Raw genomic sequence first — 288,358 nt, 5'->3', positions numbered from 1 at the left:
ACCTCTACAAGGATTAAATCATGTGCTGCTGCAGCTGCTGATTTTCAACACCCCCTGAAAGGAGTTCAGCATGGAGAGCAGAAATGAGTCACTCTGTGCTCTGGGGAAACTGACAGACCAGGTCTTCAGATAGTTATATATTTTCAGGAGATGACTTTATGAGCCCAGTTCTTGTATCTCCTCATATCTAGAAAAGCTCTAAATTCCTTCATGGTGACGACTGCTCTTCATGATTAGCAGAAACCTGCAAAAAAAAAAAAAAAAATATATATATATATATATATATATATATATATATATGTGCTAGATTGTATGTGCTCCCCCTTCACCAAAAGCACATATATACTGACCTTCCCCCATACCCTTTGGAACAGTTTCTTATAACTATCTGAAATGCTGTCTCCTGGGCTATAGTCCTCATTTTGCCCCAAATAAAACTTGACTCATAACTCTCATGTGCATTTTTTTTTTTTTTTTTTTTTTTTTTTAATGCGTTACGCGGGCCTCTCACTGTTGTGGCCTCTCCCGCTGCGGAGGACAGGCTCCGGACGCGCAGGCTCAGCGGCCATGGCTCACGGGCCCAGCCGCTCCGCGGCATGTGGGATCCTCCCAGACCGGGGCACGAACCCGTGTCCCCTGCATCGGCAGGCGGACTCTCAACCACTGCGCCACCAGGGAAGCCCTCATGTGCATTTTTTTAAGTCAAAAGTTTTATGGCAACCATGAAGAAGGGACTCAGAGTGGAGTTCTCTCCTTTGCCTGAACTCTATGAGGGACCAGAGCCTCAGTACCAGCAGAGACACATTGCACCCATCCAGCTCCTTGGAGAGTCCAGACGAATTTGGGTAAGTCTCTCTTGGTTCTCGGATCTCCCGTATTGGTTGATGATCCTGAGTTTTATTTGGTGGTGTATAGCAGGTATCTGCACCCTCCCAGTTGAAAGATACCAGGGAAATACCCACCCAGTTGGAAGATACTGGGAGGGGCCTGGTTGAAAGATACTGGAGTTTGCTCAGTTGTAGGAGACTGAGTGATCTGTGCTGAGTGGTTAGATAAGAGGCTGATCTGAGGCTTTTCCTCAATTCGGCTGCCTTAATAGAATTTGTCAGGATAAAAGTGAAGATATTTCATGAGAGCTTTGCTCTGAAGAAAAGGGACAAGACTCCTCCCAGCCAGTTACGGCTTTCTCAGGTGACTGAGAACCTTACGGGAGTGGTGGAGGCAGAGTCCTCATACTGTGCAGTGGTCTCATAGGGAAACCTACTCATTAATTAAAACACTTGCTCCTCCAGGGGTCATGGATAAGACTTGGTCATTCAGTGATCCCAGCAACCGTGGTGGTCTTAGAACACCAAAGGGAGAAACTGAGACACATAAGAGGGATGAAACGACTCTAGGCTGATGCCTAGAGGAGTTAAGCTCACAAACAGCACACTGGCCCACAGCACAATTTCACTAGTAAATTTTATCTCTGACAAATTCAACTTTAAAATGGGAAATAGAGCCTCTCAAACACAGAAACAAGGGGCATCAGAAAGCCAGCTTCTGACTAACACTCCAGCCAGCTTTATGTATGTACAAAACTCATACTTGCAAGTACCTACTTAATTGGGGAAATTATATTAAAGGTTATCTCAACCTAAAATGGCCAAATTGGGGTTCTTTTGATATTTCAAAATTGATATTTTTGCACGCAAAGTTAGAAAAAGCCAGCAGTAAGATCAAACAGACTGAATTGAATGCTTACTTTGATTGATATCTGGAAGCTTCTAAAAGAGTAAATGATAGAGTATCTTCTTGAAACTATATCAGAACTACAAAAGGCTACTAGCACTGTCTCTGATTCTGTCTCTCCCTCTGCTTCTCCCATGTATCCTCTTCTATTTTAATTGCCTGGCACAGATGCTCTTTTTCTCTTCCAACTCTGGGCTCCTGCTGCTCCCCTTTCTCCAGGAAAGGAGGATAAAAAGTCAGAAGTGATTATAGCTCCCTTTAAGGAGAAACCTATTACAGGGAGAGGTGAACCATCCTCGGTGTTTACGTACACACCCTGGAGCCAAACAGAACTTAGAGCCTTAGGTATGGAATTTCATGATCCAAGTCAGGATCAATTGGGATTTGCTCAGGAATTTGAATTAACCATCCAGACCTACAAGCCCAGGTTTTCAGACCTGTATCAATTAATACAGCTATTAGTTTCTGAAAGCAAAGCAAGGGAATGGAAAGAGAAGACAGGATGGAAACGCCCCTTAATGGATTTTGAATCACATAGTCCAGAGTCTCACACTGAATGCAAGGAATTAGCTCAGGAATTACTCGAACTTATCCTAGAGCATTTTCCAAAAATACGTAGAGTGGACAGAGATTCAACAGTGTAAGTAAAGATCAGATGAATAAATTCTGGACTATTATGAAAGGTTTGAATGAATCATTCTCTAACCACCAAAATGATCCTTTGCTTAACTCCACTTTTTTAGAAGGCTTAGATGAAGATTTATGTACTCTAGTCAAAAGACACAATCTAGGGCTTCCCTGGTGGCGCAGTGGTTGAGAGTCCGCCTGCCGATGCAGAGGACGCAGGTTCGTGCCCTGGTCTGGGAAGATCCCACATGCCGCGGAGTGGCTAAGCCTGTGAGCCACGGCCGCTGAGCCTGCGCGTCCAGAACCTGTGCTCCGCAGCAGGAGAGGCCACAACAGTGAGAGGCCTGATACCGCAAAAAAAAAAAAAAAAAAAAGACACAATCTAGGTTGGTCTACGTTAAATACAAACACCCTTGTTACACTGGTTGACCAAACTTTCAAGACCATTAAAAAAAAAAAAAAGGAAAGAAGAAAGAAAAGGGGTTATCTACGAGAATTATGAACCTTCAATTGGGCCAATTAAGTATACAATGCCTGTCGAAGGTTAACTGACCACTGTTTAATTTCCAACCGGTAGAGAAAGCTAACTTGAAGGAAAAAAGAAAATCACTTCACTGTTCTGACCCTGAGGGAATAAGACCTACTACAGAGCCTGATTTTCTCTCCCTGTGACTTGAGACCAGAGGTCTCAGGATCACTTATCGTATTTGGATCATCTCTAAATTCCTGAGACTGACAAAAAAAAAGGGGGGGTGGGGAATTCTTTTTAAAATTTAACTTACTCCAACTGCTATTTACAACTAGTGAGTTTTATATTATGATATCTGATTCATGACTAAGTTTAGAAAATGAAGCTATGAGATCTCTCATGTCTGTCTGTATGTTTATGTGTGCATTGTCTTTGTTTTTACCTTTGGGTGGTATTATCAAAGATTAATTTGTAAGTGAGCTCTACTTAATTGGATGATAGGAAATTAATATTTGTTTCCTTTATTTCGCTTATATAAATTCTCAAAAAAAAATACAGAAGGTAACTAGCCAGAATGAGTTATAGGTTCACGTGAACTGTGAAATAGTCAGTATTAAATTAATATCTGGTATTAATGTTTGTTTGTTGATCTAATTAATATAGACATGTCTTTAGAGTTATCAACATTAAGTATAAAACTTTTATTGTGCCTAGGTGTAATATAAGCTAAATAATATCTTGTTATATCTGTTAAAAATTTGTCAGCAAGGAAAGTAATTTGATGTGAAGAAACTTTTTAAATAAATTTATTTATTTTATTTATATTTATTTTTGGCTATGTTGGGTCTTTGCTGCACATGGGCTTTCTCTAGTTGCGATGAACAGGGGCTACTCTCCATTGTGGTGTGTGGGCTTCTCATTGTGGTAGCTTCTCTTGCTTCAGAGCACAGGCTCTAGCTGCACAGGCTTCAGTAGTTGTGGCATGCAGGCTCAGTAGTTGTGGCTTGCGGGCTCTAGAGCACAGGCTCAGTGGTTGTGGTGCATGGGCTTAGTTCCTCCGAAGCATGTGGGATCTTCCCAGACCAGGGCTTGAACCTGTGTCCCCTGCATTGGCAGGCGGATTCTTAACCACTGCACCAACAGGGAAGCCCGCAAAGGAAATTTTAAGGAAAGAAATTGTAAATGAGATAAGAGCTTTTAGATAAACTCTATTAAGAATAATTATGCTTTAGGAATGTCTATCTAAAAAAGTCTGTCCAGATTCTGGTAACTTGAAATTCTAAAGTTGTGCTAAATTATGTGATGGAAGCTTATAGAATAGCTAGGTCATTCCTGAATAAAATAAGATACTGAACATTAATTCGTGAACATTGGCTTCCTTTTACAGAGAAACAAATGGTATTTAGGACTATTAATGAATATGTTTGGTGCCACATTCTCTAAAGAAAGCAAATGTTTTTAGAAAATATCACTGGTGTTTATGTTCACCAATCTACAAAATGCTAATGTAAAGACAGTTCATAATTGCTTACTTCTTAGTTTTCACAAGAAATTAAGGTTTTAAGATCTGAGGATTCTAATTTAAACATGTAATTAAAGCTAATAGAAATAATAAAGGAAACATTTCAGTATACAGTAGGAAACTAGGATGTGTGTTTTCAATAAAGAAGGTATGAGAGGGCTTTCCTGGTGGCGCAGTGGTTGAGAGTCCGCCTGCCGATGCAGGGGACATGGGTTCATGCCCCAGTCTGGGAAGATCCCACATGCCGCGGAGCAGCTGGGCCCGTGAGCCATGGCCGCTGAGCCTGTGCATCCGGAGCCTGTGCTCTGCAACGGGAGAGGCTGCAACAGTGAGAGGCCCACGTACCGCAAAAAAAAAAAAGAAGATATGAGGAAGGGAATTACATTTTATTAAGGGAAAAGGAAGTAGGTCTGACTTACATGTGGCTGTTTCTGAATGGGAAGATAAAGTGATGGATACAGAAAGTGAGGAAAGGTTTGTGGAAAGTGGACCCTGAGAAAAGACTTTTGTGCATGGTCAGGATTGACTAAGGTTAAAATAAATTTACTTGAGTAAATGAATTTTAAAAGTAAGCAGGTACAAACTTGAATTTACTTTTTCTCTCTCTTAAGAGGACAAGATTTCTTAAGATATTTAATCACCTTTGATAATACATTTCAAGTTTCTTTACCTTTTAAGTGATCTGTTCTGTATTTGCCTTTGAAATCTTTTATTACTTTGGCTAAGTGAATACCTATTTTTTCACAGTGACCTGTGATCCTATCTGACTGAGTGTTCTAAACCCTTTTGATATGTTTTTTGACAAGACTTCCTAAATCAAATTCTAATGAAGTCCTTTTGACCTCTAGCTAACTTTTGGATGCTTCAGAGGGCCTCGAAACATCCCAAAGAGAGATATTAAACTAATTAGGTTCATATGGTATGTTAAATTGAATGGAAAGTATTGTCAAATGAGTAATAAATCTTCTTAGGTTATATTGTATGGTAAATGTTACTAATATAGAGATCCTAGAAATTATATGGAATTTCTAAAATTCTGATATGTCCTGGTAAAATGTTATCAGTCATAATTCTAGTTGTTATCTTAAAGTGTTGTATGTCACAGCAGTAACCAAGTTTCTTTCTCAATTTCCCTGAAAGATAAGGATTGGTACAGAACAGACTAAGTCAGATGACCTGAGGATATACTGGGTTGCACCTAATGGAAGTTCTCGGCTTAATTCTTATTTATGACTTTAATAATACTGCTAGCTACTTTATTTGAATTTTGTCTGTTTTACAAGATTGTTATTTCTTGCATTACCAAATGTGTGACTGAGCCTCCGACAAAAATATATAGTTTTATATGAGATCAATGATTGTAAAATTGTAACTCTACACTTGGGAAAATACAACAAAGGGGAATTTTCCTGGACCATAACAGATTGGTAAGACAGGTGGGCCAGAGTCCTTAGTTATTGTTAAAAGACCTAGTCCAGTAATAGCACATTAAGAAGCCTATCAGTGAAATCTTCAGCAGACCTAGGAATGAGTATTCCTAGCACCATTCATCCTTCCTTTCATCCCATTTCATGGGACGAAATGGTCATGAAATGCCTCCCAAAGCAAGGTTGAATTTATGACCATGAGGGGGCCTTGTCAACAACAAATTGGCACTGGCCAACTACCTCTACAAGGATTAAATCATGTGCTGCTGCAGCTGCTGATTTTCAACACTCCCTGAAAGCAGTTCAGGGTGGAGAGCAGAAATGAGGGCACTCTGTGCTCTGGGAAAACTGGCAGAACAGGTCTTCAGATAGTTAGATATTTTCAGGAGCCGATTTTATGAGCCCAGTTCTTGTATCTCCTCATATCTAGAAAAGCACTAAAATCCTTCATGGTGACAATTGCTCCTCGTGATTAACAGAAAACTTCTGCAGAAAAATATGTGCTTGATTGTATGTGCTCCCCTTCACCAAAATCACATATATACCGACCTTCCCCCCTGCATCTTTGGAGCAGTTTCTTAGAACTATCTGAAATGCTGTCTCCTGGGCTATAGTCTTCGTTTTGCCCCAAATAAAACTTGACTCACAACTTTCATGTTGTGCATTCTTTTTAAGTTCACACTGCCACAGGACCTGATTTGGTTCCTCCTTGCTAAGAGAACAAGTTTACTTAGAATGCTGCTTTTGATAACAAATTGAGTGAACTATCTTGGCTTTAACTGATATGTATTTATTCTTAAATATTCTGTCTGACCAAATGTTTTATATAAAAAAGAACTTTTTGATATTTTTGATGAGCTTCCTATCAGATTCTAATTCAAGTTGCATTGACTTCAGTTAGCTTTGGGATACTTCAGAGGGCCCCTGAGGTACCTCAGAAAAAAATCTTTATATATATATTAAACTGACTAGAATTGATTGGTATGCTAAATCACATGGAAAACATTTTCAAATGAGTGATAAGCATCCTCAGATTATACAGTATGAATAAATGTTACTTTTATCATTCATAGGCAGCTAAGCTGATGCTTTGCACAACTGCCAAATCTACAAGAAGAGTCAGAGAAAGGATGCTTTGACAAAAACAGGTTTCTGATAACTTTTAAATCATAATGCTGAATTTGGTAAGATTATTTAAAGTGTAACAGAAACTTTGATTTCATAAAACTGTTAGTAAAAAAGATTAATTATATAGGACTGAGTAAACTGATGAATATGATTTCAATTTTTTGGTTTTGCCTGAATTACTGGCTTTTAATCTGTGTTTTCACGAAGGGGTTTAATATTACCTGCCCAAAGCTGATCAGTTCCAGTTCACAGTCACCCTTCATCACCCCCGTACAGCAGGAAGTACCAAAGAGCTGTTGTCAGCCCTTTCCCCACAAGACTGTGAAATGGATATTGATAGTTGGTAATTGTAATAGGGAAGAACAAATCTGATGCCATATTAGACCTGTTTTTTTTTGTAACATATTTATTGGAGTATAATTGCTTGAAACTGTTGTGTTAGTTTCTGCTGTATAACAGAGTGAATGAGCTATATGTATACATGTATCACCATATCCCCTCCCTCTTGTGTCTCTCTCCCACCCTCCCTATCCCACCATTCTAGGTGGTCACAAAGCACCAAGCTGATTTTGCTGTGCTATGAAGCTGCTTCCCACTAGCTATTTTATATGTGGTAGTGTATATATGTCAATGCTATTCTCTCAATTTTCCCCAGCTTACACATCCCCCTCCCTGTGTCCTCAAGTTCATTCTCTATGTCTGCAACTTTATTCCTGTCCTGCCCCTAGGTTCATAATAACCTTTTCTTGTTTGTCTCTTTTAGATTTCATATATATGTGTTACTATATGGTATTTGTTTTTCTCTTTCTGACTTATTTCACTCTGTATGACAGATTCTAGGTCCATTCACCTCACTACAAATAACTCAGTATCATTTCTTTTTATGGCTGAGTAATATTCCATTGTATATATGTGTGACATCTTCTTTATCCATTCATCTGTCGATGGACACTTAGGTTGATTCCATGCCCTGGCTATTGTAAATAGAGCTGTGATGAACATTGTGGTACATGTGCCTTTTTGAATTATGGATTTCTCAGGGTATATGCCCAGTAGTGAGATTGCTGGGTCATATGGTAGTTCTATTTTCAGTTATTTAAGGAACTTCCATACCGTTCTCCACAGTGACTGTATCAACTTGCATTCCCATCAACAGTGCAAGAGTGTTCCCTTTTCTCCACACCCTCTCCAGCATTCATTGTTTCTAAATTTCTTTATGGTGGCCATTCTGGCCAATGTGAGGTGATACCTCACTGTGTTTTCTTTTGGTTTTTTTTTTTGTGGTACATGGGCCTCTCACTGTTGTGGCCTCTCCCATTGCGGAGCACAGGCTCCGGACACGCAGGCTCAGCGGCCATGGCTCATGGGCCCAGCCGCTCCGCGGCATGTGGGATCTTCCCGGACCGGGGCACGAACCCGGGTCCCCTGCATCAGCAGGCGGACTCTCAACCACTGTGCCACCAGGGAAGCCCCTCACTGTGGTTTTGACTTGCATTTCTCAATGATTAGTGAAGTTGAGCATTCTTTCATGTGTTTGCTGGCAATCTGTATGTCTTCCTTGGAGAAATGTCTATTTAGATCTTCCACCCATTTTTAAATTGAGTTGTTTGTTTGTTTTTTTGATATTGAGCTGCATGAGCTGCTTTCATATTTTGGAGATTAATCCTTTGTCAGTTGCTTCATTTGCAAATATTTTCTCCCATTCTGAGGTTGTCTTTTCATCTTCTTATGGTTTCCTTTGCTGTGCAAAAGCTTTTAAGTTGCCTTAAGTCCCATTAGTTTAGTTTTGCTTTTATTTTCATTACTCTAGGAGGTGGGTCAAAAAGGATCTTGCTGTGATTTATGTCATAGAGTGTTCTGCCTATGTTTTCCTCTAAGAGCTTTATAGTTTCTGGCCTTACATTAAGGTCTTTAATCCACTTTGAGTTTATTTTTGTGTATGGTGCTAGGAAGTGTTCTAATTTTATTCTCTTACATGTAGCTGTCCAGTTTTCCCAGCACCACTTATTGAAGAGGCTGTCTTCTCTCCATTGTCTATTCTTTCCTCCTTTATCAAAGATAAGGTGACCATATGTGCATGGGTTTATCTCTGGGGTTCCTATCCTGTTCCATTAATCTATGTATCTATTTTTGTGCCAGTACCATACTGTCTTGATCACTGTAGCTTTGCAGTATAGTCTGAAGTCCGGGTGCCTGATTCTTCCAGCTCTGGTTTTCTTTCTCAAGGTTGCTTTGGCTATTTGGGGTCGTTTTTGTATCTATACAAGTTGTAAAATTTTTTGTTCTACTTCTGTGAAAGATGCCAGTGGTAGTTTGATAGGGATTGCATCGAATCTGTAAATTGCCTTTGGTAGTAGAGTCATTTTCACAATGTTGATTCTTCCAATCCAAGAACATGGTATATCTCTCCATCTGTTTTTATCATCTTGAAGAAACCAATAGCAAAGATCAATAAAACTATAAGCTGGTTCTTTGAGAAGATAAACCAAATTGATAAACTATTAGGCAAACTCATCAAGAAAAAAAGGGAGAAGACTCAAATCAACAGAATAAGAAATGAAAAAGGAGAAGTAACTACTGACACTGCAGAAATACAAATGATCATGAGATATTACTACAAGCAAATATATGCCAATAAAATGGACAACCTGGAGGAAGTGGACAAATTCTTAGAAAGGTACAACCTTCCAAGACTGAACCAAGAAGAAATAGAAAATATGAACAGACCAATCACAAGCACTGAAATTGAAACTGTGATTAAAAATCTTCCAACAAACAAAAGCCCAGGACCAGAGGGCTTCACAGACAAATTCTGTCAAGCATTTAGAGAAGAGCTAACACCTATCCTTCTCAAACTCTTCCAAAATACAGCAGAGGTATGAACTCCCAAACTCATTCTATGAGACCACCATCACCCTGATACCAAAACCAGACAGAGGTGTCACACAAAAAGAAAACTACACGCCAATATCCCTGATGAACATAGATGCAAAAATCCTGAATAGAATACTAGCAAACAGAATCCAACAGCACATTAAAAGGATCATACACCATGATCAAGTGGGGTTTATCCCAGGAATGCAAGGATTCTTCAATATATGCAAATCAATCAATGTGATACACCATATTAATAAATTGAAGGATAAAAACCATATGATAATCTCAATAGATGCAGCAAAAGATTTCAACAAATTCAACACTGATTTATGATAAAACTCTCCAGAAAGCAGGCAAAGAGGAAACCTCCCTCAACATTATAAAGACCATATATGACAAACCCACATCCAACATCGTTCTCAATGGTGAAAAACTCAAACCGTTTCCTCTAAGATCAGGAGCAAGACAAGGCTGCCCACTCTCACCATTGTTATTCAACATAGTTTTGGAAGTTTTAGGCACGACAATCAGGGAAGAATAAGAAATAAAAAGAATCCCAATCGGAAAAGAAGAATTAAAACCATCACTGTTTGCAGATGGCATGCTACTATACATAGAGAATCCTAAAGATGCTACCAGAAAACTACTAGAGCTAATCAATGAGTTTGGTATAGTAGCAGGATACAAAATTAATGCACAGAAATCTCTTGCATTCCTATACACTAACAATGAAAAATCTGAAAGAGATAGTAAGGAAGCAGTCCCATTTACCATTGCAACACAAATTCCCATTTCTTTTACTTTAACCTTTGTATTCTATTGCTTTTGCTACAAGCTCATCACTAAAGTGATGTTGCCTATAGCTTAAAGTATACCTAATGGCCCATCTCAGGGAACCCTGCCCCCAGGCTTGAATGTTAAACTAGAATTCCTTTGTTCAGCTCACTGGGAACATCTTGACCCAGCCCACCTGTGAATGGCTGCAGGAAAGAAGAAATTAACATATCCCCTCATGAGTCTGGTTGAAACCAGGAGATATATGCAACAATGTATTACCTATATTAGCTTTTTTTGTTTCTTTCATTATCCAGTATGTGTGAGCCTCTGATAATATATATTTCCATATGAGATCAATGATTGTAATAGTGAAACACTAGATATGAGAAGAAGCCACGAGAGGGAATATTTTCCTGGACCCTAGGAAGCTAGTAAGACAGGAGGTCCAGAGACTTTGGGCTCTAAGGCCTAGTCCAGTGATAGCACATTGAGTGGCCTACCGATGAAGTCTTCGTCAGACCTGGGAATGAGCATTCATAGCACCATGGGATGAAATTGCCCCCAAAATCATGGACAAATTTATGACCTTGAAGGGGCCCTACCAGCTGAAAATTGACACTTGCCATCTACCTCTCCACTGCAGCTGCTGACCTTCAAAACCCCCTGAAAGGAGTTCAGGGTGGAGATCAAGTATGGGGCACTCTGTGCTCTGGGAATATGTGGCAGAACGGGCCTTCAGATAGTTAGATATTTTCAGTAGATTTTATGAGTCCAAATTCTTCAATCTTCTCATATCTAGAAAAGCATGAATATCACTAATGTGATGTTAGACCCATACGGTCTACGAGGGATTCCAACTCGCCCAAGAACCGCCAAGAGTCGAGAGCCGCTGCAACACGCAAGAGGTTTATTAGGAGCCGATGCACCGGGGTTCCCTGAACCTCACGCAGGAGGCCGATGGGGAACCCCTAAAAGCGGAATCATATACTTTTTATAGGTTTATTTACTCATAGGGCGGGTATATTCTCACAATGATTGGGTAAATGTGGTGACTTTTGAATTCATTGGCTTAGGAACTTTTGCCCCACCTTCTGGCCGTTACCTGTTACGGGCAACTGGAAAATTACCCGCTGGCTGGAAAGTCCCCGTCAACTGAAAAACTCCAAGAATTGGTTTCGATAGGGAGAAGAATTGGTTTCGATAGGGAGAAGGAGTGGCGCACGATAGGGAGAAGAATTGGTTTCGATAGGGAAAAGGAGTGGCGCAAGAGGTTGGTTTACGGGAACAAGTGAGGGGGTGGAAAGTCCCTAAAGGCCCCACAGTGACATCTTCTTTGGCCATTGAGGAGAGAAATGCATCTGGAAGTAAAAATGGAGTAGCTGTGTCAGACTCAGAAGCCACCAGCCATTCTCAAAACAGTGTCTGCTGGAATAATTGTAACCAAGCAGGACCCTGTGGGTACCTCTGTCAAGTTTATGATTAACCTCTCTATCTGACATTTATTCCTTTTCTTGATCAAAACTTGTTCTCTTCAATATTGAGGGTATCAAAGAAAAGGGGGTAATTGTAACTGAGCAGGACCCTATGGGACCTTCCTGGGACAGGCCTTTCCCCATATCCTCTGCTTTAGCTACTCTCTGAAGTACCTAGATAATAGCATTTGATGCAAATTTCCTGAGTTGTTTTGCAGATGTGAACCCCCTCACACACACACACCAAATGGAAGAACTACTTAAGGACCATGAGCACATAACCCCAGGCCTCCTGGAGCCTAAGGACTGATAATGTTGACCCCTGTGACAGCACCCTGCTGCCTCACCATCAGCTGATCAGAGAATTTTGCACAAGCTGATCACATACCCTGTGACTACCCCCTCTCCTGGCCTTTAAAAATGCTTTGCCAAAACCCTTTTAGGAGCTCGAGGCTTTGCAGGGGATGAGCCACCTTGTCTCCTTGCATGGCCTTGCAATAAGCCTTTCTTTCCTCCAAATTCCAATGTTTCGGTTTGTCTGTGCGTCAGGCACACAAACTTGCATTAACAGATATATTTAGCCTCCTTATCTTGGTTACCTAAAATACTCTCTATATGTAAAATTAGAGGAAAAATAAGATGAAAGAACAGAGCAGGATGTAATTTAGTAATATATTAGATATAGGAAAATGATTGCCCATTCATAGTGGCTTAAATAAGAGGATGTTTCCAATAAATAAGTCAGAGAGTAAGATTCTGGCACCAGTTTATTATGTTAATGAGATCAGTGCTTTGGATAGTTCTCTCTGTATTTCTCTTGGCTTTTCTCTCATGGCCTTAATATGGATACAATGGATGTATCTATTACATTCTCTAAACTGTGCTTAAAGGCAGGAAAGAGGGAGAGGCATGGAGCAAAATTTCTTCTTCCGTACCCAGGGAGGATATGATTGTCAAAAGTGCTCCTCCCCAAGCAAACATCTCTTTATATTTTTATTGGGCAGAACTGGATCATATACCCACCACTAATCTATGAATGGGACCACTTTCTCTGAGATCACGGGATTTCCAGCTAATACTTTTGAGGGAGGAAAATGGATAAGTGGCTCTTGTGTAGATAGCCAACAGTGTCTGCCCCAGAAGATATAGGAGGATGTGGACACACACACGTACACACACACAGTTTTATCCATTTACTTTAATGTTTCCTTTCTAAGAAACTTTTCAAAGCCTCTGGGTCAATATGTATAGTAAAAAATAGGCGGCTAAGGAAAGTTTTATTAAATAAGTCTAAGGGAAGGCTGTGAATTTGTAAATTTACTTCCCATTTCTTTTCACAGTTTGTCTTCTGTGTTCTTAGCATTCTTTAACAACTTGATTTTTTTAAGCATCAATATTTAGATGTTATGGTAGCAAGGAAAGTAACTACACATGTTTATGGTTTCTTTGTTAGTATCTGCACAAGTGCAATCTTTTTTTTTTTTTCTTAAAGTTTAGATTCAAATGTAGGTGTAGACTTTCTTCCAAAGGAACATGTTTCACTTTGGCTAGAAGGTGATAGCTTTAAAAAGGGATTGGAGATGAGACTACTGATTCAAGAATAATTATTATCTTGTGAATGAAAACTCCTAATGTTATACACAAAGTCCTTTGTATAGATGTTTTCATTTTGTTTTGATATACAGTTGACCTTTGAATAACAGGGCCTTGAACTGTGTGAGTCCACTTATACGCATGTTTCTTTCATTAAATCCGTACTACAGTACTACACAATCTGCAACTGGTTGAATCCTGGATCCAGAATCTCAGATAAGAGGGCCGACTGTAAAGTTATATGTGTGTTTTCAACTGCACAGGGGGTGGGGAGGGAAGTTTGGTGCCCCTAACCCCTGAGTTGTTCAAGGGTCAACTGTAAACATACTTGTTGCTACACATCACATTTGTCCACAAATGGAAAAATTTCTGACACAGGGATTTAGAAGAACTGACAGATTTACATAACCTTTGCACCAGTACTATTTGTTTATTTAACAACAGTTCATTAGACATATAAGAACATAGGAGAATAAAATATTTGGTTATATATACAAAGATGATTTACATCATGGATGGACCTTCGCAGTTGAATTTTTCATACAGAGGAAAATGTATTAAAATATTCTGCAGAAAGGCTGTTCAAAGTTTTGTGGGTTTTTTTGGTAGAGTGCTGAATTTCCTTATGATTATTATCTTCCTTTAGATGTATTTCACCAGTACATCACATTGTATTTCATCAATCATATTTGATTGCAATGCTTGATTCAAATAAAACTGTCACAAATTCTGCCTCTTGGGAAATTTACGAGTACTTTTTGTTATTGTTGATTTATTTTTATTTTTTGTTCATAGTTCATACTATTTTTCACTCTTTGTTTCCTGGAGGTTTTCCACAGCAGTGTTTTCCTAGGAAATCTGGAAGGACTGCCACTGACCTTAATCACAACCGATGTTCAGTGCTTAAATAACCACCATTAAATGATTCACTAAGTTGTGGTATAAATAGAGTAATAAATACTTTTAAAATGGTTTAATATTTGAGTATTTCATCACTTTCTATGATCCAGTTGTCCTACTTCATTAATATGAAGTCAAATGCACAAAATTTATGCTGAGAAATCATGGTTATTTTTCTTCTTTTTTGTGTGAACAATACTTTATACTTCCAAGTAGAATGAAGTGTCAGAAAATGTGGTCTCTGTGCTCAGATACTGACACAAGTTATGGAATTTGGGAAGAGTCCTTTGACCATTGTTTTCTTATCTATAAATAAAGACACTAGTGTTAACTTTTAGTTTGATTTTTTAGGGCTATATGAATCAAGTGAAACAATGTTTGTAAACATGTTTTAAACTGTATGTAAAATTCATTCTATGCATTGATAATTGCTATTTAAATGTATGATATGATACCAACTCAGTTGTAGATGTCATATGATTCATCTACTTTATGACTGTAGAAATTAAAAATTTAAAAACACATTAGTGTTCTTCTGGTCTGACATCTTTATATTTTCCTGAGATGGTGTTGAAGACCCCAAAGAATTATGGCTTATTAACTATATTTGTGGAGAAAACACTGGGTTAGCACTCCTGAATGTTTGCCAAATAACACTCTCTAACATCTCTGTTTAGAATGTGACCTCTCTTCCATTAAGACATAGTAATCCACAAGTCCCCCGTGATGATTAGCTGGAAATATCAGATACTGCATTACAGAGGAATCGTATATTTTGAAGCTTGTATACCAGAGAGGTATTATACTTTCAGTGCTACCCTTGAGATTTTAAACATTTTAAGCATTTACAGTTATTAAATAAATTTCTAAATTCTAATGGCTATAAGAAATATACCCTGTGTCTCTAAGCATTGTGAATTTTTGACAAGTTGTCAGGGGAAGCATAAGTGCTATCTTACAGAATTCCAGAGCGATGAACAATATGACAATTTTTAGATGTTTTAAAACATTTTATGAAGGCAAGATACTTGAAAAACACACAGCCATACATGAAGAATTGACTGCAAATGAGATCTAACAGACACAAGACAGCTAATTCTCAAATTTTATATTTTTTTCTGCTACTTGGATACTGAATTTAATGTAAAATTAAAATGAAATAAGATACTCAATTCAATTTGCAGAGGTTACAGAGACCTTGAAGACTTTTGAGTAACCACATATGTAATACATTATCATGTGGTCAAATATACTTGGTAAAACAACATACATACTTCATGTTATGAATTTCTTGCAAAATAATAGGAAACAGGGGAGAGCAAATAAATTCATTTAAGCTCATTGTTTGCATTTTATTTATTACAAATAGCCCTGCATTAAATCAATATTAATTAGCAATGTGGACCTGAGACAACTGTTTTTCATCAAAAATAAGAGGTATTTATTCTTATTAATGTCATTCTGTTACTAGTGATAGCTCTCTGCTCTGCTAGAGGAATTTTCTTTGCTTATACACCAAATGGTCTACTTCTAGACATTTCAAAGATCATATAAGGAGGTTACACATATACCAGACAGGAAAAAAAATGAATCTGTCATAGAATTTTAGAGTAGGAATGAGACTATTTTTAAACTACACTGAACCTTAATTGTTTCAAAAAAAGACATTATTAGCATTAGTTTCTTATTTGAAAATATGTTCTACAATCAACAAGTTTCCATGAAAGTTTGTAGTAGTAGTAGTAAAGTTATTGTTGTTGTTGTCGTTGTTGTTGTATTAAGTGGCAGAGCCAGGATTTGAATTCAGGTTAGTCTGCATGCACATACCTCTTAGTCATTATGCTAAACTGAAAGACTCAAACCTACCCTTGATAATTTTAGTATTTTTTTTAGGGTCTCATTCACTTATTCATTCATTTATTTCATTTATTCTCATGAATTCATTCATTTGTTCAACAAAGTGTTATTGAGTGATAACTATGTGCAGGTCACTGAATCTTATTCTCCATGACTCCAGAATGAGAATGACTGTTTGGTACAGTGATACCAGGATTACCCACCTGTTCCTGAGACATGGAAAACTTCCTCCCAATTTTGGCAATTGTAGCAGACTTGTAATTTTATATCAAAATCTGTTCTGTTCATTGGCATTTAGCTGGACTGCATTTGTCTGCCTTCTTTGAATTTGGATGTGGCTATGTAACTGAGCTTTCTCCAGTGGATGCATTTGTACCACAGCCAGGCATGGCCCATTAAATCCTTTTATGCCAGGTCTTCTTTGTTTTTCCACTTTCAGTTGACTGCAGTGGCAATTGTCCAGGCAAACTAGGAAGCTCTGTGTTGAATACAACAGAGTCTTCTTCACTTAAGTTCTTAAATTACCACTTGGAGAGAAGCTGCCTAGGACTGCTAAGTAAAAGAAAAATATTCTTGCTGAAACTTTAATTGTGATAAGATATTTTTCTATAGGTTACCACATAATTAGCCTATATTAAATAATACAGACATTAAAAAGGCCTCGGGCTTCCCTGGTGGTGCAGTGGTTGAGAGTCCACCTGCCGATACAGGGGACACGGGTTCATGCCCAGGTCCGGGAAGATCCCACATGCTGTGGAGCGGCTGGGCCCGTGAGCCATGGCCGCTGGGCCTGCGCGTCTGGAGCCTGTGCTCCGCAGCGGGAGAGGCCACAACAGTGAGAGGCCCACGTACCGCAAAAAAAAAAAAAAGGCTTCAAATCCTAGATTCATGGGTTATTTTTAGCTCAGCAGAGTGGCATTAGCCATGGTCAGTGTGCTTTGTTAAGTTTCTGGTGGCAATTTGGCCCTTTATCATTGCTGAGTTGTCCTATGAGATAGGAAAAAACACCTCACCTCAAATTATGGAGAGGGCTATTAGTGTTGCCACCTACTGACCGACATATATCTGTAAAATAGATGAACTATATATGTGTCACATATTCCATCTAATTATATTTCCTCTTTCTAGTCTTCAAAGTTCTCCAAAAAGGCATGGAATTACAATAAAATTAATATTTATTGAACACAATATGTTCAGAGATTGTACTTTGCCCATTATGTATATTATTCCATTTAACCTTCAAACAAACACCCCTATGATATAGGAACTACTATTACAGGTGATTACATTGAAACTTAATCCATTAAATATCTTGTCCAAAGTCTCACACACACAAAAAGTGGTGTACCTTGTATAAAAACTCTGCTTTTGCTTAAGTTTACTTTAGAGACCCAATTTCACCCCCAGATTGAAAAAATGGGGGCCTTAATGTAATTTTTAATTTATCCTTATATATGGTGGTAGAGATAATCTGGTGGTATCTTCCAAAAAGTTATTATTGAGATATAATTCATTTGACATAAAATTCACCATTAAAAAGCATAAAATTCATTGTTTTTTAGTGTATTCACAAGGTTATGAAAACATAACCACTGTTTAATTACAGAATATTTTCATAACCTCCAAAAGAAACCCCATACCTGTTAGCAGGTACTCCCAATTCCCTCATCTCCTTATACTCTGGCAAACACTAATCTGTTTACCATCTAAATGGAATTTCCTGTTCTGGGAATTTAATATAGATGGACTCATACAGTACATGGCTTTTTGTGTATGGCTTTTTTTTACTTAGAATAATATTTTCAAGATTATTATAGCATGTACCTGTAATTAATTTCTTTTTCTAATTAATATAATTTATTTTTTGAATAGCTATAGGTTTATAGAAAAATTGAGTAGAAAGTACAGTGTTTCCATATAACCCCTAAACCAATTCTCCCTTATTTTCCTCTATCCTTAACAACATCTTGCACTAGTGTGGTACATTTGATGTGCCAATATTGATACATTATTATTAACTAAAGTGCATAGTTTGCATTATGGTTCACTCTTTGTGTTCTGCATTCTGTAGGTTTTGGCAAATGTATAATGATGTGAATCCACCATTACAGTATCATACAGAATAGTATCGCTGTATCAAAAGAATCCCTTGTGCGTCACCTATTCATCCCACACTACCTTCTGCTGAATCCCTGGAAACCACTGATATTCTTACTATCACACTAATTTTGCCTTTTCCAAAATGTATATAGTTAGAATCATACAATATGTAGCCTTTTTCGTTTAGAAATGTTTCACTTAACAATATGCATTTAATATTCTTCCATGTATTTTCATGGCTTTACGGCTCATTTGTTTTTATTGCAGGATAATACTCCATTCTATGGATGCACTAGAGTTTGTTTATACATTCACATGTTGAAGGACATCTTGGTTGCTTCCAAGTGTTGGCAATTATATATAAAATGGCCATGAACATTCTTGTGCAAATTTTTTGTAGACATAAGTTTTCAAATCATTTGGGTAAATATCAAGGAGCATGATCGCTGGATCATATGGTATGCATATGTTTAGTTTTGTAAGAAACTGCCAAACTGACTTCCAAAGCAGATGTACCATTTCACAATCCCACCAGCAAAGAATGAGCATTACTATAGCTCCACATCCTCACCAGCATTTGGTATTGTCAGTGCTTTGGATTTTAGCCATTATAATAGGTGTGTAGTGGTATCTCATTGTTTTAATGTGCAATCCTTTAATGACATATGGTGTTGAATAACTTTTCATTTACTTATTTGTCTGCTTATTTATCTATATGCCTTCTTTTGTGAAGTGTCTGTTCTTATTTTTTTTTCCATTTTTAATTGCACTGTTTGTTTTCATGTTGCATTTTAAGAATTCTTTGTATATTTTGGATAACAGTTTTTTATCAAATGTATCTCTTCCAAATATTTTCTACCAGTTTGTGGCTTGTCTTATCACTTTCTTGACAGTATCTTTTGCAGAGCATGAGTTTTTAATTTTATGAAGATCTACTTATTAATGATTTATTTCACCAGTTGTGCCTTTGTTGTTGTATCTAAGAAGGCATCACCATACCCAAGGTTATCTAGGTTTTCTCCTGTGCTGTCTTCTAGGAGGTTTGTAGTTTTTCATTTTGTATTTAGGTCTATAATCTATTTTGAGTTGCTTTTTGTGAAAGGTGTAAAGTCTGTGTCTAGATTCATTTACTTGCATGGAAATGTGCAGTTGTTCTTACACCATCTCTTGAAAAGACTGTCCTTTCTCCATTGCATTGCCTTCACTCCTTTGGGAAAAATCAGTTGTGACTGTATTTATGTGGGTCTATTTCTGGTCTTTCTGTTCTGTTCCATTGATCTATTTGTTTATTCTTTTACCAACACCACATTGTGATGGCTTTATAGTAAGTTGAAGTTGGATAGGTTCAGTCCTCTAACTTTGTTCTTCTCCTTCAATATTGTGTTGCCTATTCTGTTCTTTTTGGCCTCTCCATAAAAACTTTAGAGTCAGTGTGATGATATCCACAAAATAACTTGCTGGGATTTTGATTTTCCTTGTACTCAATATACCTGAGAAAGAAGGATATGCTGGGATTTGAGACAACATAAATGGACTTTGAAAACATTATGCTAAGGGAGATAAGTCAGACAGAGAAAAACAAATACTGTATGATGTCACTTATATGTGGAATCTAAAATGAGCCAAACTTATAAAAACAGTAAAATTGTTGTTACCAGGGGATAGGGGGTGGGGGAATAGGACAGATGGTGTTTAAAGGGTACAAACCTGCAAAATCATAAATAAGCCGTAGAGATCTAATGCACAGTATAGTAAATATAGACAACAATAGTGTATTTTTATGATCACACTTGATAAAAGACTAGAAATTAATCATTCCAATCACTAAAAAGAAACAATGGTTTTGTAACATAATAGAGGTGCTAACAAGTTATCACTACAATGGCAATTATTACAATATATAATTGTATCACATTAACATGTTTACACCTTAAATTTATACCATCTTGTATGTTAAATATATCTCAATTTAAAAAAGAAAATTGATAAAGGACCAAATGGTTAGACACTAGAAAAAAAGTGAAATACAAAATAAAAATCCAGGGGACTCAGCTTAATTTCGTCAAAACTCTCAGTGTTAACTGACAATCATAGAAAGACAGCCATGTCACTGTAACTTGTACTGTAAGCTTATTTATGTTAGCATTTGAAGCTAATGGTGCCACATACTTAAATTTTTGAAGTATGAGCTTAGGTACTTATCTGTTAAAAGACATTAATGAAAAAATGAATGAGTACATTCATGCACACAGATAGCATTTATAAAACATTTAAAAGTTGACAAGTCTCTTCCATATTTATTTTGTCATTGAATATAGCAATTCTCTTAAGATAAGTAGTTTTTCCCCTATTTTACAGGTGAGTAAATTAAGCTCCAAACAAAAAATTACTTTTGCCCCAAGACACTGTACCCAAAACTGAGAACCAGGTTCCCTGATCCTAAACCTTCTTTTTCTTCTAGAACACATATTGTCAATTTTCTAGAGATAGTAACACACATACTTCTTTGAGTTCAAACTGGAAAGCACTCACATCTAGGGAAGAAGACACCCTCCCAGCCATCTTCTGGAAGAACTATAGTAATTCAGGTTTTCTGTTTTTGCTAGAGTGTCATGGGTGTTGGGAGACAGTTCTCCAAGGGTTTCTCATATATTTCTGCATGTCTTGTGAACAGAGGCACTGACAGCTTTTCAATGATATTTTTATAGCAAACAGCTTTGGAAGATAGATATAGTATGTTTCTCTGTAGCAGAAGGCAGATTTGTTTGCTGTCCAATATGGGAAAGATAACATCTCCCTTTAGGGCAAAGGATGGGCAAGTTTCCTATCAGTTCTTCTGTAACTTTTTGTGTTTCTTAAGCTCAGAGTTTCACAGCTGTGGCACAAACTCACTGTGTGCTCTGCATCCACTTGGACCCAACACTGTTTTCCCCCCGTGTGACTTGGGCAACAAGGGATATTTTTGTGAACGTGAAGTTCATGTTGCCTGTTATGTCATGAATAATAAAGTCCTTCTTCTCTGATGCAGGAGTCTTGGGTTTTTTGCCATTATCTATGAAATTGTTGCCAGCTAACTTGTTAACTTTTAAGTAGGGTGAAATCTCAGACCTTTCAGAGTTTCTGAGAGTGGACAAAGTGGCAATATTGAGCATTTGTTGATCACACACAGAGAAAAAACTGAAGAAAGTCAAAGATATTCATCTGATCCCTGAAACATGCCAATTTAAGAAGCAAGTAATATTTGTAGATGGAGAGATCCCTCAAACTGAATATTTATGTCATGGTAGAAATGGAAGGGCATTTGAGGTCATTTGTAACTGAGGGATTCAGCTTGCAGCAGAGATAAACACCTATCACAAATGACAGGATGAAAGCCCTTAATCAAATACATATGAAAGAAAACGTTGAGTACTGATGCAGAGCAAATAATAGAACAGCTATATTTCAACTTGAACACAATACCTGGCAAGGGAAATGGTCAGTAACTTGAGAGTGAAAACTAACCTTGAGCCCATGTTTGGGGTTGACTGCCAATATGATAAAAATGATTGGTTCCTTAGTAAACAAAGTAAGTGCATTAAATTTGTTGAGCAGATTTGTCAGGAAACAGATTTAGGTATAATACGTGATACTGAACAAAAAGAGTGGATAGAATTAAAAAGGCAGATGTTAAAAGGCAGGGGAAAAAGGATGGGTTGACAGAATTACCTTCAGAGAAGATTACCAAGTTAGCACTGAATGTAATAATTTTTTAAAGTTTGGTAATATAATATGATAAGCAAAAAGTGTTATGTTGTTATTTCACTTCAATTTTCATTTTTTTCTTTTAAATTTTCATTGTTTTTTTTATTTTATATATTTTTCTTACATATTGTTTTTTGCTGTTTATATTTTTATTGCCATTGTGTGTCTTTTTGCATCTTTATTGGGGTATAATTGCTTTACAATGCTGTGTTAGTTTCTGCATTATAACAAAGTGAATCAGTTATACATATACATAAGGTCCCATATCACTTCCCTCTTGTGACTCCCTCCCTCCCACCCTCCATATCCCACCCATCTAGGTGGTCACAAAGCACCGAGCTGATCTCCCTGTGCTATGCAGCTGCTTCCCACTAGCAATCTATTTCACGTTTGGTAGTGTATATATGTCCATGCCACTCTCTCGCTTTGTCACAGCTTACACTTCCCCCTCCCCATATCCTCAACTCCATTCTCTAGTAGGTATTTGTCTTTATTCCTGTCTTACCCGTAGCTTTTTCATGACATTTTTTTCCTTAAATTCCATACATATGTGTTAGCATACGGTATTTGTCTTTCTCTTTCTGACTTATTTCACGCTGTATGACAGACTCTAGGTACATCCACCTCATTACAAATAGCTCAATTTTCTTTCTTTTTATGGCTGAGTAATATTCCATTGTATATATGTGCCACATATTCTTCATCCATTCATCCAAAGATGGACACTTAAGTTGTTTCCATCTCCGGGCTATTGTAAATAGAGCTGTAATGAACATTTTGGTACATGACTCATTTTGAATTATGGTTTTCTCAGGTTATATGCCCAGTAGTGGGATTGCTGTGTCATATGGTAGTTCTATTTGTAGTTTTCTAAGGAACCTCCATACTGTTCTCCATAGTGGCTGTACCAATTCACATTCCCACCAGCAGTGCAAGAGTGTTCCCTTTTCTCCACACCCTCTCCAGCATTTATTGTTTCTAGATTTTTTGATGATGGCCACTCTGACTGGTGTGAGATGATATCTCATTGTAGTTTTAATTTGCATTTCTCTAATGATTAATGATGTTGAGAATTCTTTCATGTGTTTCTTGGCAGTCTGTATATCTTCTTTGGAGAAATGTCTATTTAGGTCTGCTGCCCATTTTTGGATTGGGTTTTTTGTTTATTTGTTATTGAGCTGCTTGTATATTTTGGAGATTAATCCTTTGTCAGTTGCTTCATTTGCAAATATTTTCTCCCATTCTGAGGGTTGTCGTTTGCTCTTGTTTATGGTTTCCTTTGCTGTGCAAAAGCTTTGAAGTTTCATTAGGTCACATTTGTTTACTTTTGTTTTTATTTCCATTTCTCTAAGAGGTGGGTCCTAAGGATCTTGCTGTGATTTATGTCATAGAGTGTTCTGCCTAGGTTTTCCTCTAAGAGTTTGATAGTTTCTGGTCTTACATTTAAGTCTTTAATCCATTTTGAGATTATTTTTGTGTATGGTGTTAGGGAGTGATCTAATCTCATACTTTTACATGTATCGGTCCAGTTTTCCCAGCACCACTTATTGAAGAGGCTGTCCTTTCTCCACTGTACATTCCTGTCACCTTTATCAAAGATAAGGTGACCATATGTGCATGGGTTTATCTCTGGGCTTTCTATCCTGTTCCATTTATCTATCTTTCTGTTTTTGTGTCAGTACCATACTGCCTTGATTACTGTAGCTTTGTAGTGTAGTCTGAATTCAGGAAGCCTGATTCCTCCAGCTCCGTTTTTCATTCTCAAGATTGCTTTGGCTATTTGGGGTCTTTTGTGTTTCCATACAAATTGTGAACTTTTTTTGTTCTAGCTCTGTGAAAAATGCCAGTGGTAGTTTGATAGCGATTGCATTGAATCTGTAGATTGCTTTGCATAGTAGAGTCATTTTCACAATGTTGATTCTTCCAATCCAAGAACATGGTATATCTCTCCATCTATTTGTATCATCTTTAATTTCTTTCATCAGTGTCTTATAATTTTCTGCATACAGGTCTTTTGTCTCCTTGGGTAGGTTTATTCTTAGATATTTTATTCTTTTTGTTGCAATGGTAAATAGGAGTGTTTCTTTAATTTCTCTTTCAGATTTCTTGTCGTTAGTGTATAGGAATGCCAGAGATTTCTGTGCATTAATTTTGTATCCTGCTACTTTACCAAATTCACTGATTAGCTCTAGTAGTTTTCTGGTAGCATCTTTAGGAAACTCTGTGTACAGTATCATGTCATCTGCAAACAGTGACATCTTTACATCTCCTTTTCCGATTTGGATTCCTTTTATTTCCTTTTCTTCTCTGATTGCTGTGGCTAAAACTTCCCAAACTATGTTGAATAAGAGTGGTTAGAGTGGACAAACTTGTCTTGTTCCTGATATTACTGGAAATGTTCTCAGTTTTTCACCATTGAGGACGATGTTGGCTGTGAGTTTGTCATATACGGCCTTTAATATGTTGAGGAAAGCTCCGTCTATGCCTACTTTCTGCAGGGTATTTATCATAAATGGGTGTTGAATTTGGTCGGAAGCTTTCTCTGCATCTCTTGTGATGACCATATGATTTTTCTCCTTCAGTTTGTTAATATGGTATATCACGTTGATTGATTGGCATATATTGAAGAATCCTTGCATTCCTGGAATAAACCTCAGTTGATCATGGTGTATTATCTTTTTTATGAGCTGTTGGATTCTGTTTGCTAGTATTTTGTTGAGGAATTTTGCATCTATGTTCATCAGTGATATTGGTCTGTAGTTTTCTTTCTTTGTGACATCCTTGTCTGGTTTTGGTATCAGGGTGATGGTGGCTTCATAGAATGTGTTTGGGAGTGTTCCACCCTCTGCTATATTTTGGAAGAGTTTGAGAAGGATAAGTGTTAGCTGTTCTCTAAATGTTCGATAGAATTTGCCTGTGAAACTGCCTGGTCCTGGGCTTTTGTTTGTTGGAAGATTTTTAATCATAATTTCAATTTCAGTGCCTGTGATTTGTCTGTTCATATTTTCTATTTCTTCCTGATTCAGTCTTGGCAGGTTGTGCATTTCTAGGAATTTGTCCACTTCTTCCAGGTTGTCAATTTTATTGGCATAGAGTTGTTTGTAGTATTCTCTCATGATCGTTGTTATTTCTGCAGTGTCAGTTTTTACTTCGCCTTTTTCGTTTCTAATTCTATTGATTTGAGTCTTCTCCCTTTTTTTCTTGATGAGTCTGGCTAATGGTTTATCAATTTTGTTTATCTTCTCAAAAAACCATCTCTTAGTTTTATTGATCTTTGCTATCATTTCCTTCATTTCTTTTTCATTTATTTCTGATCTGATTTTTATGATTTCTTTCCCTCTGCTAACATGTTTTTCTTTTTTCTTCTTCTTTCTCTAATTGCTTTAGGTGCAAGGTTAGGTTGTTTATTTGAGATGTTTAATGTTTCTTAAGGTAGGATTGTATTGCTATAAACTTCCCGCTTAGAACTGCTTTTGCTGCATCCCATAGGATTTGGGTCATTGTGTCTCCATTGTCATTTGTGTCTAGGTATTTTTTTATTTCCTTTTTGATTTCTTCAGTGATCACTTCGTTATTAAGCAGTGTATTGTTTAACATCCATGTGTTTGTATTTTTTACAGATCTTTTTCTGTATTTGATATCTAGTCTCACAGCGTTGTTGTCAGAAAGGATACTTGATACAATTTCAACTTTCGTAAATGTATCAAGGCTTGATTTGTGACCCAAGATATGATCTATCCTGGAGAATGTGCCATGTGCACTTGAGATGAAAGTGTATTCTATTGTTTTCGGATGGAATGCCCTGTAATTATCAATTAAGTCCATCTTGTTTAATGTATCATTTAAAGCTTGTGTTTCCTTATTTGTTTTCATTTTGGATGATCTGTCCATTGTTGAAAGTGGGGTGTTAATGTCCCCTACTATGAATGTGTTACTGTCAATTTCCCCTTTTATGGCTGTTAGCATTTGCCTTATGTATTGAGGTGCTCCTATGTTTGGTGCATATATATTTACAATTGTTATATCTTCTTCTTGGATCATCCCTTGATCATTATGTAGTGTCCTTCTTTGTCTCTTCTAATAGTCTTTATTTTAAAGTCTATTTTGTCTGATATGAGAATTGCTATTCCAGCTTTCTTTTGGTTTCCATTTGCATGGAATATCTTTTCCCATCCCCATAATTTCAGTCTGTATGTGTCTCTAGGTCTGAAGTGGGTCTCTTGTAGACAGCATATATATAGGTATTGTTTTTATATCTATTCAGCCAATCTGTGTCTTTTGGTGGGAGCATTTAGTCCATTTACCTTTAAGGTAATTATCAATTTGTACGTTCCTATTCCCGTTTTTTTAATTGTTTTGGGTTCGTTATTGTAGGTCTTTTCCTTCTCTTGTATTTCTTGCCTAGAGAAGTTCCTTTAGCATTTGTTGTAAAGCTGGTTTGGTGGTGCTGAACTCTCTCAGCTTTTGCTTGTCTGTAAAGCCTTTAATTTCTCCATCAAATCTGAATGAGATCCTTGCTGGGTAGAGTAATCTTGGTTAAATGTTTTTCTCCTTCATCACTTTAAATATGTCCTGCGAGTCCCTTCTGGCTTGCAGAGTTTCTGCTGAAAGATCAGCTGTTAACCTTATGGGGATTCCCTTGTGTGTTATTTTGTTGCTTTTCCCTTGCTGCTTTTAATATGTTTTCTTTGTATTTAATTTTTGACAGTTTGATTAATATGTGTCTTGGTGTATTTCTCCTTGTATTTATCCTGTATGGGACTCTCTGTGCTTTCTGGACTTGATTAACTATTTCCTTTCCCATATTAGGGAAGTTTTCCACTCTAATCTCTTCAAATATTTTCTCAGCCCCTTTCTTTTTCTCTTCTTCTTCTGGAACCCCTATAATTCAAATGTTGTTGTGTTTAATGTTGTCCCAGAGGTCTCCGAGACTGTCCTCAGTTCTTTTCATTCTGTTTTTCTTTATTCTGCTCTGCAGTAGTTATTTCCACTATTTCATCTTCCAGATCACTTATCCGTTCTTCTGCCTCAGTTATTCTGCTATTGATCCCATCTAGAGTATTTTTCATTTCATTTATTGTGTTGTTCATTGTTGCTTGTTTTATCTTATTTCTTCTAGGTCCTTGTTAAATATTTCTTGTATTTTTTCTATTCTATTTCCAAGATTTTGGATCATCTTTACTATCATTATTCTGAATTCTTTTCCAGGTAGACTGACTATTTCCTCTCCATTTGTTAGGTCTGGTGGGTTTTTATTTTGCACCTTCATCTGCTGTGTGTATTTATGTCTTCTCATTTTGCTTATCTTACTGTGTTTGTGGTCTCCTTTTTGCAGGCTGCAGGTTTGTAGTTCCCATTGTTTTTGGTGTCTGTCCCTAGTGGCTAAAGTTGTTTCAGTGGGGTGTGTAGGCTTCCTGGTGGAGAGGACTAGTGCCTGTGTTCTGGTGGATGAGGCTGGATCTTGTCTTTCTGGTGGGCAAGTCCATGTCAGGTGATGTGTTTTGGGGTGTCTGTGGCCTTATTTTGATTTTAGGCAGCCTCTCTGCTAAGTGGTGGTTTTGTGTTCCTGTCTTGCTAGTTGTTTTGCATAGGGAGTCCAGCACTGTAGCTTGCTGGTCGTTGAGTGAAGCTGGGTGCTGGTGTTGAGATCGAGATCTCTGGGAGATTTTCACCATTTGATAGTATGTGGAGCTCGGAGGTCTCTTGTGGACCAGTGTCCTGAAGTTGGCTCTCCCACCTCAGAGGCACAGCACTGACTCCTGGCTGCAGCACCAAGAGCCTTTCATCCACATGGCTCAGAATAAAAGGGAGAAAAATTAGAAAGAAAGATAGAAAGAAAGAAAGAAAGAAAGAAAGAAGGAAAGAAAGAAATGAGTGAGGGAGTGTGGGAGGGAGGCAGGGAGTGAGGAAGGAAGGAAGGAGGGAAGGAAGAAAAGAAAGAAAGAAATAAGATAAAATAAAATAATGTAAGATAAAAAATAAAATTATTAAAATAAAAAATTAATTATTAAGAAGAAAAAAACACGGACAGATAGAACCCTGGGACAAATGTTGGAAGTAAAGCTTTACAGACAAAATCTCATGCAGAAGCATACATATACACACTCACAAAAAGAGGAAAAGGGGAAAAAATAATAAATCTTGCTCTCGAAGTCCACCTCCTCAATTTGGGATGATTCATTGTCTATTCATGTATTCCACAGATGCAGGGTACACCAAAGTGATTGTGGAGCTTTAATCCACTGCTTCTGAGGCTGCTGGGAATGATTTCCCTTTCTCTTTCTTCTCACAACTCCCGGGGCTCAGCTTTGGATTTGGCATAGCCTCTGCGTGTAGGTCGCCAGAGGGTGTCTGTTCTTCGCTCAGACAGGACGGGGTTAAAGGAGCAGCTGCTTCGGGAACTCTGGCTCACTCAGGTTGTGGGGAGGGAGGGGTACAGAGTGCAGGGCGTGTCTGCGATGGCAGAGGCCGGCGTGGCATTGCACTAGCCTGAGGCGCACCGTGTGTTCTCCCGGGGAAGTTGTCCCTGGATCCCGGGACCCTGGCAGTGGCGAGCTGCACAGGCTCCCCGAAACGGGGGTGTGGATAGTGACCTGTGCTCTCACACAGGCTTTTTGGTGGTGGTAGCAGCAGCCTTAGTGTCTCATGCCTGTCTCTGGGGTCCGTGCTTTTATCCGTGGCTCACGCCCATCTCTGGAGCTCCTTTAAGCAGCACTCTTAATCCCCTCTCCTCACGCACCAGGAAACAAAGAGGGAAGAAAACGTCTCTTGCCTCTTCGGCGGGTCCAGACTTTCCCCAGGACTCCCTCCCAGCTAGCCATGGTGCACTAACCCCCTGCAGGCTGTGTTCACGCTGCCAACTCCAGTCCTCTCTCTTAGCTCTGTCCGAAGCCCGAGTCTCAGCTTCCAACCCCGCCTGCCCCGGTGGGTGTGCAGACAAGCCTTTCGTGCTGGTGAGTGCCAGTTGGCACCGATCCTCTGTGCGGTAATCTCTCTCTGCTTTGTTCTCCACACCCCTGTTGCTGTGCTCTTCTCTGCGGCTCCAAAGCTTCCCCCCTCCACCACCCACAATCTCCGCTCATGAAGGGGCTTCCTAGTGCGTGGAAACCTTTCCCCCTTCATGGCTCCCTCCCACTGATGCAGGTCCCATCCCTATCCTTTTGTTTTTGTTTATTCTTTTTTATTTTGCCCTACACAGGTACGTGGGGAGTTTCTTGCCTTTTGGGAGGTCTGGGGTCTGCTGCCAGAGTTCAGTAGGTGTTCTGTATGAGTTGTTCCACATGTAGATGTATTTCTGGTGTATCTGTTGGGAGGAAGGTGTTCTCCACGTCTTACTCTTCTGCCATCTTCCCCTCATACTCCCGATTTTTTCTTATTATTATTCCTTTTGAATTTTAAAATATATTTGGCCTTATTTTACATAACTTGCCTGTACAGTTTGCCTCTTTAGATATTAGTAAATTTGATTATTATATTTGTATGTGTGTATATATATTTTATATCTGTATAATTTGCTTTTTAATTACATTTGTGTTTTTTAATATGAAGACTTTTCTATTTTAATGTAATATAACCAGCTGCTCTTCTTTATGATTCTTGCCTTCTCACATATACATCTAAAATGCCTTCCTTACTTTTAGATCAGATAAATGTTCACCTCTTAGTTATTTTACAGTTCACTTTTCTACATTTATCTCTTAAATTCTTCTGTTAATGATCTTGGCATTGTTATGAATTATCTAACTTTTTATTTCCAAGTAGTATAAAATATGTGTACACAAAAAATATCCAGAATAAATAAGGGCTACCTACAAATTTTTAAAAAGCAACAAAATAGAAATATGTGCTAAATTTATGGATATTCAATTCACAGAAAAAATATAATAGCCAAAAATATGTGAAAATATGCTCAACCGTACCAGTGTTAGTAAACTAAAATCATGAGATATAAACTTTTATTTCAGAATGGAAAAATTAAGTGTAATTCTATTAATTTCTGGTGAAACTTTGAGAAAGTTGATTCTTTTTCTTTCTTTTTTTTTTGGAAACTGAGGTATAATTGACATATAACATTTAGTTTCACATGTACAACTAAATGATTTGATATTTGTATATATTATGAAATGATCACCACAATGTCTAGTTAACATCTGTCACCAGACATAGTCACCAAAAAATTATTTTTCTTTGTGATGATAACTTGTAAGATCTACTCTCTTAGCACCTTTTAAATATGCAATACATTTTTATTAGCTACAATCAGCATGCTGTATATTACATCTCTGTGACTTATTTTATAACTGTAAGTTTGTACCTTTTAACTCCCTTCACTCATTTTACTCACCTACTGCCTCTGGCGACCACCAATCTTTTCTCTTTATCTTTGAGCTAGGTTTTGTTTGTTTGTTTGTTTTAAATTCCATATATAAGTGAGATCACATGGTATTTGTCTTTCTCTGTCTTACTTCAAAATAAATACTTTTAGAGTTGCCAGATGTAGTATATAAAAATACAGGATACCCAGGTTAATTTTAATGATTTACATTTCCCTATGCATATGAACATTGAGATAAAATAAAAATATTGCATGAGACCTTTTTTTACTATATATTATTTGATATTTACCTGAAGTAAACTATAGGTATCTAAATTTAATACTTATTTTTAAAATTATATGTCCCTCATAATTTGGCTCTCCTTAAGAGTTCTGTAGTTTTCAGAATTTGGCTATAAAATTTCTCAAAATTATAGTATAGTATTTTTTATATTTACATTTTAATATAGCTTTAACAATAGTCACATCCAACTTATTTCTACTTTGGTCTATTGAATATTCATTAGTGAGTAAATATAGTCAACACTACTATTATGAACCAGTATACTGATGTTCTGGCATAAAGTTAATAATGCTGAGAATTGTTCTTCACATTTTATTTTGAATATATTAAGATGTGCATAATACCATCTTCTGTAGTATAACTTTCTTTTCCATTCTTCAGGATTACTTTGCATCTTTTGATCAGCTTTTGAAAATGTTGTCCACTGACAAAAACAGCATTGCTATCAATTTCTTCCCACTCTTCTTCAACACTATACATTATGATTCTGCTTGTTCCCATTTGGGAATAATATTAAACAACATCCACATAAAGAATCAAATTATTTAAAGGATATCTATTTCAAAAGATTGGCATAATAAGTTCCATAATACTATTTAGTTCAAGTTGAAATTTCTTTTTCTGTAAGTAAGTAATGTTCCTTTTAAGAATAGCCTTGATATCTAAAATAACACATTTTTTGTCAATTCATCCTTTAAGAAATTCAATAATTTCCTGAAACATCAATAGCACTGTTTAACCTTCCTTCAGTCTGCATAATTCTGTTTCTAAAAAATACTAAAAACTATGAACGATGACTAAGTAGGCTTCACTCAGTGGATTACTTAAAAAGTCAACAAGAATTTTTGATACCTTTCTTAAGAATTAAAGTATGATTTCAGTGCTTCACAAAAACAGGATTCTCTCAACTGCATGTGCTAAATAAAGCCAATGGATTTGCTGGGTCTTAGTTGCGGCACGCTAGGGCCCCCTGCATTCAGAACGTGGAGTCTTAGTCACTGGGCCACCATGGATTTTTAAATGTGAGAGAATTGAAGAATACTGAATGCCAATGCCAAAAGTGAAAAAAGAAAATCTTTTAGTCACTCGGTTTGAAGACTATAAATGCTGAAGTAAGAGAACAATTTTATAACAATTGCTTCAAAGTCAGTAGAAAGAACATCAGATACTATTTGAGAAACATTATGCAGGATATGGGTAGGTTAGCCAACACCTTCCATAGAAATATTCATACATTTTTTTCAACTTTGACCATTGCATTGTATCTTTACACAGACATCCACTAAAATCTGTATTTGTATTATCTCCACCAAAAGCAAAAATTTGCAGTTTCTGATGTTCTACTTTCCAATAGACTTTCAAGTAACCCTTTTTTTTGTGAGAAAGTATGGCACAAGCAAAAGGAAATTCCTTTTTGTACTGTAATTACTTGCATCTGTAGCTATTTTGTTTTTTTTAAAAAGTGAGTTATTTAGAGCTTTAGTAATCTCTTTAATTTACTTTTTTTGTTGTTATTCCAGTACATTTTGTCCTGGAAGTTGAAAATTTGTTTGCAATTTTGAAATCAGAAAATACTTCTGGCAGTAGCATGTTCAATTATTTTTGCTGATAGATTGATGATGTATGGTGCAGAAAGCCATTACAACTTCTGCTGTGATTATTTTATCTTTATCACCTGAATTTCTCTTTAATCAAAAAAAATGTTATTTTGTCACTTTCTTTGACACTAGTTGGAGAAACCATATATATCTTATACTTAGCAATTAGTATATGCTGGTTTATATCTGACTTTCCACCATTTTTATATTGAATGAACAATTGCATACTACACAAAGAGCTTCAAAAGGACTTTTTTATTGTTTAATAAACCTTTACTGTTCAGAAAACTCATCACAAAATTTATATTTGTGTTTTCACATTTGGGGATTAAATATACACAAATAAAAAGTGGATGATAGCAACCATTGCAAGAGTTGAAAGACTGAACTTCATAATCTCATCTCATGTCCACATCAGTGTATCTGTCACTTACATACCCAAACCCATAACTAATCATAAGATAAGGTTGAACACTGACAGTGTCATGAACTAATGAAAAAATAAACTAGATATCTGATGTAAAAATGGTGAACTTTCTGTTGGCCTGAGGGAGAGCTGTGCTTGTATAGTCTAGGTTTCTCGAACAAAGCCAAAGTTTATTATATATAGCCATACCTCTGAGATATTGCAGGTTTGGTTCCAGAACACTGCAATAAAGCATACATTGCAATACGGCAACTCACAAGAATATTTTGGTTTCCCCGTGCATACGAAAGTTATGTTTACACTATACTGTAGTCTATTAAGTGTGCAATAGCAATGTTTAAAAAATGTATATACCTTGATTAAACAATACTTTATTGTCAAAAAAAGCTAACCATCATCTGATCTTTCAGTGATTCATAGTAGTAACATCAAAGTCACTGATTACAGATCACCATAACAAATATAATAATAATGACAAAGTTTGAAATACTGTGAGAATTACCAAATGTAACACAGAGACATGAAGTAAGCAAATGCTGTTGGAAAAATGGCACTTACAGCCTTGCTCATTACTGGGTTGGCACAAACATGCAATTTGTGAAAACTGCATTACCTGTGAAGTGTGATAAAGCACAGCACAATAAAATGAGGTATGTCTGTATAAAGTTTTATTTAGCCTGGGGGTTCAGGGCTTGGTAGACTTCCAGAAGTAGAAGTGTTTAGGGATTGTAGAACTTTCAGCACTGTTTCTATGGTCACTGGAATAAGGTTGCTGTGGACCAGTTAACTTTCAGAAGCATGGTCACTGGAGTGAGGCATTTGTTAATTGGCTATTGTATAAAAGAGCCAGACTGTCACTGATTGGGTGACTTTAGGGATTATCATTGTTTGCTAACCTTCAAGGGTACAATTACTGTGGTAAGGCTGTTGTTGACTGTCTCCTTTTTAGAAACATGGCCGCTGGAGAGACACTGTCACTGATTGGCTGATCTTCTGAGCATGTTTCCTGATTCCAAGTTACTTTTAATTAGTGGTGGTTACTTATTCATCCCTTGGGACTGTGGCCAAAAATAGTCTTTTCTTGAATAAGAAAAATAAGTATTTTTAATTTTCAATCCTCCTTTTAGGTTTTCATTCAGCTAAACCCATAGGAGATCCATTAAAGATCAGATTTTTTTTTTACTATGTAAGCTTAAGGTGGACAATGTGATGATTTAATACACGTATATATTACAAAATACTTACCACAGGAGGGTTAGTTAACACATCCTCTAACTCACATAATTACCTTGCTGTTGTTGTTGTTATGGTGAGAACATTAAAGCTCTACTCTCATGACAACTTTTAATTATACAGTACAATATTGTTGACTATAGTCACCATGCCATACATTAGATTCCCAGAACTTATTCAGTTTATAACTGAAAGTTTGGACCCTTCTGATGATGAGAATTAGACATTCTGACTGCAGATCATGTGTTAATTACTAACCTATACTGAATGATGATGATGATGATGATGGTGATGTTATTAAGTAAGCTAGAGCTAACCTACCAAAAAATAGGCTTTGTCTGTCATGATAGCAGCAATTAGGGCAAGTATTTGCACCTGGACTGAATATCTAAAATGTCATAGCATCCCTATTCATAAACATTTTAATGAATTATAGAGCTCCAAGCAAGTCTTCACATGAAGGGCTCCTTTCGGGTTCCTCATATGAGTCTCCAGGCTTAGGGATAGGGAACTTTTAAATTTTATATAACTTGGGCTTCCCTGGTGTCACAGTGGTTAAGAATCCTTCTACCAATGCAAGAGACACGGGTTCAAGCCTTGGTCCGGGAAGATCCCACATGCCAAGGAACAACTAAGCCCATGCACCACAACTACTGAGCCTGCGCTCTAGAGCCCAGGAGCCACAACTACTGAAGCCCAAGCACCTAGAGCCCGTGCTCTGCAACAAGAGAAGCCACCACAATGAGAAACCTGTGCACGGCAACAAAAAGGAGCCCCCACTTGCCGCAACTAGAGAAAGCCCACATGCAGGAATGAAGACCCAATGCAGCCAAAAATAAATAAATAAAATAAATAAATTTATTAAAAAAATAAAATTTATCTAACTTATTTTGAGCAACTCTTGGTAATAACTCTGTAGTCAGTATTATAAAGTGTATTTACTTGAGCAAATTTGTCTGGGTTTTGTCAAAAGATTGTATTTACCTTTACTTATAAAACAGCTGCCATTTAAAAAAAAAGTTTTTCTACAGAAAAATTGATGGGGAAAACTGGAATTTGAGTCAGAAAACATGATTTTTCTATTTAATAACTGTGTGGCTTTGGATAAAGAGCTTAATTTTTTGAATCATTTTAAGGTAAAGATATACTTTCAGAGTGCTTAATGTATGCATCCTACTCAATGAAGGATTACATATTACTTATAAAATTGTAGTATTTGTTATAACATTGATCTTTATAACTTTTTATGTATTAGTAAACTGTGGTAGTTTCAAAAATATGTCCACAAATTATTTGATACACCTCCCTTTAAAAGGTGGGATTAATTCTGCTCCTCTTCAAGATGTGCTAAACTTCTAACCAATAAAATACGGCAGAAGTGATGGCATGACACTTCCAAAAAAAGTGCTAAAAAGACAACAACCTCTATCTTGGGCAATATTTACTCTCTCCCTCTCTCTTGGACCACTCTTCTAAGTAAACAAACTGCCAGGTTACAAGTAGTCCTACTGAGAGACCCATGTTGTGAGGAACTAAAGCCTTTTGTAAACAACTGCAAGAGTCAAGTTTCAAGTTGACAGAAGATCTGGCCAAGAGTTGGACTAAAAATTTGTGGCAGACCCTGAACCAAAATCACTCAGCTAAGTCACTCCTAGATTCTTTATCCTCAGAAACTGTGTGTTAAAATAAGTATTTATTGTTTTAACTGCTTAATTTTAGGGTAATTTGTTATGCAGTAATAAATAACTAATACAGAACTATTCATGATTATCTCTATTATGCCTTTATTATTCTTTATACGCTCCTTTTCTTCCCTTCTCTATTCATACTTATCCCTAGGTGATTATATTTATCCCCATAGCATTAAATGCTACCTGTATGCTGATGGATCCCAAATTAATATCCATATCCCATGCTTCTTCCTTGACCTCCACACTCATACATTGAACCCTGAATCAATCTCTATTTAGTTGTCTGACTGGCATCTCAAAACATAGCCAAAATGAAAATCTTCATTACTGATTTTTCCCCTAAACCCCTATATGCAACCTGTTTCTCCCCATTTCTCATCACCATTTACCCAGTTGCCCAGCATATAAAACTGAACTCCCTTTTCCATTTATATTCCATAATCTTGTCCATTGTAAAATCTTTTAATACAACTGCAAAATAGATCCCAAATCTAACTACTCCTCACCACTTGCATCAGTACCCAACTACCATCACCTCACCTGGATTACTACAGTAGCCTCCTGATTTCCCTATTTTATACCCCTTCAATCTCAATGTAGCAGCCAGAGTGATTCCTTTAAAACATGAATCAGATCATATCACTCTTTAGCTCAAAAACCTTTATTGAATTCCCATAATGACTAGAATAAAATCCAAGTGTCTGCAAGACCTAGCTTTTATTGGCCTCAGTCCAACCACAACTCCTATCCTCCCACAAGCTTACTGTGTTTCAGCCACTCTGATCTTAAACCCACCATGATAATTCCTGTGTGTTGTCTTTGCATCAGATGTTATCTCTTCTTGAATGCTCCTCCCCTAGATTTTGGAATTGAGTACCCACATCTCATAATACAGGTCTCAGCTTACATTATTTTCACCTCCTCTGAGAGTTCCTCTTTGATGATTCCATTTAATATAAACAGCCTTCTCTGCCCTGCTATCACTCTCTAACCTTTTCTCTTATTTAATTTTTCTTTACTAAACTTATTACTTCTTGACATTATATTACATGTCTCTTTCTTATTTTTTTAATATTCTATATCTCCCACTAGTAAATTCTGTTATTATCATGTATCCCTTGTACTAAAAGCAGTTTCCACTCTTGTATATCCTATAATTCTCAACACAGAAGCCAGAAAGGTCCTTTAACAACATTAATCAGATATTCTCTCTCAGGCTTACAGTCCTCCAGTGTCTTATTTTGTGAATATTTCCTATAGAGAAGTAATTCATTTTGAGTGTAGGAAGGTACTAACTAGCTGTCAGAAGATTATAAAGGTAATCATAATTATAAGTAAAATTATACAAAGCAAATCCATTAGATTGAGCTCAAGACTTTGAAGAAATATTCTAAAATGACCATTTTTATATGTATGAATAGCAATTTGGAGTTATGTGATGTAACCAATAGAATAGCTTTTTTCTGCTATCTCTTTTGAGATTTTGGACAGGACAAGGTGGTGGGGGTTGCTGTTGTATTACTACCATTGAAAGCAGCTCCAAATTCTGAAACAATACATTTGAAAATCCCATTTTTTTCCTTGGCAGCTCCCAAGTTAGAGAGTGTGGGTGGCAGTTGATTTTCCATTTTCACTTGGTGCCAATTTCCTCTGGGTTTGATTTGATCAAAATAGCAGGTAACTTCAGTTGATTGATAAGGTTAGCTGAGGAGGAAGAAGAAAAGGGAAGGTAGAGGTACCATCAACTTGTGTCTTTTTGTTTTTGTTTTTCCAGCAAATGCAGCTGTCAAAATATTTATTAGACTAAATGTTTTATTTTTGGTGTTCTTAGTATTTGTAGTGGCTCTATTAGATTTGCTTAGACCTCTGGGATCTTGTGAGAGCTTTTAGCTGTGATTTACTTCTTTACAAGTTCAAGAGTGATAGGTCAATATGTCATAAAGCAAAACACAATTTGGTCGAATTATTCACTTTTGTGTTATGACACAAGAAAAGTGTCATTTAGGGGCAGTTCATTATCCAGGAGATGTTATTATAGGAGATTGAAGGGAAAAAAAACTAAGTGTGGTGAACTGATTGCAATAAAATCTCCAATTTTTAACGCCCCCTTGTAACCTTGCCCTTTGGCAGTACCCTCTCATAATGACTCATGTGACTTGTTTTGACCAATGGGACAGTAGAAAGTATGACACAAAGACAGACTTGAAAAACAGAGTCTTGCTGCTCTTAAATCCTGCCACCATATGAGCATGCTCAGGCTAGCTTCCTGGAGATCAAGAGATCTTGTGGAGGAGATTCCAAGTGCCCTAGCCAACAATTAGCCAGCCTCCAGCCTAACCAGAAACTAACAGCTGACCTCAAACACATGAGTGACTTAGATCGGAAAAATTGCAGAGCTGAACCCATCCCAAATTGTTGATCTGTAGAACTGTGCATGATGATAAACAGATGGTTTAGCAGTTTCTATTTAACCTGGGGGTGGTTTGTTATGTAGCAAAAACTAGCTGTTACACTAAGGTAAGCATAACAGATTCATTCTAAGGAGGGGAAAAACCAAGATCCATAGAATGTTTTATCTATTATTGCAAACCATCGGATTAGTAGCCATTCTGTGAATTGGGAACCAGATTTGTCTTTAGGAGCACTTCAGTGTTTGGGTTTATTGTACTTGCTTCTGTAGGAGAGTTCACTAAACACCTCTTATTGACTGTGTCTGATGCAAAGGAGCAGGATAGTTTCAAGGCTGTTTTAATTAAAGTGTCTTTGTTCTTTTGAAGTTTAGTGGAAGGCTATTTACCACCAGGCTATTTCCTTAGCGGTTTAATTCTTGCAAGGCCTATTTTCCATAACAGTATTAGAAAGACTCCCTAGGAGACCTCATTACAGATTGCAGAGGTGACCTCTACTGAGAAGAGGAATTGTTGAATTATAGTTTAGAATTTGCTGCAATATTTACCAAGGGCCATCACATTTTTTTTAAAGTTAAAGAAGCCAGTTATGAGGTTATTAAGATAACTGGAGCCCAGAAAGAAAATTTTATTGCCTTTTTGAAATTGCAAGTACCTTGAAGCATGCCTTCTAACAATACAGCAGAGTAAGGCGTGCTGGGAGAAAACAGGGGGTGACAGGTCAGCCTGGCACCCAATAAAAAAGAATCCCACAAAAAGGAATATTTCCAAGGAAGCACTTTGAGCAAACCACAATACTTATTTTGTTTTCCAGTGGAATGAAATATAGTAAAAAGTTTTAAAAGAAAAAAAACATAAGAGCAGTGACTAAGACATAGGTGATACTTAATGTATGTTTGTTGAAGTAATTACTGTAAGCTATGATAAGACATATGTTTGTATTTATGTTTAGCAAGGAAACATCATAGATCTCATTCTTGACAACATTTTCTTCTCTAGTATCCCTATAGATTAAGACATAACTGTTTAGTTGATGAGTTATTATTGTATAACTGAAAAAAGATAATATGTGAGAGCCTTAGAATTAAAACTAGAATCTTCATAAATATGTATAATACGGTAGAGTTCATCATATTCCATCTTATCTTGTGTGTTGAGATCTTTGCTTTTAACATCAGAAAGTTTGGTCAAATTCATATTTTTGCTCTATGCAAAGTAGCAAGTGATCCAACAAAATAAAATGAACAGAATAACTTCTATCCATGAATTGAGTAAAATGGGATGGTATAATTGTGGTTAAAAATACCAGGCATGAAAGACTGGAGTTATCTGTCTGGCTCTAATACTTAGTAGTGGGACCCCAAACAAGTTACTAAAATTTTCTGAAACTTAATTTTCTCACTCCAAAATGCAGATCATTACACAACTCATAGAAGATTTTGAGATTAAATGAAATAATGTAGGTAAAGCATTTGGCACAATGCCAGGCACAAGCTAACTATTTAATAAATACTGGTGGATACCTGTAGTAATAGAAGTAGTACTAATAATGGGAGAAGTATCATTTTTAACATTGTTTTAGGACACTAAGTGCACTAACTTTGAAAATCATTTTCTATCGTCGGTCCTGTAGTGTATCTCTCATAATGTGTTATCCTATTAAATATTATAAAGGTTCCTTAAAATAAAATAACTAGAATGAAGGATTTAGTCTAGACAATGGAAGTTGATGTGAAAATTTACTCTACCCTACATCAGTATAGCACTGTTGTTTTAACCTTTGAAGAGTTTCAACTGATGATATTAAGGATGTGTGTGTTATTGATAGAGTCCAAATATAAGAACAACAGTTCTATGATCCCTGAAGTATATTAATTTCCCAGTAGAGATAATACAGAAAACTTATCAATTGATATCATAATCTGCTTTAATGCATCTACCTGGGCTTCACACACTCTCAATAAATGTTTATTCAATCAAAAATGGATGTAAATTTTCTCCAGCAGATATGGCATTTCTTGCAGGATGTCCACACTGCTTACAAACTTATAGCTTTAATAATGTTCTGCCTTGTATTTTTGTCAAAGTCATTACATTCTGATTTCTTCTGTGATTCTTTTTATCTATACTGCTTATCACTATATCTTGCTCATCTCAGATTAGCAGTAAATGTGTGAATACCTGGAAGCTGTGTATTAATAGCTGGTAGAAAAGGCTAAAATATCAAGCATAAGCAGACACATCTGTTTGTGCCAATTGATTCATTAAACATATTTTAAATTAGGATTTACTGTCTAGTCTGATACCATAAATATTTTGATCTCACTCCTTGTCTTTCTATTTTTAGATATATCACTTGCTAGGTTTTCATGTTGTCTCTGCTACATGCAAGGACAAAAGGAGTGTTGAACCAACAGTGAGCCAAAGGCTATTATAATCTCACCTTGTTTAAAAACATATTTGAAAACTAGCATATGGATTTTTAGAAAAAATCTTGCCAAAACTTTGAAGGGTACAGGAATTGAGGAAGAGAAAATTGGTAAGAATATCTTAGATATATAGTGTTTTTTTTAATCCAAAGAACTTAGTGGCTTGTCATATAAAACTTGATTTTTATAGAGCCTGAACTACTTTCTAAGTGTAAATGAGGAACCTGTACATAGTAATACCTATTTCAGGAAAACAAGATACTGTATAGTCCTCTGATGCATTTATTTGGAAAAGAGAAAAATACTAATTTCTTTAAAATTTAGTTTGTCTGGAATTTTCTTTAATGTTAAAATGACATTTTTTCATGCTCTTTTACTTGTTCATTAAAGAATTCTGTCTTCTGAAATAGTTATACTATGCTTAAATTTTAAACAAATATTAAATGATAACAATGTACCATGATATCTCCTTATAGATATATTAATATATTCTAGTTCATTACCTAGGAATTACACTTCTGTTACATTAGCTGCAAAATCTTATTTTTCCCTTCTCTTTTAAAAAGTACATCAAAAAGCCAACCTAAGCTTTAGAAAGAAATTATCATCACCATCTGAAAGCACCTACTATTGGTTTTTAACAACTCAAGTGTGTTCCAACGGTATTATGTGGCTCTACAAAGGCACAGAAGTAGTCTGAAATATTCTGAGGCATCTTTGGAGACCCAAAATGATGGTACTGACAAACAACTTAATTGTGTTCTCTCCCTCTAGATTAGCCCTTGGGGGGCAGAAGCTATATATCACTCATGTACCTGTCATACCTTCAGTGCCTAAAATCAGTATTCAGTACTTAATAGACACTCAGTATATATCTTATGAATGCATGAATATTGACAGCATCAAAAGTGGTGGTACAGGAACCAGGATGCTGGGTAAGAGACATAAATATATGCTATAAATATTAATGGGAGGCTCTAATTCTAGCTGCGAAGGAAGGAGATTTGGTGACACGTTTTGTACTCTGTGGTGACACATTTTGTACCCTGTGGTGTCAAGCTCAATAACTAAATGGCCACTCCCTTCTTTATTGTAAGACTGGGTATGGGAATGCAACCCCTACCATTTTTGATTTCTACAGATTCAGAGGAGAAAATTAAATTGATTGGGCCTTTGTAGACCCTGAAAAGTTTTAAAGAAATTGCAAAAGTATAAACCTATTGAGATAAAACTATAATTTTATAGATTTTTGTTAACAAATATTCTGAATACGTGCACCAGTATCCTGTTCAAGTGCTCCTTCTAGTATAGGTCATAAAAATCCATTTTAAATTTTGTTTCTCCCATTTTGAGCTTTTACGAGGACAAGATTTTTTCCTTTGTTATTAGATTTTACAATCCATTAGAAGATACTGAAAGTAAAGCAAAATTTCTTGTCCTTTGAAATGTGACAAACTATAGATTTCTTACTATTTGAACAAGTATGCAAGTGATGCACACATTCATGTTAGAGAAGCACTGCAATCAAAGTGCAAACTGCAAATTTATATTTCCATCTGAAAAATATATTTTACAAGTAATATTTTTCTTAATGCTGAGGCATATTTTGTATGACCTGTCATTATTCTTAAAATACACATTTTGTGTTTATTGTCTCAATATATACTTCCAAACAATTACTTTTACATTTTGGCACCAATTTGTTTTGGGATAGTCACTATGTACATTGTAGATTTAAGAAGAAAGAGCCATAGTGAAATAAGTGGTAATTTAAATAGTGCCCTGATACTTGTTGTCAATCCAAATGTGGGATTTTCAGTTTTCAATAAACAGATTTTTGCTTTTGAGCATCAAGATAATTAAATAGATATTTATAACTGTGAATGTATTGAATAAACATTCTTTGCCCAGAATCTTCAAAATAATCACTGTCAACAATTACCTCCTGATGCTCTGTAGCATTTGGAATTTTAAATACTTTTCAACTTATACAAAATATCAACTTTGTGTATTATAGCAACAAACCTGAGTACCCACCTTATATTCTTGACTGTAGGAATCATGTACTTACAAAGTGTATATAATGAATCACAAAGAACATATACTAGAACACATTTTAAAGGTTAAGAGCATTTATAAAATACCAATCAATTGTTGCAATTTAATTTAATGTAGAGTATAAAATACTGAGGGGTAAGGAGTAACAGAAAACCAGAATTTATGGACTTCATCAGGGAAGGCTCTAGGAAGAGAGACTTCTTGAGGTTTTCTTAAGTTGTGGTAATATATAACAAGAAATTTCACATTTTAAACATTTTTAAGTGTACAGTTCAGTAGCATTAAGTATATTCATGTTACTGTGCAATCATTACCACCATCTTGCTCAAGAACTTTTTCCTCTTCCCAAACTGAAACTTGATACCAATTAAACAATAACTCCGCATTTTCCCCTCTGGCCAGACCTTATCAAGCTCCTGTCAACTTTCTGTTTCTATGAATTTGACTAATCAATGTACCTCATATAAGTGGAATCATAAAATATTTGTTCTTTTTGTCACTGGCTTACCTAACTTAGCATAATGTCTCCAAGGTTTATTCATATATAAGTCAAAATTTCTATATTTTAAACATTCAACAATATTCCATTGTGTGTATAAATCACATTTTATCAATTCATCCATCAGTGGACACTTCCACATTTTGGCTATTGTGAATAATGCTGTTATCTGTTTAAGTCCTTGCTTTTAGTTCTCTTGGATATATACCTAGGAATATAATTGCAGGGTCATATGACAATTATATGTTTAATTTTTGGAGAAACTACCAGACTGTTTTCTGTAGAAGCTACACCATTTTGTACTCCTTCCAGCAATGCAAAAGGGTTCCAATTTGTCCACACCCACATCCTCACCAACACTCACTTTTCATATACATATATGAAATAGCCATATATATATACATATATATATATATATATATAACCACATATATATATGTATATATATGATAATAGCCATTATAGTAAATATGAAGTAGTATCTAACTATAGTTTTGATTTGCATTTCCCTAATGATTAGTAATATTAAATATCTTTCCATGTGCTTTTTGGCCATTTGCATGTCTTCTCTGTAGAAATATCTATTCAAATCTTTGTACATTTTTATATTGAGCTGTTTGTTTTTGTTATTGAGTTGTAGGATTCCTTTATATATTCTGAATATTAAACCCTTACTTGATATATGATTTGCAAATATTTTCACCCCTTATGTGGATTAACTTTACACTCTCAATAGTGTCCTCAGATGCATAAATATTTTAAATTTTGATAAAGTACAATTTATTTTCTTTTTCTTTTGTTTCATGTGCTTTTGGTGTCATATCCAGGAAATCATTACCAAATTCGGTGTCAAGAAGCTTTCCTCCTATGTAATTTTTTTTTTTTAAACATCTTTATTGGGGTATAATTGCTTTACAATGGTGTGTTAGTTTCTGCTTTATAACAAAGTGAATCAGCTATACATATACATATGTTCCCATATGTCTTCACTCTTGAGTCTCCCTCCCTCCCACTCTCCCCATCCCACCCTTCCAGGCTGTCACAAAGCACAGAGCTAATATCCCTGTGCCTTGCGGCTGCTTCCCCCCAGCTATCTACCTTACTACGTTTGTTAGTGTGTATATGTCCATGACTCTCTCTCGCCCTGTCAAAACTCACCCTTCCCCCTCCCCATATCCTCAAGTCCGTTCTCAAGTAGGTCTGTGTCTTTATTCCTGTCTTACCCCTAGGTTCTTCATGACATTTTTTTCCCTTAAATTCCATATATATGTGTTAGCATACGGTATTTGTCTTTTTCTTTCTGACTTACTTCACTCTGTATGACAGACTCTAGGTCTATCCATCTCATTACAAATAGCTCAATTTCATTTCTTTTTAAGGCTGAGTAATATTCCATTGTGTATATGTGCCACATCTTCTTTATCCATTCATCCGATGATGGGCGCTTAGGTTGTTTCCATGTCCTGGCTATTGTAAATAGAGCTGCAATGAACATTATGGTACATGACTCTTTTTGAATTTTGGTTTTCTCAGGGTATATGCCCAGTAGTGGGATTGCTGGGTCATATGGTAATTCTATTTGTAGTTTTTTAAGGAACCTCCATACTGTTCTCCATAGTGGCTGAACCATTTCACATTCCCACCAGCAGTGCAAGAGTGTCCACTTTTCTCCACACCCTTTCAGCATTTATTGTTTCTAGATTTTTTGATGATGGCCATTCTGACTGGTGTGAGATGATATCTCATTGTAGTTTTGATTTGCATTTCTCTAATGATTAATGATGTTGAGCATTCTTTCATGTGTTTGTTGGCATTCTGTATATCTTCTTTGGAGAAATGTCTATTTAGGTCTTCTGCCCATTTTTGGATGGGGTTGTTTGTTTTTTTGTTATTGAGCTGCATGAGCTGCTTGTAAATTTTGGAGATTAATCCTTTGTCAGTTACTTCATTTGCAAATGTTTTCTCCCATTCTGAGGGTTGTCTTCTGGTCTTGGTTATGGTTTCCTTTGCTGTGCAAAAGCTTTGAAGTTTCATTAGGTCCCATTTGTTTATTTTTGTTTTTATTTCCATTACTCTAGGAGGTGGGTCAGAAAGGATCTTGCTGTGATTTATGTCATAGAGTGTTCTTCCTATGTTTTCTTCTAAGAGTTTGATAGTTTCTGGCCTTACATTTAGGTCTTTAATCCATTTTGAGCTTATTTTTGTGTATGGTGTTAGGGAGTGATCTAATCTCATACTTTTACATGTACCTGTCCAGTTTTCCCAGCACCATTTATTGAAGAGGCTGTCCTTTCTCCACTGTACATTCCTGCCTCCTTTATCAAAGATAAGGTGTCCATATGTGCGTGGGTTTATCTCTGGGCTTTCTATCCTGTTCCACTGATCTATCTTTCTGTTTTTGTGCCAGTACCATACTGTCTTGATTACTGTTGCTTTGTAATATAGTCTGAAGTCAGGGAGCCTGATTCCTCCAGCTCCTTTTTTCGTTCTCAAGATTGCTTTGGCTATTCGGGGTCTTTTGCGTTTCCATACAAATTGCGAAATTTTTTGTTCTAGTTCTATGAAAAATGCCAGTGGTAGTTTGATAGGGATTGCATTGAATCTGTAGATTGCTTTGGGTAGTAGAGTCATTTTCACAATGTTGATTCTACCCATCCAAGAACATGGTATATCTCTCCATCTATTTGTATCATCTTTAATTTCTTTCATCAGTGTCTTATAATTTTCTGCATACAGGTCTTTCGTCTCCTTAGGTAGGTTTATTCCTAGATATTTTATTCTTTTTGTTGCAATGGTAAATGGGAGTGTTTTCTTGATTTCACTTTCAGATTTTTCATCATTAGTATATAGGAATGCCAGAGATTTCTGTGCATTAATTTTGTATCCTGCTACTTTACCAAATTCATTGATTAGCTCTAGTAGTTTTCTGGTAGCATCTTTAGGATTCTCTATGTATAGTATCATGTCATCTGCAAACAGTGACAGCTTTACTTCTTCTTTTCCGATTTGGATTCCTTTTATTTCCTTTTCTTCTCTGATTGCTGTGGCTAAAACTTCCAAAACTATGTTGAATAAGAGTGGTGAGAGTGGGCAGCTTTGTCTTGTTCCTGATCTTAGTGGAAATGCTTTCAGTTTTTCACCATTGAGGATGATGTTTGCTGTGGGCTCGTCATATATGGCCTTTATTATGTTGAGGAAAGTTCCCTCTATGCCTACTTTCTGGAGGGTTTTTATCATAAATGGGTGTTGAATTTTGTCGAAAGCTTTCTCTGCATCTATTGAGATGATCATATGGTTTTTCTCCTTCAGTTTGTTAATATGGTTTATCACATTGATAGATTTGCGTATATTGAAGAATCCTTGCATTCCTGGAATAAACCCCACTTGATCATGGTGTATGATCCTTTTAATGTGCTGTTGGATTCTGTTTGCTAGTATTTTGTTGAGGATTTTTGCATCTATGTTCATCAGTGATATTAGCCTGTAGTTTTCTTTCTTTGTGACATCCTTGTCTGGTTTTGGTATCAAGGTGATGGTGGCCTCGTAGAAGGAATTTGGGAGTGTTCCTCCCTCTGCTATATTTTGGAAGAGTTTGAGAAGGATAGGTGTTAGCTCTTCTCTAAACGTTTGATAGAATTCACCTGTGAAGCCATCTGGTCCTGGGCTTTTGTTTGTTGGAAGGTTTTTAATCACAGTTTCAATTTCAGTGCTTGTGATTGGTCTGTTCATATTTTCTATTTCTTCCTGATTCAGTCTTGGCAGGTTGTGCATTTCTAAGAATTTGTCCATTTCTTCCAGATTGTCCATTTTATTGGCATAGAGTTGCTTGTAGTAATTTCTCATGATTTTTTTTAGTTCTGCAGTGTCAGTTGTTACTTCTCCGTTTTCATTTCTAATTCTATTGATTTGAGTCTTCTCTCTTTTTTTCTTGATGAGTCTGGCTAGTGGTTTATCTATTTTCTTTATCTTCTCAAAGAACCATCTTTTATTTTTATTGATCTTTGCTATCGTTTCCTTCATTTCTTTTTCATTTATTTCTGATCTGACTTTTATGATTTCTTTCCTTCTGCTAGCTTTGGGGCTTTTTTGTTCTTCTTTCTCTAATTGCTTGAGGTGCAAGGTTAGGTTGTTTATTCGAGATGTTTCCTGCTTCTTAAGGTGGGCTTGTATTGCTATAAACTTCCCCCTTAGAACTGCTTTTGCTGCATCCCATAGGTTTTGGGTCGTTGTGTCTCCAATGTCATTTGTTTCTAGGTATTTTTTTTATTTCCTCTTTGATTTCTTCAGTGATCACTTCATTATTAAGTAGTGTATTGTTTAGCCTCCATTTGTTTGTATGTTTTACAGATGTTTTCCTGTAATTGATATCTAGTCTCATGGCGTTGTGGTCAGAAAAGATACTTGATACAATTTCAGTTTTCTTAAATTTACCAAGGCTTGATTTGTGACCCAAGATATGATCTATCCTGGAGAATGTTCCATGAGCACTTGAGAAAAATATGTATTCTGTTGTTTTTGGATGGAGTGTCCTATAAATATCAATTAAGTCCATCTTGTTTAATGTATCATTTAAAGCTTGTGTTTCCTTATTTATTTTCATTTTGGATGATCTGTCCATGGGTGAAAGTGGGGTGTTAAAGTCCCCTACTATGAATGTGTTACTGTTGATCTCCCCTTTTATGTTTGTTAGTATTTGCCTTATGTATTGAGGTGCTCCTATGTTGGGTGCATAAATACTTACAATTGTTATATCTTCTTCTTGGATCGATCCCTTGATCATTATGTAGTGTCCTTCTTTGACCCTTTTAATAGTCCTTATTTAAAAGTCTATTTTGTCTGATATGAGAATTGCTACTCCAGCTTTCTTTTGGTTTCCATTTGCATGGAATACCTTTTTCCATCCCCTTACTTTCAGTCTGTATGTGTCTCTAGGTCTGAAGTGGGTCTCTTGTAGACAGCATATATAAGGGTCTTGTTTCTGTATCCATTCAGCCAATCTGTGTCTTTTGGTGGGAGCATTTAGTCCATTTACATTTAAGGTAATTATCGATATGTATGTTCCTATTCCCATTTTCTATATTTTTTTGGGTTCGCTACTATAGGTCGTTTCCTTCTCTTGTGTTTCGTGTCTAGAGAAGTTCCTTTAGCATTTGTTGTAAAGCTGGTTTGGTGGTGCTGAACTCTCTCAGCTTTTGCTTGTCTGTAAAGGTTTTAATTTCTCCATCAAATGTGAATGAGATCCTTGCTGGGTAGAGTAGTCTTGGTTGCAGGCTTTTCTCCTTCATCACTTTCAGTATGTCCTGCCACTCCCTTCTGGCTTGTAGGGTTTCTGCTGAGAGATCAGCTGTTAACCTTATGGGGATTCCCTTGTGTGTTACTTGTTGTTTTTCCCTTGCTGCTTTTAATATGCTTTCTTTGTATTTAATTTTTGACAGTTTGATTAATATGTGTCTTGGCGTGTTTCTCCTTGTATTTATCCTGTATGGGACTCTCTGTGCTTCCTGGACTGGATTAACTATTTCCTTTCCCATATTAGGGAAGTTTTCAACTATAATCTCTTCAAATATTTTCTCAGTCCCTTTCTTTCTTTCTTCTTCTTCTGGAACCCCTATAATTCGAATGTTGGTGCGTTTCATGTTGTCCCAGAGGTCTCTGAGACTGTCCTCAGTTCTTTTCATTCTTTTTTCTTTATTCTGCTCTGCAGTAGTTATTTCCACTACTTTATCTTCCAGGTCACTTATCCGTTCTTCTGCCTCAGTTATTCTGCTCTTGATCCTATCTAGAGTGGTTTTAATTTCATTTATTGCATTGTTCATCTTTGCTTGTTTCATCTTTAGTTCTTGTAGGTCCTTGTTAACTGTTTCTTGCATTTTGTCCATTCTACTTCCAAGATTTCGGATCATCCTTACTATCATTATTCTGAATTCTTTTTCAGGTAGATTGCCTATTTCCTCTTCATTTGTTAGGTCTGGTGGGATTTTATCTTGCTCCTTCATCTGCTGTGTGTTTTTCTGTCTTCTCATTTTGCTTATCTTACTGTGTTTGGGGTCTCCTTTTTGCAGGCTGCACTTTCGTAGTTCCCGTTGTTTTTGATGTCTGTCTCCAGTGGCTAAGGTTGTTTCAGTGGGTTGTGTAGGCTTCCTGGTGGAGGGGACTAGTGCCTGTGTTGTGCTGGATGAGGCTGGATCTTGTCTCTCTAGTGGGCAGGTTCACGTCTGGTGGTGTGTTTTGGGGTGTCTGTGGCCTTATTATGATTTTAGGCAGCCTCTCTGTTAATGGGTGGGGTTGTGTTCCTGTTTTGCTAGTTGTTTGGCATAGGTTGGCCAGCACTGTGGCTTGCTGGTCGTTGAGTGAAGCTGGGTGCTGGTGTTAAGATGGAGGTCTCTGGGAGATTTCCACCGTTTAATATTATGTGGAGCTGGGAGGTCTCTTGTTGACCAGTGTCCTGAAGTTGGCTCTCCTACCTCAGAGGCAGAGCCCTGACTCCTGGCTGGAGCACCAAGAGCCTTTCATCCACACAGCTCAGAATAAAAGGGAGAAAAAGTAGAGAGAATTAGTAGAAGTATGAGTAAAGAAAGAAGGAAAGGAGGAAAGGAAGGAAGGAAGAAAGAAGCAAAGAAGGAAAGAAAGGAGGGAGGGAGGGAGGAAGGAAGGAAGGAGGGAAAGAAGGAAAAACGACAGAAAGAAAGATGATACAGTAAAAATAAAATAAAGTATAATATAGTTATTGAAGTAAAAAATATTTAGAAAAAAAAAAGGGACGGATAGAACCTTAGGACAAATGTTGGAAGCAAAGCTATACAGAGAAATTCTTACACAGAAGCATACACATACACCTTCACAAAAAGAGGTAAAGGGGGAAAAATCATAAATCTTGCTCTCTGAGACCACCTCCTCAATTTGGGGTGATTCGTTGTCTAAAGGAGGGAAGGAAGGAAGGAAAGAAAGAAAGAACGAAGGTAAAGTATAATAAAGTTATTACAATTAAACTTTAATTATTAAGAAAAAGAATTTAAAAAAAAAAAAAAATCATGGACAGATAGAGCCCTAGGACAAATGGTGGAAGCAAGAGTATACAGACAAGATCTCACACAGAAGCATACACGTACACATTCACAAAAAGAGGAAAAGGGAAAAAAAATCATAGATCTCGCTCCTAAATTCCACCTCTGCAATTTGGGATCATTCCTTGTCTATTCAGGTATTCCACAGATGCAGGGTATATCAAGTTGATTGTGGAGCTTTAATCCGCTGCTTCTGTGGCTGCTGGGAGAGATTTCCCTTTCTCTTATTTGTTCTCACAGCTCACAGGAGCTCAGCTTTGGATTTGGCCCTGCCTCTGCGTGTAGGTCGCTGGAGGGCGTCTGTTTTTTCGCTCAGACAGGACGGGGTTAAAGGAGCCGCTGATTCGGGGCCTCCGGCTCACTCAGGCCGGGGGTTGGGGGATGGGGGAAGGAGGGGCACTGCGTGCGGGGCGGGCCTGCGGCGGCAGAGGCAGTGTGACGTTCCGGCAGAGGCTGGCGTGACGTTGCACCAGCCTGAGGCCCGCCTTGCGTTGTCCCGGGGAAGTTGTCCCTGGATCCCGGGAACCTGGCAGTGGCGGGCTGCACAGGCTCCGCGGAAGAGGGGTGTGGAGAGTGACCTGTGCTCGCACACAGGCCCCTTGGTGGCGGCAGCAGCAGCCTTAGCGTCTCCCGCCCGTCTCTGGGGTCCGCGGTTTTAGCCGCGGCTCGCGCCCGTCTCTGGGGTTCGCGCTTTTAGCCGCGGCTCGCGCCCGTCTCTGGAGATCCTTCAAGCAGCGCTCTTAAACCCCTCTCCTCGCGCACCAGGAAACAAAGAGGGAAGAAAAAGTCTCTTGCCTCTTCGGCAGGTGCAGGCTTTTCCCCGAACTCCCTCCCGGCTAGTCTTGGTGCACTAACCCCTTCAGGCTATGTTCAAGCTGCCAACCCCAGTCCTCTCCCTGAGCTCCGTCCAAAACCAAAACCCGAGCCTCAGCTCTCAGCCCCGCCCGCCCCGGCGGGTGAGCAGACAAGCCTCTCGTGTTGGTGAGTGCTGGTCGGCACCGATCGTCTGTGCAGGAATCTCCCCACTTTGCCCTCCGCACCCGTCGCTGTGCACTACTCCGTGGTCCCGAAACTCCCCCCTCTGCCTCCCGCAGTCTCCGCCCGCGGAGGGGCTTCCTAGTGTGTGGAAACTTTTCCTCCTTCACAGCTCCCTCCCACTGGTGCAGGTGCCGTCCTTATTATTTTGTCTCTGTTTTTTCTTTTTTTCTTTTGCCCTACCCAGGTACGTGGGGTGTTTCTTGCCTTTTGGGAGGTCTGAGGTCTTCTGCCAGCCTTCACTAGGAGTTCTGTAGGAGTTGTTCCACGTGTGGATGTATTTCTGGTGTATCCGTGGGGAGGAAGGCCCCTCCTATGTAATTTTTCCAACAGAGTTTTTTAGTTTTAACTCTTATGTTTAGGTCTTTAATACATTTTGAGTTAATTTTTGTGTATGTGTAAGAAAAAAGGTCCAACTTTATTCTTTGCATGTGGATATACAGTTTTCCCAATACCATTTGTTGGAAAGCATGTCCTTTCTTCATTGAGTGGTCTTGACACCCTTGTCAAAAACTATGTGACCATATATGTAAGGGCTTATGTCTGAGATCCCTATTTTATTCCACTGATCTATACACAGTCATCCCTCAGTATTCATGGGGCATTGGTTCCAGGAGCCCCCACTTATACCAAAATCTTTAAATGTTCAAGTTCCTTGTGCAAAATGGTGCAGTACAACGAATACAGTAAGCCCTTCACATCTGCAGGTTTTGCATCCACGGATTAAACCAAATTTCCAAATGGAAATTTTGGTCCATGGCTGGTTGAATCTGTGGATGCCAAACCCATGAATACAAAACGTGCAAATACAGAGTGCCAACAGTATATTTATTGAAAAAAATCTGCATATAAGTGGACCCACACAGTTCAAACCAGTGTTGTTCAATGGTCAGCTGTATTTGTCTTTGTGCCGGTACCACAGTGTTTTGATTGCTGTAGCTTTGTAGGAAATTTTGAAATCAGGAAATCTGAGACCTCTAATTTTGTCCATCATTTTCAAGATTATTGTGGTTATTCAGAGTCCCTTGAGGTTCTGTATAAATTTTAGGATGAGTTTGGACGGATAGAGCCAAAAAATATTGGGATTATGATAGAAGGGCATTGCATCTGTAGATTGTTTGGGTTAGTTTTGTCATCTTAGCAATATTAAGTCTCCCAATTAATGAATGAATTTTTCCATTTATGCATCTTTAATTTCTTTCATCAATATTTTGTAGTTTTCAGTGTACAGGGCTTACATTTCCTTGGTTAAGTCTAATCCTAAGTATTTTATTCTTTTTGATGCTATTGTAAATGGAATTGTTTTCTTAATTTTCTTTCTGGATTGTTCATTGTAGACACAAATGAACAAAACATTATAGACACAAAACTGATTTTTTGTATTTGTTTTCTATGCTGCAATTTTGCTGAATTTGTTTACTAGTTCTAACAGTGTTTTGGGAGTGTGGACTCTTTAGGTTTTTTACATATAAGATCATGTCGTCCATGAACAGAGATAATTTTGCTCCTTCCTTTCCAAATAGGATGGTTTCATTTCTTTTTCTAGCATAATTGCTCTGACTAGGACTTCCAGTACTCTGTTAGAAGTCATCCTTGTCTTGTTTCTGATCTTAGAGGAAATAATTTCAATCTTTGATCATTGAGTATGTTATTAGCTATGTTTTTTTTTATATATTTATTTTCATATATAGAGGGAGTTTCATTCTGTTCCTAGTTTGTTGATTGTTTTTATCATGTTTGTATTATTTACAATTTACTTCTACTGTGGTTTTCTAGTTTATTTTATTGTGATTGGAAAAGATACTTTGTATGATTTCAGTCTTTTTAAATTTATTGAGACTTGTTTTGCAGTTTAATATATGGTCTCTCCTAGAGAATGTCTCATGTGCCCTTGAGAAAATGTAAATTTAGTCTTGTTAGGTAGAGTATTCTACATATGTCTGTTAGGTCCAACTGGTTTATAGTGTAGTTCAAGTCCTCCATTTCCTTTTTGATCTTCTATCTGGTTATTATATACATTATTGAAAGTGGAATACTGAAGTCTCCTGCTGTTATTATGTCTTTTTCTTCCTTGAATTCTGTCAGTGTTTGCTTCATATACTTAGAGTTCTTATGGTTGGTTTATATATGTTTATTATTATTATATCTACCTGGTGAATTGACACTTTTGTCATTATATAATGTCCTTTCATGTCTCTTAAGATATTATTTGACTTAAAGTCTATTCTGTGTGCTATTGTATATCCCTGCTATCTTTTGGTTACTGATTGCGTGGAATATTTTTTTCTCCATACATCCACTTTCAACCCATGCATATCCTTAGATATAAAGCAGATAACATGTAATTGGATCCTATTATTTAATCCATTCTGCCAGTCTGTAACTTTTGATTGGAGACTTTAATTCATTTGCATTGAACATTATTACTGATAGGCAATGACTTTCTACTGACTTTTTCTTTCTCTTCTCCTTCAGCAACTCCCATAATGTATATATTGGTTCACCTACAGTGTTTCATAATTCCTTTAGAATATGTTCACTTTTCCCCATTCTTTTATCTTTTTGCTCCTCAAACTGCATAATTTCACATGACCTGTCTTAAAGTTTGCTGATTCTTTCTTCTGTCCCTTTGAGTTTCTTTCTTAATCCCTCCAGTGAAGTTTTCAGTTTAATTATTACCTTTTTCAGCTCTTGAATTTGTTTGGTTCCTTTACAACTTCTATGTCTTTGTTGATATTTATACTTTGTTTATGTATAGTTTTCCTTTATTTCTGTGCACATTCAAGATAATTATTTTAAAACATTTTTCTAGTAAGTCTGATTTCTGTGTTTCTTCTGGGATGGTTTCAGGAGATTTATTTTGATCCTTTTAATGAGCAATATATACCTATTTCTTTGTATGCTTTGTGATTCTTTGTTGAAAATTTGTTATTTGTAAAAAGAGCCACCTCTCTTAGCTTTGCAGACTAATGGGGAAGACCTTCATTAATTAGTAAGACATGGTTATCATCTTGATTTCAGCCCACTATGAAGGCTTACAGTCTTCCCAGGTTGTTTCTTGACATGTTTTGTGCTTAGATCTGTGTGTGTGCTTTTTTCCCCAATTTACCTATATACACAACTACTTATAAAAGTCTTAATTCACATGGAATCTCATGTGGCTTCTACTTGGGACCTTAGATTTTTGTATTTTATTTCTATTCCCACTTTCTCTTGCCCCAAGTGTCCACATGTATGCAGGCCAACTTCAAATTCTATGCTCTTCAGTGCCTTCCACTGCCTCTCATGGGTTCCATCAACTGAAAATTCAAACTATGTTGAAGTTCCCCCATCTGAACTTCAAGTCAAGTGCTGCCACTGCCTTCCACAGTCTTTCTCCTTCTGAGCTTCAAGTTAAGCAAAACAGAAACCTGTTCCTTAGGCAGCCCATAGTCAAGTTAGGATATGGTTTGTGCCTGGTAATAGGAGCACTTCCTCCTGAAGGTGCTGTACCACACCAGGTAGGATGTGGGGAAAAGGCAAAGAAATATACCATAAAATTTCTGACAGCTTTGAATGTGGCTTTTTCTTGATGGGGCCTTGGCTTAGTTGCTGTATATCTTTGATTTCCAGAGCCTCTTCAAAGTAATTTCAGTTTGTCATTAGTCATTTTTTTCTTATTTGCATGGGGGAACAAGGCTCTGGAGCTTCCTAGTTGCCACATTGCTGATGTCACTCTTTGAGTTTTGAAGAAGAATCAGGTATATAAGCTGGTAGAATAGAAATAGGAAGCTAATTCATGTCAAGGTGAAAACACACATTCAGATGAAAGAAACAATGTGTGTACAGTATGACAAAGAGATTAATCTGTTAGAATCAGAGCATGTATGTTTTTATATCAGAATCAGCAGTAAAAAAAAAAAAAAAAAAAAAAAGAATCAGCAGTAGAAGCCTTACAACCCTAACTTGTCTCCCCTGTGAGCTCTTCCAGGGTCATGATAGTCCTACCTCCTTAATCCTTTAGGAGCACTGAAAATTTGGCTCAAAGTAAAGTATTTTTCAGGATTTTTGGTTTCCGTAATGGTTGAGTACTTTTGTTGGAATAACCTGTTATAATTAGCCATTATAAACTCTGGATAAAATATATTGTACCATTACTAATGGCCCTTAACAGTGAAAAAAAAAAGCAGATTAAAAACTAGCAAGGATTAAATGCTGGAAGAAAGGTACTGCAATGGATGAGATTCACATTTATAATTTTTTCCCCTGAGGGTGCTTCCTAGTCCACATGATGGAGCGAAGATAGAACTCACATAGAAAGCTGTAGTTTATTGGCATGAAGTGCCCAAGGATGAAGATTGGGAGCCCGAAGAATGGTGGCTTGAAATTGGGGGGTGATATATTCAAGAATAGAAGAAGCCCCAGAAGTAGGGGGCCCTAAATCTGCATATAAACTCACCTCAAATCCTTGGCTGACCCCTAAACTGTGTACCCAAACAGGAGCCTGAAAAGAGTTCAGCATAAATAAGCTGTTTCAAGGCTATAAAATTTGAGCATAGATTTCAGCTAATGCCAAACACAAGAGAGACAGAGTTTTGATTTTGAGTCTATGTAAAGAGTTTGATAACTCCCTTGGGCTCTCCATTGAAATCCCAGAAGGACCTAATTTTATAAGTAAAGTCTATGTCTTGTGACAAGGGGATTTCCCTAAGGCTTGGGACAAAAGTGAAATAGATGGCTCTAAGAAAGTGTGAAACAAGCCTTCACAAGTCCAAGTTGATTTGTCAGTAATTTAACTGCATACTAAAATAAAATAGCCAATACTCTTCAGAGGAGGAGAATAGAATCCAGATTCTCACTATATTGTATTCACAGGTCCAATATAAAACAGGAAATAGTGAAATTGTCACCCAGCATCAAATGAAAAACACTTAATAGAAACAAATCCCAAGATGACTCAATTTGGAATTAGCAAACAAGATTTTTAAAGCAACCATTGTAAGTGGGTTCAAGGATTTAAATTTTTTTCACAATGAATAAGCCAATGGGGGCTATCAAAGAGAAATAGGAATAATAAAAAGAATCAAAGGGTGATTATATAAATGAAAATTACTCTATGTAAAGTGAAAATTTCACTCAGTTGGCTTATAAATTGATAAGAGACAACAGAAGAAAGGGTCAGTGAACTTTAAGACAGACAAATGGAAATCATCCTACTGGAAGAACCAGGAGAAAAAAGATTGAAAAGAAAAAGTTTCAGTGACCTGTGAGACAATGTCAATCATTTTGACATACACACAATTAGAATTTCAGTAGGAGAGAATGAGACTGGGGGAGAAAACAAATATATAATATTTAAGTGAAGATGGCTGACATTTCCCCAAATTTAGTGAAAAACATAAACTTACATATTACAGATGCTCAGTCAGCCTTAAGAAGGATAAATACAAATAAATCCACACCTATTCACATCATAGTCAAAGAGCTAAAAACTAATAATAAAGAGAATATCTCAAAGGCAGCCAGAGGAAAAAGACATTATATAGATGGGGACACTGATTTTTTTAGATCTTTGTGTGTGTGTGTGTGTGTGTAGGCATTTGTAGCTATAAATTTCCCTCAATGTACTGCTTTTGCTGCCTCTCATAAGTTTTTTTTGGTTGTATTTGTGTTTACACTTTTCTCAAAGTATGTTTTAATTTCCCTTAGGATTTCTGCTTTGACCTATCGGTTATTGTGAAGAATGTTCTTTAACTTCCATGTACTTGTGACTTCCCCAAATTTCCTTCTGTTATTGTATTGGTGGTATAGTGGTGAGCATAACTGCCTTCCAAATTTCCTTCTGTTATTAACTTCTAATTTTATTCTATTGCCTATGGTGCACATACTTTATATGAAATATATATTTTTTAATTTATTGAGACTTGTTTTCAGCCTACTATATGGCCTACCCTATAGTGTATACTGCAGAAAAATATATATCTTGCTATTGTTGGGTGGAGTGTTCTATAGCTTTTTGTTATATCTACTTGGCTTACGCTTTTGCCAGTGTCTTCTATCTCCTTGATGATCTTCTGTCTAGTTGTCCCATCAATTATCAAAAGTGGGGTATCAAATTCTCCAACTATTATTGATGAGTTGTCTAAGTTTCCTCTCAATTATTTCAGTTTTTCTTCATGTAATTTTGTGTTCTGTTGTTGGGTGTATACATTTATAATTGTTATGTCTTCTTGATGGATTGACCCTTTTATTGTTATAATATGTCTTTCGCCTCACATAATATTATTTTTTCTTAAAGTTTATTCTGTCTGATATTACTGTGACCAGTCTAGCTCTCTTTTGATCACTGTTTGCTTGTAACATCTTTTCCTATACTTTTACTTTCGAACTGATTGTGTCTTTGCATCTAAAGCATATCTCTTCATTTTTGAGGATATTTTTTCCACTCTTAAGATATCATCCCATTTCCTTCTGCCCTTCATTATTTCTGATGAGAAATAAGCTGTTATATTTATTGAGTTTCCCTTGTATGTAGTGAGTAATTTTTTCTTTTGTTGCATTAATGATTTTCTTTATTTTTGGCTTTGTCATTTTTTTTTCAATGAAGCATCTGGATTGGATCTCTTTAATTTTATTGTAAATGAAGTCCATTAAGCTTCTTGGATGTATAGATTAATATTTTAAATCAATTTTGGGGGCTTCCCTGGTGGCGCAGTGGTTGAGATTCCGCTTGCCGATGCAGGGGATGCGGGTTCATGCCCCGGTCCGGGAGGATCCCGCATGCCGCGGAGCGGCTGGGCCCGTGAGCCATGGCCGCTGAGCCTGTGCTCCGCAACGGGAGAGGCCACAACAGTGAGAGAGGCCTGCATACCGCAAAAAAAAAAAATCAATTTTGGGAATATTTTGGCCATTGTTTCATCAAATATTCTTTATGTTCCTTCCTCTCTCTTCTCTCCTAGAACTTCCATGATGCATGTATTTATATGTTTGATATTGTTCCAAAGGTTTCTGAGGCTCTAGTCATTTGAGTTCACTATTTTTTTTCCTACTCCTCTGACTGCATAATCTCAATTGACTTATCTTCAATTTCAATGATTCTTCTGTCTGATAAAAATCTGCCCTTTGGTCTCTCTTCTGAATTTTTCATTTTAGTTATTGTACCGTTAAACTCCAGAATTTCTACTTGGTTCCTCTTCATGCTATCCTTTTATTTATTTTCTCTACTTCTTAGTACATAGTTCTTGATTCTTTTAGTTCTTTGTTTACTTTAGCTCTTTAAACATGTATAAAATAGTTGATTTAAAGACTTTTTCTAACAAGTGCTTTGTTTTTATTTTCCTCAAGGACAGTTAATTACATCAATTTCTTTTTCTTTTCTTTTTCTTCTCTCAATGGCCATACTTTTTTTCTTTACATGTTCTGTAATTTTGTGTTGAAAACTGGACATTTAAAAAATATATAATGAGACAACTCTGGAAATCAGATTTCTCCCTCTAAGGGCGATATCACTGTTCTTACTCTTTTTTTGTTCACAGGATTTTCAGAACTAATTCTTTGCACTCTTATGTTCTTTGTCCTTTATAGCCACTGAGGTCTACTCAATTAGCTTAGTGGTAACCTAGTGATTCCACAGAGACTTACTTAAACTTCTGGAACTAAGTTTCCCAGTCTTTGCTGAGGCATTCTATATGCATGTTATGGTACACCCTCAGTATTCAGTCTTGTAGTTTACCACTATGCCTTAGCCTTCACTTCCTACTTACAAAGAACCTCTAGGTTAACCAGAGGTGGAAGCTTAATGCTTTCTCAGACCTTTCCTGGGCATGTACACAGCCCTGGGCATGTGTGTTCTTCTAGGTTCTCAGGAATGTCTCAGAGTTTTTCAAAGCACTTATCAGCAAAACATCTCATTCATCAGCCTTTCTTCCCAAGCTTTTGGCTAGTCTATCATTTACCCCAACTTATATGTATTGCCCCAGATATCAGCAACTTAGAAACAATCTATGAGTCCATCAATGAACGAATGGATAAAGAAGATGGGGTATGTGTGTTTGTGTGTGTATATATATATATATATATATATACACACACACACACACACACACACACACACAATGGAATGATATTCAGTCATAAAGATGAATAAAATCTTTCCAGTTTTGGCATCCTGAATGGGCTTTGAGGCTATTACATTAAGTGAAATATGTCAGAAAGAGAATGACAAATGGTCATACTTATAAGTGGAATCTAAAAAATAAATACAAAAACAAATAACAAGCTCATAGATACAAAGAACAGAGTAGTGGTTGCCATTGGTGAGGGTAGGGGTTGGATGAAATGAGTGAAGGGGGTCAAAAGTTACAAAATTCCAATTATAAAATAAATAAATCATGGTGATGTAATATATAGCACTGTTACTATAGTTAATAATGCTGTATGGCATCATTGAAAGTTCCTAAAATAGTAGGTCTTAAATTTCTCACTTTTTATAACTATGTAAGGTGACAGATGTTAACTAGACTTATTGTAGTGATCATTTTGCAATGTGTACAAATATCAAATCATTATATTGTACACCTGAAACCAACATAATATTATATGTCAGTTATACCTAAATTTTTTAAAGTTTAAAAAAATGAATAGGGAAACCACAGATTGAAAAATAAATTGTAATATATATATCTGACAAATAATTTATTCCAAGATATATAAGGAATTCTTACAACTCAATAATAACCAAAAGAAAGACTCTAAAAAATGGCCGAAAGACTGAATAGACACTTTGAAAAGAAGATATAAAATAGTCATTAGACATGAAAATGTGCAAAATATTTTATTTAGCAGCTAAATGCAAATTAAAACCAATATAAGATATGATTTTATACCTACTAAAATGTTTAAAATTAAAAGGCCAACAAATACCAAATATTTAAGATGTGGATTAAATAGGACTACCACATATTGCTGGTGAGACTGGAAAATAGTACAGTCACTTTGGAAAAGGTTTTGACAATTACTTGTAAAGTTAAATGTATGCCTACCCTATGACCCAGCAGTTCTAGTTATTTACTCAGGACAATAGATGAACAGATTATTTATTTTCATACAATGGATTACTATTCTGCAAAAAAGAAGAAAAAATGTGAACTACTGATAGATGGCAAAGCATGGATGAATTAAAAAACATTATGCTGAGTGGAAAAAGCAAGGTACAGAATTATACACACTATATGATTCCACTTTTATGAAGTTCAGGAACAGGTAAAACCTATCCTTGCTATTAGAAATAAGAATAATGTTTGCCTATGGGTGTTGGGATTTACTAAAAGCAGGAATAAGGGTGCTGGGATTTACTAAAAGCAGGAATAAGGAAGTTTCCTGAGGTGATGGAAATTTTCTGCACTTTTACTAGGGTCATGTTTACATTTAAAAATCTAATCTATGTATATAACTCAAATATATTTCAATAAGAAATTAAATAAATAAAAATCTAATCAACTTCTACACTTAAATGCATTTTGGTGTGTTTAAATTGTATTTAAGAGAAAAATATAAAATGCTTTCAGGGCTTGAAAACACATTTAAGCTCTATCTCAATAGGCTCTTTTCTTAAATTTACTCCTATATCCTTTATTTTGCAAACTCTTTCCATGACCCTGTAGGAAAAGCTTTGGAATAGTGTCAGATAATATGTGTTTCATGCTAGTTTTATCACTTTTTACCTTGGTGATATTGGGAAAATTTCAAAGTACCATAGATCCATAGACTGTTAAGGCAGAGGAAAAGTGTAAGGTGCATAAGAAGGGTTGAACTGAATTAGAAAATTTCTATTGAATACCTTGTGCATCTCCTGTACAAAGGCTCCCTTTTGATGTAATTGAAATTTCTTTAATCCCTTACTAGTGTAAATTAAAACTTTCACTTTACTTTGAATGTCATCCAGAGTTAGAGCAAATTGTCCAAAGTCTTATGAAAGTTTTTTTTCTTTCTATTGGGTCACACACAGAGCTAATTGACTGGGACGTTTGGATTGTGGCATCCTTTAGAGATCCAACCTAACTCAATATCCCCTATGACTCTATGTGTGCACCCTTTCCTCTTGATAAAAAACACTCAATCTATAAGAAAAGAAAAGATTGGATGATGATATTAGAGGCAGAAAAATATCAGACATTTTGAGGTTTTATTCTTTCATGAGGTAAAATAACGTTGCTCTGAGAAATATCTGTGCATTCCTTAAAGTGGTACAGTTATCAATAGCCCTGAATAGGTGTCAACAGTAGACAAAATCTTCTTGGGAAATTGCAGTCAGGTAACAAACAAGTTCATTGTGACTATAGTCACTTATTTTTGAAGAAGAAGGAAACTTTTTACCCTTCAATGTTCCTTTCATATATTCTTTGGAGAATCTATTTTATTCAATCACATTAAAGAAAACCTCTGGCTGTTGATAAATTTCTGAGCATCTTCTGGCTATAAGAAGGCCCTTGTGACCTGATGCAGCATAATATTCAGACAGACTAGTAGCTTTCCACATGGAAAGAAACTTATTTCTTTATTGCCAGTTCCCTTGTTAAATCAAATACAATAACTGTGTTGAGCCATGCCATTCCATTGTAACTATTCCCACCTGTTCAGCACTTACAGTATCTACAGAAATCATAACACTTTGGTTATATATCGTTATAATTGTCCATCCTGTTTTTGTTGGATTTATAAAATTATATTCTAAAAGACTTGAAGATCCTTATATGAAAGAATACAAATGATATTAAATTTGCAAAAACACTTTTTCCTCAAGATACTCAGCTGAGAATTTCTTGCTTCCATGTCCTGGCTATTGTAAATAGTGTTGCAATGAACACTAGGGTGCATCTGTCTTTTCAATTATGGTTTTTCCTGGGTATATGCCCAGTAGTGAGATTACTGGGTCATATGGTAGGTATATTTTTAGTTTTTTAAGGAACCTCCATACTGTTCTCCATAGTGGCTGTATCAGTTTACATTCCCACCAACAGTGCAAGAGTGTTCCCTTTTCTCCACACCCTCTCCAGCATGCATTGTTTCTAGATTTTTTGATAGTGGCCATTCTGACTGGCGTGAGGTGATACCTCATTGTGGTTTTGATTTGCATTTCTCAAATAGTGATATGAGCATCCTTTCATGTGTTTATTGGCAAGCTGTATATCTTCTTTGGAGAAATGTCTATTTAGGTCTTCTGTCCAGTTTTGGATTGAGCTGTTTGTTTTTTTTGATATTGAGCTGCATGAGCTGCTTGTATATTTTGGAGATTAATCCTTTGTCAGTTTCTTCCTTTGCAAATATTTTCTCCCATTCTGAGGGTTGTGTTTTGTTCTTGTTTATGGTTTCCTTTGCTGTGAAAAAGCTTTTAAGTTTCATTAGGTCCCAATTGTTATTTTTTGTTTTTATTTCCATTTCTCTAGGAGATGGGTCAAAAAGGACCTTGCTGTGATTTATATCAAAGAGTGTTCTTCCTTTGTTTTCCTCTAAGAGTTTTATAGTGTCTGGCCTTACATTTAGGTCTTTAATCTATTTTGAGCTTATTTTTGTATATGGTGTCAGGGAGTGATCTAGTCTCATACTTTTACATGTACCTGTCCAGTTTTCCCAGCACCACTTATTGAAGAGGCTGTCCTTTCTCTACTGTATATTCTTGCCTCCTTTGTCATAGATTAGTTGACTGTAGGTGTGTAGGTTTATCTCTGGGCTTTCTATCCTGTTCCACTTATCTATATTTCTGTTTTTGTGCCAGTACCATACATCTGGATTACTGTAGCTTTTTAGTATAGTCTGAAATCAGGGAGCTTGATTCCTCCAGCTCCATTTTTCTTTCTCAAGATTGCTTTGGCTACTCGGTGTCTTTTGTATTTCCATACAAAGTGTTAACTTTCTGTTCTAGTCTGTGAAAAATGCCACTGGTAATTTGATAGTGATTGCATTGAATCTGTAGATTGCTTTGGGTAGTATAGTCATTTTCACATTATAGATTCTTCCAACCCAAGAACACTGGTATATCTCTCCATCTCTTTGTGTCATCTTTGATTTCTTTCATTGGTGTCTTTTAGTTTTCTGCATACAGTACTTTTGTCTCAGGTAGGTTTATTCCTAGGTAGTTTATTCTTTTTGTGGAAAAGGTGAATGGGATTGTTTCCTTAATTTCTCTTTCTGATCTTTTGTTCTTGGTGTATACGAATGCAAGAGATTTCTGGGTATTAATTTTGTATCCTGCAGCTTTACTAAATTCATTGATGAGCTCTAGTAATTTTCTGGTGGTATAGATGACCTTATTGGCAAAGCAGACATAGAGACACAGAAGTAGAGAACAGATGTATGGACAACAAAGGGGGAAAGGGAGGGTGGGATGAATTGGGAGATGGGGGTTGACATATATATACTACTGATACTATGTATAAAATAGATAACTAATGAGAAAATACTGTATACCACAGGGAATTCTACTCAATGTTCTGCAGTGACATAAAAGGGAAAGAAAACCAAAAAAGACTGGATATATGTATATGTATAGCAGATTCACTTTGCTGTACAGTAGAAACTGAAACAAAATTGTACAGCAACTATACACCACTAAAAATAAAAAAACAAGTTTTCTAATATCTTATCTAATTTAGTAAATAGAAATATATTTTTTGTATTGTACTGACAATATTTTTAGATCTGCTTTTACTAGGGCTATGCTGTTTACTCTTCCCAAAGCCCTAGAAGCCTTCCTGAAGCTGTGCTTTTCTGGGTCATATACCAAGCATTAAGATATAATGTTTTGAAATATTTGCCTTCTCTGTATATCAGACATAATGTCTTCTAGACAATCGGTATACAGTATTTGTGTGTGTGTGTGTGTGTGTGTTCTTACATCTTCTTTTTTACATATTTATTGGAGTATAATTGCTTTATAATGGTGTGTTACTTTCTGCTTTATAACAAAGTGAATCAGTTATACATATACATCTGTTCCCATATCTCTTCCCTCATGCATCTCCCTCCCTCCCACCCTCCCTATCCCACCCCTCTAGGTGGTCACAAAGCACCGAGCTGATCTCCCTGTGCTATGCAGCTGCTTCACACTAGCTATTTATTTTATGTTTGATAGTGTATATATGTCTATGCCACTCTCTCACTTTGTCACAGCTCACGATTTCCAATCCCCATATCCTCAAGTCCATTCTCTAGTAGGTCTGTGTCTTTATTCCCATCTTACCCCTAGGTTCTATAGGATATTTTTTTTCTTAGATTCCATATATATGTGTTAGCCTACAGTATTTGTCTTTCTCTTTCTGACTTACTTCACTCTGTATGACAGATTCCAGGTCCATCCACCTCACTACAAATAACTCAATTTCGTTTCTTTTTGTGGCTGAGTAATATTCCATTCTATATATGTGCCACATCTTCTTTATGCGTTCATCCAATGATGAACATTTAGGTTGCTTCCATCACCGGGCTATTGCAAATAGAGCTGCAATGAACATTTTGACTCTTTTTGAATTCTGGTTTTCTCAGGGTATATGCCCAGTAGTGGGATTGCTGCATCATATGGTAGTTCTATTTGTAGATTTTAAGGAACTTACATACTGTCCTCCATAGTGGCTGTACGAATTCACATTCCCACCAGCAGTGCAAAAATGTTCCCTTTTATCCACACCCTATCCAGCATTTATTGTTTCTAGATTATTTGATGATGGCCATTCTGACGGGTGTGAGATGATATCTCATTGTAGATTTGATTTGCATTTCTCTAATGATTAATGATGTTGAGCATTCTTTCATGTGTTTGCTGGCAAACTGTATACCTGCTTTGGAGAAATGTCTATTTAGGTCTTAGGCCCATTTTTGGATTGGGTTGTTTGTTTTTTGTTATTGAGCTGAATGAACTGCTTGTAAATTTTGTAGATTAATCCTTTGTCAGTTGCTTCATTTGCAAATATTTTCTCCCATTCTGATGGCTGTCTTTTGGTCTTGTTCATGGTTTCCTTTGCTGTGCAAAAGCACTTAAGTTTCGTTAGGTCCCATTAGTTTATTTTTGTTTTTATTTCCAGAAATAAATGATTTTATTTCCGGAAATAAAGGTCAGAAAGGATCTTGCTGTGATTTATGTCATAGAGTGTTCTGCCTATGTTTTTCTCTAAGAGTTTGATAGTTTCTGGCCTTACATTTAGGTCTTTAATCCATTTTGAGCTTATTTTTCTGTATTGTGGTAGGGAGTGTTCTAATCTCATACTTTTACATGTACCTGTCCAGTTCTCCAAGCACCACTTATTGAAGAGGCTGTCCTTTCCCCACTGTACATTCCTTCCTCCTTTATCAAAGATAAGGGGACCATATATGTGTGGGTTTATCTCTGGGCTTTCTATCCTGTTCCATTGATCTTTCTGTTTTTGTGCCCGTACAGTACTGTCTTGATTACTGTAGCTTTGTACTATAAACTGAAGTCAGGGAGCCTGATTCCTCCAGCTCTGTATTTCCTTCTCAAGATTACTATGGCTATTCAGGGTCTTTTGTGTTTCCATACAAATTGTGAACTTTTTTTGTTCTAGCTCTGTGACAAATGCCAGTGGTAGTTTGATAGGTACTGCCTTGAACCTGTAGATTGCTTTGGGTAGTAGAATAATTTTCACAATGTTGATTCTTCCAATCCAAGAACATGGTATATTGCTCCATCTATTTGTATCATCTTTAATTTCTTTCATCAGTAACATAATTTTCTGCATACAGGTATTTTGTCTGTGTAGGTAGGTTAATTCCTAGATATTTTATTCTTTTTGTTGCAGTGGTAAATGTGATTGTTTTCTTAATTTCACTTTCAGATTTTTCATCATTAGTGTTTAAGAATGCTGGAGATTTCTGTGCATTAATTCTGTATCCTGCTACTTTACCAAATTCATTGATTAGCTGCAGTAGTTTTCTGGTAGCATTTTTAAGATTTTCTATGTAGAGTATCATGTCATCTGCAAACAGTGACAGCTTTACTTCTTTTCCGATTTGGATTCCTTTTATTTCCTTTTCTTCTCTGATTGCTTTGGCTAGAACTTCAAAAACTATGTTGAATAAGAGTGGTGAGTGTGGGCAACCTTGTATTGTTCCCGATCTTGGTGGAAATCCTTTCAGTTTTTCACCATTGGGGACAATTTTGGCTGTGGGTTTGTCATATATGGCCTTTATAATGTTGAGGAAAATTCCCTCTATGCCTCCTTTCTGCAGGGCTTTTACCATAAATGGGTGTTGAATTTTGTCAAAAGCTTTCTCTGCAACTATTGATGTGATCATATGGTGTTTCTCCTTCAATTTGTTAATATGGTGTATCACGTTGATTGATTGGCGTATATTGAAATATCCTTGCATTCCTGGAATAAATCCAACCTGATCATGGTGTATGATTCTTTTAATGTGCTGTTGGATTCTGTTTGCTTGTATTTTGTTGAGGATTTTTGCATCTATGTTCTGATATTGGCCTGTAGTTTTCTTTCCTTGTGACATACTTGTCTGGTTTTGGTATCAGGGTGATGGTGGCCTCATAGAATGAATTTGGGAGTGTTCCTCCCTCTGCAATATTTTGGAAGAGTTTGAGAAGGATAATTATTAGCTCTTCTCTAAATGTTGCCTGTGAAGCCATCTGGTCCTGGGCTTTTGTTTGTTCAAAGATTTTTAACCACTGTTTCAATTTCAGTGCTTGTCATTTGTCTGTTCATATTTTCTATTTCTTCCTGATTCAGTGTTGGCAGGTTGTGCATTTCTAAGAATTTGTCCACTTCTTCCAGGTTGTCAATTTTATTTGCATAGAGTTGCTTGTAGTAATCTCTCATCACCATTTGTATTTCTGCAGTGTCAGTTTTTACTTCTCCTTTTTCATTTCTAATTCTATTGATTTGAGTCTTCTCCCTTTTTTTTCTTGATGAGTCTGGCTAATGGTTTATCAATTTTGTTTATCTTCTCAAAGAGCCAGCTTTTAGTTTTATTGATCTTTGCTATTGGTTCCTTCATTTCTTTTTCATTTATTTCTGATCTGATCTTCATGATTTCTTTCCTTCTGCTAACTTTAGGGGGTTTTTTGTTCTTCTTTCTCTAATTTCTTTAGGTGCAAGTTTTGGTTGTTTATCCAAGATGTTTCCTGTTCCTTAAGGTAGGATTGTATTGCTATAAACTTCCCTCTTAGAACTGCTTTTGCTGCATTCCATAGGGTTTGGGTTGTCGTGTCTCCATTGTCATTTGTTTCTAGGTATTTTTTGATTTCCTCCTTGATTTCTTCAGGGATCAGTTCGTTATTAAGTAGTGTATTGTTTAGCCTCCTTGTGTTTGTATTTTTTACAGATCTTTTCCTGTAATTGATATCTAGTGTCATGGCCTTGTTGTCGGAAAAGACACTTGATACAGTTTCAATTTTCATAAATTTACCAAGGCTTGATTTGTGACCCAAGATATGATCTCTCTTGGAGAATGTTCCATGAGCACTTGAGAAAAATATTTATTCTGTTGTTTTAGGATGGAAGGTCCTGTAAATATCAATTAAGTCCATCTTGTTTAATGTATCATTTAAAGCTTGTGTTTCCTTATTTATTTCCATTTTGGATGATTTGTCCTTTGTTGAAAGTGGGGTGTTAAAGTCCCCTATTATGAATGTGTTACTGTCAATTTCCCCTCTTATGGCTGTTAATATTTGCCTTATGTATTTAGGTGCTCATGTGTTGGGTGCATAAATGTTTACAATTGTTATATTTTCTTCTTGGTTCGACCCCTTGATCATTATGTAGTGTCCTTCTTTGTCTCTTCTAATAGTCTTTATTTTAAGGTCTATTTTGTCTGATATGAGAACTGCTACATCAGCTTTCTTTTGATTTCCATTTGCATGGAATATCTTTTTCCATTCCCTCACTTTCAGTCTGTATGTGTCCCTACATCTGAAGTGGGTCTCCTGTAGACAGCATATATAAGGGTGTTGTTTTTGTGTCCATTCAGCTAGTCTGTGTTTTTTGGTGGGAGCATTTAATCCATTTATATTTAAGGTAATTATCGATATCTATGTTCCCATTCCCATTTTCTTTTTTTAATATATTTATTAGAGTATAACTGCTTTACAATTGTGTGTTAGTTTCTGCTTTATAGCAATGTGAATCAGTTATACATATACATATGTTCCCATATCTCTTCCCTCTTGCATCTCCCTCCCTCCCACCCTCCCTATCTCACCCCTCCAGGCGGTCACTAAGCACCGAGCTGATTTCCATGTGCTATGTGGATGCTTCCCACTAGCTATCTGGGTTATATTTGGTAGTGTATATATGTCCATGCCTCTCTCTCGCTTTGTCACAGCTTACCCTTTCTCCTCCCCATATCTTCAAGTCCATTCTCTAGTAGGTCTGTGTCTTTATTCCTGTCGTACCCCTAGGTTCTTTGTGACAGTTTTTTCCTAAAATTCCATATATATGTGTTAGCATACAGTATATGTCTTTTTGTTTCTGACTTACTTCACTCCGTATGATAGACTCTAGGTCTATCCAACTCATTACAAATAGCTCAATTTCATTTCTTTTTATGGCTGAGTAATATTCCATTGTATATATGTGCCATATCTTGTTTATCCATTCATCCGATGATGGACACTTAGGTTGTTTACATCTGTGGGCTATTGTGAGTAGAACTGCAATGAACATTTTGGTACATGACTCTTTTTGAATTATGGCTTTCTCAAGGTATATGCCCAGTAGTGCTATTGCTGGGTCATATGGTAGTTCTATTTGTAGTATTTTAAGGAACCTCCATACTGCCCTCCATAGTGGCTATACCAGTTCACATTCCCACGATCAGTGCAAGAGTGTTCCATTTTCTCCACTCCCTCTCCAGCATTTATTGTTTCTAGAGTTTTTGATGATGGCTGTTCTGACTGGTGTGAGATGATATCTCATTGTAGTTTTGATTTGCATTTCTCTAATGATTAATGATGTTGAGTATTATTTCATGTGTTTGTTGGCAGTCTGTATATCTTCTTTGGAGAAATGTCTATTTAGGTCTTTGGCCAATTTCTGGATTGGGTTGTTTGTTTTTTGTTATTGAGCTGCTTGAGCTGCTCATAACTTTTGGAGATTAATCCTTTGTCAATTGCTTCATTTGCAAATATTTTCTCCCATTCTCAGGGTTGTCTTTTGGTCTTGTTTATGGTTTCCTTTGCTGTGCAAAAGGTTTGAAGTTTCATTAGGTCACATTTGTTTATTTTTGTTTTTATTTCCATTTCTCTAGGAGGTAGGTCAAAAAGGATCTTGCTGTGATTAATGCCATAGAGTGTTCTACCTATGTTTCCCTCTAAGAGTTTGATAGTTTAAGCTAATTTTCGATATCTATGTTCCTTTTCCCATTTTCATAATTGTTTTGGGTTTGTTATTGCAGTTTTTTTTCCTTCTCTTGTGTTTCTTGCCTAGAGAAGGTCCTTTAGAATTTGTTGTAAAGCTGCTTTGGTGGTGCTGAACTCTCTCAGCTTTTGCTTGTCTGTAAAGCTTTTAATTTCTCCATCAAATCTGAATGAGATCCTTGCTGGGTAGAGCAATCGTGTTTGTAGGTATTCTCCTTCATTAATTTAAATATGTCCTGCCACTCCCTTCTGGCTTACAGAGATTCTCCTGAAAGATCAGCTGTTAACGATATGGGGATTCCCTTGTGTGTTATTTATCCCTTGCTGCTTTTAATATATTTTGTTTGTATTTAATTTTTGACAGTTTGATTAATATGTGTCTTTGTGTGTTGCTCCTTGCATTTATCCTGTATGGGATGCTCCATGCTTCCTGGACTTGATTAACTATTTCCTTTCCCATATTAGGGAAGTTTTCAACTATAACCTCTTCAAATATTTTCTCAGTCTCTTTCTCTTTCTCTTCTTCTTCTGGGACACCTATAATTTGAATGTTGTTGCATTTAATATTGTCCCAGAAGTCTCTGAGACTGTCCTCATTTCTTTTCATTCTTTATTTCTTTATTCTGCTCTGCAGTAGTTATTTCCACTATTTTATCTTCCAGGCCACTTATCCATTCTTCTGCCTCAGTTATTCTGCTGTTGATCCCTTCTAGAGTATTGTTAATTTCATTTATTGTGTTGTTCATCATTGCTTGTTTCCTCTTTAGTTCTTCTAGGTCCTTGTTAAATGTTTCTTGCATTTTCTTTCTTCTATTTCCATGATTTTGGATCATCTTTACTATCATTATTCTGAATTTTTTTTCAGGTAGACTGCCTATTTCCTCTTCATTTGTTAGGTGTGGTTGGTTTTCATCTTGCTCCTTCATCTTCTGTGTGTTTTTCTGTCTTTTCATTTTGCTTATCTTACTGTGTTTGGTCTCTCCTTTTTGCAGGCTGCAGGTTCATAGTACCCATTGTTTTTGGTGTCTTTCCCCAGTGGCTAAATTTGGTTCAGTGGGCTGTGTAGGCTTCCTAGTGGAGGGGACTAGTGCCTGTGTTCTGGTGGGTGAGGCTGGATTTTTTCTTTCTGGTGGGCAGGTCCACACCTGGTGGTGTGTTTTGGGGTGTCTGTGGACTTATTATGATTTTAGGCAGCCTCTCTGCTACTGGGTGGGGTTGTGTTCCTATCTTGCTAGTTGTTTGTCATAGGGTGTTCAGCACAGTAGCTTGCTGTTCTTTGAGTGAAGCTGGGTGTTGGTGTTGAGATGGAGACCTCTGGGAGATTTTCTCCATTTGATATTACATGAAACTGGGAGGTCTCTTGTGGACCAGTGTCCTGAAGTTGGCTCTCCCACCTCAGAGGCACAGCACTGACTCCTGGCTGCAGCACCAAGAGCCTTTCATCCACAAGGCTCAGAATAAAAGGGAGAAAAAGTAGAAAGAAAGAAAGAGGATAAAAAATAAAATAACGATAAAATAAAGTTATTAAGATAAAAAATTATTAAGACTTTTTTTTTACAAAAGTAAAAAAAAATGGATGGACAGAACCCTAGGATAAATGGTGAAAGAAAAGCTATATAGACAAAATCTCACACAGAAGCATACACATACACACTCACAAAAAGAGGAAACAGGGAAGAAAATAATAAATCTTTCTCTCAAAGACCATTTCCTCAATTTGAGGTGATTCATTGTCTTTTCCGGCATTCCACCGATGCAAGGTACATCAAGTTGATTGTGGAGATTTAATCCACTGCTCCTGAGGCTGCTGGGAGAAATTTCCCTTTCTCTTTGTTCTCACATCTCCCTGGGCGCAGCTTTGGATTTGGCCCTGACTCTGCCTGTAGGTCGCCAGAGGGGTTCTGTTCTTCACTCAGACAGGGCGGGGTTAAAGGAGCAGCTGATTCTGGGGCTTTGGCTCCCTCAGGCCGAGGGGAGGGAGGGGCACGGAGTGTGGGGCAAGCCTGCAGCAGCGGAGGTCAGCGTGAAATTGCACCAGCCTGAGGCGCACTGTGCATTCTCCCTGGGAAGTTGTCCCTAGATCCCGGGACCCTGGCAGTGGTGGGCTGCACAGGCTCCCCGGAATGGAGATGTGGATAGTGACCTGTGCTCGCACACAGGCGTTTTGGTGGTGGCAGCAGCAGCCTTAGCATCTCATGCCCGTCTCTGGGGTCCACGGTTTTAGCCGCGGCTCGCGCCCGTCTCTGGAACTCCTTTAAGCCTTGCTCTTAATCCCCTCTTCTTGCGCACCAGGAAACAAAGAGGGAAGAAAAAGTCTCTTGCCTCTTTGGCAGGTCCAGAGTTTTCCCCGGACTCCCCTCCAGGCTAGCCGTGGTGCACTGTTCCCTTCAGGCTGTGTTCATGCTGCCAGTCCTCTCCCTGCTATCTGACCAATGCCCGAGCCTCACCTCCCAGACCCTGCTCACCCCGGCGGGTGAGCAGACAAACCTCTCAGGCTTGTGAGTGCTGGTTGGCATCGATCCTCTGTGTAGGAATCTCTCTGCTTTGCCCTCCGCACCCCTGTTGCTGCACTCTCCTCCACGGCTCCGAAGCTTCCCCCCGCGCCACCTGCAATCTCCGCCCGTGAAGGGGCTTCCTAGGGTGTGGAAACCTTTCCTCCTGTGCAGCTCCCTCCCACTGGTGCAGGTGCCATCCCTATTGTTTTGTCTCTGTTTTTTCTTTTTTTCTTTTGCCCTACCCAAGTATGTGGGGAGCTTCTTGCCTTTTGGGAAGTCTGAGGTCTTCTCCAGCATTCAGTGGTTGTTCTGTAGGAGTTTTTCCACGTGTAGATGTATTTCTGATTTATCTGTGGGGAGGAAGGTTATCTCCGTGTCTTACTCTTCTGCCATCTTCCCCCTCATGTTCCGGTATCCAGTTTTAAGCTGAGATTTGATCTAAGTTATTTCCAATTCTTTTAAAATATTTGATATTTGAATAAGAAATTTCTGTTCAGAGGACTGAATTTGACTACAAAATTTGTTGCAGGAAGATTATTCTTAGTAATTTTATTTGACTTAAATCCATAATGGAAAAATCAGTTTTAAAGACAAAGGGATTTTTAAAGCAAGAATCTACAGGAAAATTTTACAAATTTTTCTTCTCAATTGAGGTCAATATCATTATCATTTATGTTTCAACAGCTTTTTGCATTATACTCATGTTTCAATAATTAAAGTTAAAATTAAATGAAAATTGTACAAATCACAAAAGATAATGATGAAGGGATATCGGCGTACAATAGGTTACAATGACAATGCTCTAAGATAGAAAAAAGAGCTAATATGCCCCCACAGAACCCCAGAAAAGTTCAGGACCTAGAGAAAACATGTATAGTAGGGATCAAGTGTGCAAAATCTATCATATGAAAATCTATCATAAGAATATGTTCGCCAGCAATATAGGGATATAAACTAAGAAAAAACAAGATATTGATTTCCTTAAGATGATGTTAAAAATATTTAACAACCAACATTTCATGATACTTACTAGTGAGAATGGATTCTCAAACAATCAAGAGGGAGGCTGGCTACTCTTCCATACAGGTGTGTAACAGCTAAATATCATTCCTAGGTTTAGGGATAAATGAGTCTTACTCAAGAGGACTGTGAAGATTAGTCTTAGGATAGCAACTGTATGGCAGACCTGCAGAGATCAGTCTGTTCAGATTAGAGCAGAATGATGGCGGTCCCAGGAAGGAGGCATCCCAGAAAAATTAAACTCAGTAGAGCAGATGGCATGGTAGATAATGTGATTGTGCATCTAGAAAGAATTAAGAGCATCTGGAAAATTATGCAAGGCAACTAGGCAAATAATAGCCTGAAGATATGAAAAATGTAAATAAATATATATGATGAAAAGAATTAGTTATCCAGTAAATATGTACATAGTAATAATTATGAACATGCTGATTAATGATTTAAGCAATATAGTGATTTACATATATATTGAGAGGAGTGGAAGAGGGGCAGTTGGGAAGGGAGAGGAGGAGGTACAAGATAGCTAAGTCTTTATTATAATAGGAAGTCGATAAGTTTAAAATTAATGAACCAAGGAAAAGTTTTTTTCTATATGTATATTGTTTAGAAGTATGAACATCACCATCAGATGTATAGTACAGGGAACTCTACTCAATACTCTGTAATGACCTATACGGGAAAAGAATCTAAAAAAGGGTGGATATATGTATATGTATAATGGAGTCACTTTGCCATACACCTGGAACTAAAAACATTGCAAATCAACTATACTCCAATAAAAATTTAAAAAAATAAAATAAAACATTTGCCTCTGGAGGTGAGAACTAGAAATAGTTGGAGCAAAGGGCTACAGTATTTCATCAAAAACCTTTCAGCACCATTTGATATTTAAGTATGCTCATAATATACTTTGATACATTAAACACTAAATTAAAAATCAAAAAAAAAAAAAGAATACCAAACCTAACCAAACCAAACAAAAAGTTAAGAAAAGAAAAGAAAAAAAACCCAGGAGTTTGTACACAAGTGAAAATTGCCAACACACTGAAAAGCACTGTTCTGTGAGAACGCCATTGGCCAAGTGCAATTTTCCCCACTCCTCCACCCAACTAACCATAAATAAGGAGAGGGATTCATAGATCTAAGTGGTTTGTAAGAGAAGAGATATTGTTGGTACATGTGACTGTGCCCTCTGGGTATTACCCAAGGAAAATGTCCTTAATATACAAACTAGCAACGTTAAACTTTACCTGAGCCCTGTATTCTGGAAACAGTGACTCAAGGGCCTCCCCCCCACCCCGACGCCTCCCCCACCCACACTTTTGTGTTTCAGGAAATAGCTAACTGCAAAAAAACACATTCCCCCACATAACTTAGATAAGACTGGTAGATGACTCCCTTGTTTACCTAGGACAAGGCTCATAGGGCCCACAGCAGAGAAAGCGCAGAATCCTAACCACTGGACCGCCAGGGAACTCCCCAAATTCCCATTCTTTGACTCGTAAATGATTTGATAAACTGTTTGTCCCCACTAAATAACACTAGCTTGGCTTGACCAAACTTTCAGATTTCTCTCCTTCCCCCAGGTCCCTGAACTATGACCCACCCTCAGCCTGAGCCAGCATCAGAATATGGAACAGCCCCCGCCCCCCCCTTAATGGCTCCTCCGGAGAGTTTGCTGACTGCAAGGAAAGACATTTTCTTTGCTCAACTGTCATTTAAGCCACATATTCACCCCACTGCCCCATTCCCTGTTTTTTTTTCTAGCCTTGTTTATCCTTCCCAATAAAAGAAAATTTCTTTCTACCTTACTTTTGAGAGACTTGCAGATCTCATTCTCCTTGTTGCAATAGTCACTTCCACTTGCGATAATAATCCTTTTGGGGCTTCCCTGGTGGCACAGGGGTTGAGAGTCTGCCTGCCGATGCAGGGGACATGGGTTCGTGCCCCAGTCTGGGAAGATCCCACGTGCCGCGGAGCGGCTGGGCCCGTGAGCCATGGCTGCTGAGCCTGTGCTCCGCGACGGGAGAGGCCACAACAGTGAGAGGCCCATGTAACGCAAAAAAAAAAAAAATAATCCTTTTGAATAAAGTCTTTCCTTACCTAATTCTGGATTTATTTTAATTTGACAAACTAACATCAGAAATGATGTGTTTGAAAGGAAGTCAGAAATCTATTATGAAATATTCAAAAACTATCACAAATACTGTCAAAAAAATTAAATGACTGATTTTAATTTTTATTAGAGCAAGAGGGTTTAGGACCTCTGAGACTGGTAGTCTTTTGTTTAATAGTTACACACACACACACACACACACACGCACACACACATATATTTACACTCTCATATGATTTAAAGAAAATTCTGGCTTCAGACCTAATTGTATCATAGTACGCCTAAATAGAATTTTAAAAATAAAATACCAAAGACATGTAAATTGATGAAGGTGGGCTAATTTTCCAATTAACTGATTACATGAGGTTTTTTTTCAGTGTAAAAACAATCCAGTTCTGAAGACTTCCACCAACATGAGGCTAAGTAAATATTCCACTTCTTTTTAGCCTGTGATTGCTGCTTTAATGAATGCTAAATAAGAAAAAAAAGGTCCTTTTTTCTGTATGTTGGCTGTGAGTGTGTGTGTGTGTGTGTGTGTGTGTGTGTGTGTGCTTATGCTTGTGCAGTACATGATTAACAGAAAATTAACTGGTGTGGGTTGATAAGTAAGGGTGATGATGGCCTGCAAGTGGAGGTTGTGACATTAAGTGCCAAGATGAAATCTGGTCCTGGGAAGTTGTTCAGAAATTTCAGTTAAAGAAAGAAATAAAAATAAACAGAAAAATTACTTATGTGAAGAAATGTAATATTTGTAAAATCTCTACTGTTGGCACTAAGAGTTAATAGGCCTCCTGAGAAAGACATATATAAGTTAATCTTCAAAGAAGATTGAGTCTTATTCTCCACAGAGTTAAGATAGATGATATTTATGTAATCACATAGCTCAAAATAATAATAGCTAACATTTACTAAGTGCTCACAGTATGCCATGTGCTTTCTGTGTATTATAATATTTAATGTTTGGAACAACAACATGAAGTAGATACTATTATTCACTTCCTCTCACAGCTAAGCAAACTGAAACACAGAGGGCTTAAGTAACTTTATAAGGTCACGCATCAGGGAAGTGATAGAGCCAGAATTTGAACCCAGACAGTCAAACTCCACAGTGCAAGCCATTGACAATTATAATATTCAGCCAGCAAGATAACAGCCATTGCATCTATGAAACTGAGCAGGACCCAGTGGGGCTCCTGGGCACAAAAACTTTTTGTGTCCCCTTCCCTGAGTTCCAAAGGACAGTTTCAAACTGTTAATCAGGGAAGGGTGGGGATGCAGACACAAGGGAGGAGCAGTCAAGAAACAATAGTACAGCCATGGCACAGGGTCCTGGTTTCTCCTCAAGGGATATACATAACAATATCTTTGAGCGCTTCTGCAGAGCAAAAACCCCCAACAAATGGAAGATGTTCCAGAAAGGTCACAGTTCAGTAACCTCAAGAACCACAGATCATGAGACCACCTGATGCCATAAGATATCTATATTGAGGGAAATGCAGGCCACGCATGCACCCCGACCCTTATCAGTAACCCTGCCCCTTGACTATAAAACTCCTAATCCTCCCATGCCTATTGGACACACAGTTTTGAGGATATTGGCCTGCTGTGGCCCCCTTTACCTGGCAAAGAAATAAACCTATTCTTTTCTACTTCACCCAAAACTCTGTCTCTGAGATTCTGTTTAGTATCAGTGTACAGAGGCCGAATTTTTGCATCATCTACAAACACACACTTTCCTCTTTGTATGGCTACCCTAGACCTATTGCACTCAAACTAGAAGTAGGCAATCATCTTTGAAATTAAAATTCAATGAGTACTGTAATTTAGGGGAATTTCCAAGGTAAAAGTCTTGAAAATAAAATTGATCAAGGTTTCAACAATAGTGCTCCTCAGATGGAGGTAGTGTGGGTGTTTATTTTCTTCTTACTTTTTTGTATTTTCTAATTTTTCTATGATGAAAATGAATTGATTTTATAAGAAGAAAATGAAGTTATTTCTTGTTAGACATGTACTACCTATACTACAATGAATTATATTGCTTTCTTCTTTATACCAGCTGCCAAGTGGCTAGATCATTTCCCTGATGCTATCTCCACTGAGCTTCTGTTTTTTCTTCTTGGCTTATAGGTTTGTTGAACATAGAAGTGGGATCTCATTACTAAAGCACTTTTAAAAATTTAGTATGTTTAATAATCACCAGAGGTGTTAAAAAGGTCAAAGGATAGAGTGACCATCAGATTTATAACATACAATCCAAACTGTAGCACTTCAGAATGTGAAAGGGAGCAACAAAATAATTAAAATGATGACAATTTGGTTTTACTATGTGGGTGGACCTATAAAATTGTTTTATTCAAAAACTATTCTCAAAAGTGAAATTATTTCAAAAATAAAATAACATGTATCTGTGTACATTAAAGTAACATTTAAAAAATATATAATTTACCTGAACATTGGAAAATAACATATACAGAACATGTATTATTGATAATTCATACATTTTAATCACAGTCTTAGGTACATCTATCTATAATATGCCATTTTGGAGAAAAATATATTTTAAAATATTGTCTTTTCCCTGAAATGTTTTTAAAAGTTGCAATTTATCATTGATAAATTTGAAATTTTTAATACTTTCAGTTGATTCTTCTCTCCAGACCATGATAGTTTTAATCAATAAAATACTGTCTATAGGTCATGACAGGGAAACTCAGAGAAAATTATGCTAAAAGGTGTATATTCCCAATTTTCTTGTATGTATTGAAATGTGTATTTGTTTTAGATTAAATATATAATTTTTGCTTCTATTCAGAGGATCTGTCTTCAACAAATTTGTTTTACAAGAATAAATTCATCAAGAAGTTGTCTCTTTTAATAAACCTTTTGAATATTTCACCAAATTTAGATGCTGCAAAATCATATCCTTTATTTTACTCCATTCTAGTACAGAATATGAATTTATCCAATAAAAATAGATGCACCATCAAAAAATCACAAATCAAGGTGTTCCAAAGTTCAATAATAAAATTTCAAAATTAAAACTTTTACACAGTTTGAGCTCTCATCATTTAATTCAGTTGTTCCCTCTCTTTTGTTATAATAAAATTCCAGTGTCTTTGTGTTTTCAAGCTTTGTTTTCAGTCATTGTGATTAATTAAAAGCTTGAAAGCTACATTTGTTTCATGTTTCATTTGTCCTGCATCAGAGTTCCAACTGATTTTGATAAAAAATTCAACTCAAATGTTAAGAACTCATTTACAAAAGGTAATTAATTACATTTGAAAACAGGTTAATTTACAAAATAGTTATCCAAAGGCTTAAATATTTCCAAACTCTAATTGATGAGGGGCAGCAAGGAAAGAAAGTAGGTAAATACATGCAAAGGGGAAATTTTTCTTTTTAGATTCAACACCGCCAATACCCAAAACCGTATACTTCTATCAGTTACTCTTTCTCCATATAAATATTGACATCTATGTTTTCTACATAGATGGGTGGACTATAAAGGCATCTTAAGATATAGTTATGAAATATGTGTATTTCAAAATAATCCCAAATTTCTCCAGAGGTTTCTAACTTAATAAGAAAATATTTTACAATGATGCTTTTGCTCTACTAATATTTGCATTCATATGATGAATATAAAAATATTTTAATCTCCAGATTTAATTTTTAAACTGAATTTAAAATAGTTTTCTCAATAATCTCAAATATTTCACCTTGGTAGAATAAAATTCCAAAGTTTTTACACTGATTCTATGGATTGGATCAAAAAATCAAACCATTATTAAACATAACATTTTCTATTTGAAGTATTTGATTTCATTGTTCTAAAATTGCCTTTGTGTAACTGTGAAATACTTCTGTTAATAAAATCATCTTATTAAGTTATCATTTCATTTTTTGTTTATGCATGAGAAAGGTTAGAACCAAATATGAGCTAAATTAATTTAGAATGAGTCATTTGATCTAAATGAATAGCACATTTTATGCAAGTTACAAATTTATCATTAACTTTTTGAAAAATAGAATTGTATTATTTTTCATTTAACATGGCTTTTAACGTTTGTTGATTAGTGAATGTGCTTATTACAAAAAAAGTTATAATTGAGTTAATAAATAGTTGTACAGTACAAAATAAATGGCAAAATCACTATAGCAAGAGCACTATGCTACAAAAAATTCTAGAGACCAGCTCTATGGTACAGCTGTTCAGCCTTGTCTGGCACTTATTTCATGGCCACCTAACCCTTGATTTTTCACATTTCCGACTAACACCAGCAAATGGCACCCTGGCATCTTTGTACATCTAACAGGACTGAGTATCACCACTGAAGTAGAGAAGGAGTTAACAGTCGTTAGCTGCTCATGTTCCAATATCTATTTTTTTATCAGTAAGAATTCTTTATGATGTGTTTTTTTGAACATCTTTATTGGAGTATAATTGCTCTACAATGTTGTGTTAGTTTCTGCTCTATAACAAAGTTAAACAGCTATACGTATACATATATCCCCATATCCCCTCCCTCTTGCATCTCCCTCACCATCCCACCCCTCTATGTGGAAACAAAGCATGGAGATGATCTCCCTGTGCTATGTGGTTGCTCTCACTAGATATCTATTTTACATTTGGTAGTGTACATATGTACATGCAACTCTCTCACTTAGTCCCATCTTACCCTTCCCCCTCCCCGTGTACTCAAGCCCATTCTCTATTTCTGCATCTTTATTCCTGTCGTGCCCTGAGGTTCATCAGAACCTTTTTTTTTTTTTAGATTCCATATATATGTGTTAGCATACAGTATTTGTTTTTCTCCTTCTGATTTATTTCACTCTGTATGACAGACTAAAGGTCCAACCATGTCACTACAAATAACTCAGTTTCATTTCTTTTTATGGCTAAGTAATATTCTGTTGTATATATGTGCCACATCTTATTTATCCATTCATCTGTTGATGGACACTTAGGTGGCTTCTATGTACTGACTATGGTAAATAGTGCTACAATGAGCATTGTGGTACATGACTCTTTTTGAATTATGGTTTTCTCAGGGTATATGCCCAGTAGTGGGATTGCTCGTAGTTCTACTTTTAGTTTCTTAAGGAACCTCCATAGTGTTCTCCATAGTGGCTGTATCAATTTACATTCCCACCAACAAGACAGTGCAAGACAGTTCCCTTTTCTCCACACCCTCTCCAGCATTTATTGCTTGTAGATATTTTGATGATGGCCATTCTGACCGGTGTGAGGTGGTACCTCATTATAGTTTTGATTGGCATTTCTCTAATGATTAGTGATGTTAAGAATGCTTTCATGTGTTTCTTGGCAATCTGTATGTCTCCTTTGGAGAAATGTCTATTTAGGTCTTCTGCCCATTTTTGGATGGGGTTTTGTTGTTTTTTAGATATTGAGCTGCATGAGCTGGTTGTATATTTTGGAGATTAATCCTTTGTCAGTTGCTTCCTTTGTAAATAATTTCTCCCATTATGAGAATTGTCTTCTTGTTTTGTTTATGGTTTATTTTGCTGTGCAAAAGCTTTTAAATTTCATTAGGTCCCATTTGTTAATTTTTGTTTTTATTTCCATTTCTCTAGGAGGTGGGTCCAAAAGGACCTTGCTATAATTTATGTCATAGACTGTTCTGCTTATGCCTTGCTCTACCAGTTTTATACTGTCTGGCCTTACATTGAGGTCCTTAATGCATTTTGAGTTTATATTTGTGTATGGTGATAGGGAGTGTTCTAATTTCATTCTTTTATATGTAGCTGTTGAGTTTTCCCAGAACCACTTATTAAAGATGTTATCTTTTCTCCAGTGTATATTCTTGCCTCCTTTATCAAAGGTAAGGTGACCAAGTGTGTGTGGGTTTATTTCTAGGCTTTCCATCCTGTTCCATTGATCTATATTTCTGTTATTGTGCCAGTGTCATACTCTCTTGATTGCTGTAGCTTTATAGTATAGTCTGAAGTCAAGGAGCTTGATCCCACCAGCTCCATTTTTCTTCCTCAAGATTGCTTTGGTTATTCTGGTCTTTTGTTTTTCCATACATATTGTGACTTTTTTTTGTACTTCTGGCGAAAATTCCATCGGTAGTTTGATAGGGATTGCATTGAATCTGTAGATTGCTTTGGGTAATATAATAATTTTCACAAGGTACATTCTTCCATTTCAAGAACATGGTTAATCTCTCCATGTGGTTGTTTCATTTTTAATTTCTTTAATGAATGTCATAATTTTCTGCATACAGATCTTTTGTTATCTTAGGTAGGTTTATTCCTAGGTATTATATTCTTTTTCTTGAAGTGGTAAATGGGAGTGTTGCCTTATTTCCTATTTCAGATTTTTCATCATTAGTGTACAAGAATGCAAAAGATTTGTGTGCAAAAATTTTGTATCTTTCTACTTTACAAAATTCATTGATTAGATCTAGTAGTTTTCTGGTAGCATCTTTAGGATTCTCTATGTATATTATCATGTTACCTTCCAATGGTGACAGTTTTACTTTTTCTTTTCTGATTTGAATTCTTTTTATTTCATTTTCTTCTCTGATTACTGTAGCTAATACATCCAACACTATGTTGCATAACAGTGGTGAGAGTGGGCAATGTTGTCTTGTTCCAGATTTTAGAGGAAATTATTTCAGTTTTTCACCATTGAGAATGATGTTGGCTGTGAGTTTGTCATATATGGACTTTATAATATTGAGGTAAGTTCCCTCTATGCCTACATTCTGGAGAGATTTTCATAAGTGAGTGTTGAATTTTGTTGAAAACTTTTTCCACATCTATTAAGATTATCATATGCTTGTTATCCTTCAATTTGTTAACATGGTGTATCAGGTTGATCTGCATGTATTGAAGAATCCTTGCATTCCTGAGGTAAACCCAACTTGCTCATATTGTATGACACTTTTAGTGTTCAGTTGGATTCTGTTTGCTAGTATTTTGTTGAGGATTTTTGCATCTACGTTTATCAGCTATATTGGCCTGTAGTTTTCTATTTTTGTGACATCTTTTTCTGATTTTGGTATCAGGGTGGTGGTGGCCTCATAGAATGAGTTTGGGAGTGTTCCTCCCTCTGCTATATTTTGGAAAAGTTTCAGAAGGATAGATGTTAACTCTTCTCTAAATGTTTCATATAATTTGCCTGTGAAACCAACTGGTCCTGGGATTTTGTTTTTTGGAAATTTTAAATCATGGTTTCAATTTCAGTGCTTGTGATTGATATGTTTGTATTTTCTATTTCTTCCTGGTTCAGTCTGGGAAGGTTGTTCTTTTCTAAGAATTTGCCCATTTCTTCCAGGTTGTCCTATTTATTGGCATATAGTTGCTTGTAGTAATCTCTCATGATCCATTTATTTCTGAGTGTCTGTTTTTACTTCTCCTTTTTATTTTCTAAATATGTTGATTTAAGTTTTCTCCCTTTTTTTCTTGATGAATCTGGCTAGTGGTTTTTCAATTTTGTTTATCTTCTAAAATAACCAGCTTTTAGATTTATGGATCTTTGCTACTGTTTCTTTCATTTTTTTCCATTTATTTCTGATCTGATTTTATGATTTCTTTCCTTCTGCTATCTGTAGGGTTTTTTTGTTCTTGTTTCTATAATTGCTTTAGGTGTAAGGTTAGGTTGTTTATTTGAGGTTTTTCTTATTTCTTGAAGTAGGATTATTTTACGATAAACTTTCCTCTTAGAACTGCTTTTGCTGCATCCCATAGGTATTGGGTCATCGTGTTTTTATTGTCATTTTCTTCAAGGCATATTTTGATTTCTTCAGTGATCTCTTGGTTATTTAATAGCATATAGTTTAGCTTCCACGTGTTTTTACTTTTTACAGTTTTGTTTTTCCTTTATTTGAAATGTAATCTCATAGTGCTGTGGTCAGAAAAGATACTTGATACAATTTTCTTAAATTTACCAAGGACTGGTTTGTGACACACGATATGATCTATCCTGGAGAATGTTCCATGAGTACTTGAGAAGAAAGTGTATTCTTTGTAGATGGAATGTCCTACAAATATCAACTAAGTCCATCTTGTTTAATGTGTTATTTAAAGCTTGTGTTTCCTTATTTATTTTCATTTTGGATGATATGTCCATTGGTGAAAATGGGGTATTAAAGTCCCCTACTATTATTGTGTTACTTTCGCTTAAACTATTGTGTTTCCTTTTTTGGATGTCAGCATTTTCCTTAAGTATTGAAGTGCTCCTATGTTGGGGGCATAAATATTTACAATCATTATATGTTCTTCCATTGATTATTATGTAGTGTCTTGCATTGTCTCTTATTTTTTTAACAACTTTACTGGAGTATAATTGCTTTACAATGGTATGTTAGTTTCTGCTTTATAACAAAGTGAATCAGTTATACATATACATATGTTCCCATATCTTTTCTCCCTCGCATCTCCCTCCCTCCCACCCTCCCTATCCCACCCCTCTAGGTGGTCACAAAGCACCGAGCTGATCTCTCTGTGCTATGCGGCTACTTCCCACTAGCTATCTATTTTACGTCTGATAGTATATATATGTACATGCCACTCTCTCACTTTGTCACAGCTGACACTTCCCTCTCCCTATATCCTCAAGTCCACTCTCTAGTAGGTCTGTGTCTTTATTCCCATCTTACCCCTAGGTTCTTCATGACCTTTTTTTCCCTTTGATTCCATATATATGTGTTAACATATGGTATTTGTTTTTCACTTTCTGACTTAACTTCACTCTGTATGACAGACTCTAGTTCCATCCACCTCACTACAAATAACTCAATTTCATTTATTTTTATGGCTGAGTAATATTCCATTGTATATTTGTGCCACATCTTCGTTATCCATTCATCCGATGATGGACACCTAGGTTGCTTCCATCTCCTGGCTATTGTAAATAGAGCTGCAATGAACATTTTGGTACATGACTCATTTTGAATTATGGTTTTCTCAGGGTATATGTCCAGTAGTGGGATTGCTGGGTCGTATGGTAGTTCTATTTGTAGTTTTTTAAAGAACCTCCATACTGTTCTCCATAGTGGCTGAACCAATTTACATTCCCACCAGCAGTGCAAGAGTGTTCCCTTTTCTCCACACCCTCTCCAGATAGTAAAGATGATCCAAAATCTTGGAAATAGAATAGAGAAAATGCAAGAAACATTTAACAAGGATGTAGAAGAACTAAAGAGGAAACAAGCAATGATGAACAACAAAATTAATGAAATTAAAAATACTCTGGAAGGGATCAATAGAAGAATAACTGAGGCAGAAGAACGGGTAAGTGACCTGGAAGATAAAATAGTGGAAATAACTACTGCAGAGCAGAATAAAGAAAAAAGAATGAAAAGAACTGAGGACAGTCTCAGAGACCTCTGGGACAACATTAAAAGCACCAACATTCGAATTATAGGGGTCCCAGATGAAGAAGAGAAAAACAAAGGGACTGAGAAAATATTTGAAGAGATTGCATTGTCTCTTGTAATAGTCTTTATTTTAAAGTCCATTTTGTCTGATTTGAAAATTGCTACCCCAGGTTTGTTTTGCTTTCAATTTGCATGGAATAGCTCTTTCCATCTGCTCACTTTCAGGCCGTATGTGTTCCTAGGTCTGAAGTGGGTCTCTTGTAGAAAGCATATATATGGGTCTTCTTTTGTATCATTTCAGCCAGTCTGTGTCTTTTGGTTTGAGCATTAAATCCATTTACATTTAAGGTAATTATTGATATATATGTACCTATTCCTATTTTCTTAATTGTTGGGTTTGTTATTGTAGGTCTTTTCCTTCTTTTGTGTTTCCTGCCTAGAGAAGTTTCTTTAGCATTTGTTGTAGAGCTGGTTTGGTGGTGCTGAATTCCCTTAGCTTTTGTTTGTCTGTAAAGATTTTAATTTCTCTGTCGAATCTGAATGAGATCCTTGTTGGGTACAGTAATCTTGGTAGTAGGTTTTTCCCTTTCATCACTTTAAGTATATCCTGCCACTGCCTTCTGTCTTGCGGAGTTTCTGTTGAAAGTTCAGCTGTAAACCTTAAGGGGATTCCCTTGTATGATATTTGTTTTTTTCCCTTGCTACTTTTAATGGTTTTTTTGTATTTAATTTTTGATAGTTTGATTAATATGTCTTGGTGTGTTTCTCCTTGGATTTATCCTATATGGGACTCTGTGCTTCCTGGACTTTATTGACTGTTTCCTTTCTCATGTTAGGGGAATTTTCAACTATAATCTCTTCAGTATTTTCTCAGATGTTTTCTTTTTCTTCTGGGACCCCTATAATTCAAATGTTGATGCATTTAATGTTGTCCCAGAGGTCTTTGAGACTGTTCTCAATTCTTTTCATTCTTTTTTCTTTATTCTGATCTTGGTAGTTATTTCCACGATTTTATATTCCAGGTCATTTATCCATTCTTCTGCCTCAGTTATTCTCCTATAGATTCCTTCTAGAGAATTTTTAATTTCATTTATTGTGTTGTTCATCATTTTTTGTTTGCTCTTTAGTTCTTCTAGGTCCTTCATAAAGTTTCTTGTATTTTCTCCATTCTGTTTCCAACATTTTGGATCATCTTTACTCACATTACTCAGAATTCTTTCTCAGGTAGGTTGCCTATTTTCTCTTTATTTATTTGTTCTGATGGGTATTTTCCTTGATCTTTCACCTGCTGTATATTTCTGTCTCTCATTTTGTTTAACTTGCTGTGTTTGGGGTTTCCTTTTTGCAGGCTACTGATTCGAAGTTCCTGTTGCTTTTGGTGTCTGCCACCAGTGGGTATGGTTGGTTCAGTGGCTTGTTTTGGCTTCCTGGTGGAGGGGACTGGTGCTTGCATTCTGGTGGGTGGGGCTGGATCTTGTGTTTCTGGTGGGCAGTGCTGCGTCCAGTGGTGTGCTTTGGGGTGTCTGTGAACTTATTATTATTTTAGGCAGCCTCTCTGCTAATGGGTTGGATTGTGTTCCTGTATTGCTAGTTTTTGGCATGGGGCATCCAGCACTGGAGCTTGTTGGCTGTTGAGTAGAGCTGGGTCGTAGCATTGAGATGGATATCCTTGGGAGAGCTCTCACCAATTGCTATTACTTGGGGCCAGGAGGTCACTTATTTTCCAATTACAACAGCCCGGGGCATGCCGTGTGTTCTCCTAGGGAAGTTGTCCCTGGATCACATGACCCTTGCAGTGGTGGGCTGCACCGGCTCCCAGTGGGGGAGGTGTGGATAGTGACCTGTGCTTGTACACAGGATTCTTGGTGGCTGCAGCAGCAGCATTTCATGCCCTTCTCTGGGGTCCACCCTGATAGCCGTGGCTCGTGCCCATCTCTGAAGCTCGTTTAGGAAGTGCTCTGAATCCCCTCTCCTCACACACCCTGAAACAATGGTTTCTTGATACTTAGGGACAAATTCCAGACATTTTCCCAGACTCCCTCATGGCTAGCTGTGGGGCACTAGCCCCTTTCAGGTAGTGTTCACACAGCCAACCCCAGTCCTCTCCCTGGAATCTGACCTCCAATGCCCAAGCCTCAGCTCACAGCCCCCACTCACACTGATGGGTGAGCAGAAGCATCTCAGGCTGGTGAGAAAGGATCCTCTGTGTGGAATCTCTCCGATTTGCCCACTGCACCCCTGTTGCTGTGCTCTCCTCCATGGCTCCATAGCTTCCCCATCCACCCTCCCCTGTCTCTGCCAGTGAAGGGGCTTCTTAGTGTGTGGAAAATTTTTCTCCTTCACAGCTCCCACCCAGAGGGCATGTTCCATCCCTATTCTTTTTTAAACATTTTTACTGGAGTATAATTGCTTTACAATGGTGTGTTAGTTTCTGCTGTATAAAAGAGTGAATCAGCTATACACATACATATATCCCCATTTTTCCTCCCTCTTGCATCTCCCTACCACACTCCTTATCCCACCCCTCTAGGTGGACACTAAGCACCAAGCTGATATCCCTGTGCCATGTGGCTGCTTCCCACTAGCTATCTATTTTACATTTGGTAGTGTATATATGTCAATGCCAATCTCTCACATCATCCCAGCTTATCCTCCCCCCGCACCCCCATCCCTCAGGTTCATTCTCTACATCTGAGTCTTTATTCCTGTCCTGCCCTTAGGTTCTTCAGAAGTTTTTTTTTTTCTTTTGATTCCATATATATATGTAGCATGAGGTATTTGTTTTTCTCTTTCTGACTTATTTCACTCTGTATGACAGTCTCTAGCTCCATACACTTCACTACAAAGCACTCAACTTCATTTCTTTTTAAGGCTGAGTAATATTCCATTGTATATATGTGCCACATGTTCTTTATCAATTCATCTGTCGATGGACACTTAGGTGGCTTCCATGTCCTGGCTATTGTAAATAGAGCTGCAATGACGTTTGTGGTACATGACTCTTTGAATTACGGATTTCTCAGGGTATATGCCCAGTAGTGCGATTGCTGGGTTATATGGTAGTTCTATTTTTAATTTTTTAAGGAACCTCCATACTGTTCTCCATAGTGGCTGTATCAATTTACATTCCCACTAAGAGTGCAAGAGGGTTTCCTTTTCTCCACACCCTATCCAGAATTTATTTTCTGTAGATTTTTGATGATGGCCATTCTGAATAGTGTAAGGTGATTGCTTTTAGTTTTGATTGGCATTTCTCTAATGATTAGTGATGTTGAGCATACTTTCACGTGTTTCTTGGCAATCTCTATATCTTCTTTGGAGAGATGTCTATTTAGGTCTTCTGCCCATTTTTGGATGGGGTTGTTTGTTTCTTTGATATTGAGCTGCTTGTATATTTTGGAGATTAATCCTCTCTCAGTTGCTTCTTTTGCAAATATTTTCTCCCATTCTCAAGGTTGTCTTTTCATCTTGTTTATGGTTTCCTTTGCTGTGCAAAAGATTTTAAGTTTCATTAGGTCTCATTTGTTAATTTTTGTTTTTATTTCCATTCCTCTAGGAGGTGGGTCCAAATGGATCTTGCTGTGATTTATGTCATAGAGTGTTCTGCCTATGTTTTCCACTAAGAGTTTTATAGTGTCTGGCCTTACATTTAGGTCTTTAATGCATTTTGAGTTTATTTTTGTGTATGGTGTTAGGGAGTGTTCTAATTTCATTCTTTTTTATGTAGCTTTCTGGTTTTCCCAACACCACTTATTAAAGAGTCTATCTTTTCTCCATTGTATATTTTTGCCTCCTCTATCAGAGATAAGTTGCCCATGTGTGCATGGGTTTATCTCTGGGCTTTTTATCCTGTTCCATTGGTCTATATTTCTTTTTTTGTGCCAGTACCATGCTCTCTTGATTACTGTAGCTTTGTTCTATAGTCTGAAGTCAGGGAGCCAGATCCCACCAGCTCCACTTTTCTTTCTCATGGTGGTTTGGCTATTCTGATCTTTTGTGTTTCCATACAAATTGTGAATTTTTTTGTTGTAGTCTGTGAAAAATGCCATTGGTAGTTTGATAGGGATTGCATTGAATCTGTGGACTTCTTCGGGTAGAATAGTCATTTTCACAATTTTGATTCTCCAATTCCAAGAACATGATATATCTCTCCATCTGTTTTTATCATCTTTAATTTCTTTCAGCAGAGTCTTATTGTTTTCTGCATATAGGTCTATTTTCTCCTTAGGTAGGTTTATTTCTAGGTATTATATTCTTTTTGTTGCAATGGTAAGTGGAAGTGTTTCCTTAATTTTTCTTTCAGATTTTTCATCATCAGTGTATAGAAATGCAAGAGATTACTGTGCATTAATTTTGTAACCTGCTACTTTACCAAAATCATTGATTAGCTCTAGTATTTTTCTGGTAACATCTTTAGGATTCTCTGTGTATATTATCATGTCATTTGCCAACAGTGACAGGTTTACTTCTTTTCTGATTTGGATTCCTTTTATTTCTTTTTCGTCTCTGATTGCTATGGATACAACTTCCAAAACTATGTTGAATAATAGTGGTGAGAGTGGACAACCTTGTCTTTTTCGTGATCTTAGTGGAAATGGTTTCAATTTTTCACCATTGAAAACTATGTTGGCTGTGGGTTTGTCATATATGGCTTTTATTATGTTGAAGTAAGTTCCCTCTATGCCTACTTTCTGATGGGTGTTTATCATAAATTTGTATTGAATTTTGTCAAAAGCCTTTTCTGCATCTATTGAAATTGTGATATGGTTGTTATCTTTCAATTTGTTGATATGGTGTGTCACATTGATTGATTTGCATACATTAAAGAATCCTTGCATTCCTGGGATCAAGCCAACTTGATCATGGTGTATGATCCTATTAATATGCTCTTTGATTTTGTTTGCTAGTATTTTGTTGAGTTTTTTTTTTGCATCTATGTTCATCAATAATATTGGCCTGTAGTTTTCTATTTTTGTGACATCTTTGTCTGGTTTCGCTATCAGGGTGATGGTGGGCTCATAGAATGAGTTTAGTAGTGTTGCTGTCTCTGCTATATTTTGGAAGATTTTGAGAAGGTTAGGTGTTAGCTCTTCTCTAAATGTTTGTTAGAATTTGCCTGTGAAGCCATCTGGTCCTGGGCTTTTGTTTGCTGGAAAATTTTAAATACAGTTTCAATTTCAGTGCTTGTGATTGATCTGTTTATATTTTCTATCTCTTCCTGGTTCAGTCTCAAAACATTGTGCTTTTCTAAAGATGTCTTCTAGGTTGTCCATTTTATTGGCATACAGTTGCTTGTAGTAATCTCTCATGATCCCTTTTATTTCCTCAGTGTCAGTTGTTACTGCTCTTTTTCATTTCTAATTCTATTGGTTTGAGTCTTCTCTCTTTTTTTCTTGATGAGTCTGGGTAATGGTTTATCAATTTTTTTTGTCTTCTCAAAGAACAAGCTTTTAGTTTTATTGATCTTTGCTATTGTTTCCTTCATTTATTTCTCATGTAATCGTTATGATTTCTTCTGCTAACTTTTGGGGTTTTTTGTTCTTCTTTCTCTAATTGCTTAGGTTTAAGAGTAGGTTGTTTATTTGAGATGTTTCTTGTTTCTTGAGGTAGGATTGTATTGCTATAAACTTCCTTCTTAGAACTGCTTTTGCTGCTTCCCATAGCTTTTGGGTCAACCTGTTTTCATTGTCATTTTCTTCTAGGCATATTTTCATTTCCCCTTTGATTTATTCAGTGATCTCTTGGCTATTTAGTAGTATATTTTTTTGCCTCCATGTGTTTGTATTTTTTTTCAGATTTTTTCCTGTAATTGATATGTATTCTCATAGCATTGTGGTCAAAAAAGATACCTGGTATGATTTCTATTTTCTTAAACTCACCAAGGCTTGATTTGTGACCCAGGATATGATCTATCCTGTAGAATGTTCCATAAGCACTTGACAAGAACGTGCATTCTGCTGTTTCTGGATGGAATGTCGTATAAATATTAATTAAGTCCATCTTGTTTAATGTATCATTTAAAGCTTGTGTTTCTTTATTTATTTTCATTTTGGACGATCTGTCCATCGGTGAAAGTGGGGTGTTGGTGTTCACTACTATTATTGTGTTACTGTTGATTTCCCCTTTTATGGCTGTTAGCTTTACCTTATGTACTGGGGTGCTCCTAAATTGAGGGCATAAATATACAATTTCTGTATCTTCTTCTTGGATTGATCCCTTGATCATTATGTAGTGTCCTTCTTTGTCTCTTGTAATAGTCTTTATTTTAAAGTCTATTTTGTCTGATATGAGAATTGCTCCTCCATGTTTCTTTTGATTTCCATTTGCATGGAATATCTTTTTCCATCCTCTTGCTTTCAGTCTGTATGTGTCCCTAGGTCTGAAGTGGGTCTCTTGTAGACAGCATGTATGCAGGTCATTTTTTTGTACCCATTCAACCAGTCTATGTCTCTTGATTGGGTAAAATCCATGTACATTTAAGGTAATTATAATTATGTATGTTCCTATTACCATCAAATAGAGTCCCTATTACCATTTTCTTAACTGTTTTGGGTTTGTTACTGTAGGTCTTTTCCTACTCTTGTGTTTTCTGCCAGAAAAGTTCCTTTATCATTTGTTGTAAAGCTGATTTGGTGGTGCTGAATTCACTTAGCTTTTGCTTATCTGTAAATGTTTTAAGTTCTCCATCAAATCTGAATGAGATCCTTGCTGGGTAGAGTAATTCTGGTTATAGATTTTTCCCTTTAATTACTGTAAATATGTCTTGCCATTCCCTTCTGTCTTGCAGAGTTTCTGCTGAAAGATCAGCTATTAACCTTATGGGATCCCCTTGTATGTTATTTGTTGCTGTCCCTTGCTGCTTTTAATATATTTTCTTTGTATTTAATTTTTGATAGTTTGATTAATATGTGTCTTGACATTTTTCCCTGTAGATTTGTCCTGAATGGGTCTCTCTGTGCTTCCTGAAGTTGATTGACTATTTCCTTTCTCATATTAGTGAAGTTGTCAACTATAATCTCTTCAAATGTTTTCTCAACCCCTTTCATTTTCTCTTCTTCTTCTGAGACCCTTATGATTCAAATGTTGGTACATTTATTGTTGCCCCACAGGTCTTTGAGACAGTTCTCAATTCATTTCATTCTTTTTTCTTTATCCTGCTCTTGGGTAGTTATTTCCACTATTTTATCTTCCAGGTCACTTATCCATTCTTTTGCCTCAGTTATCCTTCTACTGATTCCTTCTAGAGAATTTTCAATTTAATTTATTGTGCTGTTCATCACTGTTTGTTTGCTGTTTAGTTCTTGTAGGTCCTTGTTAAACATTTATTGTATTTTCTCCATTCTATTTAGAAGATTTTGGATCATCTTTACTATCATTACTCTGAATTCTTTTTCAGGTAGAATGCCTATTTCCTCTTCATTTGTTTGGTCTGGTGGGTTTTTACCTTGTTTCTTCATCAGCTATGTGTCTCTCTGTCTTCTCATTTTGCTTAACTTAGTGTGTTTGTGGTCTTCTTTTCACAGGCTGCAGGTTGTAGTTCCTGTTGTTGTTGATTTCTTCCCCCAGTGGCTAAGCTTGTTTCAGTGGGTTGTATAGGTTTCCTGGTGGAGGGACTGGTGCCTGTGTTCTGGTGGATGAGGCTGGATCTTGTCTTTCTGGTTGGCATGACTGTGTCTGGTGGTGTGTTTGGGGTTGTCTGACCTTATTATGATTTTAGGCAGCCTCTCTGATAATGGGTGCTGTTGTGTTCCTGTCTTGCTAGTTGTTTGGCATAGCGTGTCCAGCCCTGTAGCTTGCTGGTTGTTGATTGGAGTTGGGTCTCAGTGTTGAGATGGCAACCTCTGGGAGAGTTTTCACCATTCGATATTATATGGGGCTGGGAGGTCTCTGGGCATCCAATGTCCTGTACTCGGCTCTCCCACCTCAGAGACTCTTCCCTGACACCCAGTTATAGCACCAAGACCCTGTCAGCCCCTCAGATCCAAAGAAAAGGGAGAAAAAAAAATGAAGGAAAGGAAGAGAAAAATAAAATAAAATATAAAGTTATTAAAATATTATTAAAGTTAAAAATATACAAAAGTAATAAAAAGAAAAAGAAAGAATGAAAAGAGCCACCAAACTAAAAACCAAATCCACGAATCCACCAATGAAAACAAGCGTTAAAACTATACTAAAACAAACAAACAAACATGCAAAAAATGGTCAGACAGAACCTTAGGATAAATGGTGAAAGCAAAGCTATACAGAAAAAAATCACACAAAGAAGCATACACATACACACTCACAAAAAGAGAAAGAGGGAAAACAAACAAACAAACAAAATATATATAAAGGAAGAGAGCAACCAAATCAATAAACAAATCTACCAATGATAATAAGCTCTAAATACTAAACTAAAATAAACATAAAACTAGAAACAAATTAGATGCAGAAAGCACACCCCATGTCTACAGTTACTCCCAAATTCCACTATCTCAATTTTGGGATGATTAATTAGCTATTCAGGTATTCCACAGATGCAGGGTACATTATGTTGATTGTGGAGATTTAATCCACTGCTCCTGAAGCTGCTGGGAGAAATTTCTGTTTCTCTTCTTTGTTTGCACAACTCCTGGGGTTCAGCTTTGGAGTTAGCCCCTCCTCTGCATGTAGGTCTACTGAGGGTGTCTGTTCCCTGCCCCAACAGGACAGGGTTAAAGGAACAGCTGATTAGGTAGGTGGCTCTGGCTCATGCAGACTGTGGGGAGGGAGGGATATGGAATGTGGGGCAAGCCTGCAGCAGCAGAGCCTGGCATGATGTTGCAACAGCCTGAGGTGCATGGTGTGTTCTCCCAGGGAAGTTGTCCGTGGATCTCAGGACCCTGGTAGTGGCGGGCTGCACAGGCTCCAGGGATGGGAAGTGTGGTTAGTGACCTGTGCTTGCACACAGGTTTCTTAGAGTGGCTGCAGCAGCAGTCTTAGCATTTCATGCCTGTCTCTTGTGTCCCTGCTGGTAGCTGTGGCTCGTGTTCATCTCTGGAACTCGTTTAGATGGTGCTCTGAATCCCCTCTCCTCACGCACTCTGAAAAAATGGTCTCTTGCCTCTTAGGCAGTTCCAGACTTTTTCCCAGACTTCCTCCTGGCTAACTGTGGAATACTAGCCCTCTTCAGGCTGTGTTCACACAGCCAACCCAAGTCATCTCCCTGGGATCTGACCTACGAAGCTGGAGTCTCAACTCCCAGTCCCCACCCAACCCAATGAGTGAGCAGACAAGTCTCTCAAGCTGGTCAGTGCTGGTTGGCACTGATCCTCTGTGTAGGAATCTCTCTGCTTTGCCCTCTGTACCCCTGTTGCTGCGCTCTCCTCCATGGCTCCAAAGCTCCCCCCCACACACCCCCCGTCTCTGACAGTGAAGTGACTTCTTAGTGTGTGGAAACTTTTCTGCCTTCACAGCTCCCTCCCAGAGGTGCAGGTCCCATCCCTATTCTTTTGTCTCTGTTTTTTTCTTTTTTCTTTTGCCCTACCCTGGTACATGGGGAGTTTCTTGCATTTGGGAATTCTGAGGTCTTCTACCAGCATTCAGTAGGTGTTCTGTATGAGTTGTTCCACAAGCAGATGTATTTTTGATGCATTTGTGGGGACGAACGTGATCTCCACGTCTTACTTCTCCATCATAGTGAAGGTCCCCTATGTGTATTTTAAAGGGAGATGTTAATAATGTTGTGTCTGAAGTCTTTCAGATTTACCCAAATGATAGAGTAAGATCATTCACTGCACATGCTTCTCATACCCTATTAGACAAGGCATTGGCAGAAGCTGGGAGTACAAAATGGAGGTTAACCAAACCTCCAACCTTATTTTTATGTACCCATTAATAATAATACTGTGTTAAAAATGAAAAATCTGGTAAAAATCTAAACCAGAATTCGACCTATCCATTGACTACTTTTAGAGTCGTTTGCTCTAAAACCTGCTGCAGTTCCTTGTCCTCAGTTAGTATTAAATACATATTTCCTTAGGTTAAATGTGAGTTCCTGTTACTTCTCCTACTGCCATCCTTAGAAAAGTTCCAGGTTCTAGGAGCCTACTTAGGGTCTCATAAATCATTTCAACTTCAAAGACAATAGAGAAACAAAACCAGCATAACTCCCCAACCCATTATATTTTATGAGTTGACTATGATAAACCCCTTAGTCACCAAATTACTATCTGTGGTCTTTGTTTGACTGTTTCTGAGCCTGAGTTGTTATAAAACATGGAAACTTTATACATTGCATTTCTATACATTATATTTCTCATATTTCAACTGGGTCTTCCACAAGACTTCCACTTGTTTAAATTCCATAGCATATGTTGTTATGGTAATCTATTTGGGTTGTCTTCATGCTACTGGTAGAAAATGTTCTATATTCATTTTATGAATCTCAAAGTTTTTAAAAATTTTTCCAGTGTCAACTATGTTAGCCTTTGAAAATCAAATGGGATCAGCAAAATCATAAAAGTATGTTTATAGTTTTTAAAATGTTTATCTGCTTTGACTTTAATCTGTACCCAAGAGCAATCAACTTTTGACAGTTTATAGAAGTACTGCTTAGGTAAACTTTAGAGAAAATATCATTTAGTTTTTTAAATGTCTTCCTAACTTCTCTCAGGATCTGAAGTGGGTGTCTGATAACAGGTTAGTGTTTGTCTTATTTCTGAAACAAATATTAGCAATGACAGTGTACTGGTGGTGATGATAATGATGTATACTTTGTACATTTGTAAACATCAATACTAATGTCAGGAAATTATAAAGAGTTTACAAATTCAGAATAAGAAGTATTTCAAAGACTATCACAACCATGTCTGGCCCAATTCCAGTGATGTCGAGATAGGGATTACCATCTCTAGGTTTCTTTTTAGGTGATAAATTTAAAATCCCTTCTTAGGTCACTTAATTGTTCTGTTACTTGCAGCTGACATTTTGCTGACATATGCATGCATTAATGTGTTATAAAATTATCATTTGGTTTATACATAGAAATCTTCATCATTTAACATTGTTGTTCCTTTTCTTTTTTCTTCACAAAGAACACTTCCTTTACTCCAATTTGGTAGACTAGTCTGATTAGTGGAAATTTTCATGGTGCCAGACTACTGAGATTTCCAGAGCAGATGACACTGTGCTTCTCCAGAAATAGCCATCCACCAACAAATGGCCATGACCTTCCCTGGGAGACTGTAGAAGTAGTTTGCTGCTCAGCTTACATTGGCCGTACCTTACTGGATCTAAGTGTAACCTTTCTTTTCCAAGTCATGCTGTAACAGCTGCATAGAATGAGAACTCAATAACCACTAGAAACCTGGATTTAGGCCTTTCAGGCTTAATGATTTTATCATTAACCAAAGTGTACTTTTACTCTCTAATTAATTGTTTCTTCTTAATCTAAACTCTCTTATTTTGTGTGTCCAAGTGAAAGGAGAAAAATAACTTTAGTTCTTTAAAAGAGCATCTGTTCCTTGCCTCACTACCTGTTAAAAGCAGAAAAAGTTAAATTATTTTGTCTACATAATGTCAGTCTTTCCTTTATTATTTGCTTATTTACTACTCATCCTTGAGATTCCAGCTCATCATCCTCAGGGTACCCTTCCCTTTAATCAGATCAAATTGCATAATTACATACTCTCATAACATTAGGTAATTCCCTGCATTGTACTTAAAATACTTTGCATTTGTATATTTAGTTGTGTCAGTTTTGATTAATATATATCTTTTAAATTATTCTATGAGGTACATAATATATTTGGCTTACCACACTATCCCAGTACATAGCACTGTGCTTGGGGCTTAGTAGGATCTATATGATCTGGAGCATGCCAAATTACGATTTCATCTTATAGCGCATTCCCCCTTGCTTACCATGTTTTATTTTCTCTTTCTTGTTCTGCTTGAAATATGTTTTCTCTAGATATTTCGCATCATGCTAGTGTCTGGTTAAATTTTAAGTCCACATAGATGCCTTCCCTGACTGCTCACTCCAAAGAATCCTCTCTCTATTACAAGCCACATTATACAGTTTTGTTTTTTGCTTTTTTCAAGGTAATATTTCTTTCTGAAATTATTTATATACTTTTTAAGAATTTATTTTCCAACTAGAATGTAAGCTCCATGAGAGCAAAGACCTTACCTTGTTTTGCCATTGCTATATCCTCATTTCTCAGAATACTACCTAGCACATACTAGATGTTCAATAATTGTTTTGAATGAATGACTGGTGCTCCATAAATATGTGTATCATAGTTGAATGAAGTAAGTTATATAGCAGGGAATCCTTATCTGAGCAAAAAGTGGCTTACTGTAAGGTTCAAGTACATCTTAGCATATTTAGAGAGTTGATTATATATATATATATATATCCATTATGGATAAGAATGGGGAATTTAGAATACTCTTGGGAGAGATTTCATTCTAAAGAAAAAATAGTTAAGGAACTTAACCTGGTTCTAGGAAAATGGGCCAGTTCAAAGTAAAAAAGTGACTCAGAGTACAGCATGGTAAGTGTCACTCAGGTTGTTTCCTGAGGAGTGGGCTATGATAAAACAGCAGATAAAAATGAGAAGAGTAGGGATGATGAGAGTCCAAAAGGCCCTGGTATTAGCAGCATTGTTTCCAGCAGTTTCAGCAATGGTGAGAGAATGATGTCCTCAACATTTACACCAGGACTCTAGATATTAGGCACTTGGAGCCTCAACCCAGACACCAATTGGGCATTAGCAACAGCATCTCTACCATTAGCAACCCACAACACCAGTACGGAGTAATTCTTGGAAAATGATGGTATAGTTGCTACTCTGAGCATGAGCAGAAACAAGGGAGTTAAAGTGGGAGAATGAAGAACAGAGGACTTAGTGTCGAAAAGGGTTCCTTTATGCTCCTACCTGGGAACTCCAATAACTATTTGAGAAGATTTTGAAAGGAACTATATTCCTGTAGCAGATTTTCTTAACTGTAGCACTATGACATTTTTGGATGTGTAATTCTTTTGTAGGGGGATGTCCTGTGCAGTGTAGAATGTTTAGTAACATCCCTGATTTCTACCTGCTAGCTGCTAGTTATACCCATCAGCTGTGACAAAGAGAAATATCTCCAGACATTGCCAAATATCCCCCAGGTAGGCAAAATTGTTCCCAATTGAGAAATGCTGCTGTAGAGTAAGAGAGCAAAATCAGAAAAATCTTCTTTTGTGAATGTTACTGTCACTTATATTTCCCACCCAAGAGAGAAGAGTTTGAGAAATTCTGGTTACATGTACAAATGAAGATATACCTGGCTTTTTTCATCTATGTCAAAACTGTACATCTGTATTACTCAGGCCTCTCCAGAGAAACAGGACCAGTAGAGATTTATTTCAAAGATTTGACCTATTTGATTGTGAGAGCTGGTAAGTCTAAAGTTTGTAAGGTAGGCTGGCAGGGCTAGAAGCTCTCAGGCAGGACCTGATGTTGCGGTCTTGAGGTAGAATTTCTTCTCAGGGAAATGTAAGTTTTTCTTTTAAGGTCTTTGAAATGATTGGATGATGCCCACCCACTGTATGGAAGTAATCTTTTCTTAGACTCAACTGGTTGAAGACCTTAAGCCCACATAAAAAAATGCCTTCACAATAACACCTGGGTTAGTATTTGAATAACTAGGTATTATAACCTAGCACATAGTTGGCACATAAAAACTAACCATAACACCATCATATGTTTTTGAATTTCACAAGCTATTTTGTATAAACACACACAATAGTATGTTGATTGTGAATCTTAGTAATTCTTTAAAACAGAAATTTTAACACTACTAAATGAATAAATTGATAGAGTTTTAGTCTTTATCCATAGCCTAACACAAATGAACCCAAGGAGATCAGCATAGTGGCAAAAGCATGAACTCTGAAGTGAGACAAACTTGAATCTGACTCCAAATACAGGCCCTACTGCTTACCAGCTACGTAATATTGTGTAAATAATTTATTTCTCAGGGCATCAGTTCCCTTGTCCTTTAAAGAGGCAAAAGAATACATACATTCAAGGGTTGTTCTGAGGTTGAAATGAGATGTATTGAAAACATCTAGGACAGGACTTAGTGTACAATAGTTATCACTTACTGGCTGCTTTCCATATGTTCAGCACTCTTCTAAGCTCTTTTCACAAATCAATTCCTATTATCCTGCCAATAATCTTAAGTGGTCTTTACTGTTATTATTCCCGTTTTATAAATAAAGAAATTAAGGTTTGAAAAGAAAAAGAAATTAAGGTTTGGAAATATTAATTAACTTTCCTAAGCCAGCATTTGCACCCAGACTACCTGACTTTGAAGACCAAGCTCTTAACTACTATGCCTTCAGTTTGAACATGTACAAGTATCTAGATCTGGGATCCATAAACTGCAGCCCACAGGCAACAGGCCAAAGACAGCCCACCCTCAGTTTTGTATAGCCCATGAGCTAAGAATGTTTATTTACATTTTTAAGAGGTTGAAGGATAATGAAAAGAATACAGTAAATCCCCTACATACAAACTTTTAAGTTGTGAATTTTCAAAGATGTGAACGTGTGTTCCATCAACATCGTGTGTGAGTGAAATTGCTCTCCATCTCCTATTGCTCTCCATCTCCTATTGCTGATGATCCTTCAGCTCTACCATCTTCCACCTCCTCTCCCTCCTCCAGTCAGTAACTCTTATTGCCTGTTCACTCGATGCCAGCCCCTGTATGCCAGCTGTTGTACTGTACTACTCTACTTTTCAAGGTACTGTACTATAAGATTAAAAATGTTTTCATTATTTTTTGTTTGTATTTTATGTATTATTTTTGTGAAAAGTATTATAAACCTATTACAGTACAGTCCTATATAGCCGATTGTGTTAGTTGGGTACCTAGGCTAACTTTGTCAGACTTACAAACAAATTGGACTTACAAACGTGCTCTTGGAATGGAACTTGTTCGTATGTAGGGGACTTACTGTACTGTTTTGTAATAAGTAAAAATTACTTGAAATTGCAATTTCAGTGTCCATAAATAAAATATTATTGGAACAAAGCCACACACATTCATTTACATATTGTCTATGGCTATTTTCATGCTACAGAGTTTGTAGTAGCTACAGAAATAGAATGGCCAGTTAAACCTAAGCTATTTGCTATCTTGCCCATTATAGAAAACATTTGCCAATCTCTAATCTAGTTACCATTCTCCTAACTTTGGACAACATCTCCATTTTACATTTTGTGTGTTGTGTCTCTTGAAAGAATAGTATGTGTGTGACTAAGAAAATGTAAATTTATCAAACAGAAGATGGAGAGACAGAATTTGCCACCTCTTGATACAGATAACAAACTGTTAATATGATGATGCAAATACAGAGAAAAATGGTTAGATAACACCATCTACTGAGAAAATTTGAAATTACAGAAGATGTCACCAAATAATCTTTTCTAAACTTTTGTATGCATCAGCATCACCTGGATTCCTGGTGTGAAATACAGATTTCTGGACCCCACTGCTTACATATTTTGATATAATAGGTCTGGAGTGTTTCCCAGAAATATGGATTTTAAGTAAACAGTCCAAGTGATTCTGATGCAGGTGATCCTTGAACCCTCTTTGAAAAATATCAATCTAAAACAAAGCTCATACCTGAGGGGAAAAAAAGACATATGCCCATTTACATTTCCTCATCTTTTATGTATTTAGTTCACACGGGTCAATACTGTTGTGTCTTGAACAATGGACTTGGTGGAGAAACAGTGCTATGATGTGCTGGTTGAAATCAGGGAGGCCTCAAGCTTCAATACAGGCATATTAAGTCCTAGTGAAAGAAGGTATATTATGTAACAGTTGTTTGCATGGGAAAAGGTGGTTGCTACCACCCAAATTGGGAGTTAGGAGCCTGAAACCTGGTACCTGTGCTAAAGCCGGAACCAGAGGTCAGAGTTAGATAATTTAGATGAAAATAGTGGGAAGAGTGATGTGGGTGGGAGAAGGAAATCTAATGAATTCCCCTAATGGGCCATCTCTTGCTGATTTTGTCAGATTTTATTGGCTCAGGAGTATAGAATTGTAGTCTGAAAGCACCACAGATGCACCATGAAGTTCTTAAGAATCATCAGCTGCAGTTTGACAACCATTATATTTCCTCTCTAGACCCTCTTTAATATCCTGAGCCCTCTCCCTTTTATTCTCAGGTAGGAGCATGTTTTTTATTCTCTGTAGGCATTTTTCTCTCGAGCCAGTCTGATGCATACTGTGGAGTTTTTTTATCTATAATTGTTATCTCTAATTGAAATCTAATGTATTACTGAGGAGAGTTGAGATAGTATAAGTCTAATAGAAGTGATTAGAAGGTTATCTTCAAGACCTTAATATAGCTAATAATGAAATGTATTTAAACTAAATGCATATATATGCACACACAATTATATACAAAGTGAATACTTATGTACACATATATACTATACATAATAAATAAACATATAATTAAATTCTTCATTTGTAGTTGATGTTCTACTGATAGGAAAGATAGCAAAAACTCAATGAAATGTACGAAGCTAATAAAAAAGGGAGCTAAATAATGAGAATTAGGCATTAGTCATAAACGTAAAGCCCATGGAGGAGATGCTGTAGCTGGTAGGCAAAAGTAGCTCAGCTATTAAAAGCTATCCTTATTTATAGGCAATAATTATTAATCAGGCTGGTCCACAGCTTGGGTGACATATCCCTCACTAGCAACAATTCTTTTGTTATTATGATTAATTTAACTTCGCAAATACATTGGTTAAGGAGTTGATGTCTTGCATAATTTTGGCCACTGCAAATATGTATTCTGTTGTTGACACTAGTACAATGGCATCCTGATTTATTACATTGGGTTGGCCAAAAAGTTCGTTCGGGTTATCCCATAAGATGTTACAAAAACCCGAACAAACTTTTTGGCCAACCCAATATTATGTGAATGATGTATTTGATTCAGTCATATAAATTGATCAACATGGTAATCAGAAAGAATCAAGACCCTAGGTCTGGAAAGCTAAGGGCCAAATCATGGGTTGTGATGACTCTAAGAAATCGGTATATTTTGAAGCCCTGAGTAGCCAGAAGAGCTTTTTATATTTCCATTCAAACTTTGACAGCAAACATCCAATGAAGGTCAAATCTGGCTGCAAAATTATTTTGTTTGGCTTGCAAACATTTTATTTTAAATTGAATTTGAATACCTTAAGAGGAGTTTATATTCTAAATCCCAGAGTCTTCATGATATAATTTTATTTATATATGGTCTCATTCACACATTTATGTTAACTACCTGGCCCCTAAAAACACTGTGATTTGCCCTGACCTACATAATACTTTGTTTTCTAATTGCTTAAAGTGAGTACATTTGATCTCCTCTAATACATCTCAAGCCTGGTCTGTTGTTTTCTTGCTACTCCTGAACAAGCAACAGTGAAACCACAGATTGTACATAATAAATGCGCCCCTTCACAGTCACTTAACTAGCCCAGGTTCTTTATTCATTGGACAGTTGTGACACTGGTCAACTGGAAATAACTCAAATCACAACCCTAAATACTGAGTTTTAAAAGGTAAAACAAGTGGATATTTAAAAAAAAACTTTATTCACAGCTTAAATGACTTCAGTGAATGTGCATTTACTATTTAACTATGTTATCAGTTATCCTTTCCCCTTAGAAATATAGATCTGTAAAAGTACGTTTTGTAAACAGCAGCAGAAAATATTTGCAGCTTAATTTTTAAAATTTTATTTATTTAGTTAAAATTTAAATTTATTGAATTTAAAGCTTTATTTAGTTGATGTATAATATTATATAAATTATAGGTATACAATATAGTGATTCACAATTTTTAAAAGTTATATTCCATTTATAGTTACTATAAAATATTTGCTATATGCCCTGTGTTGTACAATATATCCTTGTAGCTTATTTTATACCTAATAGTCTGTACCTCTTAATCCCCTACGCTTATACTGTCCCTCCTCCCATCCCTCTCCCCACTTGTTGCCACTAGTTTGTTCTCTATATTTGTGAGTCTGTTTTTGTTATATTTACTAGTTTGTTGTATTTTTAATATTTCACATATAAGTCATATCATACAGTTTCTGTCTTTATCTGATTTATTTCACTTAGCATAATGTCAAGTCCATCCACATTTCATTCTTTTTTTATAGCTGAGTAGTATACCAGTGTGTGTGTGTATATATATATATATATATACACACACACACACACACACACACACACACACACACACATCTTCTTTATCCATTCATCTGTGGATGGACCCTTAAGTTGCTTCCATATATTGGCTACTGTAAATAATGCTGCTATGAAAATTGGAGTGTATGTATCTTTTCGAATTAGTTTTTTTTTTTTTCAGATGTGTACCCAGGAGTGGAATTGCACAAACTCATAAATTTACTCTTTTTCTTCCTTTTCCTTTATAGTGTTCCAGGTGATTAGAAAAAGAATGGGTTGATTTTTTTGTTTTATTGTTTTTTCTATTTTCCTAAAACATGTCCTCCTTCTATCATTAAGCATTAAGCTTTAAGGTTACATTGTCCTAAAAAGACATAGTATTATTTAAGACTTCATTTGTAGGGTAGTTTTAGATTCACAGCAACATTGAGAGAAAGTTATGAAATTTCCCTATACGCCCTTACCCCCACAAATGCATAGCCTCCCCATTATCAATATCATCCACCAGAGTGGTACATTTGTTACAATAGATGAACTTACACTGACATCATAGTCACTCAAAGTTCATAGTTTACCTTGGGCTTTACTCTCGGTGTTGTACATTCAGTGGGTTTATACAAATGTATAATGACATGTATCCAACATTATAGTATCATACAAAGTACTTGCACTGCCCTAAAACCTCCTTGTGCTCTTCCTATTCATCCCTCCCTCCATCACCGACTCTTGGCAACCACTTATCATTTTACTATCCCTGTAGTTTTGCCTTTTCCAGAATGTCATGTAGTTGGAATCATACACTATGAGCCCTAACAGATTGCCTTGTTCACTTAGTAATATGCACTTAAAGTTTCTCCATATCTTTTCATGACACAATAACACATTTCTTTTTAGTGCTGAATAACGTTATTTATCCCTTCACCTATTGAAGGACGTGTTGTTTGCCTCTAAGTTTTGGCAATTATGAGTAAATCTGCTATAAACATACTAGTGCATGGTGCATGTTTCTGTGGACATAAGTTTTCAACTCTTTTGGGTAAATACCGAGGAATGAGACTGCTGGATCATTTGGTAAGAGTATGTTTAGTTTTATAAGAAACACCAAGCTGTCTTCCAAAGTGGCTGTACCATTTTGCATTCCCACAAACAATGAATGAAAGTTCCTGTTGCTCCAAGTCGTCACCAGTGTGGTGTCATCAGGGTTCCAGATTTTGGCCGTTCTAATAGGTGTGTAATTGTATCTCATGATTGTTTTCACTTGCATTTCCTAGATGACATATGATGTGTAACATCTTTTCATATGCTTATTTGCCTTGTGTATCTTCTTCTTGGATGAGGTGTCTGTTAAGGTCTTTGGCTCATTTTTAAAAGTGGAGTATTGTTGAATTTTAAGCGTTCTTTTCATATTTTGGATAACACTCTTGACATTGCTTCTCATAGAGCAGAAGTTTTAAATTTTAATAAATTCCAGCTTATCAATTATTTCTTCCATGGATTGTGCCTTAGTTGTGGTATATAAAAAGTCATCACCGTTATCTGTACACACATTAAGGATTTTTATGTCTTGGAGAATTGACCCCTTTATTATTTGTAATCATTATCATTATGTACTGCCCTTATTTATTCCTGATAAATTTCCTTGCTTTGAAGAATGCTGTATCTGAAATTAGTATAGCTACTCTTGCTTTCTTTTGATTAGTTTTAGCATAGTCTATTTCTCTTCATCCATTTACAGTTTTTATTTTTTTTCTGCAGTATGCGGGCCTCTCACTGTTGTGGCCTCTCCTGTTGCGCAGCAACAGGCTCCGGACGTGCAGGCTCAGTGGCCATGGCTCATGGGCCCAGCCGCTCTGTGGCATGTGTGATCCTCCCAGACCAGGGCACGAACCTGTGTCCCCTGCATCAGCAGGCAGACTCTCATCCACTGCGCCACCAGGGAAGCCCCATCCATTTACTTTTTTTTTTTTTTTAACATCTTTATTGGAGTATAATTGCTTTACAATGGTGTGTTAGTTTCTGTTTATAACAAAGTGAATCAGTTATACATATACATATGTTCCCATATCTCTTCCCTCTTGCATTTCCTTCCCTCCCTCCCTCCATATCCAACCCCTCCAGGCGGTCACAAAGCACCAAGCTGATATCCCTGTGCCATGCGGCTGCTTCCCAATAGCTATCTACCTTACGTTTGTTAGTGTGTATATGTCCATGACTCTCTCTCGCCCTGTCACAGCTCACCAGTCCCCCTCCCCATATCCTCAAATCCATTCTCCAGTAGGTCTGTGTCTTTATTCCTGTCTTACCCTGGTTCTTCATGACATTTCTCTTTCTGCTTAAATTCCATATACATGTGTAAGCATACAGTACTTGTCTTTTTCTTTCTGACTTACTTCACTCTGTATGACAGACTCTAGGTCTATCCACCTCATTACAAATAGCTCAATTTCATTTCTTTTTATGGCTGAGTAATATTCCATTGTATATATGTGCCACATCTTCTTTATCCATTCATCTGATGATGGGCACTTAAGTTGTTTCCATCCCCGGGCTATTGTAAATAGAGCTGCAATGAACATTTTGGTACATGAATCTTTTTAGATTTTGGTTTTCTCAGGATATATGCCCAGTAGTGGGATTGCTGGGTCATATGGTAGTTCTATTTGTAGTTTTTTAAGGAACCTCCATACTGTTCTCCATAGTGGCTGAACCAATTCACATTCCCACCAGCAGTGCAAGAGTGTTCCCTTTTCTCCACACCCTCTCCAGCATTTATTGTTTCTAGGTTTTTTGATGATGGCCATTCTGACTGGTGTGAGATGATATCTCATTGTAGCTTTGATTTGTATTTCTCTAATGATTAATGATGTTGAGCATTCTTTCATGGGTTTGTTGGCAGTCTGTATATCTTCTTTGGAGAAATGTCTATTTAGGTCTTCTGCCCATTTTTGGATTGGGTTGTTTGTTTTATTGTTATTGAGCTGCATCAGCTGCTTGCAAATTCTGGAGATTAATCCTTTGTCAGTTGCTTCATTTGCAAATATTTTCTCCCATTCTGAGGGTTGTCTTTTGGTCTTGTTTATGGTTTCCTTTGCTGTGCAAAAGCTTTGAAGTTTCATTAGGTCCCATTTGTTTATTTTTGTTTTTATTTCCATTACTCTAGGAGGTGGGTCAGGAAGGATCTTGCTGTGATTTATGTCATAGAGTGTTCTGCCTTTGTTTTCCTCTAAGAATTTGATAGTTTCTGGCCTTACATTTAGGTCTTTAATCCATTTTGAGCTTATTTTTGTGTATGGTGTTAGGGAGTGATCTAATCTCATACTTTTACATGTATCGGTCCAGTTTTCCCAGCACCACTTATTGAAGAGGCTGTCCTTTCTCCACTTTACATTCCTGTCACCTTTATCAAAGATAAGGTGACCATATGTGCATGGGTTTATCTCTGGTCTTTCTATCCTGCTCCACTGATCTATCTTTCTGTTTTTGTGCCAGTACCATACTGTCTTGATTACTGTAGCTTTGTAGTATAGTCTGAAGTCAGGGAGCCTTCTTCCTCCAGCTCCTTTTTTCGTTCTCAAGATTGCTTTGGCTCTTCGGGGTCATTTGTGTTTCCATACAAATTGTGAAATTTTTCGTTCTAGTTCTGTGAAAAATGCCAGTGATAGTTTGATAGGGATTGCATTGAATCTATAGATTGCTTTGGGTAGTAGAGTAATTTTCACAATGTTGATTCTTCCAATGCAAGAACATTGTATATCTCTCCGTCTATTTGTATCATCTTTAATTTCTTTCATCAGTGTCTTATAATTTTCTGCATACAGGTCTTTTGTCTCCTTAGGTAGTTTTATTCCTAGATGTTTTATTCTTTTTGTTGCAGTGGTAAATGTGAGTGTTTTCTTGATTTCACTTTCAGATTTTTCATCATTAGTGTATAGGAATGCAAGAGGTTTCTGTGCATTAATTTTGTATCCTGCTACTTTACCAAATTCATTGATTAGCTCTAGTAGTTTTCTGGTAGCATCTTTAGGATTCTCTATGTATAGTATCATGTAATCTGCAAACAGTGACAGCTTTACTTCTTATTTTCCGATTTGGATGACAGAACTCTTAAGTGTGGATTCATCTGGGAATGTCCTGTCATATGTTAAAGGAGGGTAGAGGAATCTAGAAAATCTCTCTGAATACATAGCCCAGATGTCAATAAACTTTTTCTGTGAAGGCAATACAGTAAATATTTTGGATTTTGTGGACCATATACAGTCTCTTTTGCACCTACTTAACTATGCCATGAATGTATATGAATGAGCACAGCTGAGTTCCATTGAAACAAACGAAAAACCAGTGAGGAAAAGCTGGTATGACCAAAGGAGTGCTACTTTTCTAATACTGAATGACCTCTGACTGCCTCATTCATACAAGTTTGAAAGAGGCTCATTTAAGTGAAATTTTTACCCAATACTCCAGAGGTTGCTATATGCACAAATGACAGACTTATACTGTTAACCTTGATATTTAAATTCTTAACTCCTAATTATGTGCTAAATCAGTGGTTTCTTTTTTTAAATTTGTTTCATTTCATCACTGAAGCATCTCTCAAAATCTCCTGGTTAAGAAGAATAGCTTCTTGTCCTGAGAGTTCTTTTTGACCCCTATAACTACACAACTGTGTAACATGAAATGTTATATTTCATCCATCACTGGGAATAATGACCAAAAAAAATTAATGAGACTCACACAAAAGTGTCTCATCTGACCCAGAAATGACAACAATAAAAGTATGGAAATTTTTCAAAGCTTGAAAATCTTTACTTCTCTAAATAAATATATAGAAGTGGAGACATCTAGTGTATATCTTCAACATTGATTTCTGTTTGTCTTTTAAAAAGAGAAATTGTTGAGTACCAGTTGTTAATTCTCCTAGTCAGGAGAGCACAGAAGCCTAGGTCTCTGGGGATTATAGATTCTGGGGTCATTAACACTATGTGATTTTCCTTTCATGGCCCCCTTCCCTGGTAGCTGATCACAGAAAATCAATTCTGATTCAATCCTGTTTTGTTCCTTCTCTCCTGAAACCTGAGAGGTGACTCGTCAACGGGCCTTATCTCCATGCCTTTGCTTCTTGGTACTATAGACCTTGGAATAGAAATTTCCTCAAGTTAAGTAGCTGAATAACTTACTGGAATCCCTCCATGATGTTCTGTAGTTTGCCTGCTTTGACTGTCCCTAGCTGCCTCCTCAGCATGAGGCACTGTGGCCAGCCAGACAGTCCTGAGAGCCTTGTGAGAAAACACAGGCCTCCTTCAATCTAGCAATACAAAAGTTGTCTCCAGATTACATCTGGAAGGAGAACCTCCAGGTTTAGAGAAGATACTTGACCAAACAATCTCCAGTCTGTCACACATTTTGCAAGTTTAGCATTTCTCTTCTCATTCTCTCACTTATGTGATAAATGCCACCACCACCATGCTGGCCTGCAAGGATAGGATTTAGCTCCACTTAAATGTGTTGTTTTAAGCATTGCCTCTATATGTTTCACGAAACCACCTGCCAAGCTGGAATGTACTTCACAGAACTTTACTGAACAGTGTGGAAGAGGCACAAGATATTAGATCACATAGAGCTGGCCATAAGTCTACAAACAAAATGCCTGACAAAGCCTTTAAGTTGTTTACGCTGACATAGTCAAAAACTATGAGCATAGCTTATTGTCCATGATCTGTAAGCCATATGCTACTGTATAAATGCCACTGGGGATATTTACACTCTAGTTAGAGTTAGAAGTTTTAGTAAATAAAGATATGGGATACCAGTTAAATTTGTATTTCAGATAAACAATGAATAATGTTTTAGTATAAGTATGTTCCATGTAGTGCTTGAGATATAATTATATTAAAAATGTATTCATTGTTTATCTGAAATTCAAATTTAATAAAATCTCTCTCTCTTTTTTTTTGCAACTCAGATTCAAGCCCCCAGGTCTTACATTTAGGTCTTTATTCTATTTTGAGTTTACTTTTGTACACGGTATTAGAGAATGTTTTAATTTCATTCTTTTGCATGTAGCTGTCCAGTTTTCCCAGCACCACACCAACTTTCTTCTTTTTTCTCAAGATTGTTTGGCAATTCAGGGTCTTTCATGGTTCCATATGTGGACAAAAAAAATGTTGCCTGTCATTTCAGTAAACACGGAAAGTTTCAGCCATCAAGCCATCAGCCATTACAGCAGCCCCCAGTGGTGCTCCCTAAGGGGAATTCAGGGTGGATAAAAACAGGATACTTACTGGCCCTAGATAGTTAAGATGCATATCAAAGAAATAATTTCAATGAGCCCCAATTTTTTTTCTTAGTATAATTATATGCCCAATATTGCATGTGACACGCTCATACTAAAAAAAGGTATTCATTTTCTATTTGAAATTCAAATTTGGCATCCTGCTTTGTTTTGGTTTTTTTTTTTTTTAACATCTTCATTGGGGTATAATTGCTTTACAATGGTGTGTTAGTTTCTGCTTTATAACAAAGTGAATCAGTTATACATATACATATGTTCCAATATCTCTTCCCTCTTGCATCTCCCTCCCTCCCACCCTCCATATCACACACCTCCAGGCGGTCACAAATCACCGAGCTGATCTCCCTGTGCTATGCGGCTGCTTCCCACTAGCTATCTGTTTTATGTTTGGTAGTGTATATATGTCCATGCCTCTCTCTCACCTTGTCACAGCTCACCCTTCCCCCTCCCCATATCCTCAAGTCTGTTCTCCAGTAGGTCTGTGTCTTTATTACTGTCTTACACCTAGGTTATTCATGACATTTTATTTTCTTAAATTCCATATATATGTGTTAGCACACGGTATTTGTCTTTCACTTTCTGACTTACTTCACTCTGTATGACAGACTCTAGGCCTATCCACCTCATAACAAATAGCTCAATTGCATTTCTTTTTATGGCTGAGTAATATTCCATTGTATATATGTGCCACATCTTCTTTATCCATTCATCTGATGATGGGCATTTAGGTTGTCTCCATCTCCAGGCTATCGTAAAAAGAGCTGCAATGAATATTTTGGTACATGACTCTTTTTGAATTATGGTTTTCGCAGGGTATATGCCCAGTAGTAGGATTGCTGCATCATATGGTAGTTCTATTTGTAGTTTTTTAAGGAACCTACATACTGTTCTCCATAGTGGCTGAACCAATTCACATTCCCACCAGCAGTGCAAGAGTGTTCCCTTTTCCCCACACCCTCTCCAGCATTTACTGTTTCTAGATTTTTTGATGATGGCCATTCTGACTGGTGTGAGATGATATCTCATTGTAGTTTTGATTTGCATTTCTCTAATAATTAATGATGTTGAGCATTCTTTCCTGTGTTTGTTGGCAGTCTGTATATCTTCTTTGGAGAAATGTCTATTTAGGTCTTCTCCCCATTTTTGGATTGGGTTGTTTGTTTTTTTGTTATTGAGCTGTATCAGCTGCTTGCAAATTTTGGAAATTAACCCTTTGTCAGTTGCTTCATTTGCAAATATTTTCTCCCATTCTGAGGGCTGTCTTTTGGTCTTGTTTATGGTTTCCTTTGCTGTGCAAAAGCTTTGAAGTTTCATTAGGTCCCATTTGTTAATTTTTGTTTTTATTTCCATTTCTCCAGGAGGTGGGTCGAAAAGGATCTTGCTGTGATTTACGTCATAGAGTGTTCTGCCTTTGTTTTCCTCTAAGAGTTTGGTAGTTTCTGGCCTTACATTTAGGTCTTTAATCCATTTTGAGCTTATTTTTGTGTATAGTGTTAGGGAGTGATCTAATCTCATACTTTTACATGTACCTGTCCAGTTTTTCCAGCACCAATTGTTGAAGAGGCTGTCCTTTCTCCACTGTACATTCCTGCCTCATCTATCAAAGATAAGGTGACCATATGTGCGTGGGTTTATCTCTGGGATTTCTCTCCTGTTCCATTGATCTATCTTTCCATTTTTGTGCCAGTACCATACTGTCTTGATTACTGTAGCTTTGTAGTATAGTCTGAAGTCAGGGAGCCTGATTCCTCCAGCTCCGTTTTTCGTTCTCAAGATTGCTTTGGCTATTCAGGGTCGTTTGTGTTTCCATACAAATTGTGAAATTTTTCGTTCTTGTTCTGTGAACAATGCCAGTAGTAGTTTGATAGGGATTGCATTGAATCCGTAGATTGCTTTGGGTAGTAGAGTCATTTTCACAATGTTGATTCTTCCCATCCAAGAACATGGTATATCTCTCCAGCTTTTGTATCATCTTTAATTTCTTTCATCAGTGTCTTATGATTTTCTGCATACAGGACTTTTGTCTCCTTAGTTAGGTTTAGTCCTAGGTATTTTATTCTTTTTGTTTAAAGGTAAATGGGAGTGTTTTCTTGATTTCACTTTCAGATTTTTCATCATTAGTGTATAGGAATACAAGAGGTTTCTGTGCATTAATTTTGTATCTTGCAACTTTACCAAATTCATTGATTAGTTCTACTAGTTTTCTGGTAGCATCTTTAGGATTCTCTATGTATAGTATCATGTCATCTGCAAACAGTGACAGCTTTACTTCTTATTTTCTGATTTGGATTCCTTTTATTTCCTTTTCTTCTCTGATTGCTATGGCTAAAACTTCCAAAACTATGTTGAATAAGAGTGGTGAGAGTGGACTAACTTGTCTTGTTCCTGATCTTAGTGGAAATGCTTTTAGTTTTTCACCATTGAGGATGATGTTGGCTGTGGGCTTGTCATATATGGCCTTTATTATGTTGAGGAAAATTCCCTCTATGCCTATTTTCTTCAGGGATTTTTTCATAAATTGGTGTTGAATTTTTTCATAAGCTTTCTCTGCATCTATTGAGATAACCATATGGTTTTTCTCCTTCAATTTTTTAATATGGTTTATCACATTGATTGATTTGCGCATACTGAAGAATCCTTGCATTCCTGGAATAAACCCCACTAGATCATGTTGTATGATCTTTTCAGTGGGTTGTTGGATTCTGTTTGCTAGTATTTTGTTGAGGATTTTTGCATCTATGTTCATCAGTGATATTGGTTTGTAGTTTTCTTTCTTTGTGACATCCTTGTCTGGTTTTGGTATCACGGTGATGGTGGCCTCGTAGAATGAATTTGGGAGTGTTCCTCCCTCTGCTGTATTTTGGAAGAGTTTGAGAAGGATAGGTGTTAGCTCTTCTATAATTTTTTGATAGAATTTGCCTGTCAAGCCATCTGGTCCTGGGCTTTTGTTTGTTGGAAGATTTTTAATCACAGTTTCAATTTCAGTGCTTGTGATTGGTCTGTTCATATTTTCTATTTCTTCCTGATTTAGTCTTGGCAGGTGGTGCATTTCTAAGAATTTGTCTACTTCTTCCAGGTTGTCAATTTTATTGGCATAGAGTTGCTTGTGGTAATCTCTCATCATCGTTTGTATTTCTGCAGTGTCAGTTGTTACTTCTCCTTTTTCATTTCTAATTCTATTGATTTGAGTCTTCTCCCTTTTTTTTCTTGATGAATCTGGCTAATGGTTTATCTATTTTGTTTATCTTCTCAAAGAACAAGCTTTTAGTTTTATTAATCTTTGCTATTGTTTCCTTCATTTCTTTTTCATTTATTTCTGATCTGATTATTACAATTTCTTTCCTTCTGCTAACTTTGGGTTTTTTTGTTTTTCTTTCTCTAATTGCTTTAGGTGCAAGGTTTGGTTGTTTATTCGAGATGTTTCCCATTTCTTAAGGTGGGCTTGTATTGCTATAAAGTTCCCACTTAGAACTGCTTTTGCTGCATCCCATAGGTTTTGGGTCGTCGTGTCTCCATTATCATTTGTTTCTAAGTATTTATTTTATTTCCTCTTTGATTTCTTCAGTGATCACTTTGTTATTATGTAGTGTATTGTTTAACCTCCATGTGTTTTTATTTTTTACAGACCTTTTCCTGTAATTGATATCTAGTCTCATGGTGTTGTGGTCGGACATGATAATTGATACAATATCAATTTTCTTAAATTTACCAGGGCTTGATTTGTGACCCAAGATATGATGTATCCTGGAGAATGTTCCATGAGCACTTGAAAAAAATGTGTATTCTGTTGTTCTTGGATGGAGTGTCCTATAAATATCAATTAAGTCCATCTTGTTTAATGTATCATTTAGAGCTTGTGTTTCCTTATTTATTTTCATTTTGGTTGATCTGTCCATTGGTGAAAGTGGAGTGTTAAAGTCCCCTACTATGAATGTGTTACTGTCGATTTCCCCTCTTATGGCTGTTAGTGTTTGCCTTATGTATTGAGGTGCTCCTATGTTGGGTGCATACATATTTACAATTGTTATATCTTCTTCTTGGATTGACCCCTTGATCATTATGTAGTGTCCTTCTTTGTCTCTTCTAATAGTCTTTATTTTAAAGTCTATTTTGTCTGATAGGAGAATTACTACTCCAGCTTTCTTTTGGTTTCCATTTGCATGGAATATCTTTTTCCATCCCCTTACTTTCAGTCTGTATGTGTCTCTAGGTCTGAAGTGGGTCTCTTGTAGACAGCATATATATGGGTCTTGTTTTTGTATCCATTCAGCCAATCTATGTCTTTTGGTGGGAGCATTTATTCCATTTACATTTAAGATAGTTATTGATATTTATGTTCCTATTCCCATTTTCTAAATTGTTTTGGTTTCATTATTGTAGGTCTTTTCCTCCTCTTTTGTGTCTTGACTAGAGAAATTCCTTTAGCATTTGTTCAAAAGCTGATTTGGTGGTGCTGAACTCTCTCAGCTTTTGCTTGTCTGTAAAGGTTTTAGTTTCTCAATCAAATCTGAATGAGATCCTTTCTGGGTAGAGTAATCTTGCTTGCAGGTTTTTCTCCTTCATCACTTTCAGTATGTCCTTCCACTCCCTTCTGGCTTGCAGAGTTTCTGCTGAGAGATCAGCTGCTAACATTATGGGGATTCTCTTGTGTGTTATTTGTTGTTTTTCCTTGCTGCTTTTAATATGCTTTCTTTGTATTTAATTTTTGACAGTTTCATTAATATGTGTCTTGTCACATTTCTCCTTGGATTTATCCTATATGGGACTCTCTGTACTTCCTGGACTTGATTAACTATTTCTTTTCCCATATTAGGGATGTTTTCAACTATAATCTCTTCAAATACTTTCTCAGTCCCTTTCTTTTCCTCTTCTTCTGGAACCCCTATAATTCGAATGTTGGTGTGTTTTATGTTGTCCCAGGGGTCTCTGAGACTGTCCTCAGTTCTTTTCATTCTTTTTTTCTTTATTCTGCTCTGCAGTAGTTATTTCCACTATTTTATCTTCCAGGTCACTTATCCGTTCTTCTACCTCAGTTATTCTGTTATTGATCTCATCTAGAGTATTTTTCATTTCATTTATTGTGCTGTTCATCATTGTTTGTTTCATCTTTAGTTCTTTTAAGTCCTTGTTATATGTTTCTTGCATTTTCTCTATTCTATTTCCAGGATTTGGGATCATATTTACTATCATTATGCTGAATTCTTTTTCAGGTAGACTGCCTATTTCCTCTTCATTTTTTAGGTCTGGTGCGTTTTTATCTTGCTCTTTCATCTGCTGTGTGTTTTTCTGTCTTCTCATTTTGCTTATCTTACTGTGTTTGCGGTCTCCTTTTTGCAGGCTGCAGGTTCGTAGTTCCCATTGTTTTTAATGTCTGTCCCCATTGGCTAAGGTTGGTTCAGTGGGTTGTGTAGGCTTCCTAGTGGAGGGGAATAGTGCCTGTGTTCTGGTGGATGAAGCTGGATCTTGTCTTTCTAGTGGGCAGGTCCATGTCTGGTGGTGTGTTTTGGGGTGTCTGTGGACTTATTATGATTTTAGGCAGCCTCTCTGCTAATGGGTGGGGTTGTGTTCCTGTTTTGCTAGTTGTTTGGCATAGGGTGTCCAACACTGTAGCTTGCTGGTCGTTGAGTGAAGCTGGGTGCTGGTGTTAAGATGGAGGTCTCTGGAAGTTTTTTGCCGTTTGATATTATGTGGAGCTGGGAGGTCTCTTGTTGTCCAGTGTCCTGAAGTTGGCTCTCCCACCTCAGAGAGCCCAAACTCTTGCATCTTCCCTGAGAAAGGCACTAACATCATTAACTTGAGATGTCTGGGTTTTTTTTGATTACCAGTAATCTTTTGATGTTTGACTACATGTGTTTTTTGTTGTTGTTTTGTTGTTTTGTTTGTTTGTTTTCAGAAACAACTTCTATATATCCTCGCTCCTCCCTTACTTCTTTGGAACCCTCCCTCAGAGCTATCTGAGAGGCTGTCTTCCCAGGCTACAGTCCTCAGTAATATCCTTGAATAAAACATAATTCTCAACTTTTAGGTTGTACATGCTTTTCAGTTGACACATTTAAATTTTAGGATTATTTGCTCTAGTTCTGGAAAAAATGTCATGGGAATTTGGTAGGGATTGCATTAATTCTGTATATTGATTTGGATAATATGGACATTTTAACAATATTATTTCTTCTAATCTAATACATGGAATATCTTTCCATTTCTTTGTACCATTTTCAAATTCCTTCAACAATGTTTAACAGTTTTCACAGTATAGTTCTTCCACTTCCTTTGTTAAGTTTATTCCTAGGTATTTTATTCCTTTTGATGCAATTTTAGACAGGATTGTTTTCTCATACTTATAGTTCATTATTAGTGTATAAAAATGCAATAGATTTCTGTATATTAATCTTGTTTCCTGCAACTGTACTGAATTCATTTATTAGTTCTAATAGTTTTTTGGTGGGGACTTCAGGGTTTTGTATATATAGTACCATGCCATGTGTAAAGAGTGACAGTTTTACTTCTTCCCCAAGGGAATGGTTTCCTTCTTGCCTAACTCAGGGCATTGACAGTAATGGTGACATAGTTTTTTTTTTTAGCGGTATGCGGGTGGACCTCTCACTGTTGTGGCCTCTCCCATTGTGGAGCACAGGCTCCAAACACGCAGGCTCAGCGACCATGGCTCATGGGCCCAGCTGCTCCGTGGCATGTGGGATCTTCCCAGACTGGGGCACGAACCCGTGTCCCCTGAATTGGCAGGCAGACTCTCAACCAGTACACCACCAGGGAAGCCCATGGTGACATAGTTTGAGTGTCAGATTGGAGGCCAATGAAAGCAGTTGGTGTAGGCTTAAAAATATTCTTAATTTTTTTGGATTGTAAATTATTAGTGTGTAGATATGCAACTGATTTGTGTGTGTTGATTTTGTATCCTTCAACTTTGTTGAATGTTTATTAATTCTAACAGTTTTTTGGGTAATCTTTAAGGTGTCTACATATAAGATCATATTGTATGTGAACAGAAATGATTTTATTTATTCCTTTCGAATCTGGATGCTTTTTATTTCTTATAAAATTACTCCAACTAGGACTGGTAGTACTGGGTTGAATAGAAGTGGTGAAACAAATATCCACGTTTTGTTGAAAACTGAGGGTTTGAAAAAATATTCACCTCTCCCAGTCTTCACAGACTGGCTCTGTGCAGGCGAACACCTCCTCTAATCCACCTATCATGAAGGATGAAGGTCTTCTCAGGCTTTTTCTGAAGATGCATCTCCCGTAAGTATATGTGTGCTTTTTTTTCTTCTTTTATAATGCTCCCAAATACATGCCTATTTTTAAATGTCTTAATTTACTGAGGAGTCTCACCCCTGCTTCTTCTCAGAGCCATAGATGTTCTATTGTTTTCATCTGCCTGTTAATTTCATCCTCCCAGGCACTCACACATCTGAAATCCCCTTGAAGCTCTCTTGCATTGAGGCCCCCATCAATTGCTTTTATTCACCTTCAACCTGATACCCAAACTATGCCACCATTCCTGTCAGTGCCCTGAGTAAGGCAAGACAGAAACCATTCCCTTGCACAGCTCCCAGACAAGCCAGAATATAGCAAGTTATACTCTATATCCTGAGTGAAGAACCAGGAATTGGGACTGTGCCATGTTGTGTAGCTCTGGAGATGGTTGGGGCAAAGGAGATCAAACACTTCATGAAATTTTCTTCTGTTTTGAGTGTGTCTTTTTCTTGTTTAAGTTTTGGTTGCTGCAGCTTATTAAACTATTTCTAGAGATACCACATAGCTACTTTTGTCTATATGTTGTTGTTTATTTGGTATTTTCATGGGGAAATAGGGACTGAAGCTTCCTAGTCTGCCATCTTGCTGGTGCCAATCTCCTAAATTAACTTTTAATTCTCAAACTATAGTGGTTTGGGTTCCCATCCATGTGATAACAGTACCAACTCCCTTATTTCCTTGTATCAGTTTATTTCTGAATCTTCAAAGATGACCTTACATGTGCCCCCCAAACCAACATCTTAGTTACAGACACCATATGGCATTTCTCTCCACACTGATTCCTCGTCTTCTCTAGTTGCCACTTGTTTTTGAAACTCATTGTTGTCACTGCTGAGAATGCCTAACATTCTGTGCAAACGATGAGTATCTCAATATTCCTAAATTTTCTCCTACTATGGTAATGTCAGACTAAATGGCATCTCCATACCTAGCCCCTGCATACAGCTCTGAGCTAACCCTTATATCTGGGTTGGCAAGCAGCTCTGTTTATGCCCGCAGTATCCCAAAGTCTCCTTTGATTTTTTCTATAAGCTTTTGACCCTCATCTCTTTAACCACAGTGAGTCAAACCCCATCTGTCTTATGGAGGTGCTCCATTCAGGGTGCTACCTGAATACCACAAATTGGGTAGCTTTTAAGGAACAGGATTTTATTTCTTACAGTTTTTAAGGCTGGGAAGTCTGAGATCAGGGTGCCAGCATGCCACCAGACCTCTTTTAGGTCACAGACTTCCTGTATCCTCACGTGGAAGAAGGAGGCAAGGGGTCTCTCTGGCTTCTTTTTTTATAAGTTCATTAATCTCATTTATGAAGATTCTGCTCTCTTGACCTAATAATCTCTCAAAGGCGTCCCATACCAATACCATCATATTGGTCATTTCAGTTTCAACAAATGAATTTTGGGGGAACAAAAACATAGAACCATCCAAAATACTGAGTTTGGAATACCCACCTTTTCAATGCATTCACTCTTTTCCTTACAGCCCAGCCCATGCTCTACAAATGAAAAATCTCCTTCCACTCCCAGCTATAAAAATTATTTTATCAGTGAAGTACTATAGATTTTCATGTAATTTAGGTAAGTTATATGTTCTATACTAATTTTGCCTAGGCTCATATGAATCATCCAAAAATGCCCTGATGCAATCAGAAGAGGCTCTACTGTTCCCAAAAGAGGACAGATATTAGTGTGACTTGGTAATATTTTTGAGATATTAACTTATTACTTTTTCTCATTTTGTTTCCCTCTTTCCCTTCTCCTAATACACGAAAGCAACTTGGTTTTCATTGTCTTAGGGGAAATAGGTGGCAGGTAGGAAAACAGATACAGCTTAAAATTCTTTCTGACCTTGGGATTGTCAAATCTTAAATCCTTAGAGGAAAGGGATGTACAGTCAGATACAGAATATCTTTAAGAAATAAGAAAAGAGAGAACTTTCTACCAGATAGGAAAATTACACTCCATGGTGGGAAAAAAAGCAGATATTCAAGAGAAGTTTGTGAGATCCAAAAGCAGAGATGGTCTGTGTACTTGCAAATGACACCACCTTAGTGACAAAAATTAAGAGAAGAATGACTGAGTAGTGCATCACAGAAAACTGAACAACTCACATCCTTAGTGGATTCAGGGGTGTCATGTAGGGCATAGAAGTAGCAAAAAGCCCAGTCATGAGGAGACCATGCAAGTGGATACACTTACTCCTTAAGCCAGAGGGGAGAATACTGAATTAACTTTTTGTTTTCTGTTTTTTGTACTGGTTTCTTGACAGTCTGGTAGAATGGAAGTTTGGATTCAGAAGTTTGTTGAGTTATAACAAAAAAAGAAAGCTATCTTTTCAACCTGGGTTTGCATTTTAAGATTTATACCCACTAAGTAAATATTCAACTATGTGACTTGGGACAAGTGTTAAAAACAGAAAGTATTGCCAATATGTCTAACTTATCTAAAGAATAAGACATGCATTAAACTTATGAATTATTCCATCCCTTTTAGGAAAGTACAGAAAGGATAAAGTAGAGGAATGAAGTCAGCAAGGTGTCAAAATAGGAGGTCCTGAGCATTTATTTCCCCACAGAAACACCATTTGGCAATTATCCACAGACAAGAAACCATTGTGGGAGCTTCAAGATCTGGGTAGGAGTTTGTGACAGCTCAGTAGAGCCCAAGGCCAAGGAGAATGCTTTGATAAGGTGGGCCTGTGCCCCAGGGAGGTGGTCCACCAAGCACAGACCCAACTGCAGACATAGAATCAGCCCCATCCCATGTGGACTTAGCTCCAGCCCTACTTGTCCATGGTCACAGAGGCAGTCCTATCTTCCCGGGGTACCCAGCAGAAACCATGTTCACCTATATCCCTGTAATAGGCCTGCTGATTACAGATCTGACTGCAAACATAGATGAAGCCCCATGACCCAGATCCAACCCCACTTGACTGCAGTCCCAGAGGCAGTCCTGCCTGCCTGGGGACCTGGCAGGAGCCATGCCTACCTATAACCCAGGTAACAGGCCAGCTGGCTGCATACTTGTCTGTGGAACTGGAATCAACTCCATGATCTGACTCCATCACCACTCAAACATGAACCCACAGCAGTTCTGTCTGCTGGGGACGTTGCAAGAGCCAAACCTACCTATGACTCTGATAGCAGGCCTTCTAACTGGACCCAGAAGCATCCCCACTGTCTACAGACCTGTCTTCATCCCTGCTTGCCTGTGGTCTTGGAGGCAACCCTGTCCACTCATTCACCCTGTTCCAGACCTGCTGGCAAACATGCCTTCAGCCCTGCCCACCTATGACATGATGCCCCCACTTAAGGATGCTGGCAGTAAGCCCACCTTTGGAAACCACCAACAGGATCATCCACAGATCCTGTCTGCTAACAATACCATACTCTGACTAGGCTGAATGGTGAAGGTCTTTACCTTCTGAAGCCAGTCTGTAAAATGTAAATGACTGGAAAACTGCTCCTCCAAATGCACAGACACAAACCCAAGGCTACAAGGATCACAAAGAATCAGGCAACCACCAAAAGAAACTAATAAAGCTCCAGTAATTGACTCTAAAGAAATAGAGATCCATAAATCACTTCACAAAGAATTCAAAATAATTGTCTGAAAGAAGCTCAATGAGCTACAAGAGAACACAGATAGACAACTAAATAAAATCAGGAAAAAAACATATGAACAAAAAAAAGTTCAGTGAAGAAATAGAAACCATAAAAAAGAATAAAATAGAAGTCTTCAAGCTGAAGAATGCAACAACTGATCTGAAAAATTTAATAGAGAACTTCAACAGCAGAATCAAACAAAAGAAAGAATCAACAAACTCAAAGAAAGTTCATCTGAAAATAACCATTAGACGAAAAAAGAAGAAATGGAGAATACCCACAGTTCTTATGGACATCTTCAAATATTAGTATATGTATTACAGTATTTTAAAAGGAGAAGAGAGAGAAATGGGCGAAAAATTATTTGAATAAATAATGGCTGAAAACTCCACAAATCTAGGACCTGAAATGGACATCCAGATTCATGAAGCTCAGAGGATCTCAAGTAAGATGAATCAAGAGAAATCCACACTGGGTACATTATAATTAAACTGTCAAAAGTCAAAGACAAAGAGAGGATTTTGAAAGTAGCAAGAAAGAAGTGACACTTCATGTATAAGGGAGCCTCCATAAGACTATCAGTGGATTTCTTAAAAACAAAAACATAGACCAATGGAATAGAATCAACAGCCCAGAAATAAACATGTACATATATGGTCAACTAATATTTGAAAAGGGAGCCAAGAATATTAAATGGATAGAAGACATTCTCTTCAATAAATAGTGCTGGGAAAATTGGATATTCACATGTAAAAGAATGAAAATAGTACCCTACCTTATACCACTCACAAAAGTTAACTCAAAATGAATTAAAGACTTAAATTTAAGACCTGAAACCATAAAAGTCTTAGAAGAAAACACAGGGAAAAAACTCCTTGACATTAGTCTTGGCAATGATTTTTGGGATATGACACCTAAGCACAATGAACAAAAGCAAAAATCAAGTGGTACTACATAAAACTACAAAGCTTCTGCACAGCAAAAGACATGATCAAAAATGAAAAGGCAACCTAGAGAATGGGAGAAACATTTGCAAACCATCTATCTGAGAAGTGGTTAATATCTAAAATATATAAGGAACTCCAACTAAATAACAAAAATACAAAACAGAAAAACAAACAAAAAATTGATGAGGAAATGGGCCAAAACCTGAGTAGACATTTCTCCAAAGAAGGCAAACAAACAGCCAACAGGTATATGAAAATGTGCTCAATATCACTAATCATCAGGGAAATGCAAATCAAAACCACAATGAGATATCAATTCACATCTGTTAGAATAGATATTATATAAAAACACAAAACAAAACAAGAGACAAGTGTTGACAACAATGTGAAGGAAATGGAACCCTTTTTGTATGCTACTGGTAGGAATGTAAATTGGTGCAGCCATTATGGAAAACAATATGAGTTTCCTCAAAAAAAAAAAAATAGAATTTCCATTTGATCCAGCGATACTACTCTTGGTATATATCCAAAGTAATTGAAATCTGGATCTCAAGGAGATATCTAGACTTCCATTTTCATTGCAGCATTATTCATAATAGCCAAGATACAGAAACAACCTAGATGTCCGTGGATGGATGAGTGGATAAAGAAAATATAGCATATACAAGCAATGGAATATTATTCAGCCTTTAAAAAGAGGGAAATCCTGACATTTGCGACGACATGCATGGGCCTGGAGGACAATATATTAAGAGAAATAAGCCAGACAAAGACAAATACTGTATGATGTCATTATTATATGATATCTCAAATGGCCAAACACATAGAAGCAGAGAGTAGAATGTGGTTCCCAGGGACTAGGGGCTGGAGGAAATGGAGAGGTGTTGTTCAAAGGGTACAAAGTTTCAGTTATGCAAGTTAAATAAGTTCTGGAGATCTGGTATACAGCGTAGGGTCTGTGATTAGCAATATTGTATTGTGTACTTGAAAATTTGCTAAAAATGTAGATCTTAGATTATGTGCTTTTAGCACAAAAGGAAACATAATAAAGCAAAACAAAATAAAGGGAGCAGGAAGAAACTTTTGGGTGTCATGGGTAAGTTTGTAGCATCAGTTGTCATGATGGTGTCATGGATGTATAATTATATCCAAACACATCAAGCTGTATGCAGTAAAAGTCTACAGCTCTTTGCATGTCAATCATACCTTAATTTTAAAAAGGTACCTGTTTTGAAAGTTATATTAGATAATATATGTAAAGAATTTAGCACAGGGTTCAGCACATAATAAATACTTAAATATTAGTTAAAAAAAAAAAAACATGGGTAACCTGTGAATCCCTACTAACTACTTCACTCACCATATGTAGCCTCCAGAAAAGAAGGTCCCTACCAGGTCAAGGATAATGTAGGGGAATCGATTTTCCTTTTACAACTTTCCTGTGTTTTTCTAATGTAATGCTGGTTATACCTGGATCATTAAGGACTCAATGTAGATAAATAACAATTATTGCGAATACGTTGATCTACACACCACTGGAGAAGTGTGGAAAATAGTAGTACACACCCATGTTCAGTCCCCACCTCCTTACTGAATAAACATGAAGACCACTCTCCCTTACTCCTCTCCAGCTAATGGGTGCCATGAGACTGGTTCTATTTAACGAAATGTTAGTGTGTGTCTCTTCTGGGCTGAGGAATTTAAAAGTCACTATGCTACTCCACACTGTCTTCTGTGTTAGTGGTCTTGAGGTCACGTGTTGGGATGTTAGTGTCACAAGATGTAGAGAACCCAAATATCCAAGTCACAAGACAAAAGAAACTCCATTCCCATCTTCAACCCATGCTACCATCCCCAAACCATGCACATGCGCGAGCACACACACACACACACACACACACACACACTAAACTTGCATCAGGATTTGCATGAATGATAAATAAACATCTGATATGCTAATCCAGGAAGATTTTGAGGTTTCTTTGTTAGGACAGCCTTGTTTGACCTATTCTGATGACTGTAAATATTGTTACAATTTTGTTTTCCAATGGCTGATGAACCATATTCTATGAATTCCTTGGACATAGTATCCTTTTTGTACAGAGCATCTTTATGATGCCATATAGTAAATTTAAAGCTTCCATAGTCAGCAATAATATGTGAGCAATACTGGGATTTGCTAAGTAATTCATGAGCCTCATTCTGTACTTCTTCACAGTCACTTTTAGATAATAAATCTCTTCCAGAGAGATAATTATGACATTCATATATCACATTTATGTGCTTTGGATTCAAATAAATCCGGCCCTGCTACTTAGTAGCTGTGTGGGTTAGGGCAAGTCACTTAACCTCTCTGAGGTTCAATTGTCTCATTTGACAAATGTAACTAAAACAAATCTATCTAGGGATGCTGTGAGGATAAAATGAGATAATACATGAAAATCATTTAACATGGTACCTAGTAAATATGCATACTATAATTTAACTGTTAGCTCATTATAGAAAGGGATTTTCAGCACTGATGTATGTAGCAGAGGCATTTGAAGAACTTAAAATGCTTTTCATGTTGGCCCCAAATCTGACCCACCCTAACATAGTGATAGGAGCATTATTATTCCAAGAGCCAATTAGTGCAGATGACTCCATCCCATGTCTACTTTCATGGAAGGCAGTCCAAACCAAGGAAAAGTATTATATCTGAGAACAATAGATGGTTAAGTATCTCAGGATTAGCAATGATGAGTAAACATAGCCAGCTCTAAACCTGAAGGACAAGGGTAGGGTGTAGTTAGTGAAATCCAGAAAAAAATATGTAGCTATAGGAGAGAGATGCCCAACGGAAGCTGTGGTTTTCTGTAAAACACATATACTGCCACAGTGCCCTGGCAGAAAGAGAGCCGGGATAATAAATAACCTTTCTCTCCTCTTACTCTCTCCTACAATCTCCGTCCAGTGCCTCTGGTTGAATAGTTCCCCAAATGAAAGTCAGAGCAAAGGTGCTGTGTTGATAGAATCCTTAGAAGTCAGCCTCCCAGGGCACAGAGAAGAGTGGAAAAGGGCACAAGTAGATCTAGAGGAGCAACCAGAGAATAAAGAGCAAATCTATTTGCTTACCCAAGGCCTGAGTTTCCAGAGAAGGTTGCACAGGAGGAAGGTGGCAGAGAGGCTGAAAGAAATTTTCTCAAGCTAGAAAGGCTGCAGAGGTGTTTCTACCTGAACTTGCTCCATGGTGGAAGAAGGACAAAAGTGGAAAGACCTCAGAAGGGATGGCTGAGGGTTGAACAGAGGGAGCCTAGGAACTTCTAGGTCAGTGTAGAATATGATTTAGTTCTTTTAAAATAAAGAGACATGACATCTGACTTTATGGAATAAGAATCATATTTACTAAACACATACTATTACTCTGTGTGATCTTCCAAATTGTAACAAAAGAAACCTATTTATTTTGTGCTGGTAAAAGTTATAGGTTATCTTCCTAAATTCATTCTATATAGCAATGTTATAAGTTATCTTCCTATATAGTCCTTCCACTTATCTTCTTAAAAAATGACTACTAGACATTTAAAACTGGCACCAGTATATATCTGTTAACATTTTGCTATACTTGTTTCCTGTCTTTTTCTCTCCAAAAGTGCCAACCACTAACATAAATTTAGTGTATATCCTTTCAGTCAATTGTTTTGTACTTTTACATACACATATAATGATTTTTTAAAAAGGTTTGTGGAAGTGGAATTACATTATCTTAGCCCTTTTGAGAAACAACCTATCCTATCTGGTTCTTGAGTACGTTCCTCTCCAGTCTGACATACAGAAATCAGAAGAACATCTGAGTGCTTAGCTCTATAGTTCCCTCCAAATCTGCTGTATCAGGTGTATCAATTGTTCCAGCAACAAGACCACCCTGCAGGTACACAGGTAACTTATATCTTCATTTAGGGGGCCATGGGAACTCCTGGACAGTCTCCTACCATATTTATTGTCACAGGAAACTCAGAGTTTATTTTTATCCACTTTACGCCTAGACCTACATACTACACAATTATATCTGATTTACAACTGATTAAGCATAATGCTGGAGCTTGCTATCTCCCTAGGATTTATCCTAGAAAATAAGGTATATATCCTATCTAAGGGGTCTATTACCCCTAGATCTCAGCCGAAGAAGGTAAGGACATGGCCAGTTCCCTCCTCCCCCAAATATATACTCATGTCTGTCTTGTTTCATCACCAATCCTCTCCTCAAGAATCTTTCCCTCCAAACTCATGGTATCTTTATCTACTTTTAGTGGGGAACCAGGAAAAATCCTGCTTCTAATTTAGCATAACTTTTTGGTAAATCTTTCTTTCTTATACCTAGATCAATGGTCTTTTGAATTTATAAAGTAAGATTTTATTCTTTACTCCTCATTGGGACTATAGTGTTGCAAAGTGCAGATGGTTACAGAATGAGAGTGAATTCCAAGAAGTAAAGAACATCTCAGATAATATGTAAATCATTACTCTGTTACACAAGCAGAATCATACAATATGTGACATTTTGTGTCTGACTTCTTTCACATATAATAATGCTTTCAAGGCTCATCCATATTTTAACACATATCAATAGTTTTTCCTTTTTGTGGCTGAATAGTATTCCATTGTATGGATATACCACATTTATATAATTATTCACCAGGTGATGGATATATTGTTTTCTCCCCCATGCTTGACTATTAAGAATAAATCTACTATGGACACCCAAGAACAGATTTTTGTATGAACAGATGTTTTAATTTCTCTTAGAATGTGCCTAGGAGTGGTATTGTTATTGGTTATTGTTATAGGTATCTATATGGTAGATAACTCTATGTTTAACATTTTGAAGAATCATCAAATTATTTTCCAAAAAGACTGCATAATTTTACATTTTCACCAGCAATGTATGAAGGTTTCAGTACTCGCCATACCTGTTACACCCTGTCTTTTAAAATTTTAGCCATCCTAGTGGGTGTAAACTATTATCTTATGGTTTTGACTTGCATTTTCCTGATAGCTAATGATTTTGAGCTTGTTTTCATGTGCTTATTGGACATTTGTATATCTTCTTTGAAGAAATGTCTATTCAAATCCTTTGCTCATTTTAAAATTTGATTATATATCATTTTATTAATGAGTTATGTTTTTTTAATAAAATTCTGGATACAAGCCACTTACCAGGTATCAGATTTATCCCTGTCTGTGGGTTGTATTTTCACTTTTGTGACAGTGTCTTTTATAACACCAACGTTTTACATTTTGATGAAGTATAATTTATTTTTTTCTTTTATCACTGTGCTCTTGGTGCTATTTCTAAGAAAACATTATCTATCAGAGCTCATGCAAATTAACTCTTATATTTTGATCTAAGAGGGTTATAATGTCATGTCTTACATTTAGGTCTATGATCCATTTATTTTAATTTTTTTATTGTAGTAAAGTATACATGACATAAAATTTAACATTTAAACATTTTTTAAGTGTACAATGTAATGGCATTAAGTATATTTACATTGTTGTGTAACCATCACCACTATCCATTTCCGGAACTTTTTCATCATCCCAAACTGAAACTCTGTGCCCATTAAACATTAACTTCTTATAATCCCCTGCCCCAAACCCCTGGTAACCACTACTCTATTTTCTGTCTTTATGAATTCTATTATTTTAAATACCTCATATAAGTTGAATCAAACACAAAACATATTATTTTAAATACCTCATATAAGTTGAATCAAACACAAAACATTGTGTTTTTGTGAGTGGTTTATTTCACTTAGCATAACTCAAGTTTCATCCATGTTGTAACATGTCAGAATTTACTTCTTCTTTAAGGCTGACTTGTTATATTTGCATTTATATTCATCAGGGGTATCGGCCAGTATTTTTCTTTTCTTGTCATGTTCTTATCTAGCTTTGGTATCAGGGTAATGCTGGCCTTGTAAAATGAGTTTGGGAGTACTTCCTCCTCCTTGCTGGAGTCCTTGAGTGCCTTGGTGCTGGAGTGGGTTGTGAAAGCCTGGGACATGCTAGTCAGCTTGGCAATGGGCCCTGCTGGATTTCCCCTGGAGTCTGTGTCACAGGCATTGATTGGGAGCCTGAGGCCACAAAAGCCACCCAGGTCAGTAGGAGCCAGCCAGTGCTGGAATGTACTGGGAAACTGCTGGAGCTTGATGGAAGTCTGTTGTCACAAGGGCTACCTGATGCCATAGGAGACAGCTGGTGCTGGCATAAGCTGGGAGACTGCATTCATGGGAGCTTGTCAGGAACCTGGTTCCAGCTGAGTCAGCTGGCACCTTGCTGGGCTGTGATCCTGGGACCACTGGAGATGCCTAAGACTGTGGGAGCCAGTAGGCACCAGAGTGGATTGAGGGCCTTGGTTCATGGAAGCATTCTAGGAGCCTGGATACAAGGAAGCTGCCTGGAGAGGAAGAGTCACCTGTGGCCACTGGCCAACTGGGACTGCTGAAGCTGGCCAGTTCCTTGGTGGGGAACTGAGTTTGCCAGGGTCCTCTAATAACATGGAGCCAAGGAAGCTGCCTGAAGTCATGGATGTTGTCTGCGACTGCTGGAGTAGCAGGCACCAATGTGAGATGGGAACTTCACTTCCTGGAAATCTGCTGGAATCCTGGTGCGGTGGAAGCCACCTGGGACCACTAGAGTCAGCAGCTGCTTGGGGCCACTAGAGTCAGCAGATGTCAGATGAACTGGGAGCCTACTGGAAGCCTGGTACCACAGATGCTACCCAGTGCCTTGGGACCCACCTGGGGTCACAGGAGCTGCCAGGTGCCAGGGTTAGATGGGGGGACCTGTATTTACAGGAGCCCACTTTGTGCCTGGTACCATAAATGCTACCTGGTGCCACTAGAGCTGGCGGATGCTAGGGTGAGCTGGGGCCTGGCTTCCTCAGAGCCCACAGGGAGCCTGGAATTACAGGAGCCACCAAGGGTCACAGGAGCAGCTTGGAGCCCCCAGAGTTGTCAGGTGCATGGGTGTGATGGGGGCCAGGGTTCCCAGGAGCCTGTTGGGAGCCATCCTATAGAAACCACCTGGAACTGTGAGAGGTGCCTGGGACCACTGGAGTAGGCAAGTGCTAGGGTGAACTGGAAGCCTAAATGTGTGGTAACCTGCTGGAGCCCTGGCATGGAAGTTGCTTGAGATGCTGGAGTAGGCATGTGCCAGAGTGAACTTGGGTCTGGCTTCACAGGAGCCCATCAGGAATTTTATGCCAAAAGTGACACTTGGGGCCACTGGAGCCAGTAGGCACCAGGGTGAGATGGTGGCCTGGGTTCCTGGGAGCCTTTGGGGATCCTGGTGCCAAGGGATCTACGTGGAGCTGTTAGAGTTGACAAGTGAGGAAGTGAGCAGGGACCATGGTTCCTGGGAGTCCTCCAGGAGTCCTGTCATGGAAGCTGCCTGAGGCTGCTGGAGTAGGCAGGTACTGGGGTCAGCTGGGGTCTGGGTTCATGGGAACCTGCTGGGAGCTTGGCGCCAAGGACGGCATTTGGGACTGCCAGAGCTGCCTGCGGTCACTGGAGCCAAAAGGTACCAGGGTGAGTGGGGGTCTGGGTTTGCAGGAGCCTGCAGGGAGCGACATACAGCTGTGGGAATTGGTTTGGTGCTGGGATGGGTTCTCTCTGGGGTTTGGGGTAAAGTTGGGTACTCATTTTACTCCCCTCCCATGGGGAAGGTGTCTTTCTCCACACTGAGCTGCCTTAGCTTAGGAGAGGGGTAATGAGGTAGTGTGAATCTGTCTTTCTTACACTCCTCAATGTGTCCTCTCTTATTTCTTATTTCTGTGGTTCACCCAGGTGCTGTGATTGCCTCACCTAGAGTATTTGCTCTTGTGAAGGTATTTTCGTGTTTTCAGACCTATTTTTAAACAAGACTAGTTGTTCTCTGATGACCAGAACCTCTATGTGTTCCAATTCTAGCAAGGTCTAGTTAATTATGATCCAGATAGGATTATTTAACCACTCACATAGATACTAAAGCTTATGGAATCAGGCTGTTTGTATGAGGGTCTCCATGACCTTAGATGAAATGTGAATTGGGAAAATTCAGCTGGCCTTTGTAGAAAAGAGGCTACCAAATACTGATTCTCCATTACTTGAAATATCATCTAAATTACACAGACCTGGATTTGGTAGAGATTTCATAAACTTAGCCCTAATTTTTGCATATATCACTAGGGCCTAAGACACAGTAGATCCTTAATAAATATTTGTGATGCAGGGATATTATTTTCAAAGACTATTAATGTGTTTTTTTTTCTTTTAATGTTTACTCATGTGTGAGATTCCAGTATTTTGCTAGATATGTTCATTTCACCCATTGTTTGTGTATAATCTGAGTGTGTGTGTGTGTCTGTGTCTGTGTAAGGGAGGGGATTAGGATTACAACAGGAAGGCAAAGAAAGTAGATACCAATATTAAACTTTAAGCATGTCAAATAGGACTTTTTCCCTAGTCTGTAGTAGGCAATAATCTTGAAAAACAAGTATTGTCAAGAGAGGAAAAGTATTCTATAGATTTTTAAAAATGTTTCCTTTACATAAGGAGAGGCAGGTTGATGAAATATGAAGTTTATATGGTGTCTTCCACAGACTAGAGAGGAGATACTCCTTCCATTGTTCAGTTGGGGCTTAGTGTCTCTAGCAAGTGGTATATGATGTAAAAGAAGTCCATTACAAAGAGGAAAAGTAACTGAAAAACCTGTCCCTCTTCCTCAGGTGACTGTGGTAAGAGAAAAATGACACCTAAAGAAATATATGTATTATGGTCTTTTTTCTTTTCCTGGAATAAGATCTTGAGGTGGGAATCTTGTTGGAGAGCTTAAGACAAAATCTGAAATGAGAGGAGTTTTTGTTCTCTATTCCATTTGGGACTATAGGAGGAGACTTCCTTTCAGTGTTCCCTCCATATCAAAATGTGGGAGCAACCACATCTGAGTCAAGTTAATGTATGGTAGAGTTAGGCAGAGAGAGAAACTGAGTTTAGTGCCCCAGAGTCTACTCTATGGTCCTGTGTAGTATAGAAAGTATCTAGAAGTTCCTTCATGCCTTATGGAAATACTGGGAAAGTAGCTGATGGTGTTGTCTGGAGAGACATCATAATATAGGTTGTGGGCTGCAGAGCAGGGAGACCCTGAAAGCAAGGTCATAGTGATTACAGCACAATCAAGAACCAATATTTTCTTTCCAATCTGAGTATAATGTCTAAATGTATCAGCCCTTACACTTGTTGAAAGAGTACATAAATTAATAACTCCCTTTCTTATCTTTGTTAGCTTAAACCAAACTGATAGGACATCTCCACTATGCTATGGTAGCAAGGGTCCTGACCCTATAACTCCTTTTCCAAACTAGATTTGACTGAAGCAACCACAGTTATGTTTTAGTACTCTGAGCCTCTGCAGCTCTCCATTCTGACTGCTCAACTCTGCTCAGATTTTGGCAGCCCAGCTAAGCCATAGTGGCCCAAGCACAATTTTTTTCCAGTTTTTTTTGACACATAACAAATGCATCACTGTATAAGTTTAAGGCATACAGCATGATGGCTTGATTTACATATATTGTGAAACGATAATCACAATAGGCTCAACTAACATCCATCATTTCATATAGATACAATAAAGGGAAAAGAAAGAAGAAAAGAAAAAAATCTCCTTATGATGAGAACTCTTAGAATTTATTCTCTTAAAAACTTTCTTATGTATCATACAAGTCTTTAACCATTCATCCATCAAAGGACACTCACTCTGTTTCCATGTCTTGGCTATTGTAAATAATGCTGCTATGGACATGGGAATGCAGATATCTTTTCTTTCTTTTTTTTTTATACATCTTTATTGAAGTATATTTGTTTGACAATGTTGTGTTAGTTTCTGCTGTATAACAGAGTGAATCAGCTACATATATACATATATCTCCATATCCTCTCCCTCTTGAGCCTCCCTCCTACTCACCTTATCCCACCCCTGTATGTTGTCGCAAAACACCGAGCTGATCTCCTTGTGCTATGCTGCTGCTTCTCACTAGCTATCTATTTTACATTTTGTAGTGTATATATGTTGATGCTACTCTCACTTCACCCCAGTTTCCTCCTCCCTCCTCGTGTCCTCAAGTCCATTCTCTATGCCTTCGTCTTTATTCTTACCTTGCCTCTAGTTTCATCAGTACCATATTTTAAAAAAATTCCATATGTATGTGTTAGCATATGGTATTTGTTTTTCTCTTTCTGACTTACTTCACTCTGTATGACAGATTCTAGGTCCATCCACCTCACTACAAATAACTCAGTTTCATTTCTTTTTATGGCTGAGTAATATTCCATTGTATGTATGTGCCACATCTTCTTTATCCATTCATCTGTCGATGGACACTTAGGTTGCTATCATGTCCTGTCTATTGTAAATAGTGCTGCAATGAACATTGTGGTACATGTCTCTTTTTGAATTATGGTTTTCTCTGGGTATATGCCTAGTAGTGGGATTGCTGGGCCATATTTTTAGTTTTTTAAGGAAACTCCATACTGTTCTCCATAGTGGTTGTATCAATTTACATTCCCACCAACAGTGCAGGAGGACTCCCTTTTCACCACACCCTCTCCAGCATGTATTGTTTCCAGATTTTTTGATAATGGCCATTCTGACCGGTGTGAGGTGATACCTCACTGTAGTTTTGATTTGCATTTGTCTAATAATTAGTGATGTTGAGCATCTTTCCATGTGCCTCTTGGCCATCTGTATGTCTTCTTTGGTGAAATGTCTATTTAGGTCTCCAAAATATGCAAACAGCTCATGGAGCTCAATATCAAAAAAACAAACAACCCAATTAAAAATTGGGCAGCAGATATCTTTTCAAGTAAGTGTTTTCATTTCCTTTGAATATAGTCCCAAAAGTGGTATTGCTGGATCATATAGTAGTTCTGCCTTTAATTTTTTGATAAACTGCTAAACTGTTTTCCATAGTGGCTGTACCAATTTGCATTCCCACCAACAGTGCACAAGAGTTCCTTTTTCTCCACATCCAGCATTTGTATTTTTGATGATGGTCATTCTAATAGGCATGAGGTGATATCTCATGGTGGTTTTAATTTACATTCCCCCAATGACTAGTGATGTTGAACATCTTTTCATGTACCTGTTGGCCTTTCATATATCTTCTTTGAAAATATGTCTATTCAGGTTCTTTTCCCATTTTTTAATTGAGTTGCTTGTTTTTTGCTACTTAGTTGTATGAGTTCTTTATATATTTTGGATATTACCCCCTTATTAGACATATGTATGGTTTGCAAATATTTTTTCCCCTTCCATAGTTTATTTTCATTTTGCTGATGGTTTCTTTCACTGTACAGAAACGTTTAAGTTTGATGTAGTCCCACATTTCTATTTTTTTGCTTGCGGGCATGATTTTCAAATGCAGCCCTGGGCAACATATACATACCTCTCCTACTAGTCAATGTCTGATCAAAATGAAGCAAGCCTAACTGGACCATCAAGAAGATGGTATTCTTTCTCTGTTTGCCTGACCAAGCATGACTCTGGACATGATTTCCCTATTGGTGCCATCTAGCTGTGACTGGAGCATTGGCAAGCTGAGCTGTGGTAGGTCCTTTGATCTTTCTTTTTCCCACTGGCTCACACTCCAATTTAACTTGACAGGCCAAGCTTTGCTCTGTAGATAAAAGTTTAAGTAACTCTACTTCTGCATTGACTTAGATAAAGTATGAATTTAAAGATCCAAAAGAACTCTCTGCATGTGTGTTTATTATTTTTTACAGCATCTCTATGTTTCCATCTCTACCCCTAGAACTGAAGATGTCTATAACCCTTTATTTAGAATTAAAGACAATGGCAGGAATAAGAAACAAAGCAGGGGAATTTTATTTTTTTATTTAAATACTTTAGCTATTGGAAAAATAAATATCAAAAGGTCAATTCAAGCTGCACTTGACATAATCTAAAGCCACACTTTATAACCAGAGGAAATAGATTTTATTTAAATTCAGTTTGTCAAAGTACACATATCTTTGTACAACCTATGTTACTCAGTTTTAAAAAACTTAAAAGGTAGTAGTACATTTTATAAGCATCTCTGGATTTTATTTGTTGGTTTCACATACTACAATACAAAACCCATTTAAAAGGACATATTGCAGAAATTCTAAAATTGTAATTTAATTGAAAAGTTACTTTCATAAAGAAGGTTTTCCAACATTTTATCTTAAATATTGGGTTGGCCAAAAGGTTCATTTGGGTTTTTCCATAACATCTTATGGAAAAACCCAAATGAAACTTTTGGCCAACCTACCCCACTTTTTTTTAAATAATTGGACATGGAAGTGAGAATTTAAAGGTAAAATACTACTCAGCTCATCTTTTTTGTTGTTTTTTAATTTAAAAACATTTGTAGTGCATATATCCTTAATATTCTTTACTGGAAGAATATAAACTTGACAGAAAATCATGTACTGGTACATAAAAGATAATTATAGAATTAACCACGGATGTTGAACATTTTGGTGTTTCCATGTGTTAATATTGTAGAACATCTCAATTTTACCACTGTTGAAAAATTGCTTTGTTTTAGAAAACTGATTTAACTTAATGGCAGGTGTATTAAGAGTTCACAGAAATGTTTGAGGAGAATGTTACTGTCTATACAAGTGAGGCCCTGACACTCGAAAGCTGAGGTCACATTTTGTATCAATATGATAAATATTCAGCATTTTATTGTATAGATTGTGTGTATGGAATTACAATAATATTTTACTGGTAAAATAAATGTTGTCTAACAAGACAACATGTTAAGAAATACCAAATCTATATGTGTGCTTTGGAAAATGGTACTGTAAAAGAGTAAGTCTGTGAAAATTTTAACCTACTGTGATCAGCATAACAAATATGTCAATGAGCTTTTTCTTTTTTTTTAATCTCACCACAGTAAAATCTTTCTTCTTGGTAAATGTGAGGTATTATTTAGCTATTTGGGATATTGTTTAGATAAAAGAATGATGTCTTACTGAAAATCAAACCTTATAATTTAAGCTTTAGATGTTCTCTTTTATATTAGTTATGTTCCAAATGATAGGGTACCTAATTTTTTTTGAAATAGAAAATGTTTTTAACTTATCAGACTCAAAATTACCGATGCTTTTGTAACTTTTTATACTTTGGTCACTATCAATTTCCCTTAAACATTTTAACATTTTAAAGTAACGAGGCTAAACATAAACTACTGGATTTTCATTTATATTATTAGCTGCAACAGCATATACACTAAACACCTATATGTAATTAGTGTTTGAAAATTTGTTTTGCTTCACAAATGAGAGCATTTATATCTACATATTAAAATGACACAAGAATTTTCATGTTTGGTTACTAATTGAAGGAAAGAACATATTTCTTCTTCCTCTCCTCTTCCTACTCCACTTCTTGAAATTATCCAGTTTCCTTCCCTTTGATAAAGATAGCTTTATGGTAGCTTCACCACCACAACACATGCACCAGCTCTTCCAATGTTAACAGGAACTTCCTAACACAGAAAACAAAAACAAGGAAAGAAATGCTGTTTGAATGAACTCTGCATTTAACATAATATATTAGAGTTGAAAAAGTCCTTACCTATTCTGGCCCAACTTTCATCTTGTATAAAGATATGGGAAAATGCAGCCCAAATAATAGTCCAATGTAGAAAGAGCATAGTCTTTAAAATGAAGTAGGCCTCAGTTTGAAGAACAGGTGATCTTGGGTAAATTTCACCTCTCTGATAATTTTCTCACTTTAAAAATTACAGCTAATAATACTCATTCTTCAATGAGCTTTTGTTAGGGTTAAGGAAGATAATGAATGAAAATAATTAGGCATATAGTAGTTATAATCTCATGATCTATTAGTTCTCTTTCACCATTTTCAAGGTCACACAATGAAACAGTGAAATGCCTGGAATAGAGTCTAGGTCTCTTAGCTACTGGTCTATAATTTTCTGAAAAGTAAATTACAAATATTTTGATTCTTGTATTTGACCTACATCTTTGTTTTCTAAATATTTCCCTCCATTTCTAGCTGTCCTAACCATTGTGAAGAGCTACCTACATGGCAGAACTTGAATATTTCTGAGGGTCTTCATGAATCATATTGTTGGAGGAAAGAGCTAGAAACCCATTATCAGATGTCAGTATATTAACACATAACTTATTTAGAACAGTAACAAGCTTACTACGTAGAAAACAGAGCACCATGAAGTTAATGTAAGGAAAGGTGATGTTTAATACCAAATACAAGGTTTGCTTGTTTGTAGAAATGGTGAAGAGTTAATCATACTTCATATTTTATTAATCCATCATTTAATCAACAAAACACCATTAGGCATTTTGGAATAAATATAGAGCTATAACTGCAAAGCTGTCAGAAGCATCAAGTTTCCTTTAGCACCCTCAAGATGTCCTTTCAGTGCCCTTTCTTGTACTTTCCTTAGAATTTCTTCTGTTAGATGCCCAGCACTCTTGAGAGAGTTTAATTCCAGTCTCTTACTGTGCACCAAATCCCTTGAATGACTGATCAGTAGTTAGGAGTGTTGTAGTTTATAGAACCTCTATAAGGAGGGAACTGAAAGATTTTCCTCCTGGGCACCAGCCAATAAGAAAGGGCAGACATTTGTGGGTGAGGACATTATTCTTTGCTTCTCAAGTCATAATACATACATAGAAAGTTGGTCAGAGAGTAAAGCTCTTGGATTATTGAATCTGATTCACTTTTCTGTAAAAGGAATGAGTCCATCGTTAAGAGAATGTCTTGTCTCCACTTTATATGAGTACTGATGGATCCTGCTAATGATAAAACAGCTCAGTTAATAATTCTCTATAGCTAAATAAAGCACATGCTATAAATTTCATTAAAAGAATTTGGTTCAGCCCTAGAGAGGAAGAGAATGGGATTAATTCCAAACACATATTTTAATTTTTAAATTAAAACGTGAAATATATCAATTTGAATACTTTAAATGAGAGTACCTCTTTCCATTCATCTTTCTGTGTATCATATGACTCAACAGTGTTCAAATAAGTATGTCCATCATATCCTCCAACTACATAGAGTTTGTCTCCAAGGGGACATACAGCAACAGCATCTCGAGGAACACTCAGAGGTGCCATAGTTGACCATGAATCATTTTTTGGATCATACCTTAAGAGGTTTAGGAAGACAATTGAGAAGAAAGTTCAACAGTGTTAAAATTAATAGACATTAATAAAATGTACTCTTATCTAATATAAGAAATTAAAAATACCTTATACATACTAAGTGTAGTCTGACTAATAAACGTTAAGGATAACTAAATGACAGAATTCTCTTCAGCCACCAGATGTCACTCAAAGCATAGTGAAAATGAATTTCCTTTTAAAAATACCACACATTTCTTTGATCAGTACTCAGAATCTCTATGAGGAAATTTCACATATTGGCATCTTAACATTATGTGGAAAATGCCTCCTCTGTCATTTAGTATGTTAGCTGGAATGGGTTTTTCTTATTTTTTGTTTATCCAAGTTATATCTGAGATGCCTGATCTTGTTTATATGAGAGCTCACATGTTAAGTAATTCTGAATATAATTGCCTTTTTGTCTTATAAACTATAGTACCCTGGTTTTAATACTCTTTGTAGTTATGAAGACCACAGTTGTATTCTTTTTCCTCTATGAGAGTTCTTATTTATCTTCAGAGGACCCTGGGATGTTTTTCCATTTTAACTTGAAGTTAACTCCTTATCCCCAAGCCTATTCTGTAAGCAAAATGAAAGATAATTCAATAAACAATATTAATTAAAATCTTCTCCAGGAATTCTTTCCTAAAATTTGAAGCCAGTATAGAATACTAATATCTAAAAGGGGTGAACAATAAGAAAAACTTATATAATTATGTGTAGAAATTATCTCTGATTTTATATTGGCCTATTTGTAAAGCCCAATGAAAAACATTTATTTTACAAAATTTCATTTATTATCATCTACTAATTTCCTTACAATTGTATTACTCATCTTATTTCTGTTTCTCTCTCTTTAATCATAATCTAAATTATCTGATCCCAGCTTCCATTTGAACTTGGTCTCACATCCAGTAATATTTTTTAATAATATATGAAATCAACAATAATTAAGATATCCTCAATATCTACCATATACTGTTGGGTTTCACCTTAAATTTTGATGTTATATTAAAAAGCAGAACCAGAAAATCCACAGCTGTATGCTTTAGCTAATCTGAATCTTTAACAATTGCTATTGTTAATTGATGCTGCGCTCAGCTAACACAGTACACACATATATGAACTGTGAACCAGGGCTTGCGGAAGGATTCCCTTATAGATTTGCATCCAAAGCCCAAGATTTTTCTGCATGTGCATGATAATGAATGCTCAAAAATCTGGCTAATGTTAATATTATCTGGACACTGGTTTATTAACTAGAGAGGTTTGGGGAATGTAGAATCTTCTGAAGAAAAAAAAATGGCACCTTGGTTGTTATCTGTAAAGACACAGAGGATCAGTTATTAAAGAAAAAGTTAGCCACTACCTCACCTTCAAATTAAAACAGCACCGCATTTCTCCCCTTTTGTTTCTCTTTTGCTTTTCTATTTCTCCTTACTTTGGATATAAGTATATATATATATATATATATATATATATATATATATATATATATATATATATTCTAGTGGAAATAAAAAGGAGACTGAAGTAAAGGGAATTAGTCATGGACTTATTCCTCCACTTAGAGTAATTACAGACAATTTGCTTGACTTCTTTGCCTCAATTTTCTCGTCAACATTATAGAAATAATAATCCCTGACTCAGCCAACACAAGTTTATGTATTTTAGAAACCTTTAATTTAAATGATTATCTTAATTAATTGGATGAGACTTCTAAGGTACTGGGTAGGCCATCAATGTTTTACCAGAAAATAGTGTCAGGAATATTGTCTAAGACATGGGAATGAGGATTATCTGATTCCACAGAGTGTGCATCTTTGAATTTCTAACTGACAAGGCTATTTTACAACTCTATAGGTGTAGAAGTTAAGCTGTAGAAAACTGAGTTTTCTTGTGATTCCTATACATAACAATAAAATAAATTTTTCTTGATAGAGATAGAATTAATTTCTAACCCCGAATGATGACCCCACCCAAATATTACATTTTATTCCCTATAGGTTATTAACTGCTTTTGTATATATTACCAATTTTTTTTCAGCATTCCTAACTGTTTTTATGTCTTTTCTTCAAAGATTCTTTGAAGCAATTTTAACGTCTTATGGGTTACCTCATTAATTAATGAATCACACAAAATTCTTTGACACGTTACTATTATATTTGTATGAAAGTCAGAATTTTCAAAAACTGTACTTTAGCACTAGTTATTTTCTCAAGATCTTTACAAGGAAAATGCCAATAAGGGGGATAATGTTAGTAATAACAATAATACTAATTACAAAAGTAATACAAACAAAATAATAATATGTGCCAGGCAAGGCACTAAGTGCATTAACTTTTATTATTTTGTACCCTATGAAGTTGATACTAAAATTATTCCCATTTTTCACATGAGGAAACAGATGTTTAGGGATGTAAAGTAACTGGGTCCAGGTCACATAACTTGTAAATAACAGATCTGGGATTTGAACTCAGAGCTGTCTGACTGCAAATCTAGTGGTTTTAACTAGTATACTATACATTTTTGGTATGCATAAAGTGCTTTTTCCCATTAAAAATTAAAAATAGTATATTTGGAAATATAATTATATCATTAAATAAAGTTAAACATTTAATTATTAGGATATGTTTGTAAGCATTTAATTTTGTAGTCTGTATTATGAAATTTTCTATATCAAAAAAATATGAACTGAGTTTATATTTTCCTGATTGTGTGTGTAAATGCCTATTTAAATTGGTATAGACACGTCAAGCTATTGTAAGGCTAATTTCATGGCGATCACTCTACAGTGCTAAAACGCAGCCCAATTCATCTCTCTTTCAGGTCTTAAGATAGAATTTCCCAATTTCAGGGGTTCTTGGTAAAGCCAGGAAAATGCTGCCATAATAATGGGAGAGAAGAAGGTGATTTAATTAAAATATTTTATGTATTTTAGATTTTTTCCTTATGAAATGTGTTCTTTTTGGACCAAACCTAGTTTCTTAATCCCATGCATTTTGATACAAGGAACCAAGTAAATGCAACACAATTTACACCACTAAGATACAATAAAAAGTCTCAAAAACTGAAATAGAAGAAAAAAGCATAGACTTCAGTATGCTAGAAAGAAAATCTCTTACTGGTTTGAATTTATTATAAGAAAATTACTATTATAAGAGCTGAGAGTATTACCTGTCTCTCTGTCTATATATTTATATGATTTAACTTTTAATTCAGATGAAATTTTTGTGAAGTCAGGTTTGATTTTCATAGTAACAAACCTTCATGACTTTTTACTTACTAGATATAATTTTGTATAGTATTGCATTATTTTGTATAAAATCTTCTAGACAACTTTTAATATTTCTGTAATGAACGACATGAATTCTCTATATCAGTATCACTCTTTGACCACTGCTTCTCATGAATTTATCACTCCAATATAGTTTAAGCATTAATGGAAATTTGAGAAAGCATAGTTATTTTTACATTGATTTGTTTGTATATTTGATCAAGTTTTCCCAAATATAATAATTCCTGATGCTGTCTGTTTAGCTTATAGGAGGTGATATAGTCTTCTCCACTCTCGACTCATATAAAGAGGTGGCTACAGTTATTCTTAGGTATAGAAATATGCATATTTTTACAAGCGTAAGAGTAGAATTCAATGCCTAGATACCCTTTCTTAAAATGAAAGCTACACTTACCTTTTTTGAATACAAGTATCAGGTTTTTGAGAGTATGTATACATTCATTAGACAGGTGGGCCTTAACTTTTGTGAACTGTGTGTTGTCTGTAATTTTTTGTGGTCTATGGAAGGCATCAATAAATTATCTAAGCAATTTGAAATTTCAGTAGAATCTATCCTTTTTCAACTTCTTACAGTGAACTTTAACAAGTATTGAGTCTATTGCATTCCTTTGGCCTTTCTAAAAGGGAAACATGATTCCCATCAGTTATACACACACAAGCACAGAGTAAATACTTAAACTTTTATACATATGATGAAATTCTGTATCAATAAAAGTAGAAAATAGTGGCTTGATGTTTAATTCTATCAATAATACTGAGTGTAGAATAGTGAACTTTTAGTTTTATAATGAAATGGAAAGTCAAGTATGACTGGTTTCCAAACTTTTAATAACTCCAGTTATATGAAACAAATCCTTTAACCACTATTTGTCATTTAACAATAGAGGGTGTCAACTGCCACTTATGTAGGGTGATAGGGATATACTAGATTTTCAAGATTTTTTCCATTTGTAATTACATATAATTTCACTATTGTGCTTCTGGATATAAATAAAGGGCAGAGCAAATTCAGCTTTACCTTTTAAATATACAGGAAGTCAAGGTGATTTTCATGTAGTTTTTATCTTTTTTCTCAATGCTGCATTACTAGGGAGTGATGTCAACGAGGTGGTAGACTAGGAAGCTCTAGGATCTTATTCTGTCACAAAAATATTAAATAAACAAATAGAGACTGGCGAAAATAACTTTGTAGCTGTTCTGGAAATCAGTCAAAGATCCACAGCAACCAAATACCTGCTCAGTCAAGAAAAAGATGTAGGCAATTTTGTGATTTTTTTTTACTTTCTCTGGCCCCACCCCCTCCTAGAAAAGCATGGCATGGATTGGATAAAGCAGTGGCTCAGCCCCAGTTCCTTTCCTTGAAACAGAGAGAAAAGAGCAGACCTAATATGCAGCAATCCAACCTGTCTCAGTTGTTGCCAAAGGAATTATCTTCTGTGTTACCTAACTCAGAGCTCAGACAGTCAAAAGTGGTTCAGCTCAGATTTCAGGCTAGGAAAAGCCATGGGAAGTACTGTACATGGTTCATGAAAGCTGTCGGTGGATTACAGATGCATAGACAACTGGGACAAGAGATTATTGATACTATAATAGATTATTGATTACTCCAATAGAATAGCTAAGGCTCTGAAAGGCAGCAGGGCTAAGAATCTTAAGGAAGTTAAGGCATTTAAAAGCAGCCATGTATACAGAGAATCAACACACACACACACACACACAAACACACATACACACACACAGGCCCAGGAAACAGACAAACCCAGTAGAGGTCTGAGAAGAACTCAAGCCTTCAAGATGGGCTTATCCCAAATATAGAACATAATTAGTGATTAAATAACAATAGTCTTCCTATGCATGGAGTCAATCTGCAAGGACTGGGAAAGGTATCTATTATTTCAAATGGCCAGTTTTCAACAAAAGACCACAAAGCATACAGATAAATAAGAAAATGAATTTCACTCAAAAGAACAAAGTAAACCTCCAAAACCATCCCTGTAGAAACACAGGCATCTGTGTTACAAGAAAAAGACATTTAAGTGACTGACATATATTCTCAAAGAGTGAAAAGAAAAACAGGCAAAGAACTAAAAGAAATCAGGAAAAAGATAAATGAACAAAATTAGAAGGTCAACAAAGGAAATAAATTATAAAGAAGAAAAAATAGAAATTTTGGTGCTGAAAAATGAGATGACTGAATTCGAAAACTCACTAGAATTTTCCATTGGAGACTCAAGCAGGCAGAAGAAAGAATAAGTGAACTTGAAGACAAGTGTTTTGAAATTATCAAGTCTGAATGAAAAGAATGAAGAAAATTCAACAGAGTCTAAGGGACCTCTGAGACAACATCAAGTGGGTCAATATATGCATTTTGGGGGAAAAAGAATAAGACGAAGGAGAAGGAGAAGGAGAAGGAGAAGGAGAAGGAGGAGGAGGAGGAGGAGGAGAAGGAGAAGGAGAAGGAGATGGAGAAGAAGAAGAAGAAGAAGAAGAAGAAGAAGAAGAAGAAGAAGAAGAAGAAGAAGAAGAAGAAGAAGGAGGAGGAGGAGGAGGAGGAGGAGGAGGAGGAGGAGGAGGAGGAGGAGGAGGAGGAGGAAAAGAGGAAGAAGAAGAGGAAGAAGAAGGAGGAGGAGGAGGAGGAGGAGGAGGAGAAGAAGAAGAAGAAAGGGAGGAGAACGAGGGGGGAAGAGTAAGAAGAAATAGTTCTACAGTAATAGTAGGAGGATTTGACTTCCCACTTTCAATAATGGATAAAATAAACCAGACAGACGATCAGGAAGTACATGAAAGAAGAACAACATTATAGAACAAATGGACTTAGCAAACATATATAAAAATTTCTATTCCCCCAAAACTCAGAAGATATATTTTTCACAAGTAAGCATGGGACATTATCTAGGATAGACCATATGTTAGGACATGAAACAAGTCTTAATAAATTTAAAAAGGCTGAAAACATGCAAAGTCTTTTCACAGTGGAATGAAACTATAAATCAACAACAGAAGGAAAAGTGATATGTCCACACATATATGGAAATGAAAGTACATACACTTAACAAATGAGTCAAACAATATATCATAAGGGAAATTAGAAAACATCTAGAGACAAGTGAGAATGAATACATGACTCATACAGAGTCTTCTGGAATGCAAAGAAAGCCATGATATGACATGGGGAATCAATAACTGTAAAGGCTTACACTTAAAAGGAATAAAAATTGCAAGTCAAAAACCGAGCTATAGGAGAGAGGGAAGATGGTGGAAGAGTAAGACGTGATCACCTTCCTCCCCACAGATACACCAGAAATACATCTACACGTGGATCAACTCCTACAGAACACCTACTGAACACTGGCAGAAGACCTCAGACCTCCCAAAAGGCAAGAAACTCCCCACGTACCTGGGTAGGGCAAAAGAAAAAAGAATAAACAGAGACAAAAGGATAGGGACAGGACCTGCACCAGTGGGAGGGAGCTGTGAAGGAGGAAAGGTTTTCGCACACTAGGAATCCCCTTCATGGGCTGAGACTGTGGGTGGCAGAGCGGGGAAGCTTTGGAGCCATGGAGGAGGGCACAGCAACAGGGGTGCAGAGGGCAAAGTGGAGAGATTCCTGCACAGAGGATCGGCGCCGACAGGCACTCACCAGCCCAAGAGGCTTTTCTGCTCACCTGCCGGGGTGAGTGGGGGCTGGGAGCTGAGGCTCGGGCTTTGGTTGGAGTGCAGGGAGAGGAATGGGGTTGGCGGCATGAACACAGCCTGCAGGGGATTAGTGCACCACGGCTAGCCGGGAAGAAGTCCGGGGAAATGTCTTGACCTGCCAAAGAGGCAAGAGACATTTTCTTCCCTCTTTGTTTCCTGGTGTGCAAGGAGAGAGGATTAAGAGTGCTGCCTAAAGGAGCAAGAGAGACGGGAGTGAGCTGCAGCAAACAGCATGGACCCCAGAGACGGGCATGAGACGCTAAGGCTGCTGCTGCCGCCACCATGAAGCCTGTGTGCAAGCACATGTCACTACCCACACCTCCCCTACCGGGAGCCTGTGCAGCCTGCCACAGCTAGGGTCCCACGATCCAGGGACAACTTCCCCGGTAGAATGTTTGGCATGTTCAGGCTGGTGCAAAACCACACCGGCCTCTGCCGCCACAGGCTTGCCCGCATCAGCACCCCTCCCTCCACTGGCTTGAGTGAGCCAGAGCTACCAAAACAGCTGCTCCTCTAACCCCGTCCTGTCTGCGCGAAGAACAGACGCCCTCCAGTGACCAACCTGCAGAGGCGGGACCAAATCCAAAGCTGAGCTCCCGGAGCTGTGAGAACAAAGAAGAGAAAGGGAAATCTCTCCCAGAAGCCTCAGAAGCAGCAGATTAAAGCTCTACAATCAACTTCATGTACCCTGCATCTGTGGAATACCTGAATAGAAAATGAATCATCCCAAATTGAGGAGATGGACTTTGAGAGCAAGATTTATTATTTTTTTTCCCTTTTCCTCTTTATGTAAGTGTGAATGTGTATTCCTCTCTGTGAGATTTTATCTGTATAGCTTTGCTATCACCATTTGTCCTATGGTTCTATCTGTACTTTTTTTCTCTTTTTTTACTTAAAAATTAATTTTCTTAATAATTATTTATTATTTTAGTAAAATATACTAATAATATATTATAATAATTATTATATATAATTATATTATTATAATATATCATATATATAATATATATAATAATAATAATACCTTACTTTATTTTATTTTATTTTTATCCTCCTTCTTTCTTTCTTTCATTCTAATTTTTCTCCCATTTATTCTGAGCCATGTGGATGAAAGGCTCTTGGTGCTGCAGCCAGGAATAAGTGCTGTGCCTCTGAGTTGGGAGAGCCAACTTCAGGGCACTGGTCAACAAGAGACCTCCCAGCTCCACATAATATCAAATGGTGAAAATCTGCCAGAGATCTCCATCTCAACACCAGCACCCAGCTTCACTCAATGACCAGCAAGCTACAGTGCTGGACACCCTATGCCAAACAACTAACAAGAAAGGAACACAACCACACCCATTAGCAGAGAGGCTGCCTAAAAGCACAGTAAGTCCACAGACACCCCAAAACACACCACCAGACATGGAACTGCCCACCAGAAATACAAGATCCAGCCTCATCCACCAGAACACAGGCACTAGTCCCCTCCACCAGGAAGCCTACACAATCCACTGAACAAGCTTTAGCCACTGGGGACAGACACCAAAAAGAACGGGAACTACGAACCTGCAGCCTGCAAAAAGGAGACCCCAAACACAGTAAGATAAGCAAAATGAGAAACAGAAAATCTCACAGCAGATGAAGGAGTAAGAGAAAAATCCACCAGACCTAACAAATGAAGAGGAAATAGGCAGTCAACCTGAAAAGGAATTCAGAATAATGATAGTAAAGATGATCCAAAATCTTGGAAATAGAATAGAGAAAATTCAAGAAACATTTAACAAGGACCTAGAAGAACTAAAGATGAAACCAGCAATGATCAACAACACAAGAAAGGAAATTAAAAATACTGTAGATTGGATCAATAGCAGATTAACTGAGGCAGAAGAACGGCTAAGTGCTTGGAAGATAAAATAGTGGAAATAAAAACTGTAGATCATAATAAAGAAAAAAGAATGAAAAGAACTGAGGACAGTCTCAGAGACCTCTGGGACAACATTAAACAGAGCAACATTCGAATTATAGGAGTCCCAGAACAAGAAGAGGAAAACAAAGGAAATGAGAAAATATTTGAAGAGATTATAGATGAAAACTTTCCTAATATGGGAAAGGAAGTAGTTAATCAAGTCCAGGAAGCACAGAGAGTCCCATACAGGATAAATCCAAGGAGAAATATGCCAAGACATATATTAATCAAACTGTCAAAAATTAAATAAAAAGAAAGCATATTAAAAGCAACAAGGGAAAAACAACAAATAACACACAAGGGAATCCCCATAAGGTTAACAGCTGATCTCTCAGCAGAAACCCTACAAGCCAGAAGGGAGTGGCAGGACATATTTAAAGTGATGAAGGAGAAAAACCTACAACCAAGGTTACTCTAACCAGCAAGGATCTCATTCAGATTTGATGGAGAAATTAAAGCCTATACAGATAAGCAAAAGCTGAGAGAGTTCAGCACCACCAAACCAGCTGTACAACAAATGCTAAAGGAACTTTTCTAGGAAAGAAACACAAGAGAAAGAAAAGACCTACAGTCACGAAACCAAAACAATTAAGAAAATAGGAAGAGGAATATACATATTGATAATTACCTTAAATGTAAATGGAATAAATGCTCCCACCAAAAGACGCAGCCTGGCTGAATGGATACAACAACAAGACCCATATATATGCTGTCTACAAGAGACCAACTTCAGACCTAGAGACACAGACAGATTGAAAGTAAGGGGATGGAAAAAGACATTCCATGCAAATGGAAACCAAAATAAAACTGGTGTAGCAATTCTCATATCAGATAAAAGGGACGTTAAAATAAAGACTATTAGAAGAGACAAAGAAGGACACTACATAATGATCAAAAGATCGATCCAAGATGAAGACATAAAAATAGTAAATAATTATGCACCCAACATAGGAGCATCTCAATACATAAGGCAAATAGTAACAGCCATAAAAGCGGGAACTGACAGTAACACATTCATAGTAGGGGACTTTAACACCCCACTTCCAACAATGGACAGATCATCCAAAATGAAAATAAATAAGGAAACATGAGCTTTAAATGATACATTAAACAAGATGGATTTAATTGATATTTATAGGACATTCCATCCAAAAAAAACAGAATACTCATTTTTCTCAAGTGCTCATGGAACATTCTCCAGTATAGTTCATATATTGGGTCATAAATCAACCCTTGGTAAATTTAAGAAAATTGAAATTGTATCAAGTTTCTTTTCCAATCACAACGCTATGAGACTAGATATCAATTACAGGAAAAGGTCTTAAAAATACAAACACATGGAAGCTAAACAATACACTACTTAAAAAGGAAGTGATCACTGATGAAATCAAAGAGGAAATCAAAAAAATTCCTAGAAACATGACTATGGAGATACAATGACCCAAAACCTATGGGATGCAGCAAAAGCAGTTCTAAGAGGGAAATTTATAGCAATACAATCCTACCTTAAGAAACAGGAAACACCTCAAATAAACAACCTAACCTTGCACCTAAAGCAATTAGAGAAAGAAGAACAAAAAAACCCCACAGTTAGCAGAAGGAAACAAAGCATAAATAACAGATCAGAAATAAATGAAAAAGAAATGAAGGAAACGATAGCAAAGATCAATAAAACTGAAAGCTGGTTCTTTGAGAAGACAAACAAAATTCGTAAACCATTAGCCAGACTCATCAAGATAAAAAGGGAGAAGATGCAAATCAATAGAATTAGAAATGAAAAAGGAGAAGTAACAACTGACACTGCAGAAATACAAAAGATCATGAGAGATTACTACAAGCAACTCTATGCCAATAAAATCGACAACCGGGAAGAAATGTAGGAATTCTTACAAATGCACAACCTGCCAGGACTCACCCAGGGAGAAATAGAAAATAGGAACAGACTAATCACAAGCGCTAAAATTGGAGACTGTGATTAAAAATCTTCCAACAAACTAAAGCCACGGACCAGATGGCTTCACAGCCGAATTCTATCAAACACTTAGAGAAGAGCTAACACCTATCCTTCCCAAATACTTCCTAAATATAGCAGAGGGAGGAACGTTCCCAAACTCATTTCACGAGGCCACCATCACCGTGATACCAAAACCAGACAAGGATGTCACTAAGAAAGAAAACTACAGGCCAATATCACTGATGAGCATAGATGCAAAAATCCTCAACAGAATACTAGCAAACAGAATCCAACAGCACATTGAAAGGATCATACACCAGGTTCAAGGGGGTTTTACTCCAGAAATGCAAAGATTCTTCAATATGCGCAAATCAATCAATGTGATACACCATATTAACAAATTGAAGGAGAAAAACCATATAATCATCAAATAGATGCAGAGAAAGCTTTTGACAAAATTCAACACCCATTTTTGATAAAAACACTGCAGAAAGTAGGCATACAGGGAACTTTCCTCTACATAATAAAGGTCATATACGTCAAACCCACAGCCAACATTGTCCTCAATGGTGATAAACTGAAGCCATTTCCACTAAGATTAGGAAAAACACAAGGTTGCCCACTCTCAACACTCTTATTCAACATAGTTTTGGAAGTTATAGCCACAGCAATCAGAGAAGAAAAGGAAATAAAAGGAATCCAAATCAGAAAAGAAGAAATAAAGTTGTCACAGTTTGCAGATGACATGATACTATACATAGAGAACCCTAAATATGCTACCAGAAAACTCCTAGATCTAATCATTGAATTTGGTAAAGTAGCAAGATACAAAATTAATGTACATAAGTCTCTGGCATTCCTATACACTAATGATGAAAAATCTGAAAGTGAAATGCAGAAAACAGTCCCATTTACCATGGCAACAAAAAGAATAAAATATCTAGGAATAAGCCTACCTAAGGAGACAAAAGACCTGTATGCAGAAAATTATAAGACACTGATGAAATAAATTAGAGATGATACAGATAGATGGAGAGATATATCATGTACTTGGATTGGAAGAATCAATATTGTGAAAATGACTTTACTACCCAAAGCAATCTACAGATTCAGAGCAATCGCTATCAAACTACCACTGGCATTTTTCACAGAATAAAACATATAATTTCACAATTTGTGTGGAAACACAAAAGACCCCGAATAGCCAAAGCAATCTTGAGAACGAAAAACGGAGATGGAGGAATCAGGCTCACTGACTTCAGACTATATTACAAAGCTACAGTAATCAAGACAGTATGGTGTGGGAACAAAAACAGAAAGATAGATCAATGGAACAGGATAGAAAGCCCAGAGATAAACCCATGCACATATGGTCAAGTTATCTTTGATAAAGGAGGCAGGGAAGTACAGTGGAGAAAGGAGAGCCTCTTCAATAAGTGGTGCTGGGAAAACTGGACAGGTACATGTAAAAGTATGAGATTAGATCACTCCCTAACACCATACACAAAAATAAGCTCAAAATGGATTAAAGACCTAAATGTAAAGCCAGAAGCTATCAAACTCTTAGAGGAAAACATAGGCAGGACACTCTATGACATAAATCACAGCAAGAGCCATTTTGACCCACCTCCTAAAGAAATGGAAATAAAAACAAAAATAAACAAATAGGACCTAATGAAATTTCAAAAGTTTTTCACAGCAAAGGAAACCAAAATCAAGATGAAAATCAACCCTCAGAATGGGAGAAAATATTTCCAAATGAAACAACTGACAAAGAATTTATCTCCAAAATTTATAAGCAGCTCATGCAGCTCAATAACAAACAACCCAACCCCAAAATAGGAAGAAGACCTAAATAGACATTTCTCCAAAGAAGATATACAGACTGCCAACAAACACATGAAAGAATGCTCAACATCATTTATCATTAGAGAAATGCAAATAAAACTACAAAGATATATCACCTCACATCATTCAGAATGGTCATCATCAAAAAATCTAGAAACAATAAATGCTGGAGAGGGTGTGACGAAAAGGTAACACTCTTGCACTGCTGGTGGGAATGTGAATTGATACAGCCACTATGGAGAACAGTATGGAAGTTCCTTAAAAAACTACAAATAGAACTACTATATGACTCTCCAATCCTACTACTGGGCATATACCCTGAGAAAACCATAATTCAAATATACACATGTAGCAAAATGTTCATTGCTGCTATATTTACAAGAGAAAGGAGGTGGAAGCAATGTAAGTATCCATCATCAGATGAATGGATAAAGAAGATGTGACATATATATACAATGGAGTATTACTCAGCCATAAAAAGAAACGAGATTGAGCTATTTGTAATGAAGTGGACAGACCTAGAGTTTGACATACAGAGTGAAGTAAGTCAGAAAGAGAAAGACAAATATTGTATGCTAACACATATATATGGAAGTTAAGAGAAGAAAATGTCATCAAGAACCTAGGGGTAAGACAGGAATAAAGACACAGACCTACTAGAGAATGGACTTGAAGATATGGGGAGGGGGAAAGGTAAGCTGTGACAAATCAAGAGAGAGGCATGGACATATATAAACTACCAAACATAAGGTAGATAGCTAGTGGGAAGCAGCCACATCCCTATCAAACTAGCACAGGGAAATCAGCTCTGTGCTTTGTGACCACCTTGAGGTATTGGATAGGGAGGGTGGGAAGGAGGGAGACACAAGAAGGAGGAGATATGGGAACATATGTATATGTATAACAGATTCACCTGGTTATAGAGCAGAAACTAGCACACCATTGTAAAGCAATTATACTCCAATAAAGATATAAAAAAAATAACGAAGTGATCACTGAAGAATTCAAAGAGAAAATCAAAAAATAACTAAGAACAAATGACAATGGAGACATGATGACCCAAACCTATGGGATGCAGCAAAAGGAGTTCTAAAGGGAAGTTCATAGCAATACAAAGCTACATTATGAAAAAGGAGATATCTCGAATAAACAACCTAACCTTGCACCTAAAGCAAATAGAGAAAGAAGAACAAAAATACCCAAAGTTAGCAGACGGAAAGAAATCATAAAGATCAGATCAGAAATAAATGAAATGGAAATGAAGGAAACGATAGCATAGATCAATAAAACTAAAAGCTGGTTCTTGCAGAAGATAAACAAAATCGATAAACCATTAGCCAGACTCATCAAGAAAAAAAGGAGGAAAATCAAATCAATTAAATTAGAAATGGAAAAGGAGAAGTAACAACTGACACTGCAGAAATACAAAAGATCAAGAGAGATTATTACAAGCAACTCTATGCCAATAAAATGGACAACCTGGAAGAAATGGACACATTCTTAGAAATGCACAACCTTCCAAAACTGAATCAGGAAGAAATAGAAAATATGAAGAGACCAAACAAAGCACTGAAATTGAAACTGTGATTAAAAATCTTCCAACAAACAAAAGTCCAGGACCAGATGGCTTCACAGGCGAATTCTATCAAACATTTAGTGAAGAGCTAACACCTACCCTTCTCAAACTCTTCCAAACTACAGCAGAGGGAGGAACACTCCCAAACTCATTCCACGAGGCCACCATCACCCTGATACCAAAACCAGATAAGGATGTCACAAAGAAAGAAAACTACAGGCCAATATCACTGATGAAAATAGAGGCAAAAATCCTCAACAAAATACTAGCAAACAGAATCCAACAGCACATTAAAAGAATCATACTCCATGATCAAGTGGGGTTTATTCCAGGAATACAAGGATTCTTCAATATACACAAATCAATCAATGTGATACACCATATTAACAAACTGAAGGAGAAAAAACATATGATCAACTCAATAGATGCAGGGAAAGCTTTTGACAAAATTCAGCACCCATTTATGGTAAAAACCGTGCAGAAAGTAGGCATAGAGGGAACTTTCCTCAAAATAATAAAGGCCATACGTGACAAAACCACAGCCAACATCGTCCTCAATGGTGATAAACTGAAAGGATTTCCACTAAGAACAGGAACAAGACAAGTTTGTCCACTCTCACCAATCTTATTCAACATATTTTTGGAAGTTTTAACCACAGCAATCAGAGAAGAAATGGAAATAAAAGGCATCCAAATCAGAAAAGAGGAAGTAAAGCTTGCACTCTTCACAGATGACATGATACTACACATAGAAAATCCTAAAGATGCTACCAGAAAACTACTAGATCTATTAAATGAATCTGATCAAGTACCAGGATACCAAATTAATGCACAGAAATCTCTGGCATTCTTATACACTAATGATGAAAAATCTGAAAGTGAAATCAAGAAAACACTCCCATTTACCACTGCAACAAAAAGATTAAAATATCTAGGAGTAAACCTACCTAAGGAGACAAAAGAACTGTATGCAGACAATAAAAAGACACTGATGACAGAAATTAAATATGATACAAAAGATGGAGATATATACCATGTTCTTGGATTGGAAGAATCAATATTGTGAAAATGACTTTACTACCCAAAGCAATCTGCAGATTAAATGCAATCCCTATCACACTACCACTGGCAATTTTCACAGAACTAGAACAAAAATTTTCACAATTTGTATGGAAACACAAAAGACCCCGAATAGCCAAAGCAATCTTGAGAATGAAAAACCGAGCTGGAGGAATCAGGCTCCCTGACTTCACACTATACAACAGAGCTACAGTAATCAAGACAGTATGGTTCTTGCACAAAAACAGAAAGATAGATCAATGGAACAGGATAGAAAGCCCAGAGATAAACCACACATATATGGTCATCTTATCTTTGATAACGGAGGCAGAAAGGTACAATGGAGAAAGGGCAGCCTCTTCAATAAGTGGTGCTGGGAAAACTGGACAGGCACATGTAAAAGTATGAGATTAGAACACTGCCTAACACCATACACAGAAATAAGCTCAAAATCGATTAAAGACCTCAATGTAAGGCCAGAATCTATAAAACTCTTAGAGGAAAACATAGGCAGAACACACTATGACATAAATCACAGTAAGATCCTTTTTGACCCACTTCCTAGAGAAATGGAAATAAAAAGAAAAATAAACAAATGGGATGTAATGAAACTTCAAAACTTTTGCACAGCAAAGGAAACCATAAATAAGACCAAAAGACAACCCACGGAATTGGAGAAAATATTTTCAAATGAAGCAACTGTCAATGGAATAATCTCCAAAATTTACAAGCAGCCCTTGCAGCTCAATAACAAAAAAACGAATCTAAAAATCGGCATAAGACCTAAATAGACATTTCTCCAAAGAAGATATACAGCTTGCCAACAAACACATGAAAGAATGCTCAACACAATTAATCATTAGAGAAATGCAAAGCAAAACTGCAATGAGATATCTCACATCAGTCAGAATGACCGTCATCAAAAAATCTATAAACAATAAATGCTGGAGAGGGTGTGGAGAAAAGGGAAAACTTTTGCACTGCTGTTGGGAATGTGAATTGTTACAGTCACAATTGAGAACAGTATGGAGATAGCGTAAAAAACTACAAACAGAACTACCATATGACTCAGCAATCCCACTATTGGGCATATACCCTGCGAAAACCATAATTCAAAGAGAGTCATGTACCAAAATATTCATTGCAGCTATATTTACAATAGCCAGGAGGTGGAAGCAACCTAAGTTTCCATCATCGATGAATGGATAAAGAAGATGTGGCACATATATACAATGAAATATTAATCAGACTTAACAGGAAACGAAATTGAGCTATTCATAATGAAATGGATAGACCTAGAGTCTGTCATACAGTGTGAAGTAAGTCAGAAAGGGAAAGACAAATACCATATGTTAAAACATATATATGGAATTTAAGGGGGAAAAAATGTCATACAAAACCTAGGGGTAAGACAGGAATAAAGACACAGAGCTACTAGAGAATAGACTGGAGGATATGGGGATGGGGAAGGGTAAACTGTGACCAAGCGAGAGAGAAGCATGGAAATATATACACTACCAAACCTAATGTAGATAGCTAGTGCGAAGCAGCCACATAGCACGGGGAGATCAGCTCTGTGCTTTGTGACCACCTGGAGGGGTGGGATAGGAAGGGCCGGAGGGAGGAAGATGCCAGTGGGAGGAGATACGGGAACATATGTTTATGTATAGCTGATTCACATTGTTAGAGAGAGGAAACTCACATACCATGGTAAAGCAATAATACTCCAATTAAGATGTAAAAAATTATAACGAAGTGATCACTGAAGAAATCAAAGAGGAAATCAAAAAATACCTAGAAACAAAAGACAATGGAAACAGAATGACTCAAAACCTATGGGTTGCAGCAAAAGCAGTTCTAAGAAGGAAGTTTATGGCAAACAATCCTACCTTAAGAAACAGGAAACATCTCGAATAAACAACCAAATATTGCATGTAAAGCAATTAGGGAAAGAAGTACAAAAAAACACAAAGTTAGAGAAGGAAAGAAATCATAAAGATCAGATCAGAAATAAATGAAAAAGAAATGAAGGAAATGATAGCAAAGATCAATAAAACTAAAAGCTGTTTTTTTGAGAAGATAAACAAAATTGATAAACCATTAGCCAGACTCATCAAGAAAAAAAAGGGCCAAGACCCAGATCAATAGAATTAGAAGTGAAAAAGGAGAAGCAACAACTGACACCGCAGAAATACAAAAGATCATGAGAGATTACTACAAGCACCACTATGCCAGTAAAATGGACAACCTGGAAGAAATGGACAAATTCTTAGAAATGCACAACCTGCCAAGACTGAATCAGGAAGAAATAGAAAATATGAACAGACCAATCACAAGCACTGAAATTGAAACTGTGATTAAAAATCTTCCAACAAATAAAAGCCCAGGACCAGATGGCTTCACAGGTGAATTCTATCAAACATCTAGAGAAGAGCTAACACCTATCCTTCTCAAGCTCTTCCAAAATATAGCAGAGGGAGGAACACTCTCAAGTTCATTCTACAAGGCCACCATCACCCTGATACCAAAACCAGACAAGGATGTCACAAAGAAAGAAAACTACAGGCCAATATCACTGATGAACATAGATGCAAAAATCCTCAACAAAATACTAGCAAACAGAATCCAACAGCACATTAAAAGGATCAGACACCATGATCAACTGGGGTTTATTCTAGGAATGCAAGTATTCTTCATTATACACAAATCAATGAACGTGATACACCTTATTAACAAATTGAAGGAGAAAAACCATATGGTCATCTCAATAGATGCAGGGAAAGGTTGAGGAAAATTCAAGACCTATTTATGTTAGAAACCCTGCAGACAGCAGGCATTGAGGGAATTTTCCTGAACATAATAATGGCCATATATGACAAACCCACAGCCAACATCGTCCTCAATGGTGAAAAACTGAAAGCACTTCCACTAAGATCAGGAAAAAGAGAAGGTTGCCCACTCTCAACAGTCTTATTCAACATAGTTTTGGAAGTTTTAACCACAGCAATCAGAGAAAACAATGAAATAAAAGGAATCCAAACCAGAAAGGAAGAAGTAAAGCTGTCACTGTTTGCAGATGACATAATAATATTCACAGAGAATACTAAAGATGCTACCAGAAAACTCCTAGAGCTAATCAATGAACTTGGTAAAGTAGCATGATACAAAAGTAATGCACAGAAATCTCTGGCATTTCTACACACTAATGATGAAAAATCTGAAAGTGAATATCAAGAAAACACTCCCATTTACCATTGCAAAAAAACGAATAAAATATCTAGGAATAAACCTTCCTAAGGAGACAAAAGACCTGTATGCAGAAAATTATAAGACACTGATGAAAGAAATTAAAGGTGATACAAATAACTGGAGAGATATACCATGTTCTTGGATTGGAAGAATCAATATTGTGAAAATGACTCTACTACCCAAAGCAATTTACAGAGTCAAGGCAATCCCTATCAAACAACCACTGGCATTTTTCATAGAACTAGAACAAAAAATTTTAAAATTTGTATGGAAACACAAAAGACCCCGAATAGTCAAAGCAATCTTGAGAAAGAAAAACGGAGCTGGAGGAATCAGGCTCCCTGACTTCAGATAACACTACAAAGCTACAGTAATCAAGACAGTATGGTACTGGCACAAAAACAGAAAGATAGATCAATGGAACAGGAGAGAAAGCCCAGAGATAATCCCATGCACATATGATCACCTTATCTTTGATAACGGAGGCAGGAATATACAGTGTAGAAAGGACAGCCTCTTCACTAAGTGGTGCTGGGAAAACTGGACAGATACATGTTAAACTATGAGATTAGAACACTCCCTAACACCATACACAAAAATAAGCTCAAAATGGATTAACGACCTAAATGTGAGGCCAGAAACTGTCAAACTCTTAGAGGAAACATAGGCAGAACACACTATAACATAAATCACAGCAAGATTCTTTTTGACTCACCTCCTAGAGAAATGGAAATAAACCAAAAATAAACAAATGGGACCTAATGAAACTTCAAAGCTTTTGCACAGCAAAGAAAACCATAAACAAGACCAAAACACAGCCCTCAGAATGGGAGAAAATATTTCCAAATGAAGCAACTGGTAGAGGATTAATCTCCAAAATTAACAAGCAGCACTTGCAGCTCAAAAACAAAAAAACAAACAACGCAATCCAAAAATGAGCAGAAAACTTAAATAGACATTTTTCCAAAGAAGATATACAGACTGTCAACAAACACATGAAAGAATGCTCAACATAATTAATCATTAGAGAAATGCAAATAAAACTACAAAGAGATATTACCTCACACCATTCAGAATGGCCATCATCAAAAAATCTAGAAACAATAAATGCTGGAGAGGGTGTGGAGAAATGGGAACACTCTTGCAATGCTGGTGGGAATATGAATTGGTACAGCCACTGTGGAGAACAGTATGGAAGTTCCTTAAAAAACTACAAATAGAACTAGCATATAACCAAGCAATCCCATTACTGGGCATGTACCCTAAGAAAACCATAATTCATAAAGAGTTATGTACCAAAATTTTCATTGTAGCTCTATTTACAGTAGACAGGAGATGGAAACAACATAAGTGTCCATCAATGGATGAATGGATAATGAAGATGTGGCACATATATACCATGGAATATTACTGAGCCATAAAAAGAAATGAAATTGAGTTACTTGTAGTGAGTTGGATGGACCTATAGTCTGTTATACAGTGTGAAGTAAGTCAGAAAGAGAAAGACAGATACCATATGCTAACACATATATATAGAATGTAAGAAGAAAAAATGTCATGTAGAACCTAGGGGTAAGACGGGAATAAAGTCACAGACCTACTAGAGAATGGACTTGATGATATGGGGAGGGTGCAGGGTAAGCTGTAACAAAGTGAGAGAGTGGCATGGACATATATACACTACCAAACGTAAAATAGATAGCTAGTGGGAAGCAGCCACATAGCACAGGGAGATCAGCTCCGTGCTTTGTGACCACCTGAATGGGTGGGATAGGGTGGGTGGAAGGGAGGGAGATGCAAGAATGAGGAGATATGGGAACATATGTATATGTATAACTGGTTCACTTTGTTATAAATCAGAAACTAACACACCACTATAAAGCAATTATATTCCAATAAATATGTAAAAACACCCCAAAATACTAAAAAAAGAAAACAAAACCCTGCAAAAAACCTTACTTTACACCTTAATAAACTAGAAAAGAAGAGTAACTAAACCCAAAGCTAGTATAAGGTAGGGAATAGTAGAGATTGGATCATAGATAAATAATATAGAGAAAACAAAACAATAGAGAAAATCAATGAAATTACGAGTTGCTTCTGCAAAACATCAAAATTGATGAACTGTTAGCTAGATTGAGTATGAGAAAAAGACAAAACTCCCATAAAATCAAATGAAAGAGGCAGCAATTAGTGCTGATTTTACAGAAAGTAAGGATTATAAAAGTACTATCAAGAATTGTTCACTAGCAATTTGATTAACCATCATGAAATGGATAAATTTCTAGAAACACACAACCTATCAAGATTGAACCATTAGAAAATTTCTATTTTCAAGGTGAAATGGAAAATCTGAATAGACCTCTAATGGTAAGGAGATCAAAAGTATCCCAACAAAGTACAGTTCATCCTCAAACAACATGAGTGTTAGGGGCACCAACTCTATGTAGAGTCAAAAATGCGTGTATAGCTTTACAGTCCTCCCTCCATATCCATGGTTCCACATTTTTGGATTTAACTAACCAAAGATTGTATAGTACTGTAGTACGTATTTACTGAAAAAAACTCTACATCTAAGTAGACCTGTGCAGTTCAAACCCATGTTGTTCAAGGGTCAACTGTATTCAAAAATCTCCCAAAAAAGAAAAGCCTAGGGTCAGATGGCTTTACTGTTGAATTTTACTTTAGATTTAGAGAAGAATTAACACCATTTTTTCTCAAAATCTTCCAAAAAATTAGAGAAGAGGTAACACTTACTCATTCTATAAGGCCAGCATTGCACTGATACCAAAGCCAGACACTATAAGAAAACTACATACCAATATTCCTAATAAATACTGATGTAAAAAATTTTCAACATAAAACTAGCAAATTGAATTCACCAGCATTATTAATTTGATTATTCATCACAATAATGTGGGATTTATTCCTGGAATGCAACAATGGGTTATCATACGAAAATCAATCCATGCAACACACCACAATGACAGAATGAAGAGGGAAAAAACATATGATTATCTCAACTTATGCAGAGAAATTATGTGACAAAGTTCATCACCCTTTAATGATTAAAAACCCTACCCAAAGCAGGAATAGAATGAAACCAACTCAACATAATAACGGCCATATGTGGAAAACCCAGATCTATCATATTCAATGGGGAAAGACTGAAGGCTTTCTCTCTAAGATCAAAAACAAGACAATAATGAGAATTTTCACGACTTCTATTCAACATAATACTGAATTACTAGTTAGAGTTGGAAGAGAAATAAAATGCATCCACACTGGAAATGAAGAAATTAAAGAAGACAGCAATAAGTGGAAAGATACCACGTGTTCCTGGATTAGAAGACTCAATGTTGTTAAGATGTCAATATCACCCAAGTGATCTACAGATTCAATGCAACATCTATCACAACCCCAATAACATTTTTTTGCAGGAATAGAAATATCCATTATAAACCTATATGGAATCTCAGGTACCCAGAGTAGCCAAAATAAATTTGAAAAAAGATGAACAGAGATTGACATATCACACTTCTTGATTACAAAACTTATTAGAAAGCTACAGTAATAAAGAGTGTGGTACTGGCATGATAACAGATGTAGTTACCAATGAAATAGAATACAGAGCCCAGAAATAAACACTCACATTCATGGTCAAATAATTTTTGACATTAGGGCCAGGAAGATTCAATGGGGAAATGACTGTTGTTCCAGCTGCTTCAAAGGCTGATGGGAAAACGGGATATCCACATATATAATAATGAAGTTGGATTGTTACCCTACTCCATATATAAAAAATTTACTCAAACAGATCAAAGGCCTGAACATAAGACTTAAAACAGTAAAATTCTTATATGAATACATAGGGGAAATTATTTATAACATTGGATATTTCAATGATCTTTTGGATATGAGTCTAAAAGTACAATGTATAAAAAAATAGATAAATAGGATTTAATATAAAAATTTGCACATCAAAGTGTGCTATCATCAGAATGAAAAAGCAACTGATGGAATGAAAGAAACAATTTGCAAATCACATATCCGACAAGGGGTTAATATAGAGAATATATGAAGAATTCCTATAATTTAACAGCAAAAAGAAAAACAACCTGATTAAAAGATGGGCAAAAGACTGGAATATGCCTTTCTATAAAGAAGATATACAAATGGCCAATAGCACCTGTTAAGATGTGCAACATATCTAATCATTAGAGAAACTCAAATCACAACCACAAAAAGGTACCACTTCAAATCAATTGGGATAGCCATGAAAAACAAAAGAAAACAATGTTGGTGAAGATGTACAGAAATTTGAATACTTCTGCTTTGTTGGTGGGAATAGAAAATGGTGCAGCTGCAATGGAAAACAGTATGGTGGTCCCACAAACATTTAAAAATAGGGAGGACCTTCAAGATGGTAGAGGAATAAGACGTAAAGATCACCTTCCTCTCCACAAATACATCAAAAATATATCTACATGTGGAACAACTCCTACAGAACACCTACTGAACACTGGCAGAAGTCCTCAGACTTCACAAAAGGCAAGAAACTCCCCATGTACCTGGGTAGGGCAAAAGAAAAAAGAAAAAAACAGAGGCAAAAGAATATGGATGGGACATGCACCTCTGAGAGGGAGCAGGGAAGGAGGAAAAGTTTCCACACACTAGGAAGCCCCTTCACTGGTGGAAATGGGGGGTGGGCAGGGGGGGAAGCATTGGAGCCACAGAGGAGAGCACAGCTAAAGGTGCAGAGGGCAAAGCAGAGCGATTCCCGCACAGAGGATCAGTGCTGATCAGCACTCACCAGCCTGAGAGGCTTGTCTCCTCACTTGCTGGGGCGGGTGGGGGCTGGGAGCTGAGACTCGGGATTCAGAGGTCAGATTCCAGGAAAATGACTGGGGTTCACTGCGTGAACACAGTCTGAAGGGTGCTAGTGCATCACAGCTAGCTGGGAAGGAGTATGGGGAAAAGTCTGGAAATGCCTAAGATTCAGTAGACTATTTTTCCGGAGTGCATGAGGAGAGGAGATTCAGGACACTGCTTAAACAAGCTTCAGAGACAGGCGCGAGCCACGTCTATCAGTGTGGACAACAGAGACAGGCATGAAATTCTAAGGCTGCTGCTGCAGCTAACAAGAAGCCAGTGTGTAAGCATAGGTCACTATCCACACCTCCCCTCGCAGGAGCCTGTGCAGCCCACCACTGCCCAAGTCCCATGATCCAGGGACAACTTCCCCTGGAGAACACATGGCATGCCCCAGTCTGTTACAATATCACACTGGCCTCTGCCACCACAGGCTCACCATGCATTCCGTACCCCTGACTCCCCCTGCCTGAGTGAGTCAGAGTCCCCTAGTCAGCTGCTCCCTTTAACTCCCTCCTGTCTTCGTGAAAAACAGATGCCCAAGGGTGACATACATGCAGAGGCGGGGCAAAATCCAAAGCTGAACACCAGCAGCTGTGCAAACAAAGAAGTGAAAGGGAAATTTCTCTGTGCAGCCTCAGGAGTAGTGGATTGTATCTCCACAATTAAATTGATGTACACTGCATCTGTGGAATACCTGAATAGACAATGAATCATCCAAAAATTGAGGCAGTGGACTTTGGGAGCAACTGTTGACTTTGGGTTTGCTGTATGCGACTGACTAGATTCTGATTTCATGTTTATATTGGTATAGGTTTTAGTGCTTGTAATCATTGGTGGATTTGTTGATTGGTTTGGTTGCTCTCATAATTTTTATTAAACTGTTTTTATTTCAATATTTAAAATTTTTATTTTTAATAACTTTATTTTATTTTCTTATTTAAAAATTTTTTTTCTACATGTTCTTCTGAGCTGTGTGGCTCACAGGGTCTTGGTGTTCTGGCCAGGTGTGAAGCCTGAGAGTCTGAGGTGGGAGGGCCGAGTTCAGGACATTGGTTCACCAGAAAACTCTTGGCCCCATGTAATATCAAATGGCAAAAGCTCTCCCAGAGATCTCAGTCTCAACGCTAACATCCAGCTCCAGTCAATGACCAGCAAGCTCCAGTGCTAGACACACCATGCCAAACAACTAGCAAGACAGGAACACAACACCACCCATTTGCAGAAAGTCTGCCTAAAATCATACTAATTTCACAGATACCACAAAACACACCACCAGACGCAGCCCTGCCCACCAGAAATACAAGGTCCAGGCCCACCCACCAGAACATAAGCATCAGTCCCTACCACCAGGAAGCCAACACAAGCCACAGAACCAACCTTACCCATAGGGGGCAGACACCAAAAACAATGGGAACTATGAACCTGCAACCAGAAAAAAGGAGACCCCAAACACAGTAAGTTAAGCAAAATGGGAAGACAGAGAAATATGCAGCAGATGAATGAGCAAGGTAAAACCCACCACACCAAACAAATGAAGAAGAAATAGGCAGTCTACCTGAAAAAGAATTCAGAGTAACGATAGTAAAGATGATGCAAAATCTTGGATATAGAATGGAGAAAACACAAGAAACATTTAACAAGGACATAGAAGAACTAAAGAAGAAACAAAAAATGAGAAACCACATAATAAATGACATTTAAAATTCTCTAGAAGGAGAATAACTGAGGCAGAAGAAAGTAAAAGTGACTGGAAGTCAAAAGAGTGAAAATAACTATCACAGAGCAGAATAAAGAAAAAAGAATGAAAAGAATTGAGGACAGTCTCAGAGACCTCTGGGACAACATTAAACACAACCATATTCGAATAATAGGGTTACCAGAAGAAGAAGAGAAAAAGAAAGGGAATGAGAAAATATTTGAAGAGACTATAGTTGAAAACTTCCCTAATATGGGAAAGGAAATAGTCAATAAAGTCCAGGAAGGGTAGAAAGGCCCATACAGGATAAATCCAAGGAGAAACACGCCAAGACACATATTAATCAAACTATGAAAAATTAAATACAAAAAAAAAAATTAAAAGCATCAAGGGAAAAGCAACAAATAACATACAAGGGAATATCCATAATGTTAACAGCTGACCATCAGCAGAAACTCTGCAAGCCAGAAAGCAGTGGCAGGATATATTCAAAGTGATGAAAGGGAAAAACCTACAAGCAAGATTTCTCTACCCAGCAAGGATCTCATTCAGATTCAACGGAAAAATTAAAACTTTACAGACAAGCTAATGCAAAGAGAATTCAGCATCACCAAACCAGCTTTACAACAAATGCTAAAGGAACTTCTCTAGGCAGGAAACACAAGAGAAGGAAAAGAGCTACAATAACAAACCCAAAACAATTAAGAAAACGGTAATAGGAACATACATATAAATGATTACCTTAAATGTAAATAGATTAAATACTCATACTAAAAGACAGACTGGCTAAATGGATACAAAAACCAGACCCGTATATATGCTGTCTAAAAGAGACCCACTTCAGACCTAGGGACACATAAAGACTGAAAGTGAGAGGATGGAAAAAGTTATTCCATGCAAATGGAAAGCAAAAAAAGCTGGAGTAAGAATTCTTATATCAAACAAAATAGACTTTAAAATAAAGACTGCTACAAGAGACAAAGAAGGACACTAAATAATGATCAAGGGATCAATCCAAGAAGAAGGTATAACAATTGTAAATATGCACCAAACATAGGAACATCTCAATACATAAGCCCAAAGTTAATAGCCATAAAAGGGGAAATCAACAGTAACAAAATTACAGTAGAAGATTTTAACACCCCACTTGCACCAATGGACAGATCATCCAAAATGGAAATAAATAAGGAAACACTTTAAATGACACATTAAATAAAATGGACTTAATTGATATTTATAGGACATTCCATACAAAAACAACAGAATACACTTTCTTCTCAAGTGCTCATGAAACATTCTCCAGGATAGATCATATCTTGGGTCACAAATTAAGCCTTGGTAAATTTAAGAAAATTTAAGTTGTATCAGGTATCTTTTCTGACCACAATGCTATGAGACTAGATATCAATTACAGGAAAAGTAAACTGTGAAAAGGCAAAAACATGGAGACTAAACAATACACTGCTAAATATCCAAGAGATCACTGAAGAAATCAAAGAGGAAATCAAAAGCTACCTAGAAACAAATGACAATGAAAACACGATGACTCTAAACCTACAAGACACAGCCAAAGCAGTTCTAAGAGGGAAGTTTATCACAATAAAATCCTACCTTAAGAAACAAAAAAAATCTCAAGAAAACAACTTAACCTTACACCTAAGCAATTAGAGAAAGAAGAACAAAGAAAACCCAAACTTAGCAGAAGGAAAGAAATCATAATAATCAGAACAGAAATAAAAGAAAAAGAAATGAAAGAAACAAAAGCAAAGTTCAATAAGACTAAAAGCTGATTCTTTGAGAAGATAAATAAAATTGATAAAAAAAATAGCCAGACTCATCAAGAAAATAAGGGAGAAGACTCAAATCAACAGAATTAGAAATGAAAAAGGAGAAGTAACAACTGACACTGTAGACATACAAAGGATCAAGAGAGATCACTAAAAGCAACTATATGCCAATAAAATGGACAACCAGGAAGAAATGGACAAATTTTTGAAAAGCCCAACTTTCTGAGACTGAACCAGGGAGAAATATAAACAGATCAATTACAAGCACTGAAATGGAAACTCTGATTAAAAATCTTCAAACAAACAAAAGCCCAGGACCAGTTGGCTTCACAGATGAATTCTATCAAACATTTAGAGTAGAGCTAACACCTATACTTCTCAAACTCTTCCAAAATATAGCAAGGGAAAGAGCAGTCCGAAACTCATTCTACGAAGCCAACATCATCCTGATACCAAAACCAGAAAACGATTTCACAGAAAAAGGAATTTATAGGCCAATATCACTGATGAACATAGATGCAAAAATCATCAACAAAATGCTAGCAAACAGAATCCAACAACTCATAAAAAAGATCATACACCATGATTAAGTGGGATTTATCCCAGGAATGAAAGGATTCTTCAACATATGCAAATAACTCAATGTGATACCCATATTATCAAGTTGAAGGATAAAAACCATATGATCATCTCAATAGATGCAGAAAAATATTTTGACAAAATTTAACATCCATTTATGATAAAACTCTCCAGAAAGTAGGCATAGCGGGAACTTACCCCAACATAATAAAGGCTATATATGAGAAACCCACAGCCAACATCATTCTCAATGGTGAAAAACAGAAAACATTTCGACTAAGATCTGAAAGAAGACAAGGTTGCCCACCCTCACCACTACTATTCAACATAGTTTTGGAAGTTTTGTCCACAGCAATCAGAGAAGAAAAAGAAATAAAAAGAATCCAAATGTGAAAAGAAGAAGTAAAACTGTCACTGTTTGCAGATGACATGATACTATACATAGAGAATCCTAAAGATGCTACCACAAAACTACTAGAGCTCATTAATGAATTTGGTAAGTAGCAGGATACAAAATTTATGCACAGGAATCTCTTGCATTCCTATTCACTAATGATGAACAATCCGGAAGAGAATTTAAGGAAACACTCCCATTTACCTTTGCAACAAAAAGAATAAAATACCTAGGAATAAACCTACCTAAGGAGACAAAAGGCCTGTATGCAGAAAACTATAAGACACTGCTGAAAGAAATTAAAGATGGTACACACAGTTGGAGAGATACACCATGTTCTTGGACTGGAAGAATCAACACTGTGAAAATGACTGTACTCCCAAAGCAATCTACAGATTCAATGCAATCCCTATCAAGCCACCAATGGCATTTTTCACAGAACTAGAACAAAATTTTCACAATTTGTATGGAAACACAAAAGTTCCCAAATAGCCAAAACAATCTTGAGAAAGAAAAATGGAGCTGGAGGAATCAGGCTCCCTGACTTCAGATTATACTACAAAGCTACAGTAATCAAGACAGTATGGTACTGGCACAAAAACAGAAATATAGAACAATGGAACAGGATAGAAATCCCAGAGATAAGCCTACGCACATATGGACACCATATCTTTGATAAAAGAAGCAAGAATATACAATGGAGAAAAGACAGCCTCTTCAATAAGTGTTGCTGGGAAATTTGGACAGCTACACATAAAAGAATGAAACTAGAACACTCCCTAACACCATACACAGTAATAAACACAAAATGGATAAAAGACCTAAATGTTCATATGCCAGACACTATAAAACTCTTAGAGGAAAACATAGGCAGAACACTCTATGACATAAATCACAGCAAAATCCTTTTTGACCCACCTCTTAGAGAAATCTAAATAAAAAGGAAAAGAAGCTAATGGGACCTAATGAAAGTTAGAAGCTTTTGCACAGCAAAGGAAACCATAAACCAGATGAAAAGACAACCCTATGAATGGGAGAAAATATTTGGAAATGAAGCAACTGACAAAAGATTAATTTCCAAAATATACAAGCAGCTCATGCAACTCAATTTCAAAAAAACAAACAAAAAAAACAATCCAAAAATGGGCAGAAGACCGAAATAGACATTTCTCCAAAGAAGTTATACAGATTGCTGACAAACACATGAAAGGAGGTTCAACATCACTGATCATTAGAGAAATACAAATCAAAACTATAATGAGTTATCACCTCACACCAGTCAGAATGACCATCATCAAAAAATATACAGGCTATAAATGCTGGAGAGGGTGTGGAGTAAAGGGTACCCTCTTGCACTTTTGGTGGGAATGTAAATTGATAAAGTCACTATGGAGAACAGTATGGAGGTTCCTTAAAAAACTAAAAATAGAACTACCATATAACCAAGCAATCCAATTACTGGACATATACCCTAAGAAATCCATAATTAAAAGGGTCATGTACCACAATGTTCATTGCAGCACTATTTACAATAGCCAGGAGATGGAAGCAACCTAAGTGTCCATTGATAGATGAATGGATAAAGAAGATGTGGTACATATATACAATGGAATATTATTCAGCCATAAAAAGAAATGAAGCTGAGTTATTTGTAGTGAGTTGGATGGACCTAGAGTCGGTCATACAGAGTGAAGTCAGAAAGAGAAAAACAAATACCGTATGCTAACACATATATATGGAATCTAAATTTTAAAAAATTGTTCTGAAGAAGCTAGGGGCAGGACAGGAATAAAGATGCAGATGTAGAGAATGGACTTGAGGACATGGGGAGGGGAAGGGTAAGCTGGGACACAGTGGGAGTGTGGCATGGACATATATACACTACCAAATGTGAAATAGATAGCTAGTGGGAAGAAGCGGCATAGCATTGGGAGGTCGACTTGGTGCTTTGTGACCCCCTAGAGGGATGGTCTAGGGAGCATGGCAGGGAGATGAAAGAGGGAAGGGATATGGGGATATATGTATACGTATAGCTGATTCACTTTGTTATACACCAGGAACTAACACACCATTGTAAAATGGTTATACTCCAATAATGATGTTAAAAATAAAACATTTAAAAATAGAATTGCCATATGATAAAGCAACTCTACTTCTCTGTATATACCCAAGAGAATTGAAAGCAAAGACTCAAACAGATATTTGTACACCTATATCCTAGCAGCATTATTCACAGTAGACAAAAGGTGGAGCAACACATTTGTGCATTGACAAATGAATGGATAAAGAAAATGATGCTGTATGTACGTATGATATAATATTTTTCAGTTTTAAGAGGAAAGGAAATTTGGATAAATGCTATAACATGGATGAGACTTGAATAATTATTGCTAGGCTAAGTAAAATAAGCCAGACACAAAAGGATTATGTATTATTCCACTTTTATGAGGTACCTAGGATTATGAAATTCATAGAAAAGGAAAGTAAAATGGTGGCTGCCAGTGACTGAGGTGAGGGAAGAATGGGGATTTGTTTTTTAATAAGGATGGAGTTTCCGCTTGAGGAAATGAAACAAAATATTTCTGGAGGTGGATGATGGTAATGTTTTCACAACGATGTAAATGTATTTAATGCCACTGAATTGTGCAGTTAAAAATGGTTAAAAGTGTAAATTTTATGTGATGTATATTTTGCCTCACTAAAAATATCTAGCATAATGAAGAGGTGATCAACTACTACTTTGCTAATTTTTGGGAAAACTGATATGGATAATCTCAGTGTCATATATATTTGACTGGAGCTGGTCACTTATGATTAAACTTTAAAAAACAGAAAAAAAAGAAAAAGTCTATCATAAATCAATTATTCCCTATAAGAAATGAAGTATTAACATCATTCGTTATGCTTTTCAGAAGAAAAAATAATATTCGTATTCTTTCCTGTAGTCTTTTTTCCCTACATTATATCCTACATATCACTGTTAAATCAATTTCCCCCAAATTATTTTCTTTGTGATATTCCATTTCTCCAAATTTAATTATCCTTTTGCCTACAAGATGAAATCCAAAAGTTTCCACCTTGACATTTCAGGCTATCAGAAAATCTGGTGCTTAATTGTGTTTTTGAATTGCTCTTCCAAATTGTTTCAACCTAAAGTCTCTGCTCATATCTGTGAAGCTTTCTCCTTTATATTCAGGGTTTTGGCTGTGCTTTTTCCTAGACCTGAAATTCCCTCCATTCTTTTTTATGCCTACAAAGTACAAATTCTATCTTGTTCATGAATTTCCCTTGAAGACTCCATTCGTATTGATCTCTGTCTTCTGAATTCTGATAACTTTACTGACTGCAAATTTGTCACTGGAATGTGGTTAATATTATCAACTGTTATGTTTGTGCATATAGATATATATTTTTCTATCTTGAAAGGGAATATGAATGGTAAAACAACAAAGTAATATGACTGACATTTAAAAAAACACAGTGCGCTTTGTTTGTCCAGATGAATGTCTCCCATTCAAAGAAGTTACCTTTGGGAAATTAAATACTTAATGCAATAGAGTAATTGTTCAAAACATTATTAACACTTCTCTTTGGGAAATCTTTCAGTTTATTTTGTAGTGATAAGCCTTCATCCTTTGAGGATTGATTTTGTTTTCAAAACAGTAAAGTTATTTTGATTTGAGCTGGTAAATAGTTGAATGACATAGCTTGTAATAAAATTTATTTATTCTTACATTTCTTTTGTCTCATTTTATAGGGTGACTATCAAATGATAAAACAACACATTCTTTTTATACATTTCTTATGATGAATCTGGAATGCATAAGGGGATTTCTTCACAATATTTCGGGCCTAGGAGTAAGTGTACAACTTTACAAAGGATTATACCTCTGTAAGAATTAATACTTATTTGGAAGACTACTTTCTGGTAGCTTAAAAATCCTTCTTATTTCTGATAAAAACAAATAACCAAATAAATACATGAATAAAAAGGAATATTTTACCGTTCCACACAGTCAGAAAGTCTGGAGCAATGGTTAGAAGCAGGGGCATCATGACCCCCAACAACATATAAGAATCCATTGTATGCTGCAACTCCCACGCCTCCACGTCTTTTGGACATTGGAGCACACAGACTCCATTTGTTAGTATGTGGGTCAAAGTATTCCATAGATTTGAGGCAGGAACTTCCATCACGTCCACCAATAGCATATAGCCTAGAAAAAAGACAGAAGTGTATGTGTGTGTGTGTGTGTGTGTGTGTGTAAATTTGTGCATAGAATGAAAGTGACAGAACCTTGCACAAAGCATTGAACTGTGTGTTCTACTCCCTTAGTATTTTACAGTGAATGGCCTGAATTTGTGAGTGGATAGTTACCTAAAGGCATTTGTTAAGGTCTACCTTACCCTAAACCTCTCTGTTTCATCATTTTTGTGAAAGTTACTTTGACATAATATAATAGATTAAAGGATCCCACTGGAAATGAAGTACAGAGAAAGAAGGGAGATTTCAAAATTGTTGGTAGTATTTGTCAGTTAAACCTCAATAAAGCTAAACATTTTTAAAGAAAGGTAAGATGTTTCCAAAACCCAACTATGGCAACCTTACAATTTTAGCTAGGTTTAATTGCTTAGCATTAGAATCCCTGTTGTTTTCTATGAACTATTTTATTTAGTGTAAAAAAATTTGTAACTAAGAAGATATTAATTTAATAAGTAACTAAGGGAATAGAATAAAACCTAGAAACCAGATTTTTTTCCTAGACAGATATATTGGCTATGACATTTCTTTCATAAATTTTAAATGCCAATTCTTTTGATGAGCAGTATTTTTAATCTAATTTAAATTTAATCCTGCATCAATAAAGAAAATAAACATTTATTAAACTATATGTCTATAATTGCCCTTCATGCTCAATTGTGAACAATAGCAAGTCATAAAGACAAAATTAAATTAGTCAGATTCGATGATTTCAGCTTCTTCTGTAATAGGTAGGAGATTGCTACTGAGTCGCCTGATATCATTCAGGTTAGGCAAGAGGTAATCAGATTTAGGAGAATTTTAATCTCTAAGACACTGTAAGTCTGGGTCTCCTCTTAACTATAGACATTTCCTGCTCCTTGCACAAGGTGCTAAAATTGAAATTGAATTTTACTTGAAGTTGTATTGAAATTTCTACTGAACCCAATTATGTGATGAGATATTGGCTTTATGCATATGCATAGTCAGTACAGACACACAAGGCTGTCTCCTGCCACTGACCCATCCTGGTGTCTGAATTTTTCATCATTCAAGTCTCTCCTATATGCTGGTCATTATCTCCAAAGATTCCTTGTCAGAAAGCACATAATTACCTGCAAGAAGAACAATTCAAGCTCGTAGAAACCTCTAACATCATTGGGTTTCAATATATTAGCTTCTCTTATAGGCAAGCGATCAGGAAGAGGGAAAGATTCAGAAAGGTGGTACTAGTTGTAATTCTAAAATACTCAGGAGAGTGAATGGTAAAGAACAAAGAGACTTGGCCTATTACAAAGACTTACCAAAATTTTGTTAAGTCAAGAATAAGTTATAATGTAAAAAATGGTAGCTTCTTGAGGGTAAGATTGGAACTTGTTTGCTTCTCAAATTTAATGTACACACAAGTCACTTGAGGATCTTGTTAAAATGTCTATTCTGATTCAGGGGGTCTAGGCTGGGGCTAAGATTCAGCATTTCTAAATAGATCTCAGGTAATGCTGATGCTACTGGTCTCAGGACCACACTGGAGTAGCAAAGGACTACAGGATATTTAATTAAATGTTCATTTTAGATAAGTATTTTCCATCAAAATGAAGGAAGAGTTCCAAAAAAGGCCTTCTACTATCAATAGCTAGGATGTCCTGGTCACCGGGAATGCTTATTGATTGGTGGATCACATCACTGAAGTGCTGTACCACATGAAATGGGAGCAAAAGCATGCATGCTTGAGTTTACTCACTTGTTGTTTAATGCGACAACACCAACGGTGCTTCTAGGAGTTGACATACTGGCCACATAATTCCACTGACGTCCCTCAGGGTCCCATCTTTCTACAGTGTTTAGATAACTCCATCCATCATGACCACCAACAGCATACATTGGTCCTTCAAGTGTGGCTACGCCTAAAGTGTAAAAATAGCATGAGGGCTCACCTAGGTAGGCCACACACAATGGGTGTTGTTTCATTTTTCAAGGAACTGACTGCTTAAAAATTTGTTTGTATCTCTTAAATGGTTTTGTAAATAATCATTTAATGAATAATTTACTGATCTTGATATAAAAGTGAATATGGTCTTTTAACCCTAGGAAATTTTCAGGCATACTTAGGGTATCATGGTTGTAATGCTGAAGTCAAAGGAAGTAGTGGGACACACCTTTTCTCAGGATTAATAGAAAAGGGAAGCTGATTTGTTTTCTGGCATAATTTCAATGTTATTTTTCAAATGTAAGTGATAGATGAGGTATGATATTGAATCTTAGATAAATCTTAGAATTGTAGGCTAACTGTGATAGGTCTTTCTAATCCCTGATTTTTATTATAGGGATAAAAAAATTCCCATGAGATAACTAAGTAGACAGGGATTTTTGAGGTTTAGTTAGAAATTTGTTCCAGTAGATGCTATAAATAGCCCCTTTCTGTTTCTCATCTGCTCTGGGAATTCACGTAACTGGTTCCTCCCCACCTTACCTTCTTCACCATCTCAATCCGCCTCTCAGAGGTATACCCTCATCACCTCTCCTATCTCTTTAGTAATATCAATTAGAATTTAACAATTTGCTCTGATTTCTCTGTAAGATATGTTTTCTAAACATCACACTGACAGAACTGAGCTGAATAATTACATAGTCTATCATTTGATATAGATAATTTATCAGATATTTTGGGGCAAATAATACCAGTCCTGGATATGGCATGCTTTATCTGTGTAAAAGTCAGTTCTTAAAGAACAATGCAATTATTCAGCTTTTTTTTTTTTTAAGAAACTCTGTGTTATTGAATCGTATGGAGTCTAGCATGAAGAAAGATATACCTTGACAAATACACAGGAGAATCAAAGTTCCCCACTCTTCCATAAATCTCCATTCCTTCTTAAACTTTTTTGGAACCTCTGGATTAAGTATAGTTTAGAGCTACTCTCAACCAAAGTGTTTTTTCTAGATATTTCTGCCTTCAAACTGTATCCTAAGGCTTTTGCCTAAATACAGTTTTGCTTCTTATGTGAAGGGACACTAGAAACTAGTCCCTTGAAACAATGAAACAAAGAAACAATGTCTCTCCATTATCAAGTGTTCTTTTCTCTAAATTGAGTTTACAAAAAACTCCCTGTTGTAGTTTCATGCTCTTCAACAATGTATTCCTTCTAAAAGTTTGTATTCTTCCTGAAGTGGGACCCCTTTAAAATACTGGTAGAATGGAGATAGGATTACAGCAAGTATGACATCTGAAACAAGAAAAACTTTCACAGTCTTTTATCATTTGCTTACACTTTTCAGCATTTTGGAAACATTTTCACTAAGCGTTTGGCTAAATCTCAGTGATGTGCAGCTTAATTTTATTTTAATTGATTTTTTTTTCAGATGGATGACCTTTATTATTTATTTTTAATTGGGGTATAGTTGTTTTATTTATTTATTTATTTATTTTGCGGTATGCGGGCCTCTCACTGTTGTGGCCTCTCCCATTGCGGAGCACAGGCTCCGGACGCGCAGGCTCAGCGGCCATGGCGCACGGGCCCAGCAGCTCCGCGGCATGTGGGATCCTCCCGGACCGGGACACGAACCAGTGTCCCCTGCATCGGCAGGCGGACTCCCAACCACTGCGCCACCAGGGAAGCCCGGTATAGTTGTTTTACAACGTTGTGTTAGTTTTTACTCTACAGTGGAGTTCCCCGTGCTATACAGCAGGTTCTGATTAGTTCTCTATTTTATACATATCAGTTAGTGTATTCCAGCTTAATTTAATTTTTAAAAAGCTCTACTAACTGTACATTCTTTAGAAACTATGTAACATTAAGCTCTTACCTAAGCCATGCCTGTGTGTTGACATGGGAGGCATCACCATCCAGATTTTGCCAACTGGATTAAAACATTCCACGGTATTCAAAGTTTTTAAACCATCTCTTCCTCCCACGACGTAGAGCTTATTATCAATAACAGCAACTCCAAACTGAAGCCTACGGCCACTCATGGTGCCAATATGTAGCCAGCTGTTGGTCCTGAGGTCATATTTTTCAATTGTAGTGGTACCTGTTAAAGAAATGTTGAACAATGGTAAAAACTGCTTGTATAAAAATTTTAATTGGCATCATTCATATTATATTTATGTATCTATCATTTATAGCATAGGATCAGTGATTGCAACTCAAATTAAAATAAGTAGCCCAGATGATTCTCCAACCTAGGAGGTAAGGTAAGGATAATATTTCACCACTTCTGAATCCAAATGGAGGAGTCAGAATAAAATAGTTTGTTTAATATATATAGTTTATATGCTTATAATGGCTATAATAAGCTATTGGTAGTACTAACACAGGTGTCAAACACCATATTTTACAACCAAAAATTACTTTGGAATCTATTACTGACTGTTTACATATCCGTTATGGTTTTAATTTCCTATAACCATTCAATATACTAATTTATGACCTTTTATTTTTAGTTTGGTGTGTGTGTGGGTTGATTTAAAATACAAACGACTAAAAGAACAGGAATAAAAATTCCTTTTAAATGGAACTTCAGTGTTGATTCACTTAATGTTCCATGATGGTAACACAAAGGATTATAATTAATAACATAATTATTATATTTATATTATTTATGTATTATAATTAATAATGCAATTCTGAGGTATTACCTTCTTTATGTGCTAATAAAAGTTCAATTTTCTACTCAATTACTGAAATACCAAGTTTACTACCAGAGTATACTGTCACTACTGCCATAGTAAATTGTCACTACTTCATAATAAATTATTACTCCTGTAGGCAATGCTTTTTACCAGTCATCAACAATAGCTGCTGTTATTTTTTAATAAAAATTGATTCTGCACAACAGGAAAGTTTCTAATTACCAAAGTAAGAAAAGAAAGAGTTAGACGATTCACATTCATAGCGTACCTAAGACAGCTTGTGACAGATTTAGGGAATTTCAACCCAATTTCACAATGCCAACCATAGGAATAAGCAAAACCACTTTTCTGTTGTTCTACTGGGAGGTTTGTGGAGAAAATATAATCCATTAGTTAAGATGAAAACAGTTAATATCTGAAGCCTTTTCACTGGCAAATTGTAAGGCTACAGTATAAGGATTTAGGCAGAGTGTATATTATGTCTATGGATGCTTCTGAAAGTTTTTCTTTTTATATTGGACTAATGGAAACGGTGTTTATATCTTTTTAGGTCTTTTCTGGTGAATAGTGCACTATAAGTATTTTTGTCTCAAGAGTTTGGATTTTCACAATAAAAACATGCAAATATATGGGCACTCATTTACTCTTTCTCTTTAATCCCTGCATCTTTCATTGACAATGTGGATTTGGCTGAATGCTGATTTACAGATAGCAATCACTCTATTGACTATATTTATTGCTGAGAGGTCAAATAGCACCACCTAGCTTTTATATAATAAATGTCTCTGGATGATACTGTTACAACTGGAATACCTACAAACAAACTCACATCTACTTTCACTCTGTCAAGCAGTCAATTTTCTCTGTCTGTTTTCATATCTTTCCACTTCTTCATTCCAATCTTCCCACATCTGTCTTCCTATCCACTCTTTTCTATTTTAACTTTTCATTTTGAACTCTTTTCATTAGTGGAATTTACCAAAAAGCCAATTTAGATTAGGAACTGAAGGTTAGGGTACACTAATTATTAAGATTATGGAGTTATTAATGGTGAAGTAATTAGGAAATTGTAGAAGGCTACATAAATCAGCTGTATGTTGAAGATTTACATTGAAATGATGAAGTCTGCTTCATGCCAAGTTAATTTTTTCCAGACATTAGATAAAATATAAAAGATAAATTTACCCCATATCTACTATTTGCATCTATGAATATATATGACTTGTAGTTCTGTATCTTGAATTCTGAAAATTTCTTTAGCCCATTTGCCTACTTCCACAATTGCTCCAACTAATCAAAATGTAAATCCTCTAGGTAGCTTATTATGGCAGCTCTATATTTGATGGGAAAACTTAGATTTTTTGTTTTTACTAATCTCTCTCTTTAGGACTCACTTCATAATTTTTCTGTGTATATCGATCTTCTACACTTAAACTTTGCAAATATTGTTTTTTATTTCATTTCAAAGCTCCTATTCAACCCTCACTTAGGATCTATTCAAGAGGGAACAAAACCAGCCAAACTTTGTAGTATTGTTTGGAACATGATAGTTCCTGCTGTGAATATATCTGATGTAGTGATTTCCTCCATCTATTTTTAAAATGAAATAAAAATTACTACATTAACTTTTAATTTGTCCCCTGCCATATTGTCTCTCAGAATTCATTGTTTATAATAAATGAAAAGTTACTGAAAACCTTGTATTTACAAAAGCCCACAGTTTATCATTTGACCATTTAAAATTTTTGACTCTGTGATCATACTTAGAATTTTTTGATGAATCTTTTAATATACACGGTAGGAGTTATAGTTAACTCCAGCCACTTGTCTGATACCTATATTTAGCAACTAATTCCAAGTTAATTGTATGAGTCAGAAAGGTAATTAAAGACTGAGGAAGTACTGTATTTCCTAAACATCAAAAGGTGAAAGTTCAAAAAGTATCTTAAAAAAAGATAAGTGAAACAACACACTGTAAGAAAAGGCATGCATATAGAAATTCTTTTAAGAATGTAAATTGATATGTTTTTAAATGTAATACTCATTTATACATATAAATGCTACCACTTTAATGTTTTTGCTTTACTTATTTTTTTCTTTCTTTTCTTTCTTTCTTTTTTTGCTCCTAAGTGCTCACCCTGATTTTTAAATAGATTCTAAAACCCTCAAAGAGAGGGGTCAGTTTTGTTGTTGTTGTTGTTGTTCTTTCATCTAAAATAGTGGCAGTATAGCAAAAAGGAACACAAAATTTGAGTAATAATTCCCTTTCCCTTAGTTCTAGATGTTTGCCTTTGGCTTGGCTATCTAATCTTAAGGACCTTAGTTTACTCATCTGTAAAACTGGGGTAATAAAATCTATCTTGTAGCATTATTGTGAGCATTAGAAATGATGTTTGCAAAATGCCAATCAAGGATCAGGTATTCAAAAATAATAGTTTTTACTATTATTGTAGTTGTCTGCAACTTCCCATAGAGATTTTTATATTTCCATACAATACGTATTCCAAGAGTCTCAAAATGATGGTTTTACTTCCTTCCATATCAAACTGTGGTAATAGAGTCAAGGGATCATAGGCTCACATTTCACTCATTTCTGTAAGCTAATAAGGAGTTGTAGATACTTATTACCATCTTGTGTAACACATTCATTTGTGTAATATTAACTTAAAAAACAGGAACCTGAAAAAATAACAAAAATAGTAACAAACAGGAAAACCAAACCAATAAACACAAAGTTTTCCATTTCTCACTCTGCAGGTTAGGCATTTTTTTTTTAATCAGAAACTAAGCATATCTGTGCTTGCATTTTGTACTTAGTACCCTTTTGATATAAATATCAAATGAGACACCTTTTAAATGCTGTTAATGTTAATTCTATTCAACAAAATGCAATAAAATATCATTACTAGATTTGAAATTAATTATAATATTTCATTGTATTTGTTATTTTCTGAAGAACACTAGTTCTGTGAAGTTTCTCTACTACTTTGAAATAACTGCATTTCCAAGCTTTTGTTTTATAGGTTTATTATTAATTGACATGTCTCCTATATGGTCTTCCAATTTCCAGTTACACATACCAAAAGAAAGAATCAGTTTGCCGAAGCACAGGACTTTGACTTTTGCAACATTTTCTACAAGGTGTCAAAATATTTCTATGTATGACTTGGCAAATTTTAAGTGGTTGATCTTATTTCCTACACTGCCAATTATTAATTACAAAGTCCTTGCCACACTGTTTTGGCAACATGGGTCTACAGACTGAGAAATCAAGTGTAAAAAGACAGAACTATAGAAAAACAAGTTCTAAGAAGTATTCAAGGTAGACATGATGGCTTCAGAAATTTTTCCTTATTCCTATTTGTTGAAATTCTTTTGTAAAATCATTGTTTTATTCCAGGATGCAATTGCTGATCTTGTTATCAACATTTCAAGTTTATTTGTAACTGGTCTTTGAGCAACTATCTGGAAATTGACAGCAAGAAGTTAGAGACCACTCTCCTATTTCTGTCAAAAAACAAATTTGGAGGACCCCATCCCTTCCATTTACAATAAATCTTTAAGTTTTCCATGAAAAGATCTTATGTTGTAAAGCAAATACTGAAATTTAAAAATTGTTCCCATAAGAACCACAAAAGACCCCAAATTGCCAACACAACCTTGAGAAAAAAGAACAAAGCTGAAGGTATCACCCTCCCAGACTTCAGACTATACTACAAAGCTAAAGTCATCAAAACAGCATTGTACTGGCACCAAAACAGACACATAGATCAATGGTACAGAATAGAAAGCCCAGAAATAAGTCCACACACCTATGGTCAATTAATCTATGACAAAGGAGGCAAGAATATACAATGGAGAAAAGACAGTCTTCAACAAGTGGTTCTGGGAAAACTGGGCAATGAGATTAGAATACTCCCTCACACCATATACAAAAATAAAATCAAAATGGTTTAAATACCTAACTGTAAAACCTGAAACCATAAAACTCCTAGAAAAAACCACAGGCAGAACACTATTTGACATAAATCATAGCAATATTTTTTGGTTCTGTCTCCTAAGGCAAAAGAAATAAAAGCAAAAATAAACAAGTGGGTCCTAATTAAACTTAAAAGCTTCTGCACAGCAAAGGAAACCACCAACAAAATGAAAAGGCAACCTATGGAATGGGAGAAAATATTTGCAAATGATGTGGCCTACAAGAGGTTAATATCTAAAATATATAAATAGCTCATACAACTCAATATAAAAAAAAACCAATCAAAAAATGGCAGAAGAATAGGCATTTATCCAATGAAGACATACAGATGGCTAACTAGCACATGAAAAGATGCTTAGCATTGCTAATTATTAGAGAAAGGCAATCAAAACTCCAATGAGATATCACCTCACACATGCCAGATGACTATCATCAAAAAATCTCCAAATAACAAATGTTGGAGAGGATGTGGATAAAAGGGAACTCTTGTACACTGTTGCTGGGAATGTAAAGTGGTATAACCACTACGGAAAACAGTATGAAGTTTCCTCAAAAAACTAAAAATAGAACTACCATATGATCCAGAAATTATACTCCTGGGCATATATCCAGAAAAAACGAAAACACTAATTCAAAAAGATATATGCACTCCAATGTTCACAGCAGAATAATATACAATAGCCAAGACATAGAAGCAACCTGAGTGTCATCAACAGATAAATGGATAAAAAAGATGAGGTATATATACAGTGGAATAGGATTCAGCCACAAAAAGAGGGAAATTCTGCCATTTGTAGTAACATTGAAGGATCTAGACAATATTATGCTTAGTGAAATGTCAGAGTGACAAATACTGTATATCATTTATATGTGAAATCTAAAATAATACAAATGAATGTATATCCAAAACAGAAACAGACACACAAATATAGAAAACAAACTAGTGGTTACCAAAGGTGATAGAGAAGGAGGGAGGGACAAATTAATGGTATGGGATTAACAGATACAAACTACTATGTATAAAATAGATAAGCAATGAGGATATACTGTATAGTACAAGAAATTATAGCCATTTTCTTGTAATAACCTATAATGAAGTACCACCTGCAAAAATACTGAATCACTATGTAGTTTACCTGAAACTAATATAATATTGTAAGTCTATACTTCAATAAAAAGAAATTAAATGTATCCTGAGAGAAATAAATAAATAAATAAATAAATAAATAAATAAATATTGTTGTCATAAGGGAAAAGTACCTATTAAGAGTTGAGGAAACACTAATGAAAGGGCTATATCCCATAAGGTAAGAATAAAAGAGGAGGTCACACTATTTATATTACCTTATTTATAAGAAATAGCTTTAGATGCAGACATTTATATATAGCTTTAATACCACCCTTATAGTTTAAAAGGTGTTGAGAATACATCTTTTTTGAATGATACTTTCTAAAGTAATTAATTTGTTCCTGTTACCTTTCATAGCATCCATGCCTCCCACAGCATAAAGTGCTCCCACAGTTGATTTTCTGGGCTTCGTCCGAGGGCTTTGCATCATGGGTCTTCTCTCAGGTAAGAGATGATACTTCATAGCTTCCATCAGGAGCTTCTGACACTCAAGATCACCAGTAAACATGGAACTGTTTTCAAGATCTGCCAGTAACTGAAAAGTAATGATGCATGTATATGAAGTAAAGAGAAAACATTAGAAATAGCATTTTCATTTATATAACTTTGGAGAAAACTCAAGCTAATTCTAATGTATGTGTTATTATTTAATATTTTAAGTTACTTAGTAACATATTTTATCATTAAAAGCCTCATGGTAGTAGCTAATTTATTAATGCACATTTATTTGACATACTTTTCCTCTTTTGAGTATGTACATGTAATCTCCAGGAGTGAAAGTGAAAAAGCACTCATAAAATGTGCTACTGAAAGCAAAGTGAATGGCTGTGTCTGCACAGAGCAAGCATCTCCTGCCCTGCTAGAGAAGCAGTCACCTTTTTGGTTGATTTAGGGGAGATGGCACAAACATGCGCAATTAAAATAATATCAGGACTTCACTATTGGCGCAGTGGTTAAGAATCCATCTGCCTAATGCAGGGGACTTGTGTTCAAGTCCTGGTCCAGAAAGATCCCACATGCCGAGGAGCAACTAAGCCTGTTTGCCACAACTACTGAGCCTGTGCTCCTCAACAAAGGGAAGCCACCGCATTGAGAAACCCGTGCACCACAGTGAAGAATAGCCCCCATTCACCACAACTAGAGAAAGCCCATGCACGGCAATGAAGACCCAATGCAGCCCTAAATAAATAAATTAATTAAAAAAATAATATCACCATGGGGGCTGCATCTTTATTATCAAATCAAAGCATGAAGCAGGTGCTTTTTATCTGTACATGTACATGTGTACACCAGTAAAGTACATGTATTAGTAACTAGGTAATTCATCATCAATAGTACATGAGATCAATCCTTTCTAACCATTATTGCCCGGCAGCTAATATGACCCTAATTCAATGGGATAAAAGCTAGGTAAAGTATTCTTCTTGAGATGAGTTGAGGAGAAGTTAAGAGTCTTGTTCAGAATTTTCCAAGGGTCATTTAGATTTGTTCCTTGGAGTCTGGAGTCTACAGTATCATAGGAATTGACAGGAATAGCAAGAAGATTGTTGGAATGAACATACTAATCTTACCCCATAAAACTTCCTCCTGAAGTTTCCTGTTCTTCACTGGTTAACCTCAACCCTGTTCTCACCCCACTTTTTATCCCTGATGGATCACTGTTTTGACTTGGCTGATGAGACCCCAGGTATTTCCTTAATGCATACACTGTAGCAAATAGGTTTGAAAACTAGGCTATGTAATTTATTTTTCTTTCAAAAATATTCTTCAGACATTTATCACCAGTCTCTTCATGTATTTCATTTCTAGAATATTTGTATAAGATTACCCACTACTACCATCATCAGGAAAAGTTCACACAATCCCACATTCTAGGCATACTCAGGAGTGGGAGGCCAAGGTACCACTGGTTGTGTGTTTCAGCTGGATTTTACATACTATTCCAATAAATTAAGAAAAGTCCAACTAAGCCTTTTGCTGAAAGAATGTCATATAGACTTAATAGCATTATAAAGTTAAGGGCTTCTGATCCTTTATACCAGTGTATTTCAAATTTTTGCATATCTAAGAATCATCTGGACAACTTGTTAAAATACAGAATCCTTGGCTTCAACCCAATAAATCATTTCAGTTGGTCTGTGGTGGGGGCCTGAGAAACTGAGTTTCAAAGAAACCCCGGCTTAAGAGTAAATATGTACTGGGAGTTCCAAAGATGGCAGAGAATAAAGAGTCTGAGCTCATCTCCTCTCCCAGGCACACAAAAATTACAACTATTTATAGGATAACTATTGATGAAAAAGACCAGAACCTACCAGAAAAGATCATCTACAGCTAAAGATGTAAAGGAGGAACCACAAGTTGGGTAGGAGGGGTAGTCACAATATAGTCAAGACCCATAATCCCAGTGTGGATGACCCACAAAGAGGAGAATAATTACAACTGCAGAGGTTCTCCCCAAAAAGCGAGGGGTCTAAGCCCCACATTGGGCTCCCTAGCCCAGGAGCCCTGCACCAGGAAGACAAGCAACCAGACTATTTGGCTTCAAAGGCCAGTGGGGCTTACATTCAAGAGACTCAGAGGGCTGTGGAAAATAGAGACTCCATATTTAGAGGACACACACAAAATCTCACATGCTCTGGGATCCAGGGCAGAAGCAGTAACTTAAAAGGAGACTGTGTCAGATCTACCTGCTGATCTTAGAGAGTCACCAGGAAAGGCAATAGGCAACCAGAGCTCACCCTGGAGTCAGACACTGGCAGCAGCCATTTGTGGGAGCTCATTCTTTCGTGTGGACACTGGTCCTGGTAAGGGCCATTTTGGAATCCTCCCTCTAGCTTATTAGCCTTAGGACCCAGACCTGCCCCCACCCAACAGCCTATAGGCACCAGTACTGGCATGCCTCAGGTGAAGTAACTAACTGAGCAGGGACATAGCCCCAATCACCAGATGCGGTATATATATATATATATATATATATATATATATATATATATATAGACAGATAGATATATACACACACACACACACACACACACACACACTCTATACAACGAAATACTACTCAGCCATAAAAAAAGAATGAAAATTTGCCATTTGCAACCACAAGGAAGGTCCTGGAGGGTATTATCCTCAGAAATAAGTCAGACAATGACAAAGACTGTATGTTATCACTTATATGTAGAATCTAAAAAAAGTGATACAAACTAGTGAACACAGCAAAAAGGAAACAGACTCTACAAAAAATAAACACAAGAGAGGGTGTGGAGCAAAGAGAACCCTCCTACACTGTTGGTGGGAATGTATATTGGTGCAGTCACTATGGAGAACAGTATGGAGGTTCCTTAGAAAACTAAAAATAGAGTTATATGATCCAGCGATCCTACTCCTGGGCATATATCTGGAAAAGAAGAAAACTTTAATTTGTAAAGTTACATGCACCCCAATGTTCATAGTAGCACTGTTTACAATAGCCAAGACATGGAAGCAATTTAAGTGTCCATAGACAGATGAATGGATAAAGAAGATGTGGTATATATATACAATGTAATATTACTCAGCCACTAAAAATAATGAAATAATGCCATTTGCAGCAACATGGATGGACCTAGAGATTATCATACTAAGTGAAGTTAATCAGAGAAAAACAAATATCATATGATATCACTTATATGCAGAATCTAAAAAAAATGATACAAATGAACTAATTTACAAAACCGAAACAGACTCGGAGATGTAGAAAACAAACTTATGGTTATCAAAGGGGAAGGGAGGGAGGGATAATATAGGAGTTTGGGATTAACAGATACATGCTACTAACTATAAAATAGATAAACAACAAGGACCTACTGTATAGCACAGGGAACTATAAGCAATATCTTGTAATAATCTATAATGGAAAAGAACCTGAAATAGAATATATATATATATATATATATATATATATATATATATATATATATATATATATAACTGGAACACTGTGCTATACACCTGAAACTAACATAACACTGTAAATCAGCTATACTTCAATTAAAAAAAAAAAACAGACTAACAGATATAGAGAACTAGTGGTTACCAGTGGGGAGAGGGAAGCGGGGAGAGGCAAGTTAGGGGTAGGAGATTAAGAGATGCAAACCACTATGTATGAAATAAATAAGCTATAAGGCTATATTGTACTGCACAGGGAATATAGCCAATATTTTATAATAAATATAAATGGCATATAATCTATAAAAATTTTGAATTACTATGTTGTACCCCTGAAACTAATATAATATTGTAAATCAACTGTACCTCAACTAAAAATAAGAGTAAATATGTACTTCCATGGGATTTAATTAACAGCTAAAAATAAAAAAAAAAAGTAGAGAAATCATCAGCAAATTAAAATATATTTTTCAATGTTAACATTTAATTAGAAATTTTTTGCAAATTGATTAATTTTAACATTTATGAAGCTACGGATACATTAAGTCCAGAAAAGTCCTTCCTTCCAATGTGAATGATGTTTGAGGACTTTAGCTACAAGTTATATAGCATATGAAGTGTGCATATGTGCCTTATACTCATATATATATGTATATATATAATATAAATGATATATACTACTGATCAGTTGGCTACAGAGAAATAATTTTGGTTATCACCAATGTTAGAATTATGTAGTGAGACTGCACTCCAACCTCACTAAACTTTACATACTAAAATTCAGTATGAGGTGGGTCAATCCTGAGTTTTATCCAAGGGCGGGCATTTGTTTTTAGGATCATTTTTAGTACAATCCTTCTGCATGCATGGTGAGGATGCCATTATAATGATGCTCCAGTGCATCTGAAGCAATTACAATATGGTTTCAGTCATAGTAGCTAATTACTCATGTTAGTTAGTAGGTATTATCCAGAATCTAACTCCTTCCTAGGGTCTCCTCTGGGATGCTACTGTAATGATTATTATCACCTTGCCTAGAAGATGGCAGGAAAAGAAAAAGAGTTAGGTTAGTCATTTTCCCTGCTTGTTACAAGTGCTATTTGGTGAGAGAGGAAACTGAATCTAATGAGTATTCTGAAGTTTGGGGATCATTTGTAGATTTTTTCCTTAAACCTTTTTTCCTTTCTCTTCATCATTATTAATATTGTTAATTGAAGGCTGTACATGTCCTTCTGTGAAACAAATCCTGTACCAGAAATTCTCTGTATAAAATTTAAAAAAAAAAGGAATGGCTTAATGCCTAGTTGTTGTTTAGAACTATAATTTACATTCCTTGGGTAAGTTTCCATACCTGTGGTGGAAGTAATGGCAGTCTGATGTAAGAAAGCAGCATTGCTAGGTCTTGTTGCCTAGCCTGCACATCATGCCTTACCCACTGCATTAGAGCGTGGAAAATAGTTTCTTCATCAGGAACATTAATGTCATCACTGCATAAAAGTTTTGAAATCTCATTAGCTGGAAGCAGGAGGAATTCTTGGTTCTTTATTACCTCGATGAAGTGTTCCTAGAAAAGAGAAATCTTCTACTGAAACTTTGTACTTTAGAAACTTCTTAACAAAATAAGCTTACCAAAACATTTCTTTTTGTTAAACTTCAGAAAAAGCCAGAGAGACAGATATATGCATTCATAGAAAATAGATGTTATTGCTGCCCGTGACAGGGTATTGGAGGAGCCTCTGAAACTGAGGAACAAAATGCTTCCACTGGGAGTTGTTTATTAAACACGAGGAAAGGCCTTAACTACTTCACAGGCCACATGGGTAGTGTCTGAGTTGATGCCGGTGCTTTTCTCTCTCAGATTTTGTAGGTGACAACAGTTTATAACTCCAGAACTGACTGATGTCAAGTTGGCCTTTAGCCAAAAACCTGAAGAGAAATGCTAAAAATTTTCAAGGTGGAGGTTATCTTGAAGGCCTGGTAGAGGCAGATTTGGCTGTGCATTTGATGGGGCAACATACTGAATTCATTTGAGATGAGAAAAAGAGACTGATTAAAAACTTCTTTCTCTTGTAAAAAAGCACAATCTTCTATTAACCAAGGCAAAGTTATTTTACAATGGATAAACATCTATAGAGTCAGGTTAATCTAAAAGTGACTCCTTTGGAGTTATTTTTTGAGGGGGAGTGGGGCTATCTCTCAATTTTTATGTTTTATAACTTGATTCTCTCTTCTGTCGTTTGTGTTGTATTTTTGTCAAGTATCAAATTTCAGGCAGCTGTGTTTCAATTTTTTTCATCAAAACACCAGTATATTTTTCCTATTTATAATGTTATATATTTTCTTTGACAACACAATTATCATTTCCAACATTTTTCATAGTAAAGATCTTAAGATTTAAACGCAATAAAATATACTTCTGAAATTGATATAAGCAAGTCTAGTTGGTAATTTATGTTGCCCAATAAATAGATATTCTGGAAGCAGCTTAAGACAGCCTCTGTATAACTGGGGGATCTGGATAAATCAAATCACTCCCTCAGCTCCACTCTGAGTTTAGCTGTTGTAGGAGGCAAGACTTCTGCCAATGAACCACCAGTACCCTTGAGTTTAGTCATTGTGGGACTGAGTTAACCTAATAGCAAAATTATCCATACAAGAATCATCAAGTTTGATAGACCCATCAGGAAGCTCTGATACCATAAATTCCAAGTTAGCTTGCCTATTTAGACAAAGAGCCCTCTTGTGACTAATGCAAGTAATTGAGAGAGAACTGCTGCTTTTACTATAGCAGATGCTCCTTGTTGAAAACCCTCTCATCTCTAGCAAAATGGTGGAGCTAGTACTAAAACTAAAAATACATTACAATTGTACAGCACTTCACACTTTACAGATTTCTTTCACAAACTTTAAGTCATCACCAATGCAATCTTGTGGGAGGTGGAATTATTCTGATGAGAAAACAGGCTATGTGAATTGTTTGATCTCTTGTGCAATAAATGGCTAAGTATGAACTCACACCTATGCCTTTAGGTCTACTTCATTTTGTTCAATACTTCAACTGCCTTTCATAAATGACATAATTTTTATGAAAGGGTTAAGAAAAAGATAAAACACTCTAAAGCTTATGGTTACCCATTACTGGTAGTGTATGTAAACTTTGAAACTCTGTAAATATTATGGAAGACCCCATCTCTCATTCTCTCATTCTTCTTTCTATCCACGCTCCAATGAAAGAAAAAAAAAAAAACAAGAGTGTGAGTGACAGTGCCCTTGGTTTAGTATTCATTTTTAAAATCCACACTTACATTGTTGCAAAATGTATTCAATGAATATAGCATATTTGCTGAATGTTTCATCGATGCAGACTACTATTTATATAATTGTGATGGTTAATTTTATGTGAACTTGACTGAGCCATGGAATGTCCAGACTTTTGGCCAAACATTATTCTGAGTATGTCTATGAGGGTATTTCTGGATGAGGCCCACTCACATTAGAAAGGGCTATCTGTTTTACTCAGTCTATGATTCAAATCACTGTAACTGAATCCTTAGAGTTTAGCATTATTCTTAGAGATTAAAATTATTTGCATTTTTATATTATCAGTACAGTATTATAAAAGCATTATTTTAGCAAGATCTTGACATCTTTTGCTGCATTTATAATATATACTAAAATAACTAAAGAGGGATTAAAGGAGATAACAGTATTGCATTTTTTTGCACATCCTGCTTTAACACTCAGTTTCAGTCACATAATAGGAAAAGGAAGACAAGTTCATTTTGAGCAACAAAAATAACTCAAGCTGTTTATCAGAATGTGTTTTGTCTGCAAGAGTAAGATACCAGACAGGAAACTGTTAATAGTTAGTTCAAGAATTTAAGTAATTTAACAGGAAGTTTTCATGTTTGGCATTTGTGGTAGGATTAATCTTTGAACTGCTGTTCCTATAGATTATATAGCATCTATATTTAGGACATAGGAATATAAATAGCATAATTAAATGACATGTTAAAATGTCAATCTATTATAATATGATTCGCCATATAATGGTATTGTTTCAGAAATATGTTTAAAACTTCAAATTTTGAACAATGACCAAGGGTGGGAAGAAGAGGGGAAGTTTTACAAGAACTTTTTAGAGAATTTAAATATTATAAGTTTGAAAATTTTAAGGTCTGTATGAAACTCTAGAAATACTTTTTTAATTATATGCATCTCAATTCTAAAATGTACTGTTAATTTTATTGTTTTTAGTTGTGATTCTCTATTGTTCATTTTTATGTACTTGCCTTTATTTTTGAATCTTAAATAAAGGTAGCTATTTTCTTAGCTTGAAATTTTATCTTTTAATTTGGTTTCTCAGAAAGATCCATCTCTTGTGTTGTTCCCTGCTTCAGAGGTTAAAAAGTTCATTTTTTTCTTTGTATAAAGGAATTATTAGCATGAATGGTAAGGATTTATTTAATATCCTCTGTCTACTTTTACTTGCCTCCCTACAATCTATATTTCATGTCACTCTCACTTGACTGAGTAAAGATAGTCTTATCCCATGCAACTTTTAAAGAATTAACACATCAAATATGTTCATTTAATTTATTATAATTACTAACAGAATTGAGAGGGATTTTAAGTTAATTAAAGAATTGAGTTGTTTTCACCGAAATAACATGTTTTCATTAAGAAATAAAAATTCCATTCAATAGAATTGTCTGATTTACTAATTTTGATAGTTCTTAAGCTCTTCCAGTTAATAGTGATCCAATAATATTACTATTTTACTTATTGAATGATGCCTATTGGGTTAGCCAAAAAGTTCGTTCGGGTTTTTCCATAACATCGTATGAAAAACCCGAACAAACCTTTAGGCCAACCCGATAAATTTCATTAGAAATAATAATTTGTACAACTTTATGAAGTAAAGTTCTAATAGTACAAAAACATCAGGGAAATTATGTTTTCTTGTTACTGTGGATTCTACTTGAAATATGCATTTGTCCAGTTTAATTGTTGGCAATATTTTCATTTCTCCAAGCTCTGAGATTAAATTAAATCATTTTAGTTTGAAAAATGTGAAATTTGCTTGTGTACAGCTCAACCAGACAAATATTTGTATCTAATATCTATTTTGTGCAAGTCATTTGAAAATTATGTAAATTTATATTGCTTTTTAATTTTATCCCAACATTATAATCTTTACCTTGGAATGGTTCTACACACACAAACACACACACACAAACACATATCTGTAAACATATAATTAGTTTAGACACTGTGTTAATATATTATCACTATAAGTTAACATGAAGCAATTGATTTTACCATTGTGTATTTATGTGCCACACTCAGGAGCTCTGTACAGCCCTGGGCATCTGCAAACGATCGAATCCCTAAGCAGTTTGAAGGGTGGAGTTGTTTTATAAGAAAATTGGAGCAGACTTCAATGACTTGAGTCAGCTGCAGAAGACAAGCTGCAGCCAGCAAATTTTCAATAGTATCTTCTTTCAATTGCAGGACACCTAAATGGTTTGAAAAAGTAAAGAATTATTATATATTCCATAAAGTAAGACACAAATATGATAGATAGCTAAAATTTTCAATTTCTTTAATTAATAGGGCTATTTTTTCTAGTGTACAGTAACTATTCAAGGAATACCTTTTGAGGTGAATATATGCAAGTGAGTATGTACAAACACTAATAAGATGGCTGAAGGGAGCCATACTAGATTATCAAAAACAACTGGAGCAAATGAACAGTGAGTACCACCATTGCAACAAAAAGCAATTTCTTGTTTCTTTATCATCTTAGACCTGCGTCTAAATCTAATACTAAAAACTGTCTACATTATGACTCAAGAAGCATTATGTCATATTGTATAAGGATTGTACAATGGGCAATACAGGTACCTGTCATTTGTGTGGAAAAATGTCTGGGTAAATAACATTAAGCTTATATGTCCATATTTTTGCATCTGTATTTATTAGCTGATAAGGGTGACTTTGCCCAAATATTACACCTGGAATTAATGCCCAGCACTGTCTTAAAAGAAAGAAAATGTTGCCAAGAGTCCTCAGCTAAAGTATTGTTTATATGATTATTTTCTTAGGTATAAAAAACAGATTCTGTTTAAAAATATCTGTAAAGATTTTTAAAAACCAAGATCAGAGCAATTTAAGCTGTTTCTTTTATATTGATATATCTGTATTATTTTTGAAGCAAGAATTATTGATGAATTAGTGCAAATGTTGTAAGTTATTTTGATAAGATATATTCCTATATTTCTGTTTTAGCCAAGCTATAGGGAAGTTATAAAGAATGATATTTCATATGGATTATATAAACTATAAAGTATTATTTTATAATTTTGTTTTGTAAAATACCTTAATATGAATTCTATCTGATTGCATAACCATAAAAATGAATAATAAAAACTGTAAGCTGCTATGTATTCGGTTCAACCTCTAAAATGTGTTGTAAAGGGATCCAGCCCATTGGCAAACTTTCTTGTGTTGTTTCTTATCCTGGATTTTGAAGGGAGAGCGCTGCCTATATTTTATGAAACTCAGAGAAGTATGAACTATTCTCAGATTCATCTGCTGTAAACATTGAAACTTGCCCTGGTTATTAAGAATAACGTTTATTTCTCAATGAATGAAACAATAAAACTCATAGAAGAAAACATAGCATAAAAGCTCCTTGGGTGTTGGCAATAAGTTCATGGGTAAGACACCAAAAACACAGTGAACAAAAGCTAAAATAAACAAGTGGGACTACATCAAACTAAAGATCTTCTCCACAGCAAAGGAAGCAAAAAATAGAGATGGAAACCTACAGAATGAGAGAAAATACCTGCAAACCTTATACATGTTAAGGGTTTAATATCCAAAATGTATAAAGGACTCATACAACTCAATAGCACAAAAGCAAATAATCCAATTAAAAATGGTCAAAAAACGTGGATAGAATTTTATTTTTCCAAAGAAGACATAAAAATGATGAATAGGTATGTTAAATGGTGCTCAGCAGCACTACTCATCAGGGAAATGCATATAAAAACCACAATGACATATCTCATACTTGTTAGGATGGCTATTATAAAAAAGAGAAGAGATAGTCAATGTTAGTGAGGCTTTGGAGAAAAGGGAACTTTTGTGCACTTTTGGTGAAAATGTAAATTGGTTCAGCCATTAAGAAAAGCAGTATGAAGGCTCCTAAAAAATAAAAAATATAGAACTACCATGTGATCCAGCAATCCCACTCCAAAGGAAATAAAAACAAGATCTTAAAGAGACAGCTCCTCTCCCTTGTTTATTGCAGCATTATTCACATGATATGGAAACAATTTAAATGTTCTTTGACACATGAATGGATAAATAAAATGTGATATACACACACACAATGGAATACTATTCAACCATGAGAAAGATGGAAATCCTGCCATTTGTAACAACATGGGTGAACCTGGAGAGCATTATGCTAACTGAACTAAGGTAGACAGAGAAAGACAAACACTGTATGGGATCACTTGTATGTGGAATAGGGGCGGGAAAGGGAAGATGGAGAAATGTAGATCGAAGGGTGAAAACTTTCAGTTATAATAAGTTCTCAGGATAAGAAGTACAGCATGGTGACTCTAGTTAATAATACGGTATTGGGTACTGCATACTTGAAAGCTGCTGAGAGTGTATCTTAAGCAGTATCACCAAAAAAAAAAGTTATCTATATGAGATGATGTGTGAATTAATTACCTTGTTCTTGGTAATCATTCATATATATATACATATATATATATATGTGTGTGTGTGTATATTTATATATACACACATATATATGTGTATATACATGATATATATTCATCAAGTTGTGTACTTTAAATATCTACAATTATATTTGTCAATTATTCCTTAATAAAGTTGGAATGAATGAATAAATAAATAACTAAATATTTCTTGGCCCCCAAACTCATCCTGTTACCTTTGTTAGATAGTTTGATTAAATATGACTTTATTATTTCAAAAGAAGAGACTAAATCTATAGAGTTAGAATATCCCACTTCCACTCTCATTTTTACAAACAAGAATGTACCCACACCTCTCAAGAGAGAGAAACATGCTCTTGTAGCTTTGTGTTAAAATAGCTCTATTTTCTCATGGTCAAAAATGTTATAGTATATTATTTACCTCTTGCTCTTTTATATTACTGTATTTAAATACTGATTCTGCCACTTACTACTTTAGGAAATTTACTTAACTGGTTTATCCTTCAATTTTCTCACTTGCAGAGTCATAATAATAATAATGTGGGTTATATAATATAGAGTTACTGTGAGGATTGAATGAGTTAATACATGCCAAGCACTTACCGGTGTAAGCATACTGCACCAAGGAATTAAGTGCATTAGGATCGACTCCTTCCATCCTGACCTCTTCTTGTTTGGCTTCAAGCACATCATTAGTAAACATTGCAGCAAAATAATCAGACACTGCACTGAGAACCAACCTGGAATTAGGAATGTTTCATAGGAAATTAAATCAGTCCATAATCTCACTGAAAAACATGAAATATAGTCGGTAAGTTTTTAACACTGATGAGTACGTTTTCTGCATAAATCTTTCATAGTTCAGTAAAGTGTAGTGAAATTAGAAAGGTAAATTAAGTAAGTTGATTTTGTTTAAACAATTTGTGCTGTTTCTCTTCATCAATTTCTCTAAAGTTTGGCTCTTCTAAATATCACACAGGGAAACAGATCATATAGGCTAGTGCTTTTTCAATATAAAAACGTAAAAATCTATTTTCCTCAATGCTCCAATTTGTAATCAATGGACTGATTCTTTCTCATTCATGCTAGCTATAGTCATTAAATGATCTGTCTGCTTAAGGATACTTACCGATGGGCTGGGATTCTGAGGTGTCCGGCAATGAGTAGCACATCACACAATTGTTTCTCTTTCAGGTAGTTCTCCATTTTATGAAGAGTTTGTTCCGCATGGTTTACAGCATGGAAGTGCTCCTCAGATCTGCTAACATTCATTTCTTCAGGATGCTGTGTATCTAATCTAAAAGGGGGATGAGTGTGAGAATATATTTTTTTCTCCTAGTGGGTGTGCAAAAATCCAGTAGAAATTTAGGCACATCTACTTCTAAAAAAAATAAATAGAATTAAAGTAAACTTAAAATTTGCCCACCAATCCTAAATATTTCACTATTATTGCTCCCTAACCTCCATTAAAGTGAGGTGTCATGATTACTATTTATGTCTGGAATGTAACCATGGATGCGACTATGCATGGTTCAATGGCAGGGCTAGTGCTAATTGTTATATGCACAAACATAAACTTCAAGATACAAGCCTCTTTCTTTGATTTTTATTAGCATCACAATTATGCCATTTGGCATGAAATTGTAGGCATGATTCAAAATACTTTTCAAATTTGATTATATTCTGAAGTTTCTCCATGGAGTACTTATTACACATCAGAGATATTTCTTGAAGAATCTCAAGGCCGAGACTTCCACAACATTGTTTACAATATGTCATTCCCATCAAGAAAATAAACATATTTCCATCTTTTATTTTTTTTCAGCTTTACTGAGATATAATTGACATACTACATTAAGTTTTAGATGTACAATGTGATTATTTGATATACATATATATTGTGAAAGGATTACCACAGTAAGGTTAAAGTATCCATCATCTTACATAGTTACCATTTTGTGTGTGTGTGGTGAGAATATTTAAGATCTACCCTCTTAACAATTTTCAAGTATACAACACAGTATTGTTAACTATAGTCACCATGATGTATATTAGATCCTCAGAACTCATTTATCTTCTAACTGGAAGTTTGTACCCTTTGACTGTTTAGGCAAAGATGATGACTGTTGAATCTGCAATAATGAAAGCTGTTTACATGTCTTTTCAACCTCATACAATGGTGGAATTTAAGTACTAACACAAGCACGTAGAGGTTTACAGTGAGTAGAAGCTTAAAATTTTGATGGTAAGATGAACATACTTTTCTTGCTACGATTCTAGCTTCCAGGCATCATTTTCCAACACCAGTTAAGATTAATTTTAGGTCCCTCCCACAATTTAGGCTGTATTTCTTTGAAGACAATTGGCCCAGGGTGACATTACTCTCTTTTTGTCTGTGTAATTCAAATAAATGTTTCATCTGCAAATCTTCTTAACCTTTAAAGATTATTTTGGACATTCTGTCACAATACTGTATGGACAATCAGGGTAATAGGATATGAATATTCTTAAAAATTGCTTATTTTTTTTAAAAAAGGAACAATCCCTTGGCACCATAGAATGGAAGGAATTCAGGTTTCACTTATCCTAATCTTTCCTCTGTTCAAGAAATGGTTTGATTCACATTGAGTCAATCAAACATTCAATATCTAATTATCTTAGCTGTCCTTGTGTATACTCCAGCATGTATCAGAGATGGGCATATTCTAAAGGAGGAATATGCTTTGGGAAGTTCTTGCTGGGAAATATTTCTTTTTCATTTCCTATGTGGATGCCTGTGTGTGTGTGTGTGTGTGTGTGTGTGTGTGTGTGTGTGAAAGAGAGAGAGAGAGAGAGATTTCCCTGGCAAGGACTTCCACTACTATATTGAGTAGAATTGGCACAAGTGGGCATGCTTGTCTTGTTCCTCATCTTATAGGAAAACCTTTCAGTAACCATTGATATGGTGATTTTTACAATGGCCTTTATTATGTTGTGGTAGCTTTCCTCTTTTTTGTAGTTTGTTGAATTTTTTTTAATAATGAAAGGGTATTTAATTTTGTAAAATGCTTTCTCTGCATCAGTTGAGATGATTGTTTTTTCCTATGTTATATTAATTATAGGGTATTGCATCGATTGATTTTCATATGTTGAAACAACCTCACATTGCAGCAATAAATCCCACTTTATCATGGCTTATAGTCCATTTAATGTGCTACTGAATTCTGTTTGCTAGTGTTCTGTTGAAGATTTTTGCATCTATATTCATAAGAAATATTTGTCTGCAGATTTCTTTTCTTGTAGTGTTTGTCTAGTTTTGGAATCAGGGTAATGGTGACCTCATGGAATGAGTTTGGAAGTGCTCCCACCTCTTCAATATTTTGAAAGAGTTTGAGGAGAATTGTTATTAATTCCCCTTCAAATATTTTGTAGAATTCACCAGTGAAGCCATGTTGGTTCAGGCCTCTTCTTTGTTGGGAGGTTTTTTGATTACTGATTCAATCACTTTTTACTAGTTACAAGTTGGTTCATATTTTCTTTTCCTTCATGATTCATTCTTGTGAGGTTGTGTGTTTCTAGGAATTTGCCCACTTCATTTAGTTATCCCAAAGCTGGCATACAGTTGCTCATAGTAATTACCATGTTTTTGTTTTTTAATTTCTGATTTTAGCTACTTGAGTCTTCTCTCTTTTCCTCCTCATGCAGCTTAAGGTTTGCCAATTTTGTTGATGCCTTCAAATAACTAACTATTGGTTTTCTCTATTTTTTAATTCTTGATTTTGTTTATTTCTGTGTCAAAATTTTTTCTTTATTTCTGTGTCAATATTTCTTATTCTCTTCCTTCTGTTTCAATTTAGTTTTATTTTTTGCTATACAGTAGATTCTTATTATCTATTTTATGTACATTAGTGTGAATATGTCAATCCCAATCTCCCAATTTATCCCTTCCCCCGCCTTTCTCACTTGGTAACCATAAGTTTGTTTTCTACATCTGTGACTATTTCTGTTTTGTAGATAAGCTTATTTGTACCTGTTTTTTTTAGATTCCACATAGAAGTGATATCATATGATATTTGTCTTTCTATGTCTGACTTACTTCACTCAGTATGACAATCTCTAGGTCCATCCATGTTGCTGCAAATTGCATTATTTTGTTCTTTTTTATGGCTGAGTAATATTCCATTGTATATATGCACCACATCTTCTTTATCCATTCCTCTGTTGATGGACATTTAGGTTGCTTCTATGTCCTGGCTATTGTAAATAGTTCAGCAATGAACACTGGGGTGCATGTATATTTTCAAATTATGGTTTTCTCCAGATATATGTCCAGGAGTGGGATTGCTGGATCATATGGTAGCTCTATTTTTAGTTTTTTAAAGAACCTCCATACTGTTCTCCATAGTGGCTGAGGAATGAAGTTAGCTTTTCGATTTGACATCCTTTATCTTTTTTAATGTAAGCATGTATAGCTAAAAATTACCTGCTTAGCACTGCTTTTGCTGCTTATGATAAGTTTTGGTATTTTGATACATCTTTTCAACTTGAAGGACTCCCTTTAACATATCTTGTTGTGAAGGTCTAGTTGTAATAAACTTTCTTAATATTTGCTTATCTGCAAATATATTAATTTATCCCTCATTTTTGAAGGACTGTTTTTACAGATATAGAATTCTCATTTGATATTTTTTTTCTTTCAGTACTTTTTTCTTTTTATTTTTTTGGTATGCAGTCCTCTCACTGTTGTGGCCTCTCCCGTTGCAGAGCACAGGCTCCGGATGTGCAGGCTCAGCAGCCATGGCTCACGGGCCCAGCCACTCCACGGTATGTGGGATCTTCCCAGACTGGGGCATGAACCTGCGTCCCCTGCATCAGCAGGCGGACTCTCAACCACTGTGTCACCAGGGAAGCCCTCTTTCAGTATTTTAAATAGAGTCAGCCCTCCACATCGCTGGGTTCCACATGTTGAACCCATCCACAGATTTTTGTATCTGTGGTGGGTCCTGAAACGAATTCCCCATGGATACTGAAGGACAAATGTATATCATCCCACTGCCTTCTGTCTTGCAAGGTTTCTGATCAGAAAATTATTGATAATTTTATTGACGATTCCTTGCATGTGTTGAGTCATTTCTTTTCTGCTGCTTTCAAAACTGATCTTTTACTTTCAACAGTTTCATTACAATGTGTTTGGGTCTCTTTGAGTTTATCCTATTTGAAGTTCATTTAGCTACCTGTATTTTAAATCTATATCCTTCCTCAAATTTGGAGATTTCTTTACCATGATTTCTTCAAAGAAGGTGTCTGCTCCTTTTCTCTCTCTTCTCTTTCTGGGATTTCAGTTATGCATATATTGGTCTGTTTGATGATGGCTCTTAAGTCTCTAAGGCTCCATTCACTGTTTTACATTCTTTTTTCTTTGTGTTCTAGATTTGAAAATTTCATATAACTTGTCTTCAAATTCACAGGTTTTTTCCTGCTGGTTCAAGTCTGCTATTGAAGCCCTCTAGTAAATTCTTCAATTTAGTATTGTATTTTTCAGGTCCAGAATTTCTGTTTGCTTCTTTTTTGTAATTTCTATCTCTTTCTTGATATTCTTATTTTGTTCATATGTTGCTTTCCTGATTTCTTTTAGTTCTTTTTCTGTGTTTTCCTTTAGCTCTTTGAGGATATCTAAGAAAGTTGTTTAAGTTATTTATCTAGAAATTTTAAAATCTGTTGTTCTTTAGGGTCAGTTTCCTGATATTTATTTTGTCCCTTTTGAATGAGCCATGTTTCCTTGTTTCCTTGTGATCTTTTGATAAAATTGAGTATTTGGAAAAAGAGTCACTTTTCCTAATCTTTGCATACTGGCTCTGTGTGGGGGAAGTATTTCACTAATCAGCCCAACATGAAAGTTGAGTTCTCAGGACTTTTCTGAGAATGCATCTCTGTGGACTTGCATGTGTGCTTTTTTATTCCAATCTCACATATACACACTTGCTTATACATATCTTAATTTCTCTAAGTCTCACCTCTGCTTCTTTGTCAGACGTTAGATATTCTTTTGTATACCTTTGCCTATAATCGCTTGCCCCCATGTATCCATGGGTCTGTAGTCCTGCAATTTTCATGTGCTATTGTACCTGCCACTACTTTTTGTGGCTTCCAACTTGGCATCCAAACCATACTGCTATTCTCATCTGATCATTGAGTTAGGCAAAACTGAAATTAGTTTGTTGCATAGCCTACAGATAGACCAGAATGTGGCTAAAATTTCCACTCATTTCTTGTATCTTGAGGGGGAAATCAAGAAATAAGTTGCCTTCTTCCAATTATGCTGTTCTACCTTGGTATAAGAGCAAGCAGAAATGCCATGAAATTTCTATTGATTTGAATGTGACCTTTTCTTGATCAGACATTTACTTGGCTGCTGTATATCCTTTATTTGCTTGCAGAGCTCCCACGAAGCTTTTTAAATCAATCTGTAGTTGCTTACTTGATATTTCCATAGAGGACAAGGGTCTGGAGCTTCTTAATCCACCATTGTGCTGAAATCACAGAAGTTACTGCAGTCTGATTTTAGTTAATTATAAGGAGAATACTTGAGTTTCTTATGTTTTTCTGAGTAGTAGTGAAACAGATATCAGAACAATAAGCCTTTAAGATTTCTTTTGCTGCAAAACTCTTTTGTAAAAAATTTACTTTGAGAAAAAAATGGAAGGAATTGTCTTAAAAAATTGGTGTCGTTAATTTTGGAGGTCACTTTGGAAGGCAATTTGGAAATATACTTAAAGACATTCTTGGCAAGCCTCTGAGTTTGAAGTTGAAAATCTGAATGCAGTTATTTTAGAGAATGTGCCTTTTAACTTAGTTCAAATGTTGTAAAGACACAGAACCACATGCTGCTAACATAGAGAGCATAACTTCATATTTAGACATTTCTCAAATAGCTTCATATTTTTTTCTGTTTTTCTTTTGTAAATTCCAGTTTTCAAGTTAGCCATGGAGGTTAAATGGAAACTTAGCCTTCTTCTAATGGTGTTAACTTAGTTCCCAAAGCTCATTATAGAAAAGAGCATTTTCTTCCTGAGGGAATGTAAAGCTACACAGAAAATTAATTTCTATTTTTTTGTATATGGTGATGCTGGACCATATGAAAGATTGCTCTCTTCAATCCAAGGGACAAGCTTATGGCTTAAATAAAATTTTTGTAGTGACTCTCCTTTGGAGAGCTGTTAAAGCTTCATCCATGTGCTTTTCCTGGCAAATAGAAGGCACTCAGTAAATGTCTGATTAAGGTATTAATTTATGCACATTTTTAATGCTATTGTAGCTTGAACTTTACTACATTTGGAGTCTTGGAAGTGTATGAATTAAATCTCAGAAGCAAATCACAAACTTAGAGCTTCTTCTTGCTAAGATAGCTATTCAGATAATATAAACTTGCAATCATGCAGATAATATAATGATCTGAGTGGCATAAATTAAGCCAACATTATAAACCTATAGTAGGTAGAAATTTTTCTCTGAAGAAATGATGTATTCTTTTGTGTGAAATAAATATTTTAATATATCATATGGGATTATATATTAAGATATCATCTGTTGTAAATGACTGAAATTGTTATTTGAAAGGAAATATTATATATGGATAATATAAAGCAAATGCCTGCAATGTTTCCATTAAAAGCAAAACGTTTTGCCATTTATGAAGGTTTATCAGTTATTAATGTTGGGGATAATATATTTTAAAATGTTGTTGTTACTTAATTATGATAAATGATGGTGGCATCAAAGTTGAAATCACTTTCATCTAGGACTCTAAAATTTATTTGCCCTTGGAATTTTAGCCTCCAGAATTGTTAGAAAGTACGTTTATATTGTTTAAGTAATCAAGTCTGTGCTATTTCATTATGGCAGTCCTAGAAAACTAATGTAAGCTATATATAAAATTAAATATGATAAGGTCAGGTAATTTTTTCCATTAGTTTTATAAGCATTTACTGAAAGCAACTATATGTATTTAACAATAATAAATGACAAAATCTCGAGATGTCAAAAACATTAAATATTGCATTAATTGCATTTTTTAAATTAATAAAATTTGAGAGGAGACAGTGTGGTCTAGTTATTAAGAACTTAGGCTTTTTACTCAAATGCTTAATTTCCATTCTGACACTTAATTAAGTGACTTTAAAAAATTTGCTTATCTTCCCTAATACTTTATTCCTCTCATCAGTAAACTTGTGCCAATTCCAAAGAGGTTTTTCTGAACACAACAGGAAATACTCATTAAATATTAGCTATCCTAATCACTAAAAACACCAGCACAAACACCACTGTCATCATTGTAATCTCATCATCATAATCACCATTTTGGGTTGGCACAATCAGTGGAAGTGGCAGAAAAAAATGCAGGGTAGCCTTAGAAGTATACAAAAAGAATACAGGTGAGCTTAGCTTTGAAGGATGGACATGGCCTGGATGAGCAGAAAAGAGTGAAAAAGGTATTTGAAGAATGGAGAACAAGGTGAACAAAAGTTTGTAATTGTTGTAACTGCTGTTATTTTTCCCCAGCTAGATTTCTCATAACATGTTAGACGGAATGTAGAAGTAGCAAAGTAAAATTTAGACTAGGAACAGAGGTTAAACACCAGGAAAATCATAGATCTTTTATGAAACCTGGTGTGGGCAGTGAAAACTGAGAAAAGGGAAATCTGCAGTCAGGAACTGAGTCAATAAGAAAGAGTTGCTCCGAATGAGTTAGTCTGAAGGGCAGTCCTAGATTACACCTGATAGTGACATGACAAAGAAGCAAAGAGAGTAAAAGTATTTAGCATTTGGTTGCAGTGAGACCCCATTTGAAGGTCTTCCCTGAGTGAAATAATGGCAATTCTGAGCCAGATGCCTGGCAGCAGAAAAGTACACAGCATGTTCAGCATCTGCACTTGACTATCTTCATTGGGGTATACAGATTACATGTGGAACAAAAGTGAAAGCAATAAGTAGCATTCACAGATTTAATGAACTACAGCAAGAACAAGAAAGAGAATAATATAGAATTGTGATTTAAACAGCAGCAGGGTCAAGAGAAGTTGGTGGTCTTTTTACTTCTTTGTCGTGTGTTATTTGGGGGAAAGTTATTTAACTGAAGGAGACATAATGTTTTTTTTTATTTATATTTTTTTGGTTACACCATGCTGGACAAAAGGTACCTGAAAAGAGGTTGACAAACCAGAATGATGAGACATTCACACAATCTATGCATACATGATAGTCCCTTAGATGTGAAGATTGATGTGTGAAGTTTGTTTGAGGCTGGTGAAAGACTTTTATGTAGCAATTGCTAATGCTTTGGGGTTTCCAATGGGAACAGTGGGTGAGGCAAGGGAAAGTAGACAGTCTCCCAACCAGTTTTTAATATGGTATTAAAATGTTTGCTTATTTATTGTTTTAATACGGTTTCCTAAAGACTGTTGATAGTATTTTGTTACAATGTTACTGTAACAAAGAAAAAACCTGAAATATATATAATAGCCTATTCTCAAGGCTCCGCCTTCCAGGCTTGACCTTTAAATCCATAACACATTTCATTCATATAGAGGTAAAAAGTTGTGGAACAGAGAATAACATTTGTCTTGGAGGTTTACAGGAACATTGTGACCTGACCTACACGGGGGACAGCTGCAAGAACAAAGGATTCTGACAAGAAGTTTGCAACAACCAGCCACCTCCGCCCCACCCCTTTTCGTATTAATAAGGAAGTCTGAGTTCTAACTTGGGGAAGATGGTTCTTTGGGACACTAGTCCACCATCTTTTCAGTCTGCTGGCTTTCTGAATATAGTCGATATTCCTTGCCCCAAAACTTCGTCTCTCGGTTTACTGGCCTGCTGTGAGGGAGCAATACGAACTTGGACTTAGTAACATTACTATTCTTCATTTGTTTTATAAGATTCATGAAATTTGTGAGTGCCTTATGTTAAATACAGAGGTCAGATTTCTGCATCAATGATAGAATTCTTTTAATAAGGCATATTTTTTAAAATATAAAAATATTTTATCATGAATGATCCTATCTTAGAAAATATATTAATTTTCTTATAGGAATTACATTTGTAATTCTACCTAAGTTTTTTATATTGTAAATGAATATATTTCTATTCAAAATAACAATTTCAATCTACTAATGGAAAATGAACAATTATAGAATGCTGAATAATAAGTTATGAAATCTGGTATAATCATTTGCAAGTAAAGCAGCCAAGTCACTCACTAAGTATTGGTACATGTTGACTCAAGATTCCTTTTGGATAAGTTATTGTAATTAAGTCACATTTTCCATAATATATTGAATCTGTGATGTCTATCAAGTGTTTCCTTTAACATAAGCAAAAAGCTGTTAGAGTTGACAATAAAACATATCACAGTGTTTTTAATGTGAAGAGCTATACTTGTTTCCAATATGCTTATAAGTCTTCCAGGAGTGCATGTAGTTTTTTCCTTTTTGGAATCATCATGGAAGGTTATTTGTTATATATAAAAAAACTCATTAACACCCTCATTTTCCAAGCTTTCTTGGTAAGACCTTAATGTTGTTTTACAAAAATTGTCTGAATTTATGTCTGTGCAGATACACACATCACAGTTCTACTCACCTTAGTGAAAATGTGCTACCTAGTATAAGTCAATTTCAAGATCAAGTCCTAGACCTAGATTAAAAAGAAAAATGTATATTCTCATCTATACACCAAACAAAAGTTAGATAGAGACTGTAATATAGATAAATATGTGGAATATAAAACCAAGGCTTTGCGTATCACCATATAAAGACAAAAGAATATATTTTAAAAGATATTCCCAGGAGAATGCTGTAAACCGAAGTGTTACTACTTAGAGTGCCCTATACTCCAAAGGCTATTTGATTTTGCTGTTGTCTTTCTTAGTTTTGAAATAAAATTTAATGAAAGAGAGAAATAATCCAAAGGACAAAGTAAATAAAACTAATGGTAGTGAATTTTAATGATAATCTTTATAGAAAAATGTTAGCTCTTAAATAATTGTTTTACTTGTTATACTTGTGACCTTCCTCTCTTCATTCTAAAATACAGTTAAAGAATTTCTATCTATTTTACAAGTCTAAATGAACTATAATTAAATTAGTAATAGGGAGAGGCTGACGATCATGCTAATATATTTACTGTGGGTAATGTTCAAATGTCTTCCAAATATGCATTCTTCAAGCAGAGTAAAATAAATATTAAAATGCTAACCAAGTGAAAATATTTATTTATAAAAATAACTTTAGCTCTTTTAGATCCAAAAGAGCTTTTGTGAAAATAACAACAAAACTTCTTCATGAGGCTGAAGTGGGAGCTGACAAAACTGACACTTGCCTTATGGAATACCTGTTATGACCTATTTCCCTTCAGAGTTGCTATATAGTAGGAGACATAATTTGAACAACAATATACCTAAATTATTTTTAAATGAGCTATGTAATTTATAATTTTAACTATGGAGAAAATTCCCACATAAATACAAAACAGTCTTTTATGTTGGTCTTCACTATCAGAAAAGTAAGACTTACATATCCTCCACATTAACAGTATAATAATAATCATAATCATAATTACAGACTAATGAGTGTCAGTTATGAGTCAGGCAATATGCTATATATTTTCTTATATATTAAGTCTTTTAATATTCACTGTCTGTAAGTTAAAAATTTATCTCTATTTTTCAGATATGGAAACTTAGGCTCAGAAAGATTTAAAAATTGCCTAATATTATGTAAGCTAGTAAATGAAGAGTTAGGTTTCAAGCCAAACCAAGATCTGTCTGATCCTGAGGCTGATTTATTTCTAGTACTCCACAATACCATTTAACTACTTACATTACGTTGCACATTTAACTTACAGAAGGTTGGAATCTTTGTATTGTATTCTAAATAGTTGGTACAGATAAAGTACACATTCATTCTAAAGAAAATCTCAGAAAAGATAAATTTGTTGACAGCCGTTTTATAATTTATGAACTAAAAATTCAGAAATTATAATAACTTCTGAAAGCTTCTTAAATCATTTATGATACTGATAAAATGTAAGGATTACAAGTTAGTGACCTGGAAATCATATTTTTAACTCAAGATATTTTAAGGTAGGAAAATAAGGGATCTGGGGATTGCTTGACTTAGAATTCATTTGAGAACTGTGTTAATTACCTGGGCTGACCTACTAACTTCAGCATTTTAGAGTCTTTACTTTTAGAACTTGTTTCATAAAGACAGGGCTCTTGAAGCTGTGTCATTTATTGTCCTCTAAAAAAAATCTTATCTATGGATATTTTAAAAGATAAAAACTATGTTCTTCACTACCAGATTTTAGAGGAGACACATGAAAAAGGGAATGATATTTCTCTTTGAAAAAATATTTCCAGGTTGAAAATGAAGTGTTTTGATTTATATTTTTTAGATGCTTGTACCAAATATTTGATTTGTAGCATAGTTGGAAAACAGGAAATACAAGAATAAACAAAAGCAGAATAATGAGTTGCATCTTAATCTAATAGAGTTGGATGGCTTTATTGCAATTTGCATATATGTTTTATCTGAATACTTAGGCAACACACAGTGTTCTTGGTTCTTTTTTCAGAGTGATGCTATTCCCAAACCCAAAGTAGAGCTGCTGATGACATAGTGACAGAAGTAGAAATGATGAACTGAAATAATCCCTCCCTCTCAGTGATTTAAGAATACTCTATTGAAAGCAGTACAGTACAATCCTCTAAACCTATGTTTTGCAATCCCTGAGAATCACATCACTGTTTTGTTTGCTACTTATATTTTTCTTATTTCTAAACCATTCATAGGATCAAATGAATCTGATCATATGTTTACATCAGATGTTTAAAGTATTCAGGGCCTGTGATTGTATTAATAGAAAAAGAACACAGTGGTATTTTTCAGAGTGTTGTTGTAAAAACAGAATTAAAATATAAATGTAATTCACACATGGTACATAAGTTTTTGAAAAAAACATTATAATAGGTTGTTCAGTTCTCAAAGCTTGATTCAATTTGAATGTAAAAAACAAAATATATTTTTTAGACTGAGTTCAATGTTTCTGGGAAACATTTTTATTTTGTTTTGTCTTTCATAGTACTTGTGAATTTGGCATCTAGATGTCTAGGTAAGGAAATTTGTCAGGATCTAGTCAGTCATTAGGAACTACTGGAGAACAAATGAAATGCAAGTCTCAGAAAGCAAAAAGCCAGCAATACAGGCAGACAGATGAGGATGAAGTGGGCTGAGAATTATGGAAAGACAAGACACAGGATTAAAAGTATGAACTATATTCAGGAGGAAACAATGTAAAAGAAAAAAGTCACAATAAAAACATTATATACCATATCATATTATAAATTATCTTAATTGCAATAATCATTAGAGCAAATGAAACCACCTAAAAACATAATGATGAAATATGACTGTCTTATTCAAAATATGGGAGTCTTATTTCCCATGACTTAGCCATAACAAAGTTATTATTTCTGCTTGCCACGCAGGTTATAAAATATTCTACTCAACGTATACATTTTTTGGAGGTTTTAGTTTTCCATTTTTACTATGCATAAAATATCTCAAGGCCCCTTAGTGGTCACCAGGGAAGTATAGAATGATCTAGCATTTTACTAGTCTTTGGATAGAAAAAAAATATCAAAATTAAAGTATCAGAATCTATTATGTTAGGATCGTATATATATATTTTAAAATTATTGCAGTATAGCTGCTTTATAATGTTGTCTTAGTTTCAGGTGTACAGCAAAGTGAATCATTATACATATACATATATCAATTCTTTTTTAGATTATTTTCCCATATAGGCCATTATAGAGTACTGAGTAGAGTTCCATGTGCTATACAGTAGGTCCTTATTAGTAATCTATTTTATATATAGTAGTGTGTATATGTCAATCCCAATCTCCCAATTAGTATCTCCCCCCCTTACCCCATGGTAACCATAAGTTTGTTTTTTACATCTGTAGGGATCATACATGTTTTAGTATTTCCATAAGAGTGGGAATTTAAATTTTGTCATCTCTCATTTGATTGGGTTAAAAACTAAGCTCAAAGTTTGGTTAATCCTCAAAATGACATCTAATTTTTCTAATATGATTAGTGGTTTTACGCACTTCTGTCTTTCCCCTAGATCAGTAAATTATCCCCTTTCTAATTATTTGTGGAAATTAAATTACCTGAATTTTAATGAAGTAGAAAGTAAACTCTTCTATTCTTTCCATTAAATTGCAGGATTGCTTTACATAATTAAACTATTAATGATTAATTCATGAACATATCACCATTTGTTTTTACTAAATGGAATTCTAAAGTATCAATATATTCTGCCTTCACATTAACTATTATAATGGTTCTTTAGAACTTCTTAATTTGGACTTCACTAATTCAAAATTTGTAATAATTCAAACAAATGGTAAGACGTAGTGGTGAAGCCTGGAGCAAATCCTCACTCATCATGGAGTTGAGGAGGCAAAGGCATTTTCCCAAGATTTTTCTGGGCACCTCAGGTTCTTGGTGCTCTGGCCTGGTGTCAGGCCTGAGCCACTGAGGCTGGAAAGCCAAGTCCAGGACATTTGGCCACCAGAGATCTCCTGGTCCCAAGTAATATCAAATGACGTAGGCTCTCCCAGAGATTTCTATCTCAACGCTAACACCCAGCCCTACCCAATGGGCAGCAAGCTCCAGTGCTGTAGACCCCAACTTAAACAACTAGCAAGAAAGGATCACAACCACACCCATTAGCAGAGAGGCTGCCTAAAATCATACTAAGTTCAGAGACACCCCAAAGCACACCATCAGAAGCAGCCCTGCCCACCAGAAAGACAAGATCCAGCCCCACCCACCAGAACACAGGCACCAGCCCCCTCTACCAGGAAGACTACACAAGCCACTGAACAATCCTTACCCACTGGTGGCAGACACCAAAAAGAATGGGAATTATGAACCAGCAGCCTGCGAAAATGAGACCCCAAACACGGTAAGTTAAGCAAAATAAAAATAAAGAAAAATGTGCAGCAGATGAAGGATCAAGGTAAAAACGCACCAGACCAAACAAATGAAGAGGAAATAAGCAGTCTACCTGAAAAAGAATTCAGAGTAATGATAAGAAAGATGATCTAAATCTTGTAAATAGAATGCAGAAAATACAAGAAACATTTAACAAGGACCTAGAAGAACTAAAGAGCAAACAAACAATGATGAACAACACAATAAATGAAATTATAAATTCTCTAGAGGGAATCAATAGCAGAATAACTGAGACAGAAGACCGGATAACTGAGCTGGAATATAAAAGAGTGGAAATAATTATCACAGAACAGAATAAGGAATAAAGAATGAAAAGCATTGAGGACAGTCTCAGAGACGTCTGGGAAAATATTAAACACACCAACATTCAAATTATAGGGGTCCCAGAAGAAGAAGAGAAAAAGAAATGGTCTGAGAAAATATTAGAAGATATAGTTGAAAACTTTCCTAACATGGGAAAGGAAATAGTCAATCAAGTCCAGGAAGGGCAGAGAGTCCCATACAGGATAAATCCAAGGAGAAACACACCAAGAAACATACAACAAATGCTAAAGTAACTTCTGTAGGCAGGAAACAAAAAAGAAGGAAAAGACCTACAAAAACAAACCCAAAACAATTAAGAAAATGGTAATAGGAACATACATATCAATAATTACCTTTAATGTAAATGGATTAAATACTCCAACCAAAGGACAGACTGGTTGAATGGATACAAAAACAAGGCTTGTATATATGCTGTCTACAAGAGGCCCACTTCAGACCTAGGGACACATACAGTCTGAAAGTGAGGGCATGGAAAAAGATACTCCATGCAAATGGAAAGCAAAAGAAAGCTGGAGTAGCCATTCTCATATCAGACAAAATAGACTTCAAAAATAAAGAGTATTACAAGAGACAAAGAAAGACACTACATAATGAACAAGGGATCAATCCAAGAAGAAGATACAACAATTGTAAATATTTATGCACCCAATATAGAAGCACCTCCATACATAAGGCAAATGCTAACAGCCATAAAAGGGCAAATCAACAGTAACAAAATTATAGTGCAGGACTTTTTTTAACACCCCATTTTCACCAATGGAGAGATCATCCAAATTGAAAATAAATAAGGAAACAGAAGCTTTAAATGACACATTAAGCAAGATGGACTTAATTGATATTTATAGGACATTCCATCCAAAAACAACAGAATACACTTTCTTCCCAAGTTCTCATGGAACATTCTCCTGGATAGATCATATCTTGGGTCACAAATCAAGCCTTGGTAAATTTAAGAAAATTGAAACCATATCAAGTATCTTTTCCGACCACAACACTATGAGACTAGATATCAATTACAGGAAAAAAAATTTGTAAAAAACACAAATACATGGAGGCTAAGCAATACACTACTAAATAACCAAGAGATCACTGAAGAAATCAAAGAGGAAATTAAAAATACCTAGAAACAAATGACAATGAAAACATGATGGCCCAAAACCTATGGGGTTCAGCAAAAGCAGTTCTAAAAGGGAAGTTTATGGCAATAAAATCTTACCTCATGAAACCAGAAAAATCTCAAGTAAATAACCTAACCTTACACCTAATGCAATTAGAGAAAGAAGAACAAAGAAAACCCCAAAGTTAGCAGAAGGAAAGGAATCATAAATATCAGATCAGAAATAAATGAAAAAGAAACGAAGGAAACAGTAGCAAAGATCAATAAAAAACTAAAAGCCATAAAAAGAAACGAAATTGAGTTATTTGTAGTGAGCTGGGTGGACCTAGGGCCTGCCATACAGAGTGAAGTAAGTCAGAAAGAGAAAAACAAATACTGTATGCTAACACATATATCTGGAATCTAAAAGTGAAACAAAAATGGTTCTAATGATCCTAGGGGTAGGACAGGAATAAAGACGCAGATGTAGAGAATCTGCTTGAGGACATGGGGAGGGGGAAGTGTAAGCTGGGATGAAGAGAGAGAGTAGCATTGACATATATTCACTACCAAATGTAAAATAGATAGCTAGTGGGAAGCAGCTGCATAGCACAGGGAGAACAGCTCGGTGCTTTGTGACCACTTGTATGGGTGGGATATGGAGGGTGGGAGGGAGACGCAAGAAGAAGGGGATATGGGGATATATGTATACATATAGCTGATTAACTTTGTTATACAGCAGAAACTAACACAACATTGTAAAGCAATTTTACTCCAATGAAGATGTTAAACAAAACAAAAACAAATGGTAGACTGATACTGTTGAAAAGAGTTTACCAAGCCAAACTCAAATATATATCATTTAAAGAGAAGACACACTCTTAAGATATATGAGAAACAATTATTTATTAATACAATCCAAAAATATAACCCTCATATAAACAGAGAAGAACCATTTGGTTTTTGATGTACTCATTACAGATAATTTTTGAATAGATATAGAATTAATAGCCCTAAGAGGGCATATGCATTTAAAACAATTTTATTCCTTTTCCAAACAGAATCTGAATCCCATTTGTATAATACCCTACCAGCTAAGAGTGATTAGGGAAAATAAATCAAATTTGAATGAACAGACTTTTCTACACAGAAGTATTCAGAATGATTCCTCTTTACCTAATGTCAAATGATGAAAAGATGGCACTTTCTCAATTCTTGTGGAAAATAATATGTATAATGCAGATTCATTCAATTCAGCAAGTTTTATTGAGATCCTACTATGTACAAGTGCTGATTAATCATGCTGTGTAACACTTCTGAATAGCCTACCACTCTCTTTAGAAGGTCTTTTGGTCCGATTCTCAAGAGACAATATTTACAGCCTAGTGTTGTCCTATGTTTCTACATACATTAAAACAAATATGAAATATGAACCAAAAGGGAATACTATTGCCTTGAAGTAACCATTATCTTATCCCCTCTCCACATGTATTCTGTATGCCTAAAACTTACCATAATTCATTTTCTTCACTGAATTTCAGTTAAACTAACTTTGAATATTGAGAAGAAATTCAAGCGGAATAAGGTTAGATAAAACCTAAGCTTGGAATTGTCACGGCATCTTTGAACAGGTTTTATACCAGAAGGTCTGTGCTAATATCTGTAACACCTAGAAATATAAGCAGACTTAGACAAATCTTGATTTTATTATTCTTCCTATTTGTAGAAATGTGAGGAGAAGGTATGAGAATTTCAATTCCTTATGTTAAAGCAACCTTTATGTTCTGGAATGAAGTCAAGCTACAGTGTCAATATCAATAACAATCATAGCTAACACTGAATAATCAATTTCTATATGACAGGTACTTCTCATAGCTCATGTAAAGTAACTCATTTCATCCTATCAACAACTCTATTCTTATACTAATTACATTGATAAGGAAATAGGCTGTGCAGATTGATAAAGTAAACCGCTGGTCATAAAGCTGCTAAACAACACAATCAGAATTTGAATCCAGACAGTCTTTCCTTAAAGAGCCAGAATATTAACTACTAAATAACATCACCTCTCTTTCTAAAGCATCTTGTCTCATTTGTTTCTCTCATGATTAATTTTGGAGATTAAATGCAGACTAATAATGTCTAACAATATATTAAATCTTATCAGGATCTGGTTAATTATAACAGCTGTAATGCATCAGAATTTTTCAGGCATCTCAGAAGTTGGAAGTTTCAAATATATATATATTTGAAATAATAGTTGCAGAAACTTAAGAGAGAAGCAAAACTTCAAAAGCCCTACTGAGTTCTGCTTTGAGAAGTAGGAATGGCTTTCTTAACATAACAGAATCCATTTTTGCCTAAGCCATTTTGTGATCTAAGCCTAGCCACAACCACAATGCTTGCCCTTGAACAGGTCTTAATAATTAATGATCATTTTTTGGCAGGAGGGATGTGCATACGGCATGCGGGATCTTAGTTCCCTGACCAAGGATTGAACCTGTGCCCCGTGCAGTGGACCACCAAGGAAGTTCCAGTAACTTATGATCTTAAGGGAACAAAGGAATGCAGGAGCAGAGAAAAGGCAGACAATAGTGCAGTGATAAAGCAGCGTCCTAGTTCCTCCTCAAGGAATATACATAATATATCTTGGAGTTCTGCAGGAGCTAAGGCCCCCAACCAGGTGTAGGATGGAATGATGATGTTGACTCTCCTAACTTCAATCAACTAAAGCTTGGACTCTGTAGACCTTTGCCCCAATTCTATGCTGAATTCTCCTCTGCTTAAACCCCTTCATGAATATGCACATACCCTTAGCTTAAAACTTCCCCAGTTTTTGCTATTCAGGGAGACATTGCTTTGGGAAAGACCCCTGGTGCTCTTACTTGCTGCAGGTAATAATAAATACTTCCTTCTGCAGATCTTTGGCTTGGTCATGTCTATTGGCTCGACACCCACCAAGAGGTGAAACCACTTTTCAGGTAACAGCCTCACAGCCATATTTTAACTCATAGCTGTAAAGAAATTGGTAGTATCTGTACTATATATTCTATCTATACTATATTTGGAGGTAAACTACCCTTTCCACTCTTATGTAATTGACTTTTCTAAACACCTTTGAGACACATTTAGGTAATTTTGTTACTGAAGGCTTTTTAGTCCCTAGCTAACTGAAATATTTTATAAAAAGAGTACAAGAGTTTATTCATCCATTTAAACATTTATTGAATGCCTACTCAAAAAGGAAGGAATACATGGAGGGCCTTCTCCATTCATGGCTTCATGAGAGGAATTATTACGTACTGTGTAACTAAACTGGGAAAAAGGACCAAAATCCATATTATCATGAGTAACCAGTAATTTTAGATTCACAACATTATAGTTTCTGTAAAAATATTTTTAAAAAACAGTATAACATTGTACTTTATATCTATATTTAATATAATTAGTTTGCATTATTATATTTTAATTACTATTATTCTACAGCAATCTAATTGGACACTAATCTGCATCATATTTCTAATTTCTTATATATTTATTAAAATATAGTTGATGTCTAATATTATGTTAATTTCAGATGTACTACATAATGATATGACATTTGCATACATTATGAAATGATCGCCATGAAAAGAATAACCTTAACCAAGGTGGTGAAAGATATATACTGTGAAAACTATAAAACAATGATGATGGAATTTGATAAGGATACACATAAATTGGAAGATATCACATGATCTTGAATTAGAAGAATTAATATTGTTAAAGTGGCAATAGTACTCAAAGCAATCTACAGATTTATTGTAATCCCTATAAAAATACCTGTGATATTTTTCACAGAACTAAAAAGTAATCCTAAAATTCATATGGTACCACAAAATAACCAAAATTGCCAAAGAAATCTTGAGAAAAAAGAGGCTGGAATTATCACCCTCCCAGACTTCAGACTATACTATTGGGGTTGCCAAAAATTCATTCAGGTTTTTCTGTACCATCTTATGGAAACAAACAAATGAACATTTTGGCCAATCCAATACAATGCCACAGTAATAAAATCAGTATGATACTGACAAAAAAACAGATACATAGATCACTGGAACAGGATAGAGAGCCAGAAATGAAGCCACACTTATATGGTCAATTAATCTATGACAAAGGAGGCATGAATATACAATGTGAAAAAAACAGCATTTTCAATAAATGGTGCTGAGAAAACTGGACAGTGCCATGTGAAAGAATCAAACTGGAATACTTTTTCATACCATATACAAAAGTAAACTAAAAATGCATTAAAGGCTTAAATGTAACACCTGAAACCATAAAACTCCTAGAAGAAAAGAGCCAGTATGTTCTTTGACATTGGTCTTTGCATTATTGTTTTTTGTATATATCTCCTCAAACAGTGGAAATAAAAGCAAAAATAAACAAATGAGACTACATCAAACTAAACTTTTTGCATAGTGGCAGAAACTATCAAGAAGACAAAAAGGCAGCTTACTGAATGGGAGAAAATATTTGTAAACAATATATCCATAAGGAGTTACTATTCAAAATATACAAAGATTTCATACAACTCAGCACTAAAAAAAATCAACACAATTAAAAAATGGGCAGAGAACCTCAACAGACCTTTTTCCAAAGAACACATACATATGGCAAACAGACACATGAAAAGATGATTGACATCACTAATCATCAGGGAAATGCAAATCAAAATCACAATGAGATACCACCTCACACTTGTAAGAATGGCTATTAACAAAAAACAAGAAATAACAATTGTTGGTGAGGATGTAATGTAATATTTTAAATCAACCTTCAATTAAAAAAAAACACCCACAAAGTAAAGGCTAGGACAATGGCTTCATTTGTAAATTGTAACACACATTTTAAGAAGAATTAACATTAATCCTTCTCAAACTCTTCCAAAAATTATAAAAGGGGGGGGCAATTTACAACTATTTTATGAGGCCAGCATTGCTGTATTAATAAGGAAAAGTTATCACAAGAAAACAGAAAAACATCTGTCATGAATATAGATATAAACATCATCAGCAAAATACTAGCAAACTATACCCCACAGCATTTTTAAAAGGATTATATCCAATGATCAAGTGGGATTTATCCCAGTAAGCTTGAGACAACAATCAAATGTCAATCAATATAATAAAGCATATTAGTAGAATGAAGGGAAAAATACATGACAATCTCAATTGATACAGAAAAAAACACTGAACAAAAGCCAAAAAATTTTCATGATTAAAATAAGACTCTAAGAGTTGAAGGGACCTTCATCAACCTGATAAAGGACATTTATGAAAACCTGATGGCTAACATAATACTTAAAGCTGAAATAAGCCACAGTGGGTTACCACCTCATAGCCATTAGAATGACTATTAAAAAAACAAATGAACAAACACAATCAGAAAATAACAAATATTGGTGAGGATGTGGAGAATTGGAACACCCGTACATAGTATGTAAAATGATACCACTGGGGATAACTGTATGACATTTCCTCAAAAAGTAAAACAAAGAAGCACTGTATATTTCAGCAACTCCAATTCTGGGTATATACCCAAAGAATTGAAAGCAGAAACTGAAGCAAATATTTGTTCAACAATGTTCACAGCAGATTTATTCCACAGTCAAAGGGTGGGAAGAACCCAAATATCCATCAACTGATGAATGCATAAACAAAATGTGATATATACGTATAGTAGAATATTATTCAGCCTTAGAAAGATTGAAATTCTGATATATGCTGCAACATGGATGAATCTTGAAGATATTATGCTAATGAAATAAGCCAGAATAAAGGATGAATATAGTGTGGTTCCACTTATACTATGTGTCTAGAATAGTTAAATTCATAGACATGGAATATAGGATAGTGGTTATCAGGGGCTGAGGGAGTTATTTTCAGTGGGTACAGACTTTCATTTTGGGATTAAGAAAATGTTCTTGAGATGGACAGAAGTAGTGATATGAGTGTTCTAAATGCTGCTGAACCACACAGTTGAAAATTGTTAAAACGGTAAATTTTGTTATGTATATTTTATCATAATGTTAAAAAAGAAGTATTGCTGAAAGAAATTAAAACAGGTATAAATAAATGGAAATATATCCTGTGTTCAGGGATTAGAAAACAATGTTTATACGATGGCAATACTTCTCAAAGCAATCTACAGATTCAATGCAATCCCTATCAAAATTGATATTCAAATGAGTATGTAATAACAAGGGGCACTGCATAGCCAAAATACTCCTGTAAAAGAATGAAGTTCAAGTACTCATACATCCTGATTTCAAATCTTAGTACAAAGCTACAGTAATCATGAGAGTGTGGAACACCCATAAGGAGAGACTTATAGACCAATAGAATAGAACTGAGAGTTCAAAAATAAACCCATATATCTTTGGTCAATTGATTTTGGACAAAAGTGTCAAGACCATTTAAAGGGGGGAGAATATTCTCTTCAACAAATGGTACAGACAAAACTGGATGTCTATATGCAAAAGAATGAATTTGGACCCTTACTTCAAACCACATTAAAAAAAAAACCTCAAAATGAATCAAAGATCTTAATGTAAGAGCTAAAACTATAAAACTATTGGAAAAAAATGGGGTATATCTTCATTACCTCAGATTTCAAAATGGTTTCTTAGATATGACACCAAAAGTAGAGGCAAAAAAATAAACTAATACATTGGACTTCACCAAAGTTAAAATATTCTGTTCCAGAGGATATGATCAAAAATGTAAAATGAAAACCCACAAAATGAGAAAAAAACATTTTCAAACCATGAACCTGATACAGAACTCGTGTCTATAACATATACAACTAAACACCAAAAGACAAACAACCCAGCTAATACATGAGCAAAAGATTTGAATAGAGAGTTCTCCAATGGAGATATACAAATGGCCAACAAAAACAGGAAAATATGCTAAACACCATTAGCAATTAGGGAAATGCTAACCAACACCACGAGATACCATTTCATACCCTTTTGGATTTTGGAAACCAGGTGAGGGAAGGCAGAGTGTGGCACACTGTCTATAATGATAATATGTATGTTCTAATTTTGTGTTTAAGTTAGTAGAAAATAGGGATTCATTGACAGTTTTCTAAAAGGGCAGTACCATAATCACAATTCAATAATCTTATTATTAGGGATAAGTTATCTAGTAATTCATGTAAAACCTTACAATGTAATTTATTTTTAATTTGTATCAAATCTCATGGCACATACTTTATAACTTTAGAACTAATCTCTCTTGGAAATGTATTCTATTTCTCATGTATTATACTTCTGTGAGCTTCAGGGGTTAAATTGTAGTTTATGAATAAATCTGTAATCAACTATTTGTGCATTTAATAGTTTTATAATAAGGAAATTATTCTCCATCAATTTTATTAAATTTGTAAAGGATCCCTTTTTAAACTATTTTTACCTTGCTACACAATAAAAAATGCCCTTTCAAACCCCTCTTTAGGTGATTTAAGCACAATGATTAACATTCTCCTACCACTAGTCAAAACTCAAAGGATAAACTTTGATTAAAAATCTAACAAACAAAAGCCCAGGACAAGAAGGCTTCACAGGTGAAATCTATCAAACATTTAGAGAAGAGCTAACACCTATCTTCCTCAAACTCCTCCAAAATATAGCAGAGGGAGGAACACTCCCAAACTCATTCTATGAAGCCACAATAACCCTGATACCAAAACCAAAGATGTCACAAAAATAAAATTACAGGCCAATATCACTAATGAACATAGATGTAAAAATACTCAACCAAATACTAGCAAACGGAATTCAACAGCACATTAAAAAGATCATACACCATGATCAAGTGGGGTTTATTCCTGGAATTCAAGGATTCTTCAATATATGCAAATCAGTCAATGTGATACACCATATTAACAACCTGAAGTATAAAAACCATATGATCATCTTAATAGATGCAGAAAAAGCTTTTGACAAAATTCAATACACATTTATGATAAAAACTCTCCAGAAAGTGCACACAGAGGGAACCTACCTCAACATTATAAAGGCCATATATGACAAACCCACAGTCAACGTCATTCTCAATGGTGAAAAACTGAAAGCATTTCCTCTAAAATCAGGAAAAAGACAAGGGTGTCCAATCTCACCACTATTATTCAATATAATTTTGGAATTTTTAGCCACAGCAATCAGAGAAGAAAAATAAATAAAAGGAATCCAAACTGGAAAAGAAGTAGTAAAACTGTACCTGTTTGCAGATGACATGATACTAAACATAGAAAACCCTAAAGGTTGCGCAAGAAAATGGCCAGAGCTAATCAATGCATTTGGTAAAGTTGCCGGATAGAAAATTAATGCAGAGAAATCTTTTGCACTAACAATGAAAGATCAGAAAGAGAAATTAAGGGAACACTCCCATTTACCACTGCAACAAAAAGAATAAAATACATAGGACTAAACCTACCTAAGGAGACAAAAGGCCTGTATGCAGAAAAGTATAAGACACTGAGCAAAGAAATCAAAGACAATACAAACAGATGGAAAGATATAACATGTTCTTGGATTGGAAGAATCAATATTGTGAAAATGACTATACTACCCAAAGCAATCTACAGATTCAATGCAATGCCTATCAAATTACCATGGACATTTTTCACAGAACTCGAACAAAATAATTTTACACTTTGTATGGAAACACAAAATACCCTGAATAGCCAAAGCAATCTTGAGAAAGAAAAATGGAGCTGGAGGAATCAGACTCCCTGACTTCAGACTATACTACAAAGCTACAGTAATCAAGGCAGTATGGTACTGGCACAAAGACAGAAATATAGATCAAGGGAAGAAGATACAAAGCCCAGAGATAAACCCACATACATATGGTCACCTTATCTTTGACAAAGGAGGCAAGAATATACAATGGAGAAAAGACAGCCTCTTCAATAAGTGGTGCAGGGAAAACTGGACAGCTACATATAAAAGAATGAAATTCGAACACTTCCTAACACCATACACAAAATAAACCCAGAAAGGATTAAAGACCTAAATGTAAGGCCAGACACTATCAAACTCTTAGAGGAAAACATAGGCAGAACACTCTATGACATAAATCACAGCAAGATCCTTTTGGACCAACCTCCTAGAGAAATGGAAATAAAAACAAAAATAAACAAATGGGACCTAATGAAACTTAACTTAAGACTTTTGCACAGCTAAGGAGACCATAAAGATGAAAAGACAACCTTCAGAATGGGAGAAAATATTTGCAAACGAAGCAACAGACAAAGGATTAATCTCCAAAATACACAAGCAGCTCATGCAGCTCAATATCAAAAAAATAAACAACTCAATCTAAAAATGGGCAGAAGACCTAAATAGACATTTCTCCAAAGAAGACATACAGATGGCCAACAAACACATGAAAAGATGCTCAACATCACTAAACATTAGAGAAATGCAAATGAAAACCACAATGTGATATCACCTCACACTGGTCAGATGGCCATCATCAAAAAAAATCTAGAAAATATAAATGCTGGAGGGGTTTGGAGAAAAGGGAACCCTCCTGCTCTGTTGGTGGGAATGTAAATCAATGCAGCCACTATGGAGAACAGTATGGAGGTTCCTTAAAAAACTAAAAATAGAACTACCATACGACCCAGCAATCCCACTACTGGGCATATACCCTGAGAAAACCATAATTCAAAAGTATGCATGTACCAAAATGTTCATTGCAGCAATATTTACAAAAGCCAGTACATATAAGCAACCTAAATGTTGGACAGATGAATAGATAAAGAAGATGTGACTCATATATACAATGTAGTATTGCTCAGCCATAAAAAGAAATGAAATTGAGTTATTTGTAATGAGGTTGATAGACCTAGAATCTGTCATACAGAGTGAAGTAAATCAGAAAGAGAAAAGCAAATACTGTATGCTAATGCACATATATGGAATCTAAAACAACAGTACTGATGAAACTAGTCGCAGGGCAGGAATAAAGACGTAGGCATAGATAATTGACTTGAGGACACGGTGGTGGGGGAGGAGAAGCTGGGATGAAGTAGAGAGTAGCATTGACATGTATACACTACCAAATGTAAAGTGGGTCCTAGTGGGAAGCAGCTGCATAGCACAGGGAGATCAGCTTGAGGTTTTGTGATGACCTAGAGGGGTGAGATAAGGAGGGTGGGAGGGAGGCTGAAGAGGGAGGGGATATGGGGATATATGTATACATATAGCTGATTCACTTTTTTGTACAGCAGAAATTAACCCAACACTGTAAAGCAATTATACTCCTATAAAGATATTAAACAAAAAACTCATGGTGACAGGTCGTAAATATTCTCCAATTTATGTATTCAGTGAATAGACAATCTGATCTATTTCATAGTTTCATAAATTTTGATACTGGCCAAATAATTTAACATTATGGAGAAATATTTGGTCTCAGTCTTGTGAAAAATGTGGTGGTTCACAGATTTGATTTCGGCAAGAAATCACTGCATGAAATAAAATCATGAAAGTAATAAAAATATTTCTAATTTTAACAATGCTTAAGTGCTTCAGAAATATGGTTTTCTTTAGTTTTTTTTACAGCACATATATTTTTTATCTTCATCCTTTAATTTTACTTTTTTACTACAGCTTAGCCATTCTTTGCAAAACATTGGTGGTTGTTATTTATTTTCTCAAATAAATCAACCTTTATAGAAGTATTTTCTTATGAGTGTCTTTATCCCCATTAGAGTTGTTGATTTATGTTTGTTTATGTCTGTGTGATGTGTTGATTATTTTAATGAAGCTATCTTTCCACACTGACTACTATATGTTTCCTAGAATTCAAAAACAGATATGCCAAAATAACTCCATGAAAGATACTGTAGAAAATGTTACACTTTGCTTGGAGAAGGGTCAGGTAAATGTATGAACTAAGGAAGAAACACTTGCTGTAACTGCAGCAGAAAATAACAGCTAAGCAGTAAGTTGAATTTGTATTTCTATTTCCAAGGATAACAGTTTTAAAGTGAAGATCTGTGGTTCTTGGTAAACAAAAGTGTATTTGAATTAACCCTTTTTGCATTTCATACCTGAGACCCAGGTTCTGCAAAAGCTTTCACAGGCACACATTTCTAAATAAGGCATAAAATATTATGCAAACTTATTGGAAACTAAAGCACATACAGAGATAAAATTCACAAATTGTCTGCTTGTTCTTTGCCTCCTCAGGTATAAATTGCAATTTGATCATTAGTTTACGCATGTAGTCACTCATTTAACAAAATAAGTACCTATATTGAAGGCTCTATGTGAAGTGTTTGGTGGCTATCTCTCTCTCTGTACAAGGAAATTGTTGCTTTTCATTGAGCCAATACACAGGCACATGTACACTTACAAAGAGACATGAGAAAATATAAGTTTAATATTTCTACATCAAAAGTTCTGTACTTATCATTTATATTCAACTTTTCCCAGAAAGGATTGTGGTGCCTAGAAACATTAAAATATATACTAAAGAACCATTGCAATCAGACGTAAATTATAAAAGATAGCTTTCAAAACAAGCAAAAAACTGAAACTAACAGCAAATTACCAAGCATCTAGTGTAAATTAGTTATTATAGTTGAGCAGTAAAGTTTTTTCTGTGTTTGTTGTAAGCCAAATCAAAAGGAAGCCATGTTCTGTCATATAAATTTTTGAAAAACAGAAGCATTCAAGTTAATTGGGAGAAACAGGCTTCTTTTTCTTGACATAAAGCTAAAAAGAAACCTTTTTGTTGACATTAAATAATGAACATTTTGTTACCCAAAGACACCGAAATATTTCACAAGCCAAGTTTCCTCTTAATGCCTTTCTGTAAAAACTGAAGGCATTACATCATAAATTCAGAAAAGTTGGGTTTACCCAAATTTTGGGTTTGTTTTACCATATCATAACATTCATGATTGTTGCTTTTGGATGAACTAACACAATAGAGAGCATTTACAAAATCTGATGAATGGAAAGTTAGCATGTGGCCTAGTCCAATGGTTCTCAAACACCAATCAGATGTATTCAGTAGAGCTGTTACATCAGTATCACTTGGTGACTTTTAGGTCACACAATATAGGTCCTTGAGGCATGCCTCCCACAGATTCTGATTCAGTATGCTTGGGGCAAAGCCCAGGTATCCTCCTTTTCAAAATGGTACTTAGGTGATTTTGATACTTTATATTGTCTCTCTCAAATATCACTGGTTTCAATTGAACATGTAAAGTACTGGAAGATAATTAATTAATAATTGAATTCCCTGATAAAGTACAATTCAAGAAATATTCGTTGAGCACCTTCTATGTACCAAGCACTCGGATACCTAGGTGAGCAAGATAGAATTTCAGCTCTTGTAGAACTTGTATTCTGGAGTGAGGGAGGTTATCAATGAATAAGATAATTTCAACAGTGAGTAGTGTTATGAATAAAATAGAACAAGGCAATGTAAGATAGACAATTAATGAAAAGATGGGAATTGATTAATTGATGGAGGGAAGATAAGTACCTAAAGTACTAATAGCGTTTACTGTTGATTAAATTATAAAGACCAGTATTGGATTTAATTTCTGTAGTGAAGACTGAAAGACTGATATTTTATTTTTGTTTACTGTGAGACCAATCATAATCTGTAGAGAAATGGACTGCATAAACACCTGCAGGTTTTGTAAAAATTTGGGCTCAATAAAAATCCTTCAATGTACCTGATAATTTTAGTACATCCTTGGCTGAGACCCCAGAGTACTAAGTCATAAAAATATTTTGGGTCTAAATATTGTAAAGTCCTAAAAGAATCTCAATATGTGTCCATATTCATGGAAATAACATGGTAAGCTAACAACCTCAAGGGACTGAATGATTTGAGCAATTAGATGGGGGTCATTTAATATTATCTATTAAAGTACTGAAGAATGTACTCTAAATGCAGCAATACAATTAAAAAATAGTTAATGTAAGCTGCTCTTTGTGACAACAGATAACTAACAGATCAATCTGATTCTTAAAGTCGAGCCTAATTCACAAGTTAAAAAAACTCATTATCATCATGGAGGTTAAGAGTTAAGTTAACTTAACTTACGAGTTAAGTTAAGTTAACTTAACATCAAGAGTTAAGTTAATACTTAACTTTTACTTGTGTATATATCCAGTTCATTGAATACAATTAGAATTTTTATGATATATTAAAACAACTCCTTAAAAGAGAAATCTTTTTGGTCCAGCTAATAACCTAAGCCATAATGATTCTAGAAGTCTTATTTTATTGTATAGACTTTTAAGAATTAGTAATACTCATGTATACGGAAAGTATACAATTGGTCCATGAATAAATCTAGACTATAGAATCCAAGGCCAACAAGAGTTCAAATCATGCTTTAAAAAATCAAATGCTGTTATTAAAAAGTTTTCCACGTAAAATAAAACAGCAGAGATGGCTAAACTAATAGTTGTTTTCCAAATACATATTATATTAAGAGATCCAATTTCTTAAGAAGAAAACGGGCAATAAGGTTTTCCTAAAAATCTGTATTGAATTATAATTCACATACCATAAAAGTCACCTATTTAAAGTGTGCATGCAGTTCAGTGTGCACATGTAAACTTACTTCAACTCTTTTTTGGAATAAGACATAACTAAATAAATTCATAAATAAATTTACATTTGTGGCATGCACAAAAATAAGATTGGATAATTAATCTGTGTGCGTGTGTGTTTGTAAAGTGGTTGGCATCAGCTGGAGAGGTTGCATGGCTCAGGCAGAGAATATTGGATTTAAAGTCAGAAGAATTCAGAGAGAATATCAGACCTGTTGTTTGTTATTAACTCATTAACTTAAAAGGGGTAACAATCACAACTTTCTTCACAGTGTTGAGATCAAATGAAATAAATGTGTGCCACTGTTCTGTAAACTGTAAAGCACTCCCATGCATGGAGAAACAATTATCATTTGAAATTATTTATAATCTAGAATGCTATGTCAGGACCAACAAAATGTGATATAAAAGGAATTAATATAAAGCCTTAGGTTTAGGTCCAAAACATGTGAAAGAAGAGAATTGGCTTGCCATTAGCAGCTCAAAGTTAAAAAAACCTACTGGATTAGTTGACCACATCACATTATGAACCAATAGAGTGTAATATACCTGACAAAATAGGCCAATACACTGTTTGGATACTTTACTACAGAAGTTTCCTGATACAGGGGTGGGTGGGGGCAGGGTACAGGTGATAGCAGACTTATCGGACTCATTGGTCAGATTACATGTGCAGGTTTAGGTCTAATTATAGTTACCATCCTCTAAATGAGGTATATTGAAATTGAAGTATATCCAGAAGAGAATATCTAAGATAGTCAGGACCCTGGAAAAATAGGTGATATGAAGAGGAACAGTTGAAGAAAGTAAGATACATATATTATGTTCTGTAGGTGCAGAAAAGGAAGAGATCATCGTGGCTGGAGTGGTCAGGGAAAGCTTTAGGTGACGGGTAGAATCTAATTTGGTATGAAAATGGAATCTGAAAAAGAAGTGTGTACTGGTGAGAGCTAATTATATAGTCATCAAATCTTGGATTTCACTTCTATTAAACTGAATTTGAAGGACTGAAAAGCAAATACAAAGCTGAGTCAAGATAAGCTATTGTAAACACTTGCTCCAGCATTAGGGAAAAGGAGAAATTTCTTCCTAAACAAGTTCATGGATTAAAATGTTTGTACGAAAATTTAGAAAACAATGACTCAACATAGAAACATTCATTAATAAGGGCGGAAGGTGATATATGCCATAATGATAATCATCAGAGTCTGCCCTTTAAGTGAGATTACTACAATTCTGTGATATTACAAAGTAACTGGAATCTTTTGTTTTCATAGAAACAATGACAGCTGAGAGCTAACCTTTATGATGAGGTTGGTGATCACTCTCACACTTTACCCCTGATGGCAAAAAGAGAGATTGTATAGTGTTACTTGCTGGAGTTTTGGATATTTGAGGTAAAAAGTGGAAACTGAAATAAAATGTCTGTGTATCTGTATTTTAAATTAATAATAATAAAGGAGAAGAAAAAAAAGTTCATGCCAGGTAAGAGAGTTTTAAAAACAAAATAAACAACCTTAAACAGTTTACTTTAAATAAAATATTATTTAAAATAAACTATAATTGATTATGGGAAATCTATTCCATTATAAAATTATTTTCTTAGATGTATTTCTAAAGTAACCTAAACCATGGTTCTTGTGAAATGGTTATCATCTGTCATGACATCATTAGAGTTGTGATAATTTTATGTAGTCCTCTGCTAGTTAATATATAACATTGATCTACTGCATGGCAGTAACATTCAGGACCTCTTGAGTAAATAAGTAAATATTTCCTATGTAGTCTTTCTCTCTCTCTCTCTCTCTCTCTCTCTCTCTCTCTCTCTGTGTGTGTATATATATATGTAAAATGTTCACCAAATATGTAGATACCAATTAGTTCAACACTACAGTTTGAAATGAAAGCTCATATATTTAACAACGCATTTTCATTAAAATAACAAAACAGTAAATGTAGTTCATGAGAAAACAATAATAACTGGCCTTTAAGTATGATATTGATTGAATCCTCAGGTGAAATGAAAAGCTTTTTAAATGTCATCTTCTTAATTAGTGCACCCTTTAAATAGTGTTTTAGTTATACAGTAGGGACTTTCAGCTATACTGCATTAGATTACTACAGATAGGTGTATGCTAAAATGCTAAAATATACAGGGTATGCTAAAACATTAAATAAATTTACCATTCCTTTTTTCAGCTTTATTGAAGTATAATGGATAAATAATATTGTAAGATATTAAAGTATACATATGATGATGTGAAATACTTATACATTGTGAAAGGATTCACCCCATCTAGTTGATGAGCACAACCATCACTTCAAATTTAATTGATTAATTAACTTTTCATGAGAACATTTAAGTTCTACTATCTTGGCAAATTTCAATTATACAATATGGTGTTATCAACTATAGTCACCACATTAAATTAGATCCTTAGACTGTATTCATCTTATAGTTGAAAATTTGTACGCTTTTACCAACCTCTCCCTATTTCCTCCATGCCCCAGCCTCTGTCAACCACTTTTCTATTCTGTCTCTATTCCTTTTTCAAAAAATTTACACTCAACAACTCTAGCTATTTTTGAATAATAGAGTTATACCTTGCTTCATTGTACAACTTCCTTCATCGTTCTAGCTTATATCTTTATATTTTATTCTTTTTTGCACCTTTACCTCCAGCTATAGTGAGATATAATTGATATGTAACATTGTGAGAGTTTAAGGTGTACAACATGATGGTGTGATATTCATATATCACATATATTGCAAAATGATTACCACAGTAAGGTTAGTTACCACCTCTATCACCTCAGGTAATTTTCACTTATTTTTTGTGATGAGACCATTTACGTTCTACTCTCTTAGCAACTTTTAGGTATATAATACAATATTGTTAACTATAGTCACCACGCTGTACATTAGATTCCCCAGAACTTATTCATCTTATAACTGGAAATTTGTATGCTTTGACCAACATCTCTGCATTTCTACCACTCCTCAGCCCCTGGCAACCACCAATCCACTCTCTGTTTCTATGAATTTAGCTTTTTTAGATTCTGCATATAAGTGAGATCATACAATATTTTTTGTTCCCTGCCTGACTTATTTCACTTAGCACAATACGTTCAAGGTTCATTGCTGTTTCAAATAGCAGATTTATTTCTTTTTCATTGTTGTATAATATTCCATTGTGTATGTTTATGTATATACATATATAGATTTAGACAGTGTATACAACTATGTATATGTATACACATGCACACACACATATATACATATCACATTTTCTTTATTCATTCATCCCTCAACGGACACTTAGGTTATTTCCATGCCTTGGCTTATGTGACTAACACTGCTATGAACATGGGAGTGCAGATATGTCTTCAAGATACAGATTTCATTTCCTTAGTATATATATCTAGAAGTGGAATTGCTAGATCACATGTTAGTTCTATTTTTAATTTTTTGAGGAAGCTCGAAACTGAGCTCTATAGCACATGCACCATTTTACATTCCTACCAAGAGTGTACAAGCGTTCCCTTTTCTCAACATCTTCACCAACACTTGATATTTCTTGTATTTTTTAATAAAAGCCATTCCAACAGGTGTGAGGTGATATCTCCTTGTGATTTTGATCTGCATTTCCCTGATGATTAGTGATGTTGAGAACCTTCTCATGAACCTGTTGGCCATTCGTAAGTGTTCTTGGAAAAAGGTCTATTCAATTCCTCTGCCCATTTTTTAATCTAATAATAATAATATTTTACTATTTAGTTCTTTATATATTTTGGATATAAATCTCTTATCAGATAAATGGTTTGCAAACATTTTCTGCCATTCCGTAGGTTGATTTTTTTTTAATTTTGCTTTTCAGTTTTAATTCTTCTAAACATCCAATAGAATTTATTGTGTTTTTCCAGATTTCATTGTTTTCCTTTTTTTCTTTTATTTATTTATTTATTATTTTTTAATTTTTTACTTTTAACATCTTTATTGGAGTATAATTGCTTTACAATGCTGTGTTAGTTTCAGCTTTATAACAAAGTGAATCAGTTATACATATACATATGTTTCCATATCTCTTCCCTCCTGTGTCTCCCTCCCTCCCACACTCATTATCCCACCCCTCTAGGTGGGCAAAAAGCACTGAGCTGATCTCCCTGTGCCATGCAGCTCCTTCCCACTAGCTATTTTACATTTGGTAGTGTATATATGTCCATGCCACTCTCTCACTTTGTCACAGCTTACCCTTCCCCCTCCGCATATCCTCAAATCCATTCTCTCATAGGCTTGTGTCATTACTCCCATCTTGCCCCTAGGTTCTTCATGACCATTTTTTTTTTTAGATTCCATATATATGTGTTAGCATATGGTATTTGTTTTTCTCTTTCTGACTTTCTTCACTCTGTATGACAGACTCTATGTCCATCACCTCACTACAAAAAACTCAAATTCGTTTCTTTTTATGGCTGAGTAATATTCCATTGTATATATGTGCCACATCTTTATCCATTCATCTGTTGATGGACACTTACGTTTCTTCCATGTCCTGGCTATTGTAAATAGAGCTGCAATGAACATTTTCATACATGATTCTTTTTGAATTATGGTTGTCTCAGGGTATATGCTCAGTAGTGAGGTTGCTGGGTCACATGGTAGTTCTGTTTGTAGTTTTTAAGGAACCTCCATACTATTCTCCATAGTGGCTGTACCAATTTACATTCCAACCAAGAGTGCAAGAGGGTTTCCTTTTCTCCACACCCTCTCCAGCATTTACTGTTTATAGATTTTTTCATGATGGCCATTCTGAATGGTGTGAGATATCTCATTGTAGTTTTGATGTGCATTTCTCTAATGCTTAATGATGTTGAGCATTCTTTCATGTGTTTGTTGGAAATCTGTATATCTTCTTTGGAGAAATGTCTATTTAGGTCTTCAGCCCATTTTTGGATTGGGTTGTTTGTTATTTTGATATTGAGCTGCATGACCTGCTTGTAAATTTTGGTGATTAATACTTCGTCAGTTGCTTCATTTGCAAATATTTAATCCCATTCTGAGGGTTGTCTTTTCATCTTATTTATGGTTTCCTTTGCTGTGCAAAAGCTTTTCAGTTTCATTACGTCCCATTTGTTTATTTTTGTTTTTATTTCCATTTCCCTAGGAGGTAGGTCAAAAAGGATCTTGCTGTGATTTATATCATAGAGTGTTCTGCCTATGTTTTCCTCTAAAAGATTGATAGTGTCTGGCCTTACATTTACATCTTTAATCCATTTTGAGTTTATTTTTGTGTATGATGTTAGAGAGTGTTCTAATTTCATACTTTTACATGTAGCTGTCCAGTTTTCCCAGAACCACTTATTGAAGAGTCTTTTTTTCCACTGTATATTCTTGCCTCCTTTATCAAATATAAGGCGACCATATGTGCGTGGGTTTATCTCTGGGATTTCTATCCTGTTCCATTGATCTATATTTCTGTTTTTGTGCCAGTACCATACTGTCTTGATTACTCTAGCTTTGTGGTATAGTCTGAAATCAGGGAGGCTGATTCCTCCAGCTCCATTTTTCTTTCTCAAGATTATGCTGGCTATTAGCGGTCTTTTGTGTTTCCATACAAGTTGTGAAACTTTTTGTTCTAGTTCTGTGAAAAATGCAGTGGCAGTTTGATAGGGATTGCATTGACTCTGTAGATTGCTTTGGGTAGTAGAGTCACTTTCACAATGTTGATTCTTCCAATCCAAGAACATGGTATATCTCTACATTTTTCGTATCATCTTTAATTTCTTTCATCAGTGTTTTATAATTTTTTGCATACAGGTCTTTTGTCTCCTTAGGCAGGTTTATTCCTAGATATTTTATTATTTTTGTTGCAATGTAAATGGGAGTGTTTTCTTAATTTCATTTTCAGATTTTTCATCATTAGTGTATAGGAATGCTAGAGATTTCTGTGCAATAATATTGTATTCTGCTACTTTACCAAATTAATTGTTTAGCTGTAGTAGTTTCCTGGTAGCATCTTTAGGATTCTCTATGTATAGTATCATGTCATCTGCAAACAGTGACGGCTTTACTTCTTCTTTTCTGATTTGGAATTCTTTTATTTCTTTGTCTTCTCTAATTGCAGTGGCTAAAACTTGCAAAACTATGTTGAATAATAGTGGTGAGAGTTTGCAACCTTGTCTTTTTCCTGATCTTAGTAGAAATGTTTTCCATTTTTCACCACTGAGGACGATGTTGGCTGTGGGTTTGTCATATATGGCCTTTATTATGTTGAGGAAAGTTCCCTCTATGTCTACTTTCTGCAGGGTTTTTATCATAAATCTGTGTTGAATTTTGTCAAATGGTTTCTCTGCATCTATTGAGATGATTATTTGGTTTTTCTGCTTCAATTTGTTAATATGGTGTATCACATTGATTGATTTGCATATACGGAAGAATCTTGCATAACTGGGATAAACCCCACGTGATCCTGGTGTGTGATCCTTTTAATGTGCTGTTGGATTCTGTTTGCTTGTAGTTTGTTGAGGATTTCTGCATCTATGTTCATCAGTGATATTGGCCTGCTGTTTTCTTTCTTTGTGACATCTTTGTCTGGTTTTGGTATCAGGGTGATGGTGCCCTCATAGAATGAATTTGGCAGTGTTCCTCCCTCTGCTATATTTTGGAATATTATAAGAATAGGCTTTAGCTCTTCTCTAAATGTTTGATAGAATTCGCCTCTGAAGCCATCTGGTCCTGGGCTTTTTCTGTTGGAAAATTTTTAATCACAGTTTCAGTTTCAGTGCTTGTGATTGCTGTGTTCATATTTTCTATTTCTACCTGGTTCACTCTCGGAAAGTTGTGCATTTCTAAGAATTTGTCCATTTCTTCCAGGTTGTCCATTTTACTGGCATAGTGGTGCTTGTAGTAATCTCTCATGATCTTTTGTATTTCTGTGGTGTCAGTTGTTGCTTCTCCTTTTTCACTTCTAATTCTATCGATCTGGGTCTTGTCCCTTTTTTTTCTTGATGAGTCTGGCTAATGGTTTATCAATTTTGTTTATCTTCTCAAAAAACCAGCTTTTAGTTTTATTGATCTTTGCTATCATTTCCTTCATTTCTATTTCATTTATTTCTGATCTGATCTTTATGATTTCTTTCCTTCTGCCAACTTTGGGGATTTTTCTTCTTCTTTCTCTAATTGCTTTAGGTGTAAGTCTGGGTTGTTTTTTGAGATGTTTCTTGTTTCTTAAAGTAGGATTGTACTGCTACAATCTTCCCTTTTAGAACTGATTTTGCTGCATCCCATAGGTTTTGGGTCGTCGTGTTTTCATTGTCATTTGCTTCTAGGTATTTCTTGATTTCCTCTTTGATTTCTTTAGTGATCTCTTGGTTAGTTTGTAGTGTATTGTTTGTCCTCCATGTGTTTTTATTTTTACAGATTTTTTCCTGTAATTGATACCTAGTCTCATAGCCTTGTGTTGGAAAAGATACTTGATATGCTTTCAACTTTCTTAAATTTACCAAGGCTTGTTTTGTGATCCAAGATATGAGCTATCCAGGAGAATGTGCCATGAGCGGTTGAGAACAATGTGTATTCTGTTGTCTGTAGATGGTATATCCTACACATATCAATTATGTCCATCTTGCTTAATGTATCATTTAAAGCTTGTGTTTCCTTATTTATTTTCATTTTGGATGATCAGTCCATTGGTGAAATTGGGGTGTTAATGTCCCCAACTCTGATTGTGTTACTGTTGATTTCCCCTTTTATGGCTGTTAGTATTTGCCTTATGTATTGAGGTTTTACTATCTTGGGTGTATAAGTATTTACAATTGTTATATCTTTTTCTTCGATTGATCCCTTGATCATTATGTAGTGTCCTTCTTTGTCTCTTGTAATGCTCTTTATTTTAAAGTCTATTTTGTCTGATATGAGAGTTGCTACTCCAGCTTTCTTTTGATTTCCATTTGCATGGAATATCATTTTCCATCCCCTCCATTTCAATCTCTATGTGTCCCTAGATCTGAACTGGGTCTCATGTAGACAGCATTTACATGGGACTTGTTTGTGTATCCATTCAGCTAGTATATGTATTTTGGTGGGAGCATTTAATCCATTTACATTTAAGGTAATTATCAATATGTATTTTCCTATTACCAGTTTCTTAATTGTTTTTTATTTGTTATTGTAGATCTTTTCCTTCTCTTGTATTTCCATCTTAGAAAAGTGCCTTTAACATTTGTTGTAAAGCTGGTTTGGTGGTGATGAATTCTCTTAGCTTTTGTTTGTCTGTAATGGTTTTAATTTCTCCATCAAATCTGAATGAGATCCTGCTGGGTAGAGTAATCTTGGTTGTAGGTTCTTCTCCTTCATCACTTTAAATATGTTCTGCCATGTCCTTCTGGTTTGCAGAGTTTCTGCTGAAAGATCAGCTGTGAACCTTATGGGGATTGTTTTGTGTTATTTGTTGTTTTTCCCTTCCTACTTTTAATATTTGTTCTTTGTATTTCATTTTTGATAGTTTGATTAATATGTGTCTTGTTGTGTTTCTCCTTGGATTTTTCCTGTATGGAATTCTTTGTGCTTCCTGGACTTGATTAACTATTTCCTTTCCCATATTAGGGAAGTTTTCAACTATAATCTCTTCAAATATTTTCTCAGTCCCTTTCTTTTTCTCTTCTTCTTCTGGGACCCCTATAATTCAAATGTTGCTGCGTTTAATGTTGTCCCAGAGGAGTCTGAGACTGTCCTCAATTATTTTCATTCTTTTTTCTTTACTCTGCTCTACAGTCATTATTTCCACTATTTTATCTTCCAGGTCACTTATCCATTCTTCTCCCTCAGTTATTCTGCTATTGCTCCCTTCTAGAGAATTTTTTATTTAATTTATTGTGTTGTTCATCACAGTTTGCTCTTTAGTTCTTTTAGTTCTTTGTTAAACGTTTCTTGATTGTCTCTATTCTATTTCCAAGATTTCAGATCATCTTTACTGTCATTATTCTGAATTCTTTTTCAGGTAGACTGCCTATTTTCTCTTCATTTGTTAAGTCTCATTGATTTTTGTCTTGCTCCTTCATCTGCTGTGTGTTTTTCTGTCTTCTCATTTTGCTTAACTTACTATGCTTGTGATCTCCTTTCTCAGGCTGCAGGTTCATAGTTCCCATTGTTTTTGGTGTCTTCCCCCAGTGGCTGAGGTTGGTTCATTAGGTTGTGTAGGCTTCCTGGTGGAGGGGACTAGTGCCTGTGTTCTGTTGGATAAGGCTGGATCTTGTTTTTCTGGTGGGCAGGTCCATGTCTGGTATTGTGTTTTGGAGTGTCTGTGGCCTTATTATGATTTTATGCACCCTGTCTGCTAATGGATTGGGTTGTGCTCCTGTCTTGCTAGTTGTTTGGCATAGGGTGTCCTGCACTGTAGCTTGCTGATCGTTGAGTGAAGCTGGGTCTTGGCATTGAAATGGAGATCTCTGGGAGACTTTCACCATTTTATATTACATGGAGGCACAGCCCTGATGACTGAACTTGGCTCTCCCACCTCAGAGGCACAGCCCTTACACCTGGCTGGAGAACCAAGAGCCTTTCATCCACACGGCTCAAAATAAAAGGGAGAAAAATTAGAAAGAACGAAGATAAAATAAAATATAATAAAATAAAGTAAAATAAAATAATGTTATTAAAATAAAAAATAAGTATTAAGAAAAAAAATTAACTAATAAAAATCAAATACAAAAGATGGACAGACAGAACCCTAGGACAAAGAGTATAAACAAAGCTATACAGACAAAATCACACACAGAAGCCTACACATACACACAAAAAGAGAAAAAGGGGGAAAAATATATATCTTTGCTCTCAAAGTCCACCTCCTCAGTTTGGGACAATTCATTGTCTATTCAGGTATTCCACAGATGCAGGGTACATCAAGTTGATTATGGAGATTTAATCCTTTGCTCTTGAGGCTTCTGGGAGAAATTTCCCTTTCTCTTCTTTGTTCGCACAGCTCCTGGAGTTCAGCTTTGGATTTGACGCCACCTCTGCCTGTAGGTTGCCTGAGGGCATCTGTTCTTTGCTCAGACAGGACAGGGTTAAAGGAGTGGCTGAATCGAGGGCTCTGGGTCTCTCATGACAGACAGAGGGATGGGTTCGGATTCGAGGCAAGCCTGCGGTGGCAGAGGCCAGCATGACGTTGCACCAGCCTGAGGCGCACTGTGTGTTCTCCCGGGGAAGTTGTCCGTGGATCACAGGACCCTGGCAGTGACAGGCTGCACAGGCTCCCGGGAGGGGAGGTGTGGATAGTGACCTGTGCTTGCACACAGGCTTCTTGGTGGCAGCAGAAGCAGCCTTAGCATCTCATGCCCATCTCTGGGGCTCGCGCTTGTCTCTGGACGTCCTTTAAGCAGTGCTCTTAATCCCTTCTCCTCGCGCACCAGGAAACAAAGAGGGAAGAAGAAGTCTCTTTTCTCTTTGGCAGCTCCAGACTTTTCCTGGACTCCCTCCTGGCTAGCCGTGGCACACTAACCCCTTCAGGCTGTGTTCACGCCGCCAACCACAGTCCTCTCCCTGGGATCTAAGCTCAGAAGCCCGAGCCTCAGCTCCCAGCCCCTGCCTGTCCTGGCAGGTGAGCAGAGAAGCCTCTCGGGCTGGTGAGTGCTGGTTGGCACTGATCTTCTGTGCGGGAATCTCTCCACTTTGCCCTCTGCATCCCTGTGGCTGTGCTCTCCTCCATGGCTCCAAAGCTTCCACGCCTCTGCCACCCACAGTCTCAGCATGCAAAGGGGCTTCCTAGTGTGTGGAAACCTTTCCTCCTTCACAGCTCCCTCCCACTGATGCAGGTCCCGTCCCTATTCTTTTGTCTCTGTTTTTTCTTTTGCCCTACCCAGGTACATGGGGGAGTTTCTTGCCTTTTGCAAGGTCTGAGGTGTTCTGCCAGTGTTCAGTAGGTGTTCTGCAGGAGTTGTTCCACGTGTTGATGTAATTCTTATGTATCAGTGGGGAGGAAGGTGATCTCCACGTCTTACTCTTCTGCCATCTTCCGTAGGTTGATTTTTCATTTTGTTGATTGTTTTTCTTTTTGCTGTTTCCTGTACGTTTTTAAATGTAAATAAAGGCTTTCTTTTAAACAAGTGACCACTACATTAACAGTAGTATTACATAAGATTTACATGGATCTTGAGTAAAAGCCCAATTGATCTTACTCTGATGGTGTGATTATAAAAAATTCTGTTAGAAAAATCATACAAAAACGCATATTCATGTCTCTGTAATTTGGTTGTCAGTGCATTATAGGTAAATAACTTTGTCAAGATACCTAGGCACAGTATCCGCATTTCAATAACAGCACCATGTTAAGTGTTTCTTAATACAGGCTTCTAATTTTCAAAATGTAGTGGTCATTTCTAGAATTTGTTCTTCTTGATTTTCTTTTCTGTCTTTTGGATTGTATTTCCAAATACATCCCTATCTCAGGTTTAAATTAAATTAAAATATTCTCTTATTTGCTAAAGTGGATTTCTGGGATGATATTGTTTACAAGTAACATGTTCTAGTAATTTAAGCTGTGGATGGAATATGATAAATTTAAGCATTCATTTTGATACATGATTGACTTATTTGGATTATGATAAAATTAACCTAACAACATATGGAAACAGGATCAGAGGCCTGCCAATAAATATGATCCTTATAAAACCAGTAGCAGAAAAGCCAGGGCTATTTACAATGACTGCCTTGAAAAAGAGGAAGTAATCTCCCCCAGAATGTGGAAATTAGCAAGATGGATAAGGGCAGAATATTTCAAGCTTGAGGCATTTTCTAGTACTCCTCAAATTACACAGTGCCTACTTATGGGACTGCCATTAGGATTCCAGAAGCAAGACTAAAAGATTATTGTCACTGGGCTCTTAAAAGCAAAATCTGGTCAACAACACTCCATTTAGGTATCTGGCTTTACCTTAACACAAACATTTTCCCAATGTAGAGAAATAACCTGCTTTTTATGAAACTACTTTTTATGAAACTAATTAGGTGAAATTAGTCACCTAATTATTGTCCAAAGGGATAAATATATCACACACACACACACCACACACAATGTATCAGTAGTTAACATACTGGGACTAAGGATATAGCTGTTGTTGTTTTTTAATACTAAGGGTACAGTTTTGTAAGGAATTTTTTTTCTTATTTACTTCACAAAATACTAATGTTACCTATGGCTTATTGGATATGCTACTATTATAGCACATATTACATTTCATCTTACATTCCAAAATACTAATGTTACCTATGGCTTATTGGATATGCTACTATTATAGCACATATTACATTTCATCTTACATTCCAGTTATTGGTATACATATTTATGTTCTCTACTAGAATGTAAGCAACTGGAAAGCAGTTGTTTTATACCTCATTTTCTGTGTCAAGGTACTTGGATACATTATGCATTCTAAATGTCTATTGACATATGAATGAAGTAGTAGTGTAAAGAGAAGTTTTATTTTTATGTGACTTTTGTTTTCCAGACATGAGAGGAATTTACAGTAAATACACCTTCTTGAGTTTCATTTACCATTTTGTATCAGTGTAACAAACGTGCAGTCTGGATCATTTTAGCTTGTTTAATAGTAGTGAGAGCATCTTGACATACAAAATTGAATCTAAATAGAGTGTCAAATCAAAACACTTCTGAAAAAAGAGCAAGACTCAGTTAGTGGGAAGGTCCAAGGCTTAAAGTATCTCTGCTAAGGCTGTCAACATGACAGAATTTTCATGGTTATCTGTTGTGGAAAACATTCCCTTCATGTCTCACAAAGTGCTTCCTGAACAAGGGTTGACAAACTATAGCCCGTGGTACCAAATCCAACCAGCCATCTGTTTTGTATGGTCTGTGAGCTAAAAATGGATTTTACATTTTCTTACTGGTTAACAGAATCAAAAGGATGCAAGAAAATTGTATACAATTCCAAATTCATAAATATATTCTTATTGGAACACTGTTGTACTCATTCATTTACATATTTTCTAAGGCTGGTTTTGAGCTAAAGTCAGAGTTAAGTGGTAGCAACAGAGACTGGATGGCCTGCAAAATCCAAAATATTTACCCTGTTTCTTTACAGAGAGTTTACCTACCCTTGTAAAACATTCATTGCTTTCATGTCCCACAATGCGTTTCTAGAATATCAACAGACATAAAAGTTTTTATTATCTTATATGCTATATTTTTAGTTTGATTTTACCACAATCCAAATAATACAATGATGCATTAAAGTGGATCTTTAAATTTCTTTAATTCCATCCACTGCTTGGATTACCAGATAATGTTACCTGCTAAACATTACCATTCCAGATATCCACTTTAGTGAATGCAAGAAGGTTGTTTGTAATTGACTAGATTATATGTGGAAATCTCCTCAAATGAGAAATTAAATGAAAGAATTGGTAAAATAGCAATGACTTTTTATACTTATTATAAAATAATTAAGTGAATGACTAAGCAATGGCTAAATAATTAGGAGGCAGTTTCTATCACCTATAAGAAACTATAGTATGCTTAACAATTAGCATTATCACATAAGATGAATGAGGCATGATGAAAATTGTTCAAAATGTAAAATGATAATGTTAACATTAATTGAATACTTACATGTAAGACACTGTTTAATGACTATATTTATTGCCTCAATTAATCTTCCACACAACCATATGAAATAGGTGCATATACTTTCCTCATTTTAAACACAAAGAGAAACTGAGAGGTTAAATAATTCACTTGAGGTCATAACACAAAAAAGTTGCAGAACTAACCTTTGAATTTTGATACTTTAACTCCAGGGTGAATCTGATCATGCTTTTCTGTATAGGATGTGGAAGGAAAATGTCCCTGGACACAAGCACACTTGGGTTGGTTATGGAGCCATAATTTTTTTTTGCATAAAACAATGAGCATTGTACGTTTGTTAACATGAGTTGAAGATAAATTCCATTGCTCATAACAATTAACTTTTTATTCACCGTATTAGCCATTTTGTTAGCGTGCTTTTTCATTTCCATTGGTTTTACAAAATAAGTGATGCCTGATATTTTGAGCAAATCAAATACAAACTGTGGTAAACTATGAAAATAATGATTCTTCTAAGGAGAACAAACCATAAATACAAAGTCACACTTTGTCTGCTGTCCATAACAATTAACAATTATTCTCTATGTTGGCAACCAGCAGCATAGAGAATATCAAGAGACAGGAGGAAAACTGGTTTGCATTTGGCACAGCAGTGAGAGAGTATTATTATATACAAGGTCAGGTCTGACCTTTCAATGATGCCTGCTTAAAATTCATAGATATTGATTAAAGAAACTAATATTTTCAAATTTATATTGGTGCTTTTCAGTCACAGTTCACTTTGAAAATCAACTAGGTATATTTTTATAATCACATATTATTTTGGATGTTTTGTAGAGAAATGGCAAATTATGAAAAAAAAATCATAAACACAGGGCATTTAGTACTGCTGAATCCCAGAAAAGAAATCATTGAGTGTAAAAATCAGACACTTCAAGCAAAACATAAATTGCCATGAATATGATGTTTTAGCAGAAGGAATCAAGCTACTTTCCAGACAGGCAGGAGACATAAAGGGAACTGGAAATACTGGGGAGAAATTTATATTTAAATAAAAATGATGACAAAAAGTTTTAATTGAGAAAAAATAGTTTTATGTCCTCTTTATTACTTTCTATTAAATGCAGCAGATACTGGATAAGGATAAGTCCTCAATAGAAGATTCCAGAGAAACTAGCATGAAAAATCTAAACCAAAAATGACTCAAAGTTTTAACACTTCTAAGAATATATGAATATATGTATATATATATATATACACTGTATATTATACTGCATCTATGATATGCAGATTATAACCTACATATTCTTGGTCCTTTTTGAATTGTCTAATCTCATTAAAATGACAAATCCTTGTATCTACTGTGCAGTACTCTCTTCTCAAATGTTAACGCATATTTTAGCCATAATTATTTATAAAATAGGGAAGTAAAATGAACATCTCATGTGATTTGTTTTATTTTAGTACTTAAAGAGTCTATGCTCTTTAATGAAACCTGAGAAAGTCAAAGGTTTGGGCAACAATGTCCAGCAAGAGAAGCAACTCAAATACAAGATTAGGTGCAGCTTTGGGACCCGTAGTGTTATCTCTCTTCTTTCCAAGTTTTCTCACATAACTCCTTGTAATTTAAGAAGAGAAAGACAAACGAATGGGGATGAAGGATGTAGAGCTAGGTGAAACTCATACTCAAAACCGCATGAGTGATATACTGTGGCAGAATTTAAGGCTTTTCCTTCTATTTCACCCTGAGACTCTAGAAAGTGTCCACAAAATAAACATCTAAATAAATAAAATAAAATGAGTTCAGATTATTAATTCCCAAGGTGATCAGTATGAGTAGAATTTACTAAGTAGAATTTTCTAAAAATCATTTTATATTTTAGCTAGATGTTCTAACTATAGTAACAGTCCTCCAAAAGTTTAATTGCCACTTTTTTTCAATGGCAATTCTGTCACTTTAACTTATGTTTTTGCTCTGCTAATTAAATTACCATACCTAGCAAAGTTTAGTGGGATATAGTAGTTTCCAGAAATAAATATCAGTAATACTCTTGGTTCATACCCAGTTATGTAGGCATGATCTTTTGGCATGGTTGGTTCCTGATATAACCCTGACATAATCAGCCAGAACATGCTTGAGGCTCAAATTAGAATTGCCTAATTCATGTTGAATTCTGTAGCACTCTGTAGTCCCTTCTTAGAATACCTGAATTAATTTTAAAAACCAAATGATTATAAAAGTTCCCCATGTCCCCCCTTTTCTGGCCATGTGCTCTTAGTTTCCATTAAATGAGAAGAATGAACTTATAGCTATTGACAAAAATAATTAAATAGATATTGAACATTTTTTTAAAAATACTTGAGTAAAATCTGAAGGTCATGTATAATATTTAAGCTAGTTAAGATTTATTTAAGCATTTCATGAGTAAAACAAATCATATTTATTTAATTGTACCTTGAGAAGAGGGCATGGTTTTTGAAAGCTTGACCTTTTCTAGGAAGTGTGTGTGTGTGTGTGTGTGTGTGTATGTGTGTGTATGAGAAAGAGAGAGAGAGAGAGATTGTATGTGTATGTGTGTGTGTGTGTGTGTGTGTGTGTGTGTGTGTGTGTGTGTAGGCTGGATACTATTTTGGGACCTCTGAGATGAAAGTCACAGAGTCATTCCAGAATTTACATTTAAAGTTGAAAAACTAGAAAACTATGTAAAATATAAAAAAATAAAATCATTGGAGAACATATTATTTAGAATTCAAATTAATATTATAAACAAAAATTATCTTATCTTTTATTACATCTTCTTTATTACTCAAAGAGATGTGTTTTTGAAGGACAACTTGTACCAAGTCAATGATCTCTTGGTTCCAACATATCAACTAAAGCAAAAAAGCTGGGAAAATGTCTGGAAATCTTTAGTTTATTCTTTTACACACATATTCACTTGGTTATTTTTCAGCAGTGTAGGTATGACCTTGACCTTAATGGCTCTCTTAGTGATCTGAACACTTATTATAAATTCAAGAGCCATTCTTCTTTCTAGGGTGATGGAGGTAGGGAGGAGAAGAGATATTACTGTACTAGATATAATGAGTTTTATTTATTTTGATTGCACACAAAGGTCAAAGCAAGCCTTCTGGGAAATAACACTGTAACAGTGGTAGCATAGATGAGTGATTAAGATGTTTCTCAACATAAATATAATTTACAAATCAAAAAATTAAATAACAGGCTTGAATTCAATAAATAGAGTGTGTTCTGATGTCACAGTGTATACCATTCTCACTACTATTAATAAACCATTTAATGTATCCTGTGATTTAAATCCTTCAGTGTACTTCACTAATGGTACTGCATACATCAGTAAAAAATAAGAAAAACCTTAAAAATACTAAAGATGCAAATGGTTTAATCATTAAAAATGCTTAATAGTCCATTAGTTTATAAGTGCTTCTTAGATACATTTTCAGAATTAAGCAATCATCATTCAACAAACAAAAGAAATTCTGTTTCTATTTACCTATAAATTAATATATGTGATTTAGTGCAAAATTTAAAAAAAATACATATACATGTTCAAATTCTAACTTTTGCAAATAACTTTAAATTATATTTTAACAGTATGTGATGACCAAGCTATTTAAGAATGACTTAATCAGATATTCTCTACTGTTTTACTTTAATAGAACCTTAGAAAGACTGTCAGTTTATTCATTCAAATTGAAAGACAATGAAACACTACTTATTAATTTTGCCAAATATATCCCCCATATAAGCCTTTTCCACACTTTTTGGCAGATTGATATTTTAGCTAAATAATGACTAGAATTCTCATGCACCTGTAAAAATCTATGCTATGCTGGAAGGATAAAAGGAAATAATTTTATGCAAGGGGAAATAACTATTATTTAAGCTTGACTGGAAGCAATAACAGATGTTTCATGAATTTTCATGTTTTTGCCAGTATCTTCTTCCCCTTTTTTTTTTTTTTTGTGGTACGCAGGCCTCTCACTGTCGTGGCCTCTCCTGTTGCAGAGCACAGGCTCTGGACGCGCAGGCTCAGTGGCCATGGCTCACAGGCCCAGCTGCTCCACGGCATGTGGGATCTTCCCGGACCAGGGCACGAACCCGTGTCCCCTGCATCGGCAGGCAGACTCTTAACCACTGCACCACCAGGGAAGCCCCCTTTCTTCCCATTTTAATGGCAAAGAACTTTGAGTACCACCAGCAATTTTTATCCATTTATTTTTACAAGCCTCTTTCAACACAAAAGTAAAAAAAAATTCTGTGATAGTCAGACCCTTACTAGTTGTATAGCTGTCAACAGAAGACTAACTAAATTATCTAGAGGGAAAGAAGGGGATTTTAAGACTTTTTGGGCTTGAAGAAGAAAAAGTTGCAGGATAACTTTAAAGGTTATCCTAAATGTTTTACATAGATATATTTATCACCAGTTTTATATTGCTGAGAGGAAAATAAGAGAATAGGGCCTAATTGTTTTAGTATATTTGTTGGTTAGCTTACAGAGAAACTGTCAGTGTTATTTGAATTATCTCCTCATCTTTGAATAAATTTGCAACATTGATCTACTTAAGAATAACAGCATAAATATGATCTCATTCAGTTCTTGATTACCCATACTACTTATGGGCAGAAGCCAAAAGAGTAGATGATTCCTTGACCAGAGACAGTCATTGTGTTGTTCTTGAACTCCTGAGTGTATGGAGAAGCCCCTGTGTGGTGACAGACAATTTACAAAGTAAAACATCTATTCTCAAAATGACTGAATATTTTAGATATTTTCTGCAAACAGTAGAATGAATAAGATGATTTAACTATTTTTTATGGTAAAAAAGGTATGTAAAATGTCCTAGTTTATGTCTTTGATGTGGCAGTTATCTGATGTGAAGTGTAAAAATTATTGCATGTAGTTATTTGTAAGAAATTCTGTAAACAGGCTAACATAGGCACTTTTAGACATCAGCTATAATGATGATTGCACACTCATAAATTTATCTAAAGGAAGTAGCTGAATATGATATTAAGAGAAGAGCATGGTTAAAGTCCAGGAGTTAGGAAATTTGGCTTATAGTTACAGTTTTGCCACTAATTAGCTACAGTTATTCTATGTTTTAACCTTTTCCCACACCTGTCTATTTCTTTAAAAGTCCTTTCTAACCAAAATCCTAAGATATTTGTAAATGTGCAATTTTTATAAACTTCAGTCAAATGAAACGGGATAAAAAATTCAGAGCATAAATTTCCTTTTTCTTCATATATATAGTAGTTATGAAAATAATTATAGCATATATACTTGCTTTGATCACATGTGGCAAGTTCAAATGTATGTACTTTTATTTCTGTAATATAGAAATAAAAATCATCTCAATCTTGATACATTAGCAAGATGTACACTAATTGCTATCAAACTTGCTTTATCCTTAAGCAAGACAAGTTATTTAGATCAGCCAGGGCTTCCCTGGTGGCACAGTGGTTGAGAGTCCGCCTGCCAATGCAGGGGACACGGGTTCGTGTCCCGGTCTGGGAAGATCCCACATGCCACGGAGCGGCTGGGCCCATGAGCCTTGGCTGCTGAGCCTGCGCGTCCAGAGCCTGTGCTCCGCAACGGGAGAGGCCACAACAGTGAGAGGCCCGCATACCGCAAAAAAAAAAAAATAAATAAAAAATAAGTATCTATAGTATATATAGCATTATATTAGTAATCGTTGTCCAACCTTCAAAATACCTCACCTGAGAGTTGACGGACCACAATGATGGTAAAGTGTCATTGGTTATTTTGTTTCTGAGTTGAAAAATTAACAATAATAAACATTTTCCATGTGGTTGAAATTTGTTGCTATTCTTGGATTAAACTTTCTATGTTTGCATTTCAACACGTCTTGAGTCATTAACCCTACTTCCATCTTAATTATCCTGGGTAGCTTCTATATTAAACACTAGGAGATCTGAACTGAGTTGCTACCTTGTAACTGCTTTTAAAACTTTTATTGCGAGGGTGTGCTTTTCCATTCCAACTGGAAACTCCATAAGGTTAGGATATATGTTTTCATTCCTTTGTCATCCTTTCACAGAACTTAATAAAGTTCATTACACATGGAAGAATGAAAGGCTAAATTAATGCTGCTGACTATTTTTAAAGCATTTTCTTGGTCAATATTTGAGAACTTAATGTAAATCATAGATTCAAGTGTATTTACTATTGTGTATGTAAAGTACAATCAATTATTATGCTTTATAACCTATTATACTTTATATGAGACCTTGCTGTTTTATTTATTGCATGTTTACAAATATATCAAGTATTAGGATCCTGTAGGAATCCTGACAAATTAGGCTTGCAGGAGCTGACAAAGTGTTTTTTAAAGTTTGGTTCAGAAGTTTGTTAAAAATTCAGATTCCTAAATCTCACCTCAAAACTAATAAGTTAAATTCTCTGGTAGTGGATACTGAGTAACTACATTTTTAACAAGCTCCCCAGATTATTCTTGGGCACAGTGAAGTCCAAGATCCTATTTGCACTAACAAGAAAGAGAATTGCCCCAGGTATAGCTCATTAAACTAGCATCTCTGAAAATTATCTGCCTCCCACACTCCATTACAACCAATATAATACTGGAAGTCCTAGCCAGAGCATTTAAGAAGATAAATAAAAGTTATCCCAATCAGAAGGGAAGAAGAAAAATTATCTGTGTTTGCAGACAACATGCTCTTATATGTAGATAACCCTAAAGACTCCTCAAAAAAGCTGGTAGAACTAATCAACAAATTCAGTAAAGTTGCAGGATACAAAATAAACATTTAAAATCCTTTCTGTTTCTACACCAACAACGACCTACCTAAAAAGGAAATTAAGAAAACTATTCCATTTACAAAAGTGTCAAGAAGAATAAAACACTTAGGAATAATGAAATTGAACCTTATGGCATATACAAAAATCAACTCACAATGGATTAAAGATTTTAATGAAAACCTGAAACCATAAAACTCCTAGCAGAAAATACGGGGAAAAAGCTTCAAGACATTGGTCTTGGCAATAATTTCTTGGATATAATACCAAAGCACAAGCAACAAAAGTGAAAATAGACTAGTGGGAATACATCAAACTAAAAGTACATAAAAAAGCAAAGGAAACAATCAATACTCAAAAGGAAAATAACAAAGGAAACAATCAATACTCAAAAGGCAACCTATGGAATGGAAGAAAATATCTATAAACCATCTATCTGATAAGGGTTAATATCTAAAATATGTAAGGGACTCACACAAGTCAATAGCAAAGAAACAAATAATCTGATTTAAAAATGGGCAAAGAAATAGACATTTCTTCAAAGAAGACATACAAATGGCCAACAGGTATATAAAAAGGTGCTCAACATCACTAATCATCAGGGAAATATAAATCAAACCCACAGTGAGATATCATCTCAAATCTGTTAAAAATACTATTATAAACACAACAACAACAAAAAAACAAATGATAACAAGTGTTGGTGAGGATGTGGAGAAATCAGAACCTTTGTTATATGTTGATGGGAATATAAAATGGTGCAGCTGCGAAGGAAATCAGTTTGGAACATCCCAAAAAACTTAAAAATAGAACTACCACAGGATTCAGCAATCACACTTCTTGGTATATATCATTAAAAAAATTGAAATCAGTTTCTTGAGGAGATATTTTCACTGCCATGTTCATTGCATCATTAGTCACAGTATCCAAGACATGGAAACAGCCTAAGTTTCCATTAACAGATGGATGCATAAAGACAATGTGGTATATACATACAATAGAGTATTATTCGCCTTAGAGAAATCCTGCCTTATACAACAACATCGGTGAACCTGGAGGACATCATGCTAAGTGAAATAAGCCAGTCACAGAAGGACAAAAACTGTATTATTTCATTTATATAAAGTACATAAAATAATCCAACTCATAAAAACAGAGAGTAGAATGGTGGTTTCCGGTGACTGCGGGGGAGTGGGAAATGGAGAGTTGTTGTTGAATGGATGGAGTTTCAATTATACAACTTGAATAGGTTCTAGAGATCTGCTCTACAACTTTGTGTCTATACTCTATTGTGTACTTAAAATTTTGTTGAGAGGATAGAACTCAATTTAAGTATTCTTGCCACAATAAAACTAAAGCTAAAAAGATATTTTTGAAAATTAAAAATCACTTATTCAAATGTTTAGTGAACTGCTCAGAGTCCTGGAATACCATTCAACTAGACCTTGATAAAAAAAAAGCATCATACTTTTTAAAATCTAAACATCCTAAATGGCTTTTCCACATGTCGAGTCCTATATTTTCTATTTTTTCTCACCACATTTTTTTCCTTTAAAGCATTATATATATTAACATGCTTTCTTTGCTACCATTCATTACTTTGTTTTTCCTGTGTAATGGAATGTTGGAGAATCTGAGGAAAGCAAGTGGAACTTCTCCCTAAAATTACTCACAGACACAAAATATTTTTCTTTTTTTCGGTACGCAGGCCTCTCACTGTTGTGGTCTCTCCCGTTGCGGAGCACAGGCTCCGGACGCGCAGGCTCAGCGGCCATGGCTCACGGGCCCAGCCGCTCCGCAGCATGTGGGATCTTCCCAGACCGGGGCATGAACCCATATCCCCTGCATCGGCAGGCGGACTCTCAACAACTGCGCCACCAGGGAAGCCCGTAGACACAAAATATTTGAATAACTTCTTGGACGTTAAAAAACCCAGACCTCTAAGATAAAGTCCAGATAGTCCTTATCTGTCTTTTAAGATCTTCCATGATCTATGCCTGACCTTCCTCTTTTGCTTAACTTTGTACTATTCTCCAATGTATATCATTCACTTCAGCCAAACTGAAATCTGTCATTTGAGCACACCTTAAATTTCTATGTTTCAGTGTCTTTTTCAAGGTACTGTGTTTGTCCTCCTACCTAGAATTCATTCTTCCCCATATCTGTATTAAAACGCTATCCATCCTTAAAATTGATCTCAAATCATGCTCCTCCATGAAATATTCTAAGATTGCTCTGGTCAGAAGAATTATTTCTTGTCTTTGAATGCCTAGCAGTTTCAATGACCAAGCAACTTAAACTGTTTTTGCAATACACTCTTTTTTTATTGCCATAAACCTACCAAGTGGATGCACTTTAGCTCCCCAACAGTATTTTAAGTCTCAAGTGGGAATCAACATCTATTATTTATCTTTCATCTTTAAAGTGCCTAAGAAAACATAATGCATACAATTGGGATTCAATAAACACATGTTGAATGGCAGAAACAAATGAATATCAGCATTTTATTTAAGCAATTGGCTCGTTGAATGTTACAACAGAATTCAGACTAAATTAAAGAGTTGCCTAAAGTGTTATGTGACAGTCTGTTACACATGCAATTGTTTATTAGTATTGTTATAGACAATGCAATCAACATTAGCCAGAAAAGTACATCTAAATGCCACTGTGTTGAAGCAATCTAGTTATACAGGGAAAATGTGGACAAAAGACTTAACAGTTAGCTTCTATTGAGTGAGCTAAAAGTGAAATGACCAAGAACCCATCACATGTTAAAGACCTGCCGAAAACACTTGTAAGGTGTATAGTATGGCTCCTGAAGAAGCAATAGCAATACACAGTGTGTAAGAAGGGGAACAAGTTTACATTCTGTACAATAGCATTCGAAAGCATGAAAAGGACAAGCCACTTCGACTAACAGTAACAGGTTAAGAAAAGTTAACTAGGAGTAAAAAAGCATTCACTTCTGATAGTTCCAATAAACATGATTGCTAGTATTGCTCTCCTCCATTGCAAATGCTAGTGATATGTAAGTATTATATCTATATATTGATTTGGGAAATAATTATTTTACAATGTTTTCAGAGTAAAAACATATGTTGAATAAAATTTCAGTAATACTTTTTCCATCCTAAAACATCAGATAATGAAAACTATTTGATTTTGATTTTCTCACTTTTAGTTACATTCTCTTAGATAGTTATTTTTAAGTCTATTTACAAAATCTTATTTCTCAACCACTGGGATACATATTGTCCATTCTCTTTAGTGAAATTGTAATCTTAATGGAATGGAATCACCATGAATAAAATATACTCAATGGCTGTATTTTTCATTTTAGCATGGAGTAATACAGATTTTTATATAAAGAAGATTGTTTTATACTTGCCATTGTTTCCTCCTAAGAGATAAACCACAGACAGTAATATGAAGAAATAGAAAAAATGTGGCAGGCCATAGTTTCATTTGAAATCTCCAATAAATATATACCACTTCATTAGTAACCATGGTGTTCTGGAGTGATTAAATAAAAATGAGTTTATTTATACCCAACTATGACTTTATTAATTGCTATGCCCTTAAAAGTTGGTCCAAGCCAAATGATAGAAACAATATCATGGGGATACGAATTGAAATTGCATGTAATTTTTAGTTGTTAACAGAACTTTAACTGATTTCCCTAAGATTGCCCTTAGGATAAAATCTTGTTGCTAATGTATAAGATTTTTGCACGGAGGAGGTAACAGCCCACTAATTTTTTTTTTCAGCCCACTGATTTTGATTTGGTATCCTTCTATTCAGTTGCCAAAGAACAAAAATAAACAAAACTAACAAATAACAGCATGTACTCAATTCTTAAAATTGGGTGGTCTTCTAGCATCGATTTACTAAATCTATTTACTAAGATAGTCTTTGCTAAAATATTGTACATTTTTAAAGAAAAATTGTGATAGTATAATGATAGTATAGGGAGTTCCTATAAACCCCACATCCAATTTTCCCTATTATCAATATCTTACACTAGTCTGGCACATTTGTTACCATTAATTGACCAGTTTTGATACATCATTATTAATTAAAGTCCATTCTTTATTCAGATGTCCTCAGTTTTTACCTAAAGTCCTTTTTCTTTTCCATATCACATTTATTCATCATGTATTCTTAGGCACTTCTTGGTTGTGACAGTTTCTCAGATTTTCATTGTTTTTGACGACATTTACAGCTTGAAGATTAAACACCAAGCATTTTGAAAAATGTCCTCCTATTTGGATTTGTCTGATGTTTTTCTCATGATTAGATTGGGATGGGGACGATGGGTTTTATGGAGGTAGAAGACAGAAGTAAAGTGCCATTCTCATCACACCATACCAAGTATATATACTGTCAACACTACTGAGCAGTTTTGATGTTAACCTTGATTACCTGGCTGAGAGAGTATTCTTCATGTTCCTCCACTGTAAATGTACTCTTCCCCCACCACGCTTCCATGCTATACTCATTCTTCGAAAAGAAGTCACTATGTGCAGCCCACACTTAAAGTACAGTGTTCAGCTCCACCTCCTTGAGGACAGAGTATGTACATAAATTATTTGGAATTCTTCTGCACCACAGATTTGTTTTTTCTGTCTTATTTATTTAAACATTGATTTATATCAATATAGACTTAAATTTTTATTTTTTACTTAGGTTTATAATACTTTTTTTTTGTTTGTTTGCTAATATTGTTCCAGCTTTGGCCATTAGGAGCTTTTTCAGTTGGCTCCTGTGTCCCTTTGACATACCCTCATGATTACTTTTTTGAGGACTTTCTACTTTATGACACAAGATATTCCAGATTCATCTTGCAGAATATTGACTTATGTTTCTTTATTAAGGATCCAGTGTTCCCCAGTCCTCCACCTCAATTTTAGTTTTTCATCTCCTTCAAATATAAGAATTTCACACTGATATACATACACACATACACACATATACATGTATACATATGTGTGTATGTATGTGCATGTGTGTATATGTGTATATATATAGCATTGAAACTATTTTTACTTACAAGGTCATAGGAAAGAAATCAAAAAGATTAGTATTAAGGGGCAGGTGTCTTACAAAAATCAGAAAGGAGATATACAAGTTTAAAAAATAAATTTTAATGTACTAAGTGATTGAATATTTAAGCAATGTGTAACAGGTCAATGCAATTAATATGCTGCTCCTGAAGTCACATATTAAGTAGTACCACATACTTTAAGTTCTTTATTTATATTTCCAAATGCAGAAGAAAAATAATTCTTGTCTTTCAAATATCAGAAATAACTATAGGTTCTTAATCATAATACTTAAAGAAACATGACCCTAACATATTGCCAGATGCCTAGATGGAAAGGAGTCCCAATTTTCTCAAATATTAAATACATTTTAATTAATGTTAGCTTAAATATATATGCAATACCACAATGTTAAGAATGAGTCGTGAGGACCATGGTACCTCACTCTCAGGAAAGAGGCTGTGAGTAGCAAGGATTTAAAATCAACCAACATAAGTTCATCAGGAATTAGGAATGTTAGGAATCATTGCACTAAGTTTAAATTATGTGTTAAAATATTCTAAATTTAGTAAAGCAATTGAATAACTTATGTAGTTTTATATGGTACATTTTAACCCATCGACAAAAAGATTTAACCTTAAATTTTCTATAAACAACAATAAAACTGTAGTTAGCTCCTTATTCTTTCCTTTGAAGTAACAGTTTCTACTGAATAATGCAGTGTAAAATTAAGTAACACAGGCCTAGTTCTGAACTTTAGAAGGCCACATTATTTTTGCCTTGTAAGAAGATAAGCAAAAACCACAACAGATATCCAACAAAATTATACCCAGAGAAAGATGTGAATGTTACCTTTACATTCAAAAATTTTCCTTGGGAACATGAGAAAATATATGTAAAATATTTAGTGCCTGGAACATAGTAAAGGTTTACAAAAGGTACTTATTATTTTTAATGTTGTATTATTACTGTTACTTTTCCAAAATCATCTGCTACTACTTTCCAAAATCATCTGCTACCACTCTCCCCTTTAAAAACCCTACTCCAGCTGCACTAGCCTCCTTGTGTTTAAACATATCAAGCACACTCCCATCTCAGGGCTCTTGAATTTGCTGTTCTGTCTTCCTGGAAAGTGCTCCCTGTAAATAACCGGGTACCTTACTTCCTACTTTATGAGAAAAGATATTAAAATAAACTTCATTATTTAAGATTTCTCTTATGCATAAATATTTCCCAAGCATATTCCATATCACAGATGGATCTGTGTTGAGGATGAAGACGCACAATACATTTGGCCTTATCTGAATTGTTTTGTTAAGAAAGCAAATACACCATCATGTGTCCATTTTCACAAAGGACACAGGGGCCACTGTACATGAGGCATATGGTCTGCTGGCTGAATAGCCAGAACCTCAGAGGACAAAATGACACCATGGTCAACAGGATGGCTGGAAAGTCTCCTCTGTGACCATGGAATATGCATGTGATCTTAAAGTCACTATAGTAAACAACAAGTCAGGACATATTTTTGAATTCACCAGTCAAGGGTGTTTGGAACATTAATCAATGGACTGTGTGGGTACATGTGGCATTGATGTGAATAGAAAAAATATGGATGGAGGTTAGGGGCTCCCCTGTAGCACAGCAGCAGTAACCTCTCATTTGTTTGAATTTTTGAGTCAGACATCCTCATGGCTGCCTCTTCATTTAGATGGCTTCACTTCATTTAGATCTCTGCTCAAATGTTACCTCATCAGAAAGGCCTTCCCTATCTGAAGGAGTATCCCTTCTTCACTCTATTCCCTCTAATTATTTTTTCTTCATAGTACTTACAACCATTTAAGTACTACATTTTGGTTTATTTTTATTATCTCTCTCTCCCCATTAGAATGTATACTCTGTGAAAACAAGTTCTCTGTTTTGATCTTGTTTTATCCCCAGTGCCTAGAAGTGTGCCTGACACCCAATGGTGCTCAATATTTGTGGAATGAATTATTAATTAATTCTAAGTCTTATTCATCCAATCCCCCCTTCTTCGGGATATCAAAGTATATAGTGCCAGCTGCTCTTTTTTTTTTTTCTAGGCAAGCTCACTTGAAAACTGAAAAGGTCTCAAATGGAGGGAATTTGGAGTCTTGTCTAACACTGCAACACTGGAAAAGATATACAAAATCATATATCATACAATTAGTAATTTATGCAAAAACCAAAAGCCCCAACAGGTAGTATGAGGGTATTATCCCCATTCCTGCTAATTCCTTAAAACTAAACACCCCTGTGAATCTCCAGCTTTGCACTGGGGCATGTTGTTCTGGGCCCATACACAGATCATCAGCATTTTATTCAATGTTCTCAAGCGCAATGAGGAGATAACAGCATTTGTCTTGGCAAATGCAGTTTACCACTTTATACACCTGGGTACTTAGGCATCATCTCTTTATGAGCAGTTAAAATATATATTATATATATATATATATACATATATAATCTTATAACTAAATATTCTGTAATATAAAGGCATAATCGTAATACACTTAAAATATTCTGATTTTTGGAATTCTAGGGATGAAATAAAGAAAAGAAAGGACATTGAGCAAGGTCATTATGGGGAAGCAAAGATGCAGAGTTCGTAGATAACTAGGACAAAAAGAAAATGATAATTGAGCCCAGGCATACTGATATGTGCATACTCACGGTGTGGGATCATGATACAGAGTTGCTCATAAATGAAGTACATACTATACTTCAATTACATAGGAATGTATTGAGGTTTCTAAATCCCACAAAAACATATTAATATAACTTAATACCTTGGCCTTACTATCTGTTTTAGTAGTAATGGTAGTTTATTCAACTATATTACATGTTAGTAATTTAGTCCATTCTCTATTAATCCCCTGCAATATTTGTAGGAAGCAGGATGGCTTCAAGACCTTTATTTTGCCCCAAGTGTTAGAGCCCATCTTGTGTTCTCCACACTGACTGCCGTTTTTGTTTGTTTGTTTGTTTTTTAACCACAAGACTTCTATTGAGGGAATAACAGGTTGCTGCCAACTTCGCAGGATTTTTTCCTCCTGCTTCTCAATTTTGTTGAAAAAGAGAGGCATTAGGAAAACGGGGCATAAAAGAGTTCCTTATCAAACTCTCTTTACCCAAGATGAAACAATTCAGAATGGGTAATGATAGATTAATAAACCATCATATTTCAATTAATAAGGTGCTCAATTTACCCCTTCTTTTCTGCTTAAAATATCCTTGGCACATCTATAAAACCACTTCCTGTATTTATTTTAAGAAAATATTAACTTTCCACTGTAACCATATAATATTTAACAGAAAATTTTTTAGAACATGAACACTATCAAGAATAAAATAAAAAGAAAAATATATTTAAAAATATTACTTGGTGACACTTTATATTTGACATTTTATCTGGCATTTTCGTTTAGCAACTAATTTATTGTAAATATATTCTCATGCTGGAAAATCAGTTTAGGGATCCTCAAAGAATTTTTTTTTTTTTTTAACATCTTTATTGGGGTATAATTGCTTTACAATAGTGTGTTAGTTTCTGATTTATAACAAAGTGAATCAGCTATACATATACATGTGCTCCCATGTGTCTTCCCTCTTGCGTCTCCCTCCCTCCCACTCTCCCCCTCCCACCCCTCCAGGCTGTCCCAAAGCCCCGAGCTAATATCCCTGTGCCTTGCGGCTGCTTCCCCCCAGCTATCTACCTTACTACGTTTGTTAGTGTGTATATGTCCATGACTCTCTCTCGCCCTGTCAAAACTCACCCTTCCCCCTCCCCATATCCTCAAGTCCGTTATCCAGTAGGTCTGCGTCTTTATTCCTGTCTTACCCCTAGGTTCTTCATGACATTTTTTTCCCTTAAATTCCATATATATGTGTTAGCATACGGTATTTGTCTTTTTCTTTCTGACTTACTTCACTCTGTATGACAGACTCTAGGTCTATCCATCTCATTACAAATAGCTCAATTTCATTTCTTTTTAAGGCTGAGTAATATTCCATTGTGTATATGTGCCACATCTTCTTTATCCATTCGTCCGATGATGGGCGCTTAGGTTCTTTCCATCTCCGGGCTATTGTAAATAGAGCTGCAATGAACATTTTGGTACATGACTCTTTTTGAATTTTGGTTTTCTCAGGGTATATGCCCAGTAGTGGGATTGCTGGGTCGTATGGTAATTCTATTTGTAGTTTTTAAGGAACCTCCATACTGTTCTCCATAGTGGCTGAACCAATTCACATTCCCACCAGCAGTGCAAGAGTGTCCCCTTTTCTCCACACCCTCTCCAGCATTTATTGTTTCTAGATTTTTTGATGATGGCCATTCTGACTGGTGTGAGATGATATCTCATTGTAGTTTTGATTTGCATTTCTCTAATGATTAATGATGTTGAGCATTCTTTCATGTGTTTGTTGGCATTCTGTATATCTTCTTTGGAGAAATGTCTGTTTAGGTCTTCTACCCAAAGCAATCTACAGATTCAATGCAATCCCTATCAAACTACCACTGGCATTTTTCACAGAACTAGAACAAAAAATTTCGCAATTTGTATGGAAACACAAAAGACCCCGAATAGCCAAAGCAATCTTGAGAACGAAAAAAGGAGCTGGAGGAATCAGGCTCCCTGACTTCAGACTATACTACAAAGCAACAGTAATCAAGACAGTATGGTACTGGCACAAAAACAGAAAGATAGATCAGTGGAACAGGATAGAAAGCTCAGAGATAAACCCACGCACATATGGACACCTTATCTTTGATAAAGGAGGCAGGAATGTACAGTGGAGAAAGGACAGCCTCTTCAATAAATGGTGCTGGGAAAACTGGACAGGTACATGTAAAAGTATGAAATTAGATCACTCCCTAACACCATACACAAAAATAAGCTCAAAATGGATTAAAGACCTAAATGTAAGGCCAGAAACTATCAAACTCTTAGAGGAAAACATAGGAAGAACACTCTATGACATAAATCACAGCAAGATCCTTTCTGACCCACCTCCTAGAGTAATGGAAATAAAAACAAAAATAAACAAATGGGACCTAATGAAACTTCAAAGCTTTTGCACAGCAAAGGAAACCATAATCAAGACCAAAAGACAACCCTCAGAATGGGAGAAAACATTTGCAAATGAAGCAACTGACAAAGGATTAATCTCCAAAATTTACAAGCAGTTCATGCAGCTCAATAACAAAAAAAACAAACAACCTCAAAGAATTTTGTCAGGAAGTCACAGTAGATAATTTAAATTATTCTACAACAGAGTCAAATGTGCTTAATATTAACTTCCATATTCAGCAGTTTTTAAAATTGTTGTCCATGGTGAGGGGAAATAATTTGAAAACCTGCTGAATCTAAAGCATAGATTATATATTACTTTGAAATCCAAGTATTTGTACTAAATACAACCTGCAATCCCAAAAGTTATACAGTATTTTCTGGAGTAATCACAAAAATGTTTAGGAAAATTCTTACATACACATTTTATTTCTTAAGACATCTGTATCACAATCTATTATTATAGTTAAATTCATTTCAAAAAATCATTTCATTATTTACATTTCATACAGAAAGACTGAGTTCGTATAAAGGTATCATTTTGCACAGTTGCTTTGTCTTTTGCCATAATGTTGTTATGCTGTTTTTTCTATTGATTATGTTTTAAAATTATGGAAGCAAGGGACTGTCAGGTAGATATATTGCAAAAACATATCTAGAAGCAAATTTGCCAGTCCTTCTCCTCTAAACTTATGTAGAGACACAGTATACCAAATATCCAGATTTCTAAATAAGTTAGCATACCTTCATGTTGAACTGCTATAAAATTTAAGACATTTCAAAAATACCTTTTTCTGTAGCTCTTTTACACTTTAATTACATTACCAAAATCGTTAATTGTGTCTACAACATGTTGGGGAAATAAAATCTGATAATGAAACAAGAAAAAAAAAAGTAAGGATCTACTAGATTAAGTTATGTTAGACAATATTAGAGGAGGGAACATAATTTCCTTCCACTCAAATAATTCTGGTGGACAGAAAAATAAAGTCAAATATTTTATGAGCTATACTTAAACTATACTTTATTATCACTTCTTATTCAATTTTAATATTCTGAAACACTTGACATGTTCCATTTCCTACTTTAAGATCTCACTGCTGTAAGCAACATTTCATTATTTGCTTTATGCAAAATATTTTCATAATTGCAAGCTAGCTATGAAACTAACACAACTTGAAAGAAATCTCAAATGCCAAAGGAAACTGTTCTGTACTCTCACATAAAGATAACATTTATCAAGCGTCAATATAGCAACCACATACTAAGGAATAGATAAGGATGTGCTGAGCAGTCAGAGCTTTTATTTTGTCAGAGTTGGCCTGACAAAGTCAGAAAGAGTTCTATATAATTCATCACATTGTACAAAAAATCATAACTATTTGAACATTCAAGCCATAGAAGATATATACAGAAAATTAGCAATTATAATAAACATCTCTTAGAACTGAAACAGTATTCTTAATGGAATCGGAATGGAATAGGAAAAGTAAACTCACAACTCTAAAGCATATATCCCATTAATTATCAAAATGAATGTATTATTACTATTTTCCTTTATAGACCTAGAGGAGGGGGTTACTTGGAGACCCTGATTGGCTGCATACAAATTCAGAGATTATTATAACACTTTTATTTAAACATTAAATGAGAGTTTTAGAGGATAAGTTAACCTAAGCTATGACTTTGTTGTTATGTTTTCGAAAACTCCTACCTTGCTGTTGAATCTTCTGTATTGTCATCAGCCATCATCTCCAAATCTTGTGAGTGTTTCTCACAAGCTTCTTTGAACAAATTCTTCTCTGGAACTGCTTTAGGAGTATCTTCATTTGTTCGAAGATGTTCTATCAGGTTTTGTGAGTGCCAATTCTGAAGGGCTCTTTGATGGGAAGGGGCCGATCCTGGCACTGGTGTCAGTATGCTGTGGTGGACAGGACTATTGCTTTTCTTCAGTCCATTTCTGTCCCGAGAGTGGTTCTTCAACCTGCCCTGAACCGGGGTCCCTCTATGCTCATATCCTTCCTGCTGAAGGCAGTTTCCAGTGTTGGGCGAACCTTGAGAAGGATGACTAAACCACCTCCAGCGTAGCCTTAGGATCTGTTTCACATCAAACTCTTTCTTGCCAGACACTGACATCGTTGCAGGAGGAAAGACAAAAGCCTTCTCTCACAGAAAGGAAACAGCCTTTGTTATCTCTTGTTTCTCTGCCTCTTCTGTAGGACTAACAAAAGCATAAGTGAGAGCAGTCTTTCTTGCTCTCCCCTCCCCCGCTGTCTGTGGCATACTGTGAATACTTCTAGCTTTCCAGCTGAAGCAGAAAGCTGCAGCTAACAGTGTAGGTGGGAACCCATACAGACAGGATGATGAGGTCAGACCTTAAACAAGTAAATCAGCTTAGCACAGGAAAGCAGCTACCACAACACACTCCAGCTGCTAGATCTGCACACTCCCAGCCCTCCTGCCTGGACTTGCAAATATCTAACCCAGCTCTTTCCTAACTGAAGTACAGTAGCTTCAGCCTTTAAATCCAAGCAAGTGAGCAAAAGCAAAGTGTTTAAATTCACTTCCTTCTAGATCCCACTCACCCCATCCCCTGCCAGATTTCATTTCCTGGCAACCCACTTTTAAAAATGTGCCACTTTGTCCTAGGAGAATTTGTAACAAGGAATTCATTATGATCTATTTTGGGGTTCTTATGGAAAATTTGATGGTGGTTCATTAAGGGAAAACATCTTGTCATCTGTCCCCTCATGCACGTTTGTAGTTATTTTTATAAAATAACTGAAAATGTGAGTGTCTTTATAGAAATATTTGCTTGAAAACTTGAACAATTCCAGAAACATAAGTAACTGTTGCTTACCCATGACTAAAAACACACACTCCACTAGGGAATGTAGTAACAGTATTTTAAGTCTACAGCTGAAGGAAGAGAGCAGTGTTTTTCTAAGCTCATTAGGTTAGAAGACATGTCTTCTCTCAGGAACCAAAACTTGAAAACGAATAGTTCATCCTGGCTCCATGCCAGTATAAACACTTCCTTATCATGCTCTTTACTTTCACAGGCAGTGTTAAAGGTCTATTTTCTTTGTTCAAAAGTCCATATGAGAGGATGCAAAAGCATGTTTTGAAGTAACTCCAAATTGTCACATAACTCAGTCATAACTGGGCACAAAGTACTTTGAGGTATGAATCAGAATCACTACTGTGTACAGGGATAAATGTTTCTATAACAGTATTGTATCAGGAATGTATTCACCAATGCCATTTTGAAATTTAGTTTGAACTTTGTAACTTCCATGTCATGCATACATGTGATAAGGGGGAATTGTACCATTGGATCCTTAGAAAGAATATTGAAATTGTGAGGCTTTGATTTTAGTTCTGGCTTTACAGTCAATGAGCTGTATGATCTTGGACAAGTCATTTTACTTCTTTACATCAGTTATGAAGAACTGATATGGAGGCTGAACAAATTTCCAAGTTTATACTTGCAATGGATTTTTAAAAATTTGGAAATAGAGAATAAAATGAATATCTTTTTGTAAGTTTTGGTAGATATTTTACCTGCAATTATCTATAAATCTAATTATATCTTTCCCTTTCCCCTCCTGTTTTTGTAGGTGTAATGGGAAATTTATGTGTCAACTTAAATGGCCTACAGGGTACCCAGATATTTAGTCAAACATTGTTTTGGGTGTTTCTGTGAAGGTGTTTTTGGATGAGCTTAACGTTTAAATCAACAGACTAATAGATTGTCTTCCCTAGTGTGGGTGGGCCTCTTCTAATCAGTTGAAAGCCTGAATAAGCAGAATACTGACACTTCCCCAAATAAGAGGAAATTTTTCCTGCCTGACATCCATCAAGCTGGGACCTCATTTTTTTTGTTTTGTTTTCCTGACTTCAGGCTCAGACTGAAATATTGGCTCTTCTTGGATCTCAAGGCTGTTGGCCTTTGGATTAAAACTATACCATCAGCCCTCCTGGGTCTCCAACTTGCTGACTACAGATCTTGGGACTTGTCAGCCTCCATAATTATGTGAGCCAATTCCTTATAATAAATCAATTTCTATCTATCTACATATCTACATCTCTATCTATCAATATTTTTCTAATACTAAGCAATTAGTAAATACACACTGATAGATATATAGTTGATTTTTATACCAATTATAAGCAGGTTACTCCCATCTTCAATTTTCCAAACGATTTTCCAATAAGCTCCTAAGCCTCAGTGTTTGCATGTATCATCCTTTCTCCTTGAATGTATTGTCTGCTGCTGTTAATTAGCATATATATAATTGAAGAGAATCTCAAATACTACTTTGGAGGAGCCCCAGACACAGTGAGTCTGGACAACTAAACATGAATTACTGGGTAGATAACATTCCAAGTAAATGCCTAGTCAAGATTTGTATTTTAGGTCTTTGTATTCCCCACTGTGCCTAAAGTATGGTGTTGGACATAGAGTAAGCGAACTGTAAATACCAGGCAGAATGAATAAAATATTATAATAGAAGTGTATATAGTATGTGGTAGACACAAGAAGAATTACTGATTTGGCCACCTAAGTAGCTCTAAATAATACCTTATTGGATACTAAGAATCTGCAACCTTATTTTCCTAATATGTTCCCTGAGCTTGTTAATGATTCAGATATAATTGTATATTTCCCTGTGTACCTTTTATAAGATGAATAGTAACTAATACCTATCAAAATCTAAACACTGATAGTACAGTACTCTATATGATTCTACTGAGAATGTGCTTTATTAAAGTACGCAGATTATGGCCATTTTCTTAGATCTTGGACACAGAATTGTAGAATGACTAAGAAAGTATTGTCTAGAAAATAAAGAGAATAATATTTTATGAAGTGTGAGGATTCCTTTTAAGTTTCTTATTATAAAGGAAAGATTTAAGCATACTAAAGCAAAAATAAAGATGTCTGTGAGGATAGGAACCATATTTCATTAATCATCTCCTACCCATTGCTTTACTATCTACTTGGTATCTAGTAACTATTTAATATAGGTAGAATTAATGAATGAAAAATTCTAAATGATTTTATTATCACAGAACTTACTATCTCAATAAGTGCTGGAATTTTGAAATGAAAATGACAAAATGGTTATGGGCTAAAATACCCTTCTAAATAATTAATGATTATACAAGTAGGGGGACAAGCCTGCAAACCGATTGAAATCTCCCAGCAACTTACCAGCCATACACTCTCTTGTTGCATTCTGAGTAAAATTCTGGCCAGTAAATTAAATTAGTCAGCTGCTGGGACACTTCCGAGGTTAATATTATTCAAATGTACTTAGGAATACTTAGTTTTATTTCTTTCCCATAATTATATGATTATACAACTTAAAGAAAAATAACATGGTTATAGATTTCTGTGTAGCAAAGGCTGTACATAGCAACTTGTCACTGTCCTGATGTGTAACTATTCACTTGGCACAAACCACAACAGGTAGTGCTATGGTGAAAAGAAAAGCAATATCAGATTTAGAAAGCTTGGATGCTAAACACATGGGTCTTAACCAATCCTGTCTTAAGTTACTGCACCCAAAATCACTACAAAATGTTGAAGGAGGCTAAAAAACATTAACATTGACTCATAGTCCCTGTCAGTTTCCTGACCCTGCAAAAGGAGATCAAAGAATTGAATGATACTACCATAACAAAACTTCCTCAATTTATATCTACTTATTTAGGTGAACTAACTTTTTTCAGTGCTCATATCTGTAAAACCAAACAAATAAACAAAAATAACTTTTGCTCATACCTGTCTCATTCCAGCAAAATGTAATATCCATTGTTGTTACTTGAACTTAGCACAAAAGCAAGGTCATTTGTCCTTACTAACAGTACATTCCCAGTAAAATTTTAATGTGTTTAATATCTTTTATAAATATAAAATGCACCTATGTTGTTTTGTTTAATTATTAGACTAATAGTTATAATGCTCCTTAAAGAAAAATATTATACTTAGAGGCAAAGGAAATTAAAAGAAAAAAATCAATTTATGTATATATTTTTGTTGTAGGAATTATAAGGTAATCAATAAAATACTTTTTGACAAAATATATTATGTTAGAAAATGATTATTTTAGGAAAGTGGAATGAAAATATATGTTCAAGGAGAAAGTGAACCATTTAAAATTTCTGCTTCTAAAGAAAGTTTTTCCATGTATATTAAATTAATGATAGAGGTATCAAATCACCACAGTATTTACTACATTCCGTTGGATATATTTGAACGAGTGATTTAAAAGATTTATTTTGAAATATCAATATTTTCAAATATGCTGGAAATTACACTCCTTGCAGCTATTTAAATGTATGATACAATATTTTAAATGTGAGCTTTGTAATGTATCAGGCTGTACAATGTTTTTCAAACTTTTTGTAGGGGTCATATGGAACAAAAATGTTTGAAGACAACATTTTGCTAAACGCTAACATTTGGTCAAGGCTAACTCAAATTTTGAAGATCATAACTTGATTTTAATCCCCTTTTTGTTCCATTTCATAGGCAAGTTAATTAGGGATATTCTACAGTAGCTTTCTACAAATGCTCCCCATTTATCCCTCACTTAGTTCCCTTGAAATTTAACTGCTGCCCCTTTCTCTATATTGAAACTCTATATAGGAAATCATTCCAATGCAACTGTTCTCAGACTTTAGTGAATCAAGACTTTACATATGTTACTTATTAAAACTATAGATTCTGATTACTTTTGAGATAGGGTACAGAAATCTGCCTTTTTAACAATCACTCTAGATGATTCCCTTTGTAGATGGCCCACAGATCACAATTTAAGAAATAGTGTTTTAAAGTAATCAATGGAAATTGTAAGACAGGGATGAATATCTTCATTAAATAATGTTCAGGGCTTCCCTGGTGGCGCAGTGGTTGAGAGTCTGCCTACCAATGCAGGGGACACGGGTTCAAGCCCTGGTCTGGGAAGATCCCACGTGCCGCGGAGCGGCTGGGCCCGTGAGCTACAAATACTGAGCTCTGCGCGTCTGGAGCCTGTGCTCCGCAGCAAGAGAGGCCGCGACAGTGAGAGGCCCGCGCACCGCGATGAAGAGTGGCCCCCGCTTGCCACAACTAGAGAAAGCCCTTGCACAGAAACGAAGACCCAACACAGCCAAAAATAAATAAATGAATAAAAAAAAAAAAAAAATAATGTTCAAAGAACAGTGGGAGTTAAAAATAAACTTGTGCTTTGGTCACAACCCACGTATCACCTTTGTTCAACATAACAACTCATACACTTTAAACATTTTTTATTCATTTGGAGCCTCAGTTTACTGTCTGAAGATAAACTTCAAGCTGTGTACAAATATTTTCTTTTCAATATTTTGTATTGGAAGCTAAAATCACTCACTGCTGAGTTACCAAATCAACAGTAATTAAGTCACCTAAAAAAGCAATATATACACATCTATAGGAATATAAACGTGACAATTTTCCAGCCACATGACTATTGAATTGGACCCAGATAGGTAATAGGGTAAAAGGGAGAGTGAATTGGACCCAGATAGGTAATAGGGTAAAAGGGAGAGAGATGTTTTGTGTTTCTTCTTTATTACCTACAGTGGGTATCAGAGTGCTGAACAGAGAAACAAGTAAGTTCTATCATGTGGTAATACTGTGATGATGAGCAAACTGATTAACTCTCATTCATTTATTCAACAAACAAGTGATGGAGAAACAAGAAGTCGAGAAGGAACATTCAAGTTGGAGGAGGTTGACAGCTGAATTCTAGGGATAAAGCTGGTTGAGATCAAAAGAGAGCAGCCAGAGCACGTGAGAGATAATATATAAGGATATAGCCATTGAGAACCCCACCAAATATTGAATTAATGCCTCATTAAACCCTGTGGAAGGGCATCCCTGTTCTGGGAAGACTTGCATTATCTTCATCTTGGATTGTTAGGTATGCCACCTGCTCTCTCAGTCCCTATCTCCTTTTTATGCTACCCATAAAATGGTGGCCAAAAAAATAAAATAAACTAACCGATGATTTGTCCCTAGTTGAATACAACTATTCTCATTGCTTATTTCCTTAACGGCTTTTTAAAAAAAATTTATGACTTCATTCATTCATTCACCCAAAAGAAACTTATTGAGTGCATACTATAAGCCAGGCTTTGAGGATGCAAATATGATTGCATTGTTCTTGCTCATAGAACTTATCTTTTGCACTATTGACCATCCCACCTTTTTTGAAGCCTCCTCCTCCTTATCTTACTTTTTAATTTTTTTAACATCTTTATTGGAGTAAAATTGCTTTAAAATAGTGTGTTAGTTTCTGCTTAATAACAAAGTGAATCAGTTATACATATACATATGTTCCCATATCTCTTCCCTCTTGCATCTCCCTCCCTCCCACTCTCCCTATCCCACCCCTCTAGGTGGTCACAAAGCACCGAGCTGATCTCCCTGTGATATGTGGCTGCTTCCCACTAGCTATCTATTTTACATTTGGTAGTGTATATATGTCCATGCCACTCTCTCACTTTGTCACAGCTTACCCTTCCCCCTCCCCATAGTCTCAAGTCCATTCTCTAGTAGGTCTGTGTATTTATTCCCGTCTTACCCCTAGGTTCTTCATGACTTTTTTTCCCCTTAGATTCCATATATACGTGTTAGCATATGGTATTTGTTTTTCTCTTTCTGACTTACTTCACTCTGTATGACAGACTCTAGTTCCATCCACCTCACTACAAATAACTCAATTTTGTTTCCTTTTATGGCTGAGTAATATTCCATTGTATATATGTGCCACATCTTCTTTATCCATTCATCCAATGATGGACACTTAGGTTGCTTCCATGTCCTGGCTATTGTAAATAGAGCTGCAATGAACATCTTATCTTCCTTAATATACTGTCTTTCCCTACCCTCTGTGCCCTGGTTTTCATTATTATTTCCTCTTCCCCTGACATCTACCAGTGAGCAAGTCCTAAATTTCAGGTTTGTATCACTGCTTTTACTAATTTACACTAGCTGTCTTGTAAAGTGTATTCACCTTCAGATTTGAGCTATGATCTCTATGTCAGTGATTCCTAAATCTTTCTTTTAAGACACACTATGATCTATATTTTGGATCCAGTTCTCTAGTTGCCTACAAGAACCTACTATATAAAAAATGTTTACCTCTATTTCATGACCACTGAACTCTCAAGAATCTGTATGCTGAGGTAACAGTGTATAACAGAAAATGAATATCAGTTATTCCATAGGATGATTACCTTGGATTAAAATTTTACTGAGTTTGGATTAAACAGAAGTGGTTTTAGAAACAAGATTTTACTCTAAAATATTTTTTGAAATTATCTTGGCACTAAGCAATGTGAACCTGACTGTAAATATAAACATAGACATTGGTCTTTAATTATATGAAATTATGATATATTTTAATGTTAGCTACCATAAATAAATACATGTTCAGTATCACAAATATGTTCAGATGTAGTCATAACCTATTTTAATATTTAGTAAAATATAATCCTTTATTTTTAATTTTATTGAATAGATGAAAAGTTATTCTTATTCATTGTTTACCTTCAGTCATGAAGAATGAAATGAAAATATGATGTGTTGAGACAAATTAAAATCATAAATTTTCACATTAAAACTATTTAGATTCATTTCCAAGACCATGTGAAGTGGGAAATTGAGAACATAATCCAGAAATATACTACCAAACGTACTAGGGAGGAAAGAATATCTAAATTACCCCAAATTGCTTGCCAATATGATGGAATCCATTAAAAGAGTAATTGTATACATTATATTTAATCATGAGTAATAAAAATAAGACTAATTTTACTATTTTAAACTGAATCTCTTTTCCTCATTTCAGAATGGAAACTTGAAAAGAGTAAAGTAATATACAATGGCAGAACAGAGTTTTTTTGTTTTTTGCGACTGTGTACATGTGTATGTATGTGTGCATTTAATAGAGCCTTTTATTTTGGAGGCTGTTTTTGGCCTTTTTAGAAGCCTCATGCCAGATATCTCATATATAATGAAGAAACATCATAAGATACAACTGAAGCAGGCAAAGGATGAATCTGAATTATCTATAATAGCTTGTATTAGTAAGTCCACAGTTATAGATGAAGTCAAAATCTAAATTCCACAAGGATTTTCATTATATTTGTTTTCCAAACATTTTGTAAAATGAGAAAAGAGCTTCTGGGAAAAACTTGAAAGAGAATTTAGAAATTTCAACATAACAACCTCCCCCAAATTTCTGTGTACAGAACAGTATAATATTTCATAAATACAAATCCTGCAATGCAGCCTTCGTGTGATGTGTATGTGTGTTTGTAAAAACACAGAAAAAATAGATAGATAGATAACCTGAACTAAATCATGTCCTGTAGATTAAAAAAAAAGAAACCCAAAAAACAAACTTTAAGCAGTACATTCTATGTCAAAAGGTCAATAATACAATTTTTCTTCTTCGATCACTACACAAGTACACAGATAGGCAGACAGCCCCTGTCAAAGGCACACAGGTATAGTTATATGCTGATAAGCACACATATATGCAAACATACATTGAATTCAGGTAGTTAGAAATTTAAGAAAGTAAAGAACTTTAATCTCTACTAAATTCTAACTCAAGTGTATGAACATACAAGTCAGAGCTACAAAATCACAGTTATCTGGTTAGCAACACACTTTGGCTTTAAGAAATTCATTCAAAATAATACACATACATGCATATGTATTATGTACATTCTCATAGTCATTACATAGAGAAGAAATTTACATTAATATAATGTCACTTCATCTTGGTAACCTGTCTTTCACAAGTAATTCCTCTATATGTTGATTATCAATTCCTTATTTAGAATTGACAGTTGAAGTATAAAAATTAACTGTAGTTTCAGAAAATTATTGAGTATATATTTGTGGTATAAATATATTCACTATAGGTATTTGCATTCAATGGATTATGAGAAGTAAGTTCATATACCGAGGGTTGTACTGGTAATTCAATTCAGGCACTATTTACTAACTACTTATTATGAACAAAGCATTGCTAGGTAATGGGAAATATTTACAGTCCAGTAAAAAATAAGGATTTTAGGAAGATAAATAGAGCAATATTGTGAAGGATGGATTACAGCAAAAAGAGAGGGAAACCGAAAATCAGGAGGCTGCTGCAACAGCATAGATAGACGATTAAAAGAGTCTGAATCATAATGATTGAAATGGGAAGTTGGGGAAAATCATGAATGAAATCATGAAGTAGCATGAACAGCATCTGATGACTGATTATATATGGATGTAGATATGAAGACATGAATCACTAATAACTATTTAGTTTCTGCCCTTGGTAACTTAAACGTGGATGATGCAACAGGAAATAAAAAGTAAATAGGAACAGCTTATCAGGTGGAATGTGAAAGTACAAGATGCAGAATGATGTAGGTTGAGTTTGATATCCCACTGGCATGGATCTGTTCAGTTGGTATTTGGAAATTTAGATCTGGATCTCAATACAGAGCTCAAGGATGGAGATGAAGATTTAGGAATTTTCCACCTAAGAGTTGATTATTAAAAGCTTATGAGTGGATCAGTTCACACAGAGATGTCTGTGAGGGTGGAGGGCAGAGCAAAAGGAAAAGACAGAGGAAACAATTTAGGATATGTTTTTAGTGAGAGCCCAAGGTTCTCAATATTCTAAAGAAATAGAGAATGAGAAAGAAAGTAGACTAAAATTGTTACACCAAAACCTAAGTGAATTAGGCATAATAAACAAGACTCAAAGTAATTTCAATACACTTTAAGTTATACTGTTATATAATATAGCACAGAAAACAGAGCTCATGTTCACAAGGTCAGAAATTTTAAGGATAATTCTGTGCTTGGTATCTGCTTAGATATTACAATGTTTCACTTAAACAGTAACAGTGGAGCAAATTTCATGAGTCAGTTTTTATATTAACTACCTATTAGAATACTGAGGTGCAGGCTGAAGAATTTCACATAATATACATTATGTAAACCGTATTTCTAGTTGTCTTGGAGGTATGAATTGTGAGAACAGATGAAACTGTGTACACAAATGTAAAATCTTACCTGAAGCTTTCCGTAGGCAATTGGAAATCTCAATTAATATCAAGCCTGAGTGAACATTTATATATTGAAGTTAATAATAATTTAAGGGCTCTGTTTAACAGTTTTATTTCTTTAAAATCTGATTAATGTCTCCTTGGTTATGCAGAAAAGGTTGAAAAGGTTATACTTAGCTTACAGTTAAAATGTTTTGAACAAAATGCCATTTGAAAAGAATGGCCTAAGTTTATCAGGGCATGTGGCTTCAAAGACATCTCTAGATTAAATAGAGACATAAAATGGATGTAGCATAGTCATCAAGTGATGACTAGAGAGATATGACTGAAGATTTTACAGAGAAATCGTTGAACTAATCCTATTTTTAGTTCCCTTACTTACGTGTTCTGTAAACAAAATCATAAACACTGCCTTGTGACTCAGGTCGTTTTTGTAAAAGAAAGTAAAGAACAACAAGCCCTTTCCCTAGCTTGTGAGATATTATGAGGATAAGAAGAGCAATTTAATCTATAAGGTGTTTATAGTCATCTAGAAACAGTCAAAGTAAAAATACAATTTCTCATTATAACACCATTATTTCAGAGGATTTTACTGTTGGAAAAAATTTATTTGAGCACATCCCTATGTTTTATGGAATATCATAAAAAATAAAGAAAATTCATAGCACTTAGTACTGAGTAAACTGCTAGCTAATGGGATGAGCAGAACATATAGGGATGATTGAAAGTGTGGTTAAGAGCTGTAAGAGTAAAAGAAGTTACTGTTATCTCATAAAGAAGGTAAATGAAGTATTCTTCTTAGAGTTAACAGTTCACTTTAATGATGCCATTTTTCTCTTCTAAGTAAGCTTATAAACATGGCTGTCAGTTTTGGATGATCAAAGCAAAGTAATAAGGAAATGTGGAGAAGTGCATTATTTGTGTTGTCCGTGGAGAGAGAGAGAAAAAAAAATGCTAGCCTCTTTCGGTACAAAATATATGAAAGCTAACATTTTAGTCTTGATTTTAAAAACTGTTAGTTTACATTACAAAAAAGCTATGTTCTACCAAAACATTTTACTGAATTTTCTTTTAGTATGTAAACTCTGTTCTCATAAAGCTGCTGTTTGTACACACACACACACACACACACACACACACACACACAGAGTTTCCTGTGTAGGAAATTGATACTATCCACAATTATTTTGCAAAAATATGTTAAATTTAGCCAAAAAATATAGAAAGAGGGCAATGTATGTGAACAGCCAATTCAGAAGTGAAGTAAAAAACTTCATGTCCCCCAAAAATGTGAAGGAAAGCTCAGAATCATGTGTGATCAGAAAAGTGCAAATGAAAAATAAAAGTGAAATTATATTTCATGTCCATCGAATTGGCACAAATTTAAGTCTTAAAATACCAAGAATTGACAAGGACATGAGGTTATGTCAGAAGAGTTACATTTAAATGATTAGTAAAATCATTTGGGGTTTCCATACAAATTTTAGAATTATCTGTTCTAGTTCTGTGAAAAATACCATTATTATTTTGATAGGGATTACATTGAATCTGTAGATATACTTGCGGGATATGGTCATTTTAACAATATTAATTCTTCCAATAGATGAGCATGGTGTAACTTTCCATTTGCTTGTGTCATTTTCAATTTCTTTCATCAGTTTCTTATAGTTTTCTTTTGCCTCCTTGATTCAGTTTATTCTTAGGTATGTTATTCTTTTTGATGCAACTGTATATGGGATTATTTTTCTTCCTTTCTCTTTCTGATAGTTTGTTGATAATATATAGAAACACAACAGAATTTTGTACATTAATTTCATATCCTGCAACTTTACCAAAGTCATTGATGAATTACAGTAGTTTTTGGTGGTGTCTTTAGGATTTTCTATATATAGTATCATACCATTTACAAACGGTGACAGTTTTACTTTTTCCTTTCCTGTTTGTATTCCTTTTATTTCTTTTTCTTGTCTGATTGCTGTCACTAGGACTTCCAATACTATTTTGAATAAAAGTGGTGAGAGTGGACCTTCTTGTCTTGTTCCTGATCTTAGAGTAAATGCTTTCAGCATTTCATCATTGAGTATGAAGTTGGTTGTAGGTTTTAGTTGTGAGATAATAATTTGGAATTCAGGGCTGGTCAACTCAGTGTCATGAAAAATGTTAGTGGTACAATAGTCACGCACAACATGACTAGAGAATACAAAATAAAATATAAACATGTATTACACAGTATAGTGAACATTAGAAGCAGAAATGGAGAGGGACTTCCCTTAAAAAGAGAAGTCACTGGGGATTAAAGTCATCCAGGAAATCTACATGGAGAAGGTCTGGGAATTAAAGGATAAAGAAGTCTTAATAGATGAGTGAAGTTATTCCAAGCCAAGCAAATAGAATGTGCAATCACACTGAGTTGAAGGTACTGTCTTGTGGAATACAGTGAAGAGATTAGCCTGCTTGATGGAACAGCATGCATAAGCCAGCTAATGAGACAGGTAAGTACTTGTAACTAGTTGAATAACTAGAAAAATAATTAATTTATCAAGGTCTTACTAAAGGAACATCTTCTATGGTGTGGCAACGCTGTCTTCTGCCCTATTCTGCTTTATAGTTATTGTGAAAGACTTGACTGGGGGAAGAGACAGTTATTCAGATATGCAGTGAAGCTCAGAGGATGGTCAAATACATTGTTTGACATATTTAACATGCAAAACTCTCTTAACAGGCTGGAAAAAAATGGCCAGATCTACCAAGAAGAAATTTAATATATACTTCTAATCAAATAAGTACAAAATACAGTAAGATATTTGTAGCAGTATGAAAATTACTTCAGGCTTTTATTATAAATTTATTCACTGAGTTTTGGTTTCTTTATCTGAAAACTGAGGTGATTAGATTAAGATATTTTGGTGCTTCCAAGAGATTCTAAATTTCTATGATTTTTCACATCAGTAGTTGAATATCACTGCAAAAATAACCAATGTCATCTTAGGTGAATTAATAAGAGTTTGAAGTACAGAAAAGGAGCATGATACTCCAAATCTACTCTGTGATGGTCAGACCACACTTGAGCACATTTCTCTTAAGAACATGATGAACTTGAGCTTGTCCAGAGGGAATGGATTATATGGTAAAAAAACAGAAATTATGTTAAGTGAGATACCTGGGAATATTTATCATCATATTTCAAAGGCTCTCCATTGAATGTAGGATAAAATTTTAAAAATATAAAAACTTACTATGGCCTGCAAAGTCCAAACTGATATGATTCATACCTATCAAGGCCAAACCTAGAAATGCATCCATGGAACAACTCAACCAGTGAAGGACCATTCAAGATAATCTTTCATAGGCATATCTCTAAAGACAGAAATTTTGAAACTGACTCTAATCATGCTCAGAAAAGAGAAGTAATGTGCACCCTCAGTTGCCCTGCCTGATGTATGTTACTCTGTAGCATCATCTTGATTGACTAACTCTAACTTACTGAATTTCAGCCACATGACTTCATCCCCTTAAATAAACCAAATGCTTTCCTGTCTCAGAGCTTTCACAAATTTGGTTTCTTCTTCTTGGACTACCCTATTGGCAATTTTCACTTGGCAATCCTAAGTATCTTTCAGGTTTCAGTTTAGAAGTCACTTCATAAAAGAAAGCGTCTAAGATATACCATACTAAATCAGATCAGATCAGCCTATTATAATCTCTTTAATGAGTCACATAACTCTCTTGTCATACTGTTTAATATTCTTCCATATCAGTTTATCATGAGTTATAATTATATACTTATTTGATACTTTATGAGGTCAGGAACTTTATTTTTTGGTAGAGAGTTTATATCTGAAACCTTCTGTTCTTTGTTTATTGTAGCAACTTAAATGAGTTTTCATCCTGGAGCAGAAGCTCATAGAGAGAGAAAAGGAGACTGTTGGAGAGGTGAATTGCTTTGAATAATAAATTTATAAGGAAGGTTCTGAATTTTTGGCATGCCCTGAGAGAGTGAGAATGAGGTGTCAGAAAAGTGGAGAGAAGAAATGTAAAAAATGAGATGAGGTAGACAAAGAGATAGGATCCATCTCAACAGTGGAAGAAATGGGCAGTTATAAATTTCCAGTGATGGCAATGGCCAAGGGATTTTAAGAAGTGATGTATAATACTGTAATTTTTTCTGCTGTGCTGCAAATTGATGACCCTAGTAATACAGGATATATTGGTTTGCTAGGGGTTCTATAACAAAATACCTCGTATTGGGTGCCTTAAACAACAGAAATTTATTTTTTCATAGCTCTAGAGGCAAGAAGTCCAAGATCGAGATGTCAGCAGGTTTAACTTCGGAAGTCTCTCTTCTTGGTTTCCAGATGGACACATTCTTTTTTTTTTTTCTTTTTTTTTTAATTTTATTTTATTTTTTTTTATTTTTTATTTTTTTTTTAAACATCTTTCTTGGGGTATAATTGCTTTACAATGGTGTGTTAGTTTCTGCTTTATAACAAAGTGAATCAGCTATACATATACATATGTTCCCATATGTCTTCCCTCTTGCGTCTCCCTCCCTCCCACTCTCCCCATCCCACCCTTCCAGGCTGTCACAAAGCACCGAGCTAATATCCCTGTGCCTTGCGGCTGCTTCCCCCCAGCTATCTACCTTACTACGTTTGTTAGTGTGTATATGTCCATGACTCTCTCTCGCCCTGTCAAAACTCACCCCTCCCCCTCCCCATACCCTCAAGTCCGTTCTCCAGTAGGTCTGCGTCTTTATTCCTATCTTACCCCTAGGTTCTTCATGACATTTTTTTCCCTTAAATTCCATATATATGTGTTAGCATACGGTATTTGTCTTTTTCTTTCTGACTTACTTCACTCTGTATGACAGACTCTAGGTCTATCCATCTCATTACAAATAGCTCAATTTCATTTCTTTTTAAGGCTGAGTAATATTCCATTGTGTATATGTGCCACATCTTCTTTATCAGATGGACACATTCTTGTTGTGTCTTCTCATGGCCTTTGGTGTGTGCATCCCTGGTGTCTTGTGTCCAAATTTTCTCTTCTTATAAAGGCACCAGCCAGATTAGATTAGGGCCCACCTTAGTGGTCTCGTTTTAATTTAATTACCTCTTTAATGACGTTATCTCTAAACACAGTCACATTCTGAGATACTGAGATTTAGGACTTCAACATATAAATTCGGGAGGACACAATTCAGCCCATAATATTGGGGAAGAAGGTGAAACAGGCTTTTATTCCTACTAAATATTGAATGAGGGATAGAGCAAGGTCATTTAAATATCAAGGGGAGGTGTAACTCCAAAAAGATTGGGTATCTTTTAGGTAACTGGCTGTTTTGTTCCATTAGTTACTCTCACTTGTGAATATTTACAGAAAGTTAATAGAACAGCACGACTTTCTTTAATCCCGATAACATACTTATTATCCATATTTTGTCATATTTCCTATCATTTTTATAAAGTTGAACCTTGTGAGATTATTTCATTTAAATGAACAAACATAAGAAGAAGAGAGAAATAGTTGTTTCCACAATTCACAAATTGTGTATTACAGTATAAAATATAAAAAAGTTATATAGGCTTTTTGAGAATAAGCAAGAAAACCAAAGGACATGAAACTAAAACTTTGGCACATTATTTGGGGAAGAGTGAATCCTAAGGATCATGTTAATAAACCCCTAAAATTCTCAGTGAATCACCAAGAAGCTTATAAAAATTAAACTTATTTAATAAACTTGATTTCTTCTTTGATGCTGACTATACAAAATTAAATGATTTATAAAGATTTTTAAAGTTTCTAAAATGTATCTTTTATCTTAAGTTTACTCTCTAAAGTCATATTTCTCTTTCCAGTAATTTAAATTTTTTATTAATTGAGTAATATAAGCAATCTGTACTGAGTTCAGGTGTATAAACGTAAAAACTACTTGGGAAAATTATATTATCTATAACTACTCTGGGTTTTGCCAGTCACCAGTTGATTAAGCTCCTTTTTATTCATCTTCATTATGTATAATATGATTCTTTCATCCTTTCAAAGCACTTAGTTACTGATATACATAGAAGAAGTTGTAGCATTTGTTTAGTTGCGCCTTTGGTCACAACGTTTCATTATTTACTATAAAATATTTCTGGATATGAGGGGAGGGACATTTAATTATGACTTTACACACTTTTTCGCTATTTGAAAAATTTATAATGTGCATATATAACTAATAATAAAAATATTATGTACCTGATAACATATCCATACTAGCTGACAATCCCTTCAATTAATTTAAATCTGTGGTCATATATGTGCGAAGATAGTTAGTATTTTCTAAGTAGGATCCATGTCAAAATGATAATAATGGATTAAAAATTGATGCTGAGTAAGATAAAAGATCAATGCAGTAATATCATTTTTGCCAACTCTTAGTGTACTTCTATGGTAAAGCTATACTTAATTGCCAATAACAGTGAACTAATTAAACAATAGAAATTTATTAAATGTATAATTTCTAAGAGATATGTGACTATATGCAAAAAGGGTTATTTAGATTTAATCAAATACCTATTTTTTTATTGACCAAGTATGTGGCCAGGAGATAAAATATTTTCTTAATGAAAAAATAATTCATCATTGGCTCGCATTTGCCTTGGTGTTAACCTCTCCCCAATGTATAATGCAAAATATGTAAAGAAAAATGATTGCATTTACTACAAGTTTAGAAATTGCATTGTAATACATGCTAAATGATGGAGGAGAAGTGTACCATCAATACAAATGTATTTTTTAAAAGCAAAAATAAATTTTATCTATCTATTCCTGGCTAAAGTCCACCAATTTTCCAGTTTTCTACTTCAATGTCACTTCTTCAGGGAAGCAATCCATAGCACCATAGACAATGGGAGGCTCACTTTTCTGGTCTTTTACACGTGGTATTTTTCCTTCATAACACTTAGCATAAATTATTATTACATAAATTTATAATTATTTGCTTAATGGACCTCCACTTCAATTAATAGGGACCCTGTTTATTCTGTTCATCATTGTGTCCCTAACAGTCATCAAAATGCCTTGTGGATAGTAAAAAATCTAAACATACTTGTCGATGAGTGATTAAAGATATTAATGTCATTCTAATACACCATCATCAATCATCTTGACCCAATTTCTTACTTTCTTAAGGTTATTTTAATAAGTGGTGCTCAGTTGAAGTATTGTCCTCCATCAAGGGGACATTTGACAGTGTCAACACATTTAGTAGCTACAAATGGTGAAGAGTTGCTACTGGCAATTACAAGATAGAGGTCAGTTATGCTGAATAAACACCTTACAGTGCACAGGACGGCCCCCACAACAGCCCCTAGGCCAAAATATCAATAGTGCTAAGGTTGAGAAACCCTGGATGACATTAAGAGATTTTTTGTTTTTTTTTTTCAATTGAGTTCAGGTTCAGGAAATAGGATACAAATATCAATAAGTTTAATTGAAGGATTATTAAACTTACTTGTTTCTTGAAAAATATTTCATTTCTATTATCATTGTATATATATTTAATATATACTATAAGTATCATGTATTGATTTTGGAATGAAGACATCATATAGCGAATATCTTTAATTTCATGAAGATTAACTATGAAATATACTTTCAAAATTCATAAACAGAATTAATGGGTCACAAGCACAATAGCTAGTATCTTAATTCTTAAGAATTTATGACAGCTCATAGGAAGGAGAAATATGAAGGTTAATTTACCTAAAGAAAAATCACTAAGTAATGATACCTTTTTCGTTGACTTAATCCAAGACGTCAAAGCAATACATTTTTTTCAAAAGTTACCCTCAGTGGGTAATAGTTTAGTTTTTTTTTTTTAATTACTTCAATCATCTATTCTCAGCCTAAATGAAAGAAACAATATGATTATTTCATTTGGTTCCTTGCAAATATTGGGGTATACAAGGCTGTTTATTTAGAGAAGCAATTTGTAAAAGTTATTAAACTGGTTATTGGACAAATCTATATATGTATAACTAAAATATTCCATTGGTGTAATTATTCAAGGTTAGCTGTTATAATGAAAAAGCTGCAGGATGTGCTTTCCACATTTCTCCTCTGCAGAACAGAGTCCTTTATAAAGATATGTGTCAGAAATGACCTCTACCTACCATTATAAGCCTTATTAAATTCAGGTATACTTGGATAGGCAAAGTCTGGAAATTGTGTAATGTCTATTTATTGAAGAATATTGGGTGAGAAGTCTGACAAAATATTTAAAAATATCCAACTAGGAAAATTGACTATTTCATTATAGATTGAGAACACTTGCTAGCCATACAAAATTAACCCCAGTTTTCACCAAAAAGGGCTGTGGCTGAATTTATCACAATTTATATTTCTCTACTCCTCATTCTCCTTTTTCTCATCAATGTAAAATTCCCAGTCCGTTTTGACTTCCAATATTTTCTAATGGTTTATAGGAATTAGAATAATAGGTATAATATCCAGTACACTAATAATATTTTTCCTTATAAAGCATGGGCTAAGCTTATATCAGTACTAAATTTATATTTCCAAGGAGAGGTAATAGAACATGTCCTGACAGTGTGTGTTTTCTGAGATACTATCAGATATTATATTTAGTATTATTTAAAAATGTTTAGGTATTTTTATTACTCCAATCTATCTTCATACTAAGAAACTTTGTTGACATAAGTGAGATTATAATTAATTGAAGAATATTAAATTGAACTCTTTCTTGTTCTATTTGACACAGATGATGTGGGGATGGAAGAGAGAGACAGACAGGTGTTTCCAAACACATTTGCACTAAGTTATATGATTTATCCCAGTGCTGGGTTTATTTTTTATTTTCTTTTTATTGAGTTATAGTTGATGTGTAACATTATATAATTTATAGGTGTACAATATAGTGATTCATGATTTTTAAAGGTTATACTCCATTTACAGTTATTATAAAGTATTGGCTATATTCCCTGTGGTGTACAACATATCCTTGTAGCTTATTTGATACATAATAGGTTTTAATTCTTAATCCCATAACTCTATTTTACCCCTCTGTCCTTCCCTCTCCCCACTGGTAACCACTAGTTTGTTCTCTATATCTGTGAATTTGCTTTTTTTTTTTTTTTTTGGTTATATTCACTAGTTTGTTGTGTTTTTAAGAGTCCACATATAAGTGATATCATACAGTATTTGTCTTTCTCTGTCTGACTTATTTCACTTAGCATAATGCCCTCCATGTCCATCCATGTTGTTGCAAATGGCAAAATTTCATTATGTTTTTATGGCTGACTAGTATCCCATTGCATGTGTATATATATATATATATATATATATACACACACCACATCATTTTTATCCAGGCATCTGTTGATGGAAACTTAGGTTGCTTCCATATCTTGGCAATTGTAAATAATGCTGCTATGAACATTGGTGTGCATGTATCTTCTTGAATTAATGTTTTTGTTTTTTTCAGAAATATACCCAGGAGCAGAATTGCTGGGTCATATGGGTAGTCTTATGAATTCAGTAAAGTTGCAGGATACGAACATAAAATGCAGTAATCTGTTGCATTTCTATACACTAAAAATGAACTGTCAGAAAGAGAAATTAAGGAAACAACCCCGTTTAACATATCATGAAAAGAATAAAACATCTTGGGATAAACCTATCTAAGTATATAAAAGACCTGTATGCAGAAAACTATAAGACACTGATAAAAGCAATTGGAAACCACACAAACAGATAGAAAGATATACCATGTTCTTGAATTGGAAGAAATGACATTGTTAAAATGACCATACTACCCAAAGCAATCTACAGATTCAATGCAATCCCTGTCAAAATACCAATGACATTTTTCACAGAATTAGAAAAAATAATTTTAAAATTTGTATGGAAACAAAAAGATCCCAGATAACCAACACAAACTTAAAAAAGGACAGAGAAGGAAAAATCACACACCTTGACTGCATACTACACTATGAAGCTACAATAATCAAAACAGTATGGTACTCTATTTTAGTTTCTGGGCATATATCTGGAAAAGACAAAAACTCTAATTCGAAAAGGTACATGCACTCCAATGTTCATAGAAACACTATTTACAATAGCCAAGACATAGAAGCAACTTAATTATCCATTGGCAGATGAATGAATAAAGAAGATGTGGTATATATATATATATATATATATATATATATATATATATATATCACTCAGCCATAAAAAAGAATGAAATAATACCATTTGCAGCAACGTGGATGGACCTAGAGATTATCATACTAAGTGAAGTAAGTCAGATAGAAAAAGACAAATATATGATTTGACTTATATGTGGAATCTAAAAAAAATGATACAAATGAACTTATTTACAAAACAGAAATAGACTGACATACATAGAAAACAAACTTATGGTTACCAAAGGGAAATGGGAGGGAGGGATAAATTAGGAGTTTGGGATTAACAGATACACACTACTATATATAAAATGGATAAACAACAGGAACCTACTGTATAGCTGTATAGCACAGGGAACTGTATTCAATATGTTGTAATAACCTATACTGGAAAAAAAAATATATATATATATATTTCAATAAAAAACAGTATAGTACTGGCCTGAAAATAGACACATAGATAAATAGAAAAGAATACAGAGCCCAGAGATAAACCCACATACTTATGATCAATTAATCTACAGCAAAGGAGACAAGAATATACAATGGAGAAAAGAAAGTCCCTTCAATAAGTGGTGCTGGAAAAACTGGACAGCTACATGTAAAAGAATGAAATTAGAACATTCTCTAACACCATATACAAAAATAAAATCAAAATGGATTAAAGACCTAAATGTAAGACTGGAAACCATAAAATACCTAGAGGAAAACATAGGCAGAACACACTTTGACATAGATTGCAGCAAGATTTTTTTGAACCTGTCTCCTAAAGCAAAGGAAATAAAAGCAAAAATAAACAAGCAGAGCCTAATTAAACTTAAAATCTTTTGCACAGCAAAGGAAACCATCAACAAAACAAAAAGACAACCTACTGAATGGGAGAAGATGTTTGCAAATATGACCAATAAGGAGTTAATATCCAACATATATAAACAGCTCATAGAACTCAACATCAAAATAAAAAAGAAAACAAACATCTGATTAAAAAATGGGCAGAAGGACTGAGTAGACATTTTTCTGAAGAGGAAATGCAGATGGCTAACAGGCACATTAAAAGATGCTCAACATCGCTAATCATCAGGGAAGCACAATTCAAAGCCACAATGAGATATCACTTCACACCTGTCATAATGGCTATCATCAAAAAGAACACAAATAACAAATGTTGGTGAAGATGTGGAGAAAAGGTAACACTTACACCCTGTTGGTGGGAATGTAAATTGGTACAGCACTATGGAAAACAGTATGGAGGTTTCTCAAAAAACTAAAAATAGAGATAGAGTTTCTTTGTAGTACATTCCACAATGTAAGTCTCAATTCTACTCTTACCCTCCCTCCATCAGCACCACTATGTATATTTTATTTTGTTTTATTTTATTTTTTTGCGGTACACAGGCCTCTCACCGTTGTGGCCTCTCCCATTGTTGAGCACAGTCTCCGGACATGCAGGCTCAGTGGCCATGGCTCACAGGCCCAGCCGCTCCATGGCATATGGGATCTTCCCGGACCGGGGCACGAACCCATGTCCCCTGGATCAGCAGGCGGACTCCCAACCACTGCATCACCAGGGAAGCCCTACTACGTATCTTTTAAAAGTATCTTCTATATTTTTCTACACTCCAACTTATTTCAATGGCATTTATTCCCAGTTTTCAAGAAACAATTTGCTCCTTGACAATGCATTTGATAATCTGAAACATCTCCATCCTTGACAAAAAATAAAGAAAAGAAAAGTTTATTAAAGACCAATCTTAAAAGTTTAAAATATTTTAGAGCTGGAGTTTCTAAAGAAAATTATCATATTAGATTAATAATAGTAATAATACTTGTGAAAATAAAAGTAAGACTAACACTTTTAGTAAGAAATCTTAGAAAAAATAGATGTACATGCTCATATGAATAAATGTAACAATTCATTTTAGATATCAGCATATGAAATTACTACTTTCTTACAATACTTTCCTGAGGTAATACCTACTACATGTAGGTTTTAGTACAGACCATTGTCTATGTGTTCTTGTTTGATTATTTGGCCTAGAAATAACCTTAAGGTGAAACATTTTTTTTTACTACCCTTACACTAGTGAGTGTGCTACTTAAATATGACATTGTTTTCACCTTTGTTGTGATTATATTATGCTTTCTACCTTACTGCACTGTGTCCCTAATCACAGGTTTATGAAAATTTCCCCGATATAGCATTTTTAAATTTAAGTTTTCTTTCTGACATTATAAAAAGAAGATGTGCTTATTGTATGTATGTGTATGTACTTATTATTGAGGCATCACCAAACCCTGAACAAATATCATTAAGATATGATGGTACACAGTTCAAGGGAAAACTTTTATAAAAGTGAAAAAGTAAAATTAAATGCTCTCCTTATGTCTAGGAAATGATGACATAACCTAATTTGTACATTTTATAGTGGCAAAGAAAATATTTGAAATCAATATTATATCAAAAGTTATACTTTTATAAACCATTACTGAAGAGCTACCATTTGGAAAGATACTATTTTAAATTTCACAGCCCCACTCTCAGGCACACAATTTGATTTGAAATAATGATATGTTATTTTCTGATTTTTCTCAAGGTATGTACTGACGTTCTCAAAGTGAATTTGCATTTCCTTTCACCTAAAAATTAACACATATATAGTACAGCACTTCTTAGGGGGAGGCAGGGAACATTGAAGAATTAGAGATAGAATAGGATAACTCCAAAAAAGTTGGAATTGCTGATTTACTAGTAAATCATGTTGGATGATAGGTCTTTCAGAAATGAATATGGCATTAACCAAATAATTCTTTGGCCATTGCAAGTATATAGGGAAATAAATGATCCAGAGACTTGGTGGTGGGCTCCTAAGCCTGCTGTTCCTCTAGGTCACTGGACCAAATTAGGTTTGAGTTAGGTATTCAATAGTAAGTTTCTACTATTAGAGAGCTGTTGATTCCCTGATGTAAAATAAGCACCTTAGTAAAGAATTAGATGGAAAAATCAGGGGGAAGAAGAGCTGTATTTATATAACAGATATATCTTAAGTCAGTACCTCTCAAACTTGAGCATGCATCAGAGTCACTGTGTTTAAATAAACCAGGTTTATTTATTTAACCTAGTTTAAATAAAAATTGTTGGACCCAACTCCCAGAGTTTATGATTCAGTAGATCCGGGGTGGGACCCAAGAATTTTCATTTCTAACAAGTTCTTAGGTGATCTCCTTCTGGAGATAGTCAATATATGTTAAGCTCATACTACATAAACTTAGGAGTCAGCATAAAATGGTAAAGGCCACCAGTGCTGCTCTAGAAACAAAACAAAGCATAATGGCCTTATTTAGCAATATGCATGAAGCAGATTAAGAAGTCAAAGCATGCCAAAATAGAAGTTCAATCTGACTATCTAGAAGTATGTCACATGCTATAGGTGGAATAAAGGGTGAAGTGATAGGAAAATATTCAGGACTAGGATAAGGAAGGCAAAGAACTGGACCATGTGCCCAGGAAAATTGGCTATGGTAAGAAAGAACAGCTTCCTATATCATCAAAACAGAGAATGTATAGAAGTAAGAAAGAGGTAACAAAAACAGACTTTAAAAAATGTTCTCCCATTCTTACATCTAATTTTTTACTAAGGCACTATTTAGGTCCATTTATACCTGAATTTAAAAAATGAGGTATATAGGAGTAGGACTGAATGGGAACTAACATTTAGTGAACTCTAAATATATGCCAAGTGTCTTGTGTAAGTGATTTCATTTGTATATATATGTACACCTTTGTATATATGAGCCCTTATGATAATCTTATTAAGTTGTTATTATCCCTATTGAGAGATGCATAGGGCTTCCCTGGTGGCGCAGCAGTTTAGAGTCTGCCTGCCGATGCAGGGGACATGGGTTCATGCCCTGGTCCAGGAAGATCCTACATGCCATGGAGCGGCTGGGCCCATGAGCCATGGCCACTGAGCCTGCGTGTCCGGAGCCTGTGCTCTGCAATGGGAGAGGCCACAACAGTGAGAGGCCCATGTACCACAAAAAAAGAGAATGAAATTAGAACACTCCCTAACATCATACACAAAAATAAACTCAAAATGGATTAAACACCTAAATGTAAGGTCAGATACTATAAAACTATTAGAGGAAAACATAGGCAGAACACTCTTTGACATACATTGCAGCAAGATCATTTTTGATCTACCTCCTAGAGTAATAAAAATAAAAACAAACATAAACAAATGGGATCTAATTAAACTTAAAAGCTTTTGAACAGCAAAGAGAACCATAAACAAAACAAAAACACAATGCTCAGAATGGGAGAAACTATTTTCAAACAAATCAACCAACAAGGGATTAATCTCCATAATATACAAACAGCTCCTGCAGCTCATATCAAAAAAAAACCAAACAACCCAATCAAAAATAGGCAGAAGATCTAAATAGACATTTCTCCAAAGAAGACATACAGATGACTAAAAAGTACATGAAAAGATGCTCAACATCACTAATTATCAGAGAAATGCAAATCAAAACTACGAGGTACCACCTCACGGCAGTCAAAATGGCCATCATTAAAAACTCTATAAATAACTAATGCTGAGTAGGGTATGGAAGAAAGGGAACCCTCATACTTTTGGTGGGAATATAAGTTGGTACAACCCCTATGGAAAACAGTATGGAGGCTCCTCAGAAAACTAAAAATAGAATTACCATATGATCCAGCAATCCCACTCCTGGGCATAAATATGGACAAAACTATAATTCAAAAAGACACATGCACCCCTATGTTCATAGCAACACTATTCACAATAGCTGAGACATGGAAACAACCTGTATGTCCATCAACAGATGAATGGATAAAGAAGGTGTGGTACATATATACAATGGAATATTGTATTCCGTAACCCTTTTATGGTTGAGCATTACTCAGCTATAAAAGAGAATGAAATAATGGAATCTGCAACAACATGGGTGCAACTAGAGATTATAATACTGCATGAAGTAAGTCAGAAAGAGAAAGACAAATACCATGCGACAGTACTTAAATGTGGAATCTAAAATATGACATAAATGAACCTATCTATGAAAAAGAAACAGACTCATAGGCATAGAGAACAGACTTGTGGTCACAAAGAGGGAGGATGGGTGGTGGAGGGATTGACTGGGAGTTTGCATATAGAATGGATAAACAACAAGGTCCTACTGTATAGCACAGGAAACAATATTCAATATCCAGAGATAAACCATAATGGAAAAAAATATAAAAAACAATGTATATATGTGTAGAAAATAAAAGACCCTTATACCCTGGTCCCTTTCCAAACAGGCTAATTTATCAAAAGAAAGTTATATATTACTAAGAATAATTTATTTTATATTAATAAAAATGATACATATAAATAAAAAATTAAACTATGTGTTGAACACAGAAACAAATCATTTTGAGAAATTCATTTGTTTCATATCAGAAAATGTTGTTCTAACTTTTTTGCTTTTCACACAAATAAGACAAGAAAACGTTTAAAATATTTAAGGACTTCAATTAATTTTTTTACTTCCTATTAAGATATAATATATAGGAAAGACCTTCAAGATGACAGAGGTGTAAGATGTTGAGATCATCTTCCTCCCCACACATACAACAGAAACACATCTACATGTAGAACAACTCCTACAGAACACTACTGAACCTTGGCAGAAGACCTCAGACTTCCCAAAAGGCAAGAAACTCCCCACATACCTGGGTAGGGCAAAAGAAAAAAAAAACAGAGGCAAAAGAATAGGGACAGGACCTGCACCTCTGGGAGGGAGCTGTGAAGGAGGAAGTTTCCACACAGTAGGAAACCCTTCACTGGTGGAGATGAGGGGTGGTGGGGGGGAATCTTCAGAGCCACGGAGGAGAGCACAGCAATAGGGGTACAGAGGGCAAGGCAGAGAGATTCCTGCACAGAAGATAGGTGCTGACCAGCACTCACCAGCCTGAGAAGTTTGTCTGCTCACCTGCTGGAGTGCGTGAGGGCTAGGAGCTGAGGCTGTGGCTTCGGAGGTCAGACCCCAGGGAGAGGACTGGGGTTGGCTGCATGAACACAGCCTGAAGGGGGCTAGTGCTCCACAGCTAGCAGTGAGAGAGTACGGGAAAATGTCTGTAACTGCCTAAGAGGCAAGAGACCATTGTTTTGGGGTGTGTGAGGTGAGGGGATTCAGAGCACCACCTAACTGAGCTCCAGAGATGGGCACAAGCTGTGGCTATCAGCACGGACAACAGAGATGGGCATGAAACATTAAGGCTGCTGCTAGAGCCACCAAGAAGCCTGTGTGAAAGCACAGACCACTATCCACACCTCCCCTCCCGAGACCCTGTGCAGCACACCACTGCCAGGGGTTCGTGATGCAGGGACAACTTCCCTGGGAGAACACAGGGCATGCCTCAGGCTATTGCAATGTTATGTTGGCCTCTGCTGCCGCAGGGTAGCCCTGGACTCCGTACCCCTCCCTCACCCTTGTCTGAGTGAGCCAGAGTGCGCTAATCAGCCACTCCTTTAACCCTGTCCTGTATGGGTGAGAAAAAGATGCCCTCAGGTGACATACATGCAGAGATGGGGCCAAATCCAAAGCTGAAAACCAGGAGATGTGTAAAAAAAGAAGAGAAAGGGAAATTTATCCCAGCAGCCTCAGGAGCAGTGGATTAAATCTCTGCAATCAACTTGAGGTACCCTTCAAATGTGGAATACCTGAATAGACAATGAATCATCCCAAAATTGAGGCGGTGGACTTTGAGAGCAACTGTAGACTTGGAGTTTGATTTCGGCATCTAATTTGTTTCGGGTTTTATGTCTACCACAGTTTAGTATTTACAGTTTATTATCATTGGTAGATTGGTTTATTGATTTGTTTGCTCTCTTCCTTTATGTTTTTTAATAAATAGATGTATATTTTTTTCCTGTTTCTCTTTTTGTGAGTGTGCATGTGTATGCTTCTTTTTGTGATATTGTCTGTATAGTTTGCTTTTACCAGTTTTCCTAGGGTTCTCTCTGTCTGTTTTTTGTTTGTTTGTTTTAGTATAGTTTTTAGTGCGTGATATCATTGGTGGATTTGTTTTTTGGTTTGGTTTCTCTATTCTTTCTTTCTTTTATTACTTTAATTTTTTTATTTTTAATATTTTTTTAAAAAAATATTTCAATAACTATTTTATTTTACTTTATTTTATTCTTTCCTTCTTCCTTTTTTTCTCCCTTTTCTTCTGAACTGTGCGGCAGACAGGGTCTTGGGCTCTGGCTGGGTGCCAGGCCCATGCCTCTGAGGTAAGAGAGCTGAGTTCAGTACATTGGTCCACCAGAGACCTCCTGGCTCCATGTAATATCAAATGGCAAAAGCTCTTCCAGACATCTCTGTCTCAACACTAAGACCCAGCTCCACTCAATGGCCAGCTCTCTACAGTGCTTGACACCCTATGCCAAAAAACTAGCAAGACAGGAACACAACCCCACCCAGTAGCAGAGAGGCTGTCTAAAATAATAAGGTCACAGACACCCCAAATCACACCAGCAGACATGGTCCTGCCCATCAGAAAGACAAGGTCGAGCCTCATCCACCAGAACACGGGCACCAGTCCCCTCCACCAGGAAGCCGACACAACCCACTAAATCAAACTTAGTCAATGGGGTCAGACACCAAAAACAACGGGAACCAGGAACGTGCAGCCTGCAAAATGGAGACCCCAAATATAATAAGTTAAGCTAAATGAGTACTCAGAGAAACACACAGCAGATGAAGAAGCAAGGTAAAAACCCAACAGACCAAACAAATGAAGAGGATATAGGCAGTCTACCTGAAAAACAATTCAGAGTAATGATAGTAAAGATGATCCAAAATCTTGGAAATAGAATGGAGAAAATACAAAAAATATTTAGCAAGGACCTAGAAGAACTAAAAAGCAAACAAACAGTGATGAACAACACAATAAATGAAATTAAAAATTCTCTAGAAGGAATCAAGAGCAGAAAAACTCAGGCAGAAGAACAGATAAGTGACCAGGAAGATAAAATAGTGGAAATAACTACTGTGGAGCAGAATAAAGAAAAAAGAAGGAAAAGAACTGAGGACCATCTGAGAGACCTCTGGGACAGCATTAAACAAACCAACATTTGAATTATAGGGGTCCCAAAAGAAAAAGAGAAAAAGAAAGGGACTGAGAAAATATTTGCAGAGATTATAGTTGAAAACTTCCCTAATATGAGAAAGGAAATAGTCAATCGGGTCCAAGAAGCACAGAGAGTCCCATACAGGATAAATCCAAGGAAAAAAATATCAAGACACATATTAATCAAACTAACAAAAATTGAATACAAAGAAAAAAATATTAAAAACATCAAGGGAAAAAAAATAACATACAAGGCAATCCCCATAAGGCTAACAGGTGAACATTCAGCAGAAACTCTGCAGGCCAGAAGGGAGTGGCCAGACATATTTACAGTAATGAAAGGGAAAATCCTAAAACCAAGATTACTCTACCCAGCAAGGATCTCATTCATATTCGATGGAGAAATTAAAGCCTTTAGAGAGAAGCAAAAGCTTAGAGAACTCAGGACCACCCAACCAGTTTTACAGTAAATGCAAAAGGAACTTTTCTAGGTGGGAGACACAAGAGAAGGAAAAGACCTACAATAACAAACTGAAAACAGTTAAGAAAACGGTAATAGGAACATATATATCAATAACTACCTTAACTGTAAATAGATTAAATGCTCCAACCAAAAGACAGAGACTGGCTGAATGGGTACAAAAACAAGACTCATATGTATGTGGCCTTCAAGAGACACACTTTAGATATCAGGACACATACAGACTGAAAGTGAAGGGATGAAACAAGATATTCCATGCAAATGGAAATCAAAAGAAACCTGGAATAGCAATTCTTATATCAGAAAAATAGACTTTAAAGTAAAGACAATTACAAGAGACAAAGAAGGACACTACATAACGATCAAGGGATCAATCCAAGAAGAAGATATAACAATTGTAAATATTTATGCACCCAACATAGGAACACCTCAATACATAAGGCAAATTGTAACAACAAAAAAGGGGAAATTGAAAGTAACATAATCATAGGAGGAGACTTTAACACTCCACTTTCACCAATGATCAAATCATCCAAAATGAAAATAGATAAGGAAACACAAGCATTAAATGATACATTAAACAAGATGGACTTAACTGATATTTATAGGACATTCCATCCAAAGACAACAGAATACACTTTTTTTCTCAAGTACTTATGGAACATTCTCCAGGATAGATCATATATTGGGTCACAAAACAAGCCTTGGTAAATTTAAGAAAATTGAAACCTTATCAAGTATGTTTTCCAACCACAACTCTATGACACTAGATATCAGTTACAGGAAAAAATCTGTACAAAATACAAACACTTGGGGGCTAAACAATACACTATTAAATAATGAAGAGATCACTGAACAAATCAAACTGGAAATTAAAAAATACTTAGAAACAAAGGAAAATGAAAACATGATGACCAAAACCTATGGGATGCAGCAAAAGCAGTTCTAGGAAGGAAGTTTATAGCATTACAATCCTACCTCAAGACACAAAAAACATCTCAAATAAACAATGTAACCATACACCTAAAGCAATTGGAGAAAGAAGAACAAAAAACCCCAAAGTTAGCAGAAGGAAATAAATCATAAAGATTAGATGAGAAATAAATGAAGGAAACAATAGCAAAAATCACTAAAACTAAAAGCTGTTTCTTTGAGAAGATAAACAAAATTGATAAATCATTACCCAGACTCATTAAAAAAATGAGAGAAGACTCCAATCAGTAGAATTAGAATTGAAAAAGGAGAAGTAACAACTGACACTGCAGAAATACAACAGATCGTGAGAGATTACTACAAGCAACTATATGCCTAAAATGGGTAACCTGGTAGAAATGGACAAATTCTTAGAAAAGCACCACCTTCCGAGACTGAACCAGGAAGAAATAGAAAATATAAACAGACCAATCGCAAGCACTGAAATTGACACTGTGATTAAAAATCTCTCAACAAACAAAAGCCCAGAGCCAGGTGGCTTCACAGGGGAATTCTATCAAAAATTAGGGAAGAGCTAGCACCTATCCTTCTCAAACTCTTCCAAAATATAGCAGAGGGAGGAAGACTCCCAAACTCATTCTATGAGGCCACCATCACCCTGATACCAAAACCAGACAAAGATGACACAAAGAAAGACAGCTTCAGGCCAATATCACTGCTGAACACAGAGGCAAAAATCCTCAACAAATTACTAACAAACAGAATCCAACAGCAAATTAAAAGGATCATACACCATGATCAAGTGGGACTTATCCCAGGAATGCAAGAATACTTCAGTAGACAAAAATCAATCAATGTGATAAACCACATTAACAAATTGAAGGGGAAAATCTATATTATCATCTCAATATATGCAGAAAAAGATTTTGACAATATTCAACACCCATTAATAATAAAAACCCTCCAGAAAGTAGTCATAGAGGGAACCTACCTCAACATAATATAGGCCATTATGAGAAACCCACAGGCAACACCGTTTGCAATGGGGAAAATTTGAAACATTTCCATTTAAGATAAGACACAATTCAAGGTTGCCCACTCTCACCACTATTACTCAATATAGTTTTGGAAGTTTTAGCCACAGCAATCAGAGAAGAAAAATAAATAAAAGGAATCCAAATTGGAAAAGAAGTAAAACTGTCACTGTTTGCAAATCACATGATACTATACATAGAGAATCCAAAAGATGCTACCAGAAAACTACTAGAGCTAATCAATGAATTTTGTAAAGTATCAGGATATAAAATTAATGCACAGAAATCTCTTTGATTCCTATACACTAACAATGAAAGGGCAGAAAGAGAAATTATGGTAACAATCCCATTTACCATTGCAACTAGAAGAATAAAATGCATAGGAATAAACCTACCTATGGAGGGAAAAGACCTGTATGCAGAAAACTATAAGACACTCTTAAAAGAAATTGAAGATGATGCAAATAGGTGGAGAGATATAAAATGTTCCTGGATGGAAGAATCAACATTGTGAAAATTACTATACTACCCAAAGCAATTACAAATTCAGTGTAATCCCTATAAACTACCAATGGCATTCTTCACAGAATTTGAACAAAAAGTTTTACAATTTGTATGGAAACACAAAAGAGCCTGAATAGCCAGAGCAATATTGAGAAAGAAAAACGGAGCTGAGAAATCAGGCTCCTGGACTTCAGGCTACACTACAAAGCTACAGTAATCAAGACAGTATGGTACTGGCACAAAAACAGAAATATATATCATGGAACAGAATAGAAAGCCCAGAGATAAACCCACGCACATATAGTCATCTTATTTTTGATAAGGAGGCAAGAATATACAATGGAGAAAAGACAGCCTCTTCAATAAGTGGTGTTGGGAAAACTGGACAGCTACATGCAAAATAATGAAATTAGAACACTCCCTAACACCTTACACAAAAATAAACTCAAAATGGATTAAAAACCTAAGTGTAAGGCCAGACACTGTAAAACTCTTAGAGGAAAACATAGGCAGAACACTCTATGACATAAATCAGAGCAAGATTCCTTTTGACCCACCTCCTAGAGAAATGGAAATAAAACCAAAAATAAACAAATAGGGCCTAATGAAACTTAAAATATTTTTCACAGCAAAGGAAACCATAAACAAGATGAAAAGACAACCCTCAGAATAGAAGAAAATATTTGTAAATGAATAAACAGACAAAGGATTAATCTCCAAAATTTGCAACCAACTCATACAGCTCAATACCAAAAAACAAACAGCCCTATCCAAAAATGGGCAGAAGACCTAAATAGACATTTCTCCAAGGAAGATATACAGATTGCCAGCAAACACATGAAAAGATGCTCAACATCATTAATCATTATAGAAATGCAAATGAAAACTACAATAAGGTATTGCCTCATACCAGTCAGAATGGTCATCATGAAAATTTCTACAAACAATAAATGATGGAGAGGGTGTGGAGAAAAGGGAACCCTCTTGTACTGTTAGTGGTAATGTAAATTGATACAGCCACTATGGAGAACAGCATGGAGGTTCCTTAAAAAACTAAAAATAGAACTATCATATGACCCAGCAATCCCACTACTGGGCATATAATCTGAGAAAACCATAATTCAAAAAGAGTCATGTACCACAATGTTCATTGTAGCTCTATTTACAATAGCCAGGACATGGAAGCAATCTAAGTGTCCATTGACAGATGAATGGGTAAAGAAGATGTGGCACATATATACAATGGAATATTACTCAGCCATAAAAAGAAACAAAATTTAGTTATTTGTAATGAGGTAGATGGGCCTAGAGTCTGTCATACTGAGTGAAATAATTCAGAAAGAGAAAAACAAATACCGTATGCTAACACATATATATGGAGTTTAAAGGGAAAAAATGGTTCTGAAGAACGTAGGGGCAGGACAAGAATAAAGACGCAGACATAGAGAATGGACTTCAGGACATGGGGAGGGGGAAGGGAAACCTGGGACGAAGTGAGAGAGTGGCATGGACATATATACACCACCAAATGTAAAATAGATAGCTAGTGGGAAGCAGCTGCATAGCACAGGGAAATCAGCTTGGTGCTTTTTGACCACCTAGAAGGGTGAGATAGGGATGGTGGGAGGGAGACACAAGAGGGAGGAGATATGCTGATATATGTATATGTATAGCTGGTTCACTTTGTTATAAAGCAGAAACTAACACACCCGTGTAAAGCAATTATATTACAATAAAGATGTTTAAGAAAAGTTATAATATACTTACATAGCTATACAAGTTTAAGGTGTACAGCATAATGATTTGACTTATATACATAATAAAATGATTACCACAACAGGTTTTGTGAACATCCATCATCTCATATCAATACCAAATAGAAAAAAAGATAATTATTTTTCCTTGTGATGAAAACTGTTAATGACATTCATATATAACATACAGCACTTTAAATTAAATCTATCATGTTGTACATTACATCCCTAGTACTTATTTATCTTATGAATGGAAGTTTGTACCCCTTGAATACCTTCAACAAATTCCCCCTCTCCCACTCTCCACCTTTGGTAACAACAAATCTGAACTCCTTTTCTATGAGTGTATTTGTCTTGTTTGCTTCTGAAGTAAAATTGACCAACCACACTATGTTAGTTCCTGGTTCATGACATAGTGATTTGATATGTCTATACATTACAAAATGACCATCACGATAAACCTAGTTACCATATGTCACCATAAAAATATTACATTATTATTGACTATATTCTCCACACTACATTTCATACTTTTAACTCATTTATTTTGTAATGGAAGTTTTTACCTCTTAGTATCCCTCATCTATTTCTCCTTTCCTGCAACCCATTCCCCACCCTTTCAGCAACTACCTGTTTGTTCTCTGCATCTATGACTCTGTTTCTGTTATGTTGCTCATTTGTTTTGGTTTTTAGGTTCTATATATGAGTGAAATAATATCATGCTTGTCTTTATCTGTCGGACTTATTTCACTTAGTATAATACCTTCCAGCTCCATCCACGTTGCCACAAATGGCAGGATTTCATTCTTTATTATGGCCATGGTATATGTATACCAAATTTTCTTTATCCATTTATCCATGGATGAGCACTTAAATTGCTTCTATATCTTGGCTTTTGTAAATAATGCTGCACTGAACATAGGGGTGTATATCTTTTCTAATTAATGTTTTCATTTTCTTTGGATAAATACCCAGGAGTGGAACTACTGGATTGTATGGTAGTTCTAATTTTAATTTTTTAGGAACCCCCATACTGTTTTCCACAGTGGCTGAAGCCATTTATATTCCCTCTAATAGTGCACGTCCCTTTTCTTCATATCCTCACCAACACTTATTTGTTGTCTTTTTGATAACATTGTGGCTTTTAATTTCTGGTATTTCTGTAACACTAATGTAACTTTTAATTTCTGATATTTCTGTAACATTATTATAGGATATCAACATTTTTTGTGGTGAAAATATGGTCAATAATGCATAAAATAATATAAAATATATTATATATAGCATTTTATATATAGTATACATAACGCTTGTGTGTGTGTATATGTGTATATATACATAATGTATGTATATAAATTACAGTATATATAGCATTATAGGTAGGGTTTATGTGCAAAAAGATATAACTGTATGTATATAATGAGGATCAACTGTATATATATATATATATGTATATATATATTTCTTTTAACATATATACAGTTGATCTTCACTTTTCACAAATTCCGTATTAACTTACTGGCTAAAATGTATTTGTAACCCCAAAACCAATATTCTCAGTGAATTTGTTGTCATTTGCAAACATGAACAGAGCAGCAAAATTTTGAGTCATTTGATGTGCAAGCATAATGCCAACTGAGGTCAAAGAAAGCAATGCTTTGGGTTTCCCTGGTGGTGCGGTTGTTGAGAGTCTGCCTGCTGATGCAGGGTACACGGGTTCATGCCCCCGTCCAGGAAGATCCCACATGCTGCGGAGCAGCTAGGCCCGTGAGCCATGGCCGCTGAGCCTGCACGTCCAGAGCCTGTGCTCTGCAACAGGAGAGGCCACAACAGTGAGAGGTCCATGTACTGCAAAAAAAAAAAAAAAAAAAGAAAAAAGAAAAGAAAGCAATGCTTTGACTTTTTGTTTTGGTTCTCATACTGCAAATGGGTGCCCCTTCTGTAATCTGTTTAGAATCACTTTTTTTTGTTTGTTTGTTTGTTTGCATTTTTGTGCTATTTATTCCTATCTCACTGTCTATAATGGTCTTTGAGCATAGTTCTGAATTGTCTGGTTTTACTAACAACAAGAAGGCTATGATGTACATTAGAGAAAAATGTGTGTACGTTGGATAAGTTTACTTCAAGCATGAGTTGTAGTGCTGTTGACTATGAATTCAATGTTTACAAACCAACAATAGGTATTAAATAAGGTGTCTTTAAATAGAAACACAAATAAAATAAGATTATTTATTGAAAAGTTGAAAACATAACCAGCGTTTCACTGGAACCTAGCCCTAAATTTCACCAAGGAGCTATGTTTTAGTATTTACTAATACAGTGTTCATGATGACTTTGTAGAACATAACTATTGTAAATAATGAGAATTGGTTCTGTGTGTGTGTGTCTGTGTCTTGCAAAAATGGCATATTGAAAATGATAGAAATAATGCAAATGCAAGCAAACAACAAGAAAACAGAGTTGAAAATACTGTTGGTCAGCCATATTAGAAGGTTAAGGGAAAATACTAATACATATCTAATCAGATATAACAGGATGTCTGCCAGAAAATTCTAAATTGTTAAGATTATTTGAAGTATGAATTTATGCTCAATCATAAACAAGTCTTGCCTCAAGTGCATATTGTACCTTGACATATATACTAACAAAAGTGTGGAATCATCAAAACTGTCAATACATTCAAAATATTTCTTATTTCATCTTTATCTTATTTTTCTTAAAAGTCCAATTATGT

The 288,358-nt window shown here is 35.7% G+C and overlaps 1 protein-coding gene across 2 annotated transcripts; it reads right to left on the bottom strand.

Annotated features, from left to right (window-relative positions):
* Nucleotides 1–133,791: 133,791 nt before the first annotated feature.
* On the bottom strand, nucleotides 133,792–252,610 carry KLHL4 (kelch like family member 4). Of its 2 annotated transcripts, XM_032619865.1 has the most exons (12): nucleotides 252,189–252,610; nucleotides 213,351–213,355; nucleotides 190,938–191,100; nucleotides 190,412–190,548; nucleotides 187,371–187,567; nucleotides 183,400–183,612; nucleotides 178,470–178,656; nucleotides 172,188–172,412; nucleotides 170,125–170,287; nucleotides 168,148–168,360; nucleotides 135,992–136,163; nucleotides 133,792–134,514 (listed from the first exon to the last, which is right to left on the bottom strand). In XM_032619865.1, exons 1-12 carry the CDS (start codon nucleotides 252,608–252,610, stop codon nucleotides 134,455–134,457), a joined length of 2,157 nt encoding a protein of 718 aa, XP_032475756.1. In that variant the 3' UTR covers nucleotides 133,792–134,454. The 2 variants fall into 2 exon arrangements, with proteins under 2 accessions (XP_032475756.1, XP_032475754.1); XM_032619863.1 differs by lacking the exon at nucleotides 213,351–213,355 and having other exon boundaries at nucleotides 190,938–191,105.
* Between the last annotated feature and the right edge of the window lie 35,748 nt (nucleotides 252,611–288,358).

This window comes from Phocoena sinus, chromosome X, assembly GCF_008692025.1.
Source record: "Phocoena sinus isolate mPhoSin1 chromosome X, mPhoSin1.pri, whole genome shotgun sequence".
NCBI lineage: Eukaryota > Metazoa > Chordata > Mammalia > Artiodactyla > Phocoenidae > Phocoena > Phocoena sinus.
This window is presented reverse-complemented; position numbering and strand designations above follow the sequence as displayed.

Coding starts and splice junctions, on each gene's coding strand:
- KLHL4 (XM_032619865.1), bottom strand. CDS start 252,610: ATGTCAGTGTCTGGCAAGAAAGAGTTTGATGTGAAACAGATCCTAAGG. Junction 170,288..172,187: donor AACACACAGGCATGGCTTAG/GTAAGAGCTTAA, acceptor TTTACACTTTAG/GCGTAGCCACACTTGAAGGA. Junction 136,164..168,147: donor CTTTCTGACTGTGTGGAACG/GTAAAATATTCC, acceptor AAACCTCTTAAG/GTATGATCCAAAAAATGATT.